The sequence below is a fragment of the Taudactylus pleione genome, unplaced genomic scaffold (assembly GCF_031769625.1).
Source record: "Taudactylus pleione unplaced genomic scaffold, aTauple2 ptg000456l, whole genome shotgun sequence".
NCBI classification, from domain to species: domain Eukaryota; kingdom Metazoa; phylum Chordata; class Amphibia; order Anura; family Myobatrachidae; genus Taudactylus; species Taudactylus pleione.
In genome coordinates, this window is record NW_028284858.1 from 1,026,079 (window position 1) to 1,314,436 (window position 288,358).

A 288,358-nucleotide genomic window follows, 5' to 3' on the forward strand; every position below is an offset into this window, starting at 1 on the left:
TTGTGTAAAATGGGAAACATCCCCTGTGGTGGATTCACATGTTACGCATTTACATAAAAGCAATACATTGCCTATTCCTACAGTTACTTCCTTGAAGGACCCTACGGATAGGAATGTGGAAGTTTGCCTGAAATCAATATACTCTCTTTCAAGGGATGTTGCCCGTCCAACCATGGCTATTGCATGGGTGGCTAAAGCTATAGAGAGTTGGGAGATTGAAGATTCCTATCCCTCAGATGCTTCTAGGCATCAGATGTCTTTTGTTGCTCACATTCGAGATGCAGCTTCCTATATTGGAGAAAACGACATTGAATGTCGTTTTGAAGGTCTCCTTCAGAGTCTCGGCCGCAACTGTGTCTGCCCGCCGTACCCTGTGGCTACGCTCATGGAAGGCAGATGCGGATTCCAAGAAAGGCCTAGAAGGGTTACCCTACAAAGGGGAGATCTTGTTTGGCCCAGACCTTGACAAGTTTGTAACCACGTTCGCAGCATAAAAAAACTGCATTACTGCCTTCAGCAACTGCTTTCCTCAGGGAAAGCATAAGGGTTAGTCCTTTCCGAGGCAGTCGGCTTCCCAACTCCCTGCTTCAAAACCCGGTATATTAAGAAGACTACCTATATTAGTCAATCCTTCTTTATGAAGTTTAGTGAATGGATATGCAGCCCTCCCCCCCTGGAATTCCGGGTTCCCTATAAAAGGTAAAAATATAGATTTGTAAGAGTTTAACTGGCCACGGTGACGACTGATATGCCACACTTTTCGCGTGGACCATAAGAGAGGGTTCTCCCGTATATGCATTGGAATCTCTGCATCGTGCATATGCAAGAAGCTCACCAGATTACAGTCCTCTAAGAATTGGCCCTCAATCGAGGAGTTTGCATAAAGATCTTGATCATGGATCCAATCACGAAGATATCTTAATATTGCGGCGTGATTATAATTTAGGATATGGGGAAAATTCCTACCCCCGTTCGCTTTTGTTTGCTGTAGCTTAATCAGCCCAATTCTTGGGCGTTTAGCTTTCCAGATAAATTTTCTAAAAAGGAAATTTAATAAGCGTAAGTCTTTTTGCGTTAAAAGAAGGGGAAGCGCCTGAAACAAGTATAACAGCCTCGGGAATGTCACCATCTTAATAAGATTGGCCCTACCCATGTAGGACAAACAAAGGTGTTTCCAACCCTCCAGTTCTTTAGTTATTTGAATAATTGCCTTTGAGGAATTAAGTCTATACAGCTCAGCTGGACACTTAGGGAGTTTATTTCCCAAGTAGTCAATACTCGTTTTGGCCCAGTGCAGAGGAAATTGACACCCCCAACGAGGAGTTTGTATGTTAGGATGGAGATAGAGGCCTACTGACTTGGATAAATTTACCACATATCCCGATATTTTCCCAAAGTCCGAGAGTTTAGACAATATTTTCCCCAGAGAGTATGCAGGGTCATTTATATAAAGTAATAAGTCATCCGCAAACGCAGATAGTTTAATCTCTGTTGCCCCCACCTTGATTTCACGGAACTCCGACCAATTTTGAAGGATTCGAAACAAAGGGTCAATACATAAATTGAACAATAACGGGGAGAGGGGACACCCCTGACGTGTTCCTCTGTGCATTCTAATTGGATCCCCACAAACCCCGTTTATTAGCAAGGTTGTAGTAGGCTGGGAATAAAAGGTTCGTATTAGTCCGATGAACAAGGAATCAAAGCCTCTTCTTTCTAGTATTGCAAATAAATGCGGCCAAGCTACCGAATCAAAGGCTTTTTGGGTGTCTAGGCTGAGTAACATACCTCTTGGCCCCTCCCGACCCTTGTTTGCTAGCACTGCTGCCAATGCCATACGGAAAGCCCTGACAGAATGTCTGCCTTGGACGAATCCTGTTTGATGTGGGGTTAATAAGTCAGGCATCATAGTCTGCAGCCTATTGGCCATTATTTTGGCCAACAATTTAAAATCCGAATTTAAAAGCGAAATCGGGTGATATGATTCCGCTAATAATGGGTTTTTGCCCAGCTTTGGCAGGGGTATCGTATAGGCCTCCGTGAATGCAGCAAAGGCCTGCTTATTATGCAATATTTTATTAAATAATTCTACCAAAGTGGGTATTAAGCTGTCTTTTAAGAGCTTATAATAAGAACCTGAAAAGCCATCCAGCCAAGCCGATTTATGAGGGAGTAATCCTGAAATAACACTGCCCAATTCTGCTTCCGAGATATCTTTTGATAGCAATTCCCGTTGATCTTGAGTTAATACCGGTAATCGAGCTTCTGAGAGAAGTCGTTCTTGTAAATCTCCCTCCTCCCCTATTGGTTGATAAAGAGTTTAAAAATATGACTGAAAATGAGATAGAATCTCTTTGGTGTTCACATGCGTATTATTAGATAACGGGTCTTTAATTGCTGTGATAAAAGATTTCTTAGTTCGTGACTTGGACATAAGTGCTAATAATTTGCCGGGTTTATTCCCCCATTTGTAAAACATTTGTTTAGAGTATTCTAAGCGGGTTCTAGCCTGAGCAGATAGAAAAGACTCCAACAATTTTTTATTATTATGATATTCTTCCAAGTAATGGGCAGACTGATTAGCCTGATACTGTCTAAATGCCAATGCCACTGCAGCATGTAAATCCAAATATTGTTTTTTTCGATTCTCTTCTAAGCTTGCATACATAATGCATAACATGACCTCGCATCACTGCCTTAGAGGCACTCCAGAACAAAGCAATATCCTGCCAATGATCTATATTATCATCTTGGTAGTTAGACCAAGAAGTAGTTAAAAATTGTTTAAATTGTTCCGAATTAACTAAATAATCTGGAAATCGCCATAGGCAATCGGTAGGGGATTGTGATATGTGCCATAAATCCAACGACACTGGGGCATGATCCGAAATTAAAATTTCATGGATCTCTGACTCACGAACCTGGGTCATTAAAGAATTTGAAATAAAAAAAAAATCAATCCTGGATAAAGATTGATGAGCTCTAGAAAGGTGTGTGTACGTTCGTTCCGAGCCATGTATAAGTCTCCATGGGTCCGACAGCTGGTGCAGTGTCTTGAGAGATTGAATATAATACCACGAGGGTGTGTTAGGTCTATTTACTGAAGGGGACCTATCAATATTAAGATCGTCCACCGAATTATAATCTCCCACTAAAATCAATTCATATACTGTTCTGCGTGCCAGTATCTGAGAGACTCCAGCCAAAAATTGATGTGGGGATATATTTGGAGCGTATAGATTAACTATAGTATATTTTCGTCCTTCAATGGACAAATCCATCAATAAAAAGCGACCTTCTGGGTCTATTATCTGATCCAAAATAGAATAGTTTAGATTTCTGTTAAAGAGGATCGCCACCCCTCTGGATTTAGATCTATAAAACGCAGTAATGCATTCTCCAATCCATCTAGCTTTTAATGTACCCTGCTCTCCCTGTGCCCAATGCGTTTCTTGTAGTAGTACGATATCTGGGCGCAGGCGGTGCAGGTGAGTCACTACCTTCCTACGTTTAATAGGGGTATTGAGGCCGTCCACATTCCATGATACCAACTTAAAGTGTGGAGGAGTAGTTAAGCCATCCCCTCTATTTAGTTGATTAGACATGGATTATTGCTGAAGCGCTTCCTCATTGAAACCTTTGTCCAAAATGGGTTGCTAAAAGTGGAAGAGGAGAAAAAAAAAAGGACCCCCTCAGCGTCCCCCCCACGGCCGCATCTCCCCCCGACAAGGTAAATCTTTAGAAAAAAACTGTAACCTCATTGGGAAATAGAAATAAGTGAAAAAAGGTACAAGCATTAATATAAACAATATATATAACAATATATAACAGTCAACAAATAAACTGATAAATCTAAAGCATGGTGTTCAATCTTTTCTTTTTTAGAAATACTATATGGTGGGACAAAGCCACCATCTCCCTCTGAGGATCCCATCCTAAAGCAGGAGGGATGCTCCGAACATACAAAAAACATTTTCACACATGAGAAAAGGGGCTTAGAGCCATGTCAACATAAACATACGAAAATAGAATAAACTGACATATCACAGGTTTAAAGTGCTAATAGGGTGAAAATCAAACCTCAATGTCACCACATGTATAAATGAAAAATTTTAGTGACTCTTCCGTAAAAGCTATCAGATACCCTATTAATAATCAATAAATGGATTCTAACAAATGAGTAGACGTTTCATTCATCTGGCCACCTTGGGAGTCACGAGGACTTCGAGAAACATGATCCTTAGCTAACCTAGGGTCAGTAAAGGATAGGGGCCGTCCATTTTCCATAATCCTCAACTTCGCTGGATACATCAATGCGAACCTTCTGTTTTGATCCACCAACATTTTACATACATCAGAAAACTCCCGTCTTTTTTGAGACACCGTTACTGAAAAATCTTGAAAAATCAAGATCTTAATATTATCAACCATAAGGGATTGTGTATTTCTATAAGCCATGAGAAATTTTTCCTTCACCCTGAAATCTAGAAATTTGGCAATTACAGGTCGGGGTCTGGGATCACGCCCCGAATGTTCCGGGCCTATTCTATGCGCCCGTTCAATCTGTGGAGGGGCTGCCTCATCCGCAATTCCCAGTGCCTGAGGAATACGAATGCAGAGGAAATCCATTAGCTGAGGGTTTTTTACAGTTTCTGGGATTCCTATGAATCTTAAGTTATTTCTTCTATCCCTGTTTTCTACATCATCTAGTTTAGTAGTTAATGACTGTACTGTCACAATTCTAGCTGTGTTTGCATCTATCTTAGTTAGGGATGCATCCAATCTTGTATTGAGATCCTCAAATCTCTTGTCTAACAAGGGCATAAGCATACTAATTGTAACCCTAGCATTGTCCTCCGAAGAGGGAATTGAGATGGAATGTGAGGTATCCTCTGCTTGGTTTCCTGAGGGGCCATCTGTAAAGAGTAACGGAGGTGAGGGGGGAGGTGCAGATACATTTGACTTTTGACGGGTTCTACCCATGTTTGATGAGTTGGAGCTTTGCGATGGTGGTAACTTCTCTATGTATCTGTCCATACCATAAGTTGGGCCGGTCAAAAGATATGGCTTTACTAGGCCGTCTACTATTTATTGCAAGTTATTTTAGAATAATAAATTGAGTGAACCTGTGTATGTCAAATTCGGCTCTTTAACCCTTTAAGAGTTTTAATTACATCTTATATATTCTTCGTATCCAAACACTTAATTCCTGAGGGTATATCCCCAAATTTTGATTAGCTAAAACACCGTAGTAGTATTTACAGGAGTATCAATAACAAAATTCTACAGTACAATAATCGAGCAATTTGCCATATAACTGTTACACCCTAGAAATCGTTATATGCTCAAAAATACTGAATAGTAGATATCACAAGAATTATGCCTGTTTTTGTAGCGAAGTTGTTATCTTTACCCAAGGGTCATTACTTGCTTCACCAAGCGCCTGTAATCAGAAAAAACCCCACTAGGTGGAGACAAAACATCAAAAATAGACCACTGGAGGGCCTTATCATACAAGTTTAATATTTCCCAGTCAAGGCATTAACTGAAAAAAGATTTGCATTCAAACAAGGATATACAGTCCTTCTTTTGAAGACTCTTCACCTATTTCCTTGTATTAAGGATTCACAGCAGTTCTTGCATGTCCTTATTCTCTCCAATACTGGCTCAGAACTTGAACCTCCCCCAACTCATCTCCATGGAAGGAGGCAAGTTTGGTAGGAATATCAGAGAATACCTTTAAATAGAAGAGAGCTAAGCAGGGAATAAAGTGAAGGAAAGGCGTGTATGGGGATATGGTAGGAAGGGTATCAAGGGAGGGTAAGGATCACACACAAGGAGGGCAGGAATCAAGATTCAGGGGATGTAAAGGGGTAGTTATGAGATGTTAGTAATAGAGAAAAAACAAGACAATATTAGTACCTGGAGGGTCTGGATGGCTATGACCCTTCCTCCAAGCACCGTTTTCCTCCAGGATCTCTAATCTATGTAAGTGGCTGGTAGCTAGAGGTTGAGGACAGTCTGGGTTCCCAAAGCAAGGCCTCTCTCAGCACCGGAGCAATGTTCTGTAGTGCAGCTCCACACTTTTAACTGCAGGCTCCTCACCTCCAACAGGCTCCAGCGGCTGCAACAGTTCCCGATGTCAGACACAGGTCTCAGCCCTCTCACTACGGGCAAACAACAACAAGATTGCGATGGGTAATACTTTCAGCAGGTCGTCAGGGTCCCGGCAGGGCAGCTCCAGAGGAAGCCCGAGCGCACCGCACAAGAGAAATGCCACAGGCACAGGTATACCCAACAAGCAGGACTCCTCTTCACAAATTTCTCAATGCAGGCGAATATCCGTGAACGGAGGGCCAGCCAGGTAAGTAATGCGCAGCAGTTTCCAAATCCACAAAAGCGGCTTCCCTTATTAGTGTGCACCCCAGCACTTCCCGCAGCAGGTTCGGCAGGGCAGCCAAGCAAGGAAGGGGTTCCAGCCGGCCTCAATCCCCAGCGACTGTTCAAGAATGGCTCCCAGTACCAGGCTGCGGCAGCCCAGGACCCGGCGTTCTGACTCTTCGCCGCAAACTGTATCCTCACTCCGGGCGAGTAGCCAGATGTATAGGGGGTCTCAAATGCTGGTAATGTCTCCCTCAGTCCAGACAGCGGCTCCAATCAGTGGTCTCAATACCGCCCGCAAGGCTTCGAAGTCACAACAGTCCCGCTATACGAGGTAGGTATGGGACCACAGGGGAGGCTTCTCTGCGCGGCAATCACTCCGAACACCCCACACCCAATCCCTTTCCGATCAATACTCCAACCAGGGGGCTGATCCGCGGGCAATGCAGGGAATATCAATCCCTTGAAGGAAGAAAGCCCACTCGGTAGTTCCGTCTCCTGCCAATTTTTCGCGTCTGTAGTTAGGCGGTCATACAGGCCAGTAGTTCACGCGGCCGATTCCGGTGGAAATATATGTCCAGCAGAGGCAATATAGGGCTCAATCAGGCGCCCACTCCCCAGTTACACTGTGGAGCAATTATGGGGAGTCTATGAACCCTCAAAATCGCCGATTATATTGGATTTGGTAAACCTTCTGCTGGAGCTAAACTAAAAGGCGGCCATGCTGGATGCCCTGCCCACCGGAACTCATCTTAATTTCATCTTAAAACACTCAAAAGCTTATGCAGTCCTGAGACAGCGCGTGAGTGTCCTGTCTCAAGGTCTATGTCCAGTTTGACAAGGTCATACAGATGGAATATGTTGGAACGATTGACTCGGAACATCTGTATGACCTCGCCATCGACCAATGTGTTCAGGTTCAAACGCCCCCTAAAAAATGTGGTCTGTGCAGCCTCTGCGGTACCTGCATAACCTCTTGAGCCTGCTCAGTTTCTTGCTCCTGGGTCCTTCCAGACTGGTGGTAGAGCCTCTGGTATCCCAGCCATATGCAAGACACAGCAGTGCTCACAAACTCTGCCATTACTGCTCAGAATTTTCCCCTTTTATAGGCTTACTGAGAGCCCCGGTAAGTTGTAGCCATGCCCTCTATTGTGGGAGGATGTGGCCTACGGCGCCATTCATTCATACCAGGTGCAGTGCAGCTGCTTACTGGGCAGTCATCAAGGATGTGACTGACCTGGCCGGCAGCTACACGCAAGGGACCGGAGCACTGACTGTAGAGAGTCAGACTTAGCACTGCAGTGCACTACTGGGTAATAAATCCCAGTAGTCTCTGTAGAGGGGTCAGAGAAGCATGTGCTGAGTTCTGATTTGATGAGCCCATCACATGCTCCTCTGACCCATGGAGATTAGCAGCAGCGCAGCCTCATGGGTGTGACTCATTGTGAGGCTGTGGTTGCTGTGGCTTCTGGTGAGTACTCTGTGTGGGCACTACAGGTGGCATAATATGTTGGTACCAGAGCCATAACTAGATTTTTTGGTGCCCTGTGCCAGAAAGAGCATTGGCGTCCCCATCATTTTTCAAAGGATTTAATGCACCCAAAAAAGGGAATGGCCTCATGGGGAAGGGCCAGGGAAGAGATAGGGGAGGCCAGGAGATGCTGGGGATAAAATAAGAGGAAGCTACAAGTGAGAATGATGACAAACAGAAATTTGACAGGCCCAAACAGCGTCCCCTGACCTGTGATGCCCTGTGCGATGGCACCAGCCGCACTATCCTAGCTACGGCCCTGGTTGGTACTACAGTTTGTCATAATGTGGGGTGCACTATAGGTGGCATACTGTGTTGGCACTACAGTGTAGCATAATGTGTGGGTATTACAGGTGGCATTATGTGTGGGTACTACAGTGTGTTATGTGGGGGGCACTATAGTGTGGCATATTCTATGGGCACTATAGGTGGCAAAATGTGTGGGCACTACACTGTGGTATAATATAGGGGACACTACAGTGTGGCATAATGTTAGTACATGTGTAGTGTTCTCATTTATCCATAAATGACCAGCATTGCAAGGGTTACTAGGTGGCTCACCACTACCTCCCTGACCCCTCCATTCTCACCACTACCTATCTGCACTACCCCCTGACCCCTCCATACTCACCACTACCTATCTGCACTACCCCCTGACCCCTCCATATTCACCACTACCTATCTGCACTACACCCTGACCCCTCCATACTCACCACTACCTATCTGCACTACCCCCTGACCCCTCCATACTCACCACTACCTATCTGCACTACCTCCCTGACCCCTCCATACTCACCACTACCTATCTCCACTACCTCCCTGATCCCTCCATACTCACCACTACCTATTTGCACTACCCCCTGACCCCTCCATACTCACCACTACCTATCTGCACTACCTCCCTGACCCCTCCATACTCACCACTAACTATCTGTACTACCTCCCTGACCCCTCCATGCTCACCACTACCTCCCTGACTCCTCCATACTCACCATTACCTATCTGTACTACCTCCCTGATCCCTCCATACTCACCACTACCTATCTCCACTACCTCCCTGATCCCTCCATACTCACCACTACCTATCTCCACTACCTCCCTGATCCCTCCATACTCACCACTACCTATTTGCACTACCCCCTGACCCCTCCATACTCACCACTATCTATCTGTACTACCTCCCTGACCCCTCCATACTCACCACTATCTATCTGTACTACCTCCCTGAACCCCTCCATACTCACCACTACCTATCTGCACTACCTCCCTGACCCCTCCATACTCACCACTACCTATCTGCACTACCCCCTGACCCCTCCATGCTCACCACTACCTTTCTGCACTACCTCCCTGACTCCTCCATACTCACCACTACCTATCTGCACTACCCCCTGACCCTTCCATACTCACCACTACCTATCTGTACTACCTCCCTGACCCCTCCATACTCACCACTACCTATCTGTACTACCTCCCTGACCCCTCCATACTCACCACTACCTATCTGCACTACCCCCTGACCCCTCCATACTCACCACTACCTATCTGCCCTACCTCCCTGACCCCTCCATACTCACCACTACCTATCTGCTCTACCCCCTGACCCCTCCATACTCACCACTACCTATCTGCACTACCTCCCTCACCCCTCCATACTCACCACTACCTATCTGTACTATCCCCGACCCCTCCATACTCACCACTACCTATCTGCACTACCCCCAAACTCCTCCATACTCACCACTACCTATCTCCACTACCCCCTGACCCCTCCATACTCACCACTACCTATCTGTACTACCCCCTGACCCCTCCATACTCACCACTACCTATCTGCACTACCCCCTGACCCCTCCATACTCACCACTACCTATCTGTACTACCCCCTGACCCCTCCATACTCACCACTACCTATCTGCACTACCCCCTGACCCCTCCATACTCACCACTACCTATCTGTACTACCCCCTGACCCCTCCATGCTCACCACTACCTATCTGCACTACCTCCCTGACTCCTCCATACTCACCATTACCTATCTGTACTACCTCCCTGATCCCTCCATACTCACCACTACCTATCTCCACTATCTCCCTGATCCCTCCATACTCACCACTACCTATCTCCACTAACTCCCTGATCCCTCCATACTCACCACTACCTATTTGCACTACCCCCTGACCCCTCCATACTCACCACTACCTATCTGCACTACCTCCCTGACCCCTCCATACTCACCACTAACTATCTGTACTACCTCCCTGACCCCTCCATACTCACCACTACCTATCTGCACTACCCCCTGACCCCTCCATACTCACCACTACCTATCTGTACTACCCCCTGACCCCTCCATACTCACCACTACCTATCTGCACTACCTCCCTGACCCCTCCATACTCACCACTACCTATCTGCACTACCTCCCTCACCCCTCCATACTCACCACTACCTATCTGCACTACCTCCCTGACCCCTCTATACTCACCACTACCTCTCTGCACTACCCCCTGACCCCTCCATACTCACCACTACCTATCTGTACTACCCCCTGACTCCTCCATACTCACCACTACCTATCTGCACTACCTCCCTGACCCATCTATACTCACCACTACCTCTCTGCACTACCCCCTGACCCCTCCATACTCACCACTACCTATCTGCACTACCCCCTGGCCCCTCCATACTCACCACTACCTATCTGCACTACCTCCCTGACCCATCTATACTCACCACTACCTATCTGCTCTACCCCCTGACCCCTCCATACTCACCACTACCTATCTGCACTACCTCCCTCACCCCTCCATACTCACCACTACCTATCTGTACTATCCCCGACCCCTCCATACTCACCACTACCTATCTGCACTACCCCCAAACTCCTCCATACTCACCACTACCTATCTCCACTACCCCCTGACCCCTCCATACTCACCACTACCTATCTGTACTACCCCCTGACCCCTCCATACTCACCACTACCTATCTGCACTACCCCCTGACCCCTCCATACTCACCACTACCTATCTGTACTACCCCCTGACCCCTCCATACTCACCACTACCTATCTGCACTACCCCCTGACCCCTCCATACTCACCACTACCTATCTGTACTACCCCCTGACCCCTCCATGCTCACCACTACCTATCTGCACTACCTCCCTGACTCCTCCATACTCACCACTACCTATCTGCACTACCCCCTGATCCCTCCTTACCAAACACTAGATAATATATATATTTATTGTATGCAAGAGCCAGCACTCAATCCAAGTGTCCACAGTTTGCCCAGGAGCTCCCAGCTATGTGCAATGCAATATACAAATGTTTGCTGCGGCACTCACGGGAGTTGTAATCATCCAAATAAAAGGGTGGGGACCACCAAACCTCTTGTCAACGTTTCAGTTTTATTTATTTTTTTCATTTTTATCAGAATAAAGAGGTTTCTACAAACAATTCTTATAGTAAATAAACCGATTGAAGTTGTGAATATAAACTTACTACCATTATATACTGTTAGAAACAATACTTTTGGTACATACCGTATCTAAATGAAATATGTATTAAATATATGCTAATGGCTAAACCTAGTCAATATTATAGACTTGAACAGCAATTTGCATAAATAGTATCCTGCATGCTAGTAGATTTAAATAAAGCAATTAAGACTCAGATTCTTGTTCCGTCCATATGGGTTGATGTTATTAATTTTATAATTCCAACTGGCCTCCAACTGTAAAAGTTTCATCCCCCCTCTCGTACTGATTGGTATCTGGTCAATAAACTTGTACCAGATTGTAGCAACCGTGTTTTTCTGTATTGTATAATAACCTCTTTATTCTGGCGATTTAGTAGGATTCTTCTGCCATCTGGTGGCGGTTCTACATTATTACAATCTTTTTACTGAATGGTGAAGGCCTATTTACACCTGGAGCCAGGTTACCTGCTGGGGATCATGGGAGAGCGTTCCGCAGGTACTGCGACGTCACATGGACCTGTCGGGGAAAGCAGAGAGGCGGCGTTTTCAAGCACTGGGTGACCTTCTCTATAATGGAAAGGTAATTGTTATCTTTATTTCTTTTTATTTGTCCTGACGAAATTTAAAAAAAAATAAAAAACTGAAATGTTGACAAGAGGTCGAGTTGTCTCCACAGACTTTTATGGTTACATCTGTGTGAGTCCATCAGTCCTGGCTGAGCGACTCCTGACCATTCTGGCATTCATCTCAGACTCTAACTCAATCATTACCATGACAGCCTCTGAGACACACACACAGTCTTGCGGGGAAGCCGACGGATGGAATCCCGACTGTCTAATCCCGGCAAATGTCTAATGACAGGCATCGAAATCCCGACGCCTGTCATTAGACCTACGCCAGGAGTCCGACACCCAGCTTACCGATCGAAGGGCGCGGACAGCCGTGGGTAGGGGTTGGTTAGGTTTAAGGCTCCCGAGGGGGACTTAGGGTTAGGAACCCCCACGGGAGGTTAGGTTTAGGCTAGGGGAAGTGGGGTTAGGCACCCCCGGGGGGATTTAGGGTTAGGCACTCCCCCGGGGGACTTAGGTTTGGGTGGCGGGAAAGGGGGGATTAGGGTTAGGCACTTGGGGGGAAGGTTAGGCACCCCTAAGGCAGGGTTTAGGGGGGGGAAATTAGGTTCGCATACTTACCGTAATGGACGATCGGGATTTCCACCTCTGTCGGGCTGTCGCTTTCATACCGATCCCGTCTTGCGAGATGTCATCATCTAATGAGACAGCAGGGCAGCGAGCTCCGCGGCAACCGCTGTATAAGGAACTGCTGAGCCGCCAAGGAAACCCGGAGCACAGGCAGCGATATGCTGTGTTGCCATCCTGTGTGTGGGGGTCTTGGGGCTGCTGCCCCGCCTATAATCCATCCCTGACTGCAGTATACTTATCAGTCACATGAGCTACTTTGAGGAATCGTGTTTGGGATCCTGATAGTATTTATTTAAACAGGATGTTTTTCAGTCCTTCACAAATAGCTGTATTAGCCAGCTACATAAAATATACTAACCATTAGATAACACTTATCGAGGTAGCCATTATTTTGATGTTCTATTTTAGATATATATTTTTCAACTATATTTGAACCTATATTTCCACTAAATACCATTGTTTTACAACATATGATAATAAATTAGAGACTTATTTTTACCAAAAGATGATCATTAAAGTAACAAACGGATTTTAAAACTTTTTGTTGTATTGTCCTTTATGTGTGTTCAGAGAGGAACTTCTCTGTTTGCTCACATTGGGAATAATATCTCCCCCTCTATTTTAACTAAAGATTGCTAATAAAAATTATTACCCTCATTCAGAGCTCACACTAGCAGCAGCAGATGGTGAGATATACAGACACTGAGATCATGTGGTTTGCTGCCGTCTCCCCTGCCAGGGACCAAATAAGGATTAATTAGAATGGACAGTAGGGGCTCCTGCGCAATGACGTCATAGTGACTGCAGCAAATCACTGTTCTTGCCTAGAAGCTCCTTGGTGGTCCCCCTGCAGGACCGGCTGAGTTGAGCTGCAGTGAGGAATGTTGGGGTTTTGATTTACAATCCGGACAGCAAGACACTCCACACTGCATCGGGAATCTCCTGCAGGATGCGGGAGGGTAGGCAAGCTTGTTTTGGTGCTCTGATTTTTGTAGTGCAAATTTGTGGCTTAGAAATTACGTCCATAGGGCTCGATTCATTACAAATGACTATTGCAATCGCAGCTGCGATTACTCACACAGTTCTGCTGCGAAAATATGCTGTTTGCAACTGCTCAGCCAGCATAGATAGCTTTCTCAGATCCGTAAGGCCTCATGGTCCTGCAAATACATTGTTAACATCGAAGCGTCACACAGAATTACAGCAGGTCTGACCAGTCTTAGAAATTGCAAGTCTCGTCGCATGCAGTGAGTAATCAAGCTGCGTATGCCGTTGCAGTGACTAATTTATGCACGCCCATGTAGTGGCATTCAAACGGACAGGACCGCCTGCATTTCTCCAATCACTCCCCCATCACCCTCAAACACTGACGTCCCATCATTTATTCTGAAATGGCTTTCTATATGCATGCGTGATCACAGTTCAATCTCAGTGCTGACCTGCGCACTAAAATGCATATGCATGCGCAGTGGTGGATCTACATTTTTGGGGCCCTGAAGCTTGAACTGTTATGGGGGCCTCTTTGAAACCAACAACAATATGGTAACATCCAACAAGGTCCAAAGGGCCTTGCTGACCTTGCAAGGACCTTGAGCTCCAAATGGCGGAGATGTAGAAACCCCCCCAGAGAGTGAGGCACTGTAGTTAGATAGATTTTGAGAGAGAGAGAGAGAGAGAGAGAGAGAGAGAGAGACTGTAGATAGATATAGAAACCCAGCAGAGAGTGAGACACTGTAAATAGATGTAAAAAAGATATAGATAGATAGATAGATAGATAGATAGATAGATAGATAGATAGATAGATAGATAGATAGATAGATAAACCCCCCAGATAGGGAGACTGTAGATAGACATAGAAACTCTCCAGGGAGAGAGAGACTGTAGATAGATTAATAGATATAGAAACCCCCCAGATAGAGAGACTGTAGATTGAAAGATAGACAGATGTAGAAACCCCCCAGAGAATGAGACTGTAGATAGATAGCTGTAGAAACCCCCGCAGAGAATAAGACACTGTTGATATAGATGTAGAAACCCCCCCAGAGAATGAGAGACTGTGGATAGATATGGTAACCCCCCCAGAGAGTAAGAGATTATAGGTAGATGTAGAAACTCTCCAGAGAGTGAGAGACTGTAGATAGATAAATAGATAGATGTAGAGACCCTCCAGAGTGAGCGACTGTAGATAGATGTAGAAACTACCCAGAGAGAAAAAGACTGTAGAAAGATCACATACAGAACCAAAACTTACTCACTTCCTCTGTAGGATCCCAGCTATTAATCCTCCTGAGTGGGATCTTTGGAATCCCCCTGATTCAGGTCTCTCCCCCACACTGCGAGCTCCCGCCTCTGAGCTACACGCCATCCCTCAGTCAGGTCAGCTTTCAGTTTGTGGTCAGCACTGCAGGACTTTTGGCAGATGGGACAGCACAAATGGAGATGGGAGCATCTAGTGGCATCTGGCAGTACTGCACTCAGCAGTGACACTGAGAGCAGCCGGCCGGCTCATAAGGGCCATCCTCTCGTCGGAGCTGTAGATAAGAGTGTCTGCTAGCGTACAAGCACTACTGTATAGCATATTCTAAGGTCAATATTAAGTACTTCAACCCATTGGCTTATGGTTCTATCACTATAATAAACTTATGTTAATAACACACAGTTAAAAAACTCCATTAATTTTTACGAAATATGTACTAAAAAAAAATTTGCTTCAGGGCCCCTCCGGGGTTAGGGGCCCTGAAGCTTAAGCTTCATTAGTTTCACAGCAGATCCGCCTCTAGTATGCACCATCGGCCGATCTGCGTTATGATTTTGCAATTGCGATCCGTGATGAATCAGGCCCATTGTGGCTATTTTTTCCCTATTTGCACTCCTGATAATAACGTAGTTCAATTGTAAATGGGAATTTGTGGCCATCGTGGCAATGTTGTACATTATTTTTACAGTGCAAGACCTAGATTAAGTGCATGGAAAAGTGGGGATATCATCCTAAACTAGCAGAACAGCATAGAAAGCTGTTAGTGGCCATAAGCAAAGTTTTGCAGGTTTTCAGAAGATGTCATATGGCTGCCATTTTTTTTTTAATGGTGGAAAAATTATAACCAGCAAGTACTTTTCTGCAAAATAAAAGTTTTGCCGTATTTTGGGGTAAACTAAAATGACTTCTGTTATTTTTGTGTTTTTTTTTTATTACAAGTTTGTAACTTTTTGTAAAAACCTTACACCTCTTTCTTGGAAGTTCAAAAACCTATTAACCAGCAATACAAAACCTGAACATACATGACCCACAAATTTAACAAATTCTTGTGCTTTTTAGTGTAAATCATCTAAAATATTTATTTATTGGAAATATTATAGCATTTAACCCCCGCCAAGTGCATTATTCATGGGCTGCGGGGGGTGTGCACAGTGTCCTGGTATTTGTCCCTAACATTTGAACTGCTCAAGGGGATGCACATGTTAACTGATCATGATTTTGGAATTGAATTGCAAAAAAATCTTGCCCATGAATTTGACCTGAGTTAACCATTTGCGGGACTACTTTATTCAAAAATTAATTGTCCCCTATAATGGATTTGAGAACACATTATGTTTAAGGTTTAATTTTTGCATTTAACAGAAGTTGTTTATTATTGAGCCTACATGCCCTTAGTTATCCAAACAAATGTATAATTATAATTGTGTTGATTTAAACAATGAATTACACAATATAACCATTTTCTATTATCTCCACCCCAAAATAAAAGACAGTGAAAATTACATTTATCATTTTATTGTGGTTGCAGTTTCATAATACATTGTTGAAACAAATTATTCTATGCAGTTGGAAATGTTTAAATGCAATAACTTTGCAGACAATAACAGGCAAATTTGTGTAGGGTTATTTCCCACACATAACTGAGTGCATTTGCATATTGTAAGTACATTTTTGAGTTATTGAAAGAATACAATATTTCAGCAAAGCAGTGGTTTTAATCTTTGGAACAACAAAACAGTGTGAATCTATATTTTATGCTGTTTCATTGTATAAAGATATCACGAAAGAATGCAGTACAAAATTCAGTATTCTATTGCATGAAATTACAGTTGGCTCCCTCAACACATATTATTGAAAAAGTCAAACTGCAACTTTAACATTGACACTAATGTTAACTATATACATATAATATGAAACCTGCCTGTCAACAATTTTCAAATAGTTAGAAAGCTAATGGAAATTCATTAAACTGAGTCTTGTGATCCCAGTGGCAGGGTTCTCAATTAGTGATGCTTTGCGAATTCTTTTTTATTTTTAAAATAATAACATTTCTGTTTATAAATTAATTACAATTTCGTTTTGTTTCTTTTTTTCCTCCAAATCTGAACTAATCTAGCAAGCCTCTTTATGGTGTACCTTATCTTGATTTATTTTTATATTATTATTTTATTTATATTATTTTAAGATGGTCTTGGGCTTACTTTTTTCTATTGATTAAGGGCAAAATAAAATATCTAAAACTCAACAAAGTGAATTAACAAAAGCTGTGATATTGGCTAGTATGTAGAAAAAAAAAGTCTCTAGATATACTCTAGCATATAAAAAGCAGTCTGCATTTAATAGTGATGTAAGATTAAAAAGCTTCCTGTGTATATACTGTGTATAAAAACGCAGTTGTTGAACTATAACACTATAAGGTCAACCATAAAAGTACCACTGTTGGCTAATACAAGCCAAAATTTTGGCATTACCTGTAACAGAGTGAAAATGATGTTTTAAGTAGTTTGCAAAAGAAAAAAAATATATATAATAAAAAATAATCATTTTAGCTATTCAGTATTTTTTTTTTACTGGACACCGGTCGTTATAAACTAAAAAAACAAAATTGAACCGTGTTCTACTCTAAAGTGCAGCGCCATTCTGCTGGTGCATGACCTCATTGTACACTGCCCTCCTGATGTCATTTCTGTAGAGCTAAAAGTACTGTATTATATATCAGTAGAAATAAGTCCATTTCACAGCTGAATTTTTCTTAAGTAATTAAGATCTTATACAAAGGCAGTGCTGTACTCTTATGAATGTTTCACTGTTTGGAGAGGTGGGTATTAAATACAGTGCTAATATACATGGTTTTTTTCGGCATAATGAGAAACACATATTTGGTAAGTAAACATAAATATAAAATGACAATTTAGCACTTTATTTCTAAGTTGGTCCGGAGGCTTGGAAAAGTTCCTATGGATCCTTTTCGAATCTTAATCCTGTTGAAGACAGAGGATACATCAGATAACAAGGTTGACTTTAAAAAAAACAAACAAACAAAAACAACTTAATCTAATTTTCTGAATATAATATTGTACGCCATAAGACCCAAATTTCTGCACACACAAAGTAAAACATTTTTTATTTAAACATTTTGATTATTATTCCATCATGAAGGGGATAGGCATTTGTGAAAACTGTCCCACGGGTGGCACAGAGGTGCTTTAGTCCACAGCAACTCGAGAATACTGTCTCCTGACTGTATTACAATTTTGTGTGTGTGTGTTAAATTTTTGAAGCACAGCAATATTGTATATAATTTGACAAAATATAAAAATAGTAACAATTAAATATTCATGGGATCCTAAAATATGCAGGAAATTTAATGTGTATATTTTTAGGTTATTACAATATTTACAGTAAAATTATACATTCTATTTTTCCAGTTTCATGATAACTGCCATTGTTTTCAATCTTTAGATATTAGATAATAAGCAATTAAATGGGACTTTAAATAATACACAGAGCTATTTAATATTATTATAGCAATATATGTGGAAGTAAGTTTCAAATATTTTGTTTGGTACATTCCTGGTCAGAGCTAGATAGTGACGTGAAAAGGGGAAAATAATAAAACAAGTTACATACCATTGGTGTCAGACTTTTTCCCTCCAATTGTCATCTGTAAACAAAAATTGGACACATTTTTTTTTTCAGTCACATAATTAAAACGGAAAGCTGCCTTTTGCCACTGTAGCCCTGGGGAACGCAAATGTATCTACAAAATTTCTCATACATTTTAAAGTACACAGTTAACGACGCAAATTCCTAAAGGATGCTCTGCAGTTACAATGTGGGTTTATGTGGGCCATATAAAGCTATTTAGAGCAACAGTAACTAAAACAAGGAAGATGCTGACACGCTAATGGTGTGTTTTTGTTTCCCAAACCCGCTTATTTTCACTTTATTTAAACTACAGATATCTATAACAATTTTAAAAAGCAGAGTTCCTTATCTCATCAGCCCAAATAGTCATAACAATGTTTCATTAAATGTTGTGAATCTACAGATAAGAGTAATAACATTACAAGAAAGTTAGCAAAAAGTTTGCATTATTTCTGACTAGTAGAAAATATATTGTGAGCGCAATAAAAAGGACCTTTGCTCACCTTGGTTGGTGAACCAGGCTTCTCCGTTTGTGGTTTTTCCCAGATGTTACGTTTGCCAGATACATCTCCAGGTCTTAGATCCTACATAAGGAGAAAGAAAAGTACATATATATTAAACACATCCTTTGCAATATTTTGTTATTTTACAGTATGTTGTATGACCGTGTGACGATTGCAGGTTTTACCTACGGAGACTGTAATAAACAAAAATAAAAAAAATGTGTGATTGATGGAAAATTAGACTTTTTATGCAGAAAGATGAGCAGTTTCCTTATGATTTCCTATGTGGTGTTAAGGTGTGTATCCATTAGGCGATTAAACAGGCCGATTGAACGATAACGACATCGTTATCATTCAATTGCTTACTAATTGTCCGCAAATCGGCCATGTAAAAGTCAAAAACGACCAGCAATGTGCGTGCCTGCTGGTCGTTTTTGTCATCTATCATTGCCCGTACATGCTGGTCAACCCGATGATCACTCCAGGTTCAGCATTTACGGGGATGATGGATGTGCCTAAACTGAACGGTCAGTGTAGGCACATCACAGACTGTGAAACTGCAGCACGATTACAATGCCGTAATCGTGCTCTCGTTTCACAGTCGAGAAATGGATACGCACCTTAAGGTCTTCTCACCTCATTAACGCAAGACAATATGTGAAAATGTCAAAAAATTATCAGACAACTCTTTAATATTTGAGTTACAAATGATGCAGCCCAAGTATCATCACATGGTCATTTCAAACCTCATAAAACATTGTGCAAGAGCAGTGTTTTGTGCCTAAGACAACCTATTTTAAGACTGCTATTGCAGCTGTTTCTATGCAATTTTTGTTTCTAAACCATCCAATATTCGTATAGTATATAGGTTGGTCTTTCACTGTGAATTATCAAATGCTCTCCATAGCTGCAGGATCGTCTACTGATGCAAATATTTTACCGTTATGATTGGCTACAGGTTGGTCTAGCACTGTGCATGTCCTACTCCTTGGATTGGCTACTGGTTGATCTAGCATTGTGCATGTCCTACTCTTCAGAATGACTACTGATTGGTCTAGCACTGTGCATGTCCTGCTCCCAGGATTCGCTACGGATTGGTCTGTGCATGTCCTTCTCCTTGGATTGGCCACTGCTTACTTTAGGACTGTGCATGTCCTACTCCTCGGATTGGCTACTGCTTGGTTTAGCGATGTGTATGCACAGATTGGCTATTGGTTGGTCTGGTACTGTCGGGGGGGTATTAAGAGAGGAGGGGGCCCATTAGCAGTCTACCTCCGGGGTCCCCTCCCCTCTCTCAAGAAGCACAGCAGCAGTAGTCTACTACTACTGCATAGGCAGGTCACCAGGAAAACGGCATGGCAGCCATTTTCCCAGTGATTTCCCGACTGCGCATGCATAAAACGCTGGTAAAATGGCTTTGGCAGTCATTTTCCAGTCGATTTTTACAGCGCTGATAGCACAGATGTGGGATTCCGGAAAGGTAAGTATTAAAAATATGGGTGCAAGTTGTGCAGTGTGAGCCCCCCTGGACCCAGTATCTGTGAGCCTTGCACACCCTAAACCCATAATAGATACGCCCCTTGGTACTGTGCATGCTCTACACCATGTATTGGCTACTGGCTGGTCTAGCACTGTGCATGTCCTGACTGGCTACTGGATGATCTAGTATTGTGCATGTTCTAGTCCTCTGATTGGCTACTGGTTGATGTGGTCCTGTACATGTTCTAATGCGAATGTTTCAATATCATGATTGGCTACAGGTTAGTAGAAAACTGTGCATGTCCTACTGTACTTCCTGGGATTGGCTAATGGTTGATACCATCCGGTAAATGCTCTGATGCTCTTATAATCATGCAAATGTTTTAATGTGCGGTTTGTAGCCCTGAACAAAGGTAATATAGAAAAGAAAATATGCAGCGCTGATAATAGATGCAGTTTAATATAAATATAAAAACAATACAATCATAGAAATAAAAACATATCAAAATGTATTTTTGTGTGGTAATATTGTGGATCCACTGCGATAGTAGATGGAGGTCCAAATAACAACCTCATAAAGCATGCATAATATCTGGTTCTTCCTATCAGGCACTCATCATTTGGACACTATTCAGGAACTGCATTGGAGTTTTCTCAACTTGGGACGCCATCCCTGGTTCCAGCATCAATCTTTCAGAGGTCTTTCCGTGCGTTGGATGTTCGCCGGTGTGATACCATCGCTAATTTTGGGACCCTCGTTTCATCTGGACATAAGCTGGTAAAATCTTTCCCATTGTTGGATTTACAACTATATCCCAAGTTACCTTGCGAGACATTACATCAGTGCCCATCCAGTATATTGCTGCAGCAATAGTGCCTATAGGATATTATGCATGCTTTATGAGGTTGTTATTTGGACCTCCATCTACTATCGCAGTGGATCCACAATATTACCACACAAAAATACATTTTGATATGTTTTTATTTCTATGATTGTATTGTTTTTATATTTATATTAAACTGCATCTATTATCAGCGCTGCATATTTTCTTTTCTATATTGTCATATAGGAGGCTGACTACCTCCCCTTTTTTGCAGCTGCTGGGAAGACTCCTCACCACAGCGCCCTATTTACTATCTTTATAGTTCTATTCTTGCTGAACAAAGGTAAAACTAATAAAAGAAAAAGTAACGACAACAAGTGCTCACATCCCAGTGAAATACACTACACAAACCAATCATAAATATATAATAAAGAGGCTTTAAAATGTCATGTTTGTGATTTATTCATTTATGAACATTTTACCTTCTCAGCATAATGAAAAAATCAAAAATCCAAGAAGGATAGAAGGAGGAAGAAGAGTAAGGCATCAAAGAGGAGATCTCTCCCTGGGGGGGCAGACGGACAGACGAGTAAGGAAAGAAAATCAGCTGATTGAGAGTAAGAAAAAGATAATAGGTGTTATAATGTAGACAAAAGTTCCTGGAAGAATATACAATGACAACCCATCTAATTCAACAAAAATAATGAATGTGTACAATTCCCCTACACCCGGTGTGGGCTGACATTTTATGGAAGAATGCAGATTTTTGGTCAAACGAGAACTAGTGTCACTACTGTCTAGTGAATTCATAAACTGTATATTGGTTTAGCAGGAGAAATGGCATCGGTTAGGGTTAGCTGCACTTCAAGTAATACCCACTTGGCTTTAGAGACATCTCAGAACTTCAAAGACAATTTTTTGAACTTTCAAGTGAAAAGGCTCAAAATGTCCAAATAGGATAGAAAGTGCTGTGAACAAACAATTGTCATATTGGTAATGCTTTGCCCCATTAAACAAATTGTCTACGTGAAGCGTCCTTAAAGATAAAATCTTAGGAGGTCGAATACAGTACTGGAGCATGTTATGTAATGAGTGGCATAAAATTTTCTCTCAGGGCAAAACAGTAACAAAAAAAAACAAAACAACAATGCCTTGATCTCAACTACTACCCTGCTCCAATTAATCCCTCTCCTAGCCAATTATGATTTAATCATCATTCGCATATTGCATAGCCATAATCGGTTTTATTGTCACTCCGCAAAAATCACAGACTAGATCATAGTTTATGACTTACTGAAGGCTTTGCTGAAGGCGATTTGTTGGTCTCCGGAGTTTTTGTTAACCATTCATTAATACGACTTGAAACACCCACTTTTAATCCTGCAGTTTCCTGGAAATATAAACAGTTATCCATCAAACAATTAAAGTTTTTTTAGAGTCATTTTATATAATTTCTGATCTCAAATCCTAGGTATTACTTTCTGGCAGGTTCTGCTGTAAGAAGAGGTCATTTTGCTACACAGAATTACCTATTGGCAGATCTTTATCCATTTTATGGACCTGTCTAACAAAAGAGACACCATATACTATATGGAAAAAAGAAAAAATTGTGAAAAACACAAACGCTAGGCGCTGTCTAGGGCCAATCCATGTGTGTTGTGAACACAATACTCAAGGCTTACAAAAATAATTTAGGGCGATTACCAGAGATTTGCATTTTACTGGACCCCTTATTGCCTACCGTCTTGGGACTGGGACTTTGTTCCATCTAAAACCGGATGATTACAAGCTAAGCCTCGCTGGAACCTTACTATTTGGGAGCATCTTACAGCCAAGGGACTGCACAAGCTGCAGGTTATTCCAACCCTGCTGGATCCTTACCACTGCACCCTATAGGACTGAGCAGGCACCCGGTAATTATATTTGGAGCCTCCATTGATTATTTACAAAAGAGGGATTGGTCCATATCTCTGGTGTTTTAAATTCCCATTCTACATCACTTCTTCGTAATACTATGTACATTATATAACCATATGTTTGTGCTGGTTATAACATTTGGATTGCATATTACATTTATTAAACTTGTTTTTTATATATTTGTATAGGTCGCTAACACAGTATTTATTTATCTATTTACTATTAATTGATACATTTATATATGTTGGTTTTCTTGTTTTTTTTTTTGTTAATTTACATTGCATTTATGCGCCGTATTTTCTAAAAAATAGTTTTTAGGTTTGTTTCTCACCATATACTATATATTTAAACTGATGAAGGTCTCGGGATCTTTACGGTCAGGAAAAAGGTGACATTTTTGTGTAAACTTCAATAATTTCACAGTACAGTAGAAAATTAATATTTATTATTAAGCACCAAAAATATCCTGCACATTTGGCAATTGGGTAGCTATCCAATAATGTCAGACATATACAAAGTAAATACCATTTACAGCTTGGGCACAAAATAGTAAGGAGGGCATTGCCCATTAGACCATACGAGCTCAATGGTTAGCAAAAACATACAGTACCTCCCAACTTTTTTTTCCCTGGATGTGGGACATTGCTTGCACCAAAAAGGGGGTGGAACCTCATGGCAACCCCCTGTTCATGTCACTGCGGGAGTCTCTGAGATGCTGGGCTGCCTCCAGGCTCCCCCTACACTGTGAATAGATGCCGTGCACATGTGCACGGCATCTATTCTACCACTGCTTCCCGCTGCTCTGCTATGCCGTGCAACTGTGTGTGCACCCCCTAACCCCCCCCCCCCACTATGGGACATTGCGGCTCGCCGGTGGGACAGTCCCAGAAAAACAGGACTGTCCCACTGAATGCGGGACAGTTGGGAGGTATGAATATATATGTGACACATAAGGAATGTTTAGGAAAGCTGCTGTAGCAGAAGTGATTGATGAGGACTGGAGACTGAAGGAACAGATCTTCCCAAGTAGATAGGTCTTGTGGGAGCGTTTGATGGATGTAGAGTTGGGTGAACGTTGAAGCTGCCCGGTGAGAATCTTGGGAGCTATGGGTTAAGTTATGCAGGGACTGAGAGGGCAGGGCCGGAACAGGCTCTATGTCACCCTGTGTTGGCCACGCCCCCTAAACCCGTGACATCATGACGCCAAACCTAGGGGTCGGGTCACCATCTCTAGATAGTAAGGATGCTCCAGGCAACTCCACAGGCTGCAGGGTGCCTGCCTGGAGCAACTGGCTGCAGGGTCCTGTTCCAGGCACTCTGCAAGCCATGTGCAGGTTCCATGGGGCAGCAATGGAGCCACACCCAGGGCCATGCAGACTCTGGAAGAACGGAAGTAGACAGAATGTGACAGCAATATAGCGAAGTATATTACCATCATTGGAGATTTTGGGCCCAATTTAGAGATGGACACTATTAATACAGCCGCTGCTGCGTCTTTGTACAAACATAAGACAGGCAACACTGATGCGCGCTGTGGTTACCTTGTTTGGTGACACTACACCGCCCGGTGATGAGAATACATTTCCTTTCTCCCACATGCTTTTTATGTTGCGGACACCGTCAGCTGGCAGCGGAAGGTCAGAGGGTGCAGCTTTGCCAGATTTGGGAACTCTGTTGCTCTGAAAGGAAAAAAAAAATAATAATTGGGATATTTTTTGGAATGTCGTTAGATTTATTTGTGTGTTGAGGTCTTGTATATTTTAACTGAATTTTTTTTAAATCAATTCTTTTAATTGAAAAGTTTTATACACTAAGAACAAACAAATTAGTCGACTTCCAATTTAGTAATACGTTTCAACGCATCCCTCAGTGATTAAAAAGGAAGGTAGTCCCAAACCACTAGGTGATTGCGTCATAAAAATATATGTTAAACTAAATCTGTAGCCCTTATAGTGTGTGGTAACATCCCAGTCACTTATAGGGGTCACTGCTGCTGTTAGTGTCTTCTCTCCATAATGAGTACTAAATGCAGGGACATAAGCAAGTGTTGCAAACCATGAAACGTTTTAGAGCGCTGTTGTTATCTGTATAAGGAGAAACACTGAAAGGTAACATATAGAAGCATTTCTTTACAGAAAGGGGTCAGCTCATAGGCGTAGTTATAATGGGTGTGGGGCCCTGCACCCATATTATACTTACCTTGTGCCAGCAAGTGGGTCCCTCCTTCTCTACGGCACCATCTTCCCAGTGACATCTTGGGGGAAGATGGCGCCACGCAGTGAAAGCAAAGTGGCAGTATGCCAGCCTCTGCTCTCTTGTACGCATACGCCATCTTCCCTAATATCACGGGAAGATGGAGCCACGGAGGAGGAAGGACCCACTTCCCTGCACACGGTAAGATGCAAGGCTTGGCGGGAGGGAGCCCGCTACACATGGGCCCCATAGGGCGTTACTACGCCCCTGCTTCAGTTCAATTAAAAACTCTCCCTTACAGAGGTGCAGGGATTTATACTGATACATAATTAACCCCCCTCACCCTACCTGTACACAAAATTGGGGTGAAGCAGGAAAACAATAGTCAATTATAATAAAAAATGTGGAAACGGACAGGGAAAGACAAGATGGAGGGCCTGATCTCTTCTATCACAGGAGTACCTTACAATGCTGGCTATTTTCATCCTAATGGTGTTTTCTACCTTCAGATAACTTTTCATTTATTGATTTGTACACGCCCTCTTGCAAACTTTACTTCACCGAGACTGAGTGGTTGCCCTTGGATCCACAGAACAGTTCTGTGTCATATCTAGGGACAACAAAAAAGGAGGGCAATGCAGAAACCAGTAAATTAGACCCATCTGAATGCTACATCCTGAGACTATTTTACTTCATTACCATACACTACAAGAACAGTGCATAGTCATGTGTCGCTTATTAAGTCCCTTTGGAATTTGGAAACTGACGGACTAGTGGTGGGCAGGACGGTCCTGAGACACAGACAAGGCCAGTGAGATGGGGCCCGGGCACAGTATCACCCTGGGGAATAAAAGATCAGGTGGTGGATGCAAAATGTTTAAATTACAAATGGAGTCTATGGCCGACCATGGAACTGGTGAGGGGATTGTATCATTGTTTTGCAGATAACAGTGGGCCTGATCCAGAGCTTTCTTGCAGTGTCATCGCCACACGCAAGTGGCCGATGTTATCAGTCGGCGTATGTGTCCTAGTCGCACTGTGCATGTGTCCCGATGGTTACTGCCGGGAGCCACAAAATTAATTTTATGGCCGCAAGAGGCAATTTCGATGGTCATTTCTGTGTGGTGACAGGGTGGGGGGAGTGGCTAGCCAGACGCGAGCATATCACGGTTGTGTGCGCGACTCCATCTAATGACAGTTGCACAGACACAGGCCGCCATGTTCAGAAGTATAATCTGAGCCGCATAGGGCTGGTGTAATGTTCTAGGGTGCGACCGATGTGTCCAATGGTCTGGTCTCTTAATCCGCACAGCGGCGGATTAGCTCTGCAGCTGGTGGTTATCTGCATAAATATCATTGGCTGCAACATTAGCTTAAAGATGCAGCCGCACTGTGGCAAAGAACGTAGTCGCGGCGGCCAAGCGGACACCTCTGAATTAGGGGCAGTATGGAGGGTCTTCTGTGCATATGGACATAATGACACCCCTATAGCAATTTTACATATGTTCCATTGTACAATAGATGTCATAGGCTTGGTGTGTAGACCAGTGATAGAGGAGCTTCCCATAATGAAAAGGGGGAGTTATTACTCAACTGGGCCCAGGGTGCAAACATCTCTCGTTACACCTCCTTGCCAATGCACGTACATAAACAGTAGCTACCTATGTGGGTATCAAATAGATGCCTAAAAATGAAAGAAGCATATAACGTCACCTCTGAGGTGGTGCTATAACTGGACCCATCTGTGCACCCTACAACATGCTCTATAATTATAATTCTATTTAATGTTAATATCCTTTCCTGTATACAGCACATAATTCCAAGTATCCATAACTGGGTTGTCTCCCTCTGACCATTACCTAAAGTGAAATCCTTCTGCAAAAACTGAATGAACCTCTGCAGCAATAGGTGCAGAATGCAGCATCACATGCGGCCATTGTGGGACTTTGTCCAAGCTGCCATCGGCTGCTCCATCAGAGTAATGGGCATGATATTAGGGATAACTGGTGAAGACGTCATGGCGACAAAGAAGGATCTTTATCTAGCATGCCTGAATTCAGGACCATTATATTATATTTATATTGATATTAGTCCTATCATTACCAGTCTAGCTCCAAAAGCATGCTCTCCTGCAGACAGTACACCATAAAGAACACATCTCTGTACATGTAGGGTCAGATACTTTACTTACCCCAATCGCACTGGTGTATTGCTCAAGCCGGCTGTCGATCTTAGACACCACCGCTGGTTGTGATTTAATACTAAAGACAAAAAAAAATTTTGATACTACGAAAAAAATATTTGTTTTACATAGAAGGTAGTCACAGGGACACACATGTAGTAACAATTACTTAAGTGATATTGGAGCATATTAATAACACAGCTAATATCGGATCCCAAAAGTTTATTTACTTGGTGTTGACAAAGTTCAACGAGCCGCCGGGCATTGCATAGGAGGCACTACTACTGTGGGCATTGTGTGTAAGGGGCACTACGGTGAGCATTGTGTATAAGGGGCACTACTGTGTGTCGTAACGTAAATAAGGGACACTAGTATGTGATGTAATGTGAATCAGGGGCACTATGTGTAATGTGAATAAGATTGTGCTACTGTGTGGTGTAATATGAATTGAGGGTAGTATTGTGTGGCCACGCCTCTTCTTGTACAGTCACACCCCTTTTTTTGTGGCTGGTGTGCTGTCCTTTATGGAAAATGTGAGAGAGGGGGAAAATGTATAGTTTGCAGGGGGGCGCCAAACACCCTAGCTCTGGTCCTGTGTTTGGGGTATGTTTATGTATGATCTATACAAAAGACATTAATACTGTACTCATTTCTTCCTTAAGTTGTTTTAATAGACTATGACAGCTCACAGTTTAGAGATATCCATGGGTGAGCACAGGTGGTTATTTAATCAAACTGACTGAGGTACTAATTAAGTCACCTGTGGTCAAGCATGGATATCCTTAAAACCTGTACCGAGTTTGGGACATACTTGCCCACCCTCCCGATTCGGCCGGGAGCCTCCCTAAAATCGGGTGCTGCTCCCGGACCCCTCCCGGAAAGACAGGCAAGCCTCCCGGCGGCCGCAGCCCCCCCTACGATAACCTGAGAAACTCCCGCAGCAGGGGGGGCTGGTGAATCGCGTAATTTTGGCCACGCCCCCTGCGTCACAATGTCTAATATCGGCATTATGTAGCGGGACCAAAATTACGCGAACGCATGCCCCCCCGCTCCGCCCACAATTGACATACCAGCCACGCCCCCTGTCATCCCTATCTGGCAACTCCCTTCTGGAAGGGGCAGCCTGAATGTCAGCAACCATGGTTTGGTAACCTCTGGACTATGGGTTTGGTCTCAGCGGTATGTCTGGCCTGTTCTCATTAATACACACAAATGTAGAGGGAAATAAAGATTTGTGTGCGGAATAACTTAGCGGGCTCATTCAGATTTCTGAGCAAACCCAATGGTTTGCATACAACTCCCATGTTTGAAGATCTGCGCATGTGGCAAAAAGTGTCTGCGAGCTCTCTCGTAGTGTCCATTTCGTGGCATGTCAGACCAGTTTTCTGGATGTGCTGAAGCCAGTTACTGCGTCCTTGTAGGCAGCTTTACTGGCATCAGCCGCGTGATGAAACCACCGGCCATTCTGAGTTACTCAGGTGATCAATGGTCACGCAGAGTGATCCTACGCTGCATCCGAGGACACATCAGCGGATCACAGAGGCCAGCAGGAGGCGTCTATTTACACGTTAGACGTCTCCTGCGACATTAGCATATATTAGCATCGCTGTTGCGTATTAAAAGAGTACAACCCTGAATCAGGCCCTTAGACCCCATTTTACTTAACATTTTTTTTTTAAATTCCTTATTAATAAAAAAAAGGAATAAAAAACAGACAGTTTAACTTTATGAGGGTTTAAAATGCTGTTAATAGCAAAATAAACTGTGGTGCAGACTAAGCCTGGGCAGTACACACATCATGAAAATAGTGCACCTGTACATAAAATGTCACAGACAACAAAGGCATGCTTATAAAATTCCGCAGTGCTTGTAAGACACCAGTAACAGAGGTGCTAGGTCCGCTGTGACTTCAGAGTTTTAAAACATATTCGTATTAAATGTGTAGTCTCCAGATGGTCTTAACTTTTCTTGTAACAGAAGAAAGCGTGCCCTCTAGTGTTGACAGTGTGAAATGGCAGCTGAAGACAGGAGTAAAGTTTGTGCGGTTCCAGGAATATCAGGACTAATGTTACGTGGTAATGAGCTATAACATTAGTTTTCCACTTCCTTTGACTACCGACACTGCAGATAACATCGCAAATTAAAGATGGCAGTCTGACTGTCTGGGAAATACGTGGCCGGCTTTAATCACTGAACAAAGCCTTCCTTTACAGCACTTGTCACAATTTAATGGGGATTTGCCTGAGAACAGAATCGTTTCTGTTAAGAATCATGAAAAGAGGAAGTAAGCTGAACACTGTAGAACAATTAAGGTGCAGATTCTAGACAATCGCCATGAAACCACAGCCTGGACTGACGTCAAGGGAGTTCCGAAAGATTTCACATTTTATCGTACCAATTGCTTTTGAAAAAAATAAGGGCTAATGGGCTTTTTATAGCTAACCCTTTGGGTGATAGAAATATACCTTTTTAAATATTTGATGTCAGTGTTTTTGCAAAAAAAAATTTTGCACCGTGTTTCAAACTCTTACATCTAACCAGTGCGCAAGATGTAAAAAAAAAAAAAGTAAAGTATGCATGGGTGCTGAGAGGGGGGGGGAGCGGGTACAGTTCGCCCGGGCTTGAGGGGCCCGGGTCCGGCATCGCCCCCCCCCCCTCCCTCAGAGCAGCTCAGCACACAGCTTGTGCTGGGCTGCAGTGTGAGACTGCTCGCAGCTGCTGCAGCAGCTGGAGCAGTCTTCTATGGCTGTGGGGGGGAGCTTAGCGCTGGGCTGGGGGCTTACAGCGCTGCAAAAGTGAGATTTTTTTTTTTCCAAGGAGGCGTGGCCACGCCTCCCACGATTAGCCCACGCCCCCTCCTTTACCCGGGCCCAGCCAGGCTCTCTACGGCCCTGAAAGTATGTAAGCAGCAGCTCCAGGGACTCACTGGAACCACATATTATACTATATTACTTTACACCATGGGGATATTTTTCATCTACACAGCAGATTTCATGTCAGTAATCTAATGTAAGGACACCGCTGTCTGCCTCTACTACTAGGGAATGGTGTCCTACAGAGAATAATATATTGTGTTCAATTGTGTTCTTCAATGTACATACCTTCCAGCATTGAAACACACAAAATGGAGACAAACAATGTTAACAGCCAAGAGCCCCAGGACCAGACTGCCACAATATAATATGCCATAGCCCCTCCAGTGTTGCAAACTAACAGTAATATGAAATTATGACATGATGAGGGGGGCACGTCAATGCTCCTTCTCACAGAGGGCACCACAATGTCTAGTTACGGCTCTGCCATAATATCTAGTTATGGATTCCATTCTTATACTAATCTTTGCATCTCAGTAGCTATCATAGTGCATATTACATTTTACCTAAAATTTCATTGTAATATATTTATATTTCTGTATAATAATAATATAGAAAAACTGATGAGTGTAAAATGAGGAGGACAATGTCCCAATGAAGTGAATCAGCCTCATTAAGTTGTATACATTTTAAAAAGTTAAGATTGCGCAATACAGAAGGGTCCCGGATCTCAGAGTTAGTGACCTCTGCTGGATGAGCTCTGTAATGACCTCTGAAAACCAAAGGAAGGATACATCTGACTGACGCACGTCTAGAATCACAGCCAGCTGCAGACTGGAACAGGACCACAGGCATATAATCAGGAACCGGCTTTAGTTTCCAGCCATTCATCAGACGCTCTGTTAGTCAGAGATCATTTTGGAAACTGTCCATCAGAGACCTCCCAATAAAATAAACTAACTGGGGGGGTCCCAGAATATCATTCCCATCTGCAGTACTTTATGGGGAGAGATTTAAAAAAAAAACTAAAAAGTTACACGTTCTTTTGAGATTTACCTAATTTACATTCCCATAGGTTTCAGGATGGTTTTTTTTTTCCATAATGTAGAGCACCATGAATAAAACACTGAATTATAAATCCGCGCTCCATCTTTTCCCACACTATCCCGAGTATTCTACTTCTCATTAACGTGTTTAGCAGCGCTCCACGCATTAACTGCATAAGGAAAATCTTAGAACTGGAGTTTCTGTGTGACATCATTTCGGATAAGAGACCCTATGGGATAAATGTAATAGCATGCGACTTCCAGGCATCAGCGAGTTCCTGGCAAGTCTGCCTGATGTTTTAACGGGACCAGTGATTGCAAAATACGCGCTATAGCGTGTTTTTACACGCTACAGGCATTTGTGGACCCGGTTTTTAAAAGCGAGCGCGTCCTGCGGGAACGTGCGTCGTTGTTATCGTTCATCGTTTTTGTGTTAAAAATGGACGATAAAGTGGACGACTGAACGATAACGACATCGTTATCGTTCAGTCGTCCACTTTAATCGCCCAGTGTGTACGCACCTTTAGGCTCCATGTGTGGCTGGATCTTTCCATGATATGAGTGATCAGCGAGCGGAGATGGAAGGCCTGTTTCCTGTTTCTGATGGACCTTTTGCATCCAGTATTGGGTAAGTGTAAGCGCTGATACTTAGGCTGAAATTGCAGTTTCGGACAGAAAAAGAGTGAGAGACGCGGCAGGACAGATACTCGCCTTAGCACAAGGTAGTTTGGGGGAGATGTATCAAAGCTTGGAGAGAAAAAGTGGAGAGAGATAAAGTACCAACCAATCAGCTCCTAACTGTCACTTTACTGGCTGTGTTAGAAATATGACAGAAGTTGATTGGCTGGTACTTTATCTCTCTCCACTTTATCACTCTCCAAGATTTAATACATCTCCCCCTCTATCTGGCTGCAGTGTACGTCCGCACTAGAGGCCACTCTATATGCAACTCAAAGTCAGACCCTTTGCTTATAGCTGAGGTGGTGATTTTGAAACCATCATAATCCTACAGCTGTCTGATGGTAACCAGGAGGATTTACGGTTATTAGACGATATCATTTGCACAGAAATATATTGCTACCACTTACCTTTTCTGAGACGACTTATTCAGAAACTCTGCCCGTTCCTCAATCTAGAATAGAAACATGAAAAAAAAGTTATAGTCCTGTTTGCTTACCATGCTACTCAATTAGTTACATGTCTATCCACGCAATACAGTGATTTTATGCAAAGTAGCTGTTCTGCAGATAACGCTGAAGGTATGCAGAGACCAGGGGCGTTTACAGTGTGCCCAGAGTCTATAGCGCATGCGCTGGTCACCGAGAAAATGTCAGCGGCGGGCATTTTCCCTGTACTGCCCATGACGACCGGAAAATGAACACGGCGGCCATTTTCCAGGTGTTTGTACATCGCTGACGTGGGACTTCGGAGATATAAGTATAATATGGGTGCAAGGTGTGCGGGGCCTGCACCCATTATAAATACGCCCCTGGCAGAGACTAAAGAAGTGTATCACTCATTAAATAATGGGTAAACAACGCAATATGACAGACTTTGAACATGGAATGGCGCTTGTAGCAGCGGTACGAGCATTAGCAAGATGGCTCCACTGGTGAACTGTTTGAGGACAGCAGTTGTTAAAGTGTGTGTCTGAGCACAAGGCCTGTGGTGATAAACAGCTACAGGATGCTCGAGCGGAGCAGAGACTGGGCAAACTTGTACAGTCCCACAGGCTGACAACAGTGCATCAAATAACTGACACTTTGAATTAGGAATCAGTTCAGATGGCCTATCAACGAACAGTACGCCACACATTACATTGTATGGGTTACAGATGCAGTCGCCTGTCGTACATCATTGTTGTCTGCTGCAAGCAGGGTGAAACGCCTCCAGTTTGCTCGGGAAGACAGGAATTGGACAGTAAATGAAGAATCATGAAGAATTATTTTTTTATCATATGACAAATCATGTTTGCAATAATACATGCCGAGAGAGGGCAGCCAGGTCAGCACTGTGGGTGCGTGGGGGTGGTGTGGCAAAGGTGGGAGGTCCGGGAGGCGTGGCAGTACAATTGAGTCCAAGATTACTGGCATCGTAAAGCGTAGGACAGGGCTATGATGATGCGATTCCATGCGAATCGCATCATCGGCCGCCCGGACCACCCACATCACTTGGAATGCAAGGAGGTGTCAAGCGGGTGCAGGCAGCTTTAGAAGACTGGAATATTCTCTGAGGTCGCCATACCAGATTCGGGAGCCTCTCGGCCGTTCTAGGGGGATAGTCAAGTCTGTTTTCAATTATACCATGCAAGATAGGGTAAGGATATGGGGACAACAGCGCAAAAACATGAATCCTTCTTGCGTCATCACGACTCTTCAGGCTGGCAGAGGCAAAGTTATGAAGATGCGGTTCATTGCATTTGGGTTAATACCCCCCAAGACATACCAAAAGCTAATAGAATCCATACCTAGAAGAATTTAAAAACATATTGAGGGCAAACGGTGGCCCAACAAGGTACTAACCCGGCAGTCATAATTTGGCCACTCAAGTGTATATGTAAAATAAATAATTTGGTGTTAAAAAAAAAAGCAGTCATGCATAGCAGAAGCTGATTAACATGCAGATGGAGACAACTATAGTGAATCATTTGGATCACCAATTAGAATGGTCAATATTACACCCTTTTCACTACAGTGAATGGTTGCAGCTCTGGCATGCTCAGACATTTTTGCTAAGTGCCCCGCAGGATGTGCACTGAAGTCTGCTCCATATGTGACTACAGGAAATCAATAACAAAAAGCAAACCAACCAGTAGGGGCCACAGAAATGCACAGTTTGAAAATTCCTCAAATGTTCTCAACAGCTCAAGTTCCCCTGTGCCTCTCCAGCCTCACGCCCTCCCCATGTGTCTCTTCAGCCACATGTCACCCATGTGGTAGTGGCTAGCAGGCAGCCTGTGAGAGCTGTGATGGGAGGGAAGGGGTGGGGCCTCTCTGCGGCTCTCTACAGAGTCTGTGCTAGACAGACAATAGCAACATTGTATGATAGATATTTAAAATAGGACAAGCACTCCACTTGTTAGAAAAAAGGGGAAAGTCACAATAAAGTTACTTTGATATGTGTAATCTTTCTACCCCAGTCCACAAAGTTCCACATCATAATTATATAAACCATCCTCAATAAGTGTGTTATTGGATCTTACGAGTCCGACCAGACGTGGAACTTTGTGGACTGGGGTAGAAAGATTACACATATCAAAGTAACTTTATTGTGACTTTCCCCTTTTTTTTCTAACAAGGGGAGTGCTTGTCCTATTTTCCATTTTTAAATATCTGTATAAGTGATTTGTTGTAATCGATACTATTTCCCCTTTTGTTGTATGATAGATAGTCTCCATTTATGCCTAATGCCATTATCTACAGACATGGTCAGGGCATCCTTACTAGTCCATGGATGAGACCATAAAAGTTTAATTTGTCATAATTAACTATTACGCTTGATGGCAGAATAAAAAGCAACAATAGAAAAAAAAAAAAGTCCAAAATAATATGTGTATATTAGTTATAAGAAATTACCTACAGTAACTAATACACATATGGAAGTTTCTAGTTTCAAACAGTAGGGGGCAGAATATTTCTGTAATCTTAACTTTTACAGCCACAAACAGTACAAAGAGAAGAGATTGATCAATGTTTGCTGCAGTAATGAAACAAGTTACTATAGCCTGAAATAGGTCTGGAACAGGATAAGCAAATTCAAAATGAATGTAGATCAGTACTAAAATCTCTAGAGAGCTTGGAATCAGTATAAGTGGATCTATTAGGGAAAATACTTTGGTGGCCAATTCATACAACAATTGGAACCCCTTTTGTCCAAATTTATAAAGATGTCTTAAATATATATATCAAAATGTAGTAAACATATCAGTATAATATAAATGGTATAGTGGAATTATCAATCTTGTTCCAGGGTGCCCTGTTGGAACTGGGAACCTGTTTTGATAACATGATATATGAGACTGAAGATGTATGAATGCCCACACACTCATCAGTAAAGCAGGTATGTAATCAGTAACTAGTCACATTACCCTAACCCCAGGCTCCTGATAACCTGCTCATGTGTAAACTATTGCAAAACTCCCACCAACAAATTCTTCACAACTGTTCAACTTTGTGTGGAATGGTCCCTGTAATCATGGCAAACGCAGGATTTTGAAAGGGGGGTTTCCAAATAATTGGTTACCGAGCCAATGACAAAAAAGTCTAACCAGAATAAGCCTGCAACATACACTTTATTCTGTACTTCAAGTGTTTTGATATAAATAATAATAAATAATATAAATAACAATAAATAATATAAATAACAATACATAATATAAATAACAAGGCATAAAACTTGCACAATGTGATTTTTAGCAACTGCGCATGTGCGAGAACTTCAGAAAGCCAGTACGGCAAATGTGTTACCCTGAGTGTACACACAATGATGCTGAGTGATGGGCGTTCCTAGGCGGTGACCTGAAGTGAACGCAAAAAGAGCGTCTCATGGGCATGTTATGGGAGTGTTGTGGGGTCGTCAGGGAAAGCTGCTGCGTTCTAAGACGCAGAGCCGCAGCTACAGAGGTCATGTTTAGATGGAGAAACTGTGCCTAACTAGTCAAAGTTGGAAAGCAGCCGCGCAGTGACGTAACTATACATTTTGCCCACCACCTGCCAGAAAAAGTTTTTGGCGCCCTCCCCCCATGGCATTTTGCTACTACTAATGCAGGGCCGTTTCTAGGCAATTTGGCTCCCAGTGTGAACAGTTAAAAATGCGCCTCTACCCCCATACACAGTTTACATTATAATTTTTCCTCCTTATAGTAATGCCCATTACACATTTTGCTACACACTGTAACGCCCATTACACATTATGCTACACACTGTAATGCCCATTACACATTATGCCACACACTTTAATGCCCATTACACATTATGCCACAAAGTTATGCCCCTAACACAATTTTATTCCCCATAGTAAGGCTTCAAATTACTTTTCAATAGAGATGAGCGGTTCGGATTCTGTGGAATCCGAACCGCTCCGAACATTGGGGATCCGAGTCCACCCGAACCCTGTTCGGGTGTTCACCGCCTGACTCGGATCCCCGTTCGGGGCCGAACGGCGGCCGCCTGATGTCGGATTCTCACTAGAGAATCCGACATCAGGTCTCCTCGCGTGTAGGGCAGAGCGCAGTGATAGCGCTCTGCCCTACACAGACACAGACACACAGCCGCCAGCGGCAGCTGTGTGTTTGTTACAGCAGCCAATGAGAGTCACACAGACTCTCATTGGCTGCTGCACGGAGGGAGCCGGCTGGAGCTCACACATGAGCTCCGTCTTCCGGCTCCCTCCTCAGCGTGTGACAGAGCGGACGGCGCGGGAGCGGGGATACAGGTAAGTTTTATTTTTTTTATTTTTTTACTTGTCAAAGGTCCGGGGGCGCTACTGGGGGGGGGGGGTCTGCACTACTGGGGGGGTCTGCTACTGGGGGGGGGCTATACTACTGGGGGGGCCATACTACAGAGGGGCCTGCTACTGGGGGGGCTATACTACTGGGGGGGGTCTGCACTACTGGGGGGGGGTCTGCTACTGGGGGAGGCAATACTACTGGGGGGGCCATACTACAGAGGGGCCTGCTACTGGGGGGGGCTGCTATACTACTGGGGGGGGTCTGCTACTGGGGGGGCCATACTACTGGGGGGGATCTGCACTATTGGGGGGCCATACTACAGAGGGGCCTGCTACTGGGGGGGGGCTATACTACTGGGGGGGTCTGCACTACTGGGGGGGGTCTGCTACTGGGCAGGGCTATACTACTGGGGGGGCCATACTACAGAGGGGCCTGCTACTGGGGGGGGCTATACTACTGGGGGGGGTCTGCTACTGGGGGGCCATACTACTGAGGGGCCTGCTACTGGGGGGGCCATACTACTGGGGGGGCCTACTACAGGGGGGGCCATACTACAGGGGGGGGCCCATACTACAGGGGGGGCTACTACTGGAGCAGCCTACTACTGGGGGGGCCTGCTACTGGGGCAGCCTACTACTGGGGGAGCCATACTACTGGGGGGGCATACTACTGGGTGGCATGCTAATGGGGGGCATACTACTGGGGGGGCCTGCTAATGGGGGACATACTACTGGGGGGGCCTGCTAATGGGGGGCATACTACTGGGGAGCATTCAACTGGGGGCACTGCATAGTGGACCGTACTACTAAGGGGACTGCATAGGGGGCACCACTGCTGGGGGACATTGTGTAAGGGACACCGCTACTGTGGGCATTGTGTAAAAGGGTCACTACTGTGGGCATTGTGTAAAAGGGGCACTACTGTGTGTCGTAACATAAATAAGAGACACTACTTTATGGTGTAATGTGAATCAGGCCCTATGTGCGGTGTAATGCTAATAAGATTGTGCACTGTGACTCCTAGGGCCGTAGCCCACTTTGTAAACAAGTACTGTGACTCTGCTGGTCGTACCCCACTGGGTGGGTGCACTACTTTTCATTTCTGCCACTGCTGTGTGGCAATGTGTCATAGATGTGCTTTATACTGTGGTGTCTGTGTCGTTGTGCCGCTGCTTTGTCGCTTAGTAACCAGTCAGCTCACTGCAACCTTTGGCCAATAATGTTGAAAACAATATTATAAGCTGTGATATGGTCTAAATTGACTGGAAATTAATGTTATTGAGGTTAATAATACTCTAGGAAGAAAAAAAAGACCAATTTATGTGATTTTAGCTTTTTTTGTCAATTTTTGTAAAAAAATCCAAATCCAAATCCAAATCCAAATCCAAAGCCAGTCACCGCAGTTTGGCAAATCCAAATCCAAAGCAGGACGACGAATTAGAACCAAATCCAAATCCGGCAAAAATGGTCCGGCGCACATCCCTACTTTTCAATTGCCTGCTCTTTGCCAGGGGTCTCATGCTATGGGTTAACATGCCCTTTGCCAGGGTTCTCATGCTCGTTGTCCGAGGTCTCACGCTCATTGTCCGAGGTCTCACGCTCATTGTCAGGGGTCTCACGCTCATTGTCAGGGGTCTCACGCTCATTGTCAGGGGTCTCACGCTCATTGTCAGGGGTCTCACGCTCATTGTCAGGGGTCTCACGCTCATTGTCAGGGGTCTCACGCTCATTGTCAGGGGTCTCACGCTCATTGTCAGGGGTCTCACGCTCATTGTCAGGGGTCTCACTCTCATTGTCAGGGGTCTCACGCTCATTGTAAGGGGTCTCACGCTCATTGTAAGGGGTCTCACGCTCATTGTAAGGGGTCTCACACTCATTGTCAGGGTTATATTGGAGAAGATGCAGCTTTCTGCATCTTCTCCCGGCAGCGCCAGTGTTCCCAGCACTTCCGGGTAACGCTATGCGCTCTGTGTTCCCTGACAGACAGTAGAGGTCAAGTAGCACCTCTAGCGTCTGTCTCCTCCTAGGCCATTTTTGGAGGGCATTTTCAGCAGATCCATGCGGACAGCTAGTCTGCATGGAAACTAGAGCCCAGGGTCCCTTACCTGTCAGAGGAAGCGGCGACTTGGCAATTGAGCAGCCCTGGGGGGCACAAAGCACCCTGCCCCCCCTGGCTCAGCCCGCCACTGGGCCAGGAGGGGTTACTAGGTACTCTGAAACCCCCTCTGTGTGCGCGCCTGGTAATAGCACTTGTCCCGTTGACTGATGTAATTACATTAGCTGAATTTTTATCCTTAATTTCCATTGATTCAACCTTGAAATGTACATAACGTCTAGTATTTTGTTAACAATTTCATATTTACACAAACATATTTTTAACTTATCTTGCATGAATTTTCCTTTTAACAAATGCTTTTCTAACTATAAACAGACAAAAAGGGTGGATTTTATAGAATGCTAAAGAGATTTAAGAAATTCTTATAATATTGACTTAAATTGTTTTTGTATTTCGAAAATGGGAATATTTCCATTCATATTGATATTCGTTGCCTCATACCTCAGTGATGTCAACAGTTTCTAATAAATTAATAATCTGCCTTCATATGTGTAATGGTTCAGGATACAAAACAACTGTCTGCACTTGGTTTAGGTGAGTGGGAATCCGGTACGGTCTCACATAAAATGGCTGAAAAGAGCATTGGAGTGAAAATGTGGCACGGTCTCACATAAAATGGCTGAAAGGTGCATGGGAATGGAAATGGGGCATGTTCTCACATAAAATGGCTGAAAGGAGCATGGGAATGGAAATGGGGCACAGTCTCACATAAAATAGTTTAAACTTTAAGGTGCATGGGAGGAAGGGCAAAGGAGTGGCAATGGGGCACTGTATCACATAAAATGCTTGAAAGGAACAGTGGCGCCCCTACCTGCTGATGCACCTGGTGCGGGTAGGGATGGGCAGTATTATAGCAGTGCGCGTGGCATTGCCGCGCGCCGGAAAAAGGGTGTGTGGCCTCTTTACAAGGGGCATGGTCTCACGGCTGGGGGTGGGGCCACGCATTCGAACCCCGTTTTCATCTCTCCGGGGGTCCCGGAGGTGCGGGCTGCCCCCCCGGGGACCAGTGTACCAATAATGCCGGCTCCCACACTGTGACAGGAGCCGAGTACTGCACGTAATTCAAAAGTGCAGCACCCGGCTCCTATCACTGATCGGGAGTCTGCACTTTGGTGTCACCCCTTGGCGGGTGACACCCGTGTGCGGCCCGCACCTCCCTTGTGACGCAACTGGAAAGGAACATGGGAGTGGAAATGGGGCACAGTCTCATATATAATGGCTTAAATGAGTATGGGAGTGGAAATGGGTCATGGTCTCACATTAAGTGGCTTAATGGAAAAATGGTTGTGGGAATGGGGCATGCTCTCACGTGAAATGGGCGTAGTCAGGGTTTGGTTTGAGCACATCGGTGCGGTGTCCATAGCAGTCTCAATTTTGCAATTGGGAATGTTGACAATGATGTAATAAATTGAATAAAGAGCAATAAGCAGATAGGTGTCAGCTAATGAGTAAAACCTTCACCTTTGTAATAGGAAGTGTTTTTTTAGGTTTCATTAAAAAAAATAACAGCCTGTTGCCCTATGGACAGTGCTTTCAATGCTGATATTGTGGATAATTTGTAGTCTGTGTAATATCATCTACCCTGCCATCACTATACTCTGCGCTAGATAAATAGAATAATATGGAGGAGTGTAGACATGGCAGCCCAGAGTAGCCTTCAAAGCAGTTACCCGCCATGTGAGCTACAGAGAGTCTGAGCTTTGGGCTCTCAGGTAACAGGCCGAAAAAAATATATTTTCCGAATTTACATAATTCATTGCAAAGGGACATTAACACAACAACAATGAAACTTAAGCAAAATGAGACAGACATAGTAATACAACAAAAATAAAAACAAGCCTAGAAGCCACGGTATACAAAACACAAACAACAATGAATGAATAAATGAAATTATTTTGTGTCTGTACCTTAAGATATGAACCTTTTGGCGTAAAACACTTAAACGGTTTCTTGTCGTCCGGTAAACCATCGTCCGGAAGTTTCTGCCGTTTCTCTGCAGCTTCAGCTCTTCTCCTTTCTATTTCTTCCTTAAGCCTCCTCTTCTCTTCCTAAAAAAAAATACAAATATACAAATAGGAGGACAGCAATGGTGATATATTAAAGAGAAGTATTTTTATTTGTCTACAGGGAGGTGGTAAAGTTATAGTGGTGTGGCAGGCAAATAGTTGTTTTTTTTTGTGACTATTAAAAAGTGTTTTGTTTTGTTTTTAGAAGAAATGTGCCCTAAAGTGCAAAAATTGCTCAATAAAACAAGGTTGCTTGATGTCTGATTCACATATTATGCGGTTACAAAGAATCTGATGCCCGCGCACAGTCAAGGCAGCCATTTTGTGACAACACTGAGATATCAAAACTTTATAAGGTACTACTTGCTGTGAACAATCATTAGCATAAACATGTTCAGAGCATACAGTGAATGCTCGGTACACAAAATGGCTGCCTCTTTTGTCTGTAGTGAGTGTGCCCCACCTCTTCTTTGGCTTTTCTCTCTGCCTCTCCCTGCTTCTTCCTCTGTTCTTCTTCTTCCATCATTTTCTTCCGTTCCTCACGTCTTTTCTTCAGCTCATCCAGCTCCATGGAGGCTTCCTGCTGTTTCTGTTTTAACTTCTCAAACTCTCCGGTTTCCGTCTCACCTCTGCTACGCCGCACATCATCCAGTCTCTTTCCTGCTTTCACCTTGGACCCAGAGTCTGTCTCATCAGCGCTTGGCTGACTTTTCACACCACTTAAAAAAAAAAAAAGAACATAAAATAAAGATATACAGTACAGTACTGAAAACCAAAAAGAACAATATACTGAAAAAACAAACTTATAATAGCAAAAATTCTAAGTTTACAATGTATATTCATATAGCCCTACAATAGTCTACATCTCATGTCAAGTGTCAGCAAGAATATAGAGGTTAAAAAGCAATGGAAGACCGGGTTGATTCTGTATTTCCACCTGCTGGCTAAAGGTAGTACTGCATAATTTCTTTGGGGGGGGGGGGGGGTTGTGGTGCTTTTTTTTTTTTTTTTTATTACCCCAGTGGAATTAAAAATACCAATTACCCCAAGGTATGAATCGCCAATCACCACCACCCTCGGATATGCATACGTCTAGAGAGTACACAAAGCTATTCTAATTACAAATGCTTGAGTCAACTGTGTATAATTTGTTGAATTGGTATAGAAAACAAATGAAATAATATTTGAGACAATTTCACCATGGCTGAACCACTTCACATTTTGGCTAATCAATTCAAATTTGTGTTTTAAATATACATGTTAAAGGTTTCTAATTGTGACCTTCAAACACAGTTCACATTAAGAAAAAAGTTTTAATTTTGTTAAATTAAAATATAATTCAAATAGTGTTTACAAATTTTTTAAAACAGTAAATTTGGAACATGAACTGCCAATTTCAGACCACCATGTTAATTCAGGTCAACTATAAAATTGTAGTCAAAACATGTTCATGGCCATGGAATTGATGAAATTTGATCAAATTTCCAACAGACTCAAAATTTTCAAGAATCTCTAGTTCTGAGCATTAAGAAAGGAAAAAGAACCATAATTATCATATTCTAGAATCAGTTTTGTGAACTTTTTATATGTAGGTTCACCCATTTAGAGTGTCTACAAAGTACTTCCTAAAGTGTGTTTATGTATACTAAGCACTCCTTAATGTGTATAAACTTATTCCGTATACCCTAATCCACACCACTCCACTCTTTACGCTTTTAAATGTTTTAAAAATACCCCTCCTTATTAGATTCCAATATGTTTTATTCAATACTAAAAAACTGTTATTTTTTTAAAGAAACATTTAACAGCCTAAAGAACGCTTTCATTCAATATAAAATAGCCCTTGGAATGTAAGTATGCCATCTTGAGAAACAAAGTTCTACATTGAATATACAGAATCGTTTTTCTAGCTATTCAAATATAATTTGCTTTGGAAGTATGCTAATTTTACAGATACTTAATCTGTTATTCAAATAAAATAAATTAATTTGCATAAATTGGTAACATTTATAAATTGTCATATAAACAAAAAGTGTTTGCATATAACATACCTCCCTAATAGGGGAGGTGTATTTTTCCCTACATAACGCATTTCATGCAGGTCTCAAACGCGTGGATGACCTTTTTTTTTCACCTATACACAATCATGCTTTATTCTATGTATGTCTTGTTGGGTACTGTAATGCATTTCCTTTTGTTTGTCTTATACTGGATACACAGTAGATTTAAATCAATGAAGGACCTGCGTAAAAAGTCAGCTGGCCAAAAAAAATCTAGACTGGATTTAAAAGTAAGATGTTTCTGGCATGGGAATGCCTAGGCTCTTGAAATTCATTGGAACTGTTCTGTGAACAAATTAACAGAAGCCATACAAGCTACAGCAATTTGGCTTTCCCAAGCCTTTCTTGGGTCAAAGATGACAAGTTCATTCCAAGCCCTTTATAATTAGAAATATGAAGTGTCATCCAGCAGCTGTGGATTTTGGATAAAAATGGCAGCAGGAACATGTATATAAGCAGGATGGAATGGCTAGCGGTCAGACATCAAATAGTCATGTAATACTAGTCATAACTGATAACAACAACATATATCTTTCTATGGATAACCAAGTATGGGAATGTAACCTACGAAATTCCAAATAAAGGAGAGACAAAAATAAAAAAATGGCTAAAATTATAAATAGTGCAATGCGCAGAGTTCACAAAACAAACTTAAAATAACTAAGTGCTAGTTCAGGCAAGTGGCATTTCAGCATTTTTACAGCCCTGTTTTGCAGAGAACATTTCCCCCATTGTGCACTCTGCATGTTTTTGAAATTATATCACGTAAACAGCACACGTGTTTAAGGATAGGGATTAATGAACTCTAGATGGGGCAATTGTAAAGTCTGCTACATATGTCTATCATTTCTCCAATAGGCGGCACAAAAAAACAAGTGGTCTGAATGAGCCTGAAAGACGGAAACTCTACAGAGTTGTTTTTGAGACTAGTTGAACATGAACAATTTTCTAAGAAAAAAAAACGTCACACCTAGTTTTATCAGGGTCATAATTACCAAGAGGCGAGGTGAGAACTAAAGGACCACACACACGGTGCAATATGCACTTTGCGATGCGACGGCCGATCAGACGGCTGATATATATCGGGTGGTCCCACACACGGAGTGATCCGGTGGCCAAGCGCCCGATATGCTGACACCCCCCTCCCCCACACTCATAGCATCATTCTTCGATCCCCCAGATCAATTGAACAGGCAGAAAGATCGGGAAGAGCAACGGACGACCCCACTGGAGCGCGCATCAGGCGATATCATGCCCACACACGGAACAAAATAGCGGCGATATCATTCAAAACCGTTGGATCGGCAGCTATATCGCTCCGTGTGTGGGGGCCTTAAGTCTCCGTCCACACAATTCCAGCAGCGGAAAAGAAAAGGTATATCCCCTCTTATAGCCCCTCGGCATACATCCCTGAGTCCCCTTCCTCTAATGTCCATCAACAGTGACACTTCCCACTTACAGTGAAAGCGGGAGGAAGTGCGTAGTTAAATAACACCATGCGGTTTGTCCTGTAGTCACTGGAATGCGGAGGTAGTGGCACAATTGATGCCCTGATGCTCCCTCTATCTATATTTCTGGATGCCTTGGGAGGCACCTGCTACCTGGAAAGTTGCAGGACACATACGCAGGACCTCTCATACTTCCGCAATTTGCTATAGCTCAGCTTCTTGTCAGTCATCGCATTCCTTACACAGTGAATGCAGGGAAACAACACACAGGAAAATGGCAACGTTAGAACTTCTTACACCTGCCAGAAAGGAGAGAATTGAACTGAGTGGCGATGGGAGGTTACTGAGGGCAATGGGGACTGGATGACCCTAAATATTACCTACACACTTTTTTTTCTTGGGGGAGGGGGGAATAAAATGTATTTCTTTTTAATTGAAAACAAAACATACATAATTATGTTGTGTTTACAGGGCGAATGTATTACCCAAACTTGTCAAGATGTTTTAGCTTCTGTGGTGCGACTTCATGTAAACTTTCGCCATTTTGAGCTTTGTTGTCTTGAAATCCTTTTTTGCGCTCCCAGTTGGCCTTTAATTCGTCCTTAGAACCCTTATCTTTAATAGATTTCTCATCCTTAACCTGTTAGGAAGAGTTAAGAGGCCAAGAAGATAGAAATTGAGTTAGTTGCAGAACATATTGCAAACCCTGTCCCATAAATCTATAAATCAGATAGATCAGTAACTTAACTAATATACACTTAAAAAAAACAGGGCATAATTGATTTTTTTTGCAGCCAGCTCCAAGTCCCGGCTGCTTTCAAAGTGCAAACCAACTGCTGTTACATACATTAAACCAGGGATGGGGAACCTCAGGCATGGGGGCCGTATAAGGCCCCCGTAATCATTTGGTATGGCCCTCGAAGCTTTTTTCTGCTAGCCTCATCTGGCTAGAAGGGTGCCTAGAATGGCATCCTGCAGCCAGAATATATGGAGCAGTGCCACCTGGAACGTCCTTAGGACGCTTCAGATGGTCACACCGCTGCCCTTACAGCTCCCCGAAGCATCCTCAGGATGCTCCAGGCATTGCTGTAATCACCGGCGATTGTGGCCACACCCATGTGTGATGTCACATGGAGGGTCGTGGCCTGCACCGGGCCCGCGAATAATGTTATATATATCAAAATGGCCCTCAGCAGAAAAAAGGTTCCCCACCCCTGCATTAAACGTTTGTGAAAGCAAAGGGGTGGCTAAACCAAGTAAAAGAGAACTTCCCTTCAACGCACACTGGGGGGCAGCAATTTGTTTTGTTTTTTCAAAAGAAGAACACAATTCACTAAGAAGAAATGGCTTATGAATATTGTCCTATATGTGCTTCAGTCATGTCACACATTTCTAGGGAACTGGGAGAGGTAGGGGTGGATCCCGTAACACTTCTCCCCTGCCCACTACTGCCCACTATATAGCAGCGCAACGGCACATCAGGCAGGGAGAAAACGGATGCCACTACTGCTCAGTGGAAGCAGCCTCTCCAAATCAATCCTCACCAGCCCAGCACACACCAGCATGTCCTGGGCTGGGGAGGGAGGCTGCTGCCTCTGAGCAGCACCGGTCTCTGCTCTCTCCCTGCCCGATGTGCTGCGCAGCAGCAGTAGTGGGCAGGGGAGAAGTGTTACGAGGGGGTGATCGCTGTTATCACTCACCCCCCACAACTGGATCCATCACTGCTGAGAGGATACTGTACATTATCCTTAGTTTAAAAACTGGTTACTAGTAATAAGCTGTCTTTCAGCAATATTTTAGCACCATGCATAAATTGGCTATCAGCACATTGTGTACACAAAAGAAGTTTAGAATTGTCGCTTACTCTAAGGAGTTAAACAATGCGTGCATAGCGGGGTAATGATGGGAACAACAGAGATCACATTTCATTTTTAATTTTTTTTTTAAGTAGTAGTAGATTTTAGACAGGTATCACCAAATTATAGAAGCCCTTTACCCATACATTCTGGTTAAAGCATTTCATGTACTCGTTGCATACACTGAGGTTGCTGGGCAGCGAGTCTATTAGCAGGTACTGACATTTAGATGTCACACTGTCATAGCAGCATCCAGCTGGTAGGAGAAGGTCGATCGTGATACAATTTTCTGAATAACAGATCAGTTCTAACAACCAGGGACAGACAACCTACATAATAATAATAATAATCATCATAATAATAATAATAATCATCCTTGGCTGCGCTACATGAAAATACTCGAATCAAACCCTCACATTCTGACTCCTCCCCTTTTGAAACCAAATTACAGCCAAACATTGATCATTCTTCCCTTATATATCTGTAGTGATAGCTAAAACATTTGTGGCTTTAATACTTATTACTTACCATATTAGAAATCACCATTTGCACCATTGCCTGCGTTTCTAATAAAATGTAATGCAGAAAATTTTGTTGAAGTGTAAAGTCGCTTGTTTTCACTGATTAACAGATTAGTGTTTGAGTGTTAGGAGGGATCATTTGTTATTGTATTATCCAAGTTGTTTGTAAAATGGAAGTGTCATTTCTGTATGTAAACTGTTTTATAGTATAATTTACAAAACTGTTAGAACACTGAACAGAGTGAAAACGGAAAAACAGATTGAAAAAAAGAGAGAATTGAACCTAAGAAATAGTGATTAAATGGCTAACGTAGCTCCTGACATACAAAGGGTCTTTGTTGCAGAAAATAAGAAGCTATTACCCATAGCGACCAATCAAACTCTGTTATTTTCCTAATGCAGAAAATGGAAACAAACATCCATTATTTTCCTCTATTCATGTTCAGCCTCTATGGCCAAAGAGTTCCCAAAGGCTCATGTATTATAGAGAGCAGTAGACATTTCCGGTAGGATTAAAGTTGCATATGTGAACAAATAGATGTAATATAGAGCAGAGGTGGGTCTGGCACCATATTCTTCATAAACCAGTTTGCCGGAGCCTCATTTCCCTGTACAGTGCAGTCGTTTGCGTTCAGATGCCCGGACTGGATACATGTTCGTCTAGCCCCTCTGAGTGTAAACTTGCCCACACACGTACACTGATGGTGTTGGTGAGGCTGAAATATACTGCGATGCTGCCATCATTTTAGTGCTGTGATTGGCTAGAAGTTTTATAGTATATTCTACTTTATCTACTGCACATCCCAAGTAAGGATTTATTTTGAAGAATAAATGTAATCAGTCCTCCTATTCTAAGCAACATTTCTCTCAATACAGTCAAACAAGATAATTAAAACATACAAAAAAAAAATCTAATATGAAAATAAAAATACAGACAAAAAGTTTCAACAGTTTACCTCCTCTTTTTTGAAGCCTGCTCGTACTCTCTCATCTTTTTCCTTTTTAGCTTCAAATTTATTTTCTTTGTCTTCTCCCTTGTCATGTTTAAGGTTGACATGTGACTCTAGAAAACGGTCTATCGGTTGTACGTGCAACATTTATCTCGGGGTGCAGTTTTGCAGGCAGATATAGTGCTGGACATTACAGCAGCATGCTGAATAGTGCATTGCTACTTGCAGCACAGCTGGGCTTATTTATAACCTGAACTGACCCGCTTTTTGCTCTTAGCCAAATTTCTAAACAATACCCCTCAGCGTTGTGTAGAGGATCATCTATATAAGGTGCTTCCTTGACTCCGGAACATAAACAAACCGTCAATAAGTTCCCCAACTAATAAAACCACAGGTCCGATGTCCAAGACCCCCCTCGGTTCGGGAGAGAATCCTTAGTTCTAGCAATTATTCATGCAGATTCTTCTACTCCGAAGAAGGGTTTATTGATACACTGTATTGCTTTTCTGATGTTTATTAGTTGGGGATAATACTACTCAATAAAAGCAATGGACCGTTAGAGGCCTTTCAGCCATTATTCACTATGATTAATATATAAACAGTTCCACAATATTCATTGGAACAATCTTTTACTTGTTTTAAAAACTGAAATGTAAACAAACAATCATATGTAGACCGAGTCTGGAGACAAGGCTAGAACCATGGGGAAAGTATTTTCACCTTGCTCACCAGACTTATCATCTAATCTATAAGTCTACTTTATAATATGGATAATAAGATATATTTTAGGTGTCCTTTCAGAGCCATTTTCAGCGACAATACATACTTGACTGGATTAAGCCTTTTTTGGGGGGAGGGGTAAAACAGGGAGGTTCTTGTCAGAATTGTCTCCTGCTGTGCAAATTGTGTGTGTGCCTCCTCCCCCCGCACCTCAATGAGGTATCAAAAGTGCAAGTTCTACAGGCACTCCTGCAGCAGACTCCAGAGCCTTCTTTAGGACAGCGTGGGGACCGTTTTGGCCAGTCTCTAGCTTCCGTCGCCAGCAGAAGCTCTAGCAGCAGTTGGGAGAGATGCTGCTGGCAGCAGAGGCTGGAGACTAGCATAATCGTAGCCGGATAGCAACGCCCAAGCTTGGACGAAGCAGCTCTGGCCAGTGGGTAGGTGGGGGTAATGAGAGACGGGGGTACCCACCCACTGTACCATCCCCCTTAATCCTGCTCTGACTACATACTGTATCTGTTTATATAGTGTCAGAGAGATGTGTACTCCAAAATTACCAATTGTCAAAACACTTTCTTGTGGCATTTGGTGGGATATCATTAAAATGTTACGCTGCACTTTTCCCTAACAAAATCAAAATGTAGGCATTACTTTGGTTGGCACATAGTGAAACCAAAATTTCACCATCAGTTAATCGTGTCATACTGCACAGAGCAGGTCACTGATTATTTATTCTGAATTTATTACTTTGTTTAGCTACTTTACTTTGAATAGTTATTTGCAATATAAGATAATGGAGCACCATATATGCCGTGACCAGCCCAATGAGAGACTGGGGATTAGACTTCATGGAAGCTTGTGATACACACCCAAACGCTGGTTGCAAACGTGACCAAACACCAACAGTGACCCTCCAAATGTGACTCAAAAATCCAGCTATACTTCACATGCCTTTTTGGTCCCCAGGCCATAAGGGATGAGGAAGCTTAGTCATGCCATTCTAGCAGTGAGAAGTGTAAGCAAGGTGTTAATGTGCAAGCAAAAACCTCAGCTTTCAGCAAGACAAAGTCACAGGAAAGTGGTATTAAATTTAACAGAATTACATGGGTGTGAGTGAGGCCCAAAATTTTGGCTGCCATTCCATTTTCCAAAACACAGGTGCAAAAAGTGCTAGGAAATAATGTACCTGCTTCCTCAGGAAGGCTGGCTGGATCTTTTCCTCCACCTTCTTTTCTTTTACCTGTTTGTCGTCAGCTTTCTTGTCTTTTCTCTCTTCTGCCTTTAATTTGTCCTCTTTCTTTTTGAGAGACTCTAGCCTAGCCTTCTCTTCAGCTGCCCTTTTCTCTTCTGCTTTTTTCCTTTCCCGCTCTTCTGCTGCCTTTTTTTCTTCTGCTTTCCGCTTTTCCTCTGCCTCTATTCTTTTCCTCTCCTCCTCTGCCCTTTTCTGCTCTGCTTTGAGTTGTTCTTGAGCCCTTCTTTCTGCTGCATTTTCCTCTGCTGCCTTCCTCTCTTCTTCCTGACGTTTCTGCCTCTCTCTCTCCTCTTCCTCAGCTTTCTCCCGCTGTTCTGCCTCTATTCTTTCCCTTTCCTTGGCAGCTTTCCTCTCAGCTTCAGCTCTTTCCCTCTCAGCTGCCTCGTGTTTTGCCTCTTCCTCAATCCTTTCCCTTTCCTCAGCTGCCCTTCTCTCAGCCTCAGCTCTTTCCCTCTCAGCTGCCTCGTGTTTTGCCTCTTCCTCAATCCTTTCCCTTTCCTCAGCTGCCCTTCTCTCAGCCTCAGGTCTTTCCCTCTCTACTGCCTCCCGTTTAGCTTCTTCTTCAATTCTTTCCATCTCCTCTGCTTCTCTACGTTCTTCTGCCTCTTTCTCATTGTCTTGTCTAACCACTTCGGCCTCTTTTTCCACTTCCCCACCTGTTTCAAACCTAGATACCTCTACATTTTTAATTTGGAAAGTCACTTCTACCTGATTTTCCTCTATGAGAGGTTCCTCGTGTGTCTCTTCCTGTACATCCTGCCCGACCTCCGCTTGATCGGTTTCTACGTATTCCGCTTCTTCATCTTTCCTATCATTCTTCTCAAAGGAAGTGTCCACTGTTTTAGTCTCTTCAGCTTCATGCTGTCCTTTATGAGGTTCCGTATCATTCTCTTTAGTAGCAGCATCATTTTCTTGGACCTCCTCTTCTCCATTTCTGCTGCTTTTCGAGATCGATATGCTTTCATTAGTTATTATAGAAATGGTTGGATCAAACTCCTTCTGACGGTCCATTGCCTCTTTTAGACGTTTCTGTCGCCTCTCCTCTCGTTTGGCCAGTCTGTCCAACAGTGCAGATTCATCTTCCGTTGAAATATCAGCATTTGTTATTGAAGTAGATCTGGTCTCTTCTTCGGTGATGCTGTAGAGAAAAAGATCAAATTGATACAAGGGAACATATCGTCATGGACAATTATTGACCACCCTGGGAAGCTACTTCTGTCCTGCCCCGTCTCCTTCCCTGATCAGCAACATTAATCAATGTAGGCTTTTTTCAGAATTAAAAAAGTTATTAGATTGTGTATTACACATTTATAAACAGGAAAAAAAAATCTTATTTCCAGAAATCACATTGAAAAAAATTTCCCAACAAATTCACAGGCTATCAACAAACTCACTGGTGGAATCACTATTATTTTGCTTAATGCAAGAAATAAATGGAACACCCCATAGTAACATGGCAACCAATAGCTTAGAACCGGTTCATGATAGGGACCGTTTAAATTTTCACAGCCACTTGCCCTCAACGTAGTGCCGACAGAATTTTGTATGCTGAATATTAATCGTATTCATTGCATTTTGGAACTGATTAAACCCATTGTCTATTTTTATTTATTTCAATACAAGAAAAGTTATATATGTAAATAAAATAAAGAAATACAATCTACAATTGCAGTTTTTAAACCGGATTATGTTCTTTTTTTCCGCAGAGACATGTCACTGTTTACAGATGGAGCACATAATAATTGGATTCATAAAATGGTAGTCGCGCAAATCAATTTATAATAGGTTCTGGAAAGGAAGTGTCATCTGGGAAATTAACACACACAATTCCAAGCAGACTGCTGTTGGCCAGTGAAAAATACTAAATATTCATATTTATAAATAAAATGCGGAAATCATAGTTACACATATTTGCAAATTTATCATAAGTCATCTGACACTCTATGACACTTCTGCAAATAGGATGATGATAACCTACACAGTGAGAGTATCCTCGTTGGGTCATATATTCATGTGTTTTTCATTATATTGGGAGCAGACTTACCAGGGGATACAGATGGGTCCCACATACATCTAGCCTCCTTGTGCGTTAAACAGCCTTTCTAGTCGCGCCACGCCGTGGCATGACTCGGTAGCACCGAGCATATACTTGTGTTCTTTTTACCTTGAAATGCGTCTTATTTGCACAACTATGCAACTAGATAGCACAAGCAGCTTCTGCTGATTAAAATGATATGCAGCATGTCTATGTTCTGTGAGCAATTGCGGGTTTATCTGCATGCGAAATGCTATGTTACAGTGTCAGTGGCTGTAACACTGTAACGTAGTGTTTAGCATGCAGATATACGCGCAGTCACATACAGAACATAGGCATGCTGCATATCATTTTAATCAGCAGAAGCTGCTTGTGCTATCTAGTCACATCATTGTGCGAATAAGAAGCATTGAAGGTAAAAAGACACCGAAAAAGACGCTTGGTGCTACAGAGTCACACTGAATTCTGGCATTATGTGTGGCGCGACTTGTAGTGCACGGAGGATAGATGTATGTGGGCACACATAAAAAAAACGGGCACTACAAGCATCAGTGATCATGGTATATATTAGAGTACTGGGGGATACTCTGGGGTCAATCCAATTAGGAGCGAGTTGGCATGTGCGAGCAGTTCTCATGACAATCTCATGCTGCGAATTGCAGTTGCAATCCAATTCCAAACTCGCATTGCTTTTCCAGCGCACCTTCTGTTGGGCGCACCTTCTGATGGTATAGAACGGTAAGGAAAAACTTTTCTTTTAATGTAAAAATGTTGAGACACAGTGCAGAACCCCTTGGACCCCTCCCCTCGCAATGACTAATTAGGCATTTGGAAGTTTTTAATTAGTTTAATTAGCCCAGTAATTTTTGAGTGTTAAATAAATGGCCTCAAAATGGTATACGTTTATGATGCCGGCGGTCACAATGCCGACCGCCGGCATCTAGACTACAGAATCCCGGCGAGGGTTAACTAACCTACGCCGGGAGACTCGCACCCGGCATCCCGCTCGAAGGGATGCCGGGCGCCAAGCGCGAACAGCCGTGGGGGAGGGGGGAGGGTTAGGTTTAGGGTTCCTGGGGGGGACTTAGGGTTAGTCACCCCCCTCGGGAGGTTAGGTTTAGGCTAGGGGGAGGGAGGGTTAGGGTTAGGCACCCCTGGGGGAAGTTTAGGGTTAGGCACCCCCCCGGGGGACTAAGGTTTAGGCGGCGGAGAAAGGGGGTTTAGGTTTAGGCACAGGGGGGGGAGGTTAGGCACCCTAAAGGAGGGTTAGGGAGTAGAGTTAGTTTAGTAAGTACTTACCATCTAGACGATCGGGAATTCCCTCCATTTCGGGCTGGCGCTGCTGGGATTTGAGCATTATCATACCGAATCCCCTCAAAATATCCCAAAATCAACTTTTCCATTAGTTTAGGCACACCAAATTTAAGTAAACTATTTTTTCTTTTTTCAAATGAAAAATATTTGCATTTCTCGGGAGTGCACAGTCGCGTAATGTTTGCGAGTTTCTGAAAACAAACTCGCTTTTGCCAAATCGCACCTAACTGAATTGACCCCTTTGCTTCTTTTATAGGACTGAAATCTACTTTTTTTTTTTCCTTTTACACAACATGTAGAAAACGATGTGGCACTATAGCAAATCCGCTGACGTTAAAGTTTGCACATATTCTGTTGGGGAAACAGCAATGTGATATGATTACGAAACATTTTACACAAACATTGCTCTTAGCTCTACATACTCCCCCATGTCATGTACAGCTCTGCTCTCACTAATGTGTCACACTACACTGGCAGGTTACTGTCTCCCACACAGTCAGCCCACTCATATGTAATAATCTGTGCTGCTCAGAGCTTTCTGATTGACTACAGGGATGAGCTGAATACAGATGAGCAAAATATTTGGGGGTATATTAATATAATGAGAGGAGACTTAAATCTGGTGAAAACATATTTCCTTCGGAGATAAGGCTTCATCCAACAACCCCTCCGCAGGTCACATCGACCCGGGTTACCCGAACACACTGCACCTCAAACCAGTGTTCAACCCTGCTCAGTGGCGTATTTATAATGGGTGCAGGTCCAGGGGGCCCCGCACCGCACACACTGCACCCATATTTTTTTTAAACTTACCTGTCCGAGGTCCCGCGTCGGGTGTCACTGCTGCTCAGAACACCAGAAAAATGACCGCCGCGGCAATTTTCCAGTGTTCTGTGAATGTGCAGAAGACTCCGGGCACTAGAGTGTGCCCGAAGTCTACAGAACGCCGGAAAATGGCCGCCGCGGCCATTTTTTCGGCGTTCTGCACATGCGCAGTAGACTCTGGGCACACTCTAGTGCCCGGAGTCTACTAATGCTCCGGTGGCTGGCCAGCCGTGTCAGTCGGCTGCCAGCCACCAGGGAGAGAGAAGGGGGCCCCGCACGAGGAGTGCACACGGGCCCCCTCCTCTCTTAAAACGCCCCTGACCCTGCTTGTTACCCGGGTTATTTCAACTGCACAGTAACCTTTCACACTGCACAGTAACCCGAGTTGCTGTGTGTTAACGTGCAATAACCCGGGTTATTGCTGGCAGTGTGAAAGGGGTATTAGTGGTAAAAGCCAGCAGAATACATGACTATATCGGAAGAGGTATTAGCAGCAGGAAGAGAATGAAGTTGTATCGTCACTTTACAGGTAAGAACTCACCGGAATCATGCATTCAGTTCTCCCAAAAACACTAATTGTGCATGGGCTGAATGACAACATTTATTATGATGTCTATAAAATCTGAACATGGGTGGCTTAGCGGAGACAAGGGACAGAGTTGATATAACAAATATTCAACTGTATGAAACTTATTAATAAAGCTTTGTAGGGTAGTGAAGTTTAAAAATAAAAAGTATTTCTAGAAAAAAAAAGGAACACGCTCTGCAATTGGAGGGAACTCATCTAGCGGGTAGCACAGACGGTGTACTTCGGTGTACTTCCTCACAGCACTGAGGTCGTGGGTTCAATTCCCACCACGGCCCTAACTGTGTGGAGTTTGTATAGTCTCCCTGTGCTTGCGTGGGTTTCCTCTGGGTAGTCCAGTTTCCTCCCAGACTCCAAAAATATACAGGTAGGTTAATTGGCTCCCAACAAAAAAAATAAAATCAAATATAGATTGTAAGCTCCACTGGGGCAAAAAAAACAAAAACAAGACAGACAAACAAGGCCAGCATGGATGAATTAATGAGTTGCTTTCTGTATAGGACAAATATACAAAATTTGGCGCCAATATTGAAGCCTGCATGATAGGCATTAGTAGAGGACTTGGTTTCATTGTGCATATAACAAGAAAGGACCCCACTGATGTCCTAATGCAATTTTTATAGTTTTTATAGTTTATATGTATATATAGTTATATTTGGTTTTGTAAAACAACCCAATAAATAGAAATATAATGTAGATTTGAGTAGAAAATATGGCTACTATGTTCAGATAAAAGGTCTAAACTGCTCTTTTGTCCACAGACACTTTTAGTTGTCAAAAAAAAAATAAATCTAAAGCCGCACACTCAAAGTAATCCCCGAGGCTCACATCTGTACAACAAGGCTTTTGGGGAAATGTTTAGGACATATTTTTATATCTATGGTTAATGACACCATGTTACTGCAGTGTAAGGGTCCTTGAACATATAAATAAAGTTGATATATCTGCTTGAATTGCTTCATGTACAGTCATTTAATGTAAATAAAGTTTGACGTACAAGCAGACGGCAACTTTTAACCTCCCTTTCAACTCGCTGCCATATTTACATTCTTAAGGGTGACTGGAGATACTCTGGCTTCCTGTTCTACCGTTGCAGACAGTCGGCTGTTCATGGTACGGTTTTCCCATGACTTTTTACAAAATGAAATTTGATGAATTTGGAGTGAACACACAGCCCCTTCAAGTAATGCAATCAATAATTTTTTTCTTGAGAGACAGGGTGGTCCAACCCATTTTAAAAAATATCACAATGCATCCCCTTTAAGCATTACAAATCTAGATGGCCAAATAAAAACTCTGAATAACGTGCCTATTCTGAGAGTTAACTTCGTGTCCTTCTCCATCATCCCTCTGTAGCCGTTGTCGTTCTTGGCGAGCCCGCCGGCGCCTTTCCCTGGCAACTTCTTCCTCGTCATCATCGTTTCTCTGATAGGTTACTCTGCAATAAAACACAAAGCAGGTTTACACAATAAAATAGACAAAACAAGAAGACATTCCAATGCATAATTAGTATTTTAAAAATTGAAATCAAGCTCAAGATTTCCCACTTTCCATAGTAAATCACAATAATTTTAGCCTATCATTTCTTGACTTTGAGACATTATTATGAAATTATTATTAGATGTTATACAGTTGTATAGATCCTTGAGCGAACAACCATGCCATCTCACTTCATAGTATGAAACCATATTTAAAATTAAAGAACAAATATTGAGGGTGCTATTGTCAGTTGTCTCTAATTTCCAGTGAGAGTCCAAAGCTTAGGAGATTTGTCGCTGGTTGTAAATTCTGACCAAATGATGAGCACGTCATTCAGTTGTTGGATGTAATCACTACAGTTATTCTATAATAAAAAGCAAAGGTATAAGAGATGATGTCCTCAAAATCAGCAGACTTTTATTATGATTATGGCCAGTGGTCAAGGTGTATTTTGTAAGTGTGTACCATGTACCCATGTCTACCCCATGTGTACCCATGTCTACAATATAAAGTAATAAAACTGTATTCTGATCATGTCAAGCATAGTTGCCTACCTTTGGCTTCTCCTCCCCGGGAGAAGCCTTGGTAGGAGAAGCAGGTGGGCTGTGACGGCAGGAGATGTATCAAACCTCTTGGAGATGTACTAAGCTTTGAAAAGTAATAAAGTGGAGAGTGATAAAGTACCAACCAATCAGCTCCTAACTGTCACTTTATAGGCTTTGTTTGAAAAATGGCAGATAGGAGCTGATTGGTTGGTACTTTATCACTCTCCACTTTATGACTTTTCAAGGTTTAGTACATCTCCTGAAAAGAGAGGAGAAGTAGACCATAGCAACCTATTATTTTATAGAATTTACTTGAAACATGACTGGTAGAAGTTGGTTGGTTGCTGTGGGCAACTTTGCCCCCCCACCTTTAGAATGTTTGATACTGTACATCTTCCACTCAGTCAATTTTATCTAACTCCCAAATGTGAATGTTATTTAGAATATATATCTAACTCCCATCTACTAAGTTATTTAGAATATATAACTATATCAAGCTAATCAATCTCCTGTTGCATGAAGATTGGTAACACTAATATCCCCCTTCCCCCACATGCATGCTCCTGAAGTCTATTCTTTACCCATCTTAGACCCTTTTGATACCACAGGACATACTTTAGGAGTCACAAGAACAGTCACTATACTTAACTATAGGCACAATTCTGGGAATAAGACACACCGAAGTCACCAACGCCAAGAAAAATAAAGGTGAGACGTAGGCTACTTATTAGAACATCAGGTAAAAAAGCCAAAAACAATTTTCAAACTTCTCTACCTCACTTATGAGAAATATTTATTTCAGGCCACAAAAATGTATCATGAACAACAACCAACATGCTACTATCCCAACTGATCACGTAACCTAATTATCACGTAGCAAACAGCAGAACACAGATTTTCACTAGAATGACACAAAGTAAAAGAGCAGCTTTCAAACGCCATATAATCAACAAACATCATCCATGCATGAATGCAGAAACACAGTAATCTATGCAAAATCTTGGAGTGCTTCTACCTTGGGCACGTTCTCAGAAAATTAAGAGTCGTTACCGGTCAAGTTTCAATAAAGTTGTGTTGACCTGCACAATAAAATGTTGTAGATAAAACCATTACCATTGCTGGAAAGCTACATAGGGCCTGATTCAGACCCACTCGCGAGCGGCTGTCCGCTCGCAAGTGGGTCGATGTTATGGACTGAGCATGCGCACGACGGAGGGAGCTCCGTCGTGCGCATGCGCCAGACGCGACGAGCGAAGGAAAGTCCTTCGCTCGTTGTGTCCGATCAATGGGGGCGTGCTGTCAATGTTGATTGACAGCACGCCCCCTTTGGTGGGCGTGCCGGGGGCGTGCCTCCCTGACGGGGGCGTTCCCACGGGAACGCCTCCCGTCAAAAGCCGGCCCACTGACATCACTAGTGATGTCAGTGGGAGTGATTTTGGCTCTGATAGAGCCAAAATCACTCCGGAGCTTGCGGTTGAAAACCTCAACCGCAGGCTCCGGCTCGCAATTTCGATGGTCGCGATGGTCTCGACCATCGCGCCCATCACAATGCACGCTCGTATAGCCTGTGGGTGGTGACCCACAGCTATACGAGCGTCCAGGAGGACGCTCCATGAAAATGGAGCCCTGCCCTCATTCAGAGCGTGCGCTCTGCTCAGAGCGTACGGCTCTGAATGAGGGCCATAGTTTGTTACATAATAATTTGGATAATAGTTATTAGAAGCTATAACTACTACACTAAATTTACTATATTATCATTACTCTGGATGCCAATAATTGTATTGCCACCAGTTGGGAGGAGGGGGCTGGTGGTGTATTCTTTTTACATGTCTTTTTTTCAGAGCTTGTCACTGGTATAAGAATTGGAATAAACCTTAAAATTACTTTCCAATGGCTTTTGCCTTTTTTCCAAGTGCCATTATCAGTAACTCTAAATGGGGATCATTAAATAATATGGTGGTGTTAGTTGTACAACTGTGAAGTTAAACAGAATAACCAATGAGATTCTACCTTTCATTTTTCTAATGCAGCCAATAAAACAATAACAGAAGGCTGTATAAGCCTGATGGAAATGAATCCCGAGGTTGGGTCCGTTAATTTAGCATAGTTAGAGGAGTGGTGAATTCATGTTTGGAACGGATTTTAGCTGCCGTTTTCAGTAGTCAATGGGGTTTGGGTTGCCAGGTTGAGGTGGTAATGCATGAGAAAACATCAGACATGCTTGGCGCAAAATTTGGTCAGGAACACTCTCCAGTATAATCCAGCTACAATGATATCACCCATATAGTCATCATTGGCACTACCCTTTTAGGGTTCCAGTTCTGTGCTGAAGTAAAAGGGGAGTAACTATAGAGGGTGAAAGGGGTGCGCTTGCTATGGGGCCCAGTGGCTTAGGGGGCGAGCAACCCACTGCACCCTCTATAGTCTAGTACAGCACCACTGTAATTTTTAATCGGGAGCTGGTCACGAGCCAAAAGGAACTTACGGACCAGTAGCCAATCAGCAGCGGCTGCTGGTCCGCGAGTTCCGATTGGCTCACGACCGGTGCGTGATAAAAAATGACATTGGCTCTCTTAGAAGCTGGGAGGCGTGGCTATGACATTCCCGAACCACGGCCACGCCTCCTCCCAGCTTCAGTAAGTTCCGTGAGGAGAGATGGAGCGGCACACCAGGCTCAGGAGGAGGTAAGTGGTGTGGGAGGCTGCAGGTGGGCGGGTGTGCATGCGGGGGTGGCGGGTTGGTGCATAGGTAACCCTATGGGGGCCCTGAGGAAATTTTGCTATGGGGCCCCCCATACCTCTGGTTACACCCCTGATTTTGTCTATTAATTAATTTAAACGTAAAACTAAAAAAAAAAAAAAAATTTACATTTGAAGCATTTATAGTTCCTTGCATGCAAACATTTAAAGGATACTTACAGTGGAGGCAGCCATTTTGTGTATAAACCAATAATATCCAGGAGAATGCAAAATTCACTAGGAACTGGTGAAGTCATTCAGGGACAACATACCTCCAATTTGCAATTGTCTAAGATACCTACCATCTACACAATGCTAGCATTGTATACCATTAACTTTGTCATTAGGTTAAGATTTGTATTCAAACAAAGGAAACGTAACGTAATATGTTGTCAATTTAACATTGAGAACATCTAATTAGTATTTGTATAGTTAACTGTTATTTTCTTCACTAACTACGTCTCATTTTGGATGACTCTATTCTGCCTCCTCCTTTTGAGTTATAAAAAGACAATAGCCACATTATTAGGATGGGTGATGTTACCTCACTGGAGGTGAAATGATAATATATTATAGAAGCGACACAACAAGCCGTGAGAACAGCAGCCTGATATTTCTGTGAGAAAATGTTTCATACAATGCGTTCTGGGAAAACGTTATAATCCACTACATGCTATACTACATAACTTTTTTTTCTAACCTATTATCTGAACAATTACATTTAGGGGTAGATTTACTAAAGCTTCTAAAACAGCCAAGTGGTGATGTTGCCCATAGCAACCTTTTCCACATGGAAATTAACGTTTATAACTCCAAGGGGTATATTTACTAAAGTGAGAGTTTTTAGAAGTGGAGATGTTGCCCATAGCAACCAATCAGATTCTACTTACCATTTAACTAGCACCTTCTAGAAGATAATAGCTAGAATCTGATTGGTTGCTATGGGCAACATCTCCACTTCTAAAAACTCTCACCTTAGTAAATATACCCCCAAGTCTTTATCTCATTATGATTATTTTGCCTATCAAAATCACATCTGTAAATCAAAATGTATTTATTCAATGCCTTGTAAAACAAAGCACATTGGAGTGCCCTGTAAACTTCACTAAAACTGCCTTCACTGCACACAACTTCTCTCTGCCTGTACAAACTACTACTCTTCAGCAAACATGGCCATCTTGCTCTGTAAACCGATGTATCCCAATGAAAATTTAAGTGCACTCGTGCAAATTGACAGCCATTTTGGACTTCATAAATGACTCCTACTGGGATTAATGTTTTTGATAGCATGTGCACGGGCCCCTATTTACCACCCAAAGTTCAAAAATGTATATAGCACACATAACTTTGACAAGGAAGATGGGCCCCCCTAAGCTCTGGACCCCATAGCAGCTGCACCCCTTGCTCTTATGGTAGTTACGCCCATGCATGTAGTCCATCACTTCATTACATGACTCAGTAATGACACTCATTTCAATTAACTGAGATGCTGCATTCACATAAATATTGGTTCAGACCAGAGCACAAAATGGCTGCCTCCACTGTAAATGAAATGTTCACTTTAATCCTTTTTAGACGCAGGATATTCCCATATGCATTGTATACATATATCGGAAAGGTATTTGGTGGGATAATACTGTTATCTATTCTCTTATTATGATGTACAGATATGGCAGATATATGTATAAAACCCCATCTATTCCCTTCTTTAGATAACTTACCTATAGTTATATGTGCTGGTTTTTTGGTTTTTTTTCCCCCAAATCCTCTGGGTAATTTCTGTGGTAAGAAAACTATATCACTGGAATCTTACCAACAGACTTGGCACTAAGACGGTACACTCATACAGTGTATGGGATTACAGCAAATGTGTAATATGACATATTAAAACAATTATAAAGCTATGTATTAATTGCTATTATAATTAGTAGCATGCGGCCTTCCCATCAACACGAGTAGAACTATTCCAATGCCATATTGCTATCTCTGTCATGACTAATGAGAAGGTGAGTAGGGTGAATCAGCTAGTAAATTTATATTTTAAGGTTTGAGACAGTAATCTTACATTTTAGTGCAAACAATCTTAGATCTAAGGACTATGTTTTATTGATGTAAGCATACCTCCCAACTGTCCCGATTCCAGCGGGACAGTCCCATTTTAGAAGCACTGTCCCGCTGTCCCACCCTCGGGCCCAATGTCCCGTGCGTGGGGGGAGGTTGGAGAGAATACTATCACACCGCTGCTCTGCAGAGTGCCTGCTATGTTATGCTGGGTACACACTGACAGATACATTGGCTGATCACAGAGCAACAAACGCGACGAGGGGCAGCAGGACATGCGGTCTGTAGATATATCATCAAAATTTAGAGTTCATGTCCAGGAAACTCCCCAGACCTTAATCACATTGAGAACTTGTGGTCAGTCCTCTAGAGGCGGGTAGACAAACAACAACCCACAAATTCTGACAAACTCCAAGCATTGATTAGGCAAGAATGGGCGGCCATCGGTCAGTATGTGGCCCAGAAGTTGATTGACAGCATGCCAGGGCGCCTTGCAGAGGTCTTGAAAAAGAAGGGTCAACACTGCAAATAATGACTCTTTGCATAAACTTAACGTAATTGTCAATAAAAGCCTTTGACACTTATGAAATGCTTGTAGTTTTACTTCAGTATACCATAGTAACATCTGACAAAAAGGTCTAAAAACACTGAAGCAGCAAACTTTGTGAAAACCGATACTTGTGTCATTCTCAAAACTTTTGGCCATGGCTGTAGTCTCATATGCCTCTGTATACTCTGCGGGTGCGTATAAAACTAAATAGGAACATTATTCTTATCATTCATATAGCAATACAATATTTCTGGGTAGTTCCACAGCAGCTGGAGTGCACATGTTGAATGCCCCTGATTTACAGGGCGGGATGTACTAAATGGAAAATGCAGTAAAAATCCCGTTTTCGGGATTGGCTGGCAGGCGAGGCTCCGATGCGGAGGGTAATGCCAGCTTTTGCTGGCGTTACCCTATAGAAGCCTATGGGCTGCTACCGCATTGCGCCGGTATGAGGGATCCGATAGAATCCCTCCCAGCTTGCTCTGCGGCCGCCGTGTCACTCTGCGCATGCGCAGATGGACTCCCGGGTCATAAACCGATCGCATATGTTAGTGGATATATGATCAGTATGAATGCGGTCTGGTGGGATGTACTCCGTAAGGTTAGTACATCCCGCCCACAGTGTCTGTTCAGGTAACGATTGCTAACGCTGCTAATTTTAGCTGGTCACTGCTGTCTAGTTCACGTTTAAACATTTCTTAGGTATTTCGTGACCAATATTCATGAGGCCTGACTAATATGCATGAGGCACTGGTTCACATTGATTTGATAGGCGGAAAGATTTGTTCAGTCCACAATGGCTGTATCCAGAATCCATGAACGAAAAGTTGAAACTCACTAATTGTTGTGAAATTCATAATATCACAGCCAGGGTTAAAGGAAATTTTTCATCCAGATAACTTGGCATTAAATAACACTTGTAAAAAGATCTTTCCAAAATGTCTATTTTATACGTCCCATAAAACAGTCAACATTGTTACAATGGTTAGCCAAACTGGGGTAGTAACTGCCAAACCCCACCTTATCCTCCTCTATCATCAACTCACAGAAAAGTCACAGGCTGGTTTTTTTATTTTTTATTGCATCGCCAAAAAGAACTAAATTTATTTCCTTATTAGGACAATGTCAATTAAAAACTCTCTTTACAAGTATTGCGGGGACGAAAACCAATTGTTCATCTGATCACGGGGGAGTGAGATAATATTCATTTTCATGACCTTTTCCTTTTTTTATTCTTTACTACATTTTCTGCCGGAGTCTGATTTGAGCTTTGATTGGGTTCATTCAATTTAAACATTAGACTTGCTGAATAGATGACAGCATAGCAACTTCTGAGAAATGGCATTTAAAGGGCAACCTTTACGGTCATTGGGTTACCAGAACACGGCATAGCCTAGTGAGGAGACAGAAACAAATAAACCTATATAGATGGATGGTCTCTTTTTTTTTATCATCCAGCAAGTGTAGTACTGTAGAAGTAGCGTTAGCATTGACCTGTTATTACTCAGTAAAGCTTTAGCTCATAAAGCCACCATGTAACTGACAATTCCAGGTACCCATTGTCCACAAATAGTGCGTTTTCTATATGCAGAGTGGTCCGTAAGTGTGGAAACACCCTTATAAAAAGGAAATGAGTAAGGAAATATTAATTCAGTGTCTACACATATGATATGGGAGTGGGGGAAAACTTTTTAGGGTATGTTACCAGTATGGTGGCCATCTTGAAGTTGGAACTATTTTTCTAACTGGGAAGGTAGTCATGTGACATATCAAGCAGATGCAGAATTTCAGAAGAAAGGCAATGGTGCTCTTAGGGCCTGATTCAGAGCCGCTCGCTCGCGCTGTGTGTTCGCAAGCAGCCCGATCTGTGTACGTGCATGCTTCGTTCTGCGCGTGCGCGAACTACACACTGAGATCGCAACCCTCTCGCTCGCCCAGCAAATGCAGCCCAGGGTAATGAGTGACAGGAGAGGCCGTTTGTGGGTGGTAACAGGGGCAGGACACTAATAACGGGGGGTTGGAGATGCGAACGCAGGCGTGCCTGGGTGTTTCAACGCCGTTTTAGAGGTGTGCATAATTAACAGGCAGCGTCATAGTACACATCACTTGCCTTTTTCTTTTACACTGATTTCCTTGCAATGCTTGCGGTAGGTTACAGCTACCTGAAGCACTGCGTTAGCATCCGATGGTGCTCGATGTACCAATGTTTTAATACACTTCCTGGAGATGACGTGTTGCTGGTGGGCGGCTCTGCCTGTGTGATTGGGCGTACGCATACACAAAGTGGCCACTCGCTAAGACATGGTGGGTGTGCTTATGCCTTGGCGAGCTATCGCTTCCCATGGCGGCACTTTGACAATTTGTATATGCATCTAGCGAGCGTACGCAGATAGCGAACGGGTCTGTATCAGGCCCTTAGTTCTAACATATCTTTATTTTATTTTTTTAACAAAGTTTCACCCTATATATTCCAAATCAACCGTAATATACGGCATACTTGCCAACTTTTTATGTCTCTTCTCCAGGAGAAACCCCTGAGAGGAGACGCAGGTGGCCACTTCGGTGGGACGGGGCCGGGCTTCTATGTCAATAGGCCCCACCCCTTTATGGTAAACTGGCGCAGATCGGGGAGGAGGGAACGGTGCTAAATTACACATTTTCACATCATTTAGCCCTGCTCCCTCCATACAGGGCCGCGATTCCCGACAATTATCTCCCCATCCTGCCCACTTCACTAGGAAGTGGGTGGAATGCGGGAGATCCGGACACTCTTCTGGGGCTGCGAAAGGCTATCCGAAAATTTGGGAGCCTTGTGCGAGTTCTGGGAGAGTAAGTATGATATACAGTGATGTGCGCAGTTGAACATTGTGCCGGCACAGCAGAGACTTGAACCTGCCCCCTAGAATCATACACTCGAATCATATTCTAGTTTCAAAGGCATTCTGCACCTTTCATCATTACAGTGGACAATACATGGAAAATGTAATGGGTGTTTTTGATCCTTTGGAAGAATAGGCCATATACACCCAAGTGTCCATTATGGGACATAAGGATGTAGTTAGCAGACCGGCGGCCGTGATGCCGCCGGTCTAAATCCCAACGGGGGAATCCCGACATGCAGGACTTAAGATAGGAATCAAAATACTAACGCCTATCTTAATCCCGGCACCGGAATCCAGAAGGAAGCCATCGCGAACGAGGTAATCTTAGTTGTTAACTGCGATGGGGAGGGGGGGCTGTTGGGTTTAGGCAGTGTAACGGGGTTAAGGTTAAGTTTTGGGGGGGAGGTTAGGGTTAGGAACCACTGTGGGTGTAGGGTTAGGCACTACGGGGGGAGATTTAGGTTTAGGCACTAACAGGGAGGGTTAGGGTGCGGGGTGGGGAGAGTTAGGCTACAAGAAGGGAGAGTTAGGGGGAGAAGGGGGGAGGGTAGGTATACTTACCCGACCCCTGTCAGGATACCAACCATCGTGATGCCGCCGACAGCATTTTGACAGGAGGCATCCCAACTGTCGGTATTACATACAGATTCCGGGACATGTATGTAGCATTCGTTCTTATGACCATGGTCAGTGTGCAATCAACAGAGAAATACAACAAGCCATTCAGACTGAGGGGGGAAATGTATCAAACCTTCCAAAGAGGACAAGTGGAGAAGTTACACATAGCATCCAATCAGCTCCTAGCTACCATTTTATAGAATGTACATATAAATGATAGCCAACATGTGATTCGATTGCAATCAGCACCTCCACTTGTCCTCTTTAGTAGGTTTGATACATCTCCCACTGAGTATGAACATGTACAAGAAGAATAACTGGGGCTACTTATAGATTGTAAGCTTGCAAGCAGGGCCCTCTTACCTCTATGTCTGTCTGTTATTACCCTGTTTTGTTCTATCAATGTTTCCAATTGTAAAGCGCAACGGAATATGCTGCGCTATATAAGAAACTGTTAATAAATAAAATAAATAAATAAAATACTTCATGAACTACAGTAATAAAACAAGAATAGGCAAAATGTTACTTACACCAAATAGAGACGCAACAAATCCTCCTCCAGCCTCCATACAAATTTTAAATAAAAAGAAAACTGCAGATGGCGTTATGCTATACAGGTAGTAGCCCATGAACTACTATTTTGCAATTTCTACCGGAGAGGGATCAGACGGACGTGCATGCGCAGTGTGCCACGAGGACCCGAGCCATGAAGCAATGTTATACCTTCTCGCTATCACTCCGCTTCCATCTCTTCTCCAGGACTGCTCTTATCAGAGCCCAGCCCCTGGCAGGAGATAAATAGTAAATTTGCGTGAAAATATAAAATTTCACGTTACTACTTTCCGCAAATATTTATCACATCTGCTTTAACAATGCGGATTGTGATAAATATGCCCCTAAATGTGAGTTTGACAAAGGAATTTAATTCAGCGCCATGTGCCGCCAGACATCACTGCGTTGTTCCGCTTGAGCACATTACCAATTTTTTGTGGAGGGGAATTCCAGGGGTCAAGAGCATACTTACCTACTCTCCTGGTTGTTGTGGGAGGCTCCTGAATTTGCAGGTAGCCCCCTCACCCTTGGAAGAGTATCCGGATCTCCCGCATCCCGTCCACTTCCTAGTGAAGTGGGCAAGATGGGGAGATAATTGCAGGGAATTGCGGCTCCTTATGGAGGGGGCCGGGCCAAATGACACAAAACCGAATAGTTTGGCTAAACCCCCTCCTTGCGGTCCCGCACTTCGCTACAGTTTGCAGTGATGGGGGAGAGGCCTAATGACATAGGAACCCCGCTCCGCCCCTCGAAGAGTCCAGCTAGGTCTCCTCTTTGGACAGAGAGGAGATATTAAAAGCCGGCAAGCCTGGGTCAAGGGTATTGAAGATGAAGAGACAAAGCTACTGGTATCCTCTTGCAATGTACAGTGCACAATAGCCTATGAAAGTGTTCTGCTTTAGGTGCTACTGTGCATGGAACTTTGTTTCTGTACAAGGAAAATGACATTGCTTTATATGATTATAATAATGAGTGTGACAACAGAAGCTACACAGTAGCTGAGATTATAGAATGACAGCCACAGACTCGGCATAATGTACATTATAAACACTTGTTAGGCACTCTCAGAGAGGGATTTCATCCTGTGTACATTAATATGTGTTAAGTGCTACATTGTGACTGTTATCATACACAGATCACTCTAATTAAGATTCTTCTATGATCTTCTCAGATTAACTGCACACACAGGGAAAGCTCAATGAAATCTGTTTGGCAGGTAATTCACAGTACTACTTGTCCATATCTGTGTCTTGTGGTCTTGTCCCTGCATTTTACCCTGCACATGGAAGATAGAAAACTGACTATTAGCTTTGTGCTTAATACCATGCCGAGATCTGACAGCAGATTCATTTTATACATAACTGCACATAGGGCAAATCTGTGCAAATACAAAATATGCTGAACATTTCAGATGTGATATTGCTGGAAATTCATCACAATCTGCTGCCTAAAGTTCAGTTCACTTATTACGTGCTACATGCGCTTACTCACTATGTGCTACACGTACTCACTCACTACGTGCTACACGTACTCACTCACTACGTGCTACACGTACTCACTCACTATGTGCTACACGTACTCACTATGTGCTACACGTACTCACTCACTACGTGCTACACGTGCTCACTCACTACGTGCTACACGTGCTCACTCACTACGTGCTACACGTGCTCACTCACTACGTGCTACACGTGCTCACTCACTACGTGCTACACGTACTCACTCACTACGTGCTACACGTACTCACTCACTACGTGCTACACGTACTCACTCACTATGTGCTACACGTACTCACTACGTGCTACACGTACTCACTCACTACGTGCTACACGTACTCACTACGTGCTACACGTACTCACTCACTGCGTGCTACACGTACTCACTCACTGCGTGCTACACGTACTCACTCACTACGTGCTACACGTACTCACTCACTACGTGCTACACGTACTCACTCACTACGTGCTACACGTACTCACTCACTACGTGCTACACGTACTCACTCACTACGTGCTACACGTACGCACTCACTATGTGCTACACGTACTCACTACGTGCTACACGCGCTCACTCGCTACGTGCTACACGTACTCACTACGTGCTACACGTACTCACTCGCTACGTGCTACACGTACTCACTCACTACGTGCTACACGTACTCACTCACTACGTGCTACACGTAACTCACTCACTACGTGCTACACGTACTCACTCACTACGTGCTACACGTACTCACTCACTACGTGCTACACGTACTCACTCACTACGTGCTACACGTACTCACTCACTACGTGCTACACGTACTCACTCACTACGTGCTACACGTACTCACTCACTACGTGCTACACGTACGCACTCACTATGTGCTACACGTACTCACTACGTGCTACACGCTCTCACTCGCTACGTGCTACACGTACTCACTACGTGCTACACGTACTCACTCGCTACGTGCTACACGTACTCACTCACTACGTGCTACACGTACTCACTCACTACGTGCTACACGTACTCACTCACTACGTGCTACACGTAACTCACTCACTACGTGCTACACGTACTCACTCACTACGTGCTACACGTACTCACTCACTACGTGCTACACGTACTCACTCACTACGTGCTACACGTACTCACTCACTACGTGCTACACGTACTCACTCACTACGTGCTACACGTACTCACTCACTACGTGCTACACGTACTCACTCACTACGTGCTACACGTACTCACTCACTACGTGCTACACGTACTCACTCACTACGTGCTACACGTACTCACTCACTACGTGCTACACGTACTCACTCACTACGTGCTACACGTACTCACTCACTACGTGCTACACGTACTCACTCACTACGTGCTACACGTACTCACTCACTACGTGCTACACGTACTCACTCACTACGTGCTACACGTACTCACTCACTATGTGCTACACGTACTCACTACGTGCTACACGTACTCACTACGTGCTACACGTACTCACTACGTGCTACACGTACTCAGTCACTACGTGCTACACGTACTCACTACGTGCTACATGCGCTCACTCACTACGTGCTACACGCGCTCACTCACTACGTGCTACACGCGCTCACTCACTACGTGCTACACGTGCTCACTCACTACATGCTACACGTGCTCACTCACTACGTGCTACACGTACTCACTCACTACGTGCTACACGTACTCACTCACTACGTGCTACACGTACTCACTCACTACGTGCTACATGTGCTCCTTCATACTTGCCTACTTTTGAAAATGATTTTGGAGGGAGATTGCAGACGGCTGTAGAATGCGCCGCACGTGGGGGCGTGGTCTGCTCCACCCAAAGGTCGTGTCTAGCTCCACCTATGGGCGTATATATTCCTATAAGCTGACACCCTAGCTCCCCCACTGTCATTAATATATCTCTGCTCTGCCACATTGACATTAATAGATCCACACACACACATTTACATGAATACTGTAGATTCCCACACACATTCACATTAATAGATTCTCCACACACACACACACACACACACACACACACACACACGAATAGATTCACACACATACATTTACATGAATAGATTCCCACACACAGGACCTCATTCAGAGTCGGTCGAAGCGGCCGCACGGTCGTACGGGAAAAGGGGCCGGATATGTAAATGATGCACTCGCATGTTGCGTCCCTAAGATCAGATCGGTAGCTGGCCGACCAAGGGGAGGAAGCGGCCGGAAGACAAAAAATACGCCCCCTTCTCGTACGCATTACACGTCATCTCCGGCCATATGAGGATTAATCAAGACCATCGGGCACCATCGGAACTGGTCGTAGAGCTTAAGGTTGACCATACCGTCTCTTAGGCTGTATGGTCATGTCAGTGTAAAAACCTCCCATGTCACATGTGCCATGACGCTACTTTGTTAATTATGCACTCCCATAAAACGTATGCACTCCCATAAAATGCCGTTCGCATAATTAGGCACGCCTGCGTTCGGATCTCCACTCCCCCGTTTTCAAGCACCTTCCCCTGTTACCACCCACAAACGCCTCATCCTGTCACTCAAACTACCGACCTGGCTGTGTTCAAGGAGAGAGAAATTTCTGATCGTAGCGGCTAGTTTGCGCACGCGCATTGCGAACTTTACGCATGCGCAGTATAGCGAACATCAGTGGCGTATGACCGTGCGGCCGCTTCGACCGACTCTGAATGAGGTCCACAGTCTCACACACACAATCACATGAAAATATTCCTACACACACACATAACATGAATAGATTCCCACAGTCACACACACATCACAATAATAGATTCACACACACACATTAATAAATGCCCACAGAGTCACACACACATTAATAGATGCCCACACAGACACACACACACATTACTAGTTTACTAGTACTGTTGCCAACTCTGAAATGAGAAACAAGCAACTCGAGTGAAAAACAAGCCCAATCCAAACCGATAAAGCCCAAAACATAAGCCCAACGTACTATGGTGGTACGGGGGTGGGAGTAATTTAATGAAAACCACAAACATTATTGTTTATTGTTCATTTTATTAAAATACATATAAATATTTGCAAAGCACGGCTTTTCCCTGCTCTACGAATAGACTACACTGTGCGAAGTAAAGCGCAGGGTACTCGGGGCCTTATTCGGCATAGGACGGAAATGCAAAGCCGCACACAAGCAGGTTTGTAATTCTGTCCTTGCTAAAATGCAAATGCAGCAGAAGGTGCCTGAAATCTCCTTGCTGCATCTGTTATCCCAGGCTGCGACCAAGGTTGCAGTCTGGGATCACCATTGCAACCATCGATCACGATGGTTGCACCTTTGGTCAGGCTGCGGTAGCTGAAGCTGGCCGTGTTCTGTCATCATGCAAGGCCAGGAAGGCCAGGAAGTCTGCGTCCATGGATGCAGAACCTAGCCTTGCCACTCCCAGAAAACGGGGGCTACATGACCTCGTTTTGCGGGAATGCATAAAACAGAGGCAACATGCCCCCATTTCCAGGAACGCAGGCCGTCTCCGCCCCGCAAACTCCTCTGCCTGTCAATCAGACTAATGCATACAGGTGCCTGTGCGATATAGCAGGACACGAGCGCAGATTCCCAAACAACTAGGGTGCACTGTTGAATCAGGCCCTCTGTGCGTGGTAAAGTTCAGGACAAAAGAGTCATTTAAACAAACACGTCAAAACAAAATAACTGACATATGGGAAAATGTAACTTCTATTGATCGTTTAAACGAGTCATTCTAATTAACCAAATCTATATAACTACATATACAGAGAGATATACATACAGACAGCTAAACATAAATGAATTGGTGAAGGAGCTATATAACATTTGCTCACCTTAGTAGTGGGACCTGGCTATCAAGCCCAAAAACAAGCTACCTAAAAAAAAATAAGCCCAAAAACAAGCAACAAGCAACCATCCAAAAAAACAAGCAATTGGGGAAAAAAACAAGCCCGATTCCGCTTGTTATAAGCGGACTTGGCAACTCTGCTTACTAGATGCTCACACAGACAGAGGAGCTTCATGAGACTGAATGTTAGAGCTCACTGTAGGTAATGCCATCGGTATGGTTACCATTAATGGCAAAATAGAAAGTGGCCATCGATGATAACCAATTAAGCAATGGATGACCACCGATGGCTTCACCAACCGATGGTCATCCCTGTTCTATGACTGACTGGCCCGTGGCTATGCGGTTGTCAAGAGGCGGAGCTATGCTCAGTGTCCTGGCACCTTGTAAAAAAAAAAAAACAAGAAACTATTCATATATGTATTTCCATAGATGGAGGGAAAACATCTGGTTCTCCCCTATCGATGGTAAAAACATTTGACATCGACCATAAACCATCAATGATTACGAATCGTCGATGGCCATTCCTAGCTCACTGCAGCTCCTGCCACATCTATTCATGTCAGTGCCGTGGGGGAGGAGAGGGGGTGGGAGACATACTTGCCTACTTTTGAAAAGTATTTCAGGGAGACTGTGAAAGCAACACCAATGAGCGCTGTGGTACAGTGGACGTGTACGGCTACATCTGAGAGGTGTGCCATAAACTGACTTACATCCAAATGTAAACGAGCCCCAAAGTAGTTAGAAAGATCTACTTGTTGATGAAATTACACCGATACTTTTCAGAGCAGCTCATGTATTGTGTTTTACACGTGGTTCCATATAAGTGGCCAAGAGAAACCTTATATGAAAATGCATGTAGCCATAGGGATCACTGTGCCTTATAACCAATACAGGGAAATGTCACTGATTATACAATTTGAATGTATATAGCAGCTACATAATATGGGTAAGGTGAAATCAGGGAGATTACTAGACTCTTCAGGGAGTCAGGGAGATTGCTACTATTTCAGGGAGTCCCCCTGATAATCAGGGAGAGTTGGCAAGTATGTTTTAATGGCAGTGGCCATACTTATTTTGTAAACCATAGTCAGTACATATATCATTGTTTTGAGGTCTGTTGGTGCTGCTTCAGTGTTTTGGTGAATGGTGCGTAGCAATCCACCACTCAACAGTACCTTTATGTGTTTTATTAGGGTACAAGCAGAGCCATAACTAGACTTTGGTGCCCTGTGCCAGAAAAAGCATCGGCGCCCCCACCCACCCTATTATTTTTCAAATAGTGACATATGATGTGCACCCAAAAAAAGGCCATAGCCTCATGGGGAAGGGCCAGGGAAGAGAATGGGGAGGCCAGGAGATGCTGGGGATAAAAGAAGAGGAAGCTACAGGTGAGAATGATAATAAACAGAAAATTGACAGGCCCAATCAGCGCCCCCAGCTCTGCGATGCCCTGTGCCATGGCACAAGCCGCACTACCCTAGTTACAGCCCTGGGTACAAGCACCATATTGTAGTCAAACTGCAACTCCTGCTCTTCTGAGGAGTACCCAGTTTTGGAATGGGAGGGGGCAGGACAACGTGTACACTATCAGATTGGAAGGTTCACAGCAGCAGCAGACAAATGAGCTGGCCATGTGGACGGGAGTGAGTTATGTCAGTGAGGACAGGGGCAGTGAAATTTTAGGCGAGAAGCCCCATTCTGACAGTTATATATTGGAAAGGTTCAGTCCCCTAATAGCACAGTGTACTATTGATCTGCCATACTGATGGAGTAAATGAATATCCAAGTCACATACGACTCAAAGAAGATGGATGTATCATCTCCCTCACATTTGTATACTCCCAGTTATAACCTTGACTGGGTCGGAGAATTTGTTACATCATATGAATGTGCACAGCAGCACTAAGTATAAAAGAAGGGTGCGCTACTCTTATTAGAGGGAGAGACAGGGCTGCATGGCACTTAATATAACCTATTTCATTATCATGCTACCCAAATTGCAAATTATGAGGTAAAATGATTTATTATATCTGCATTAAAATGCAGATCGTTTTATAAATATGGTCCAAAATGAGGCTCAAACAATCTATAGGAAAATGTTAATATTTAAATGAAGTAAAGAAACAGTAGAAAATAATATTAGAAAAGTGATTTCTTTCATTTTTTTTTTCTTTTTCATCAGAATCCTGCAAACAGCTGCACCGGGCAGGGTATACCTGTGTACATGCGAGGCAGATAATAGGCCGTATGTCAGCATTATCCTGCGGCTCAGGAAGAATCTTAGAAACAGTTATAAAAGCTACTTCCCATAAAAAGTAAGGTTTTTTTGCCAGTGTTCACTTGCACAATCTGTTCTTTACACATTTATGGCATTTTGATGACCTTGTATCATTTCCTGACTTCCAACCATTTGACATTAAATCTACTGTAAATTATTCACAAAACTCTCAGAAAAATCTGCTGCTTTCACCTGACAGGGTTCCCTTCCCAGCATGCACCAGTCCTGAAATCTCAGCAAGGATATTACAAGCTGTGAAAATAAACTCCTAAGACAAAACTCCATTGTTTCCCCGCCCTATCCTGCTTTAAGAACTTTTTTCTGCTATAAAATAGTTTTGTTCTAGACTTTCTCCTCAACTAAATCAATCTGACAATTTGGCTTGTTGCAGTTTGCACATGTTTTATAGGGATTATCTTTTGCGATAAATAATACGGAGGATTAAAATTATTTAGAAGTCCATAACTCTTTTGCTGTTTGCAAAAACCTTAGCACAATAAGGAACGTATCTTTAGAAAATTATAATGATATTGCTAAAAAAAAAAAAGCTGTTTATAGGACAACGTCTTGCATAATATTGATGACCGTCCAATTCTCAGTTTAGACCTGGCCAAGCTGCAGGCTTCTATTATGGGTGTGGTAAAAAATGTCAACCATTGAGAATGACAATATCAGAATGACGACATGGTTGTTATGCGACATGCCGACATGGGCATAATGCTAGTGTTTTTAGTGTATCTGAGCCCTAACTGAAGCCTAACCCTAAACCGTTAATGGACTGTCGGCATTGTGCCTGGTCTGTCAACATTAGGTCCATGTCAACATTTTGACTGTTGAAATTTTTTCCATTGTACAGTTTATACCTGTTTCCAAGCCCAGTGGAAAGAAGCTGCACATTACATAATATTGGTATACATGTCAAATTGTTCACGGTACAATATGTCACAGCTTTGTTTAAACATGGACTTCAGTTACTGTAGGGATCAGTGATCTATAGTTTGCTACGCTAAGCTATTTTTACTTTTGTTCAGATCACACAGGAACGCAACATACTTCCAGAAATTGCGGCTATGAGGAGAGGGAAATATCCGCCCCTAAATTGTGCCTCGTTTAGGGTGCAGCAATCTTATTACTGGGGTTATGGTGCAAAACACTGAGAAAGAAAGACAACTGATACAGTAACTTGCTAGACAATTGACAGACTTTCTTCTCGTCCATACTTGTCGACTTCCTAGCTACCACCTTCCAGGAGGGGGCATCCTGGTCAACTCAGTGTAGTGCGAATACATGATTTATTTATTACCAGTTATTTATATAGCGCACACATATTCCGCAGCGCTTTACAGAGAATATTTGGCCATTCACATCAGCCCCTCCCCCAGTTGAGCTTACAATCTATATTCCCTACCACTTACTCAAACACATACACTAGGGTTAATTTTTGTTGGGAGCTAATTATCCTACCTGTATATCTTTGGAATATGGGAGGAAACCAGAGTACCCGGAGGAAACCCACGTAAGCCCAGGGAGAACATACAAACTCTACACAGGTAGGGCCGTAGTGGGAATTGAATCCACGACCTCAGTGCTGTGAGGCATTAATGCTAACCATTACACCGTCTGTGCTGATTCAGTGAGAATTACGTCATTGACCGCCCACTTTCGCTCTGTCAGGGGACTTGACAACTCTTCCGGGCACCCGGGAGCGCCCACCGATTTTGAGGAGCCTCTGGGAGAGTAGACAAGTATGTTCTCTTTAATATATTGGTTCGGCCCACAAAATGCCTGCCTGTATCAGTGACTTAGAGATGTCACTGGTTCATGGTGAATCAATAGGCTAATATTTGTTCACACCACAAAATGGCTGCCGCCACTATTTGCAGACAAAGTGAACACGAACAAAAAAAAAAAAAAATCATGATTTTTATGACATTATTGACCAAATATACTGCATTGTTTAGATGGGAAGACCGGCCAAAAAGAAGATCCCGACGGGGTAAGTAATTAAAGTATTCCTAACCCTCTCCCCCCCACTAACCCTTCCTTAGGGGTGCCTAATCCTAACCTCCCCCCCTAGTGCCTAACAACTCCCCGTAAGTGCCTAAACCTAACCCCCCCTCCCCGCACCCTAAATCTAACCCTCCCAGGGGGTGCCTAACCCTAACCTCCCCCTGGGGGTGCCTAACCCTACCTAGCCTAACTCTAACCCTCCCGGGGGGGGGGTGCCTAAGCCTAAGTCCCCCCCCCGGGAGCATCTAACCTATCCCCCGCGCAGCTGTCTGCTCCCGGCGCCCGGCTTACCTTCATTCGGTATACGTAGGGATAATGACAGGCGTCGGGATTTCGACGCCTATCATTAATCCCTTGCTGGGATTTGACTGTCGGGAAGCCGGCGGACGGCATTTTGACCGCCAGCTTCCTTACTACATACCAATTAGATGTGCATATAATCTTGTTTTAAAGAGGACTTGTTTCCAGTCTGAAAGAAGCTTTTTATTTAATTCTAACATTTGTGATGATTGATGATGTTTTATTCTTCTGCTACCCTACCAGGTCCACGTTAAACATAAGAAAAAAAAAAATATAATAAAAAATTAGCAGTAAAAATAGAGAATTTCAATCTCGTGATGTAACATATGCCAATAACACTTTGTGGCGTCATTTAATGTAAAGCCATGTTTTTCCACTTCATTTGAAAGCAGAAAATGAAAGTGATCCAAATGCACTAAACCCTAGCCCTCTTATTTAATTAATGGATTAGGTGCACTGAGAAGTTTCCTCTGAATTCCACAGTCTTATCTGGTGAACTCTGAATACATACCAGTGTCAGCTGGGGGGGGGGTTGGGGGGGAAGCAGAGCTGAATGAAAAATAGATTCCAAAAAACACATGCAAAAAAAAAAAAAAAAAAGACATATTTGCAATGAAATGGTGAAAATGTGATCGATAACATTTTATTTCACAAGCAGGGACGGCTCTAGGGGTATTCAACCTAAGCAGTCGCACAGGAGCGCCACCCATAGAGGGTGCACCACTCCCCAAAATCCCGATTTCGGCGGGACATTACTGTCCCGCTATTCCAACCGTGGGCAGAAGTGGCCCGCGGGTGGTTAAATCAGTAGGTTGGGGACCCCCACTGCTGCAGCTGTGCAGCGGTGCCAGACCCCGGAGACTCTGAATGGATGCTGCGCACATGCGCGTGGCATCCATTCATTGACGGAAGAGGGCTGGGGGAAGCCCAGCTAGTGAGGCTCCCCCCAGCCTGACGTTATTTGGAGGCGGACACGCCTCCTAATAACGTCATGTAGCGGGTGTGGCCTATGGAAATTAGGCCACACCCCCATTTTTGCCTGCGCGCAAGGATAGGGCGCTCTGAAGGGAGCCGGCACAGGGTGCTCCGATCCCTGGAGCCGGCCCTGTTAACAAGTATTTTGCTTTCATTGTATAACTCGCAATACACCTATAAAATCTCATTTCTGATATGGTTGTTAGTTACTGGGATAGAGCATTAGCTGGCCAGTGAATGGCTGTGGCATATTTCTCCCTTGGAATTTGGCATGATATCTATGGTGCTTTTCAGGGATCTTGGCTGCCCCCCCCTTATGTTAAATATTGGAAAATAAATAAAGGCTGTGATACTTGGTGTTGTGTCATTTTACTATGGGTTATGAGCAGGGCTATTTTTCAGCAGGAACTCAGGGCCTGATTCAGAGCCGGACACTTTTTCAGAGCGCTCGCTCTGAATCAGTGCCCTCCCTCTCTTGTTTTAGAGCAGCCTCCTGGCCGCTCGCATAGCTGTGGGTGACCACTCACAGCTATAGCGAGCGGCCAAAAAGATGGTCACGATGGTCAAGACCATCGCGACCATCGGGCTTGTGACGAGACCCTTGTGGTAGGGTCTCATCTGCCGCAAGCCCTGTAGTGCTTTTGGCTCTATCAGAGCCAAAAGCACTCCCACTGACATCACTTGTGATGTCAGTGGGGCCGGCCCCAGGCGGTAGGCGTTCCCATGGGAACGCCTCCATCTGGCCAGCCACGCCCCCGGCACGCCCACCAAAGGGGGCGTGCTGTCACTCACCATCGACAGCACGCCCCCTTTGTAGCGAGACCCATAGCGACGGCTTGCCCGTCACTATCCAGGTCTCGTGCATGCGCACGACGGAGCCGGGTCCGTCGTGCGCATGCGCACTGGCCCAACATCGACCCGCTTGCAAGCACTCAAAGCGGGTCTGAATCAGGCCCTCAATTCCTGGACCAACTGGATTAACTGTCCTGGGCCAAAATGGATTTCCTATAAGATAAGTTTTATTTTGAGGGGGATCGGTGGAAGACCGGCAGTGAAGATCCAGACAGGTAAGAATCTAAACTATTACTTATCTAACCCCCCCCCCCCAACAACAGTCCCTTAGGGATGCCTAACCCTAACCTCCCCCACAAGTGCCTAAACCTAACCCCCCCTTACCCGCAGCCTAAACCTAAGTATCCCAGGGGGGTGCCTAACCCTAACCCCCCCTTACCCTGGCCTATCCCTAACCGTCCCGGGGGGGTGCCTAACCCTAAGTCCCCCCCGGGAGCCCCTAACCCCCGCGCCCGGGTTACCTTAGATCGGTATGCCGGGCGTCGGCCTTCCGGTGTAGGTAAAATGACAGGCGTCGAGATTTCGACGCCTGCCATTAGACCTCTGCCGGGATTAGACAGTCGGGGAGCTGGCGGTCGGCATTTCGACCATCGGCTTCCTGACTGCATACCCTTTTGAGTGTCTTCTCTTCTAAGTACTATATATATTTATTTATTTTTTCTCTATAGCTCCATCCTTAGTAGCTCCACCCACAGTTCCTGAACCTATTTTTCCAGAAACAATAGCTCTGGTTGTGACTATAATGATCATTTTCAGGACAGAAGGGGAGAAGGACTGGAAAGGGATGTGGGGGAGAAATTAAGGGGTAAGGAGTGGGGGGGAGAGGGCTACATTAATTTAAATGGGAGGGTGGTTGGTAATGAACAAAAATGAAACTACAGGAGTGGGTGGTGATAGTGATGAAAAATTAGTTGCAGTATATAAGTTACAGTCAATATCAGCAGTCATCTGGCTACTATTAAAATGAGCTTTTTGATGAATGAGAGAGAAAAAGTCCCAAATTGTGCAGGACAGTCCCAATTCTAAGTGAGAGACGGACGTCTTCCACTGTGGCTCTTTAACACAGTGACAAAGTGGTGCCACACATGCACAGAAAGCCAGCGGCCATTTTGGTTATGGATATGAAGCCACCCTGTAGGAACCAGTATGGAGTATGTGCAGTAGCGCTCTCCAGCGACAACATAGACTACAACAGGTAACGATGGCGTTAGCTACCAGGGCCAAGTTAGCTTGGTAAATTCGGCAAGAAAGCAGCCCCTATAGCGGATATCCCCTGTAAAGACATTCAGGGTATACTTATTTTTGCAGGTGCCCCCCAACTGGTGTTTTTGGGGGATATCCTGCAAATAATAATATATAAATAGGCCACTTAAACTGGCTATTATTATTATTATTATATTAGCTGTATCCACAGAATAAGTACATTTTAATTAGCTTCACATCCACTCATTCAGTTACAGTATAATATAAACACCCTAAAAACAAAAGCATAAAAGTTATCACGACTTAAAACTTTAATAATACTGCAAACCAAGTGTCCATGATCTGCAGTTACAGACCTCAGCACTTCCCCTGGGTGCAGCAACTTCCTGCACACACTGTGGAATATTTGGGTGTTGGGATGTGTCATCCACTGCTAGTGGCACCAGGCCTGTGTAAGGGGGACTGAAGATAGAATGGTAGTGTTGCAGTAGAATCATTCTTTCCTCCTCCCCTTTCCCTCCTTTTTTCTCAGATTTGTATTTTTTGCTGTTGTTTTTTTGTTTTGATCCATCCAGATATCCATACGTTTACTTTTCTTTGGATGTTATAATATTGTTAATGGGCTATTTTTGTAGTGTTACACAATTATTATTCGAACTGGGACCATATTTCTACTTCCCTAATGTATGTTTAGCGGCTGAATCTACACACTAGTTTGCTTTTTCCATGTTACCGTTGTATAACTATTGCACATTGTGATTTACGGTTATTGATATCTGCCTGTAACATTTTCTATTTTTTAAGTCACTTGATTTTTGAAAATTGAAAATAAACAGATCTTTAAAAAAAAAAAAAAAAAAAGGAGGACGGAAGATGTGTGACATCATGATCACACAGGCCAGGCCATAACAAACAGGGCGTAGATGAAAGTGATATAGAGAAGGCAGCTGCCTTAAATGCTGCAAATGCTTTATTCAGATGGAAATTTAGGGACATATTCAATTTGAGGCGAAATTCAGTTGCAGGACTATTCGCCGTCATCGGAGCTTTTCTGGGCGAGAAAGTATCAGGCGCGTGCTCGCGTATCCCCGTATTCAATTTCAAAGAGGCAAAAACGGGACATGACGAAAAGGTAAGTAGAGAAAAGTCCTGTCACTTTTAGGAAAATCAGCCTGTCACCCCCCCAAAAGATGCACTAACATGTGGGATCACTATGGGTACCCCCGAAAAGCCCTGCTAATGGTATTTGGGGGTCTTTAAACGGTCTATACAGGTACTTTTATGAGTCTTTGACAAAGTGGTGAAGAATAGCATTTAGCAAAACAAATTTGGATAAATAACTAGTCCCATGAAATTTGGGGTACATGAAAATGGGTGCAAGCATATTTTTAGGTCCCCAAGGTGAACTTTTAAAAATCGTAAAAAATCCACCTGCCGTAACCAACTGCATTCAAAAAAACACCTGGGGCACACTTGGGGACCCCCCCCCACAGTCTATTTCACTAGTTTATAAGTTTGTCCCCCAACTTTTTCTTTTTCGCTCCCAAAGCGTAAGTTCCTGTGGAACTTTTACAAATATTTTTGACACAGAATACCTTTGGGGGACAGTGCAAGGGGTGCCAGGTACTTTTTTCAGTTTGTACCCCAAAACCCCAATTCTGCACTTTTTTTCGCCACCTATTCTATGGTGAAAACTTAACACTGGATTTTGGCACAGGGAAAAGTGAAAACGGCGAAAATGACATCATCGGCGATAAAGTATCGCCAATAACGGGTTTTCACAGCCTAATTGAATATGGCCCATAGTAGCAATCTCCCTGATCCCTGAAGAGTCTAGCAATCTCCCTGATTACACCTTACCCTCATTATGTAGCTGCTATATACTTTAAAAAATAAATAAATCAGAGATAGATACATTCAGATGGTATAATCAGTGCCATTTCCCTGCATTGGTTATAAGGCACAGTGATCCCTATGGCTACAGGCATTTCATATAAATAAGGTTTCTCTTGGCCACCTATATGGACACCCTTGTAAAACACAACAGATGAGTAAGCACTGAAAAGTATCAGTGAGTTGTCATCAACAAATAGATAAATAATGGTGCATACACACGGTCAGATAAAAAAGAACGAAATAAACAATAACGATATAGTTTATCGTTTGATCGTTAATATCGTTCTTTTTTTTTTAACCCCTCCAATGACCAAACGATGGTCGATGCGTGGGCATGGATGGTCGATATCGACCATCGCTTATGCATGCAGGCCAACCTGGTCGATATTGACCATGTTAGCCTGTTGTTACGTCGTTTGGGGGTTGGTGTATGTTGCAGGATGTTCGATATCGAATATCCAGCACATGCAGGACGATCAGATAAAATCTGATCGTTGTCTGATCGACCCGTGTATACGGGCCATTAGTGCTTTGGGGCTCATTTATATTTGGATGGAAGTCAATTCTATGACACGTCTCTCAGATGTAGCAGTAAACGACCACTTTAACATCGTGCGTAGCAGTAAACGTTCACTTTAACGTCGTGCTTATAGGTGTTACTTTCGCAATCTCCCTTAAATGTTTTTTCAAAAGTAGGCAAGTATGTGTTGAGGTGTTTTGCTATTAAAAACATTGGCCTTTTAAATTTCAGGCTTAAACATGCAGGGAAGCATAGTAAATAGACCCCTTGGACCACCAAGAATTATATGGTCCCAATTTGGTAGCACGTGTATTCAGTCCAAGCATTAGGCTCGGGACAATTCTAAAAAGCACAAAGGGCCTCATTCAGAGGCGGTCGGAGGCTGCAAGCGGTTGCTCAGAAACTGGGCGGCCGCTTGCATCCTGACCACCCGCCTCTGTTTTGGTCGTTAGGCTCTAACGACCGCTCGGGTAATGGTCGTGATGGTCAGAGACCATCGCGACCATCGGGGCTTACGACGAGACCCTAGGGTAGGGTCTCACTTGTCGTAAGCCCCGGAGAGCTTCTGGCTCTGTCAGAGCCGGAAGCTCTCCACTGACATCACTTGTGATGTCAGTGGGGCCTCCCCCAAACGGTAGGCCTCCCCCAAACGTTAGGCCCATGGGAACACCTCCGTTTGGGCTGCCACCCCCCCGGCCAGCCTTCCAAACGGGGCGAGCTGTCAATCAACATCGACAGCTCGCCCCCTTTGGAAAGAGACCCGCTATGACCGGCGCTGTCGGTCGTAGCGGGTCTCACGCATGCGCACGAGAGAGCAGGCTCACTCGTGCGCATGCGCACTGGCCAAACATCGAGGCGGCCGTGCGGTCGTAGACCGTATGGCCGCCTCTGAATAAGGTCCAATAAGTGCAGCTCCTGACCTCACACACTGGCAAGTCACGGCCATCAACCAATTAGATTTACAACACTCCTAATCGGCATTTTATTGAACCCAATCAGATGTTGATGACAATATGCTATCATATAGGGCTCACATTTACAAGGAGTAATACAACCAAATGAGCCATCTACAATTGTTGCATACAGATTTATCCTGAGACCCTGTGGATCAGCCGCACCATATAGAACCCTCTTAGTTCGCCAGGTCCCACATGACTTGGCTGTGCCGAGCTTCTTTCCCACTCAAAATGTGTCTTATTTGCAGAAATAAAACAACTGGAAGCAACAAAACTACTTATCTAGATTACACTGAACAATTTGATGTGCGACATTTGTGTATCTGTGTATGAAGGAGTGTAAATCTGTAGTGTTACGATACGGCAGCCGCAGCCTTTTTTCTCGCCAAGTTCCGGTCATCTGCAACTTTGTATGTGTTTAAATCTAATTTCTGTGCAGTTAAAGTCACAGCCCAGGGTTTCTAGTACACTGTGAGTGGCGTTTTGCTGCTTCTGCGATGCGGATAAGATGCAAAATGGAAATGAAAATACGGTACGCTATACCTCTAGGAGCGCCTCAGACGTCCGGGTGTCTTAACGCTAGGTCACGGTGTATGAGGACGCATCTGTATACAGGCAGATGAGGATTCACTTTTGGCTATAGACACACACCCTATCTGATTCACTAGTGGCACATTACATTGGTAAGCATCAGTTCAGCACCTCTTCTTAAATGATAATTCCATGTGCCGCCAATTAACCCCCCCCAGCACTTCACAGTGCAATGTCTGTAAATTATTACAGAAACGGCAAATCACTTAGGTTAACCACTTTTAAATGGCGCGTTGAAAGTGGGAGGGCCAATTACAAGCTGCAAACCTTTTACACCATGGTTGGCCCTATCTGTGTGGAGTTTATATGTGCTAATCATGTTTGCGTGGGTCTCCTCCAGGTGCTTCAGATTGCTCCCACAATCCACAAACATACTAGAAACTTAAAAGGCTTCTGAATATAGATTGTGAGCTCTGGGGCAGGGACTGACGCGAGTGAATGTAATATTCTCTGTAATGCTCTGTATGATATTTGTGCGCTATATATATATAACAGTTGATAAATCATTTGCTCGTATTGTTTAATTACAACTCACCATAGCAAACGAAGAATGAGGCTGTTCCACCTTTGCATGTACAAGCTCTCATTTGCATTGGACATTATAAAAAGTAGCATTCTGCATTTTGTTTTTAGCACTCATTTCCTTTTTATGTCATTGAATTAGTCCCAATGGGATGTAATTATCCTGATAGAAGTGTACAAAGCATGAGGTTATTCATTAGTATAAAAGTGGAGATTGGCTCTTAAATTTTACAAGACAAAAGTAATTGATCCATTATGGTTGCTAAGTGAAATTCCTGTTGTAGATGATATGCCCACAGCACTGCAGCCTTTGTCTATTGTCACTGGTGTAAGGATTGTATTCCCCTCTCTGCTGCTATGGAGCATATAGGCAGTGACCTTACTAGAGTACAATGTCACCTGGCTCAATGGTGACACAAATCAAGGTGCACTGTTTTGTTTTGTTTTTTTTTAAACAAAATTGCCCATGTAGTCAGACCTCAGCACTTGTGCGAACATTCTTTAGGACTTCTTTACGCTACATGTGTCACATTATAGAAACTATTAATAGCTCACTGACAAATGTTCTCAATTTGAAGAAAATGGGGGGGATGATCTGTATCTTACAAATAAATATAACAAGTATGTTGGTAAGTTATTTAATGACAAAACCGAACAAATTTCGGGTTGAAATCGAGGTGGATTTCTCCGATCCCCCGACACATCATTAGAACAGATGATTGCCCCAATAAGGTTAGGTGAACGGGCCCCGCTCTAAGTTTACCTGGGTAAAAAAGCTAAAGACTAAGGACCGATACAAAAGAGACTCACCATGCATTGTGCCACGCAACTCTGTGCTTAATCTGTGACAACAAAAATACTACAAATACTACGAATACAAAGTGACTGTTAATAATAAATACTTCCCAAAGCAATAGGTATTGTCATTAATTTATATTTTGTAGAGGTGCAAGAGAAAACGTGTGATGTCGGCACTACCGTAACTGGCTGATATGTGCGCTGCTGGGCACCGCACACATTTGAATTCCCCCCATGAATGCAAGGATTCAGTCTCCAGCTTTTAAAACTGGTTGTAGGATCATTCATATACTGTAGGGCCTGATTCAGTAAGGATCGCAAGTGCAATTGCAACAGCGATTACGCGCGCAGTCTCCCTGCGATAGTATGGTAATCCACTGCGATCGCTATGCTGTTGCAGCACAACATAAGGACGCCCACTTTACCTTATACACATCTGTAATGTTTAGGAAGACTGCAAAACCATCGGTAACATCGAGTACCATCGCAGCCTCATGCACACTTGCACAAGCTCTGACCTTACTCAGAAATGACTAACCTCATCGCACGCAGTGAGTACACAAGCTGCGTATGGCATCGCAGTGGATCATTTATGCACGCCCATGCAACGGCGTTCAAACGCACTGGCACGCCTGCGTTTCGCCGACCCCCCCATCACCTCCCACACACGGCACTTCCTGTCAATCACTCTGCGATAGATCTGCGTAGCCACTGCGATCGCAGTCCCGATCGCAGTGGCTGTTACCGCACGTGCACTGTGATGCATAAGCATGCTCAGTACGCAACATTCGTCCGATTGCGTGCGTAATCGCAGTTGCAATCGGCAGTGAATCTGGCCTACAGTTGCTTATGTTGTATTTAATAAAACTTTGCTGCAGCCGATTCCAGCAGTTAAGCAACCTGGCTGCTGTTATGGAGCAAGTCCCACAAAGGTTAAACAAAAAAGACCCAGCAAAACCCCACAGGGTTGCTGTGGAACAACAAATCCCAGCAGTCCATGACAGCTGGAAAGACGCAGGTTGCCGACCTCTGGATCACATTAGGATGTAGGTGTGTCACCTTGTGTTCTGGTCTCGTTTTCCTCTATATTCATGTAACAACTGCACATAAAGTGAAACAAATAAACCCTTGCATGTTGCACAGTTTTGAGGTTTGCCATATCTATGAGCTGAAACAAAGCACTGGGGAGAGTCAAACAGTTGCTACAAGTTAATAATCACTCACTTGGAGAGGGAGGAGAGGCTGTGTCTGCTGAAGGATCTGCTGCTGATCATGTCTGCTGGTGGAAGTCACTGACTCTTTTCCAAGTGTTCATCCAAAGGGTGCAGCAGCGGGATGCAATGGGACAGTGCAAATGGCATAATCCCTAGTCCCAGGACTGAGCTGAGTACTGCTGCAGGCAGGATGCTCACCTAGGGCACACAGCTGCATCCAACTATGACGACAGTCCCCACCACTTATCACATGATCTCATGGGTGAGAGTGATCCCCCCCTTTATTCTCTCTCTCTACCGTACTCACTGTAGTAGAAGTTCTTTGTTCTTTGTCTCCAAAATCTCCACATACACCCCCCCCCATTAAACACAGGAATGTTATACAACCAGCTCACGTCAGCTGAGAAAAATGACACTAAAACATTTCAGAGTCTGTTATCTGGAAACCAGGAATTCTTGAGGGATTGATAGGAGGCTGCAGTGCTAATACATTGCACATCTCCATCTTAAATATTTTACTTTTTTTTTTTTTTAAGCTCTCGTTGGCTTCTGTGAAAGAGCTACAGTACTAATATACGTGAATCTGTCCATTACCTTCACAGAACTTAACAAGCCCTGGAGCATGTTATTGTAGACTGAATAAATAGGAGCAAGTCATCCCTTGGCGATGGGCGGGCGCGGTGGTCAACTGTGCGCGTCCCCAAGAGTTATGGTAACTTAACACTGCTCATTTTTCCGGCTCTCTGGGGTTGATTCCATTAGGGGCAATGGCAGCGATGTGCCTTGGTGATGTCTTTGAATAACAGCACCCTAAATTATCTCTAAATAGGCCAATAGGCCAGACCCCCCCATTTACCCCATTAAATAATCGTTCTTCACATAAATGAAATAGGAACGGTAAAAAAAGGGGAAAACTGAAATTTTATGTCAGTATCCAGGGCTTACATCATTTTTTGGGCGAAATCGGATAATACGTATTAATCTCTACATGGAATAAAATATAGTCCATTGTTGTGATCTATCTTTAGCGGTTTAGGCAGCGTAAGTCAAGAAAACGCTCGGACGTCCGTTGTTTTAGTGACTTGCTTCACTAAAATCATCACTGTTCAGCTCCCTTTTGACATACATTAATGTTTCATACATCTATTCCTCAACAAATGCTCTATAGAATAGTGAAAACTGCATCAAAATACATGCAGTGATTATATGTATATATATAAAATATATGCTTTGCACTCACCTAATTATGCTCCCATCTGTGTCTAATTTATTTGTTCCAAAATATTGCAATAATTTGTTAAAAAAGCCAACGCCATCAAACTCTTCCCTTCTGGCAGTCCCTACATTGTCTCACAATGAAATGAGAATGGCTTTGCTCTTTAAGCCAATGAGATAGCAGCCCACAACCAGGGATGGCTCTAGGGGTGTTCAATCTGAGCGGTCGAACAGGGGTGCCACCCATAGAGGATGCACCCTTCCCCAGCATCCCGAAGTGGCCCGCGGGTGGTCAAATCGGGGTGCCGGGACCCCGGAGTCTGAATAGATGCTGCGCGCGGCATCCATTCAGTGCCGTGAGAGGGCTGGGGGAAGCCCAGCTAGTGAGGCTCCCCCCAGCCTGACATTATTTGGAGGCATGTGGGCACGCCCCTCAGATAACATCACGTAAGGAGACGTGGCCTATGGTATTTCGCCACGCCCCCAATTTCGTTCGCTCACATTAAAGAGCGCAGAGCATTCGCCCAGCACAAGGCGCTATTAGCTCTGGAGCCGGCCCTGCCAACAACCCATGAAGATGGCATAGTTTGTGTATAAAATCTGTGTGATACCTGGTGGAAAAGGATGCAGGGCAATTCTCATGTTTGAGTTTGAGTGTAAGGACTGGCCAGAAGGGGAGACTTTAACGGAGTTGAGCAGCCTAACAAATTATTGTATTATTATAACGAACATGCATTTAAATGAAATACAGGTTGGAGTGTAATTAGGTGAGTGCAGAACATGTATGATTTTTTTTGGTAAATGGTGTGGTCACATAACTAACACACACACACAAATGCACTTTCAGAACACTCCAATCATCTTAAATATCATATTCATACACTTAAGTTGACAGCTTTCTGTGATTTAGTGATTTGTAAATATTCGCAACTTTATGCTAAATACTAGTGTAAGCCTTTCCCTGGTGTACATCTGAATGTGAAGGCCTGAGGCACCCACTTTGTGAGTCTTTAAATGCAACAATCCCGCTTCATGCACCTTTTTAGACGCAACTTTCGGGTGCACCATCAAATGCACCAGCTCTGTCAGATTAGAGCCTCCACTGTAGGCTATTAAATAAGAGTCTGAGTCATGTGACATGCCCACTATAACATGCCCATCAGACAGTGTATCTGAATAGCCGCCTCCCAGTCACCGCCAAGAAACACCCAATACATTTCTGAGACCATGCACTTCAATCGGTCATGTGACTCCGTAGGCTCCCGCCGTGGGATATATGCACTGTGCAACTTTTTAGCGGCAGCGCATGCGCGGTTAAAGAAACATCAAGCATTTGTGTGAATTTCTGCATTGCGTGCAATTCAGGCTCAGCCCCATGATGTGAGTGTCTGAAATGTTTTCTGTAAAACTTTGCGTAATACGGGTCTGCTAAATAAATAACTTAATACATAAATAACGGTTAATAAAAAAGAAAAAGTTAAAAGTCGTAATTTGAATTGCCATAAACTAACCTACAGAATTTACTGCTGTAAATTACGTGTTTGAATTAGCTAAATGTTGTCCTATCCCCCTACTACTTTAAACTTGCCTACACGTAGACATTCATGAGTAGTCGGCTGAGCTTAAGTACTACATACTCCTGCTAACAAGAGCATCGCTAGCGTGGGTGAGAGGCCTGCACATTGCACAAGGTTCCAACGGAACCTCATGTGTAGTTAAATCTCCTTCTAATGTACTGATTGACTACATGCCTTCTATACCCTGCTCTCCTGCGCATCATTTGTTTTGAAGAATGACGAGAATAGGTGCCGAGACCTTAGCTGAACATAATGAAAACAACTATAGAAACAAAAACAGGGTAAATCATGTCTCACGCAAACAAGTTCCTGTTATACACAACTGATAGAAACTTTCAGCTCTAACTATATACAAAGGGAGGGAGTAAAATGTTGCCACAAACACTGATGGAGGAGAGCAGAACCATAAAGGAATGTTCTAAATTCCCATAATAAACAAACTGAGGCAGCTGCACCACAGTAGTCAAACTTGTCATTTAAACACAAGTCTTTAAAGTACACAAAAGTACCATTTTTGTATAGCAAATGATACAAAGCAGTCACGCTCTGCTGGGCTATGTCTGCTGAAGGGGTGCCCTCTCCTAATTTTGTTAGACAACGTGAAGAATGTGAAGATGCTAGTATTGACTTTATTCGGCTTTTTGTTATAACTTTACACAATGTAATAGATGTAATATAATACTCCTTTTACAGATGAGCGTTGGAGCCTGGAGGAAGCTGACGAGAGACTTCACAGGAGAAAGCGGCCGGCTGTACCCAATATATCAGTAGTTTTGTCTTGGGTGCATTGTAAATGTCGACCTTATGACTATAAGGGGTAATTTACTAAGATGGGAGATCTATTTAAGAAGTGATGTTGCCCAAAGCAACCAATCAGATTCTACTATCATTTATCTAGCACTTTCTAGAAGATAATACCTGGAATCTGATTGGTTGCTATGGGCAACATCACTTCTTAATAGAACTCCCATCTTAGTAAATTTACCCCTAAGCCTGATTCAGAGATGGGCGCTTTTGCAAGACTCAGCCGCTGTGCAAAAATATGGTAATGCCTGCTGGAGACATGGGAAAAGACACCTCCTGCAGGCATCTCAGATCCAATGCCTGTGTCCGAAGACGCAGGGTCGGATCAACATCGCGCCCATCGGCTTGCAACATCGGCCATATGAGTAATAGGCCTAAGCTTACTCAGAATGGCCAGATCCTCCTCACTTGCGAGGCCAGTAATCTGCATAGCAAGACGCAGAAATGCCCCCTTTTCTGGAAGCGCAGGCAGCCCTGCCCAGTCCCCGCCTTCAAACATACAACAACGCAGGACCCATTCTGCAAATGCGCAGAATGGATATTGCACAGACCCCCCGTCATCAAAGATGTACGCAAATCATTGGGCATTGGCATATCTACAGTATAATGAGTGCAGGGTGTGCAGTACACACGGGCACCTGGGTCCAGAGGGACCGCCATGCACTCCCTGCACCAATATCATTATTATATTTACCTCTCCGGAGCCCTGCATCAGCCGCTTCTACAGACTGAAATCACAAGGAAAATGGCGCAGTAGCCATCTTCCCGGTGATGTGCCCATTTGCACTTGAGATGTCTTTTAGCAAAGTAGCGTGAGCGCCATGTTCCCGGAGACCTATGATCTGCATAAAGCCAGAGTCTACACAGACCAATCAGGCTGCTGGTGTATGTACGATGTATGCACCAGTACATGATTGGCAGATCTGTTATTTGCTGAACATGAACTGCAAATCACTGAAAACTATCTGTATTGTATGGGCACAGATTGGAGAATTAAAGAACATGAAATCAGGGAAGAAAAGGCAGAATCGTTTTTTCCTGATTGGTGATGTATGGGCTCCATTAGGTCTCGGTATCTCGGAAACATTGAGCTTCGGTAGCAGCATGCTTGATACTGGCAGCTTGTTTGAACTCTTCTGGGGCCCTAAAGATTACAGAGTAATAGCCTGTGGCCCAACATGTCAGGCCCTCCCACCCCCCATCATCTGGGTCACTCTCTATGCACTGCCCTGGTTACGCCCCCATTAGTTGGCGACCTTGCCATTGCACTTCTGGCATTAATCTAACAATGAGCCATTTGCTTTCTACATGTAACTGTAGTAGGACACAATAAAGAACATACAGTATACTACTTTGAAGAAAGTATTACAAAATTCAGAACAAAGGGCTATTTAGCTTGCATGGAAATGTATGGCAATCAATAAACTACCCAGCCCATCCACATATTTTCCCTATTGCTCTTGAACAGATGCCCGAAAATAGGTACACTGGCATTTTCTGGCTTTACACTTTAAGTTGAACCAGACTTCCTGGTAATATTTGTTAAATAAACAAAGTGCCACATAGAAAAATACAGTACCTGCCGATCAATAGTAACAGTAAGATAGCATATAGCCAAAAGATAAACTGTGCGCATTTCCAATGTTTAGCGACTTTCCTTCATCCAAGAATGAAATACACACATGGAGATGAGATACCAGACCCGTAGCCAGTGGCCCAAAGACGTTTGCCGTACAAGCAATAACAGAGGTGTATTATCCTAGGCCAGACCGACACTGGCTGGCAGCAGAAAGGGCTCATTCAAACTCTATTGTTTCTGTTAGACTTAAAATACTTCTAGAGCCTCACCCATGTATGCCAGCAGCAAGGCTTTACACCATTTTATCAGTCGAAGGTTTGAAATTTTAAGAATCATCTCACAATGTAGGTCTTACAGTGTTGTAACTAGGGGTGTGTGGGTGGTGCCACCGTACTGGCGTTCACCCCCGGCCCCTGCAGCTGGCTAGCAGGGTGCCGTTCCAGTCAGAATTGCTACAGCAGTGCAGCAAGACGCTCCAGGCAGGCACCCCGCCCCCTTCCCCAGCATTGGGTCAGAGCTATAATTACCGATGCTGCCGGCCCTGCCCCCTCCACATTACATCATGATCTTGGGGGGGAAGTGGCCAGCACAGGGCTCAGAAAAGCCGTGTTACGGCCCTGATGTCTTCTGTCTGGCTCAAACTTTGCGGAGAACATATGTGATTTTGAAAAGACAAATCAAAAACTAAAAGACAAAAAAGGAATGACCAATGAAATGCTTGGATACCTCTGCGTAGAAAACATATTTAAGAAGTTCTCTATTCCATTTAGTAAACTGGCTACTGTTCGAAACAGAGTTCTATTCTGGCGGCCATTATCCAAAACAGAAGGACAATCTGGCATCTACTACCGGAAAAAAACTCCTTCTGGTGGCGACTATCCATAAAGGAGCACATTAAGGCAAAACAAAACAAACCTCTATTCTTGAGGCTAATATTAAAAAAAAGGAGAGAAAAAATGAATGAATCTGATGAACATCATACAGAGATCCTCATTTTGGTGGCTAACAGAGGAGAGAAATAAAACAGTTATTGCCATTTGAAACCAGTACCTAGCACTTTGTTGCAGCAAGTACTGTGTGACTTGCATAGTGCTAGGGACCATTGGAGAAGAACTGGGTGCTTTTTACTAGTTAGTAATGACCATTCTAAGCAGAGTCGGCGGTAAGTCCGTAAGAAGTAAAACTTGAGTTTGGCAGTGGTCCTGCCTGGGCAATTTCCCTCTTTGCTTTTAGTAAATGGTGAGCGTGGTGTAATTAGCTGGTTCTTTGGGGTTTATTTACTAAGCCTTGGATGGGGATAAAGTGAACGAAGATAAACTAACCAACTAATAACTGTAATTTTTCAAACTTAGGCCCGTATTCAATCAGAGGCAAAAAATGCGCAGTTTTCACCAGTTTCCAAAGTATCGCCCTATTCAATTCCAGGATGTTTTCGCATGTGTGAAAACTCCATAGGCAAAAACAGGTGAAAAAGAGAAAATATGTGCAAAATCCCTATATTGATTTTGAGTAATAGGGAAAAAAAAATCTTAATTCACCCCAAAAAAGACGTAAATTTCGGGGTGAAAATGTAAAAAAGTTTTTGAAAATGGGGCTAAAGTACTAGGATAGGTATTTTGGGGGGCTGTATGGATGGACAGGTGTTTTTAGGATTGCAGATGGCTGCAGCAGGTGTATTTAATTTTTTTTTTATTAATCTGCACTTTACAAACACAAACATATACTAGTACCCATTTGCATGTACCCCCAATGTAACTACAGCAATTATTTTTCACAAAAGACATTGCTTTATAATAATGTTTCCACACTTATGCAAATAACAGCCCTTTGACTCAATATAAAGATCCCTAATTACTTTTATTAGGGCTATTAAGAAACTCCTACCTTGATTCCCCGGGTCAGTTAGGCTTTTCAGGGGGTACAGACTGATTTCCCCTGTCCTTTTAGCTAGTTCCGCTATTCGCTGCATGCGCACATACATGTTTTTGCCTGTTTTACAATTGAATAGGGTGAAAAGCGGGAGCACGCATTGTGTAAACAGGCGAAAACTTTGCCTCAAAACAGGCGAATGAGGCAAAAATATTGCGCTTATTACCGATCGCGGCATTTCGCCTCTAATTGAATCCGGCCCTTAGCCTGTGACATGACAGTTAGGAGTGGATTGGCTGGAACTTTATCGCCGTACACTTCATCTCCATCCAAGGCTTAGTAAATAGGCCCCTAATTGACAGGAAAACTGTTATGAGTAAGTCTTTTAAAAGCTGCTCATTGCATGGTGCCATATTTCTGACTAGCAAATACCATATCTGCCAGCAAAAAAAGTCAAATCCCTCGATCCACCCAAACTATGCCCATTTATACCAACACACTTTTGGTCACTAACATTAGGGATTGTTCACAGCTAAAAATACATCCAACATGTTAATTTGGTATATTGTATACATTACAACCGACTTTTTCAGTCTGGCATTGTATCCTTTTATAATCAACTTTGAAAACATAGTCAAATACTCAACTGCATACCTCCCCCAATTGTCCCGCTATCCTGGTACTGTCCCACCACAGTGTCCCGCAGTAGGGAACAGTTGGGGGGAGCACTGTCACCGAAGCAGCGGGTGAATAGATGCCAAGCGCATGCACACGTCATCTGTTCACAGTGCGGAGAGAGCCCCGAGGGCAGCCCAGCATACCCGGGAGTGCTGGGCACAACTCCAGGGTGATGAAAAGTTGAAAACGTGCTGTGAGACCATACCCCCTCCCAGGTAGGCCACAACCCTTTTTCGGGGGCAAGCACCTTTACCGCGCAAAGGGTAAGCAATTTTCATCTTCACAGTATAGGAAGATATGCAGGTCTCATGATTTATGCGGGAATCAAATTGAGGGGGTACATGGCCCAGTGGATCAGAATAGGGAACAGATGCACGGGCACACGCACAGGGGGACTGCCAGGGCTGCTCAGCAGCCCCAGTCCTTCCCTGATGTAGTGTCTAGCATGCAGATGCACACAGAATATAGGCCTGCAGCATATCATTTTAGTCAGCTGAAGCTGCTTGTGTGGGGATACTTAAAGACGGTGGCATGGCGCAAGGCCACGCCCCGTGAGGTGAGGCCACACCCCTTCTGCATACGGCCACGCGCACAGCGGGCTACCATGGCTGCTCAGCAGTCCCAGTCCTTGCCTGATGTAGTGTTTAGCATGCAGATGCACCCACAGTCGCACACAGAATATAGGCCTGCAGCATATAATTTTAGTCAGCTGCAGCTGCTTGTGCGTCCTATTCGCATCGCTGTATGAATAGATCACATTTGAAGGAAAAAAGTTGCACAAAAAGTCACATGGCTCTAACGTATTATGTATAACGTGACTTGTAGAGCACAAAGGATAGATGTACTGTATGTGGACACATTTGTAAATTGGAACTATAGGAAGGCATGACCTGAAAAAATTGGATGCAGGCTATGGGTTTTCATAAATAAGTAAGACAGTGAGATTTTTATTACAGTGTAACATAGAAGTGGAAAAATCATTAAAATATTATAAATAAGCCATCAATATAAAACATGTTTTATGGTCATGGTATTCTCATTGTAAGCAAGGAGCCCTCCTGCTTTAAAAACAATTGACAGGGAAGATTTCAAAAACCAAATGCTGCGACTAACGGGTCATGTTAGTATACGTTAGTGACTTATCATTTGGAAAAGTAGGATAGGCGGGTATATTGAGTTCTGGTGCGGCTAAGTCACAATAGCCGCGTTGCACTAAACGGGGCCATTTTGAAAATAGTTACTTGTAGACATATCTGAGGCAAAAGTCAGTGAGGCGTGTCAACATTACTGCGGGGTATTAGAGGTGGACGGAAGGGGCAAATCCGCCTTTTCCCATACTTGCCTACTCTCACGGAACAATCTGGGGTGCTGATCCTGGCCGCCCGGAAGAGCATTAAAGTCTCCCCGAGGGGTTGGGTATGAGTTCCCGGCGGTCGAGATGCCGCTGGTCAGAATACTGACAGCGGCATCGCGACAGTGACAATCCCGACAGCGTTTGGTAAGTATACTACCACTAACCCTAACCCTCCTTCCCCGGTGCCTAAACCCAACCTCCCCCCCTAATGCCTAAACCTAACCTCCCCCTCCATGCACCCTAAACCTAACCCTCCCCCCTTAGTGCCTAACCCTCCCCCTAGTGCCTAACCCCCAATACTAACCTTTGGGATGCGGGCAGTCGGGATATTGGAGCCGGGATCCCGATGCTGTATTTAGACCGTATTTAGACCGTCGGGATCCCGTACGCCAGGATGCTGACTACATCCCCTCCCGGAGGCTGCAGTGTCTGCCCAACACCGCCCACTTTCCAAGTAGTGTGGAAGGTCTACGTGGCCGATAACGCAATTCCTGGCATTACAAAGGGAGGGGCGGAGCCATGATGAGGACAAGCAGTAAAACCAATCATACGGATTGTAGGAAGTCACACCGCTAGATGCACACAACTCTACATACTGGCAAATATACGCATTAATGTCCCTGCAAGCAATGCCGGAGCACACACAGACCATCTGCATTCATCTCTGCATCACTCCCTAGATCTTCAAATCTCAAATAAGTTGAGACCTTAACAGATGTCAAACTTACATTTATTTATGTTAAGTCCCTTCTATTGTGACAATAATTCACACGTTCGGTCGAAGTTCTCTAAAGCAGCTATAAAAGGACTCGGTTCCTTTGGGATCATGAAATAGTTTGGACACACTGTTATTGTAAGCAGCCTGACACAGAGACCAAATAAAGCCCCCATTCATTACACATTCTGTGGTGACAGCTTAGTGAGATATCTAAGTTCTATTCAAACAGTTCCATGAAATTCACAGAATACCCCATAGGATTGCTTAACAGGGAAATGTATATTTGTTTTAACATGATCCCAATTTGGAAAGTTGTGTGTAGACAACAAGCACTTTAAAGGACAACTATAGCAAACTTAAAATTAAATCTAATTAAACACTTTCACAGTTGGAATTATTAAATATGGTCTGCAAAATAATTATATATATATATATATATATCAGCAAAAGAGCGGCACTCGGCAGTCTAATAACGCACAATGCAGAGTTCCTTGGCAAGCTTTCGGGCTTTAATGGCCCGTCCTCAGGCTACAGACTTTGCATTGTGCGTTATTAGACCGCCGAGTGCCGCTCTTTTGCTGTTGTACATTGATGAGGTAACGGGCACCGCGGCACATGAACATTTGGAAGGAGAGTGCGGGTATTTGGAAGCATATATATATATATATATATATATATATATATTTTCATTAGAAGAACATAGACAAAATCTTAATTCCCTCAGAAGATCTGCCTAAAGTCAGGGATCCAGTCTAAAGATCTACAGTGAAAGCGAAGGTAGACAATGTCTAAATAGACACCAGGAGGTAAATTTACTACAGTGAGAGTTTTTGGAAGTGGAGATGTTGCCCATAACAACCAATCAGATTCTAGTTATTATCTTTTAGAAGCTGCTAGTTAAATGTTAAGTAGAATCTGATTGGTTGCTATGGGAAACATTTCCACTTCTAAAAACTCTCACTTTAGTAAATATACCCCCAGATGTTAGACAGTCCATAGGTCGACAGGGACAAAAGATCGACACACCAAAGATCGACATGTAAGAAGGTCAACAGGAACAAATGGTCGACAGAGTCAAAATGTCGACATGAAAATGGTAGACACAAAAAAATGGTTGACACGTTTGAAAAAAATTTTTTTTTAGGGTTACGGTTATGTTTAGGGTGAGGCGCTTACCCGGACGGTTAGGGTTAGGCACCAGGAGGGAGGGTTATGGTTAGGCACTTGCGGAGGGTAAGGGTTAGGCACTAGAAGGGATGGTTAGCGTCAGACACCTACCAAGACAGTTAGGTTTAGGAACCAGGAGGGAGGGTTAGGCATAAAAGGGAGGGTTATGGTGAAGATTAGGGTTAGAAAAAAAAAAAAAAAAGTGTTGACCATTTTTGTGTCGACCTTTTGACCCTGTCGTTCGGCCTTCTTACATGTCGACCTTTAGAGTGACAACCTTTTGTCCCTGTCGACTTATTGACTGTCTAACATCTAGTGTCTATCTGGACATTGTCTACCTTTTTACTGTAGATCTTTCAATCCACATCATCCATTTGTATAATTATGCTTAGACTACTGCATTGCCTTCTACCTGGGTCTCCTAGCAAAGTGTTACACTGCTGGCAGCTGATACAAAATGCTAAGTTAAAGCACTTTGAGTCCTATTAGGAGAATAGTACTATGTGACACTTTTAGGTAACACATCACTCTTTTTTTAAATGGTTGCATTAACAGTCCCTTAAAAAGCACCTCCTGCTCCCATCTACATACAAAAACATTTTCTAATTGAGTTTATGGATTATTTTGTTAGCGGCATGCAAAAGTGGGCGTGGCCTTGTGTGAATGAGGTCATGCCCCTTTTTGTGCCCCGTTTACACCCCGCTTCTTGTCACGTTGGTGGCTTGTCCAGCGCTCCAGACGCTGCTGGGCAGCCCCCAGCCTCTCACCGCACAGTGTGGATGACACGCGCCATCACCGCTGCAGTGGGATTCGGAGACACTGTCCAAGGGGGTGACACCAAAATAGCAGAGCCGCTCTGTTATTTTGGTGTCACCCCCTCGGATGCCGTCACCCGGTGCAGCCTGCACCCTCCTAATGATGCCACTGTAGTTTGTACTCAACTACAATAAAAAGGATCGCTTTAAGTTTTAACATACTGTAGTAGAAGACTTGATGCCACCGGCATTGGGACAGAGCTTCTACAAAGAAAAGGATACAATACAGATAGTTAAATCCCCCCTAATAATGGTTGATTTCTGTAACAGGTGTGTTGTACTTTGTAGATAGTTATGATGCAGAACGTCATTGGTGAGACTCTACAAAACACATACATACTAATCAGCTTAGGAGAGCTGCTCATCCATATTGGATCTAGTAGTGCCATCGAATTACACAGCAATATTACTACTGCAAAATGTGTCTCTCTATTAAATTATCACCTGTGGACCAGGTGCTAGTTGTACTGTGGACCAGTATGTGTATTATCATCATTTATCTGGGAAACTGGAAACCCCCACAAGTGCGTCCCTGGCGTGAACACTTTCTTTTAAAATATGCTTTTTCTTTTACTTTCAAAAAACAAAACTAAACAAAGTCTGTCCTAAACCCTAGCAGAGTACAGTGACAGAGAGATAAAACCACTCATACAGTTAACAAGGAAATGACTTTGGGATTTAACCTCTGTGAAGGACAAAGCATTATCTGTTGGCAGATACTGACAATTTCCTGTGTGTTGGAATTACAACAATCAACTTAAATACTGGACGTCTTAAAAAAAAAAAAAAAAGTAAAAATTTAAAATCTAGTGTTCTTCTATTATTTAAAACAAATAAAAAAACAGATCAGGTTCTAAAATGACCACACAGTTATTTGGGTGGCCAGAATCAGGGCCGGATTAAGGGTCGCGTGGGCCTGGGGCTGAAAATGATCAATAGCCCATTGTGAGAAGCAGAGGAGCTGTGATCAGTGCTGTGTGGTTGTGGCCAGTGCTGTGTGGGTGTGGCCAGTGCTGTGTGGGTGTGGCACATCTACACTAGGAGCCCCCAATGTCTCTATAAATGCATAAGAGTAAAAAAAGTGCATAATTTTGTGAGGAAAATAGAAATACAATTGTAATACATAGAATTTATAGTCAACCGTGGGGCCAGCTGAGCGGCTGGTCACCATCATGCTGCCATTTTTATATGGAAGCCTCAAGATGTAGTCCAGTGGTTCCCAAACTTTTTTGAACCACGGAGCCCTAGAGTATCAGCATTTTTTGCACAGCACCCCTGAGCCAAAAGTGTTTTATTAAGAATTTCAGAAAAAAATAAATGAAGTAAATTGTGCTTCTATGTCAATCTTAAGCTGGGCATCCACTATACAATTTTCTATCAGATATCTGTCCAATCTGGCTGGTTGGAATGAAAACCAGCCAGATTGGACAGATATCTGATAGAAAATTGTTTGGAATGAAAAACACTCCAATACAGTGTATAGCTAAGCAAATGATTACAAATAGGGCAGGCATTCTAGATATTAGAAAAAAGCAAAGTCCACAAAGCTGAACCGAAATATGTTGAGTATTTTCAAAACTTTAAAAATGGTTTGTTAAGAAGTTTATATGTAAAAATATGCCTTTTACGTACATGCAGATTATCTTTGATACTCTAGATATATTTTGTTACTATTTGTGGTAAATTATTTGTACTTCATTTAAAATTCAGCACAATGAATTGGAAAATAAATACAATTTACAATACAGCTAAAAATGAAGCAACGTGAAGTAGAGCTTTAGTGATGTTGGGTTATGTACTTAAGGTTTTGTTATACTACAACACTTTATTTTACACAATGCTACATTTCAGCAGCACAATCTGACAAACCGGACTCAATAACAGAAATCAGTCACTGCTGCACTATATTGTAATAACAGCTTTTTAGGATGAAGGTTGCATGAGTAGCATTTATCGCCTTAATTTAGTTTTCTGATAAAGAGCAGAGACATTTTCTGTGGATAAAGTTTTTTGGCAGAAGAAGCTGCACCACAGAGGCACTGAGTAGGAGCCGGCAGTGCAGGGAGAGTCTCTGGGGGCAGCTCCAGGAGTGCTAAACACACCTCCAAAGTGATGAAACTGAGGGGGGTGGGATGAGGTTGTGAGGTCACACCACTTCCCGGTGCGGGCAAAACCTTTTTTTTTTTGGATGCTCAGGGGGTTTCCATGCCGCACTGGATGTCACCGATCTCAGTGCGGCCACTGCACACAGTTTAACATTTCTGGCAAAATTTCTGCTTTTGATTAATTATTTTGCAGAAATTGTAGTCTTTAGCCGGCCATACACGGTGAGATATGCACCGGTCGACGCGACGGGGGATCCGACGTCAGTCATATCGGGCGGTCCCCACACACGGTGCGATCGGGTGGCCAACCGCCCGATATGCCGCCCCCCCCCCCTCCCCCACCCGCATAGCGCTGCATGGGAATCGTACATCGCATCCCCTGATCGACTCAACCTGCAGTAAGATCTGGGGGTGCAATGTACGACTCCACGTGTACACGCTCTGTCTAGTATCATGCCCATACACTGTGCGATATAGCAGCCAAATCGTACCAATCCATCAGATCAGCTGATTTATCGCACCATGTATGGGCCGCTTATGAATAGAGTTGGGGGTGAGGACAAACAGCTCATTCTGTTGTGTGCTGAGGTGGTGGTAGGCCAAAATTTGCTGACCAAACGTTTGTGAGAAGATTTTAAACATTTTCACTCATCTCTGGTCAAAATATCCCAAAGTTGTAGAAAAAAAATTGTCTGTTAATATTGCTATTATTTGTCCTTATAAGGAAAACTTTTTAAAAACATGTTCAAAATCAAAGCTCTTGTTCTAACTGCCTACACACTTTATGAGAATTTACAAAGAAGAATTAGGGATGCTTGCGCCTTGATAATTGATAGGCGGGATATTATTGATTGATTAATTCATTAATTCATCCTTTATTTGACTACCTTCTTTGTGTGAAAGCAATAGGTACACTTCCATCACAGGCTGTAGACTACTTACCACAAAGTGTTGACATTAATTCCTTATTGTATACAGTAGCATACGAATAAAAAAAGCACATTTTGGAAGATGGTAAAGCTAAATATATTAACAAAAATGTAAAAATATCCTTGCGCTGATAAATACAGATGTAAAGAAAGTAACCATCACATTGATTGGTTCTTCAAAAAAAAAAAAAAGAATCATCAGAGTTTTGAAAAATAACTATTACGTTTCCTGCAAGCTGACACATGCACAGTATTGTAGCCAATATTAGTCCCTGGTCTGATAATTGCAGCATTTTTTTCTGTAAGCCACTATACGGTCTTACACTTATACTACGAAAAGTAATCTGACCATTATCAGGGGTTGGGTATGAAATGCCGATGGCCGGGAAGCCGTCTGACTAAATACAGATGCCGCAAGGCAGAATGCTCAAGATCCCGACTGGGGCTGGAAAGCACCCTAACCCTCCCTTAGTGGTGCCTAACCCTAACCTCCTCCCGGTGGTACCTAACCCTAACCTCCCTCCCGGGGGTGCCTAACCCTAGCTCCCCCTAACCGCACCCTAAACCTAACACTCCCGAGGTGGTGCCTGACCCCAAGTCCACCCGGGAGTGCCTTAAACTAACCTTACCCACCTGTGGCTAAGCGCTAACAGTGCCCGGCTTACCTTCGTCTGGGAAGTGGTCTGTTTAGATTCTGGCGCTGGGATTTCGACACCTGTCTTTAGTCCTGCATCAGGAATTTGTCGCCGGGATTTAGCCTAACCTTCCCCACCTGTCGCTGAACCCTCAGGCCAGCAGAACACACACACACACATACACACTGTATATACTATATATATATATATATATATATATATATATATATATCACACATCCAAATATCTATAATGTTCATATCTAATAAAAATCACACCCCGATAAATTAGTAATCTAGAAATCACTATAACCATGATAAAATTGCTATTCCCTAATAAATGTTAAATGCCTCAAATCAAGAAAAACCACCAAAATAACAAACCACTATAAATTAATATGGTCAAAGAGATAAATACATAAACAAAAATATTGTTTTACAAATTAATATTACATTTATTTAACTCCCTGTTAATAACTGTATATAACAATTGATTAACCATTTTCAATATGCTATTTTATTGACATTATCACTTCAGAATTTTCAAAATTGAGTCAAACAAATCAGTCAGTCAGTCAATCATGTCTACCGGTGACCTCAGGAGAACAGTAGATCACCAATATATCCACTGGGACAAATAAACAGTCAGACAGTGGTGCGACAATCCCGATATCTGGACACCAAAAAGAGTGGGGCCAATCAGGATATGGGAGCAACTTTGGCAAAATGGGGTGTCGTTTGAGAAGATAAGGGCAATAGTTCCAACCTTCCTCTTTCTGTAGGGCATAGCAGGGCCGGACTGGCCATCAGGCACTTATGGCAAATGGCCTCAGGGCCGGCTTGAGGAGGGTGGAAGTGCCCCTGGCCTCTACCCCATGCCTCTGGATACATTATGGCCCTGATTCAGAGCCGGACGCTCTGACCAGAATGCTCGCTCTGAATCAGAGCCAACCTCCATTAAAATGGAGCGTCCTCCTGGACGCTCGTATAGCTGTGGGTCACCACCCACAGCATATACGAGCGTCCAACAAGATGGTCGCGATGGTCTTGACCATCGCGACCATCGGACTTGCGAGTGAAACCCTGTGGTCGGGTTTCTCAACCGCAAGGCCAGGAGTGATTTTCACTCCCACTGACATCACTAGTGAAGTCAGTGGGGCCGGCTTCAGACGGTAGGCGTTCCCATAGGAACGCCTCCGTCTGGCAGGCACGCCCCCGGAACGCCCACCAAAGAGCTGTCAATCAACATCGACAGCACGCCCCCTTTGGTGCGAGACCCGGAGCGATGGAAAGTCCTTCGCTCGCCGGGTCTGGCGCATGCGCACAACGGAGCTCTCTCCGTCATGCGCATGCGCAGTGGGGAACATCGACCCACTTGCGAGCGTACTGCCGCTCGCGAGTGGGTCTGAATGACGCCCTATATGCGCTCGGGTTGGGAAGGGTGGCGGGAGTGATGGGCTGGGAAGAATCGGGGGCGTACGACAAGGCCAGGCCCCCGTGACTCATGGCACGCCCCTTTAAACTTAACCATGCCCCCTTCGGGCCTTCGTGAGCACCAGCGCCTAAGGCACGCGCACAGAGCGTACTGCCAGGGCTGATCTACAGCCCCAGTCCGTCCCTGGGGCACAGTATATTGTTTGTCCACCGCTACTGTACAGTCGGATTCTGTGTCCAGGCATTAACAGTCCAGATTTTAAGCAGGAGTCTGAATCACAAATCCGTTATACTTGGTCCGTACTATACTGACCACAGATGCAGAGCAAGCACAGTTCCTTGCAAGCCTCGCATAAAATCTTATCCGTCTTAAAACAGTTTTAGCAAGTTTTTTAACTTGACGATTAGTATTCGCCGAGAACGTAAAAATTCCCATAACTGCAGATCTGTGGAAATTTTCTTTTATTTTTTTTATTTTAACAATACATATGTTGTATATAGTATAGCTTGACGAAGAACTGCAGTATTTAATATGTCCCTGAAGATGGAGGGAATTTACAAAAGCTCGTTCAGTCTGCAGCTGCATACGAGTTTGGATTGCTGTGCAGGAGAAAATCAACAAATAAGAGATGCCAAGAACCTTTTTAAGTGGGATTTGTGGATTACAGATCAAGCTTGAAGGTCATTTTGCAATACGTGATGGGGACTGAAATATCTCCTAGGTGGCCTTGTGTGAGAGAGGGAGCATGAGGGAGCAGTTTAGTTTTCTCAGACAAATTCTCTCAAATTCTCCCCAATACATTATGTTTGCATCAAGAAGAAAAGTCAAAAAAATCCTTCTCTCACTGAGGAGTTCCAGTAGAAGGTTTCAGAAATGTAATATCGTCCAACTTATTATTTTTTTTATATTTGTTATATATTGGTTATTTGAGATTCTTTTTATATTGACAAAAAAGTGGGATATAGTTGACATCTCGGCTGTAGAGATGCCCCAACCGCTGACATCCCGACGTTAAGTATTGGGGTTAGGGGGAGAGTTAGGGTTAGGCACTAGGGGGAGGGTTGGGATGCGAGGAAGGGGAGGTTAGGGTTAGGTTGCGGTGGGGAGGGAGAGTTAGGTTTAGGGGTAGGGGTTGGGTTAGGGTACGTACCGACCAGTGTCGGTATTCCATCATAGTTTACAATCTCTACAAGAAAAATCTATTTAACTATAGAAATGTATGGGGTTTTTCCTCCACCAGATGGTAGTAAACGATAATAACTTTTATAAATAGTGAATATTAAATAACAAAAATTAAATAAATTAAACTGGAAGTTTAAACATTTTGCAGAACTATTATTTGTACTTCTTAGTGGATTTAGCGCTCTCTTTTTCTGGTTGCCCCTCCTTACTGCCGATGACCGTTTATGTACATTAGAAGACAGATTCGGACTGGCACCACGAAGTGCCGATGACGCGCCCACGGCCGTTAGATTGCTTGTAATTCACCTGAGCACACTAAGACCCAAGAGCTATACCAAGACAGTGAAAATGTGGTGCCAATTGCCAAGGTGGGCATCCGTAACAAGTTCAAAATGTTGCAACAGCAAATATTTCGGAGCTCAATCAATACCAAGATAAGTAAATGTCACAATTTATTTGTGACTTCCCTTTAAACAAAGCATGCATTATTATAACGCTCTAAAAATAATAAGACCTAACTCATTTTAAATGCCATAGCACACATCAACTATCTCTATTTTTGAACCCTTTCCTTATTATTTCTTGGTTTGGGATGTATTTGGCATTCCGGCAGTTGGGATAGCGGCGGTCAGAGACCCAGCGCCAGAATCCCGACCGTTGACATCCCGATGGTAAGTATTATGGTTAGGTTTAGAGTTAATGGTTAGGGTTAGGCAGTAGGGGAAGGGTTAGGCTGCGAGGGGGGAAAAGTGGGTTAGGGGGAGGTTTAGGACATAGGATATTTGTGAAATTCTATCAGGATTCTGACTATCAGGATGCCGGTGTCGGTATTCTGACCAATAGCATCCCAGCTCGCTGGGATGCCGTACCCAACTCCTTGGTTCGCAGCATGCTAAAAGTCACAATTAAAAGTTATAAAACTTTATTTTCTTACTAGAAGATGTTTGCCAATACTTGAATAAGTTTTCAGAAACATTTCCTAATAATGGATCCAAGAAACAAGAGGCACACTGGAAACAATGATGTCGCCAATATAGGTTTTATAAATAGTGTCCTCGCTTAGCCTACATTCCTGAGATGCCGGATTTGGACCAACACAGAAGACATTACATAGCTTTATTTATGACCATTTTTGGAAATACAACATGGCTGGTTTCTTCATGGAGTGGAAAGTGAGCCTGCCAAGTATGACTGCCAGACATGGTAAACCTCCAATTCAAACATTCTGACATGAGCGCAAGTCTTTGAATTAAATCATCCATGTTACCTTTCAACTTCCTGGCGCATTTCCTCACGTTTCTGTCTCCTGAGTTCTCTGCGACGTTCAAAGTCGTCCATTTTGGCCGCTCAAGCTTTTGAGTCGAAATCTTAAGATAAAAATAAATAGAGAAATCCCTTTAAATAAGAAGGCGGTATTATTCTGAAAAATTATTATTATTTTTGTTTTTATGCAAACTTTTTTTTTAATGAAAAAAGACCAAACCAAATCCAAATGAGATACATACAAATAGAATGGATATATGAAAAAAAACATACAAAGTATTCCATTTCGAGATCATATAAAAAAACATTATAGTATATATAGGTCACAGAAAAATTAAACAATAAATCAATCAATAAACAAAAGACAAGAAAATAGAAGGGGAATCGGGAAAGGGAAAGTCAGAGGGGAAGAAGTACCAAGCGGAGGATAAGAAGAAAATAATAAAGGGAATCCATATTTTGTTATCATAGAGGGAACACCTGTTAGTGGTCATATATTGGGATATAATTGAATTAAGGAGGAACAGACACTGAGTGTGTAACCCAATATAGTTAGTATATAGTGAAGAAACCTTGAACTCCAGCCATGGGAGCCAGGTTACCGTAAAATCTGCAGGTATTCCTCTAGAAAAGGATATATCCATGTAGTAGTCTATCCTCTTAAACCAATCTTTAATGACAAATTATTTTTAGACCGAGGGTCTTGAACTACATTTGTTTAAAAATCAGAATTTAGAAATTTAGAACACAAGGGGGTAACATGACAGATCTAAGGAGCAGATTCTAGAAACAATCTTTTGCAATGGTTTCAGTGTTACTATCATTTAGAACATTTTTACAGATATAATGTTAACCCAGTATACAAATATACTGTAGTCCCTTGCTTTCTTAAAACGTATAACTCCTATTAGAGAGGAGCCAAACAATTTTTAAAGTTTTGAGTGTTTACGAATTTCAGTAACTTTAATCCCGTCGCTGCTAAGGATGAGTTGGACCCATTCTATCGACTGCTGGGATTCAAATGGGAGAAACTTACCTAAAAGTCCCCCCCCCTTCTAATTGCTGTCACTTGGATTGGGAAAGACAGGGCTTGATGATAACATCAACGCTAAAACAACGATGTTATTAAGCCCCTCCCCTTCCAGGATAAAAATTGCAGAAATTTTAATTCTTTTTACAGTACCAAGGATATTGACAAAACCACAGGCTGCTCTAATTCTACTCCAAAATAATGAAAACTGCCACCACCATAGTATGGTTGGCTTAATGTCATTTCTGGTAAATCAGCTTTGAATTCTGATTCATTTTTGAGTGTTTATTTTGGAAATATATATTATATATGTGTGACAAATACTAGGAGGCTCCCACCCTGTATATTTCCTATTATAGGACTGATGGCCCTACAATAAGTTTTTCTATATTTTCACCTCAACTATATAATTTTTACCTGATTTTACTATTTCTACCTGTAATTTTGTGCTGTGTCTGTAATGGGTGGGATTAACCATTGGGGGTTAGTTCCCTAACCACTTTGAGGTCCCATTTTACTTACAGAAGCATCAGGATGTAGCAGTAACTAGGACATTGACTCCACAGGCAAAATTAGTTTGTGTTAGCCTTTGCCAATTTACAGTAGGAATACACAATTAAAATATTTTTTTTTCACTTGGTCTGAGTAATACTTCTTTTTAATATTTAAGAATGAAATGTTATATTTTATCACATTTGCTTTATTTCTAAGAGTGTGCCACAAAGGAATCTTCTTCTTTTTCATTTTGTGTATTTGGCTTTGAGACGCACCACCAACATACCGCTTATATTGTAAAATACCAATATTTCTCATTATATTATTTAAACTAGCTGAAGTCTCCGGCATTGACCAGGTTTAAATCATCAAGTATTTAAGTTTTATTATATGATGTCATACAAATCAATCCAGTGGAAAGCCCAGAACAGGCTCTCTGGGTCAAAGCTCTGCCCGGCACACTCCGCCGTGAGGTCCGACGGGGACCCAGACCACTTCATAAAGGTGTCCCAGACCAATTGCCAACCCTCTGAAGTTTTCATCCAAATCCATCCAGTGGAAGGCCCAGAACACGCTTCCCGGGTCAAAGTTCTGCCCAGCATACAATAACAGGAGGTCAGACCAGGACCTCAAATCCCTAGAATGTCTTCTGGGATCCAATGTTACCACTCTGTGAAGTTTTTGTCAAAATTCATCCAGTGGAAAGCTCAGAACAGGCTCCCCGGGTCAAAGTTCTGCCCAGTGTACAACAGGTCTGATTGAGACCCTAACCCCCCAAAAACCTGGCCAGGATCCAACTGGACCACCTCGCATTGGTTTCATCCCAATCAGTGCAGGAGTGTCTGAATGCATAACCGGACAAACAATAAACAAACAGGCAAATTAATTTTAAATATAAGATAGTTGGTTTATCTAAGTGATACCACAGTTATCCACCCTTTGAGCCAGTGCGGGATTTCCACCTTCTTTTCGTAATGAAGCTTTGAGAAAGCAGTCTACTCTGCTGAAGCTATTGGGTATCCCAGGTTGGGAGGACGGAAGGGTCCAAGAAAAAAAAAAAAAAATCTCTGAAAGCTCTCTATACTAGAGGCAATCAGCAGCACATTCCCTGGCAGTAACAATCCATACATGTTATGACCAGCATACTGTAGTTCTACTGTTCCGACCTAATGTTACACTGAATGACGTGATTCCGAACAGCCTATTCTACTTGGAGGACTGAAGGCTTCAGTACATCAAACCCAGGGAATTTTGCTCATCTCGATCTCAAAACATTTACATAGAAAAAGAAAAGCATAAGATGGATGCAGAGAAAAATAGATCCTGAGCACAAGCACAAAGGTGTATAAAACTTCACATTGAGTACATATTGAGTATACATTTAGTACAACACACTATTGCTGCAGTCGCGCCAAACATTCCAGCTCGGTCGGCCCTGTGTGACTTGCACAGAGCATCTTTTTTGCCCAAAAATGTGTCTTCAGCTGGGTACACACTGAAGCGATGTTTAGCCGAGTTACCGTTTCATAACGATAAATCGCCTACATTGCTCAGTGTGTACCAGCGATTGTGTGCTCCCAAGGTCGCTAGCGACGGTCACTAGGTTTGATGAGCTGCACATCAAACCTAGCAATATCGCTAGCGACCTGTGGTAAGTTAATGAAGGACGGAACAGTGGCCCTGATTCAGAGCGGGAAGCTCTGACAGAGCGCTCGCTCTGAATCAGGGCTGTCCCTCCTCCTTTTTGGAGCGGCCTCATGGCCGCTCGCATAGCTGTGGGTCGCCACCCACAGCTATAGCGAGCGGCCAAAATGATGGTCACGATGGTCAAGACCATCGCGACCATCGGGCTTGCGACGAGACCCTTGTGGTAGGGTCTCACTGCCGCAAGCCCTGGAGTGCTTTTGGCTCTATCAGACATCACTAGTGATGTCAGTGGGGCCGGCCCCAGATGGTAGGCGTTCACATGGAAACGCCTCCGTCTGGGCAGCCACGCCCAAAGCACGCCCACCAAAGGGGGCGTGCTGTCAATCACCATCGACAGCATACCCCCTTTGGTGCGAGACCCATAATGACGGCTTGGCCGTCGTTATTCGGGTCTCGCGCATGCGCACTTGGGCAACATCGACCAGCTTGTGAGCGCTCAGCGCTTGCGAGTGGGTCTGAATCAGGCCCAGTGATCGTTCTGTCGTTCATTAACCTGTTCTAGTGTGGACTGGCAATCCCCATTCAAGGGCATTCGATGTCGGAAGTAGAACTATGCAGTGTGTAACTGGAGGGGATTGGATGTTTGACTGCACACTACATAGATCTGCTTAGCTGCAATGGTTTTAAACTGACAATTACAACTAGCTTCATAGAGCTACAGTAGTACTTGCAGGCTTCTTATACAGGAACAAATGGCTCTATGTATTAGGTGTCTGCTTGTGGTGTATGAGGTTGTGAGTTCAAGTTCCAGGTTTGGCATGCTCAAAATTGTCTGTATTAAATAAAGGAGTATTTAACTAAAAGTTACTGACAAGGTGCACACAAATCACAATCTTACTGATAGCTCACAAGGTAAGTGTATAAATAGAAGTTTGGTGTTCAAATCCTTTTTTAAGATTGTTCTGAAAGTAAATGTAAGTGTGCTATAAATGTGTTTGAGTACATAGAATGGAAACCCTTCAGGAAAATCGTACATTTGCCCTGACCAGTGGTAGACGACCCTTGGCACTCGAGTCAAGGCCTCTCCTGCTAGGCACACTGCTTCCATTACACCTTCTTACCTCACAGAGGAGCCTTTTTGTGATTTGCTAGACCCTCCCCAAACCGAAGAACTCAAGTGTGGCCCACATTCAGCGAAGCCTGAGCCTCTGGTGAATGAACCCTGCTAGCATTAGTCCTGCTCACAGTCGAGTAACAGTACAAACCTCTGAATCAGGTCTTCATCTCCTGGCTACAAATTATCAACCTGATCTGAGCGGACTAACTTAAAAAAAATAAGGAAGCACAAAGCAGCCGCTATCAGTTTTAGTAATCAGCCCGGCTAATATGCTAAACACCACGGCTAGCATGCCAGTTGCCAACACTGTGGTGCCATTAACTGGCTGAGCATTGTGGACCAGTATGTAGAGATCCAATTAGCATGAACATGCAGTGTATTTTTTGATTGTTTAAAAATAATGTCCCTATAAAAAGACCCGGAACATGGTTGCAATCAATATACCAAGCTAAACCATCCAGAAAAATTACGAGTATATTCTTTCCTGTCCATCTACTTTCAAGATCTTACTGCATCCCTAGCTCCAGTATTTACATTACATGTTCTAATTTACTTGGGGCTTTTTTTTTTTTCTTTTGGATGAGGTTATTATCACTATCTCTCCATTAAAAGAAAAAGCCACTGCTCACTGGGTGGTAATCCTTTTTAGAACGTGGTGACATTTCAGAGATGCCAGCAGTTTCCTACAGGAAACTCTGTATCATTGCTCAGCACATTGTTTTCCTTTGATAATATTCCAAGTCGGACGCAAGTGCAAATGGGAACGGAGATGTGACGCCTGTTTCAGATGGACCTTTTGCTCCCAGCAAGGGTTGAGTGCAAATCCCGATACTAATGATATCAGCTGCAGACGGACAGTGGGTGGCCGATACCTGCATTAGCGCAAGGTAGTGAGCAGGCTGCCGCTGCAGAACAAATAGGCGGCTGTAATGTAGATCAGGCCCATACTATGTTGGGGGGAACTTTCCTACTGTTCCCAGAGGCTGGGAGAGCCACGCACAATTTGGGAGGCTCCTGGAGATTTCGGGAGAGTAGGCAAGTATGCCTCAATATATTTTCAATGGGAGCTGCAAAATGGGGATCAGATAATCCTACAGGAGCAGCATGGGTTAAAGCGCCACCTTGAGGTGAGAAATGTATAGTACACAACAGCTGGATGGACCCCAGGCTACATTCATCTAATAGCCAACTAGACGCAGAACTACACTGGGACAGTGCACTACAATATTTTTTGACAACAAGCAGCTGGTAAAATGTCAGTGCTATTTGTATCCACATGATACACAGTCACTGACACAATCTCTATCAACACTACAGCTGCAACAAACAATCATTCTAGCAACATATTTTTCCATTGTATCTGACCTGGTTCCAGTAATCTTTATAAACTTTCTTCCGCTTGTTTAGTGCATACTTGCCAACATTTTTAATTCAAATTAATTTCATGGAACTCTTTGATGCTGAGCGAATGCAGGGTCTCCGTGTAACGTGGAGCGACACAATTTCACTCTTCTTAGGTTTACGGAGTTTTACGCAAATGTTTTTGTCGGTTTTCATTAAAAAGAGTGTTCAATAAATATTAATGTACAAAGGGCCTAATTCAGCAGTGGTCGGGAATCTGCGCAGACGCCTGACCCGTACGGGTTCTGCATGAACGCACACAGAACCGCTTGGAGAAGGGAAGGGGTGACGACGGACTCAGTTTCCCGAAACAGAGGTGTGTCGCTGCCGTTGGGGGTGGGAAGAGGCCAGGATCTCCGCCGGCTGACGGAGATATTCTATCCTCTTTCTTCCATCTGCAGCAACTGGCTTGCGTGACCCCATGGGTCACTTAGCTGGCCGATGTTCCCCCGTATTATCTGATGCTGCGTTGGACAACGCAGCTCAGATAAGTCATGCATGCAGGAGGTGTGATGCTTGCGTGCAGCTTTGCAATTCCGCCCCGAGCTGAATCACCCCCAAAATCTGGATTATAATAGAAATTAACCCCTCCATTGCTGAATTTATTTTTGGTCACATTCCAAAAAGTTTGACTCTACAGTATACGCAGGTTTTCATAATAAAATATACATTTGTTAATAATGAATAAATTAAATAATGCATTTTTCCTGCGTGGTTTTTTTTTTTACGTTTAAATGAAAACGCATAAAATGTATAGAAACAATTTGGTAGCTCAACAAAGCACACCATTTAGAAAAATAGACAACTTAACGAATCAAAAGGGCTTATTGATACCTGGATGGAGGAGAACTGGACAATAGAACCTCCAATTCTGAGCTTAACGCTTTCTATAGAATAGTTTGTTATTGTCTGGTGATTCCCAGAAAACAACTAAATAGAGTGGACATTCTTTGAAGGAGGGGTCTTCTCTCTTTCAAACGAGGGTGCCCCCAACCACTTACAGTAGGTGCTAAAATGGATGAAGAGATGGACTTTGGCAGGAGGGGGTAGCGTAAGACACTGGGGTGTGGCATCGCATTACGTCCGATTTAAGCATCCAGCAGAGCGCCGGGAAAAGGAGCAGCACGGCCTGGCCTACAGACGACTGGACCGGCTCATCGGGCCATTGCCCTTCTGGCATTTTCCAGAATTGACAGTCCGCACGTGGATGGAGGAAAGCTTACATGTTAAGTGCCCTCCCCCATCCACCATGCCTAGTATTTCTGCAGTGCAGGTTGTTATATATATATTTTTTTTCTTTATAAAACAGAATAGAAAAATAATAAGTAATCATGCACAAGAAATCATTTCTCAGTAAAGACCAAATGAAAAAAATCTTTGTATAAATTACTGACTGATCAGTGTATAAAAAATGTCCTCATTGAATTTCAGCTTCAGTTGAAATAGTGTATCAAAATCATAGTTCTCAGCGGACTTATATATCAGAGAATATAGAGTCTTTAATCCTCATTAATCAGACCTCCGTGTCTGTAGCATCGGAGGACTCATTGTAATAGCGGTGCTTTATATAGATGAAATAAGGAGTCCCAACTTAAGGACAAGCAGCCCAGTATTCCCAGCATGCACAGCTCCGGGGGCAATAATTCAGTCAGCCCGTGACCGCCTTTGTTAGCCGCTCTCTCGGTCCGGGTAGTAGGCACTCCGTCTCAGCATAAAACAAAACGGCTCCCGCTTGATATAGTGAATCACCGGCCGTAATGGAAGAGTGTCCGGCAAGATACAGGTGGCAGATCCCACTGACGCATTTCGCTTCCATTTAAAGAGGCTTTATCAAAGAGCATGGCTCTATGCTCTTTGATAAAGCCTCCTTAAACGGAAGCGAAACACGTCAGAGTTATCTGCCACCAAATCTTATAACCATGGCAGGAAATAGCACTGATTATCCCATTTGAATGTATAGATATTATTTATTGTTTTCTAAGTATATAACAGCTTCCTAATGGGGCGTAAGGTGCAATCAGGGAGATTACTAGAGACTCTTCAGGGAGCTACTATTTCAGGGACTCTCCCTGACAGGGAGAGTTGGCAAGTATGTGATTATCCCTCCTGGATCTGAGTGACAGCAACTCATAGGGACCTATTTACTAAGCAGTGTTAGGAGACAGAGTGAAAAGTGATAAAGTGCCAGCCAATCAGCTTCCATTTGCCATCTCACAAGCTGTGTTTGTAAAATGACAGTTGGGAGCTGATTGGCTGGCACCTTATCACTTTTCACTCTGTCTCCTAACACTGCTTAGTAACCCATAAGTCAGACCCATAAGAGTTGTTGTTTTTTTTTCATCCCCACCCAATCTGAACCCCTGCACTGCTTAGGACAAGTCTCACCCCTTTGTAGTGAAGGGAGTACAAAGAATTACCTACAGTATTGCCTACATACAAGTGAGGTGGCCATTTTGTGGTCTGAACCAATATCCATGAGACTATAAATTCACAAGATGCTGGACCAGTTATAAGTCTAGATTGTCAGATGGTCTAAAGCTAGGTACATACTTGAGCGATGTAGTTACAGTTTGGCGAAATCGTAACGACATATCGTGCAGTCTGTATGCACAATATGTCCGCTCCTGCAGCCGCATGCGACGTCGTCAGGTTTGATCTGCTCCACATCAAACCTGACGATATCGCAAGCGGCCCCATTCATGTTAATGAAGGAGGGAACGAGTGGTCGTTCATAACATCGCTCTAATGATGGCCCGACATATCGTCCTGGTACACATCGTCCAGTGTGTACCTAGCTTTAGAGTTATTCTCCAAAAGTACCACTTATTGTGGAACAGCCAGGAGTATATGCATCTAAAAAGGGGCGTGGCACACGTAGCAGGGGGCATTGCTTGGGCAAATAGGAAGAGGAACATTTGATTTTTACGCTTATTTTTATATTATTTAAATCTGTATTTTTGTTTAGCAGGAAAACAGTGACCAACAAAACACAATGTGCAGTTTATATACTTCATTTAGGACAATGAAATGAGAATGCCAAACGTACGTATTGATTTACACAGGTAGTTTTTCACTGAGTGATTTGAGGGATTGGGGTTTTTTCATTTTAGAGGAAAGAGAATAGTTTTACTTCACATCATCTGGAAAAACGAAGTATCTGAAACCAGAGCTGAGGCCAGTACAGAATTATAGACAACAAAACAGGAAATACCCAAGTTGGAGGTCACGGCTGATAGCATGGACTGTAACATTATCCCTGACCCTAAAAATGTTGTCTTTTCTCCATTAAAAAATTAGTCTCCTTGGTTACATGTTTCGCCCCCTCCCCCCCCCTGCTCAATGCTGATTTAAAGGAGCAATGGGGTCTATTCACTAAGCCTTGGAGAGAGATAAAATGGAGAAGGGTAAGTCCTAGTCAATCAGCTCCTAACGGTAATTTTTCAAACACAGGGCCTGATTCAGAGAATCAGGGCCCTCCTACCTTTTTTTGGAGCGTCCTCATGGACGCTTGCATAGCTGTGGGTTACCACCCACAGCTATAGCGAGCGTCCATGATGATGGTCACGATGGTCTTGACCATCGCGACCATCGGGCTTGCGACGGAGACCCTGCGGTAGGGTCTCGCTGCCGCAAGCCCTGGAGTGATTTTGGCTCTATCAGAGCCAAAATCACTCCCACTGACATCGATAGTGATGTCAGTGGGGCCGGCTTGAGACGGTAGGCGTTCCCATGGGAACGCCTCCGTCTGGCAGGCACGCCCCCGGCACGCCCACCAAAGGGGGCGTTATGTCAATCAACATCGACAGCACGGCCCCTTTAGTGCGAGACCCGGAGCGATGGAGAGCCCGTCGCTCGCCGGGTCTCGTGCATGCGCACGACGGAGCTCCCTCCGTCGTGCGCATGTGCAGTGGGGGAACATCGACCAGCTGGCGAGCGTACTGCCGCTCACGAGCGGGTCTGAATGACCCCCACAGCCTGTAAACTGACAGTTAGGAGCTGATTGGCTGGGACTTTCTCCATTTTATCAAAGTTTAGTGAATAGACCCCAATGTCACAAAACAGAGCTGTCCGTTGTGTATGCAGAAAATGATTATTAAAAGGTTTCACTCATCTTTGTTGAAATATGAGCAGCACCAGTTAGGCAAATTCTTATTTAAATGTTTGCCCACATAGGGCCTGAGCCAGAGGGTGGACCCAAAGCTGATGATTGCGCTGTTGAGCGATTATCTGCTACCCCTACGGCACAAGCGTTCCTCTGAGTGTATGCTGCATATGTTGTTGCATATGGAGGCGCTGGCATTGGAACCAGCAAGCAATAACCATGGGCGTTTATAGGCTGTGACTGGGAGGTGGCCTGAAGTGAAGGCAAAAAAGGGCGTCTCATGGGCGAGTTATGGTAGTGTTACGCCGGCGTGTCAGTGATTGCGGCTACGTTAGCAAATGCAAAGCTGCAGCCACAAAGGCCAATGTTCACTTCTCACTCTATAGAAACTTTATAGAAAATCATTGCAAACTACACTTGTCATCTGTACAAAAACCACTGGACATTGTTACACACTAGTGGATATTAGAGACAAGATTTATCATCGGGATCAAAGATAAAGGGCCTGATTCTGAGACGGACGCTCTGACCAGAGCGCTCGCTCTGAATCAGGGCCCTCCTCCATTAAAATGGAGCGTCCTCCTGGACGCTCATATAGCTGTAGGTCACCACCCACAGCATATACGAGCGTCCAAAAAGATGGTCGCGATGGTCTTGACCATCGCGTCCATCGGACTTGCGACGGAGACCCTGCGGTAGGGTCTCCCTGCCACAAGCCCTGGAGTGATTTTGGCTCTATCAGAGCCAAAATCACTCCCACTGACACTAGTGATGTCAGTGGGGCCGGCTTCAGACGGTAGGCGTTCCCATGGGAACGCCTCCGTCTGGCAGGCACGCCCCCGGCACGCCCACCAAAGGGGGCGTGCTGTCAATCAACATCGACAGCACGCCCCCTTTGGTGCGAGACCCGGAGTGACAGCTTGGCTGTCGCAGTCCGGGTCTCGCGCATGCGCATGACGGAGCTCCCTCCGTCGTGCGCATGCGCAGTGGGGAACATCGACCCACTTGCGAGCGTACTGCCGCTTGCGAGTGGGTCTGAATGACCCCCAAAGTACCAAGCAATCAGCTCTTAACTGTCACATTACAGGCTGTGTTGACAAACGACAGTTAGGAGCTGACTGGTTGGTACTTTATTTCTTTATTTATGAATGTCAACATTCTAAAGGGCGACAATCGTACTGCATGCCGATAGCAGTCATTGTCACGAATGATAACACTACCACATCTTGATGTTCCCAATCAAAGCATTGATCAGGATCAGTAGTCATTGTGTGATAGGCAGCCAGCTCCATGCAAAACAGACTAACATCATCAGGTGCATGGGCACCTCTATCTCCATGATTACATATGCCAAATGATGGATCAAATGGTATTTATTTATATTTGCACATTCACATTTATATTAGAATTATTTTTTTTTTGCATACTTTTTTTTTTTTAAACGTCCTCTATGTAATACTGCGAGTGAACACTACTCAGGACGGTATTTTATGTGCAACATATAAAAGGGACATAAAAATAAAATAAATCTAAGGAGATTATCTTGAAATATTACATGTAACAATAAGCAAAGTTTTCCAAAATATTCAGCAAAATATATGCCTCGTTACGCATTTGGCAGTGAAATTTTGCACATTTCAACAGTGGAATTTGGCTTTAAGTGTTCTCAGTCTTCCCCAGCCACACTACAGAGCGGAACGAATTAATGGTCGTCGTTCCAGCTCATTTCATAGACTATCAAGTCAGCATAATGTGAATTATATCGCCGGAGCTTCACATGTCTGCAGAACAGCCTGATCCTTTTTAAAATTCTGATTCATTGCTGGCCCCTACCAGGGGTAGCCCAGGGCACAAGGCCGATGGGTCGACACTGGTCACTGCCTAGGTGGCATCTGAATTCGGCTTGTAGAATGCTTGGAACGACACCCTGCAGCCTGGAGAGCTGACCGGCCTCCTCTTCTGTGACGTCATGACGTTACATCATACTTGCCTACTCGCTCAGGACTGCAGGGAGCCTCCCGAAAATCGCGTGCCCCTCCCAGCACCCCGCAAGAGTAAGCAAGTCCCCCGAAATGGTGGCCGCCCCCCCGCGATCGCCGTGAAAGTGAGCAGTGCGGGGGTGCAATGATGTACATTGAGCTGAATCGAGTTATGGTAGCTCTGCCCCTGCTTTAATATTGGCATTATAAAGCGGGGGATGGGGCCGCGATGACTCGATCGTGGCAGCACGCCCCCACTCCGCCTGCCTAAACCGCCCCCATCCGCCCTATTGCACGGACCTGGCAGTCCCCTACCAGAGGGGGCTGGCCATATGTTGCGAAGTATGCGTTACATATGCAGGGGGGGCAGTGGGGCGTTCCAAGGAAGCATGGACAAATTTTGCGTTTTCTAGCATCATACATGCTACAACAAAAAAGCATGGGTGGAGGCTATGTAGCCATATAGGTGCATGCAGGCAAAGATCTGCATTTATTTACGTGCACGCACAGAGGTCGACTTGCGCACAACTCTAAATCAGACTCTCTGTTCACACAAAACTTTGGGCCTTACACAGAACTGTACGCTATGCACACAGCAGCTTCGTCTTGCATACTGATCCGCAGGATCAGATCAATATCGCTACCATCAGTGTAAGCTTACTCAGATTGGCCGCCAGAACTGCTTAGTCGGGGCCAGGAAGGCAGGAGACTCTGGCTTCGGTACTCTCAGAAAAACGCCTCCGTTTTGTGGAACGGTCCCTGTTTTTGCCCATTCCCTACCCACAAACTGACGCAGCCTTTCAATCAGGCTGTGGCGTACAGGGCAATGCAACGGGGGTTGCAGTGGCATCGCAGCCCATGCACACAGCGACCCTGGCGCATGCACAGAACACACACTCTCGGACCTGTACACAAACCATCGGGTTTGCGTACAAGTCTGAATGAGGCCCTTAGCCCAATGTCGCTCTTCTCTAATAAGGTTATCTTGCATCTGTACTTCAAATGGAATTTGATATCAAACAAAGCATTAATATAACTGTGCGTGCGATTATGTTGTATACAGATGTGTCCTGCTACATCGTTGCTGCGTACGCAGCAAAACGCACCACGCATGGCGAGAGGCGTGTGTCCGCGAGCGGATACGCACCCTGCGTTCCCACCTGTGCCACCATAGGAATGCATGGTGCGCGCCATAGCGTAATGTAGCGTTGGCACGGGTAATCACATGGCGCGATCCATTCGCACGTTTGTAGCGCGATCACCAAAGATGTAGCAGGACACTTCTGTAAGTTCTAGATCGCCTTTACCTGAGTATGTATGACAACGAGAGAGAGAGAGAAAAAGAGAGAGAGAGAGAGAGGCAAATTGAGGTCTCTTTACTAGTACAGAATACACACAAATTAATATTATGGCACAATCATTCGCAGAGTCGCCAGCTGTTGAGCCTGGAAATGCCGGGTTATTCTCTCCCCCGCCCCACTCTTATCTCCCAGCGGATTCTCTTTCGTTTTTCCCCTTTGTCTCTTTCCCTGATACTCTCTTCCTATCGCCTATATCTCCCCGTCTCTCTCTCACTCTCTCTCCACTGATGCCTCATTGATGAGTCTGCGGCTCAGGGCATCCAGTCTGAGCAGCGGACAGGACGCCTCTCTTCAGCCACTGCAACAGGTTACTCCTGAGTGTGTAACTTAAGGGGTCTATTTACTAAGCCTTGGATGGAGTTAAAGTGAACGGAGATAAAGTACCAGCTAATCAGTTCCTAACTGCCATGACACAGGCGGTTAGGACCTACTTGGCTGAAACTTTATCTCTGTCCACTTTATCCTCAGCCAAGGCTTAGTAATTAGACCCCATTGTGCGGCATTGATGGCAGTTGGAGCTATGTGCTGGGGGACGAGGGGCACAGGATTAGGCCCCTGTCACATTGCGGCTCTACTGCGCAAATCTTAAGCTGAGTACACACCTGAACGATGATGTGACCCAGCAACGCCATGATGCACTGTAACGATAGATCACAAACCGTATACCTTACACGATCCGCCATACAACGATGCAATAAATTTTTACAAGCTTCATTTAACACCACCACTTCATCCGTGGAATCGTTCCATTGAATCAATATATATTTCCAAATGTGTATATGTCCATCAAGTATGCCCATCAACCCACAAGGGCAAGCTTAGTGGTTTATTTAAATATTTGGATGGGGGACCAGAGGCGTAAAAGTTTTTTTTCTTATCCATTTATCGGATTCCGTTTCTGGAAGTGATGTCAAATAGGTAAAACATACTGAATCAATAAATTTTATTGGTTTATTTTACTGTGGTGATTAAAAGGTACTGTTTAGTTACAGTCCCTTGATACCACATTTAGTTTCTGGATCTGATCATTGGCGTTTAGGACGAGAACCGCACATCCTACAGGGTCATCTCCGGCTTGTGAACGTTTTAAAGAATTATCCCAGAAATTACATCGCTTCTAAAAAGAAAAAAAAACCCTCTGCCCAATCACTAGCTGTAATTTATGATATTCTTTTCTACCATATCACATGCCATTAGCAGTATTACGTTTCATGAGTCACAGAGCCAGAGCACTAATCTGCTGAATGCGGTGTGTGGTCCTGTTTGATCCATCACATTTGCAAATTAGCGGTTTCGTATAACAATGAGTGGGTGGAGGCCTAATCTGTAGTTAACATGGATTACAAATGAAGCATCAATACTCTCCATTAAGCATTGTGTAGGCAAATGCTGAAGGCAATGTATAATAATACAAACATGCACATGCAGCACATCTATAATATGTTTATTGGTTTCTACGGCTTATTGTTACTAGTCAGCACGTGCCTCGCTCAGTAACCATTTTAGTGGTTTGTTATTAATTAGTATTGGTGCTGAACTTTAATTTAAATGTTGTAAATCTATGTGAGTTTAACTCTGATCATTACTAAACCCATTAGGATTAGGAGTAGATATTTGATTATAAGACTTGGAACATATTTGGGCCCGATTGGATCGTGATCGATCAGCTGAAGTACAGCGTTACCCACCTACTATCGATTACTACCTGTAATTCATACCCCTATGGGTTATTAATAAAAAAAAATTATAATTTTGATACCTACCCCTGATAAAGTCGAAAGACGAAACACGTAGGGTTTACCAGTTACGGTTCCATTGACCAGTTGTATGAAGATTCCCTCCCTATTGAGCTCACACCTGTTTGAAGGTGAGGGTGAGTCTCAAAAAACATCTCTACACTGGCCTTGGCTCATTTATTTATTGGATCTATGCTATGTGTTTTACTTTGTTTATGTGTACCAGAACTTTTAAATGTTAAACTTATGTTTTTATCAAAAATAAACATTTGGGATCTTTTCTAATTGGCCTTTCTGGCCTTCTGTTGGGTGATTTTTTTTTTTGGTGGAGGGTATATCCACAGGACCCCTCATGGTCCACTACCATACAGTCTAAAAGAAGAATACCCAATTTAAACATTTAGAGGAAGGACTTTCACATTCAAGCAACCTGCTAAATCAAACTGTTTAAATTTAATTGCACATAGCGCACTTAAGAATTTTTTATGTGTTTATGTTATATTGGTTCCTTGTAACAGGTTCCTCCTGTAGTGCTGCTCATCTTCTAAGCGCAATCTAAGATATATCTCTCTCTCTCTATATATATATACATATATATATCTAATAAAAAAATATATTTTATTGTGCCTATATTTTATTTCACATTTACTACTTGAGGCTCTTGAGCTAAAAAATCTTATTTATTTTTTTTATTACACAGCTACCCACACCTTTAATAACAGTTATATTTTTAGAGTACTATTATTTGAACATTATTTTTCTTTTTTTTAGGGGGGCCTGACATTGTTAAGCGGATTCACAGACCTGCTTTTGTTAACTGATGAAAAAACAAAACAAAACATAAATGTATAATAAATATGAAGTACATTTTAATACAAACATTTAATGTTGGATAATAGAACACCTCAAATCCAGTCTGCTGCTAAAAAATTTTGGGCACAAACTGCATGGTCCAGAATAGATCACTTGAACCGTTTAATACAGAGATCTGCACTGTCTAGATGCCTTGTGTTTGGAGACTAGATAATTTATTACATTTACAAAACTGCTTTGCATCGGGATGTAATATGTTGTTTTCATAAGATAAGCATTTGCGATTGCACATACATTTTAATGTTTTTTTTTAGTCTCCCCTCCCCGTTGGTATTGGCAGAAACAGAATGTTCCAGTGTCAGTGTTAAATAGTCATATCATACAAGAACAGATAGTGATCAGGACCATGCCTTGCTTTACTTTTTTCTTTTTAACACAAAATGTAGAAAGTGTCCTGAACAACAAACACTAACTTAAAAAAAACTTATTATGAATCCGTTTCTGAATCGTATATATAAAGGGCGTATCTAGATCAGAAGTAGAATGATAAACAGAGGCCCAGCACAATAATGTGAAATAAGTTAAAGCGAAAGTAAAGCCATTCTAACTTACATACTGAAAAGCTGGCCATCCACTACACAATTTTCTGTCAGATATCTGTCCAACCTGGTTGGTTGAAATGAAAATCTGGTAATGTATGGGAGCAAATGACAATCGTCCATTTGTTCACAAACACTGGAAAATATCCAAAAATGGTTGTTCAGACAAATTGGTTAAAATACACAAATTTAACCAACTTGAACATTTTTTATTTGTCCTTTTTTCAGTGTTTAAAACCATATGATCGACTGTCATTTGCTCCCATACATTACCAGGTTTTCATTACAACCAGCCAGACTGGACAGATATCTGACAGAAAATTGTATAGTGGAAGTCCAGCTTAACAAATCTGTCCACCACGGTCTCTTTGAAGTAGGTTGCCATGCTAATAAATGTGCTTTTCTAACTGAGCAGACAATGAGTGAATGACAGGCATACAGACTTGGTCGGCAGCAATACACTGTATACATTGAGGAAATAAAAAAAAAATTAAAGGGACTAGTAACATCACAGAAGTTCAAATGACTGCAATCTCCTTGCACTACTATTAAAAGGCTGTTCAAAGGATGTGGGAGGGACTTCAGCTGGTTGTAATGACGAAGCTGGGTGGTAATACTTTTGCATTAACCAGACCATTGAAGAGAAAATGCAATGCTTATTTAAGAAGTGATATACACTTTATAGTGGGCCTAAGCCTATACCTTGCAACATTAATATTTACATTGCATTTGTTGATTCCCTACAATGGGTGTCCCCAGAATTCTGCTGTCTCAGTCTGCATTATTATAGATCCACCCTGAGGAACGTATTATCTGGAGACTCACAAGCCCTCTGTAGCATGTTTACATCTTCAGCTTCCTCTTGGCTGCCAAATAAAGCAAAACAGATATAGGATTCTATTTCCACTCCTCCTGTGAATTCAGATGCACCCGCAGCCTGAATTCTAGTAAGCAAAACCTGGAACTATCTTGGAAAGCAAACTATAGTCATATATGAAAACTGGAATAAGGACCAATATACTGTAAAAGGACTACTAAACACTAAATTAGTACATGTGTGTGTGTGTGTATATAGTATTATAAGGGCACAGTCGTGCCCTTATATTAAGGCTGAATCGAAAAAAACGGAAATCTCCATAGAGACATCCTGGTGGGAAGGGGGGGGGGGTAAGTCTTTAAGGGGCTGCACCTCAAAAGCTACACAGAGTACCAAGCTGAAATTTGGCATGGACAGGTAGAATTGCCTCTCGATGCTGCATGCCAAATTTCAGGGCAAAAAACAAAAGCTCCATATGTCAGGTTTTTTCTGAAACTTAGTTAGGACCACTTTTCTGCTGTTCTCTATGGGGGATTTTTGGGAAGGCATAACTCAGGGTAGGGGGCGAATTTAGACTTGGGTTTTGTTTTATTAGGTAGCTCTTGTTCCAAGGTAGGGTCTTTTGGGGTTCAGGTAATTGAGAAAGTTACAGTTTTTAAACTATTACCTCACAATTGTGCCATTATTTAGATAGGAGGCTTCAATTCTTTGCGCAGACTCAGTAGGTGCCTTCAGCAGGTGTACTCACTGTGGCTTTACTTGGGTGCAGCAAGGTGGCGGTCCAGTGCGGGCGGTAGGACCCGGGGGAAAGCAGCCGTTAGCTGTAGCCAGGGGGGGTGGTAGGGGCAGACAGATTAGCGGCGGCGTGTGGTCGGCGGTGAGGGCTGCGGGAACCGGCAGCAGTGCTTGTGGCGGCAGACAGATGCAGCATGCATGGATCAGGGAGAATCGCGATGCCTGCATCTGTGAGTAAATATAAACACAGATGCACGGATGGGCTCAAAGAAAGTGTTAAATTGAAAAAAATAAATAAGTGGTGTGCCCCCTCCCCAAACTGAACAACCAGCACTGGGCTTTGCAGACCCAGTCCTGGTGGTGCTGATACAGGAGACAAACGACGTAGGGGTCCCCTGTATTAAGCACAACCAGCACTGGGCTATTCAGAACCAGTCCTAGTTGCCAAAATACAGGGGACAAACGACGTTGGGGTCCCCCGTATTCAGCGTAACCAGCACTGGGCTCTGAGCCGGCCCTGATTCTGGAAATACAGGGGAAAAAATGTGTAGGGTCCCCCTTTCTAGCAGGGGGGGGGTGTGCCACAGCCAGGGGAACCCTATTACCGGGCCCCCCAGCCAGAGCATCACCCCTGACTGCTAGTCAGCCCAGGCCGGGGATCCCTGGGGAGCTGGGAACCCCCCCATAATTAAAGGGGTCCCCCACTCCTTGACACCCCTGCCCGGTGGGTGCTGGGTTGATTGTGAAAAGTGTGGTTCAAGTAAAGAGTTAAAAATATTGTCTTTTGCTGTGGAACTACAGTTCCCAGCAAGCCTCCTCCGCATGCTGGTACTTGGAGAACCACAAGTACTAACATGCGGGGCATTACGGGCCCGCTGGTACCTGTAGTTCCACAGCAAAATAAATATTAAAATAATCACAAGACACACACACCGTTGAAAGTAAAAGTTTATTAACATATGCATGCACACACTATCTCACATACTCACCTATGTATCCCTGAAGCCAAATCATGTCCACTTCTCCATGTAGATAATCCATAGGGTACCTGTAATAAAAAAATCCATACTCACCTCCTCGTATGCATGGATTAGGTCCTCTTCGTTCCATGTAGGCATCCCCGGGCTTGGAAACAAAAACAAAACGAAATACGCGGACCCATGGACATTAGTAGACAGCACTACCCGAATGACAGCTTCGCAGCCGGATTTCACTAAAGAAATCCCAGTGCAGAGCGCTCATTGGCTGAGAGAGGCGAACCTTCCGCCTCTCAGCCAACGAGCGGTTCTCATCATTGACTTCAATGGTGAGAACCATGATGCCAATTTCAAAAATGGCGCCTCAGCGCCATTTTTGAAATTTAATGATGGCTGTCACGAGCCGATCACGGCTCGCATTGTCATCGCCCCGCCCCCTTATATAAGCCATCGCGCGAACACGGCATGGCAGTCCGTCGGCCGGGAGGCAGCAGAGAAAAGCTGCCAAAGAAAAAATACATCGGGTAAATTCTGGTTGGGCGGCGGTCATGCAAAACAGCTTAAAGGCTACCGCCCCTCAGATGAAGGTGCAGAACACTAAAATAGTAAAACAATCGGTGTCCTTGTTTTATTTTAATATTTCTTTTACAGGGGTATTATAGGTACCAGCGGGCCCTTAATCACTCACTTGCTGGTATTTGTGGTTTTCAAGTACCAGCATGCAGGGGAGGCCTGCTGGGACCTGTAGTCCTACTGCAAAAGACAATATATATATACTTTCATATGCACCACATTACACTATCAACCCGACACCCACCGGCCGGGGGTAGCCCCGGGCTATCAGTCCAGGCCTGGGGTGCTCTGGAGAGGGGGACCCCTTTATGGGGGGTCCCCAACTCCCCAGCCTGCCCTGGGCTGACTAGCGGTCAGAGGAGATGCTTTGGCTGGGGGACTCAGTGATAGGGCTCCCCTGACTATGGCATTACTCCCCCGCTAGAAAAAGTCCAGTGCTAGTTCTGGTTAATATAGGAGGACCCTACACATTTTTCCCCTGTATTTCCAGAACTAGGACCAGCTCAGAGCCCAGTGCTGATTGCGCTTAATGCAGGGGACCCCTATGCATTAATAGGGAAATAATTCTTCTGTCATCCACCACAGTTGTTTTCCATGGTCTACCGGGTCTTTTGGTGTTGCTGAGCTCTCCGATGCATTCTTTCTTATTAAGAATGTTCCAAACAGTTGATTTGGCCACACCTAATGTTTTTGCTATCTCTCTGATGGGTTTGTTTTGACTTTTTAACCTAATGATGGCTTGCGTCACTGATAGTGACAGCTCTTTGGATCTCATATTGAGAGTCGACAGCAACTGATTCCAAATGTCACACCTAGAATCAACTCCAGACCTTTTACCTGCTTAATTGATAATGAAATAACGAGGGAATAGCCCACACCTGTCCATGAAATAGCTTTTGAGTTGATAGTCCCATTACTTTTGGCCCCTTAAAAAGTGGGAGGCACATATAGAAACTGTTGTAATTCCTACACCGTTCACCTGATTTGAATGTAATTACCCTCAAATTAAATCTGAAAGTCTGCAGTTAAAGCACATCTTGTTTGTTTCATTTCAAAGCCATTGTGGTGGTGAATAGAGGCCAAAATATGAAAATTCTGTCATTGTCCCAGTATTTATGCACCTGACTGTTAACTTTTGTAGTTTTGTGCCTTTACATCTTCCAGCACTGTTCTTCTTTTTCTCTGATTTTGACATTTGACCTGTACTGCTCCTACATCTCACACTCATTCCTAATACTGACTTTTTCCCCCCCAACTGCCTCATGTACACTATGGCCCTCATTCAGAGGCGGCCGCAAGAAGTGATCGCTCTCCCTGAATGAGGGCGGCCTCTTGATTTTTTAAGTGCGGCCTCCTGGTCGCTAGCTAAGCTGTGGGTTACCACCCACAGCTTAGCGACCAACCAGGGTGATGGTAGCGATGGTCAAGACCATTGCGACCATCGGGGCTTGCGAAAACAAAAAGACCCTAAGGTTGGGTCTCGGCAACCGCAAGCCCCAGGGAGCTTCCTGCTCTGATCGCCTCCATTTGTGAAACCACCCCTCCGCCTACAAAACGGTCCGAGTTGTCAATCAACATCGACAGCTGGCCCTTTTGTAGTGAGCTCCGGAGCGAGTAAGTTTCTCTCTCGCTCCAGGGCTTGCGCACGCGCAGTGCGGCCGATGCGCATGTGCAGGGCCTTAACATCGACCCGGTTGCGATCGCTCAGCGCTTGCTACCGGGTCTGAATGAGACCCTATGTCTCTTTTTTTCTACTCCTCCCTCACTCAGCTGCTACATTATTTTCTCCTCTACCACCAATTTTCACCTCTTTTCTCCATCCATAGTCCCCTCTACGTTCTCCCCCTCCTTCCCCTCCTCTGTCGCTCTTCATCACATATAAGTCTCTACACTACATCTCCCACAACTCCAGTATTATTCACTTCTCTTCCACCATGGTCCTGCTGCACCACCACTAAACCCTGTACCCTCTCTTTTCTCCACGTTACCTGTCCTCTTCCCCCCCACACTACACAAAACCTCCACCTTACTCACCACCTGCTGTAACCCTTCCTCATTCAGAAGCCAGCCACATAACCCCACACTCCTTATCCCCTTTCTCTAGATCAATATCACCTCCACACTACATCAACCCTAATAATCTCATTCTCCTTTCGCCTCTTAACTCTGTCCCTCTCTCCTGTTCCCTCTGGAAAGCCAGTTTTGTCTATAATAAACTGGTCCCCTTTCATGAGCACTTCATCTGCAACGCCTTGATTCTCCTTGCCATCACCAAACCCTGAATTTACCCATCTGACACCACTGCTCCTGCAGCTATCTGCTTTGGGGGCCTCACATTCTCTCACACACCCTGGCCTGGAGGTTTCCAGGGTGGTGATCTTGGGGTTCTGCTATCCTTGGGTCACTCCTACCAAGTCTTACCTTCTGAACCCTCCATCTCATTCTTTCCATTCGACACTAATGACATTTGCCTCTTCCAACTTCTTCAAGTAGCTGCCTTTTTTTGTCTCCCTGGCCTTCGTTCAAAATTCCTCCATCACTTGGCTTCCTGGCTCTTAATCTTCAATGGGCTCTCAAGACCCATTTCTTCCTACTCTATGCTCCTTCCTCACTATCTAGCCCATCTGTGTCACCCCTTTTTGTCTGACCCTCCCCTTAGAATGTAAGCTCTCGCGAGCAGGGCCCTCTTCCCTCATGTGCTTCTTCTTGCCTTACTTTTACTTTCATTTACAATGGCACCTAAAACTTGGTTACTGACACCCTGCTGCTTATTTAGATGTTATGCAGCATTGTTTAGAAATCTTGTACTTGCATTGTCTGTACTGTTAATAACTGTTGTCTTGTGTGCTCATTTGTTTCTGCACTCTGTAAGGCGCTGCGGAACACTTGTTGCGCCATATAAATAAAGGATAATAATAATATGAAAGCCACACGGATCGCACTAATCCATGCATGCATCTCCTAATCATTTATGTTACACAGATTCCTGCATCACGGATCTCACTGATCCGTGTATGCAGTCAGCTATCTTTAGATCTTGCACGATAGTTCCCAAGTACTGAATCTGCAGTTAACCACAGGGTGTGATAGCATACCATATATGTATTGCGCAAGGAACACTTAAGGCGTTAGCCTTAATGATCGTAATTTCATTGCTTTTTTAAGTTTAATTGGCAGAAATTCAATAGGTTTTGTGAAATTTCAGATCATGTCTAAGAAGCCTTAATGGGACATGTGAAACCATAAGGTTTTTTGTCTATGGAATATTATATATCTATCTATATCATACTTGCCGAAATTCAGTTCCCTCCTTCCGAGGGGGCTGAATGCCTGTGTACAGTGGAGGGCGTGGCCGGGCAATGACTACGTATTGGGGTGGGGCCAGGGCGTGACCGCGCGATCGCGTAATTGTGGCCCTGCCTCCTCTTCACAATGCTAAAATTACAGGCATTGTGAAGCAGGGGGCAGGGCTACGATGACGCAATTCAGCACGATTCGCGTCACTTCCCCCTGCTGCCGGGTTTCTATCACTAGTGCAGGGGGGGGCTGCCTATCTGGGGGGCCGGGAGCAGCACACGATATTCGGGAGGCTCCCGGCTAAATCGGGAAGGTAGGCAAGCCTGATATATATATTTATAGTGGGTATAGCCTATACACCATTTTTCCAGTTCGTTCTAATTAACTCCTTTAATTAGAAGCCCTTACGTGCTCATTCTAAGCTGTGTAGACACATGTACAGAGATACATGTAGAAATCTGAGCTATACGCTGGCTCTGTAACATTAGAATGTCCACCTTTAAATGAGTACATACATATGCGATCTCTTGCATGATCTATCGTTCGTACTCAAATCGCGGGTCGTTCATCACAATGTCCAGGGGCGGATTGGGAAATGAAAGTGGCCCTGGAAAAAACCGTGAAAGCATCCCTCGGTGAGCGCGCCGAAGGTGAAAAAGTGGGTGTGGCCTTGTGTAAAGGGGTGTGGCCTAATGCAAAACACCATGCCTGCAAGCCACTCCCCCTGTTTCAGTCATAGTCATACTGGGGGCATGCCTACCGCTCCAGGAGCTGATAGCCATGCCCACAGTCCCTCTCTCCAGTGAATAACCACAGCGAGCATGTGAATGAGCATTTTCTTACCTATATGATTTCTCTGCAACGGGGAATCTCTGAAGAAATGGATCCTCCCTGGACAGGCAGTGTCTTGAGTTGGTATTTGCTATTCATGCACGAGATCCCATGGTCTGGAAGCCGTCTGTATGTGTCCCAATAAAACCAATGTCATTATCATGCAACAGAGGGTCAACCAGATAATAAATGTGGGTTTACCATATCAAACTATTTTATATTAATAAAATATATTTGCTCCTTTGGTACCATTTACATCAGAATATGGTTTCATTAGAATTGTTATCTTACTGAAGATTATTGTGCCCCAGTGTTTCTTCTAATAGTATCAGCGTTCCTACCGTCCTATATGTGTGTCTCCGGCCCCACCGTCTTGGTGTGTCTCCAACCTATCCCCTCTCGTGTGTTTCTTCAGCGCTATCTCCCTGCGCCTCTCCAGTGCCACCCCCAATTCTCTCCGGCACCATCCACCCACAGTGCCATCCCTCCTGCGTCTCCCGAGCGCCATCCTCCTGCGTCTCCTCAGTGGCGTCCTCCTGCCCTAGCACAGAATAGCCCTTTTTTCTCACACACAGATCTCCCCTTAGCACAGAATACCCCCCTCCCCACAGACAGATCAACCCCCCCGTCCCCACAGACAGATCATCATTTCCCCCGCCCTTAGTATAGCAGACCCCCCTCCCCCAGACAGATCATCTCCCCCACCCCTAGTATAGCAGACCCCCATCCCCAGACAGATCATCTCCCCCGCCCTTAGTATAGCAGACCCCCCCTTCCCCAGACAGATCATCTCCCCCACCCCTAGTGTAGCAGACCCCCATCCCCAGACAGATCATCATCTCCCCCGCCCTTAGTATAGCAGACCCCCCGTCCCCCAGACAGACCATCTCCCCCACCCCTAAGGTAGCAGACCCTCATCCCCAGACAGATCATCTCCCCCGCCCTTAGTATAGCAGACCCCCCGTCCCCCAGACAGATCATCTCCCCCACCCCTAAGGTAGCAGTCCCCCATCCCCAGACAGATCATCTCCCCAGCCCTTAGTATAGTAGACCCCCCCTCCCCCAGACAGATCATCATCTCCCCCACCCCTAGTATAGCAGACCCCCCCTTCCCCAGATAGATCATCATCTCCCCCACCCCTAGTATAGCAGACCCCCCTTCCCAGACAGATCATCTCCCCCACCCCTAGTATAGCAGACCCCCCTTCCCAGACAGATCATCTCCCCCACCCCTAGTATAGCAGACCCCCCTTTCCAGACAGATCATCTCCCCCGCCCTTAGTATAGCAGACCCCCCCTCCCCCAGACAGATCATCATCTCCCCCACTCATAGTATAGCAGAACACCCCCTCCCCACAGACAGATCATCTCCCCCACCCCTAATATAGCAGACCCCCCCTCCCCCAGACAGATCATCTCCCCCGCCCCTAATATATCAGACCCCCCCTCCCCCACAGACAGATCATCATCTCTCCAGCCCCACCCCTAGTATATCAGACCCCCCCTCCCCCACAGACAGATCACCACCCCCTAGACTGCAGCCAGACCCGATTGTCTCCTCTCCACTCTGCCCCCTCCCCAGGCTGTGAAATGAAACTTAAACATGACACTTCAAAGCCTTGGGAGGGGAGAGTGGAGAGGATGTGATCAGGCTGAAAGACTGCTCTGACCGGCAGGCGGCCCCCCATCCCCGCCGCAATTTACCCTCACCGCGGCCACGCTGTCACCCGCGGTCCTGTGCCACTTCACCTCACTCCGACTGTAAGCTGGGTGGAGCCTTGATAGGATGCTGGCCGCTGGCCTCTCTTCTCGCGAGAGAGGCTAAGGCGCGGCCAGGCAGTACTGATAGGCAGCCAGGCTGCTTGTGTAAAACACACAGGAGCCGGCTGGGACCTGGTGACGCAAATCAGGGGGCGGGGCCTCAAATAAGAAGCGGCCCCACAACCAATCGGCCCACCGGGATTTTCCCCGCAAAAAGTAATGCCCAATCCGCCCCTGACAATGTCCCATCTGCTGTGCAGCACAGCAGATGGGACGATGTAATGAAATACCCCATGCTGCTAAATGCAGCATGCTACCACACATCGTGCCATTGCACACCGCATTGCGTAGTGTGTACGGACAGCGCGATGTATCGTTTCATCGCATTGTGCCGACGCTGGGTACACACATCGCAATATGGAGCAATGGAACTTTTACAACAATTAGAATGGCGCCTATTCAGTCAAAAGGTCAAGTGAAATTGCAGGAAATGTGATGTTTGCCGTGATCCCTTCATTTCCGGCAACTCAAAAGCAACTCCTATAGTGGGCTGCTAAATTGTCAGATCTACCTAGTTCCAGAACCGGCAGCTTGTACCCGGCTGCTAACGCCATCTGAAGATGTTGTTAGACCATAGTGGCCAGTGGGCTACTTTTTTGCTAATCGTATTGGAGAGAGAGCCCGAGTCGGCCCCCACTCACCTATGCGCAAGTTAACGACCGTACTTGCGCTAACACCACAATTAGAAGTATCTGGGACACGCTTATATCGCAGCCTGTGCCTGGAGGTAGCATTTGAGCCAATGGAATAAGGGCTCAGCGCTGCCCCCGGGCTGAAGACAAGCCGCACATTTTAATCCTGTTTTTTTTGCCCTAAACAGAGCCGGCCCTAGGCAAAATTTGGACTGGTGCCCCCTAACAGATAATCCCAGCACCAATCTAAGGTCATACTTGCCTACCCTCCCGATTTGGTCGGGAGCCTCCCGAAAATCGGGTGCCGCTCCCGACCTCCCGGGAAGGCAGGCAATCCTCCCGGCCCCCGGCGATGTGTCCGCAATCGCCGCACCCCCCCGCGCTTATAAGAGAAAACCCCCGGCAGCAGGGGGGACGATGACGCGATCGCGCTGCCACGCCCCATGCACCGCCCCCAATGTTACGTCACCTGCCGGGGCCCCGCCCCCTTTGACTGCTTCACACCCCCAGCCATGCATGCCCGACAGCTCCCTCCCGGAAGGAGGGAGCTAAATATCGGCAAGCCTGTCTAAGGTCCCCATTTATCAAAGAAGCATAACCCCTTTAGCGCTCGCCAAAGGGGTTATGCCATTTTTTCTGGATTTAACAAACAGCAGTAATCAAAGATTACTGCTGTTGGTCAAGCATCGCTCTCGCTATCTTTTCTGGCTTCAGCGAAACCTTCCAGGCAATCCCGGGTCCCCGTGTTATGCACATGCACAGACGGACCGTTGTGCATAACACCAGAGCCCAGTCACTGGCAGCGTTAGGCTGCCAGCAGTCGAGTGGAGGACCTCGCCGAGGAGGAGGACTTCATGGGACCTCACTGGAGGGGTAAGTATTGGTAAATAGTAATACCAGTAAATTTTTCATTTCTATCACATTCATACTAAACAAAAAATTGTGCTGGTGCTTACCATCATTGATAAATGGGGACCTAAGTGTTTATACGTGGATACCAACAGTGAAAGGTGTGATAAAAAGCATCACGTGTGTGTGTGTGTGTGTGTGCATATATATATATATACATATATATATACATATATATATATATATATATATATATATATATATGGCATGGGCGGCACTCCTCAGATTTCTATTAATGTGTATGTACGTATATATATATCTATCTTGAGGATATATATATATATATCTTGATTTATATATATATATATATATATATATATATACACACACATGCATAATATATACATTTATATATATACATAGTTGCCGACTTTCTGGCTGCTCCTTCCGGGAGGGAGCAGCCAGATCGGCAGGGCAGCGGGGGGCGTGGCTGATAAAGGGGGCGTGTCCGGACGGTGCCTGACGTTTGCAGGCGTCACGGGGGCGGGGTCACGTGATCGCGTCATTTTGGCCCCGCCCCCGCTACACAATGCCGATAATACATGCATTGCGAGGCAGGGGGCGCGGCCAAAATGACGTGAGTCGCGTCACTGGCTGCCCTCGCAGCGGGGGTTAAGAGTAAATTGCGAGGGATGTCGGGGGGATTGGCGGCTGCCGGAAGGCTTGCCTGCCTTTCCGGGGGGGGCGGGAGCTGCACCCGATTATCGGGAGGCTCCCGCCCAAATCGGGAGGGTAGGCAACCCTGTATATATATAGGGGGGGCAGCGTTGCGGAGAGTGGGGGGGGGGCGGCAGCTACAGAGCCCTGGAATGGCCTTAGGCATTCCAGTTGCCCTAGGCATTTGCTTAGAATGCTTATGCCTGGGGCCGGCTCTGGCCCTAAATTCCAGGATCCCGGGGATCCCGATCTTGAGATTGGCTTCCATGCCCGTGTCCTGGCAGGAGAAACATGCTATATTCTCAAGAAAGTTTAAATTTACATTTTTTGAATTTAGGCGTAAATAAATTATCACATCCACATACAAAATTCAGATGATTGTGATAAATAGGGCCTAAAGTATAACTGAGGCATTGCTAACCCCCCCAAAAATATTGACATATGGTGGGGAGTTCCCTTAAAATTTTAGAAGTCTTAACCAGAACAATATGTTTGTCCCGTGCATTTTTTGAATTCTTTAACTGCCACTGCTGGGAAACTATTCCACGGATCTATCTGTAAAAGTGCTCTTCATAAGTTACCTTTCAGTCTTCCTTCCTCCAATTTCAAAGTGTACTCCCTTGTTCTAGAAATCTTCTTATTTTAAAAATACTGCCTTCCCATTATTACTTATAATTAGGGATGTGCAGGCTCGGATGGATTCGAGTTTGCACGCAGAGTTCGGATTTTTCCCTCAAAAAAAACGGAACTCAGAAAGAGGCAAAACGTCATCTTGCATGGACAAACATCATCATTCCTGGACTGTGCAGGCTCCTATCCAAGCCTGCACATCCCTAATTATAATATGTTTACAAAATGTTCTTATTATATCCCCTCTATTTCCGCTCTTTTGTAATATTCCTGATTACCTTAGGAAAAGACTGCTGGTCGAGCTCTACCTCTTATTATTAGTGACCTGTAAATCCTTGCCTACAAGTCTCACGGCCCAGACAAGGGGGCGGGGGGATTTCTCAAAGCTTGGAGAGATATAAAGTAAGGAGAGAGAAGGTACCAACCAATCAGCTCCTGTAATTTTTCATACCTAGCCTGTACAATGTCAGCAGTTGATTGGTTGGTACTTTAACTCTCTCCAAGCTTAGATAAATTACCTCCCAGGATAAAAAAATATAAAATCTCAACCCTATGCTAACACTACCTTCAACCCAGCTGCAGTACTCTTACTACCCCGTACCTACAACAAATTTAAAATGTTAGTCATAAAAATTAGTGTAGAGTCTAATGCTGGGTACACACTGGCAGATATATTGGCCGATCAATTGATCGGCCAATATATCGTGTATGCGTCGGTCAGTGTGCACCAGCGATATAGGTCTGTGATGTCATTCACAGACATATTGCCCCGGCTGTGCTGCACAGCTAATGGCATATATATCTGCAGATTTATCGGCTCATCGTGCTGTGTGTAAGAGCAGTCAGCCTACCGCCCATACACTTGCTGCAGCGGCCACGGCGAGGGGAGCGTGATGCGACCCCTGGCCAGCCAGGACCCGCAGCCAGATGACAGATGATGGTTGTTCAGTGTGCATTGACAACCAACATCTGCAGATCAGTCCTTCCTTCTCTATATTCAAAAAATTAACGCAATTGACAGATTGAAGTCAATTAATGTAAACATTTTTTGCTACATAATACATATTAAATTTTAATATGTACAATCAAACTGCAGATTTGTGAACTGATCTCACCCCCTGCCAACATGTGTGTGTGATGAAACTGTATAAAAAGGGGCTTTTTGAGCTCATAAGATGACAGCCATCTTAAACATAGTGATGTATATACCATCTGAACTTCTGAAGAACTTGTAAGCAGAGTACTCCTATGACCTTTAATTGGGAATATTGTCCTTTTTTGGCACTAACAAACATGAACTTCTTTTCAAGACACTTCTGTCTGCCTGTCCCTTGTGACCACCTGTTTATCCAATCTGTATGTCCTGCTTGAGCCCAGTATGCTGGAGCAGCGTGACCACACATTCCCAGAAGTAAGCAGTTCCAGGTGCCAGTCCAGGAGCCTGCTGGTGGCAGTGACTTAACCCCCTTAGACACAGTTGTAGGAGTTAGCAACAGGCGGCTGCTGATCATGAAAGGGAATCACTATAGCAAACAGGTACCAAAGTAAGTCTACTTAGGTCACTCAGGAACGACAACCATCTATACCGAGCGGTGGAGTAAGCCCATCTGGTCACATCATACTGCCAATATTTTTTCTAATGCTCTATGGGACAGCCTGGAGAGCAGGCAAAGGTTGGAGGTGTGTGGCAAGGCGTGATTAATTGTGTCATCAAAGTTCACCCCAGCTATTCAATTCCGTGATTTGTAGTGAAGTTGTTGTGAGCCGGGAGGCTGTTCTACTCTTGTGAGTTCAGCAGAGGTCCCCGAAATTCAGAAGTCTCACGTACATCCCAGAACAGTAGGCAACTGCTCAATAAGCTCTAGTCATTGGGAGGTGGCACGCCCTTTTAATACTGTTTCAGCTATTAAATTCCACAGTAAACTGGTAATGAGGCCATTGCTGCATAAAACATAACAGTTAATCTTCCTGTCCAACCGCTGTAGTTGAAAGAAAATATCTTTCAGATGCGTAGTTCATTGTTTTGCTAATTACCCTTACGGCCGGAACTCGGAGAACAATGTTTCACAACAAAAAAAAGTTGTTCATTTAGCAGTTGATAAAAGGCATAATTTAGAGCAGACTTCATACGCCTGTTAGGGAAACAGAGTGGGGATATTTCCTATTCATGAGGTGCCTTTGGCAAGATGTAGGGAGTGTTTATAGACAGGAAATCCCGACCTGCATAATCATAGTTGTCTTTTACATACTATTATAGATTTTACAGAAAGACTCACTGTAATCCTTCACTTCTGAAACCTAAAAGCTTTTCTAATTAATTTCTTCTCGGATTCCACTAAAGCTTATCCAAAAAGAATTACATACAGTACATACATAAATAGTATATCATTTATTTATTATTATATATTATGAATATCATGGATGTTACTTTTTTTTTTTACTTCCTTCCAACCCCTATTGTCAAAAGTATTTCTTGGCCCCAAACCCTACGTTATACTTTTTTCTTTCCATTTACTATCTATGTATATTATTTGTAAAACACCAAGATTTTAAGTAGCACAGATAAATGTTTATTCGTTCATGCCTCATGCCTCTAAGCTCCCAACCGCTGCCAACATGACATAATTAATAATGTAAAATCACCTTGTGGTATGTACACAAATGTGCTGTAACCTGCAGGAAGCAGGCATTTCTACTCAGATTCTAAGCTTCACTACATCACAACGTGGCACAGGATCTGCCAGCAGAGAACTCACTTGGAGACATTTATGAAAACTGAGGCATTTGTAACAGCTAAAAAAAAAAGGTGCCATCCACACTCCACAGTAACGTAACCTGGTTTTCATTTTCTAAACTGTACTAGAAAAATTATAGCATCTGATTGGCTGTTGTAGCTTAAAGCAGTGTTTTGATTTTTTTTCTCCGTACAGTTGACGTCTGTTTCAGGAGCCTCCCTGCCATTCCAGGAGGGTAGACAAGAATGCTATAAGTGTGACCTACCACTATCTACAAAAACAAAAAAAACAACAAACTACAAAAAACAAACAAATATGGATTTGTCTTTTTATGGAACTAGATATGTATCCGATAATCCTGGTTTTGCTTGGATTGACAGTTTGTCAGAACCTGTAAGGGAAGAATCGTACGCGAAGCAGGTGGGGCTTTGACAGGAAGTGATAATGCCTGCAATGAAGGATAGGGCATGTCTTGGGTAAATTGTGGGTGTGGTTTGATTAAAGAGAGACGCTGGGCTTATTTTGTCCCAATTTTGCCTGAATAAGTGTTGGGAGGCTGGAAAGTATATCAGACATACCTCTCAATGCCTATCAATAACCTTAACAACCCTGGGCAAACGCAGGATTTTTAAGGGGGGGGGGGTTCTGTGTATATACATGTACAGGTTTGAAACTTGGAAAGTGATCGGCTGCTTTTTTTTATTATTATTTCTAATGGTTCTGTAAGGCTAGTAACACATAGGTGCTTTGAGTGTTTGCATGTCTTGAGCCCCATGACCTCCAGCAATTACGCCATTCCCCATGTGCAGGTATAAACAGAGTCTCCCTACATTGTCCTCCTGTGAAAAGAGCCAGGACACAGTCAGTGTGGTGAGGAGGGTACGCAGAGGAGGCACAGCCACAGGTAATCACAGCAGAGGAGCAGGAAGAGGTGGGCTAAGCCATGCAGCCCACTCTGATTGGTAGATCTGTGACCAATGGGTAGATCTGTGACCATTGTGCCAGCAAGTGTGAAGCTATGCCGTACAACTACATGCCGGCCTCGGTCACCGATATGTATGATGCCTGGCCGGCCCTCCACTGCTCTAGCTGCCGGTGGGTTATTTGCTTTGTCGGCGGCCGAGGTACACAGCTGTCAGCGATCAGCGCAGCTCCAGCTTGAATGAGCTTCTGTGCATTTCAGAAGCTCATATCGCGTCAACCGCAATTATAGGACAGGTATGGGAGGGAGCGCGGCCACTGAGTGGAGTACGGGGCGCAGCCCTGTTTGTGGATGGCCCGTGGCTGGTGCAGAGACAGGACTGTCTCCGTCTCTGAGAAAAAGAGACGGGGGGGGGGGGTTTTCTGGGTACCCGGAAACCCCCCTGTGAGTGCGCTAGTGCAACCGCCAACCGCAACCCTATACAACATCTGTAAAAAGATCCAAAACACACAAGAGGCATTAAATAAAACACTGGAAAAGGTTCTGCAACCCATATCAACCACAAACTAAGTATTATTCAGAGTCTGTAGTAAATGCTGTTTATTTTTTTGTCTCAAGTTGCGACTTTTCAATCTGCGCATGCACGCCTTATTTTACCATGTGTCTTTTATTTTAATTTCGAACTGGACTTGCAACTCGGCGACTAGGGGGCTGAGATTGCAGTAGAAATTACGTGTGCTCACAGGCGCAGCCGAAAGTACAGTAAGGGCATGTATTCCAAATTGAGAATGACATGGCTGGTGAAAAATCACAAACGCAACCTTCTGAGTAAAAGCCCCCATACATCAGAGATTGCAAATTGCACGATTACTGCAATCAATCGATTGTGTATAAAAATCTTTCCCTATTTCAATTGATTGTGGCAATTCTGCAATCGATTGAAAAAGGGAAAGATTTTTATACACAATCGATTGTAAATTGCACGATTAGATGTATGGGGGCCTTTACCGATGCTCTGACCCAGGTGTAAAGTTTATAGTGATGACGGCATGTGATTGGTTGCAAATGGTGAACACACATCCCTTTATGCCGATCACCTTAAACTGCACCAACAGTGTGTTAAAAGTGATTTTACAATACACTACACCAGTGGTGGTTCCCAAACTGCAGGGGTGCCACAGGTTAGTGGTCCAAGACAAAATAAAATGATTTATGGTCCATGTGATTGGCATCTACTAGCACTGGTTTTCCCTATCAAAAACTATGTGGACAACAAGAATCTCGGCCCTGTCAATCACCACATAACAGAACCTAAGGATGACAGATAAGAACAATTTACTTTATTTAATAATTTTTGCTGAATTTCTCAATAAGAAACTTTTGGCACAGGGGTGCGTGGAAAAGATGCTGATATGCTAGAATGCAGAGATTCAAAAAAGTTTGGGAACCACGGCACTACACACTCAATTAACATAGAGATGAGCGGTTTGGTTTTGGGTGGATCTTCCCACCAAGATCGGACCTTGCCACCAATTTGAGATCTCAGAACAAGGCAAAACATCATCTTTCATGGGCAAAAAATCATCCTTCATGGATATCTGTGCTAAGATGAGTTTTTTTCTTCGTTCTGAGATCCGAGCTTGGCGGGAAGATCCGAGCCAAAACCGAACCGATCATCTTTAGTTTTACAAAGATAATATTCTATACTTGCATCTGCTTCGCTTTGCATCTCTGATGCATCAATCCACTTGGGTCCTTATCTGCTCTATCAGCCCATTCATTTATTGTAATGTGTTTCCTTTGTGTACTGCTATTTGTAACATTTTGCTAAATGCTTGTTGAAGCCACGCCTCTTATCTCACCTTAGTACAACAAGGCAAGGGAGCACATAGATTTGCGATCACATTTCACAAGTCCATTTCAGACAGGGCGGGATGCGTCAATCATCACATTTTACATGTGATGCATCCCGTCACTCATCGCATGCATGAAGGCAGAAATATACTGGTATGTATGAAAAAAATCGCAAAGGACTGCTATCCCGACAAGAACTGTCCTTTGCGATAAACGGATTACTAGGTCCCTCTCAGGGGGAATTGCGAATAGAAGCCCATAGGCTTCTATTGGTCACTGCATCCAAGCCCCAGAATTTATCCAATTCCGGAGCTTGGTGCATATACGGTAAGCAACTAAACCTCCAAAAACTTCATTTTTGGAGGTTTGACCGCAAAATCAGTATTGATGCATCCCGTCCCATCTCTGAATAAGGGCCACAATCTATCCTATTCTTACTAGACTGTTAAATGCTAACATCTGATTGGTTGCTAAGAATGACAGCGCCCACTGAGCTTAAAAGTAATTTTTGACAATAAACAGTAATATAATAGATACATGCATGGTGGTAACTTACTGTAGGACTTAGCGATAAAAGCAATGCTGAAGGTGGGTGCAAAGAAGTGAATATTTTGGGTCAATTTGGTTCCATTTGAAGGCCAGGGGAAGTCCGTTTTACTTACTGCCTCTGGTACTAACATTTCTATTTACGGCCGTGGATATTTGTATCAATTCAGGCATCTTAAAATATAAAAAAACTTTCCATTGATCCCCTGACATGAGAGTTTCTCACCATGTGATCAATCTGGGTCTTTGTCTATTTTATATGAGCCATTTTGAGTGTTGGGAACTATGCCTCACCTCACGCCATTAAATATTACAGTCAAGTATTGATTGGCTGTCATCTTTGACTCGCAGTTTCTCACAGAAATTGTTTATTTATTTAGACTACAAAAGGAAATTAAAGTCTCAGCTGGTGAGAACCAAAAAAAAAAAAAAAAAGAAAAAATCAGTAAAAAAATAAAAACAAAACATTCTTCCATCATTTTTATCAAAGTTGAGCTGCTTTGCCAAACGTTTGCAGGCATGTACTTTTGGCGAAAATTCCCTCATCTAAAATTATCATTGCTATTGCTTTTGGGAACATAACATGTTTGACACAATTTGAAATTATTTAACACGTTGCTGAACCTAGCAATGTACTTATAACATGAGCAAGCTCCCCCATGCCGAACACAACTGAATGTAGTCAGACATATGTGTATTAATTTTTCTTTTTACTGCTGTACAGACTTAGAACTCAGTTAATGCAGGCACGCAGACACCCCTGAGAAAATAAGGTGGTGGGGGAGAGGGGGGTAGTAAGAATTCTGTCTTTTACCTACTGCCTCAGTTTTGTCTGAGTACGAACACAAATATGTTAAAAGTTTTAATAGTAACAACATGGATTCAGGTCAAGAGGAAAAAAAAGTTGAGTAAACAAAGTTTAAATTAAAACCACATGTATTCTGGGGGGAAAGACTTTTCTTCTTTTTTTTATCTACATAAGGACATACTTTTCAAATAAAGTTCAATAATAAAAATGTTTTATCATGTTTGCTATATAAATTATTAACTTTCACTAAAAAACAAAACGAAAAAAAAAAACTAAGTTTAAAGAAATAACTTGAGACAACTTGTAATTTTAGGCTTCCGGTTCAAACAAAAAAAAAATAATACAGCAAACCATTTTGTATTGATAACTTTATGGACAAATTAATAAAACAAATTTTGTTAAACAGTATTTTTGCTGTCAGACTTTGGGGTCTATTCATTATGCCTTGGAGAAAGATAAAATGGAGAAAGGAGCTGAGAAAGGCTCTGAAAAATGATAGTTAGGAGCTGATTGGCTGGGACTTATCTCCATTTTATCTCTCTCCAAGGCTTAGGGGTCTATTTACTAAGCTGTGTTAGGAGATAAAGTGAATGGTGATAAAGCTCCTAACTGCCATGTCACAGGCTGTTAGAAAAATGGCAGTTAGGAGCTGATTGGCTGGTACCTTATCACAGTTCACTTTATCTCCTAACACAGCTTAGTAAATAGACCCCTTAGTGTTTTTCTGTTATACTGAAATAGGTATTAGCAATAAGGGGTTCACTGCTGTATTCATACCCTAGACAATCCGTGTTTTGAATGCTATTTATAATCTGGTAATGGGAAAAGAATGTTGTTAGTTTACCGATTTTTTTTTTTTTTTATGCCTGTGAGTAAAATAGAAAACATTTTTGTCTAACAACTGTTGTGAACCATGGATACAGGCGTTTGGTTTATTTACATACAAGTAGTGAATCTCTCAGTTGTGTGTTCAAGCACCACAGATGGTGAAAGTAGTAGCAGTAATAGTACTATATGGAAAATAGTGTTTTTACTTTTTATGTGTTCTCTCACTGTTTATAGACATACTAGGTTGTAGGGCAAACATGCTACTAAAGCCAGAAATGCAGTTTTGGCAACATCCCCATCTGTACCAAGCTCCAGAATGCGATACATTCCGGAGCTTGGATCTGGCAAGATGGCGTAGCTCAAAAGACGCCTATAGGCTTCTGATCGCAGCATGCTGAGAGAGGGATCCAAATTGAATCCCTCCCAGCACCCCCGAGGCTCACGTGTCATACGACGCATGCACAGAGTGACTTCTGGGTCATAAACAGAAAGTCCCTCTATCGCAAAGGGCAGCTCTTATCGTTATGTACCTGTTAAGTGGCGGGATGTACTGCATCCGCGATGCTTAGTACATCCCGCCCAGGGAAGTGATATCAGGCTAATTGCAGAGTATGGATAGAAGTAGCTATTATGAGTGCAGGGTGTGCGGAGTGAATGAGCCCTTGGGTCTAGGGGGGGCCTGAACTGAACACCCTACACCCAGAGCATACCTGACTGGTGACGGTAAGTGGGTCACCTCTCTTACGTGGCACCATCCTCCCATTGATATCTTTGTAAAGATGGCAACACGCAAATGACACTGTGCTGCCCATGCGCCATCTTCCCAAATATCACTGGGAAGATGTCGCTACGTAGAACTTACTATCTGGAAACGGTAGGGTGTAGAGGGATCCACCACTTTGAGGAGGGGTAAATACACTCCTGAGAGTATGTGGTCTCATTATCATCCTTATGTCCTACATGAAAATGTTTTTGTCCAGTGTTCAAGTGGTAGAGAGTAGAACAACGTGTACTCAATGCCTGCCTACCAACTGTCCTGATTTTGAAGTTGCAATTTAAGGGTATCCTCCCGTCGTCGTCTATATTTGCGGCATAGAGAGGTCCCCTGCATGAAGTAGAAAAGACATGTGTTTTTCTAGTAAAAACATTCACCGGCAGTGATGCTATGTCTCCCGGGGCTTGGTCATACCCTTATGATGTGATCAAACCATTAGAATGAAATGCACCTGTCCTGATTTACACTCAGGCAATGTTGGGAAGTGTGGTCAGTACAATAATCAGAGCTGCACAGAGTATTTCAGTATATGAGCTTTGAAATTGGAAGGGGCAGTATTCCCCCAACAATGCAGAGTAATAATGTGATTCTCCTTTCAAACACATATTTACCTACTTCTTACACCTGCCCTCCAGGAGATCCTTGAGGGGGGTCTAAGTGGGAAGTGCTCAGGACATGGTAATAAGGAGAGTCAAGTACAGATGACAGAAAGAGATTCACAAAGCGATTTCATGTTGCAAGAGGAACAATTAATTGTCTCCTAGGGTCTCATATGGTATCCAACCATTGCAGAAAGAGTTATGCAAGCAATGTGGCCTCTAACCCTCTCTGAACGATCAGGAATACGAAGATGACAGTTCATTTGTTTGGAGTGTCTGGCAAAAGTCATCCCGAGTTTAAATCAAACTTTTTTGTATCTGCCAAGATTTAAATACTGATAACCACTTAATACATTTTAAAAGCACTAAACCATACTTGAAATAGGATCAGTGCAGTTCTACTTTTTAACATCATTTAATAGTCACTTACTGCCGAGAAATGCAGAAAGCAGCAATTATGTGCCAGATCACGTTTAAAAAGGGAATAGGGTAAAAATTATCAAAAACATGTCACAAAAATAGCAGAATCTTGACCTCTGACAATTAAGCAGAAGTTGCTGTTTCCTTAAAGGCTTTTCTCTGTATTTGGTTACAAAGCCAACCAAAGTTATTTTCCAATAAATCAACAGTTGTGGCTAAGACCGGACACTAGGCCCCTAGTCTAAATGAAAGGTGGTCAAGATAATTTTTAAAATGGATTAAAAAAAAAACAAAAAAAAAACATTTTTACAAAAATTTTGAGATGCTTAAAAACAGGTTATGGATCCAGTATAGCAACAATGAAAACAAAAATAATTATTTTCTTATGTCAGTTGTAACTTAATATCCTATATGAGTGTACATTAGGGCTATATCTCCCAAAAGTCATGTATATTTTCATTGACCGCCACATTACTGTGGACAAAGGAGAATCGCATTTAGGTGGGGGCAAAAATGAACATGGGTCAGGGCAGGGCCTAATGTATCCAGATCCTTGAAGTAAACATAGTTTAATTCTTGCCAATTTTCACCGTTTGTCAGGGAGGCTCCCTGAAATAATAGTAATCTCCTTTACTCCCTGAAGAGTCTAGCAATCTCCCTGATTGCACTTTACCCCCATTGTGAAGCTCTTATATATAACAGAGATATATACATTCAAATGGTGTCATTAGTATAATTTAGCTGCAGAGATTATAAAGCACAATAATCCCTATGACTACATACATTTTCTGAAAAGTATCAGTGTGTTTTCATCAACAAGTAGATCTTATCAAGTGCTTTGGGGGGTTAATTTACATTTGAATGTTAGTCAATTTTATGGCACGCCTCTCAGATGTAGCAATACACATCCATTTTAACTTGCGCTCATAGGTGTTGGTTTCACAATCTCCCTAAAAAGCTTTTTCAAAAGTAGGTAAGTATGAGTTTATGGTTAAGTTATGGGGCTGGACCAGGTACCGCTTGAGAACCCAGCAAAAGAAGAAATGATAATTAAAATCTACGGATGTACAGAAATGGGACTACCTTTTTGTAACTGCTTTGTCTAGAAAGTTCCAAAAACTGGACACCAAAAAGAAAATATTCTGTTGATAACCAAAGGATTGCCTTGTTAAAGAATTTAAACTAACTTATTTAAACAGTTTTCTCAGCTGCAGAAACATCATATCTATTAAAAAGTATGGGGAATAGAAAGCAAAAAGTTGAAAATTACAATAAAATAGATACATAGTAGTCAGAGATGCATTATACACAGATATTTTGGGAAAGGCGATTTCCCAACAGTTCACAACCCTCAGTTGTTGACCGTCTATATAAAGAACAAGAATGTAAACGGCTCTGTTATGCCAAAAGGCACAGAGGAGGCTGCTCCAACAACGCGTTCTTAAAAAAAAGTTGCTATTCCATATCTCACGTTATTAATCTAGGTGTGAAGTGACGAAGACTTCAGCGCAGCATAACAAAATGCTCTTATTCTTGTATCACTGGAACTCACGTGTGTCTCCCAGCGAACGTACTTATCAGTGTAAAATGCTGCACTTTTGTTGCTTTACATTACAAGAATTTTAACTTAAAACCAACTCTTTTTGAAAATTCTTAGCACAGATTCTACGGCTAGCGCGTTAACGGTCCAGCAGGTATTTTTCCTACATCTCATGGCAATGTAGACACTAATGTAGGTTATACTTACTGACCTTTTATCCAGGCCCTGGGAGATGCCAGAGGGGGAGGTACCATGAATTCAACCAACCTAAGGGCCTGATTCAGCAGCGAACGCGAATGCGATTTTGCACGGAACACAGCTGTGAAAATATGCTAATGTCTGTCACAGCTCAACCAGCATAAAGACGCCCACTGCTGCTTTCTCACATCCGTCCAATGTCGCTCTTCTACGTAAACATCAGTACCATCAATGCATATAGGACAGTCATACAGCGTTTACAAAAAGTCTTGCCAGCTGCAAACACTGCAAGTCTTGTCGCACACCGAGAGCTCTCCTGCTGTGTATGCAATCGCAGTGGCTAATTTATGCACGCCCATGAAACGGCGTTCAAACGGACAGATATGCCTGTGTTTTTCCAACCGCCCCCCGTCACCACCCCCAACTGCTGACAACCCGTCACTCACTTTGCGATTGATTCCACTGTGGGTCCGTAATCGCAATGTGATCGCTGCGCACGTGGCTTATATGCATACATGATGGCAAACAATCGCTCGATCTATGTCTGTAATCGCCATTGCATCCGCTGATGAATCAGGCCTTATATGTACTGAAGTGAGAATACAATGCACTTAACTTTTTAGGTCGCTGGTCGTTTGCTCTGTCAAAGTGTAGAATTTTAGGGGGCAGGAGCAAATTGTGTCATCTACCACAGCTGGTCTCATCTCTTGGGAGATGTAAAAAAGTCTCTTGGACATTCTGGGAGAGCAGTTTGGTATCCACTAGGTGGCAGTGATCTATTACTTTGCATACTAAACTATGTTGAAATAAATTAGAAAAAATGCCTAATCCCATCCCCCACACCTATCCTATCTCCCAACTAGGAATGTCCATCAATGGATCTACAGCGGCTGTCACTGACTGGGAAGTGGGACTTGTCAGGACAATCTGGGAATGGGGCAGGGACTATGCAGGTTGCGCTGGGGGGACACTTAGCACCAGGGGCGGGAATAAGCACCCCAGCCCTAAAAAAAAAAAAAACCTTAAGGCTGCACTCCATTGATGGCAAAACCATTGACCATCAGTGGCAAACCATTGATGGTTGCTAACCATCACTACTCTGAGTAAAAGTACACCAGTACTATGGGCAATATTTGTCCTCAGTGTGTGCTAGAGTGGACATTTTGTTGAAGACTAGAGAATAGGGAATTTGATTTCAGGGTGAAAAGAGGTAATACAGAAATAAAGTGGGAAAAATGGGAAATACGGCAGAACAAAAAGCTTGGAGACAGAGCAGTGCGATATGGAAACCAAAAGAGAGCTAGAACAGCAAAATAGGGATGAGACATGGCTGCAGATACACCTTTGAGTTGTACATTTGCCGGTTGCACGTCTGAGACTTTATGCAAATGCCTCTACAAAGCTCAGACGCCCAATGTCAGCATCCGTATACACTGATTTACTGCTTGGTGCGGCGTAGTTAGAAGCACCATTGGTTACACCATTGAACATTGCACCAGCGCTATGGCAGATGCAGATTATCTGTCTGAGCATGGCCTCCTATGGCCGGTTCTGCGTTTCTGTATGCAACCACTATTAGCAGTCACCTTTAGGCAGCAGCTTTTATAACCAGTGGAGGCTCTAGAGGTGGGGCTGCTGCCTGTCCAAAGTTCAAATAGGGGAACCACACCAACTGCCACCCCAAACACTGCCAAACATCGCTGGCCAGGACTCACTGGCAGTGGGTGTGGCTCCCCTATTTAAATATTGGACTGCGCTGCGGACCCACACAAATAAAACTGACCATCTCTGTACGCCCCTACCCTGTACATCTTCAAAACATTCCTGAGAACGTATGTCTCCCGCAACTGTGACTCTGTGTGCATAGAATCTGGACACATGTGCGACTTAGATGCATGCGCATAATAGAATATATCTGCCCCACCGTGTCAGACATTGTCACTGCATCCGACTCAGAACCAGGCCCATTGTATGACGAGGATATGAAAGATCTGCATTATGAAGCGGATTCTGCGCATGTAAGTTTGCACCTGGAACAAACCATGCTGCAGTGCGAGGGGTGTAAATACATTTATTGGTTTTGCATACAGGGTAATTACTGGCTGCTTTTGCATGTAGCCCACAAATGCTGGACCGCTTTACTTTTACACTGCAATTTAGATTTGAGCTTGGACATGCCCAGGGGTGTATAAAGAGTGGAAGTAGCCCTTGTGCAGTCTCCGTCTGGGCTCCCTGCTCTCTAGCCGGTGGTGCACAGGGTAGACTCTGGCACTGCACTAGAGTCTACTGAGCATGTGCAAGTCATCGGAAAAATAGTGCGGCGGGTCATTTTCACAGAGATCATTCTATTGCACATGCGCCAATTGCCAGGTAAATGGCAGCGTCATTTTCACTGCGTGCAGCGCTGCCGACGCAGGACACCGGAGAGGTAAGTATTAAAGATAATGGATCCTGAACCCAGTAGCGATATGACAAAATCAATAAAAATAAATATTGAAATTGAATTTTGTGGCCTCAAACATAGAAATGATCATGATCATGTATAACATATTATAAAGAGGACATCAAATGTTTGACAAAAACTTCCGTAGAATAACTCGCTCATCATTCCTGAGGTAAATATGTGAATACTTTGAGGGATTATGGTCCGACAACTGAATGAAATGTTCTCAATATTAATGTTCATCCATAGCCGATCAAAAGCAGCTGTCATAGCTAGGAATTCAGAGAGAATAATTGTAAGAATACTTACATGAAAGGAAGAGGATGTACAGTCAGTAGGCCCAAGTCCTATTTATCAGACGTAGCAGATGCTTAGACGTTATTCATATAGCACTCGTGATTGTTAGCACTGCAAAAAGAGTAAGGGCAGAGATGAAGTCTTTTTATCAGGAGAATAATTGTAATCATAAGTTATGACAACCAATGGCTGCTCAGATAATACTGAAAACGTGTGAAGTAAACAAAAAAAATAACCAACTGCACCTTTTAAAAGAGCACCTTTTACCTACACATGGATCTACTTAGAAAAGGGAGAATAGCACATTTACAAGTGAAAGATGCATGCTATTACCGGCGGTAGCCCGTGCTGGCATTGAGATTTGCTGACCATCTCCCGGCTCCGGCAATCACGCACCCATTTAAAGCATCAGAAAGGCTATTTGACAGGTATAGTTGTGCTACTTGTACCATCACAATCTTCCTTTCCTGATCACCATTTCAGGTAGATTATAGTAGAGAATAATGATCAATAAATAGTTTATTAAATATATTTTTCAGTTCATATTTATATTAAAAAATAATTTCTAATATTGTTTTATAGTTCTAAACATTTGTTTTGTTACACGTGTGAACCTGTGAAACTGGGCAACAAAACAGTAAGACAGCACCGTAACAAGGTCTTACGGCGCCTTCTGCCGGCCACGCCCCCGATCGCATGATGTCATGCTGAGGGGGGTGGGGCAGTTACCGCCCGTAAGAACAGCAGTGCCTGGAGAATCCTCAGGGGGCTGTATAGGCTGCGGTGTCCATGTCAGGTGCCTGTGCGGTAGCACTGCTCGCACACCCCTGGTTATGGCCCTGTGGTAAGAGTACACTTACCTTTGCCAGTGAGGATGGTAAAGTAGCTGAGTATCACTGGTCTGCTCTGGGTACAGCTTGGGCCTGATTCAGAGATATATGCTATGCAGATGTTTGCGCAGTTGACCAATGTTTTTGTACTGTGCGTGTATCTGAGTTACACTGAGCATGAGTTGCGATGGTTTACCAATGGAGGCTGTAGTGAGTATTTGGACACAGGGTGATTGACGAGCTGTGTGCATATATGGGAGGGTAACGGGGGTGGCTAATCCGATGTGGGTGTGTCACAGCCAGCGACTGGGTCTTTGTGCGTAGCTTCGCTGGCCCTAGCGGCTTAGCTCCAATGGACATTCCGAGCAGCTACGTGGTTGCTTAGAAGTTCGATGATGTAACTGATATGTGACAGATGGTCTGTGAACGCAAGGGGCAGGTTAGAGACGCAGCTGGTAGGCGTTGCTGTACAGATGACAATGGCTGCGGAATTAGCATAACTTGCCACAGAGCCGTAACTAGACTTTTTGGTGCACTGTGCCATAAAGAGCATTGCCCCCCCCCCCCCCCCTCATTTTTCAAAGGGACATAATGCATCCAAAAAAGGACCATGGCTTCATGGGGAAGGGCCAGGGAAGAGATAGGAGAGGCCAGGAGATGCTGGGGATGAAATGAGAGGAAGCTACAAGCAAGAATGATAATAAACAGAAATATGAAAGGCCCAAACAGCGCCCCCTGACCTGTGGTGCCCTGTGCGATGGCACCGGCCGCACTACCCTAGCTACGGCCCTGACTTGCCAATACCACTACGTACAAAGCTGCACCTGCGACAGTATTAGCATCCGCCACTGAATTAGGCCCTTTGTGTGGGAATTGTGTCAATAAATTAATTTCTCTCTGCATAATAGTGAACTAGTAAAGATACAGTTCACCTCAGCCTCCCCCAGCTTACCCCTGCACAATCCAGCCCCACCCCTTTTTCTGCATCTCCACCTCCTGCTCAATCCCATCCATTATCCACCTGCTCTGCTTTGCTCCATCCACCACAGTCTCCCTGTTCCATCCCATGCCACCCCTCCCTCCATCCTGCCCCCAACTCCCACACTTACCCCGTTCCTGGTGTCCAGCTGAATCCTGCTCTTCTACAGTGCTAGGTCTGTCCCTTCTCCTGAAGAGAGGGAGCTGTTAGAGGGGCAACACACGCCTCAGCTCCAGTGAGCATGCATGTCGGAGATAGGACCACCATAATTAATAGGCAGCCACTTCTCACGACAATGCAGACTACAATGCAATAGGGATCCAGTGCCTCATGGCTCTTGATCCTGAATGAGCGATATAAAATGGCTCTAGTAAATTGATAGGCGTCATTCTGAAGAATGTTGGTTTAGCACAGTGGTTCCAAGTCCAATTGTCAATGTGCCAATATTTGGAGACCACAAATAGGTGGTTTAGAATGGATACTTGATATCTTACAATCATATGGCCCCAAAAATGATGTATGGGCCATAAGAGCAACCCCAGTTTTGTGCACAATAATAATAAATATAAACTAAATGAAAAACTAAAAGCTATAAAGTTTCACAAAACAATTCTGTACAATCACTCTTTAGCAAATGTTCATGGGTAACAGAATTATCCTGCCGATCAGAGTAAGAGGGTATGAATGGAACAGTGGGACGAGACCATAAACTCTCAGAAGAGACATGATGATTCTTGCAATTTTGTGATTTTCTAGAGAAAGGGCCACAAAAAAAGCAAAAAACAAACAATCCCATTTATCAGAAGACTAAACATGCTGTATTTTACTTGTAAACTTGCCAGCTCTTATTTTTTTTTCCTTAGGAGCTATTATCACATTGTCTGCCTCTGCCAAAACCAACAAATTAGGGACGTATTTGAGACCTTGAAGTTTATTAAACCATGGAAAGGAAGCTAAGCATACAATGAACAGCATTTAACATGTTACAAAAGCTCTCACAGACAAGTATACTATTTGAATTCCGGAATGTAAATGTGAGTCATTAAAATGTTTCAATATTTACTATTAAAACACATTTTAATTGTGTTACCCTTAAATGGTCTTAAAGGAGAAATGTCATCGCTAATTTTTTTTAAGCCTATACCTAACCCTGAGCCAAATCCTAACCCTAAAAATAAGCAAAACTTTTTTTGAATGTCAACATCTTGGCTGTCGACCTAAAGTTCATGTCAACATTCACAAACTGTCGACATTCTGACAGTCATCATTCTGACTGGATTCCCAGATGACTATTTATTAATTTCTGAGTCTTTCACTTAGTAAAATATAAGAAATCTGCTTGCAACTTCCTATTTCTCTTAAGGCTAATGCCGTTACTTACTAATTATCATTATAATAGTCATAAAGTGTTTTAATCTATCTCCCTCCCATCCCATAACAGTATAGAGCAGGGGTCTTCAAACTTGGCCCTCCAGCTGCTGCGGAACTACACATCCCAGCATGCACTGCCACCTATTTGATATAACAGCATGCTAAAACTATGGCAGTGCATGCTGGGATGTGTAGTTCCACAGCAGCTGGAGGGACAAGTTTGAAGACCCCTGGTATAGAGTATTGGCAACATGATTGGTGTTGTGGTTGATATTACTGCCTCACAGCACTGATTTCTTGCGTTGTTTCTCAACAGTGTACATCTGTGAGGGATTTATATGTTCTCCCAATGCCTGCGGGAAAGAACAGTAATCAGTGGCTGTCTTGCTGTAGGTCTTCAGGGGCACTACCAGTTTAGGACTATTTTGACCATACTGGGGACAGGGATACCATAGGTCCCGCTGGGCCTTTTTGTGTTTCATTAACAGAGGAGTTTAGCCACCTTGAGATGCTGATGAAGAGCTGGCAGTTGGCGCCCATCTAGGCCTTAAATTGTTGGGTTAGTTGGACCAAATGGCAATACTACGTGTAGGACCATTCTGTCTTTGCCACTAGTCCTTTTCCCTCCTTTCAATAAATAATTAAATAAAATGTACCCTTTTCCCCATTAATATGTATCTGTCGTAGATATATGTTTTTTTTTTCTTTATTCACCTGGTGTAGAAATGTATGCTAACATCAGGCTATAGGAAGTTTATAAATAACTGTTAATATATAAATACAATTCTCTCACCACCCTAGCATAATACCTATCACACCCTATGTCTTGACACTGAAGCTTGTGCATGAACCTCTCTTTGCACTGGCAGTGTGAGTTCCTTGATACGGCGTAGCGAGCAGGAAGTTTGCTGTCAGCGCAAATAGCTATAACGGGGAATATTATACTCAGAATTAGTTAATCATTGCTGCTAGCATGAAAAATAATAGAAGGTGGCAATTATATACTAAATTAACAAATCACGTAGGTTAGCTTGTTGCCAGTAACAAAAGCCTTGTGCAGCTGCAAAGGTAAGAAGAAGAAGAGGCTGGCCACATATAGAAAGGCTGGCACAACCTTGGATAGATAATACAGACTGGCTTATTTTCAATTGCGCACAAATGTACATTTGTATTCAATAAAGTTTAAAAATTTAATCAAACATGTCATCATAAGTTAAACAGTATTACCGAATATGTGTTACAGAACAACTTCAAGCTATGCAAATTAGGTTTCCCAAAATAAGTGTTTTCATTCATTTTAATGGTGGTTGAGTACTTTTTCATACTGTAGTAGAGAAAAATCACAACACTTTCACCTCCAAAGAGCAAAGTTCTGGAGAGCTTCATTGTCAGCCATGTAATTGAAACACGAAGACTATTTCTAGCTAAGCTCCGTCTCTGTTTAAAATGTATTTTTTTCGCTGCTGGATTCTGGCCTAGCGCCATGTGGCAGTCAAACCGATGCAAGTGAGGAATTAAATACACATAGCAAGATACCGTGGCATTTTTCAGTTTGACCACTTGGTATAATCACTCCAAGGAAATCGGTTGTATTTCACAAAAAAAATAAAAAAATATACTGATGGGCATAAATGTATACTTTATCACCCGGCCACGAGACAGTAATTCCACTTTTAGCATACAATATTATTAGAGTTTTACTGCATAGATGATAACCACTAACTCTGAGCACTAAATATTTCTGCGCCTTCATTTACATGGCTGCTGGATGCCTTCTGGGAGCACTGTAAATATTGTAGTTCTGGCCTACAATATATGGGTTGTAAAACAAAGTCAGGTTTAGGAGGGGGTTATTATTCTCTGGGAAAGGTCAGGGGTCACTCCAGTGAGTTGCATTTTTTGGTAATTTTTCCTTACCTATGTGATACCACTCGAAAAAAATAAATTGAATTAAACTGGTGTATATTTAACAGCCGGGGATTATAATTTACTGTGGCAAACGTTCTCCTTTGTGCCGTTTATTACACCATTTCATCTTTATATGCGGCAGAAGAGATGTAGGTCATTAGCTATAATACTGTACTCGCTACTCTCTCTAATTTCCGGAGGACTCCTGAATTTTGGAAAGTGGCCAACTTGACACTTCTTGGTGAAGTGGGTGGAGGTCAGAGGACATAGTCGATCACTGCAGAAGACCATAGCTTTGTGTACGCGGCATAAACCTTTACAAATTAATATTTTAAGCTATAAATATAAAACATAGCATTTGACTGCAGTATAGATTTAATTTGGTCTAAAAATATTTTAAGTATTCCAAATCTGCCAGGAACTTGGGACAGTATTTCATGAATCCATCACACTTTGACTAAAAAGGAAGATGGAAAGGTAATTTAAGGATAATAATTTTAACAGTCAGTTCTCTTATTACTTAAAAGTCTCCATATATTTAAAATTAAATTTGTGTAAGTTTAGAGATGAGTCCAAAAGTTTCAATACCTCTACTATATTTACCTGGTTTCTCTGACATCACCATATGACAGGACTTAACAATTTTTTCTAAAATCTAGGAGCCAGGATGAAAGTGTAGGAGCCAGACCACCGCCCCCCCAAAAAAAATTAAAGTAGTGAGTGAAGAACACTGCTCTGTGTGTTATACACACTATACTAGTCCACATAATGGTCACAGTTGAATCATACTTGCCAACCCTCCCTGATTGTCAGGGAGACTCCCTGAAATAGCAGCAGTCTCCCTGTCTCCCTGAAAAGTCTATCAATCTCCCTGATTTCACCTTACCCCCATTATGAAGCTGTTATATATATATATATGTATATATATATATATACACATACACACACACACACACACACACAGATATATACATTCAAATGGGATCAGTGATACAATTTCCCTGCATTGGTTTTAAGGCACAATGATCCCTATGGCTACATACATTCTCTGAAAAGTATCAGTGTGTTTTAATCAACAGATTGATCTTACTAACTGTTTTGGGGCTCATTTACATTTGGATGCAAGTCAGGTTTATGACACGCCCCTCAGATGTAGCAGTACACGCCCACTTTACCGCCTCGCTCATAGGTGTTGCTTCACAATCTCCCTGAAATGCTTTTTCAAAAGTAGGCAATTATGAGTTGAATGGATACAGTAAAATGGAGGCTCCCTCACTGCTCTGCACAACTCCCCTGCTCCACCCCCCACCAGTAATAACGGACCACATTTTACAAAAGTAATGGTGTCTCGTGGTCACACCACTATCCATCTGAAGCTGTCCCGCAATCCCTGGCCATGCATAGACCCTACTACTGGAGAGCTCTATGCAGCCGGAGATAGGAGACAGTAGTTGGCCGGGATGTACAGGAGGATCAGCGTAGACTGGGACAGACAGCAGGGATCAGAGCAGGCCAGGATGGAGAGGAGTCAGTACAGGCCGGGACGGACACAGGCACAGCAGTCACCACAGGCGACACTCAGCACATAAACTCCTGTGCATGATATGAACACCGCAATACTATAGGCATGAATCTTCGCTGGAGCTGATGAGGATCTGTTTCCTCCCTCACTGCAAAATCTAGTAGCCAGGCAGCAAAATCTGGTAGCCATGGCGACCTGGCCCCCGGGATTTGTCGAGCCCTACCATATGAGTTGTATCAGGGAAGAAATGAGAGGACCCTGTGCAAGTTTTTTGCATGGGCCTCCTCCCTACAGAAGATAGTTTAGTGCTAGAGTCTTTGTCGTCTTCTGCGTGTCTGCCTGCGCATGTATCTGAAGAAAGCATTGGGAAAATGGTGGACAAAGCCATTGGGTCAGATCCTGACAAATGTTTAAGAAGGATATTAAATTTGATCTTTATATATTTTATGTTTGGCAATATTTGGGATCAATAGCAATATTTATTGATTTCAAGTAATCACTTAATTAAAATATTTTATATATATATATATATATATATATATCCCTTGAAAAAGTCCCATTGGATGAAACGCGTTGGAAAGCTGCACTCTTGCCTTTGAGTTACCAAGATAAGCACTTTTAATTTACTGCTGTTTTTAGAACCTAATTCTCCGCTTATTTGCTTTTAGTATATATTATTGGGCCTGTGCAATATATACTATTGTCTATCTGCACTTTATTCAAGTATCATGGTGCTGAGACTTGTTGACCTGCATTTTTTATATAGCATATGATTAAATAGTTTTATCTTTGCTCCTTTATCTTATACCAACTAGCTTGACACTTTTAAAGGATCCATTCGTATGTGTTTACTATTCTGTGCGTTTTATTTGTTTATTTATGTTATTATGTCCTTATGAATTTTGAATAAATTGTTTTTATTTTGATATATTTATTGCACTGCGCACTTTTGTGGCATCAGCTGAGTGTGCTAGAAGCACCAGAGCAGGGAGCAACACCCCAGGCAGGAAAGGGGAACTGCACGGGTTGTGACAGGTGCAGGGTGCTAGAATGAACACTATCCATAATGTTAGATAGTAAATGTGAACATGTCTACAACTATACTATTCACAAACTTGTGAACAACAACTGTTATTTTTATAGCGTTGTGGTAAGCGACCAGATCTCATGGTCATTTTGCCATTTACAATGGTAATCTTGAGCAGATATTTATCATGGTATGGCTTCATAAGGGACAGGGGCAGAGCCTTGTGATTGTGTCTTGTATGTTTGTCAAGTCGAATTTTTTTTTTACTAAACGACGGCTTATCATACGTATCTGCCGATTAGCAGCGTTTTGCCTGCAGAATTTGAAACAGAAATACTATTAAGTGCAAAATCTGGTGTGTTTTACAATTAATGGTATTGCCGCCTTAAATTTTGTGGCCAAAAACAGCTGATAAATCGGCATCTTTGAAAAGCCACCTTTTGGTAATAAGCCCCCAAGTCCTTTTTACTGTACAGCATATGGCAATAACCAAAGATCTTCCATCACCACCCCAAATTTGTCTTCTCACACAACACAATACAAAACACAACACCATCGTACTGACATTTGAGCACATCAAATTTTATCCCTAAAATATAAAGTTTTTGAAAAATTCAATTTGAATGCTTTAGGCCACTGCCTCAATTACCTACAAAGCTTGCCCCTTTCTCCTAAAATACTCCGTTTGAGCCTCATTTACAGTAGCTACTAATTGGTCACATTTATACATTTTAGACTGTTTTTATATGAATGCATCCTTTTATGTATAAAGCCATACTCCCCAACATTTGCTTTTGGCCGCGATGTGCTGTCCCGCTAAAATTGGGTTGGTTTGGATCTGGGGCGTTTCTATAATGGGTGCAGGGTGTGCAGTGAACACGGTCCTGGGGGGCCCACACCGCACCCACACTTTCTAATACTTACTTCTCCAAAGTCCCACGTCGGCTGGAGAGGCGCTATACAAAATAGCTACCGCATAATTTTCCCGGTGTCCTGCGCATGCGCAATAGACTCCGGACACAGACTAGTGCCCGGAGTCTACTGAACCTTTCAGTGCGCCGCGGCTGCCGGGGAGAGAGAGAGGGCCCTGGACGGTGAGTGAACGTGGTCCTCCTCCTCTCTTAATACGCCCCTGGTTGGGAGGCATTAGGGTGAAAGGCCGATATCCAATTCTCATCATCTACGACAGGGATGGAGAACCTCAGGCCCGGGAGCCATATAAGGCCTGCGGAATCATTTGTTCTGGCCCTCATCTGGCTAGCAGGGTGCCTAGAATGGCACCCTGCAGCCAGAATCTATGCAGCAGTGCCGCCTGGGGCGACCTTAAGACGTTTCAGACGGTCACACCACTGCCCTTACAGCTCCCCAGAGCCATCTCAGGATACTTGGGGCATTGCTGTAATCACCGGCGAATGTGGCCCTGCCCCCATGTGATGTCACATGGAGGGGCGTGGCTTGCGCAGGGCCTGTGAATAATGTTATATATATATCAAAATGGCCCTCGCCAGAAAAAAGGTTCCCCAACTGCTGATCTACGAGAATGTATGGCACAATTCAGCAAAACTGGGGGCATAATGTCCCAAAACAGCAGTTATTCTGTAACACATTTTCACCTACGTTTCTACGGGTCCCGTCCGAATCCGATGACCTGCCTCCGTGCCAATGCCCTTGGCTAATGCAAATGTTTGTGTATAGGAAGTTAGGAACATATTTACTTTCATTTTATGGTGGAAAAGTTAAACATGACATGCATTTCATAGGCAGTTTGGATTCACCTGCGGAGAGGTTGGTACTTATTTAGTGATGTGTCGTTATGGGCTTAAAGCGAGCAGTGTTTTATTGGAAAGTGAGATCTGGACGTTGACTAAGCAGCCATTTAAAGTCCCAGGTCCTCTGATTTTCTGGCACCAATCCCGACAGCCTAATATGGCAAAGTGTTTTGATGCCAAACCTAACAACCTTCCATTGAGCGGTGCCATGGGCATCTGTTTAGAATACGTATAATTTTAAATGTCAACCAGTTTACATTAACATACACTATAACTGTACTTTTAATCTTTAACACAATGCAGGCACCAGCAAAACACCGACCCCAATCACCCCCCTCTTGTATAAACAAAAGCAATTATTTTCTAGACTGTCTGACAGTCTATTGTGTGCAAAAGACTCAACTCCTAGACACAAAATAACAGTTCTGGAGCACTGAATAAAAACGTTGAAGGCTCACAAAACGATACAGGAAGGATATACATAAATACAGTATAAGTATTACACACAATCATATATATAGTGCAGGGATGGGGAATCTAAGGCCCGGGGGCCATATAAGGCCCTCGGAATCATTTGGTCTGGCTCTCTGAGCTTTTTTCTGCTAGCATCATCTGGCTAGCAGGGTGCCTAGAATGGCACCCTGCAGCCAGAATCTATGCAGCAGTGCCGCGTGGAGCGTCCTTATGACACTTCAGACGGTCACACTGCTGCCCTTACAGCTCCCCGGAGCATCCTCAGGATGCTCCGGGCATTGCTGTAATTACTGTCAATTGTGGCCCCGCCCCCATGTGACATCACACGGAAGGGGCGTGGCCTGCACCGGGCCCCCAAAAAATGTTATATATATCAAAATGGCCCTCGCCAGAAAAAAAAAAAAAGATTCCTCGCCCTGATATAGGGGAATATGTATCAAACCTTCTAAGGACAGTGGGTGGAGAAGTTGGCCATAGCATCCAATCAGATTCTAGCTATCATTTTATAGACAGTACTAAATAAATGATAGCTATAGGCCGATTGGTCTCTACTGGTCCTCTTTAGAAGATTCGATACATCTCCCCCACAATGTCCTACATACATTAAACAATCTCTTATTGAAATGCTAATACAAAATAAATAAATATTTAGTAGCTGCCAAAAACTATAAATTATTATTATTATTTTTTTCTGGCCCATGACATTCTTGCAGCATTCCATGCAAAAAAAAAACTTTTTTAAAAAAACTTTAGCTTTAAACAAGTACCAGGTGCAGCGTTATTATGGGCAACTTGAAAAACTGTCCCCAAAACAGTGTACGGTGATGATATTTAGGGCTGATATCACATGATCCACAGGACTACGGCAATATACATGTACATAAACTTGCTATTAAGAGAATGAAGGCAAACATAGGATCTGTACTGCTGGATAATCACCAGTGAATCATTTTGCGCTAGAAGAGTCTCTCAGGACCAGGTGCGCCAAGAACGTCTGTTTGATGCAATTAGAGCAAAGACGAGTGAGGACACATCTGTATATATATGTGGAGCAGTGCTATGGAGGCCCGATTCCAGCATTAGGGTCATTCAGCTGGAGCTACAATCCGATGTGAGCCAGATTGTGCTGCACTAACCATGGCTATTACACAAGCGGTGTGTTTATTGGCTTTTAGTTCCAATCCTTAGGTTATATTTCTTACGCCCGGGCCTCTGAGGGGGATACAAGGCTACAGTATGTCTTTCTATTAGTCTTATTAAATGTGTCTGAAGGAGCTATTTCCCCTCCTGTCCTGTTTGCCAGTATCCACCCTAACATGCTCACATTTGTAACTCAGCAATAGCACTGCTTATTTAACAACTTTTGCACCCCCCTTCTGAGCCCAAGGTGTGAAAGTGGCATGGTGCTGTAATCATGCTCGCTGATCAAAGCTGCAATTCAGTGCATTGTACAGCAGGGGGTGTGGAGCCGCGATGAAATGCTTCAAAGCAAAACGCGTCATCAAACTTCCAGGGACAAACACTTCACTCAGGAATTGGGTGGCATAGAGAGACTGGCACACTCTCTCAGAATTGGGTGGCATGGAGAGACTGGCACACTCTCTCAGGAACATAATAGAGCTTCCATAATTTGGGACTCTTTAAGACAGGGATGGGGAACCTCAGGCCCGGGGGCCGTATAAGGCCCGAGGAGTCATTTGGTCTGGCCCTCTGAGCTTTTCTCTGCGAGCCTCATCTGGCTAGCAGGGTGCCTAGAATGGCCCCCTGCAGCCAGAGTCTATTCTGCAGTCGCGCCTGGAGCATCCTTAGGACACCTCAGACGATCACACCGCTGCCCTTACAGCTCCGCTCCGGGCTTTGCTGTAATCATTGGCGATTGTGACCCCGCCACCGTGTGACATCACACGGAGGGGTGCGTGGTCTGCACCCGGCCCGGTAATAATGTTATATATATCAGAATGGTCCTCGGCAGAAAAAAGGTTCCCCACCCCTGCTTTAAGACATTACAGGAGATAAGTAACAGCACAAGCTCTGATAAGCAACACAAGGTCTATATTTCTCCTTGACTGTTTGGACTTGTATACTTAGTGGAGCTTCTTCAGTCAACACTTCAGCAGTTCTGTTATGCCCTATCTCCTCTAAATCAACAGCTTTCATTTATTAGCATTTGGAAACGACAGGATAGTAAATGTAGTGAACTGGATGTCGGATATTTCTCCAATAAGAGTCTCTCTTGGTGTTGAAATATGTTACTCTTACAGAATTTATGGGTCCTCGGTGTGTAATGTACAAGTAGCACATACTCCTCAGGCAAACGGACCATACCAGGGAGGCAATTGAGAGGAAAAAGTCAAACATCTTCACTTATTATACAACCTACACCTGAAAACTTGGACAATGTAATTTCTTTATTATAAATTTACCGTCATAAATATTTTATTTCCCATCTAGCATGATAATCACAGCAAGCCCAGCTCACATGCAAATATTTATAACAACATACGGTGGATTTATGTATGTTGTAATAAAAGACATTAGTAGAGAGCAGGTAATGTGCCATTGTTTAGTGCTGGATTCAGTAGAATTTATTGATAAATCCCAAATTTCCAGTGTGAGACATACGGGCTGCAGTGGTATTCCTCCAAATTGTTTTGAATATCCATCAATATTAATATTGAGGACTTAGCTACTTTTTTTTGGGAAATACTAGTTTACATTGTGTCGTTTGAACAATATAGTGGGGTAGATGCACTAAGCCATGGAGAGTGATAAAGTGGAGACAGATAAAGTACCAACCAATCAGCTCCTAACTGCCATGTTACAGGTTGTGCTTGAAAAATGACCGTTAGGAGATGATTGGTTGGTACTTTATCCCTCTCCATGGCTTAGTACATCTCCCCCTAGGTGTTAAAACGACCGAAAGAAATAAAAGAACTTGAATTGATTTTCTGTTCATTATACAATATTCCAATACCAGAGACTAAAATCCAGGTAGTATTCTACTCATACTTTAAAAAAAAGAAAGAAAATCTTTCCCAAATTAACACCAGTCACTGCTAGAAATATTACAAAGTATATTCATTCCTTAGGGTAGTGGTTCTCACCTCCAGTTCTCAAGTATCCCCAACAGGTCATGTCAGGGGCATTTTAAGAGAGGAGGGGGCCCGTGTGCACTCCCCGTGCAGGGCCCCCTCCTCTCTCCTTGGTAGCTGGCAGCCGACTGACGACCGGAGCATTAGTAGACTCCGGGCACTAGAGTGTGCCCGGAGTCTACTGCGCTGGCGCAGAACGCCGGAAAATGACGCCCGGCGGCCATTGTTCCGGTGTTCTGAGCAGCAGTGACACCCGACGCAGGACCTCAGACAGGTACGTTTTAAAAAAATATGGGTGCAGTGTGTGCGGTGCAGGGCCCCCCTAGACCCGGGGGCCTGTGTGCCCCGCACACACTGCACCCATTATAGATACGCCACTGGGTCATGTATTTATTTTGCCGGGTCAGTGATTATCCCACCTGCTTCCACAGACAGAAATCTTCAAAACATGACCTGTTAGGGATACTTGAGGGTTTAGGTTGGGAACCAGTGGGGACAGGCTGTGTGGTGCACATGAGCCCCTGGGTCCAAAGGGCCCACACAACACACCTTGCATCCATATCCTGTGATACTCCTCTTTACAGTCCCATGGCAGCAGCGGCAGTGCTGCACAAATCATTGGGAAAATGTTTCGGCTGCCATTTGTGCGGCAATCTGCTAAAGCGCTGTACTAATATCTCCGGGAAAATGGTCACGGCATAATTTTTCCAGAGACCTGCACATGTGTAGTAAACTCACGTGTACCGCCGGCTATAGAGGAGTGGCATACTTACCTACTGTCCTGGAAGTTGCAGAGGGTACCGAATTTTCGGGTAGCCTCCCGCACCCCTAGAAGAGTGTCCGGATCTCTGTATGGAGGGGGCTGGGCTAAATGACACGAAAGCATGTCATTTAGTCTTGCCCCCTCCTTGTGGTAACATAGGAGCCTGGCCCCACCCCCAAAGTGGCCAGCAACGTCTCCCCTCCGGGCTTCTCCAGGAGAGGAGATTCAAAAAGTCAGCAAGTATGGGGAAAGGACCTGAGGATATAGGGTAAAACACATGAACATGACAAACATCAATGTTACTGCAAACTATCAAACTTTTTAGAAACTGTTTTTTTTTTTTATTTTATTTGCCAGTTATCACCATAGTTACATCACTACTGCATGTGTAATAAACCATTCCACTAATAGACAGGAAGGACTGAAATACAGTATCTCAAACATGGCTTACTTCTTTAACTGGCACGTTTAACTAATAAAATGGAGTTGAACAATATTGTAGTTTAGAGACACCCAATTAAATGCATATTTAGGATTCCATGGGTTTATTGTAACAGTAAGCATTGGGCTAGGGTGAAATTCCAGTCAGTAGCTGCAAAAGATTTAGTGATATCGAAGATAACGCTCTGGACGAACTATAGCAGGTATCAAATGGCACAGGATAAACGGTACGAATGTTGGAAGGAACATTGGTTTAGATAACACTGTGTTCCTTAGAGGATTATAATATTTTTATGAAATAGCACGTGATAGTATCCTGAACCAAGCTCCTTGCTTGATATTTTTAAAACCTACCGTACCTTCCACTTAATCAGGCTTTGCTAGATAGACATAATGAGGTTACAATATGCAATTCCATGGGCTGGCCAAAGAACTCCACTGGCTGAAGCAGCAAAAGGGGTGGAGCTATCCAGTTCCACTGAGAACAGATTAGTGTTCATTCTAGAACCCTGCACCTGTCACAACCAGTGCAGTTCCTCTTTCCTGCCTGGGGTGTCGCTCTCTGCTCTGGTGCTTCTAGCACACTCAGCTAATGCAACTAACTGCTGAGATACAGACCAGAGTGTGCTAGAAGCACCAGAGCAGAGAGTGACACCCCAGGCAGGAATGCGGAACTGCACAGGTTGTGACAGGTGCAGGGTGCTAGAATGAACACTACAGATACAGGAAACATACCTGTTCTCCCATACAAAACAAAATACTGTTTTCACTCTGGTAATAATTTACTGATGGGCTTATAGTTTATCCATAGCTACTACCAAGGTGTCCTTATGGATCTTTGTGATGGTGCCATAAAATGTGGATGTATGTATGAATAGATGGATAGACTAAAAAGCATAGCATGCTGCCAATGGAACAGTCCTATTCTAGATGAACAAAGCATTCACTTTAATCGATAAATAGAAAATATATACTGTTCCAATGGGTTGGGTATGGATTGCCGCCGGTCGGGTTGCTGCTGGTCAGAATACCCACAGCGGCATCCCGACAGTCAGAATCCCGACACTCATAAGGAAATAAGGGGAATCGGTATGGAATCCTGGCTGCCGCATGGCCGGCAGTTCGATTCCCGGCAGCGCAGCCCGACTGATCAGCAGAGCCCGGCAGCTGAAGCCCGACAGCGATGGAAATCCCGATCGTCCCTAAGGTAAGTATATACTAACCTAACCTAACCCCCTAACCCTCCTTAGGGGTGCCTAACCCTAACCTCCCCCCCAAGTGCCTAACCCTGATCCCCCCTCTAAGTGCCTAACCCTGATCCCCCCTCTAAATGCCTAACCCTAACCCCCCCTTCCCTGCTGCTTAACCCTAAATCCCATGAGGGGGTGCCTAACCCTAACCTCCCCCCGGGGGTGCCAAACCCTAACCCCCCCCTTCCCCTAAGCCTAACCCTAACCCTTCCGGGGTGGTGCCTAACCTTAAGTCCCACCGGGGTGCCCTAAACCTAACCCTCCCCCCCCGCCGCTGTCCGCTAGCGGCGCCCGGCATCCCTTCAATCGGGATGCAGGGCGCCGGTCACGGCGTCGGGTAAATGTCAGGCGTCTAGATATAGATGCCGGTCATTTATACCACGCCGGGATAAAGCAGCTGGGAAGCTGGCTGTCTGTATTAAGGCAGCCGGTTTCCCGACTGCATACCGAAATAAGGTAAGGCTAACCCTAATCCTCCCTCCCTGGTGCCTAAACCTAACCCCCCCCTAGTGCCTAATCCCAACCTACCCTCCCCGCACCCTAAACCTATCACTCCCTCCCCGCACCCTAAACCTATCACTCCCTCCCTGGTGCCTAAACCTAACCTCCCCCCCGCACCTTAACCCTCCCCTAACTGGCGATACTTACCTTCAGGATGCCATCGGTCGGGATACTGGTGCTGGGATCTCGACGCCGTCAGAATTTCGGCGCCGGTATGCAGACAGTCAGAATTCCGTACACCGGGATGCCAGCTATATCCCGTTCCAATGACAGAGTAACAGGACTATTGGCTATGTGCAGTGGTCAAGCCTTGGGACCGCACTCTTTAACTTTCAATCTAAATCAGTTTATGTTTTATTATTAGAACCCAGAACAATTATCTAATCACAAACATGTCACCATGCACAGCAATGCTGGATAAAAGAGCCTAGTGGGGCTGGAGATGAACAATTATGGTTGGCCTATTGTGCAGAGAGCCATGAAGAAAGTATAGGTGTGAGCTGCTGGGTTGTAGGGATCGTTTTACACAGGAACTGACTCTAATAATATTGCCATCTTAATAGTCTACAAACAAATACAACACAGGCCCAACTGAACTGTATGCTTAAACATGCAGAGCCCCATAGTGTGATAAACGAACAGTATACCTTGCAGAATCTCATAATCTGGTGTCTGCTATACAGTTCAGAGCCCCAACATCTGATATGACCAGTATAATATTCAGAGCTTTATCTTCCAAAGACCATTACACAATGCAATTTCCATTCTAGTGCAAAGTATACAATGCAGAACATCTGCCGGTGGTTAGTAAACAATAAACCAATCTGGTGACTTGTATAGAAGACCTAGCCTATTTGGGTTGTGAGTATAAAACAAACCAGTGCCCATACAATTCTTCTATATTTGATATACTAACAAACTTCTTTCTTTGGTGGCTATCAGCTAGAACCCATTTACAAGTGACTGTTATACCATGTAGCCCCCCATGGTCTGATTACTAGCATGTTCAATTGTACATGTCCCATTTCACATAATGCAGCAGCCAGATTCACTACCTTGAGATAATGACAATATCTCTACAGATTCATGCGTACGGCCACAACGCCCATTGCTTTCCCAGCTGCAGGCGTCACCCGTAGTATTGCTGCCGGATAAGGTGCAATACTGAGCCTCATACCTTGGAGATTTAGGTCCATCAGCTTCCTTAAATCCAGCACTGATATACAACAAACTTAATTACTTTAAGGGCCTAATTTATCAACGAGTTTTGTCACTCAAAACGAGTGATAAAAGTCGGTGTGTATGATAATGGTGCTCCAGCCAGCCAATCAGCTCCCAACTGTCATCTGTTTGAAACATGACAGTTGGGAGCTGATTGGCTGGAGCACCATTTATTATACACAGTGACATTTATCACTCGTTTTGGTGATAAAACTCGTTAATAAATGGGGGCCTAAGTATCTTCTAACAAGCATCAAAAGCAAAGTAACAAGTCCACAGTATCATAGAAGTCACTCAATTCATGTCATCACTTTGCAAGAACAGTTTTTTTTTTTTGAAGAGGGGAAGGAGAGAATTGGCACCGTTACAGCCCCCATAGCACTCCCATTGTAATCCACCACTGACATTTAGCAAGTAAATGTGATTAAATCATTCATATTGCACCTGCCAACAGATCCCATTAAGCACTGGATAAAGAGTGTCACAGAAGGACATGTCTGATTTCAGTGTGTAAGGTCAGAAGTTTGACTCAGCATTTAAGTCTAGAATTATCGGCTGTTACTGCAAAGTAACAATCTGTTTCCAGAAGATTCTCCAAATCCTGGCATAGCTGAAGACATCTGGGAGACAGCACGGTCACTTTGTAAAAACATTAAAAAAGGGATGTGTGCAGCTGGCAATGTGACCAAAGTTATTTATGCCTACCAAGTGTGGCGTGCGAAGGTTGAGACGCAGGGGCCTATTCATTATCTCTTCATTTCTACAAAAGTAGGTGAAAATTTAAATTTTCACCTACTTTGCTAAAAACTAAGGGGTGTGGTATAAAAGATCGACAGTGTCTAGATAGACAGTCAATAGGTCGACAACAAGTGGTCAACAGGTGAAAAAAGTCAACAGGGTCAAATGGTCGACATGGACTATGGTTGACGCACACATGGTCAAAAGGTCGACTCACACATTGACAGATAAAATGTTGACACCTTTTTTTGTATTATTTTATTTTATCCCTAACCCTCCCCATGGTGCCTAACCCTAACCCTCCCCTTCCGCAGCCTTACCCTAACCCTCCACTAAGTGCCTAACTCTAACCCGTATCCTAACACTAAAAATCACGTCTCAACCTTTTGAACATGTTGACCATTTGACCCAGTTGACCTAAGTACATGGACATTTTAACTGACGACCATTTGACACTGTTGACCTGTTGACCATCTGGTGTGGACCTATTGACTGTCTATCTAGACTGTAGATCTTCCATCCGGATACCAAACTATGTAATTGGGCCAATCACTGCAAAGGTAATGCAGGATATATCACAAATATCTCCTGCTTACCTTTGAGTGCTGATGTGATACTCCGTCTCCTTACAATAGTATGGGGACAGTTCCTGGACCCTTGCTCTGTCATATGGGAAAGAGTACTGGGTTGCGAAAAAGGGATCCTTTCAGATCCCCCCCACAGCTCGTCAGGTATTTACGTACGCATGTGTATACCCAAGTCACGCATGTGCACGAACACTGCCGAGTTATAGGGATCGCAGGGACAGACGATTTTCAGATCAGCTGTCCCCACACCGGAGCAATGTAGAATTGCTCCGTCATTTTAGTAGCCTCCACTGCAACTTGCAGTGGGTTGGATACTAAATTAGCACGGTCTGCCGCACCGCAGTGCTTCATGAACAGACCCCAAAGATCTCAAGACCTCTGAAAGTAATTTAATCTGATGCTAGTATATAATGAACTGGTATTACAGTATGTTCTACTAATTCCTCAAACAGTTCTAACACATTTATTTTTACCTACCTTCTCTTTTGGACTATAATCGAACCAATATGTTTGTGAAAGACAACATTGGGCTAAAGGAGAAAAGGGGTAACCAGAGGGGAATGCTTTCTTTTTGCTGCACTATTAATGGAGTGCAACTCCTCTAGAGGTGCAGTTGTCCTTTAGCAGAACAATTACATCCAATCATCATCATTGTTTCTTTATAGAGCGACAAAAAAGGTCGCAGCATCGGACAGGCAGTATAACAAATGATACCACAATACAAAGCATGCCTAGAGACAGAACAAGGACAGAGGCATGAGATGGAGAAGGCACAGACATGAGTCAGAGGGTAGAGAGCGTCCTGCTCGTGAGATCTTACAGTCAAACACAAAAGGTTCCTTACTACGTGGCCAGCGTAAAAGAGAAAACATTCCTCAGAGGTTGCCTCATGCATTCCTGGACTCCTGCAGCGGGTTAGAAAGTGATAGGTCTGCTTCTGATTAGATAATTGCAATAAGTTGACATGATAGGAGAAGGGATTCAAAGAAGAGACACGGTGAGTGGAGTTCTGTAAATTCTGCTGGAAGGAGTCACCAATTCAGCTGAAAATAGCCAATCGGTGAGCAAAAGGAATTTGTTTTGATTGGAACTTGGAAGATAAGTGATTCAAGACTGTATTAAGAAGTGAAAGTGATGTACAGGCCTGTGTGCTAAAACAGTCCTGAGGAGCTATCCCTGGATCACGGTCTGTAGAACATGGAGTAAACTCACCTACTTTCCAGGGTTGTATGGGAGACTCCTGAACTTCAGGGAGTTCTCCTGGACTACCGGCGGAGCAGTGCATTCTCCTGGATCCCACCTACTCCCCTTGTGAAATGGGCAGCGCAGGTGCTTTACAACACGATTTGTAATTTAAGACATAAAATCTGTTTATAAACTTTATTCCTTATTTTTTTTAAATACCAAATGCAACATAATATTTTGGGAAAACATGAAATTACCAGCTCAGGCCGAAAAAATTCCTTTGTCAAAAAATGTGGAAAGATCAGGACACATGAACCCAACTGGTTACCGGTACATGGTACTTCTTTTTAAAAATTATGTGTCTATCAATTGCACACTAATGGCTGAATTCAGAGGTGGACGATAATGCAGTGGCGACTGCGCCTTTATGCTGATGCAGCAGCCAATGTTATTCATACAGATGATAATCCGCTGCTTTGCACATTAAGGCGCACCATCGGCTGCACCAACGAACATTGCACCAGCTCTATGGAGGTGCAGAATGCCCATATGAACATGGCTGCCTGAATCGGTGCAACTGCGCCAAAACCGCAGTCGCTGACCACGACACGCCCATGTCTGGCTAGCCCCCTGTTGCCACCCAGAAGCGTCCACTGAATTGGTCTCTCTCGGTGTCCAAATTCTTTCTGCGTCTTCCGTCGGTAACCAACGTCTTGGACATAATGTACGTGCAGTCTGAAAATATCAGCCGCTTGTGTCCACACATGACAAGTTAGGCCACAACCCTGAGCCACCAAAACAAAGCACATGCCACTTTCCCTGTAGGTCACACCCCTTTTATGCTAAAAATAGGGATCACTTTGTAAACATTAGGGCTCTTGCCAAGTATGCGTTTACTTTCTGTGGGGGATCTACAGTAGTAATATGAAGCAAAATGAGAAAATACTCAGTATGCCATTGCTATCAATCAGACAATTGCTTTTATTGGCCATATCTCACACTAGAGTGATCAAAACTAATAAACAATTATCTGCTATTGTAACACATTTGCTCCATGTTAGGATATCACTACCTTGGAGTAATTGAAACGTGCCATATGCATCAACCCTTTATGAATACAAATATTTATCTTTCCTCATAAATGATTGATTTTCGGAGTCTCATTTATGTAGTAAATAACTCATGAGAGCAAGGAAACATCGGAACTTATCAGTTCTTAATTTCTTGTGACACATTTGTACTTTTATAAAATGGTATTTGCTCACATAGGGTTTGAGTCAGCTGCATGCAAATCCCGCCGCAACTGCGATTCCGTATGCAGGGGACTTGCGAGTATATACTAATGACTTAGTTGATGTCTTGTGCACAGAGACACCCACCTCTGGCTTCTCACATCTGCCGCTTATGTTCAAAAGACGAAACATCAGTTTGTCTCACCTAAGACCCCAGGGTTTCTGTAGCGGCATACAAATTTGCAGAGGGTAACTAGGGCACGCCCAGAAGATGGTCCTCCCCCAATCGTTGACTACCTGTCACTCACTTTGGGTATAAATCTTCTCTGCAACTGTCATCGCTAACCATTCGCTGCACGTGCGCAGTGCGGCTTTGGTGCATGCGCAGAAGCAGAAAATAAACAACACTCCACTGCGTCCGAAGTTAACAGTGAGTGCATCCACCTCTGAATCCGGCCTATAATGATGAGACTGTATATAGTTAGATATATTTATATGACATATATGTCAGATCGCCACCTCCACCCCTTTAAAGCTCATTTAAAATATCTCTTCCTCCATTAAGATATTTGCTTGTACAACTACAAACAGAGTGAGGCTGTGTCTACATTCAGCAAGCAACACCCTAATCAGTTAAACTCCTCCCATGAGGAAGTAGTTTAATTTTTTAATGTATGTTTTTTGACCCTACACTGTTTATTATTCCTATACCACTGTCAATTTATCTCTATACCACTGTAGTATCTACCATTTTTAAACACCTTCTCATCTATAAGAATCCTTTATCCTTAATTTAAAGTCCTGCAACTTTAACAGCTTTAAACTCATTTTATTTATTATATACTCTTGTAGTTGTGCCTTTACATCTACTAACACTGTTCTTCCTTTTATCTAATTTTTAGACATTTTAACTGTACTATTTCCTGTATCTCACTCTCATCACTACTACTCCTGTTTTCTTCCTCCCCTAATCCCTCATCTACACAATGTCTCTCTTTTCTTCTACTCCCCTCCTCACTCAGAAGCTACATAATACTTTCCTCTACCACCAGTTCCCATTTCTTTTCTCCCTCCATAGTCTCCTCCGCTTTCTCCTCTATCTCCCTGCATCCCATCTGGTACTCTCCACCGCATCTTCCATAACTCATAAGTCCTGCACCCTACCTTTTCTCCAAGTTACACTTCTTCTTCTCAACCCACACCACACTAAACCTCCACCTTGCCCACCACCTGCTGTCACCCTTCCTCACTCAGAAGCCCACCATGTACCCACACTCTCCTTATCCCCTGCTCTAAATCAATCTCAACCCCATGCTACAGCAACCATAACAATCTCGTTCTCTATCCTCCCAACTCTGTCCCTCTCTCCTGTCTCCTCTGGAATGCCAGTCCTGTCTATAATCTACTGGTCCCTGTCCATTACGGCTTCATATTCAACTCCTTCAATCTCCTAGCATCACCAAATCCTGGACTTACCCATCTGACACCACTTCTCCTGCAGCTATCTCCTTTGGGAGCCTCACATTCTTTCACACTCCCTGGCCTGGAGGCTGCCACAGTGTTGGTGTTGGTATACTTCTACCATCTGGTCACTCCCACCAACTCTTACCTTCTAAACTCTCCACTTCATTATTTGCATTCAATGCTCATATCAGTTGCCTTTTCCAACTTCCTCGAGTAGCTGCCTTTCCTCGTCCCCCTGGCCTTAACTCAAAATTCCATGTTAACTTTGCTTCTTGGCTTCTAACCTTGAAAAGGACTCTCAAGACCCCTTTCTTCCTCAAAGCTTTCCAGCTCTCATCCTAACCCACTACTCCATGTTCCTTCCTCACAATCCAGCCCGTCTGTGTCACCCCTGTTTGTCTGCCCCCTCCCCTTTAGAATGTAAGCTCTCACGAGCAGGGCCCTCTTCCCTCATGTGCTTCTCCTTCACTTACTCCTATTTTAAATTACAACAGCACCTAACCCTTGGTTGCTGACACCATGCTGCTTATTTAAGTGTTATGCAACAATGTATAAATCATGTATTTGTCCTGTTCTGGTTGTACAGTTATTAACTGTTTTTCGTGTGTGCTCATTTGTCTATGTACTTGTCTTTTGTGCGCGCATTTGTTTATGTACTTTGTAAGGCGCTACGGAACCCTTGTGGCGCCATATAAATAAAGGATAATAATAATAATAATAATAATAATAATAATAATGAGAAAGAGGAAAATGTTGCACCATTGAAGTTGCTGCCATTTTGCACTTAATGATATAAACAATTGCAATAGAACAGCGGCGTATGTGTCGTGGGTGAAGGGTGTGCAGGGCAGGCTGCAGACATTCCGGCAGTTCCCTCTGGGAGGGGGCAGCCAGGTCGGACAAGCAGGAAGGAGTGACGCGTATAGAGGGGGCATGGCCGGGGATACTACCCTGCAATGGTGGCGGGGCAGGGGGCGTGGCTGCAAATCGCTTCATTTTGGCCCGGTCCCTGCTTCACAATGCCAAGGTTTTTGGCATTGTAAAGCAAGGGCAGGGTCGGGATGAGGCAATTCAGAGTGAAACGCGTCATCCCCGCCCTCACTGCGGGGGGATTGGCGGAGGGTCTGGGGGGGTTGGTAGCTGGCCAGGAGGCTTACCTTCTTTTCCGGGGATCGAGAGCGGCACCCGATTTTCGGGAGGCTCCCGACCAAATCGGGAGAATAGGTAAGTATGGTGCAGGGCACATGGGCCCATACTAGGGGCCATCTTTCTGGTGATACAGCATAGTCAGAAAGATGGCAAAGCACTGTGCCAGTCTTTGCTTTCTTCTGCACATGTGCCATGTTTCGTAACTTATCACAAGAGAGATGGCACAGCAAGACGAGCATAGGGAGCCAGGGTGCTGCATGGGCAGACACAACAGGAATCTGTATGAAATACTGACAGTAGGGATCCTGGGAGGCAGAATCCCGACGCCGGGATCCCAACAGGGTTAACATACCAACACTTGGTGCCCACATCATGGGGCCCCCCTTCCCCAGCTATTAATATGCCCCTGAGTACAGAGGTAGGCACAAAGCTGTAATTGCGAAACCAGACAACATTTTTGCAGCCTCGGAAATGGACCTTGGTGTCCCCTTTAAACTGTACATTGAGATATTTAGTACTGTTTAAAAATACATTTCAAACCAAGAGTCATGGTGAAGTCTGCACAGTGCATGTGGTTTATGTTGCATTTTTAGGATTTGAAGGATGTGGGAGCCAGTGTTAGCTTACCATTGCTTTTAACAGCCCAAGAATTATTGTCCTTATCAGTCATCTTTAGGCCGCTATATTTCAGAAGAATAAACAGTCTGGCTGTCAACTGGTTACCCTCCCAACACCTTATTACAATGCTGGCTTAGACGTACGTGTGGAGCACTTCCACTCTGTGGCTTTTAATAAAGCAACAAGTATTGTTTATTTTTTTTAAGCAATGATGCCACATAATTCAAAACTATAGCAGGCGTATCTAGTGATAGATTATTTTCCAGTCAACTATCCAAAAATAATAACCTTTGGCAATTAAAAAAAAACAACAGAGAATGTAGAATGGCCATGCAGAACCCTATAGAAGATTGACCACAGTGAAGGAATTTCCAGAATTAACCCCAGTTTATATATTTACATTGAACATTAATCTCCCTAGTAGTTACAGTCCATGAGTTGGAACCTCCATCATTATGATTATAATCCTTAATACAGGGCTCGACAAATCCCGGTCGCCAGGTCACCATGGCGACTAAGATTTCAGTCTTGGGGACAGAGTTTCAACCCCCCCCACCGCAGGGAGGCTCCATTTGCCGGGCACCCGCTGAAATATTACCAACGGGCACCAGACTCCCCGCAGCGGCAGCCGGAGCTCACTCCTGAGCTCCAGCGTCCGGCTCCCCCCACAGGCACCATGGGAGAGACGTCGCGACGTCTCTCCCATAGTTCCAAAGAGCGGCGGACAGCAGTGGACGCAGGATCGGGGCTTAGGTGTGTGTTTGCGCGGCTCTATTACAGGGGGCTTACTACTGAGGAGAACTATTTCAGGGGGCTTACTACTGGGGGGAACTATTACAGGGGGATTACTACTGGGGGCTCTATTACAGGGGGCTCTATTACAAGGGGCTTACTACTTGGGGCACTATTACAGGGGGCTTACTGCTGGGGCACTATTACAGGGGGCTTACTACTGGGGGCACTATTACAGGGGCTGGTATGGGCATGTTGCAGAATCTGATGGCCATTAAAGAGGCATGTGTGGTGATTTGCTGGCATGTGGTGAGGTTGAGGGGCACTGAAAGGGCATGTGTGGTGGTCTATACAAGCTTTCATATATTTTGGTAATGAATGATCGTCTGGCTCCTAAACTTTTAAGATGGCTTCTAGATTTTACAAAAATTTGTCGAGTCGTGCCTTAATAAATTACACCCAATGCCAGTTAGTAACTGGATCTATTCTCCAGAGAAGAGAATTATAACACTAAATGGGACTTATGGTTCGCACACGTGGTACGATTAAAATGCATGATATGAACGATATCGATCACATCGTTATTGTCCATATTGTACATTTTTCGGTGCCACCAACAACCTGCGATGCGCGGGCATGTATGGACTATAATGTTATCGTCAATTTCCTGTGCATAAATGCCAACCTGGTCGGTATCGATCAGGTTACTATAGGGACCCGTGATCGTTGATCGCGGGTCATTGGCGGGTTCGTGGTGTACTAGATTATCGATATCAATCATCCAGCACACCTGGGAGATCGTTCAACGATATTGTTGATGATCGTCCCGTCTGTATACACCATAAGGGGAAATATAGCAAAGCTTGGAGAGAGATAAAGTGGAGAGATAAATTACCAACTAATCAGCTTATAAATGTAATTTTGCTAGCACAGTCTGCAAAATGACCGTTGAAAGCCAATTGGTTGGTCCTTTCTCTCGATCTACATTTTTTCTGTCTCCAAGCTTTGATAAATCTCCCCCTAAGTCATAATTTTAATACAACTAATTGGTTGTTGTGTCCATTTTAGACAATCACCATCAAAACTGATGAAGTCTTATTTTGTATTCTTATGATGGCCTGAATCAATACAATCAGCTCAATAGAAACTAGTGTGACATAACTAAGAATGTAGCATATTAACTAACTAGAAATATGGTCTCCCTCGTCCCTTAGTAAATGAAAGATTGCACTTTCATGAAAATTGGTTCAGTCCACAAAATGGCTGACTCCACAGTGTATAGGCAATCTGTACACATGAAGGACTTTCCTGTCTGTTTAACTCATCAATCAACATAGTTACTGAAAAGTGAAAACATATCTGTTAGGCTCTCTAACATTGTGTGCCTTGTAATCTTCTTTGTTATATATTTTCAATTTAATTTGTGCTACTGTTGACCTCTAAATACCCCGTATTGTGTCTTGTCATAGATTGGCCACGTATTTGGATGATAGCCGCATTATTGAATTCCAAAGACAATCCATTTTGCAGCATATCACAGATTCTTTCTAAATTACATTCTTCTAGTAAATATAGTCTTTGTGAAAACCTCTCATTCGCACTGTGCAAGTACCAGTGATATTTCACTGAATGAATTCAAAGAATTCTACAGCCATGTTTGCTGTCTGATATGTGATACTTGTGCTTTATCCCACAGAAACCAATAAGATATTTTGTCTCCTCACAGAACTTAGGGGTCTATATAGCAATATGCGATGATAGAAAAGATTTTCTAAAGCCATCACTAAATTGACAGACTTGACAGGGCATCTGAGAACTGCTGAGCTCTCTGGCAATACTGGGGGGCAGCGGTAAGAGGATTTTTAACACTTTTGGACTGATTTAGAGGTGGACGCTATGTTTCATACCACCAACATTTGCACCTCCAGAGTCTGGACTTCCGAGCACGTCCTAAAGGGGGCATGGCCTATCAGTAAATGGGCATGGCCTGGTGGAACGCACCAGTTTACATCACTCTGAGATGCTGTGCAACCCAACTACCCTCCTCCACTGCAGTAAAACGAGACTGTCCCACTGAATGTTGGACAATTGGGAGGTATGCTGTTGGCGCAGTTGGACGATGTTTTTTGTACTGCGCAATAGTTGCATAAAATGGGATTTAAAAAAAAAAATATCAAAAACGGATTTGATTTAAATAGGAATTTTTTTATACATTTTTTTAATATAAAACATTTAAAAAAAATTTTTTAATAAAAGATCCTATGTAAATAAAAAAAAATCTAATATAAATCAAATATATCAGTTTTTGATGTTTTTTTTTCTTAAATCAGATTTTTCTGCAACCCTGCGGCGCATGAATCTGAGTCTCTCTGCGCACATATTGTGATGGTTTACAGACGGCGGTCCTAGTGAGTATTTGGACTCACAGTGATTGACTGTCAGTATGCGTTTATGGGAGTTAACTGGAGGAGTGGCTAGGCAAATGCGGGGGTGTCAAGTGTTTTGTGGGCATGGCACAGCTAGGGACTGCATCCTTGTACGCAGCTTGACTGGCCCCAATGGCTTACTTCAGACGCACATTCCGATCAGCCTTAGGGTTGCTCAGAAGTCCGATGGTGCGACAGTTGGTGCATCTTTGTACATAAGCAACGGATTAGAGACACAGCCAATGGGTGTCTCTGTATAATTACAGCGGCTGCGGAATTAGCATTAACTTCTCATTACTGCTGCGTGCAAAGACAATGCAGCGATAAGATTAGCGTCCACCACCGAATAATGCCCTTCGTAGTGGATATTAAATTATTAATAGATTTACTTTTGGAAAAAATATTTGTATTGTCAACTTTGCATTGGTAAGCGATTGCCGGGACGCCTCAGATATGGTTCCCACCAGAGGTACTGTACCTGGCTATAGCTACTTCCTGCAGTAGCCTTTCATTAATAAGAAAAACCATCAGACCACGCATGCACAAGTGGCTGTTTATAGATAGTTAAAGATTTGCCCATTATACTGGTAAAGAGGGAAGTTAGAATACAGCCACACAGATATGTTATTCTCTCGATCTGTGAGTATATTAAAGTAATTTCACAGTCTGCTCACACCAAATAAATTTAATTGTAAATGTGGTGTTAAGACTGGCTTGTCAATCATGCCAGGGGCAGCTGGCTGAACGGATAGGCCGGGTAAAACAAAGACGGCATTTTACTATTCAAAACACTGAGAGACCTGCTCTCCTACTTCCTGAGTGATTACGTGTTCTCCAACTTTTATGCTCCAGAATACTTTATAATTAGTGCAAAACAGTCGCCCAAATAAGTTAGAACTTAAAGAAATACAGATGTGTCCACAACTCCACATACATCTTACTTCCTTGCGCGTTACAGCCCTGCCAGTGGCACCTTGCCGTGGCGTGACTCAGCGCAGGGCGTCTTTTTATGCAACGTTTTACCTTCAAATGCATCTTATTAGCAAAGTGATTCTTCTGATTAAAATGATATGCGGCATGCCTATATTCTGTGTGTGACTATGGGTGTATCTGCATGCCAAATGCTACATTACAGTGTCACAGCCATTGACAAAGGGATTGAAATGCCAAGAGGAGTTTAGACGCCGGTTCAAATTCCAACAGCGGATGCCCGACACGATGAAGATCCCGGCAGAGGCAGGTAAGTACCCTTGAACCCTTATGGTGAGTACTGGTCCCGCTAAGCACATGTGCATAGACAAACCATTGATTGTTTCTTACCAAAGGTATAAAATCTCCTACTAACTATAACAATCACAAATTAAATCAATGAGGGGTAACACTAAATCAATTCAGGCCATTATGGCCTTATATTTATCAGATTCTTCAAATTCAAGCCTAAAGCATCAACTATTTTATCTGACTTCAGTACATTTTCCTTACAACTTGTCTGGTGTTGTCGCGTCAGAAGTGACCACGCCAAGCTGGGCTTTCCCCGACACAGTCACATCCAATGCGACCAAGTCAGATCGCCCACCAACAGCTGCTGGAGGATAATATTCCTGCAGCTGCAGAGTGTGCGGTGCTCTGCCAGCCCCTCTGCCAGCCCCACTGCTGCTGCAGCCCCTTCGTCTACAGCCCGACCACTGTGAAGAGCAATCATGATGGCTCACCATCCAATGAGGACAAACTTCCTGCAGCCCAAGCTCAGGGGGTAAGGGCAGCCGCGCTGTGGCTTCCTACACTTCTCCGGCTGGCGATCCTAACATCGATCCTATTGTCAAATGATGGAATAGTTATTTAAACCTTATTCAGTATAGTTTTGTTAACAAACCTGCGTATTTGTTAATACAATTAGTCTGAATTAGGTTTAAGTAGCTATTTACAATATTTGATACATTAATTAAAAAAATTGGGGGGCGGGGGCATTTAGGAAAAATTATCATCCAGCTAAATGGTTCAATAATAGCTTAATAGTCTTACTTATAAGAACGGAATCGGTATGATTTACTGCCAGACCCATGCCTGGCGGTTGGAATCCCGACAGCGGCATCCCGGCAGAGGAGGAAATCCCAATCGTCCAAGGTAAGTATATACTAACCTAATTCTACCTCCTAACCCTAACCCTCCCTTAGGGGTGCCTAACCCTAACCTCCCCCCTCTGTACCTAACCCTAATCCCCCCTCTAAGTGCCTAAGCCTAGCCCCCTTTCACCAACGCCTAAACCTATGTCCCCCGGGGGGGTGCCTAACCCTAACCTCCCCCCCGAGGGTGCCTAACGCTAACCCTCCCTTCCCCTAGCCTAACCCTAACCTCCCGGGGGGGTGCCTTACCCTAAGTCCCCCCCGGGAACCCTAAACCTAACCCTCCCCCACCCCACAGCTATCCGCGCTCGGCGTCCCTTCGATCGGGATGCCGGGAGCCGGTCTCCCGGAGTCGGTAAAATGACAGGCGTCTAGATTTAGACGACTGTCATTTAACCCTTGCCGGGATGAAGCAGTCGGGAAGCCGGCTGTCGGGATTAGGTCCGCCGGCTTCCCGTCTGCATACCATAAGAACAAATGCAGCAGGATATTTATACATACATATAAAACAAGCCCTGAAGGGTGGCATGGGATAAATGCCTTTGTTAATGGAAATGTAACATTTCAAAGCGCCATCTGCTGTACAGTAAACGGAGGGTGCTGTAGAGTTGGTATGATGCCTGGTGTGACTGTTTGCATATGTAACAAAATAGTATACCCTGTTCATGTTACTTCTCCGCTGCCATCTAAGGAACTCAGGCAGATATTGGCAAAGGAAGAACGGTCGGAGATGCTCTTTGCTAAGTAAGATGGCTGCTCCCATATAAACTTTCCATTCCATACATTTTTGAAAAAAAACGGTTTAAGAACAAAGTAAGAAAATGTGAGATTTGCTTTTTTTCTGCCTCAAGACATTTTTACTTGGAAATGTTACTTTCCCAAACACTGCAATATAGCCCCATTGCTCCTCAGGGACGCGATGCCCCATTTACAGAACCAAGATTTATGTAAACAGAAGGACTTTATTTTTGTTTCATGCAGACACTTAGACGCACATGGCAGCAGCACCCAGAAGCTTAAAGAACACAGCACTTTATATGAACAGACTGTAAATCATATTCACAAATATATATACTGTATATATGCATTTTAGGAGTTTATTAAGACTACAAATATACAATATGTGTGGAGGTTTTTCACTTTGCCCCACGTCAAACTTTCCTTTCTCCCTGAATATATCATTGAACAAGGGATGGGAGAGAGGGGGGAAAGTATCTGTAAATCAGTGCACACAGGTAATATTTATGTTAAAATATAACTTTTATTAGAATACCGGATAAAATCTTAGGGCCTGATTCAGACCCGGACGCTATGCTGCGCTCGCATTGAGCGATTTTTTTGCAATCTGCGCATGAGTCGCAATGCGCGTACGCGAACCAGCCAGTGCGATGGGAAAGTGCTCGCCTGTAGCCCGCAGTCGGGCCGCTATTTTGAGTGGCAGATAGTGCCATTTCTGGGGGTGACAGGGGAAGGTGCTTGAAAACAGGGGGGTGGATGTGCGAACGCAGGCGTGCCTGACAGTCAGAACGGCGTTTAATGGGTGTGCATAATTAGCAAAGTAGCGTCATTACACACGTGACTGGGTTGTATTTTAGCCTGAACTGCTCGCAATGTTGTGGTGGGAAAAGGCTACCACAAGCGCTGCGAGCAGCTCCGATGGCTCTCGATGTTCCAGATTAATCTTACAACTGCCGGAGATGACGTGTGTTTTGCGAGTGGCAAAGGGGCGTCTTTATACAGGTGCGAGCGCATAGTGCGGCTGCTCGCTATTACTTAGTGGGCGGCTTTACGCGATGCAGAGCAAGCACATGATTTAAATAGCCGGCCCCTTTTAGCCAGTGAGCAGCCACAAATAGCGTCCGGGTCTGAATCAGGCCCTTAATCCAAACTTCAGGATTTCATCTGAAACTAAATGACAAGCAAGCAAAATAAAATCAAAAGAAATAGAATGTTTGTTTCACTCAGGTTCTATTCCCTGATAATGTTCATTTCCAGCAGCAGCCAGATTCACCGCCAAAGTGCGTTTCGCTATCAAACAGCTTTCTCACAGGCCTGTGAGAAAGCAGTTTGATAGCGAAACGCGTGTTGGCAGTTTCGCTGGTGCACTGTTCATCTCATATAATAACTGTGTCTTAATGTCGCACTAATAATATATTTGAGAAGGCTGTATGTGATTGTGGTAGTGTCGGGAAAGCATTTGTGAATCTGGCTGCTGCTGGAAATGAGCATATCAGGGAATAGAACCTGAGTGAAACAAACAGGTCTGTTCATAAACACTCATTCTCAGCAATATATCTGGCAACACGTCCATGAGTGTGAGTGTAGTAGTGCCGGGATAACAATATAGATTAGTCTGACTGTGGCTGGGAACGAACAGGTTCATTTACAAAACACCTATAGCGAGATAAATGCTGCAGTGATATATAGGCAATATCTTGAATATCCCGATAGCGTCACACACTATTTGCCTATCTACAATGAGTTGAAAACAATTTGGGACCAGTTACTAGCCCCCACACACAAACAGTGATAATTCACCCCATGGGGAGATCTGACAAAATACCAATCATCATTTTTAATAATTATTGATGATGAGACAGCATTGTAGCCAGTACGGTTATTAAAGGACATTGGATTATCAGGCTAGAACGCTACTTAAAAAATCTACCACTATATCAGTGAATAGTAATTGAAGGCAGACAGATAGATACAATGGCCCTCATTCAGAGCCGTACGCTCTGAGCAGAGCGCACGCTCTGAATGAGGGCCGGGCTCCATTTTCATGGAGCGTCCTCCTGGACGCTCGTATAGCTGTGGGTCACCACCCACAGGCTATACGAGCGTGCATTGTGATGGTCGCGATGGTCGAGACCATCGCGACCATCGAATTTGCGAGCCGGAGCCTGCGGTTGAGGTTTTCAACCGCAAGCTCCGGAGTGATTTTGGCTCTATCAGAGCCAAAATCACTCCCACTGACATCACTAGTGATGTCAGTGGGCCGGCTTCTGACGGGAGGCGTTCCCGTGGGAACGCCCCCGTCAGGGAGGCACGCCCCCGGCACGCCCACCAAAGGGGGCGTGCTGTCAATCAACATTGACAGCACGCCCCCTTTGATCGGACACAACGAGCGAAGGACTTTCCTTCGCTCGGCGCGTCTGGCGCATGCGCACGACGGAGCTCCCTCCGTCGTGCGCATGCTCAGTCCATAACATCGACCCACTTGCGAGCGGACAGCCGCTCGCGAGTGGGTCTGAATCAGGCCCAATGTATGCTGCTGTCATTGGGAACCCAGTGTAGCGATTCCACAGTACTATTGAAACAATAATGACAAGTTCTGAATAAAAGTACGTAGTAGACAATAGAAATAATTTGATTCTCTCCACTAAGGAATTAACATTACACAATCAGGGTGGAATCGTATTACACTCTGGGAGTATAAACTACCAAATACCTACATCGGCACAACAGCTAATATTAAATCTTCACCTGTACAGTCTTCACACGTAATGATTATGAAAGATCATGACATATGTGGCACAGAATAATATATGAATAATAAAGAACAGAAAGCACCAGCAAAACAATTGTTTTAAAACACATTTATTCTTGTTCTATTTCTTTTGATTTTATTTAGCTTGCTTCTCATTAGTTTCAGATGAAATCCTGAAGTTTGGATTAAGTTTTTATCCGGTATTCTAATAAAAGTTATATTTTAACATAAATATTACCTGTGTGCACCGATTTAAAGATACTTTTTCCCCCTCTCTCCCTTCCCTTGTTCAATGATATATGTCAAATATAATATCTTTGGTAGCACCCTTCCTAGAAAACTACAAAACATATTGTGATACTATACTAATGGTGGGTACACACTATACAGATATACAGTATCTGCAGCTCGAGTGATCAGCAGATATATCTGCAGATGATGGTTGTTCGTACCTACTGAACAACCATCATCTGTGGCTGCCCGCAGGTCCCAGCGGCCAGGGGGTGTGTCGGGGGCATGTCCCGACCCCCTCCTTGCGGCTGCCGCTGTGTGTGTATGGGCGGTCTGCCAACATATCTCAGACATATCTGTCCATCGGCTGTGCAGAACAGCCAATGTGATATGTCGGTAAACGCCGACGTTCACCAACATATTGCGGGTACACACTGCCCGACGGGCAGCAGATACATTGGCCGATCAACTGATCAGTGTGTACCCAGCTTTAGATATATCCTTAGGAAGGTTAGGTAATCCTTTCTTTGTTATATATCTGAATTCCAGTGCAGTGGATACATCTATGGTTTCTTTCTCCCTGAATGTCAGCGAGTCTCCCTGAAATAGGGCCTGATTCAGATTTGCATGCAAATCCCATTGCGACTGCGCCTTTGTACGCAGCATCGCTGCAAAAATATGCTAATAACTCAGCTGATGTCTTGTGCATACAGACGCCCACCTCCGGCGTCTCACATTCGCCACTTGCATACAAAAGACGAAACATCATTAACATCGGTCGCACATTGCTCACGCATAGAACATCTGAGCAACCCAGTGCTGTCTCGGAATGTCCATCTTACCTAAGATACTGGGGCCTCTGCAGCTGCGTGCGAATTCGTAGAGGCTCACTGGGGCATGCCCAGAAAATGGTCCCAACACACCTGTCTTGTGTAGCAACACCCCATTACTTCCCCCAAACGCTGACTACCTGTCACTCACTTTACCCAAGAATCCTCAATGCAACCGCCATCTCAAAGCCATCGCTGTGCAGTAGCTAAGAAATCTCTCCACTGCATCAGACATCGATACTTCTGCATGAGGCCCATAATTCTAATCTCCCTGAAGGGTCTAGCAATCCCCCAGATTAATAGAGATGTACAGCGAGAGATGCGGTCATAATCTTGACCGCTGGGATTCCGGCGCTCATAATGTCGGTGCCGGAATCCAGACACCTGGTACTAGGGGGAGGTACTAGGGGGAGGGTTAGGAGGAGGGTTAGGATTAGGCACTAAGGGAGGAGGGTTTGGGTTAGGCACTAAGAAGGGAAGGTAGCGTAACATGTTAGGGTTAGTCACTAGGGAGGGGTTAGGCACTAAGGGGGGAGGATTAGGTTTAAGGTGCAGGGAGGGGGAGGTTAGGTTCAGGCACTGGGGGGGGAGGGTTAGGGTAGAGAGATGGGGAAGATTAGAATACTGACAGTCATGTGTCGGTATTCTTAACCATGTCGAGATGCCAGTATCAGGATTCTGACCGCCGGGATCCCAAGCGCCGGCATTCCGTACCCATCCCGTCCATCGACCATAAATGGTTTGCAAACATGGATGATCTATGTCCAATGGCAAGTGGGTTTTTGCCATTGATGACATAGCACCATCGATAACAGCACCCAATTTCGAGAAAATATCGGCGACACCAGTCCAATGGCTGAGGTTTGCACATGCACAACACTCAGCCATTGATGGCTACACCATCAATGGTCCTACCAATGGTTTAAAACCATTGACCAGCAGCCTTTAGTAGCGATTACTACCTGGCTGGGCAGGGGCAATACAGTGATGATGTCCTCACTATCTGCCCATCATAGAGAAACTGGGGAGAAGAATAATCAGTATGTGTGCTACAAGAAAATGGCCACAGTTCTTAAGTACATTGATGGCTACATGAGTGGCTGTGTGTCCAAAGATGTTTTATGAATTACAGGTGATTTATTGGAGCTGTATGTTCCATTACAGGATGTATGTGCTGCATAATAGGGAACCTGCTCCCAAGGCAGTTCTGCAGTACAGAAGATTTTAAATGAGTAGCATGAACCTGTTGGAAGGGAGAGAGTTAGTAGGAGACATGTAAGATGCTAGTAAATAGTAGAGTGTTGCATATTTTATGCCACCGGACAGAAATCACAGGAGTGAACATTGCACGGTTTTGTTTAAAACCCCCAAAATTATTGAGTTCTGTAATAAAGCTGGCCATACAAGCCAGAGAATGAGTGCAGAAGAGGAACACTCAACATGGTACTATTCAAGCATAAGAAAGGGAGGGATTAGGGCACACAACTGCAAATAGAAAACCCTTTTATCCCTCTAACAATCTGATAAAGCAAACAAAAAAATCTATGAAATCATCAGATTTATCAGCCTTATGCGGAGTACGTGCTAGGACAATGGATCGCTCAGCAGAGCGGCCAATTAGTAAGCTATATGCACTTACCAATCAGCCGCTTGATGTGTCTGTGCTGACATCACAACTGGGCAGGCATTTAAATTTGCCCGACCAGTTGCAGTGTCAGTCTCGGCGGTCCCTGCAGCAGGAGTACGGGCAGACGATGGGTCGCCCGCCCACACATGCAAATGCACCGATATATCTATCACATACAGTATATCGCCATCAGCTGTGCTGCAGGGCCGACCTGATATGTCTGTGACCGACGTCATTCACTGATATATATCGGGTGTACACACCCGCCGATGCACTAGCAATATATCACTCATTGATAGAACGAGCCATATACAGCCATGGCCAAAAGTTTTGAGAATGACACAAGTATTGGTTTTCACAAAGTTTGCTGCTTCAGTGTTTATGATGGCAATTTGCATATATTCCAGAATGTCCTATAGATTGTAAGCTTGCGAGCAGGGCCCTCTTACCCTTATGTATGTCTTGTATGTATGTATGTCTTTTACAAACCAGTATAATGTTAATTCAAATTGTAAAGCGCAACTGATGCGCTATATAAGAAACTGTTAATAAATAAATATGAAGAGTGATCAGATGAATTGCAATTAATTGCAAAGTCCCTCTTTGCCATGAACTTAATCCCAAAAACAACATTTCTACTGCATTTCAGCCCTGCCACAAAAGGACCAGCTGACATTATGTCAGTGATTCTCTTGTTATCACAGGTGAGAGTGTTGATGAGGACAAGGCTGGAGATCACTCTGTCATGCTGATTGAGTTAGAATAACAGACTGGAAGCTTTAAAAAGGAGGATGGAGTTTGAAATCATTGTTCTTCCTCTGTTAACCATGGTTGCCAGCAAAAAAACACGTGCAGTCATCATTGCTTTGCACAAACAGGGCTTCACAGGCAAGGATATTGTTGCTAGTAAGATTGCACCTAAATCAACCATTTATCGGATCATCAAGAACTTCAAGAAGAGAGGTTCAATAGTTGTGAAGAAGGCTTCAGGGCGCCCAAGAACGTCCAGCAAGCGCCAGGGCCGTCTCCTAAAGTTGATTCAGCTGCGGGATCGGGGCACCACCAGTGCAGAGCTTGCTCAGGAATGGCAGCAGGCAGGTGTGAGTGCATCTTCATGCACAGTGAGGCGAAGACTTTTGAAGGATGGCCTGGTGTCAAGAAAGGCAGAAAAGAAGCCACTTCTCTCCAGGAAAAACATCAGGGACAGACTGATATTCTGCAAAAAGGTACAGGGAGTGGACTGCTGAGGAGTGGGGTAAAGTTATTTTCCCTGAAGAATCCCCTTTCAGATGGGGGGAGGTTAGGGTTTGTGAGATGGCAGTCACTTTCACAAAATAATAGTGAAGGAACAAAAATACATGGAATAATAAATTTGTGCTAAATTCATTTTCACAGATTGAAGTAAAATAAAAAATTAGCTAAAAAAAATAAAATTGTTTTAAACTCTTGAACTTAAAATAAAATCATCCTATAAGTAATACATGTATGTGTTATATATTTAAGAAAGTACAAACCAGACTCATTTTGAGACATTCCCAAATTGCATCCATTCAATCACACCTTGTAGTTATTGGCCTGCCAGACACATTCAGGACAGGGTGGCGTAATGGGATATTTTTTGACGTGCACTTTAAAACTGGTTGACTAGAAATATTATGTTTACTTCATCAAATGACAAGTAAACAAATGTAAGTTGTGATTATTGTACATGTAACCTTTACATTTTTAACTAAAATTGTAGATCCACTTTAGGTAACCTCGGGTGAGTAACTGAGTCACTAGACAGCTGAGGGGAGTTTACAGCAGACTGCAATTCCGCCATATAGTAAATTGCTCTATCCTGTTACCCGTGTACAAGTATTTATAACATATATAAATGAAGCTCTCTGGAGAATGTAAGAGGACAGATTTACGAACCAGATGTCTCTTTACATTTGTACAGGTGTGATTTGAGTGCAGCTAAAAGAACATTTTGCATAGGGGGCAAATTACTTGTTTATACAATTTCAAATTACCTGCCATGATTTTTTTCAAAGCTTGCAGTAAAAAACATACATAGGGCCTGATTTACAGTTCTACGCTTTGCCGTTAATTTAAAAAATGGAGCGATTTTTATTTTGCCACTGCGCATGCTCCAAAGTACATTACCGAAGTCACACGCTGCGAGTCTTTATTCGCAGTCCTTTATTCGCAGTGTGATTAACAGACAGGGAGTGTTTGCGGAGGTAACAGGGAGTGTCGGTAAAACACAGGCGTGTCTTGACCGTTTCATATCACATCTGCGTCTGTGATCCCGTACACAGGAAACATGGCTCCAGCGTTTCGGTTGTGGCGGCTATTCTAAGTGAAGTCGATGTTTGGGAGTCGATGTTTGCTTGATCTGCGTCCGATGCTGCATATGCGTACGCAGTTGCGGAGAGATGTGATGGCTCAGGTGGGCGTCTTAATAAAAGTCCCGGCCGCTGTTGCATTAGCATATTTTCGCGGCTGCATTAGTATACAACTCTGAATCCAGGACCTAATTTGATTTAAAAAATAAGAGTTCTGGTGGCATAGACAATTAAACGGTCCATAATAAAGCATATTTTTTTAAATGCCGTACCAAGCAGTATTCATATATTTATTTTATTACAGCTCCATTCATCTACAGACAGGGCCTAGTCATCATCGAAGGCCGTATGGCCTCCGATGATGTATTGAACTCGCAGCGGGGGAAACGTGACATTGGAGCAATTCGTCATTGCTCCGGCGATGGTCCGAAAACAGTTGTCCCCGTGGTTAGTATCGCAGCTACTTCTGTAGCTACGTTACTTATCTGCTTCCCGTCATCCTGGTTACGCATGTGTGACCTCGGGTGACACATGCTCAAAGCCGCCGAGGAGGTAGCGAGGAGGTGGCGGAGGGATCAGCTCGGATCCCTCATCGCATCCCCGGAACTCCTTCCGAGAACAAGCGCCATCTGAAACCCTAATCCTAACCTCCCCCCGGGGGTGCCTAACCATAACCCCCCCTTCCCCTAGCATAACCCTAAACCTCTCGGGGGGGGGGGTGCCTAACCGTAAATCCCCCCCCGGAAGCCCCTAACCTAACCCTCCTCCCCTGCGGCTGTCCACGCCCGGCTTACCTTCATTCAGTATGCCGGGCGTTGGGCTTCCGGCGTAGGTATAATGACAGGCGTCGGGATTTCGACGCCTGTCATTGGTACCCTGCCTGTATTTGACAGTCGGGAAGCCGGCTGTCTGTTTCCTGACTGCATCCCAACTTCAGAAGGTGTATGGCCAACTGCAATGTTGTGTAAGAATGAAGCTTGTTATTGTACTCTGTGTAGGAGGAAGAACATGGAAAGTAAGGGATAATAGGATCGCTGTCATTATAAGATGGTATCTTATCAGTATCAGTAAGTTCAGGTAGGTCAAAGATAACAATGGAGGTGAAACAAAGGTGCTTATATTGCTGGGGTACTTCTAACATGTCAATATTAGTACCGATCTAGTGCCTGACTAGAAGAACATGCTGGTAGTATTGATTCAATATTCACTGGATAGCCAACAGCAGTTGTAAATGATCTAATAATTACCTTGTAGGGAAATGTAAATACTGGACACTGACTCCTTCATGTCCAAAGATTTAGATAAAAAGGAATCAGCTACAATAGTTTCCTGTCTGTCAAACCAGGCAATATAATATTTTAATAATTATTGTTTGCCTGGAAGACTTCAAAATGTATGCCGTACAAAACACACTCTCGGGAGAATAATTAATTTAGAAAGAAGTGGGAATCATCAGTCATATTTACACTGTTGGAAACATTTAGAAATAACATGATCCCAATGTGAAGAAGAAAATAAAACCAAAGGTGGTAGTTCACAACCGGGGCACAGATTAAGAAAGAACCAAATGTAATCCACGCATTTCACAAAATAACATAATGGAATGGGGGATGGAATCATCTCATTTAGGTTTATTCCACAACATGGAAAACTATAAAATGATAATTTTTCAAATAATGACTTTCAGCGGTTTCTACTAACTTCAAATAGCAATAACTCCAAGAAAGAGACCGTGGGGTCTATGTAAGCCTTGGAGGGAGATAAAGTGGACGCAGATAAAAGTACGAACCAATCAGCCCCAAACTGTCATTTTTCAAAACAACCTGTAATGTGACAGGAGCTGATTGGTTGGTACTTTATCTCCATCAACTTTATCTTTTTCCAGTTACATAGACCCCCATATTCAAAAGTCTAATTATGGCGCCTCAACTACACAAACTGACAGGTTGGGTACGGGCTACCGGCAATTGGGATCCCGACGGTCAGAATCCCGACGTTGGCATCCCAACAGGGTTAGGATACAGTCAGTAAGTATCATAACCCTCCCTCCCTGCTGCCTAAACCTAATCCTTCCCCCCTGCAGCCTAAACCTAAGCTCCCCCCCAGCCTAAACCAAACCTCTCTTCCTAGTGCCTAAACCTAACCCTCCCCCTAACTCTACTACTTACCGTCGGTATCCCGACAGCCGGGATTTAAAATACATCCCACTGTGACCTGTTCTTTAATTTAAAATGATCATTAAGTGAATAGATCAGAGGTCAACCAAAATGTGATTAGGCAGATCCAATTATTTCAGCTCCATACAACTGTCAATTTAGTCTAAAACAGTGATGGGGAACCTCAGGTCCGCGGGCCGTATAAGGCCCCGGAATCATTTGGTCTGGCCCTCTGAGTTTTTTTCTGCTAGCCTCATACGGATAGCAGGGTGCTTATAATGGCACCCTGCAGCCAGAATCTATGCAGCAGTGCCGTTTGGAGCATCCTTAGGATGCTTCAGACTGTCACACCGCTGCCCTTACAGCTCCCCAGAGCATCTTCAGGATGCTCCAGGCATTGCTGTAGTCACTGGCGATTGTGACCCCGTCCCCGTGTGACATCACACGGAGGTGGTGTGGCCTGCACCGGGTCCGGAAATAATGTTATATATATTAAAATGGCCCTTGACAGAAAAGAGGTTTCACACCACTGGTCTAAAAGGACTGAACTGTGCAATGAAACTGCAATTCATGCGGCCAGCTTTAAGGAATTTTCCATGTACTAAATGACAAGATCCATTTTCAATTTACCTATATGGTGTTCGTACCAAGTCGACAGGGTACACGTGCAAGGTCTGTAGATACCACACACAGAAGCGGATGGTGGTCATCTGCCGACTAGATTTTCAGGCTTCAGTCCAAACATTTTTGAGTGAATCAGTTTCTGGCATGGAGCTTGTGTTTGGGACACATGTGTGGTGATAGACCATCTCAGCATGTGTAAAACTTGGCCAGTTCAGGCAATTTCCACTGAGTGCAATATGTTTGCAGTCACAACAAACCTGCTCCGTTTTCATGGAAACTGTATTGCTCATTACGGTTTTAATTAATGCATTACGGCAGGAGGTCACGTTGACATCTCTGCTCTGTAGGTATCTGATAAACCTCCATTAGGGGTAGATGTACTAAGACTTGGAGAGAGATAAAGTACCAATCAATCTGCTCATAACTGCCACTTTACCGGCTGTGCTTGAAAATGACAGTTAGGAGCTGATTAGTTGTAATTTACCTATCTCCAACAGTGAGATCACCAGGAAAATGGCTGCCGGGACTGTTTCCCGGTGACTTGCACATGCGCAGTAGACTCCAGCAGAGCACTAGAGTTTACTCTAGAGCTCAGAGTCTGCAGTGCTCAGTGCGCTATCAGCAGCCGGACGGAGAGGAGGGGGGCCAGGACGGAGACTGCACACGGGCCCACTCCTCTGTTAATAGGTCCCTGCACTCTACAACCGCATTTTAAATGTGGAGTGAAGTATATAGGGGCCTAAATCTCTGCTGTAGTTACAACAGTTATGCTAGTATTTGTACGGCAACTTCAGAATCGACACTAGCAATAAAATTGTTTAAGTGTCTGAATTCACTAAATGTACTTTATTTTAAAGGGGTAAAAGTGTTTCCACTCCTTTTATTTTAGGTACAATTATCAGCCTTAAGAGCAAAATATTCTGGATGGAAAAAAGGGATTGTCCTGGGAAAACTGGGGCACGTGAGACTCACTCTAACTACCCTGTATATGCATTTACATAGAAAAATTATACATATGTAAAAAAAAAAGTAAATGATAAAGATAGGAGTGATTCATTTATAAGAAAATGATTGTGCTTATGGCTCACATTAATTTGTAGACCAAAAAGGATGAATTTATCTCACCTTTACTTAAAAACATTAGAAGAACTGGATATGGTAGAAGAAATAAAGTGGGGGGAATAAAAGGGGGGGAAGGAACAAGAGTGGGGGAGGGGGGGGGGGGAGAAAAAGGGATTGGAAATAATGGACTGCCCTTAGAACAAATTTACTAGTAGGTACCAAAAACTGGTTTGTTACCTCCTGGACATGAAATTCATATTCCACTCTGCGTCACACTTGCCTACATTCCCGCAATGGTAGGGAGGCTCCCGAAAATCGCTCCTGGCCACCCGGAAAAGTAGGCAAGTCTCCTGCACCTCCTCCCGCACCCCCCCCCCTCCACCCGCTCGTACCCCCCCCTGCGTTCGCCCACTTATAGTGCACAAGTGGGCTGTCTGGGGGGAGGGATGGGCGATTACGCGATTCGCTGTGAATTGCATCATCGTAGTCCCGCTCCCCGCTATACATTGCCTGTTTTCTCTGAACTGTTTAGCGGGGCCGGGGCCACGATGACCACGCCTGCTGCACTGCCCATATCCCCGGCCACCACGCTCCCTTTCTGCTGACCTGGGCAGCCAAGTAGGCAAGTATGCTCTGCATCCAACATATACCCAGGGCAGGGCCGGCTCTAGGGGTGTTTGACCAGTGCGGTCGCACAGGGGCGCCACCCGTAGATTTCAGCGGGACAGTACTGTACCGCTGTTCCACCCACGGGCCGAAGTGTCCCGCGGCTGGTCAAATCGGGAGGCTGGGGACCCCCACCGCCGCAGCTGTGGATGGATGACGCGCGCAAAACCATTCACTGACGGGAGAGGGCTGGGGGAAGCCCAGCCAGTGACGGAGAGCTGGGCTTTACCCACAGCCTGACGTCATGTAGGGGGGCGTGGTAATTAGGCCACGCCCCCAAATTCGGTTGCGTGCGGCAAAGGGCCGCCTTCTCAAGGGCCGGCACAGGGTGCTCCGACCCCTGGAGCCGGCCCTGACCCAGGGGCAGACTGAGCTTTTTATTCTCCTCTTAAGCCATTTCCACCTGACCACCACAGACCCCCAACCTCATATCCTTCTCTCTAGGGAGACCCCATATCCCACCTGTGTAAAACATATCTGTGTATTTTACTAGCATTAACGGTTAGAAAATAAAATGATTATTGTTTTATTTTATGCCCATATACACACATAACAAAAAGGTACAGCCACCTTTGCAATTCAGACACCGTAAGCTCAGACTCTTTTTACAAACCCTACATACTCAGGGTGCACATTTCTTTGAGCCAAAGGCTGCTATCAAGTGTCTGTCATAATGGCAATTTAAGCACACACCCCTCTCTAAAATGCAAATGCAATAGAATGGACAGGGGTAACCTAAACATAACACATTGCATCCATCACCTTTCGGCGGTGCCAGATCGTACCAGAAAAATTAAACAATACGTGGTCTATCACTACACAATATTGGGAAAAAACAGTATTATACTGGAAAGCTATAGTCAGCGGCTAGTGGTGAAACAAAGAGGTTGAACGGAACCTACCTTCAACATATGGAACTAATCTGAGGGAAGTAAAGATTCTTTCAGCTCCATGTGAAATATGAAAAAGGATTTTCAACTAACCGAATTGTTTTCTGCAGCCAAATATGTCACAGTTCTGGCCCATACAAGGAGCGTTATATGATATGACGGAACTGAGTGATTGAACTTGCCGGGCTATTTTTTCTTCTAGTCATAAGTTGCTGCCATCTTTCAAACTTGAATAGGCTATAATTTATTTTCTTGGTACTGTAAAGGACCTCTTCCCTATTAGGAAAACAAATACAGATTTTCCTGATACGGCAGACAATATTACCAATGTTTTTTCAAAGATTTAATCTCATTGTACTGCCAAAGCAAAAACATATGGCATTTGTTCATGTTAAAGATTAATAAATAGTTTCAACTCTAAAGTTTTATAGACTCTATATCAAAACCGTCCACTGTCTGCAGAGGTCTATATCAGAAGTTCTAAACAATGTTTTTTTTTCCCTTTGGCCTCCAATGTGGCTCTGATAGTAACAGGAGAAAATTAAAATAAAGGGGGCAAATTGACACCGGGACAAAACATATGGAAATACTCTCTGCCTTTACATGGAGTCAGGACCTTAACTAGGGGGGTGTGAGCGCCGGCCAGGGCCTAGAACGGCACACTGCGGCCTGGAGAACTGCTGCAAAGCCACCCAGGGCATCCTCAGGATGAGGCACTCAGGGCCTGATTCAGACCCGCTCGCAAGCAGGTCGATGTTGCCCAAGTGCGCATGCGCGAGACCCTTGGCCGTCGTTATGGGTCTCGCACCAAAGGGGGCGTGCTGTCGATGGCGAGTGACAGCACGCCCCCTTTGGTGGGCGTGCCGGGGCGTGGCTGCCCAGACGGAGGCGTTCCTATGGGAACGCCTACCGTCTGGGGCCGGCCCTACTGATATCACTAGTGATGTCAGTGGGAGTGCTTTTGGCTCTCCAGGGCTTGCGGCAGCGAGACCCTACCGCAAGGGTCTCGTCGCAAGCCCAATGGTCATGATGGTCTTGACCATCGCGACCATCATTTTGGCCGCTCGCTATAGCTGTGGGTGGTCACCCACAGCTATGCGAGCAGCCAGGAGGCCGCTCCAAACAGTAAGAAGGACGGCCCTGATTCAGAGCGAGCGCTCTGTCAGAGTGTCCGGCTCTGAATCAGGGCCTCAGCTCCTTACTTGTGCCAGTGACCCTGTCCCCTCATGATGCCACAAGTGCGAGGGAAGGGCTGGCCTGGGTGCAGTATTGGCCATTTACAGTTCATCAACATTGTTTATTTATAAAATGCCACAAAACTGTCCTGAATTGAATTTTCTGGCAATGTTTCAAGGCACCAAGGGGTCTATTTACTAAGCAGTGTTAGGAGACAAAGGGTCTGATTCAGACCCGGTCGCAAGTGCTGAGCGCTCGCAACCGGGTTGATGGTGGCCCAGAGCGCATGCGCACGAGCCAGCTCCATCGAGCGCATGCGCTAGACCCGGATAACGATGGGCAATCCGTCCATCCCGGTCTCGCACCAAAGGGGGCGTGCTGTCGATGTTGAGTGGCAGCACGCCCCCTTTGGTGGGCGGGCCGGTGGGCGGGCTTTTGGCTCTGTTAGAGCCGAAAGCGCTCTGGGGCTTGCGGCCACGAGACCCTACTACAAGGGTCTCGTCGCAAGCCCGATGGTCTTGACCATCGTGACCATCATCCTGGCCGCTCCATAAGAAAAAAAAAAAAAAAAAAGACGCCCTGATTCAGAGCAAGCGCTCTATCAGAGCGTCCGGCTCTGAATCAGGGCCAGAGTGAAAAGTGATAAGGTACCAGCCAATCAGCTCCCAACTGCCATCTCACAGGTTGTGTTTGAAAAATGACAGTTGGGAGCTGATTGGCTGGCACCTTATCACTTTAATTAATTAACACTGCTTAGTAAATAGACCAGACAAGACAAGGAAAGGGAATGGATTTGGAGTGGGGTTAGGAATAGGATGCAATTCTTCATACTCCCCAGTAAAGGTGAAAATGACACTGAGGATATTTAATTACATAGGTTTATGTTCAATTTAAAAAAAAAAACCCTAACAATTATAATTCTCTAGGATTTTTTTCTTCAATAAATGCAGATTATAAAAACGACTAATATTTTTCAAAAGATATCTTAATTCGGATATATTAAACAAAAAAAAAATATGCAAGACTTTATTTGGATTACTAAATTCAGTACCTCCTAGATCCTGAGGACAGAGGACGCGTTTCCTACTCTCACGGAGATTACTTGTACTGCTGATTTAATCAAGGGAGTTCCTCGTATGACTGCAAGTTAATACTGTAAACAGGCACTAATGTAACTACAATAAATGTACAATCATTTTTTTTAAACAATAGGTATAAAATACTTTCTTACTTCAAGGAAACAAGTTACAAGTTGCTTTATAACTAACGTATCTCTGGGAGAAGAGGAGGAAAGCTCTGTGAAATCAGGTCAGGTGGCACTTAATGAAGCAATCATTACAATGAGCATCATCATGCTCCACCCACTGTAGTGTGATGATGCAAAACACACCATTACACCATGGTGTCCAAAGCGCAAAGCGAAACGCGTAATTATGCTGTAATCAGTGGCGTATCTATAATGGGTGTAGGCTGTGCTGTGCACACGAGCCCCTGGGGCCAGTGGGGCCCACACCACACACATTGCACATATACTTCCCTCCGCACAAATCACCGGGAAAATGGTGGTACAGCCCTTTGCCTGGAGATTTGCACAGGCAGAGTAGAAAAATCACCGGGAACGTGACGCACAGTGTCAGTGTCTACTCACCTGCACCAACGGAGAGAGAGGAGGGGGGCCCACACGGAGACTGCACAGGGGCCCTTTTGCCTCTTAAGCTGCCCCTGGCTGTGTTATGCCCACCATATTTAATTTTAGTTCAGCACTATTACTTCCCTCACTGGACTTACTAAAAATATATATATTACCCCTCCAATGGCGGCACTCCACTCAGAAACAAGTGTGTCACACTTGTGTGGATTAGACTTATTTCTTGGTGGAGTGCTGCAATTGGAGGGGGGTCATCACACTCGTGTGGAGTGGACTTATTTCTGGAGGGGTGATATTGCTACTGACCCGCTGATGTGGGTCCTGTTTGGAGGGCACTCGGTTTGAATATCTATCATTGTAATGTGGAGTGCTTCTTGCCGTGTATCTGTAATATATATAGAATTTCTTGCATTTTGGCATTTACTGGTATTAGCCTTTCCACTACATGGTACGGACGCTGCCCAACACAATGCGGGAGATTCAATTCAGAGCGATGGGCATGATTCACTGTTCTGGAATGGCAAATCATGTCTATTTACATAATTTTGCCTTGCCAAAATTTGCGATGCCAGCCTTACGGTAGCTGGTCGATACTTGCACAGCTGGGCATAGCGGCACACTATGAATGCATGTTCAGCATCTACTGTACAGACTATGGAGGGCAAGGAACCACAAAAGGTTAGCACTTGCATTGGTAATATGGTAGTATTTTAGTGTAAAACAGATATTCAACTGACCACAAAGTAGATTAGATCAGTCGTGTGGCTTTTATCATCCATATAATTGCACATCTCAAAGTCTATGATAAATAACTGGTGGTAAAAATGAAGAAATGAGCAAGTGGTTCAGGCAGATGCCTAGAAACCTGCAGTGTGGCTAGCCCTGGAATGTGGACACCAGTGTGAATAATATAGTCACTATTTAATGAATGGAGAACAGGACCCTTTCCTTATATGGAAGAGTTTTCTAGTAACCAAGGAACAAATAAACACTGGAATTTGTTAGAACATTTCCCTTTCCAAGGCTTCACGCTTAAAAAAATATATATAATTGTGATTAATATGCACTTATGTTATCATTGGCGATTGACTGCTTTAAACGTAAAGAAAATATATAAAAAAATGCTTCTATTTTGTCAATGCCTTGCTGCAAAAAGTATATAATAAAAAACTATAACAAAACAGTAATAATAATCATATTAAAATATGGTTGAATAAAGTAATTATTATTTAGATACATGGGGCCAAATGTAATAGGGTGAGAGTTTAGAAAATGTGAGAGTTTAGCAGTAAACTCTCACATTGGTTGAGTTTTATCTTCAAAATAGGAAAACATCTGAATGAGATTTTCAGTCGTGACAGTTTTTTAAGTCTAAAAAAACATGCAAGTTCGCTCTGTTACTTTGGTTTTGGACCATATTACATTGGCAAAGTTTAAAAAGTGTCAGAAACTCTCACTTTTCTAAACTCTCACCCTATTACATTTGGCCCCTGATCTTTATTCAAAAAATGTAATTAAAAATGTGTTTGTTTTTGCCACCACAAAATACCTTAAATTATATTATCATTCTTCAGCATTATTGAAGCATAATCTGCACTGTAAACCTATAGAACAGATGTCACTGTTTATAAGAGCAGAAGTATTTTCACTTTATGTTTCTAGAACACATATGGGTTTAACTTTTTTTTTTTTAATATGGACTATCATTTCTCTTTATACGAGTATCCTCCTGACATTTTTTGAAGCACCCATCTCCCCAAATACAGATTTTTTTTTTCCCAAGATAAATGGTGCGGTCACTTGATGCATTCATTGGTTGGGCTGTACACCATTAACCATACTGCAGCCATTTACAGAGGGTGCAGTGCATTCTGACGTGTCCTCTGCAGCTCTGTAAAACCCGGACAGCTCAGTTTCTCTAAACCATTTTTTACTTTGTCTTAATCAAGACAGCAGCATTCCCCAAGGAAACCCCAGACCCCTACTATTGCTACTATATATTTTGCAATCCTCTGTAATTTTGTTCCAATATTGAAGTCATTCAGGTTCCCTGTAGTGGGTGGAGAGATACCAAATTATACATAACCCCACTTTCCAATTTCACTCAGTCAAGTTATGCAATGTACAATGGATCGTGCGATAGATCGTGAGTAAAAAGTACTCACGATCAGCACCACATCGTGTCCCAGATTGGCAAATCTGCCCTACAGCACGGCAGATCTGAAGATGCAATGTACGACCAGCGGGTACGCGCATCGGCATCGTGATTGTGACTGGACACTCATGATCTGAGCATAATTTACATGATTTGTCGTCACGATTCGTCAGAATGGGGCAAATCTTGTAAAAAAAAAAAAAAATAGCCAAGTGTGTAGGCACCTTTAATTAAACACTTTGCTAGCACACAGATTGTGGGTAACCAAAATGTGCAGTTTATATTTACAGTAGTGATGGCCATTGTAATGAGATGGATCACAACCATCAATGTTTTTTGTTTTCAATTTGATTACGATTGTTGACACCGCTGCTTGCTTCCATTCCGATGGGCTTTTATTGATGTTTTGACCGATGTTCTTTCGTGTACTTGTAATTCAGTGGCAGTGCTAATTTGGGCATGCAGAAACAATCTCGTTTCTTTGCGCATGTGCACGAGTAAATCATCGGCTGGTTTATAGATGGTGATTGCATGCAATTGCGGCACTGCCACAACTATTGCGTCATTCCAGTAGCCATCCCTAAATTGTGCTGCCTGTGATTGAGTTGAAGCCAGACATCCATGACATCTTGCAAAACACCGACGCTTTAGAATCAGACTTATACGAACTTTAAAAACCTTCCAAAACATATACGAATGCTCTCCGCTATCTCTCGTGCCTTGTGTTAGAGGCGTGGACGTGTCCAATGATTTATATGAACAAAGAAAAAATAAATGTACATTAGAACACCCTGGTACAACCAAGTTCTGCCTCTTTGATGCCATGGAGATCAAGTCTGTAAACCCCCTATGCGAACGTGCTCTGTTCCGGAGCATTTACTGTGCAAATACAACCAAGATATGTTCCACAAACAAGCAGATGTCCCACTCTGCATTAGCCTGCTTGTCTGATACATATTAGGATACAGCCCTACAAAGTACATGGTGGATGTCAATGCACTATGTTACCTAAAAGACAATGGACATATTTACTAAGTTGTCCCTTACTGCATCTTGTCCCTTGGGATCGCTATATACAGATTTATTTTTTTCCCCGGCTCAATAACACAAAACTAGAAAATTACTTAAGCTAATTAATTTGGGGGCATAGTTATCAAAGCTTGATGTGAGATATATATCACCAACCAATCAGCTTCTAACTTACATTTTGCAGGCTGTGTTTAAGAAATGATAGTTTGGAGCTGATTGGTTGGTGATATATATTTCACAATTTTATCTCACATCAAGCTTTGATACATATGCCCCTAAGCTCACCCACTTTTAGTGGTTATGGGGGGGGGAGGAGAGTGGAAGGACCAGCCACAAGTGCACTCCTTAGGAAACCTACACAAAAATGGGCCCGGAGAACATACCATTGGTCACAACTGAACCCAGATTTGTGAGACATTAATGCTACCGTGTCAGAAATGAAATCCCATTGTTTGTATGGTTATCATACCCACTGGCTTTTTTACTTGCTCTACATTGATTGTAATGCTACTTGCTCCATTTTTGGCATGTAACGCATTAGGAGGCCTACTTTTATCTCTAAAACGCTAGTGAAAGCTGAAGTAACAGTGTACATTGCTACTTGTCCCGAAGACTCCTGAAAGTCAAGGGGGTTCTCGTGACTCCAAGGAGAGAAGGGAGCCCTCCTCTATCCTGGCCACTTCCCTAGAGCAAGAGGTGGGGGGCTTGGTGACACAATTTACTGCAAAAAAACGTCATATTGCCTTCCCCCATGCAATTCCTCAGTATGCAGGATTACGCCACAGGGGTGGGGAATGATGATCACATCGCCCCACTCCCTGCACTTGCCACTTGGAAATCCCCTCCAGGATCTCACAAAAGTTGTCAAGTATCATATACTGTATAAAATGTGCAAAACACAAAAACACGCACACAAAGAACTCTGGGTATAATAGGGCATTACATACGTCATTTCCTCTCATTTCTGTTCTGACATGGCCTTAGACCCTGACTGAGCACCAGGAAACAGAGCAGTCTTTACCGCTGAAACTCCTGTGCAGAAGGCCCCAGGGTTCTCCCTCTGTAAAAGTCACTGGTTTCCTTTTTACAAAATAGCCTTAACTCCCACATCCCAACATTTCCATCTAGTGATGTGGCTTCGCAGAGCACAGTCAGAGAACACTGTCAGTCTTTCATGTTCAACCCCAGCCAACACACGATAAAGTAGCAACAAGAAGTAATCATTTATCCACCGTTATCCGCCATCGCAGAAGACAATAAGTAACAGCCAAACCTGGGCATTTTAATGTGAATTGCATGATACTAAGCAAATTGTAAAACTGGCAGAATAGGCCCAACCATATTTTTTTTCTAAAACAACCTACAGTATTTTATTCTACATGTACTGATCTAATTGTTTTTAGGGTTTGGGGTGTGGTACACAATGGCCTGTATTCAGAATATCAACACAATTGTCAACATGGTCAGAATGTCAATATTCAGAATGTCAACATGGCCATTCATTGTGACTGTCGACAGTTGGCATGTCGACATGGTGCTTTCAGCGTATTTCAGCCCAAACTCTAACTGTAGCCTAGCCCTAAAATAGACTGTTTTATATTGTGTCTGCTGGGGTCATACTTGCCAACCAGCACTGTGGGGGGCTGGACACGGCAAAGTTGGACAGGTCTGGGGAACGTGGTGATTTGATAGCTCATTGTAGCTCCGCCCCCGCTATACAATGCTGCAAATACCAGCATTATGAAGTTGGGGGTGGAGCCATGATGCAAAATTAAAATTATGTCATCATCCGCTTGTGTGAAGTGGGCGCCCAGTGGCACCAGCATGCAGGAGACTTGCCCACAGATTTTTTCCGAGCCTCCGGGATGCTCACAATATAAATATTATGAATGTCAACAATTTTGCTGCAAGCATTTTATCCATGTCGACATTCAGACTGCACACTGACATTTGAAGTGCCACATGTACAAGTGACTGTATAAACTTGTCTTAATTATCATACCTTATGGTCTTTTTGTGCTGGAATACTATTGGCATTATTTGAGTCAATTTGATATGGATAATTGGCTATATACTCTTGCTGCCAAATGTTCTGTGTACAAACACTAAGGGGATTATTTAACAAGCAGCGATAAGCCAAAACTCCAGAGAAAACATCAGTCCTTCGCTGCATTTGCAAAGTGCTAAACAAAAGAGACATCACAGATTTGTCCAGAGTGAAGTTATTTTACATCACTTACCGCCATCCACATAGATGTCAATTAAGACCTCTGAATGCATTAACTATACAAGGTAATACGGGCCAGCAACACTAGAGAGGCTTTGCCAGATCCCCACTGGGTCAAATAACTATGCACATGCACCAACATTAATCTCACGCGCTTCCTTTCTCTGGCAGGGTTAAATTGCTAATGATTAATAACCAAGGAAGTGGGTAATACAGATTTGTCATCTTGCGACATGCGCTGGAAATGGGCGCACGCATCTCGCCGTGCGACTTGCCGTAGCTGCGTGTGCCAGGGTACGCCATGCCGTGTGCTGCATTCGGACAATGCAATCCTATGGATCATGGGTGCGAACACAGCGAACGTACCCATTCGCTTACACACGACTTGCACCATACGTTACACAATTTGCCAAACAAGCAGCAAAGATGCAAGAGGACACATCTGTACATAAAGATAGACCCCTGAATCTCCCGAAAAGGCATAAAGTGGATTATAAAACAAATCAGACATTTTTTTGGAGCTGATTTTTGAATTTGTTATATATAGGATTATTTGCTAGTCCTAAAAAATGTACAAAAGTAGTTGGAGGAACAAGGGACAGAAAACAAGACAATTATATCAGTTTCAGCCCCCCAGGGCTGTCTTAACAGCAATGAAGGCCCCTGGGCAAAGCAATGCACTGGGGCCCCTATTAAACAATCCTCTCCCGGGGATGGGATGCTATAAGTGAAGGCTGTGCCAGGGGAGGGAGGGGGGGTGTTGGCTATCGGCAGAAAAACAGAAGTCACAGTCTGCACATGTACAGTACAACAAATTTCCTATGCAGTGCCCCCAGTAGTGTCCCTTATACAGTGCCTCCAGAAGTGGTCCCCCCTACGCAGTGCCCCCAGGAGTAGTCCCCCCTAAGCATGCCCCCCATTAGTAATCCTCCTATTACTAGCCATTGACGGCTGTGTTTGTAAACTGTGTGGTGCAGACCGCTTGCCACTGCGGTCTGCCCTACACTAGGGGCCGGGGGACACTAGCGGCTATGGACCCCTGACCCACAGCGGGCCCCAGTGCAATGCACCGGCTGCACCGCCGCTAGTTCCCTCCCTGAGCCGGTATCCGCCTCTCCCTCCTCCCCATGCAGGACTATCATCGGTGGCAGCTATTCGATGGGGGGTAGGGGTGCTATTGGCCACAGGCCCTTGGAATCCTGGGACCCTTGGGCAACTGCCCATTTAGCCTATATGTAGAGATGGCCCTGCCCCCCCCCCAATATTCTATAGTCACGCACCGACCAGCATTGCCCTGATGCAAAGTGTCAACATAACATTCATGGGGGCCCAAAATGCATGATAGGGAGTGGTTACACCCCCCGTTGGCCAGGCAACCTTAAAGTATAAGGGCCTAGAACGTGTAATGGTGGCCCTGCTCTCAGCAGCCAATTACTGGAAAAATGTTGAATGCTTTTGTGTTACTCATTGTAGAAGGATGGAATTACAGACTTCTACTGTGCAGAGTGTCCTTGATTGAGTAAATATCATTACTCATTTGTTATTTCTCTTAAACCTGAGATACTTTTATGTATCCATCTATACCTAACTACAAGTCACAGCAAGTCTCTGTAGTAATCTCCATTCGGTATTTAAAGCAATCTGTGGCTTTCCTGCTGTTGTGGAACTGCTTGGACTTGTAGTTCTATAACAGCTGGAAAGCCACTAGTTGTTTATCTCTACATTATGCATTTCCTTGTAAGACAATCTTACATTAGCATTGTACAAGTTAAACTCTCCTTGTAGCACGTCCCCTCTCAACCTAGAAATAAAGTGATACAGATTAGCAAAGCATAAATGTAACAAATAAGAGGGATGCTAACATTTTGAGCGATACCTTGATTGGCAAATGGGTATTTAAATGCATTGCAGCATCTCCCCCCCCCCCTCCAAACATCTGGAATACCCTAAGGCTACTGACATTCCTTAGATATCTCAGGAAGATGCCTGATGGACCTAAAAACCTAAAGCTCCTTTAGCCAGGAAATCCACCAAGTTTCCCTAAATATTGCTAAACTTTCTTCTACGACTGTATTTAACCTCTCTGGTACCATAACAGTCTGCATGCAACTTGAGGGTGAGTTACAGATCAATCTGCATACAGCTTACAGGCATAATAAATCTGTATTTAATGTTGTTTTGACACATGTGGGATGCAGTTACACAATATATCATGCTAAAAGTCAATCTAAAATCTTTTTGGTCGACAGTTTACAAACAGGAAACACTGTGTACTTTCAAAACATGGTTTTGGTATAAAATGAATCATTTACCCAGGGAAATGTGTATGTTTTATTGAGTAAAAAAAAGTAAAAATTATATATATATAGATAGATAAGATAGAGAGAGAGATAGATAGATAGATAGAGAGAGAGAGAGAGAGAGTAGAAACAGTATTATTGCTATCCTTAATTAATAAATTTTTGTGATATGATCATAGTTGGTTGATGTGTTTGTGGAATTAGTATCAGTGCTCAGACATTATCCAATGCAGGAAAAAGAAAAAAAAAGTACAGTACATTAAGTAATTGTGCCAGCTACACTTTGGCATATGAAATTGCAATTGTAACAACTTGTCACAATTGTACTGGCGCCAATCATTAGACCCTTGCCGGGATTAGACAGTTGGGATACGGACGGTCGACATTTAGACCGCATACCCTGCTCAGCAGGTCTCCCCTATAAAATGATATATACGTATACCCTATATATAGATTTTACAGCAGAATCGGATTTGTCACTGTGCTCAGGAGCATATTGACCACAGCTGGGTAGAGGCTTTTTCTGAAAGTAAAAAGCTGTCAGGATGTCCATTACAAGAGGATGCTTTTGTGGTTCAATTTTCTCTTACTGTATCCTGATTCTTGTCTGGGGCATCACTATTGGCACCATCTTGGCCCTTTCCAGAAACATGCCATTCTTCCAATGAATCTATCCCATGCACTGCATATGTATACCATACATTATAGATATATGTTCTTTACATCTATTGTAGGTATTGTATTCAAGCACACACGGCACAATATATTGGGCAATTTTAGAACCAAACTGAAATATGAACAGGATAATACCAAGAACAAAAATATCACACATGAGTTATTTAGTGTTTAGACACTAACAAAAAAAAAATAATCTGTAAGAAGTTTATCAAGATCAAACAATACCTACAATAAGATAAGCAGCCTCTAGCTACAGGAGGTGGCTTCTTTCTTTTCCCAAATAGTATTGTCTTAAGTATTTGACTTTAAGCAGGAATTCCAGCCCACAAAGCTATCTACCTCCACCATCTAGTCTGCTGCTCAGCCAGAGCTGCCTCTACATGTCTCAGTGGCTCTGCATTCTATATTTCCTGTCTTCTTGGAAAGGCTGCATGACATAAGGATAGTAATATTCTTTTATTAGGACCCACCCAAACATCCTGCTATACTGACAAAGTAACAGTTTCTGCAAACTCTCATGTTTCATGTACCTACTAACATAATAACAGCCAAAAGTATACAAAAATCAGAACAAAGACTAATTCTCAACTGTTTGCATACAAAAAGCAGGGTAGGACACTGAACCTTCAGGAGTTGAAGGATATAGGGAAAACTTCCATGAGAAATAAGATATTATATATATAAAAAAAATATATGACAGGAACATATTTTTCCTAACAGCCAAGCTTAAAAACACAACATAAATGATCTTGTCTTCAGCATAAAATCATATAAACAACAGCAACAGGGTGTGATAATAGACTAAAAAAAACCCATAAAAACATCACAGTATGTTGCAAAGAGTTAAATAAACAAAAATAAATATTATTGTTTTGATTCATTCATTTGTGCACCAATGTCATATCTCCAAAATATATATATCTGCAGCAAATATACATACAAATGGAATTTCCTTACCTCTGTAGGGAAAAGTGTGCAGCTGGAAGGAAAACTGGCTGCTTTTGGAATCAGCAAGGAAAAAAAGGCACAGGGGCTGCTTAAAACACAGCTCTATTGAATTAAACTCACTTTTTGTTAGACACTCCCCCCTCAAAGGGGGAAAAAAAAAAAGTCAACTCTCAAATGAATCCTTATCCCTTATGTTTACAATTGGCAGCCAGTAAACGCCATTGTCCTCAGCCTAGTCTCACAGGCAACCAATGAGTTCTCTCTCCAAGCAAAAAAGGTGGGCTTAGCCTGAGTGTAGAAATGCCTGTCATTCCCCAAGCATGCTCAGAGACAGCACTCATCACAGGAACCAAATGCAAGCAGCCTGCCAAATGCAGTAACATATCCTTTTTTGGTTATACTTTCAGGACCTCTGGAAGAAAATCCTCTGTCAGTGAAGATCATAAGAAACCCTAATCTTGCAAAAAAACAAACAAAACAAAACATAGAGTGACTTGTGGAACACAGAGGGAACTTTATTCTATCTTACATTATTTTATGAGGCAAAGACAATATAGTAACATTACAGTATATATATATATATATATATATATATATATATATATATATATATATATTAGTGTAATGGAGGTTTGTTAATTTATTTCAAATTAAAGCCACATGTTGGCAGTAATATAACTGACTGAAAAGGAGCAACCGAAATGGATGGGAGAAAAGTGCTTTGTAAAGACTTCTGTGCCTGCGAGCACTGTCTGAACACGAGCAATGCTGTACTGTCATCAGCTTGGCCTGTCTCCCAATAGGTGTGGGTGTGCTTGTTGCTACCGTTACACAATTGTACATATGCGGATGAGTCTTGCAGGATGTAGTCACAGTTATGACATTGCTTTCAGATGATAGGCAATAAGATGTCATATAAGTAGCAGGGTGCCCGGGGTAAAACGTTCTCTGGCAGAATGCATAGGTTTATATGGTACAAGAAGGTGGTGTTCTTCTTGATCTGGCATTTAGGCACAAGTACTGTACCATTACGCCGATTAGGATATTGTTCTTAACTTTATGACCATGAAAATTGTAATCTTGCCATCTGTTCAAATGTTCCCTCTCTTATTTTACAATAATGCCCTTATTCATATAAACACATAAAGGATGCATTCAAAAAAAGCTCTAGTTGGATAATGAGCAAGTAATTGGATCACTAATGTCAATAATTTAGATTATATACTGTATATATTTATATATTACTGTACAGAATACAGTTTGGAGTGTATTAGGTGACTGCAGAGCATACATAATCCCAGTGTCTCCTCATTATGACTATCAGGAATTATCCGCCACATTGGAACAATTTAAATGCTCAACCATACAAACACACATACATATTTACATACATACACTTACATTAACCTAACCAGTTTGTGTTTTGGACTGTGGGAGAAAACTGGCTCATTTGAATGAAACACACAAAAACAAAGGGAGTACTCTGATCGGTACAGAGTCACTTGGGCCAGCTGTGTTAGACAACAATGCTGACCACTGTGCTACCCCGGGGATCGGTCACTTTGTACACAGGGTAGCTCTTTGTTTTGAACCAGCTATTGTGCTGGTCTGAAGCAGCTAACAGTATATGTATGTATTAACAACACAAGATTGGTGTCTGAAAGGTTTCACGCATATTTTGTATCTGTTTCAGTTATGATATAATGGTCAGTGAAAAGCAATAGGGGGTGTGTAAACACAAGAACCACAATTGCAAACCCTCCATTATGACATAAATAAATGAAGGAATCCAGGATTGCCATTGGTCAAGAGGAGATCACTAATTAGGAGGAAACTCACATAGCAAAAAATGTCCCCTTACTGTCATCGGACCATGAGGATGAGGCAAAACTGCTTCCAACTTAATATATTCTGTAACACCATGCTGGATCCAAAAATGATAATAATAAATCTCATTCATCACCACATACTGTAAGTTCACCTTACACCTCCACTATGTAAAGTACCCAACTCAAGCCACTGCTCCCCAGTTTCATCCACCCACTATGGGTCGACAATGTGAATAAAATTGTAGCCCATCTCCATCTGAATCTAATGGGGCCTATCCGTTAGCAGATAAAATTAACGATTGTACGATATATCATTCAATCGTTCATTATATCTGCTAATGGATAGGCCCTGAACGATGACAGATGCGCATTCCAGCAGCCGATAAATCGCTTCTATCATCTCTCATGTTGGTCAATTATCGCATATTAGCAATATCGTGCAGTTTATATGCGGTGAATGACGAATGATATTGGCAGCAGCTACAAAACACTGCAGAGAAAAAAATCCACTCCCTGAATGATGTCATGCGATATCGTTCATCGTTCGCCAAAATCTGTTATGTACATGACAGATATCGTTCAGCACAGCCACTGGAATTTTCAAGGGATATATTTTGTCTTTCATCGCTCAGAAATACATCTGCTAATGGATAGGCCCCTTTATGGTGCATACACACGGTCAGATTTTTCTTCAGATCTGAATGATAACGATTTTAAAAATATCTGAAAGAAAAATCTGACATGTGGGCAACAATGAATGATGAGCGTTTCCGTTTGTCAGATAACAATATCTGACATCTGATGTGTTTGCAGTCAGATTTGGACGATTTCATTCATTTTAATACAGGCTGATATCGTTCTATAGTTTGCAAATCGTTCAACCATTTGCAAATCATTCATCTGACATCTGACCGTGTGTATGCACCATTATGTTGCATACACACATAAAGATTTTCTGTCAAACAATCCAACTAGTTGATTGGTTGGAATGAAAATCTGGTAACGTATTGGGAGTAACTGATGATCAGAAATTTGCTCCTAGATGCCAGAAAACAGATAAAAATGGACATCAGACAAGTTTGTAAAATGTTTGATCTAAACTGATGTCAGTTACTCCCATACGTTACCAGATTTTCATCCCAACCAATCAACTAGTTGGATGGTTGGACAGAAAATCTTTACGTGTACCCAGCCTTAAAGCTGGGCATCCACTATACAATTTTCTGTCAGATACTGTCCAATCTGGCTGGTTGGAATGAAAACCTGGTAATGTATGGGAGCAAATGACAATCGTCCATTTGCTCACAATCACTGGAAAATAGTCAAAAATGGTTGTTCAGACAAATTGGTTGAAACTCACAAATGTAACCAATTTGAACAATTTTTTTTGTCCTTTTTTCAGTATTTAAAACCATATGATCGACTGTCATTTGCTCCCATGCATTACCAGGTTTTTATTCCAAATTCCCTCACATAAAGCACTATGGATGTAATAAAACACAAGGAAGTGGGCAGGATGCGGGAGATCTGCCTACACTTCCGGGGTTCGGGACGCTACCCGAAATGTCAGGAGCCTCCCGTGACTTCCGGGAGTGTAGGCAAGTATGCCTCTCCCCTTTGTAACACATACCCTCCAACATGACCCCTTCCTTCAGGTACAAAATACTCTGTTCCTGGACTTCCCACCTAATTTATGATTGCAGTCACCTGTGTTGAACTAGGTGATTGATGAAACAGGTGTTTCACCACAGGTGGCTGCATTCCTAAATTAAGAAGGAAGTCCAGGAGCAGAGCATTTTGTACCTAATGGAATGGGTCATGTTGGAAGGTCTGGTAACACTTGGGACACTTAGCGCTGCCATAGCCACCTATGGCAGCACTAAGTGACCCAGGTGCAGTGTGATATTGTAGCCAGCACTTAACTGCGTTTTTCTCCCTTTTCTCCTTAGTGCAGAGGTTGCCAAAGTCCGCCATTACAGTCCACGTTTTAGGGATATCCAAGCTTGAGTCCAGATGGTCAAATCAAATGGATTGAGGTACTAATTAAGTCACCTGTGCTCAAACATGGATATCCCTAAAACGTGGACTGTAATGGCGGACTTTGGGAACCTCTGCCTTAGTGCATAGACCCCTATGTATGCCAAACTCACATTCCACAATGCACCAAGTTGAGGTCAGTATGTTATAGTACACTCAATACCGTTCACCTACACCTACACCACGCATGGGGAAGAGTCTCATGATATTTATATGTAGAGCAAAATCTTTATCAGCGTCCTACACAAAAAGAATTTGGGTCATCGTAAGATGCTGGCAGTAGCTCTGGCAGTGGCATACAAAGGCTTCCTTGGTATATTTGACAGAAATTTGACTCAACACTGTCGTCAGTCCTATTATCGGCAGCAATAATGTGGAATAACGAGTTTCATACTCACCCTGTACATACCGTGGTTGATTATAGCGGTATGTACCTAGAAATGCAATTTACATCGCAAAGGTCAGCTCTCCCGATAAGAACTGTCTTTGCGATGCCCACAGGCAGAGGGACTTCCGGGTTTAATACCCAGAAGTCCCTCTGGCGTCCTTTTGCGCATGCGCAGAAGGCTGCCGGCCGCAAGGGGTGATGGGAGAGATCCGATTTGATCCCTCTCAGAGTAAGCCCATAGGCTTCTATTGGGTAACGGCACCTGAAGGTGGCGTTACACACCGGGATAGTGCTTAGTACACATGGAAAATGTGGTAAAACCCCCGTTTCTGTGTTTTTACCGCATTTTCAGCTTTAGTACAGCCCAGCCTGTATATGTGCAATGTGGGAACTAAGAGGTGTCAAATAAACCTTCACCTAGAGATGGCCTCATCTATTCTGCTGGCACCACCATACCCCTGGACTTCAAGATCTCCCAGATTGCAATGCAGGTCTCGCCCACTATTCTGCATCTGTAAATGGTCATATTGCCCAGCATGAGATATAAATGGGGAGAAACGCGCTGTGAAGTACAATACACTAAGTACAGCACTAGGCACACCCCCTGGGTGTAGTCACACACCAATCCATGGCACAGTGGCACCTCTATGTTACCTGGTACCACTGTAAAATGCAGTGTAAAAGTAGATTTGGCAAGTACGTGTGAGTGCGGCAATCTGAGATCAGGCAGTATTTGCCCTCCATGCAAAAACCTCTTTGTATATTAACGATACTGCCTTTGAATCTTATGAATACCCCTGCCTATACCTTCTAACATCCTTCCTATAAACCTCTAAGGATGACGCTATTTTCCGTACACAGTCATACAGTAAATAAAGAATCCAGACCTAGAACCTGTGGTTCCAAAGCACAAAGTATTATTCAAGTAAAAAGTACAGCAGTTACATGCTATGATCCTCATATAATCTTAGCGCAAAGAAATTATACAGACCCAAGTACAGTGATACATACGCAGCGCTCTCTGGTCCAGATGTAGGCATCAGCAAGAAACCCCTCGTCAATCAGCATTCAGCACGAAGACTAGGAACCCAGGGTCAGAGCACACATATTTATACCCCCCAGAAATAAACAACACAATAGAAAAGTTTGTTGCTAATACCATTGGTCGTAAAGGAGAGGGCATATGTTACAAGGCGTTTAACAGGTTGGTTCAAATAGACACAGTCCAGCCTCTAACAACTGGTGGTCTCTGGTTTCCCGCCTCATGTAAATCCTAACAGTTGTTCATATAATGTACATTTTGTTGCTTGAAGTCTCTGCGGTCCATAAGTTGAGAATGCATGTTGCGATCTCTCCATCGATATTACCAGAATACTGTTGAGAGAGTACGCATCAGTACAATACCAAACATGGCTTACTTATCACGTATAAAACCTTAATTACGAAATAATCTTTATTTCCTAGCAATTATAATAAATGTGCATACTTAAATCTTATACCTTAAAGCTTATGGAACCTTGTATGTGAATATGTAATATGTGAGTATGTGTGGTTTGATGTAAAGACGCTAGTTAACTTGGGGCAGATACGTGTGCATGAAGGTAATATTTGGCGTTTTCATAAAGAATCTTATGCATTCGCTAATATGCAACTAGTTAACAGTGCTATTGTGCATATTAATGTGTGTATGAGAAATGGTGTAAGATGCAATCGCATGATGCAAATAGTAATATCGCCACATGTACTAAAGTGTGAGTTTATCTAAAATGGCGCTTAGGTGGCCATTCGCAAAATGGCGTCTTGCGATCTCATTTCAAAGATGGCGTCTTGTGGCCAGTCGCAAGATGGCGTCGCTGTGATCCAATTTTAAACTGATCTTGTCTCAGCCAATTATCCAGCTTCGACAGTCCACCCTTTGATAGTGAACAACATGCTATCACAATCTGATTTTTAAAATATAATTTAGGCTTACATTTATATACTATTTAGTGTTATTATGGGATGGCACAAGGTGATTCTTAATCCATCAATAATGTGTCTCTGAGTGGGGACATAAAACTGCTATTATACACACACCCGGGATCTTGGAAGATCATGTGAAAGGTGTGGGGATACACCAGTCCTATAAAGGCAGTCTTGAAGGGGAAATTTCAGACTTTACATTATCTAAGGTGTTTTAAAATAACATTTCAATAATACATTCTATGCAGGTCTAAATATAATACATTAAATGATGGTATTTCCTAGTTCAGGGTTGTAATGCAATTTTGTATTTACCTTGGTATTCATACTGACCACCATCATAATTTCATTCTTTCGTTTTACTCTATTTTTACATTTTCCACACTTCAACACAATAGGAACACACCGGACACATATACCAATTATTATGATGACCATCAGTATAAGGATTAAGAATATGCCTATGCTAGTGATCACTTCCTGGACCCATTCCCCTAGACCTGAGAACCATTTCACTGGGTTCAGCCATGAAACCCATCCTTCTATCTTCTCCCCTACTTCAGCCACTGAAGCATTATGGTTCTTACGAAATTCCCATTTTAGCTGCAGAATTTCATCCATCTTTCGGTCTATCACCTCCTTGGGGTCACTAGTATCATTGGTGACATAGGTGCAACATTTTACTCCAAATTTGGTGGCCAACGTTACGCAATACCCTCCAGTAACAGCAGTTAAATAATTTAACACTAGCCTGTGTTGCACCAGTTCTTTCTTGTACGCTTGCAATTCTCTCCCTGTATACCTGAATGTGTCATCATACATCTCGGTGATATTATCTATCAATTTAGCAAGTTCCTGAATATATCTAAAGTTTACTGTACCCCGAGTGATCCTGGTGGGATCCAATACGACTAAAACTTGAAAGCCAGTTGTCTCACTAATTAACTGAGTGGCTTTGTGCACGTCACCAGGTATCATATTTCGTTTGCCTCTGTGTTCATATTGTGTGTGAAGATATGGTGTCGGTGTGTTTTTATGTATACCAAGCATTTCAACATGTGTGAGGGTCATAACTTTTGGGACTACTCTTCCCAGGTAACACAAACCTTCGGAACTCGGGGAGAGCCACTTATACGCTTTTCTTCCACATATAAAATATACATTATCAGGGAGAACATAAGGAATGGTATGCATCATTATCATTAGGCACATTTCCCTTGCAAACAATCCTACTTCTGGGTCTTCCATCTGGTACATGCAAGTTTCTGGCTGTATTATTTAGCACAATAACCATCTGGCACCTTAACAATAACTTCTTTGGTGGAACTCAATGCATACCCGTACCTAAAATGTCTCCCACTAGATTTAATTGAGCGTAACAGATCATGGTTTATGGACTCATTATCAGCTTTTTGTGAGAAGGTCATCGTCTGATTATTCCCTGTCACTTCCCAACTCCCGGGTTTATTGGGGTTGGTTATGTTTAAACACAAAAGTGATCTATTTACTTGGAATTGATAGAGTTTGAAATGAGGTGGTTTGGATGAGAGGAATTTTCCATCCAATGTTTTCCCTTTCTGTAATTCTAAAATTTCCGTGATATTCAGTGGAAATGGCACCAACCCTACATTATGCTGTCCCTGTGGCACATGTGAACACACCCAGCAATCAGTTTGATTTAACACTTTGCCTACCATGCTATGATAATCCTCTAAAGGATACCCACCCCAGTACGGGTTATATTTAGGCTGGCACCGTTGGATACAATTCTCATCAACTAGGGACCCACAAAGCTCACAAATACAGGAATCTTCAGACGATAAACCTCCACACCGTCCCCGAGTATCCGGAATAACAGCTCTCTTAACAATAACAGTACTAAGATTGGTCAGACACTCCCCTGATTGGCATTGCACTCCTTTTGACTCCACTCCATCAGCACTGCCATCAACTCCCCTCTCTACAATTGGTCCCCCTTCACAGAAACCGGACATTCCCGAACCGACCAGGGTGGTGAACATTCTAAAAGAGAATATGAAATTGAACACAGCAGGCCCTTCCATTGCCACAACAAGACCTGCAGATTTCATTTAGTTCAGGTATCTCACTACAACCTTTTCAATCCTCCCGGAACAAGCTCACGAGCGACAGGTTCACGCTATCAGCCTTGTCTCCGACTCGTTTCTCCACCAGTTGGTCGACCTTTTTGCAGTGAGTGGAATGGACCCAGGTATCTCTCTCAGCCACATTCAAAGATGTAGTACTTGTCAGCAGCACCTGGTACGGACGTTCCCACCGATCAGTCAAACAACCTGAACGCAAGAAATTTCTGATCATAACATATTCTCCTGGTTCAACATCATGACAGTTAGTTTCAGGCATATCATTGGACAACAATTTCAGTTTCTGCTGCTGTTGTTTTAACTGCTTACTCATTGATATAAGATACTTTACAGTTACCTCGTTGTTACCTTTCAAGTCTTCCTGTGGACTTATAATCAAATGAGGTTGTCTACCGAACAGTATTTCAAAGGGAGACAGATTTAGAGGGGGTCTGGGAGTGGTCCTTCTACAATGCAGGACGGTAATGCTTCTGGCCAACCTAGTCCAGTCTCTGCCATGATTTTACTTAACTTATTTTTAATAGTCCCGTTCATCCTCTCTACCTTGGCACTGGCTTGTGGTCGGTAGGGGGTGTGAAGTCGACTATTAATACCCATCAGCTTACACATATTTTGAAAAACATCACCTGTGAAATGAGTACCCCTGTCACTGTCGATGTTCTTAGGGATACCATATCTGCATACAAATTCCTGAACTATTTTCTTGGCAGTAAACGCAGCAGTATTAGTGGCCGCTGGGTAGGCCTCAACCCAATTAGAAAATACATCAGTGCACTCTAATACATACTTAAGATTCCTGCAGGGTGGTAATTGGATGAAATCAATTTGTATCACCTGGAAAGGTCCATCAGTCGGTGGAATGTGGGACGGTTTGGTAGGGATCGCTTTCCCTATGTTCTTCCTCAAGCAGGTCAGACAGGACATTGCTATCTTTTCTGCTTGTGAAGAAAAATCTGGTGCGCACCAGTATGCTCTCACCAACTTGCACATACCTTGCTTTCCCTGATGAGTCAGACCGTGTGCTGCCTCAGCCAGGCTGGGGTAATATGCCTTGGGGGCTACTGGCTTACCTTGTCCGTCCCTCCAGAGCCCGGAGGACTCTTGCCCACATCCCTTGGACTTCCAAATGGACTTTTCATGAATTGAACACAAATTTTGCATCTCAATTAATTTCAGCATATCAATTGTTTGGAAAGACATAATTTTTTCAGTGGGAAATTTTTTTTTTTAACCTTCCTGCCCATTTTGCAGCTTCATCAGCTGTGTTGTTGCCCAGTGACTCCGGGCCATCCTCACATGTATGGGCTTTACACTTGATTACTGCCACCGCTTTGGGTAGTTGGATTGCTTCTAAAAGATGTTTATGTGTCGGGAATGTGCAACTGGTGTGCCTGCTGCTGTCATAAAATTTCTCAGATGCCAAAGAGCCCCAAAATCGTGCACCACCCCGAATGCGTACCTCGAGTCAGTGTAAATGTTAGCAGATTTGCCTGCTGCCAGTTCACACGCTCTAGTTAGTGCTACTAACTCTGCCACTTGGGCTGAGTGAGGAGGACCAAGAGGTTTGGCTTCTATGATGTCTGTGTCATTTACAACAGCATAACCTGTACATAATTCACCTGTGTCTGTTTGTCTATGACAACTCCCATCCATGTAAAAAGTCACATCTACATTCTCTAAAGGTGTGTCGTGTATGTCAGGTCTAGCAGTAAAGGTCTGATTCAGATATTCCATACAATAGTGTGTATCATTATGTCCGCTGAACTCACCCTCTGCCAGCAACTCGCCTCCTTCCACCCTTTATACATCATGTTGTACATATGGTAAATACGTTGCTGGGTTCAGCATGCTGCAACATTTAACAGTGATGTTTGCAGGTGCGATTAGAGCTAGTTCCCATTTGGTAAACCTAGCCGAAGAGACGTGTCTGGTTTGAGCAGAGTTCAGCAGAGCAGATACAGCATTGGGAGTGTATACAAGCATATCATGACCCAATACTACGTCCTCACTTTTACTCACCAATAAAGTGGTAGCTGCTACACTTCTCAAACAGGTTGGGAGTGATCTTGCCACAGTGTCCAATTGGGCGCTGTAGTATGCTACGGGCCTACTGGCATCACCATGTTTTTGTGTAAGGACACCTGCAGCACAACCATTGGCTTCCGTACAATACAAATCAAAAGGTTTCTCATAATCAGGTATTCCCAATGCAGGTGCTTTGGTCAGACTATCCTTAAGAAGCCTGCTCTGATTCCTCTGTGTGTATGACACGATCGGGCTTTGAGGAAGAGATTAAGTCCTGTAAAGGCAAGGCCAAAATTGAAAAACCTGGGATCCACATTCTACAGTATCCACAAATTCCCAAGAAGGTATGAATTTGCTGTTGATTCTGCAGCAGTGTCATGTTCTGTATGGCCTGGATTCTATCATTTGTGAGATGTCTTAATCCCTGGGTTAGGCAGTGTCCCAAATATTTTACTCTGGATTGGCACTTCTGTAGTTTGTCCTTAGCCACCTTGTGTCCTGTATGCGAGAGATGAAGCAGCAAAAGTTTAGTATCATTCAAACATGATATAAACGAATCAGAACACAGCAATAAATCGTCCACATATTGAATTAGAACAGATCCATTTGCAGGTTGAAAAGATTGTAAACAGTTGTGCAATGCCTGGGAAAAGATACTGGGGCTGTCTATGAAACCTTGGGGCAACTGTGTCCATGTATATTGCACACCTCTGTATGTAAATGCGAATAGATACTGACAGTCAGGGTGGAGAGGCACAGAGAAGAAAGCAGAACAGAGGTCAATGACAGTGAAATGGGTTGCGTTTTGAGGGAGTGACAGCTGGATTTGGCACTACGGGGAATTGGCTCTCTACGACTTTATTAACACCTCTAAGGTTCTGTACCAGCCTGTAACCCCTCCCACCACTCTTCTTCACCGGAAAGATGGGACTGTTGGCTGTACGAACTAAAATTCCCTGTTGCAATAATCGCTCAATTATTGGAAAAAACCCTAATTCTACCTCCTGTTTTAGTGGGTACTGGGGAATTTTTGGAGCTTGCCTACCGCCTTTTAAATTTACCATTACGGGGCTTACTTTTGCCATTAATCCAGTGTCCTGCCCATCCTTAGTCCAAAGGGAATCTGGAATTTGGGACAACATTTGATCTACCTGAGATGGATTTTCATTTAGACTGGTAGAGTGATACATTATCCTTTGGGGAGTGTCCAACATATCCCGCACCTCGTGCGCAACTCTCTCTGAGATATCTAGAAATACACCATCAGGGGTGCAATATATGACACATCCCATCTTACATAACAAATCTCTACCCAGCAGGTTAGTAGGAGCCGCAGCAGCCAGAAGGAAAGAATGCCTGGTATGCAACGGCCCAATAGTAACCTCTGTGGACTTTGTTAAAGGATAATGTTGCACTTTACCTGTTACACCCATTGTTGGTACTGTTTCGTTGGTCACCTGTAAATTAACGGGAGATTTTATCACTGACCTGGTCGCCCCTATGTCTACAAGAAAAGGATATTCAGTACCAGCTACATCAACCATCATGACCGGTTCTTCCCTAGTACTTCCCGTTAACCTGACTATCTGTCGACTACAGGTATGACCTGACCCCTAGCTTTGGCTACCATTCTCCAATAAAGCATTAATGGCCACAATTGGAGCTGGTGCTTGCTGGATATTTGCTGGTCTCTGTGCATATCCCTTATAGGGATATCCAGGTACTCTCTGGTTTGGGGGTCCTACCCTTTTTACTCTGCAGGTTCTACTTAAATGTCCTGGCTGGTTATAATTAAAACATATTCGTGGATCGGATGAAGACACGGGTTGTTGTGAGGTTTGAGCAGGGAGAAAAGGTGGTGGATATGGGTAGGGATATGGAGGATAAGGGTATTGTGGGGGATATGAAGTTTGTGAGTAGTGTGGGACCTGTGGTTGTGTAGGGTTAGTGGAATAGAGCTGTGTTTGCTGTTGCGTGGGATTAGTGAGGACATATAACTGTTCAGGTGTAGGTGTGTGTGTAGATGCAAGTGTGTCTGTTGGCTGTGATGTTACCGTCATGCCTTCCAGAGCTTGAATACTGACAGGCATTAGTTTTTCGCTCTGGGTCTCTCTCTTCTTTGAGATGTTCTTATCATGTTCTATGGCAGATTCTATGAGTGTATCTATTGTGACTCCCCTCCAGCCAGGTTGTGAGGTCTGAACCCGAGTCTTTAAGTTTTCCTTAAGACCGTCCATGAGTACCGTGACTATCATTCCCCTGTGGTGAGTGCTATCTTTAATATCTTCTATCCCAGTGTACTGGGTGATAGCCTGCAGAGCCCGGTCGCAATACTCTTCTGCAGATTTACTCTCCTTTTGCTTTATGGTGAAAATTTTGTTCCAGTTAACTACTACCGGAAAATATATACCCAATTGAGTTACAATGTGGGAAATGTTACCTTGGTTTACTTGGTCCGTTAAGGGAACATCACCATCCAATACACAATCCGAGATAAATTTTGTCACGTCGGTATTGCGTGGTAGATAGGCTCTTAACACCACACACCAATCTTTATTAGTTGGCTCATGAGAACTACCCAAATTCCTCAAAAATCTCTGACATTTGGCTAGTTCATTTTTGTGATCGGGGAAATCATTTATGATGGAATTTAGTTCTGCTCTTGTCCAAGGACAATGCATTACCACTTCCCTCGTGGGCACTACACCGTTCGCATCTGCATTTCCATTCGGAACAGTTATTGCCCGAATGGGATGCAGACCGGTAGCGCTGCTACCTTTGACCTTGTTACCTGGCTGGGGGTTTAATCTGTTGCTGCTACGTATGGTATTAACAACTTCCCCCACGGGTGCAGAGGGTGTTAGCACTTCCCTTGCTCTTACCGATGGAGATGGCGGCACCACTCATGATTGTCATGGCGTAGCATCTACCATTTGTACAGCATGGGAAATGGCAGACATTACAGTAGGCTCATCATCCACATCATGAACATTTTCTTTATAGTTGCTTAAGAGAGGGTACAAATATGTTTTTTACATTTTTATGGGTATTTTTGATAACTGTACTTGCACCTCCATGCACATAAGGTGGGGGTGGTGCAGGTGAACTGCTGGCAATACCTTCTGCAACGCTACCTTGCTTCACGTGCGCGCCATTTTGCGGCTCGCCCGTATTGCAATTCAGCATCGCGGATGTATTCTCTGGCAATGCGCTCGCAATGCTAGTTTGTGTCGCTTGCGCATTTTTAAGCCACGCATCCCCTTCATGCTGCCACAACTTTAAACATTCAGAATATATGACCTTTTTCTCTCGGGAGCGCATCAAACTGATGTGATCCGGGACATTATCTAATACATCTGTATCAAAACTACCAATTCTGGGAAATGGTCTAACACTCTTCATCGTCATTTTAAACCATACATCACAATACCTTATTGCATAAGTACCGTACTTAGTATGCATAATACGACGGGATGATCCAAACGGCGCTTCCATTAGCAGCACATCATTGTCTAACATCTCTATTGTTTGCATGACTCCCATTCTGAGACAACTCCTACGTTTTTAAAATAAAGATCTAAACTGGTGAAAGACAGTCAAAATACTTTCACTTACCTGTGGACGATTTAAACGGCAGCGCCCACACACCTGTGAAGATTTGAAGAAGGCTACTCCACACACCTGGATAAGATTTAAGAAGGCAACTTCCACACCTATGGAAGTTTAATTCGGCTACTTCCACGCACCTCTCTACAACAAAGACAACATGTACACCTGCTACTGTGTATAGAACAGTAAGCTGCTTACCGAGCGGCTAGCACTTAGCCCTTAAAGGTCATACGGTACCTCTAACTTTAGGGAACAAGTTACCCCTATCAACAAATACTCACTGTTACACACTTTTTTCCTGCGCAGAAAAATACACATTAATCCAGATATGGACAACAATTGAAAAGAATGTAAACCTTAACGGCTTTGTTTAAACACGTGGCAGCACAACCGGAAGTACATATACGCTATTGTGCGACCAGTCGCATACACAATAATGCGACTACCACACAACCGTATGACAACCTTTAGCTGCGTACACAAAAGTGCATCTTTACTGTGCGCAAAACTGCGGCTCAGCCGCATGTTCAATACTGCGGCACCCCTTTAAATGTTAGGTTCTATCAACAAAGGAAAACAAACTTTTTCCTCTATTGTCCCTGGATTCTAGTCAGCGTCCCTGGCTCATGAAAATGGGTAGCGATCTCTCAGCACCGAGCGGTTGCAGGTAAACCCTGCATGTGGCCACTCCACCCTTTGGTGAGAAATTGATAACCGTAAGTGCCGTGTGAGTGGGTAAGTGACTTCCCTACGAGCCCCCAACTAACGATACTGCCTTTGAACCTTATGAATACCCCTGCCTATACCTTCTAATATCCTTCCTATAAACCTCGAAGGATGATGCTATTTTATGTATGCAGTCATACAGTAAATAAAGACTCCAGACCTAGAACCTGTGGTTCCAAAGCACAAAGTATTATTCAAGTAAAAAGTACAGCAGTTACACGCTATGATCCTCATATAATCTTAGCGCAAAGAAATTATACAGACCCAAGTACAGTTATACATACGCAGCGCTTTCTGGTCCAGATGTTAGGCATCAGCAAGAAACCCCTCGTCAATCAGCATTCAGCACGAAGACTAGGAACCCAGGGTCAGAGCACACATATTTATACCCCCCAGAAATAAACAACACAATAGAGAAGTTTGTTGCTAATACCATTGGTCCTAAAGGAGAGGGCATATGTTACAAGGCATTTAACAGGTTGGTTCAAATAGACACAGTCCAGCCTCTAACAACTGGTGGTCTCTGGTTTCCCGCCTCATGTAAATCCTAACAGTTGTTCATATATGTACATTTTGTTGCTTGAAGTCTCTGCGGTCCATAAGTTGAGAATGCATGTTGCGATCTCTCCATCGATATTACCGGAATACTGTTGAGAGAGTACGCATCAGTACAATACCAAACATGGCTTACTTATCAAATATAAAACCTTAGTTACGAAATAATCTTTATTTCCTAGCAATTATAATAAATGTGCATACTTGAATCTTATACCTTAAAGCTTATGGAACCTTGTATGTGAATATGTAATGTGTGAGTATGTGGGGTTTGATGTAAAGACGCTAGTTAACTTGGGGCAGATGCGTGTGCATGAAGCTAATATTTGGCGTTTTCATACAGAATCTTATGCATTCGCTAATATGCAACTAGTTAACAGCGCTATTGTGCATATTAATGTGTGTATGAGAAATGGTGTAAGATGCAGTCGCATGATGCTAATAGTAATATCGCCACATGTACTAAAGTGTGAGTTTATCTAAAATGGCGCTTAGGCGGCCACTCGCAAAATGGCGTCTTGCGATCTCATTTCCAAGATGGCGTCTTGCGGCCAGTCGCAAGATGGCGTCGCTGCGATCCAATTTCAAACTGTTCTTGTATCAGCCAATTATCCAGCTTCGACAATATGCAGCCCAAATAGGACAACATGGTTACTGGTGAACAAATTCTGCATCTGGATAAAATGTACATCTACATTACTATGACCAGGCACCAGCCAAAGAGTGCCCAGTACCTGGTCATAGAGTCTTCCATTATCAGTACCCTGAAATAAATGTGTATATTCATCTGTATGCAGAGTGTGATGAATCTCTTGCTGTCTGTACACTGGGTTTGATACGTATCATCATCAACATCGTTATCAGGGCCACTTGCATTAGGCTATGCCTGGTGCAAAAGCCTGGAAATAGCCCAAAGTTGTATTGGCACGCCCTCCTTGAACTTTGCCTACATAAGAATTCTCAGGTACAGCCTAGTTACACCTCATTGGTGGAATGCGACAGAAATGCGTACGCCTCTGCATCACCTTTGTTCCAGAGAATTTGTTTTGCGAAAACACACATAGCATACATTGAACTCAGCATTGGACCCATACACTCTAAAAAATCCCAACCAATATCCACCCAACAATTAGACACAGGTGATGGAGATTCTTTTTTAAAGTAAATATACTTAACTACTCGTCCCGAATGTCCGGGACAAATTTTTGGTGGCTCTCCTGGACCCTGGGAGGAGTAGGCACGTCTCCTACAATCATTGCCTTGCTGGTCACCCCCAACATTTCCCAAGTGAAGTGGAAGGTCGGTCAAGGTGTGACCGATTTATCATGACCCCACCCCAACTTTACAATCCTGGGAATCACGGCACAATGATGCAATCATGGTGTCACACCCCCGTACCACCTACTTGTCTGCACCATGCCCCCGTACCTTCCACCTGGCTGCCCCCTCTCAGAGAGGACGAACGGGATGTTGGCATGTATGAAATCTACATTTCTGAATATGCAGCTAATCAGCTCACTAGGAAATAATGACATCACTGGGGCACGAGGAATTTCATGACGAGTGCATATTATACTGGCATTAAGTAGCATTACTATCAAAGAGTAACATTAACCACATCACAATGTGTGGTCAATAAGATAAAACATGTAATAATGTCCTTACTGAATTAGACAGGGTGAATAAAAATAGAAGCAAGGTGACATAAAGAGGAACTATGGCGACAAAGATAATCTGTAGTATGGATGCAGTGGTAATATTAGTATTACTGACAATGGAAGCGATATAGTACAAAGGCACAGGATGAGTCATGGCACATTGCATGTAGTAAGATAATAGCAGCTTCCATTCATGCATTGCAGCTTTTCACACATTGCAGTAAAATTATCTTGACTGGAGCAGAAAAATCCCTAGCTGCTCTCATTAGAAAGTTAAACCCCTGAACGCCACATATTTGTACCAACAAACATTAAGATGAGCTTTTTAGTATTACATAAGAATTGCATTAAGTGAATAAAAAGCAAAAAACCAAAACACAGATATCTTACTTAAATAATAATATTCCACAGAGCTGTCTATTACACAAGGATCAGACAGACCATGGACCTCATTCAGAGGCGGTCGCAAGAAGCGATCGCTCTCTCTGAATGAGGGCGGGCGCTTCTTTTTTTTTTGGTGCGGCCTCCTGGTCACAAGCTAAGCTGTGGGTTACCACCCACAGCTTAGCTAGCGACCAGGGTGATAGTCGCAATGGTGATCACCATCGCGACCATCGGGGCTTGCGGCCAGACCTTAAGGTTGGGTGTGGGGAGCAGGAAGCTCCCCACTGACATCACTGATGATGTCAGTGCAGCCACCCACGAAACGGTAGGCGTTTTGGAAACCACCCGCCCGGCCCGCCTACAAAAAGGAGCGAGCTATCGATCAACATCGACAGCCGCCCCTTTTGTAGTGAGCTCCGGAGCGAGAGAGTTTTTCTCTCGCTCCGGGGCTAACGCACGCGCAGTGCGGCCGCTGTGCGTGCGCAGGGCTAAACATCGACCCGGTTGCGAGCGCATCGGTGCTTGCGATCAGGTCTGAATGACCCCCCATGTGTGTAGAGTGACTAGATCATACATGTCTACTCTCCTGGAATGTCTAGGCGACTTCCCTAATTCCAGAGAGACCTCCCAGACTCACAGGAGAGTAGGACATCCTCCTGGATCTCGTATCTCTATCTTCTGAAGCACTTGGGGCCTTTATGATGCAAAATGCGTGATCAGGAAGCAGTGACGTGGATAATACAAGCACATCATCACTCCACCCATGCTGCGCAATGACGCAAATTGCCTCCTTCTGCAGTGGGAGGACAAATCCATGGCATGTCATCACATCCTGCTCACTTGCCCATTTGTGCCTCCTCTAAAGAATTCTTCCTCCTTGGAGGTCCAACAAGTAGGCAAGCATTGGACTATATTATGTGAAATTTATGGAACATTACAGAAGAGTACAGATTCTGTATCTGGCAAAGATGAAATGACTTTACCGAGGTTCCACTTTTGGGCCGCTAAAAGTAATGTGCACCCCCAAAGTAACTAAGATGGAGGTCCCTTCTCTGAGACCCCCTATCAGGGCCACCAAGACATCAGATGGTCGTGTTACTGGGGGTATAGTAATTGCCACCGAAGATCCCCATTGTGGACTATGGGCCTGATTCACTACCGATCGCAACTGGGATTACGCACACAATTGGCCGATTCTACGCATGTGTATGAATAGCAGTGCGCGAACAAGCCACTGCGATTGGGACTGCGATAGCAGTCACTACACAGACCCATCGCAGAGTGATGGAAAGGAAGTACCATTTGGGGGAGGTGACAGGGGGCATGCCAGTGAAACGCAGGCTTTCCAGTGCATTTCAACTCTGTTGCAGGGGCGTGCATAAATTATCCACTGCGATGCCATACGCAGCTTGTGTACTCACAGCGTGCGATGAAGTTAGCAATTCCTGAGTAAGGTCAGAGCTAGTGCAAGTGTGCATGAGGTTGCGATTGTACTCGATGTTACCGATGGTTTTGCAGTCTTGCTAAGCATTACTGATGTGGTGTTGGGTAAGGTGGGCGTCCTTATGTTGTGCTGCGATGGCATAGCGATCGCAGTGGATTAGCATACTATCGCAGTGAGACTGTGTGCGTAATTGCTATTGCAATCGGAGTTGCGATCCGTAATGAATCAGGTCCTATGTTCCCGTGGTGCGCTTTGCCACTTCACAGTGTGGGTGTGGTTGCAGCATCCATGAGGGAAGTGGTTATGCTTTTCCTGCAGTCCCAGTCCCCTATAGAGTGCTGGGTCCTACCCCTTCTCAGTGCCCCTGCTCTTTTTTTTTAAATAGACCCTAAACATTTTCAGTTCAGATTAGAGGCAGCAGCTATGCAACCACTATGTATGTAACTGTCCCTCTTTTATCAATAGGATAATGTCACCAGATTTTACATCTCTGCATTGCAAATAACTTCAACTAAAACTTTTAAATCTGTGGTTAGTAGGATTATGTCCAGGCACCTCAACTGGGTATCAGCTACCTCAAATCCAATGGACTGAAAGAACTAAAAAAGTTAATATCCAAACTGTTGTAAACTGAAGGGGCTTACTATGCATTCTGTCCAGCCCACACACCAAGTGCTAGCAAGGGATACTGTAGGCTTTTGTAGCTTGCAGGTGAAAGTATATCTTGAAGACTGAAATGATTGCATTTACGTTAACATATTTGCTGTAGGGCAATGATTTTAAAGTTCCCAGCTTTACTAGGAATTCTGTGTTCCAAAGCCAGGATATCGGAGATTTAAAGGAAATTGTTTCCTTTAAAGCCCAAGTAAAAGCACCTTCTGATGGATATTAATATAAATAATAGGTTTTGTATAGCAGAGGCGAAGACTATGAAGGAATTGAAGTGATTATATTTAACTATATACAGTATGGTAGATGGTGGAATTGTCCGGAGACAAAGAGGGCTTCTAAAGTCTGTAGCCAGGGGGAAATTAGCTTCCCAATGAGTCCTATGGTGTAAGATGGAGGCAAAGTAGAGTTTCTCAGGCGCTGATTTAGGCATTTAGCAAAATATAGGTGACAACCTCTTAATATAATCTGGGTTCAGTGAGTGATGGTTATATTAGGATTATGGAATCCAGGGGCTGATTCAGACCCGCTCGCGAGCGCAGGACGCTCGCAAGCGGGTCGATGGTGCCGAATTGCACATGCGCACGACGGAGGGAGCTCCATCGTGCGCATTCGCGAGACCCGAATAACGATGGCCAAGCCGTCGTTATGGGTCTCGCACCAAAGGGGGTGTGCTGTCGATGGTGGGTGACAGCACGCCCCCTTTGGTGTCCGGCCCCACTGACATCAGTAGAGCCAAAATCACTCCAGGGCTTGCGGTCACCGAGACCCTACCGCAGGGTCTCGACGCAAGCCCGATTGTCAAGACCATCGCGACCATCATCATGGACGCTCGCTATAGCTGTGGGTGGTAACCCACAGCTATGCGAGCGTCCATGAGGTCGCTACAAGTTGAGGGAGGAGGGCCCTGATTCAGAGCGAGCGCTCTGGTCAGAGCGTCCGGCTCTGAATCAGGCCCCCAGTTTCGAAACCGTTATGTCTAAATCAACAGGTTTTGGGTGGATAATTAATTAATCTATATAGTATGTAAAATCACAGTAGTTATCACAGAGTATAATTTCCCGAAGATGGATATTTTTTTTCATAGTATCACATAAATAGCATGGAAAAAACACAGATAAAAATGGTCTAAATGAGAAAAAAAAAAATATAAATTTTTCTTTATAAAGCGTAAAATAAATTAAAAAGATTTGTTTGTTCTATATCAAAGAGTGCTGCAACGTGTCTCACAATTCCATCCACCTCCCAAGGCAGTTAGTAATCTGTATTTTACTAAATACTGTACCTAAGTCAGCACTGGATAAAGTCTCCTTTGCCTCCAGCTAATTATATATGTTCATATTTCTCTCTTTTAAATCTTTGCGGCAAAATGTCAAGTTAGTAGAGCTACACATGTATCCACATACACTAAGCGTCTTTACACCGTATGGCGCAAGACACCCGGCGTGACTGAGATTCTCAGAGGTGAGTAGCGCACCATATGTTTTATCCAATTTTACGTCTTAGTCGCATCGCAGATACAGCAAAAAGTTGTTCAGAGTGCACCAGAGACCCTGGGCTGCGGCTCTAACTGTACAGGAATTGGTATAGCACACGTACAGAGGGTATGCAGTTGGCATCCCGACTGTCTAATCCCGGCAAGGGTCTAATGACAGGTGTCAAAATCCTGACGCATGTCAATTTACCTACGCCGGGAGCCCGGCTTCCCGATCGAAGGTAAGCTGAGTGCGGACAGCAACGCGGGGGGGAGGGTTAGGCTAGGGACTCCCGGGGGGGACTTAGGGTTAGGCAGCCCCCCCCCAGGAGTGCTAGGCTAGGGGAAGGGGGGGTTAGGGTTAGGTGCCCCCGGAAGGTAGGTTAGGGTTAGGCACCCCCCCGGGAGACTTAGGGTTAGGCTGCGGGGAAGGGGCGGTTAGGTTTAGGCACTTAGAGGGGGGTTAGGGTTAGGCACACCTAAGGGGGGGTTTGGGGGAGGAGAAAGGTTAGCGGTACTTGCCTTAATTAACGATCAGGATTTTCACCCTTGCTGGGCTGCTGCTGTCAGGATTTGAACCGCCGGCCATGCTGCCGGCGGTAAATCATACTGATCCCATGGCGGGAGGAAAGCCGCTGCTGCATGCATCTGAGCCCTTTGTGCACAGATACAGACTCTGTCACACACAGGTGTAACAATGCCGCCAGCCCCAATGGTGAGTGTACGCTAGCTGTCGTTTTATCACTTCCAGTTGTATAAATTATGAGAATAAGATGCACATTTTAAGCTAAAAAGTCACATGGGACCTGTGATGTAGAGAGGGGCTATTTGGCGAGACTTGAGCTACAGTGTATAAGGACACATCTGTATCATACTTGCCTACTTTAGAAAAAACATTTCAGGGAGATTGTGAAAGCAGCACCTATGAACGTGGCGGTAAAGTGGGCGTGTACTGCTACATCTGAGAGGCGTGTCATAAAACTGCCTTACATTCAAATGTAAATGAGCCTCAAAGCAGTTAGTAAGAATTAATTGTTGATTAAAACACTTTTCAGAAAATGCATGTACCCATAGGGATCATTGTGCCTTATACCCAATGCAGGGAAATGACACTAATGATCCCATTTGAATGTATATATCTGTTTTTATTAAATATAACAGCATGATAATGGGGGTAAGATGAAATGAGGGAGATTGGTAGACTCTTCAGGGAGACAGGGAGATTGCTACTGTTTCAGGGAGTCTCCCTGACAATTAGGGAGAGTTGGCAAGTATGATCTGTATGCTTATCTATCTGAGCCAACAGAGACTGAATGATAAACTTGTCTAAACTTGTTCTGCAGACATGTGCTCTGTATATTTACAGTATACATGGGGCAGTGATGTCATAGCCAGTCATTTTACGGTTATTACCGTAAACTTTGCATTTTGACTTTGATTAGAGATTGTGCCTAATGTAGGTACAGTAGCTTCAGCTGTTTGTAATGGGGGAGATAATACTCTATTCAGCTTCACTTTAAATTTAGCTTTCATGTAGTGTCAGAATAACACTGTAGTACAGATGTTTCCACAAACACCTAGCCTCAATAAGCCATACCACATGAAACTCCCAACGCGACTGAGACGCTCCGAGAGGTGTAGCGTACCATCTTTTTCTTTCAGTTTTGCATCTTATTCGCATCGCAGACGCAGCAAAACACCACTCACGGTGTACTCTAGATGCTGGGCTGCGACTTTCACCGCACAGGAATTAGTTTTATATACGCACAAAGTTGCAGATAAAGCAACAGAAATTGGCGAAAGAAATAGCTGCGGCATCGTAGCACTTCATATACAGATTCAGACTCATTCGCATACAGACGTACAAATGTCACATTGATTGATCAGTGTAATCTAGCAAAGTGGTTTTGTCGCATACAGTTGTTTTATTTGTGTGAATAAGATGCACTTTGTCAGCAAAAATGGCACTCGGCACGGATGAGTCACCTGGGACCCAGCGCATCGGGTTGACTGCTTGGCGTGACTGAAGTCACATCTGTATGTATATTACATTCATGCTTCATAATTGAAAATTATAATATTGGGTTTTGGTGGTTTGTTAAAAAGATTTGGTACAAATGGCTTCAGTCTATTAGTGGAGTGTTATGTGGTAAGTCTGCTCATCTCTAATTATAGCTGAACCTCATTATACAGGCAATATTTTAGGCAACTGTAAAATGGGTTGGGTATGAAATATCGGCGGCCCTCTCCCCCCGCCTAACCCTCCCTTTGTGGTGCCTAACCCTAACCCCCCCATTCCCGCACCTGAAACCTAGCCCTTCCATCCCCGGCTAACGCGCAGATAGTTATTGGACCTTCGTTCGGCATTCCGGCGGTCGCGATGCCGGCGCCGGTATCCTGATTCCTTTTGGGATATTGGCGTCTGCATTTTGCTGGATGGCAGGATTCCGGCGTCAGTATTTCGACTGCCAGCATCACATCCCCCGGCATATAAACTACATCCCTGTAAAACAAAGAACACTATTATTAAATTTTATTTTTCATTCAACTTGAGTCAGTTTAAGAAAATTATTGGTGTTTAAAGAGTTACATTTACAATATGTATTCAAATGTTGTTTATGTTAATATATGGAGGATCATATATACCTCAGGGACACCATCAGGGAGGGCCATAGTGTTTCATTATTAAAATATACTGACACAAATGTTTGTATTACAATATGAACCCAAATGGGATTATTCATTTTAAATATTTTGTTGATACTCAAAAAACAATTTGTACATTAAAACAAACGCTTGCCCGGGCCTGCTCTGATTGCCTGTGCCATGCTATCCGGCCTTGTCAGAGAGTCAGGCAGCAGGAACCCACAGCTCTCTGAGAGAAGCACACTCCATGAAGAGAGCAATGGGTACAGAGGGGCAGGGAGGGGGTTCATTATTATTATTATTATTTTTTTATGGGGCTAGCACTCAGTACCCATAATCTGTATAATCTGGCTCTGTGCCTGGGAGAGTGATTGCAGGGAGGCCGATAGCTACAGGATTACAGTGCTATCCCTGCTGCTTGTTCTTTGCTGCAGGGAAGGGCTGTTTGGAGCTTTCATTAACATCTATTCAACAGCTCCCAAAGCTGAGGGCAATGGGGATTTATCTTTGTGTAATATAGAAAGAGGCAACTTTGTGTAACTCATGATTGGCACTGGGGTTTATTTCTTTGTAATATATGACAATGATATTTATATCTGAATATTATATGGATGGCAATGTGTCACAACCTGGGCTTACTACCCCTGCCGCTGGGTCACTTACCGCTCATGTGGCCAGCTGGCTCGCTCCCTGAGCTCAGTTCGTGCATCTACTATCATCCCTGTAAAACGCTGGCGTCATTGTTTCCGGCCTGCTAGACTGCAGCACACATCCAGCCAGCCCCGGAGTACTGCTGTCCCAATCATCTGATTGCAATCCGGCCAATCACTAGTCAGCCTGAGTCAGCCAGTATCATCTGACACTGGTCATCCAATCCTGGCTAACCCAATGGTATATATTCCAGTCTCTGGCTCTTAGTCATTGCCAGTACAATGGCTAGCTCAGTCCCTACTGAGTGAAGCTTACTGAGCGCCTGCTACTTTCTTTTGTATCCTGCAGGTGCCGTTCTGAATGAGGGCCTGATTCAGACCCGCTCGCGAGCGCTGAGCACTCGCAAGCGGGTCGATGTTGGCCCAGTGCGCATGCGCACAACAGAGGCGGCTCCGTCGTGCGCATGCGCGAGACCCGGATGGCGATGGGCAAGCCGTAGCTCCGGGTCTTGCTACAAAGGGGGCGTGCTGTCGATGTTGAGTGATAGCACACCCCCTTTGGTGGGCGGGCCGGGGGCGTGGCTGCCCAGACGGAGGCGTTCCCACGGGAACGCCTACCGTCTAGGGCCGGCCCCACTGACATCACAAGTGATGTCAGTGGGTGGACTTCTTGCTCTGTAAGTCCACTGGGACTTGCGGCAACGAGACCCTACCACAAGGGTCTCGTCACAAGTCCGATGGTCGCGATGGTCTTGACCATCGCGACCATCATCCTGGCCGCTCGCACTAGCTGTGGGTGGTCACCCATAGCTATGTGAGCGGCCAGGAGGCCGCTCTAAAAATACAATAGGCGGGCACTGATTCAGAGCGAGCGCTCTGAAGGAGCGTCCGGCTCTGAATCAGGCCCTGAGTTTGCTGCACTAGCTCCTATGTCATTCTACTCCTGTGCAATTTGCATCTCTAGTTGCTTAGGTTAAATCCAGCCTGTTGCTGATTCTGGTCTGCACCGGTGCAAGTATACACCTGTCTAACTCAGGCCCTGATTCAGAGTCGGACGCTCTGACCAGAGCGCTCGCTCTGAATCAGGGCCCACCTCCATTAATATGGAGCGTCCTCCTGGACGCTCGTATAGCTGTGGGTCACCACCCACAGCCTATACGAGCGTGCAGGATGATGGTCGCGATGGTCTTGACCATCGCGACCATCGCCAGTGCGAGCAGAAGCCTGCGGTTGAGTTTCTCAACCGCAAGGCCAGGAGTGATTTTGGCTCTATCAGAGCCAAAATCACTCCCACTGACATCACTAGTGATGTCAGTGGGCCGGCTTCTGACGGTAGGCGTTCCCTTGGGAACGCCTCCGTCTGGCAGGCACGCCCCCGGCACGCCCACCAAAGGGGGCGTGCTGTCAATCGACATCGACAGCACGCCCCCTTTGATCAGACACAACGCGCGAAGGAAAGTCCTTCGCTCGTCGCGTCTCGCGCATGCGCACAACGGAGCTCCCTCCGTCGTGCGCATGCGTAGTGCACACCATCGACCCACTTGCGAGCGGACAGCCGCTCGCGAGTGGGTCTGAATCAGGCCCTCAGTCCCTACCGAGTGAAGCTCAACTGTGCTCCGTTTACAGTCAATTGTTATCCTGCTGGTGCAGTTCTACTGTTTTTTGCTGCACTAACTTTCTATGCCATTCTACTCCTGTATAATCAGCATCTCAAGTTACACAGGTAATTCAATGCATCCACCTGTCTGCTCAAGTATATTAGCTATTCCTGGTTCCGTTCCAGATTATTGCACAGCTTCCATCATTCCGGTGTTCGGTCTGTATCCAATCCTGTCATCATTAAAGTGCTCCCAGACTACAGAGAAAACTCAGGGCCTGATTCAGACCCGCTCGCAAGCGCTATGCGCTCGCAAGCGGGTCGATGGCGGCCCAGTGCGCATGCGCGAGACCCGGATAGCGACGGGCAAACCGTCGCTCCGGGTCTCATACCAAAGGGGTCGTGCTGTCGATGTTGAGTGACAGCACGCCCCCTTTGGTGGGCAGGCATGCCCGGACGGAGGCGTTCCCATGGGAACGCCTACCGTCTGGGCCCGGCCCCACTAAATCACAAGTGATGTCAGTGGGAGAGCTTTCAGCTCTGTTAGAGTCTTGACCATCGCGACCATCTTCCTGGCCGCTTGCTATAGCTGTGGGTGGTCACCCATAGCTATGCGAGCGGCCAGGAGGCCACTCTAAAAAACAAGAAGGCCGGCCCTGATTCAGAGCAAGCGCTCTGTCAGAGCGTCCGGCTCTGAATCAGGGCCTCAGTCCAAGCTTGGTAAATCCTTCTGCCAAGATCTGCCACTCAAGTGTCCTGGACTAAAGAACCAAGTAAGAAGAGTGCTTTTATTATTATCAAGTAACAACCCCGTTCAGCCATTTTAATCAACTGCTACACTCTTCTCTGCTACATACATCATACCATCAACAACGCCGACGTCCCTGATGGTCTAGTACAGAGGTGGCCAACTTGTGGCTCTTCCGTTGTTCTCATGCGACTCCCCTGACTGACACTGACTGCCTCCTCAGATAGGCGCACAGCTGTCAGAGGAGGCTCGTCCTTTGTTACAGCAGTCTGCTCCACTCCAGAGGAATGTATGGTCAACGTGGTGACGTTACGCCGCAAACAAGAGGCGGAGCTCAACCTGTGACTGGACCTGCAGCCATGAGGAGGACGCGGTCACAGACACCAGAGCCTACCTACGTGACACAGACAATCCGCAACAAGGTAAGGGCTGTGTGGGTATTTTATTTGTTTTTTATTTTATTTGTGACATGTGAGGGGGCTGGAGTGGCTCGTGTAGTTGGAGGGAGTGTAGGGGAAGGTGGCTGGACTGGAGTGGGCCGGGGAGAGAGGGGGGGCTGGAGTGGCACATGAGGGTCTGCTGTTGTGACACATGAGGGTCTACTGGATTGACACATGGAGGGGCTGCAGAAGTGACACATGGAGGGGCTGCTGGAGGGACAAATGAGGGGCTGAAGTGACACATGAGGGGGACTGAAGTGACACCTGGAGGTCTGGAGTGACACATGGAAGGTCTGGAGTGACACATGGGGGGGCTGGATTGTATTATGTGAATCTGCTTTTTTTTTTAATTCAATGTATTTTTTGTAGATGTGGCTTTTTCAGTGTATTTTACATGGATGTGACTTTTTCAGGATGTAGTCAGCATCCCAGAGTGTGGGATGCCAACGGTCAAAATACCGTCGCCAGAATCCCAACAACGTTGAGATCCAAGCTCCAGTATCCTGACCGCCAGCATCCCGAAGGTAAGTATCGGGGGTTAGGGGAGGGTTAGGTTTATTGCTAGGGGTTAGGTTTAGGCACTACAAGGAGGATTAGTGTAAGGCACTAAGGAGGGAGGTTTAGGGTGTGGGGAGGGGGAGGTTAGGTTTAGGCACCGGGGAGGTAGGGGTAAGGGTTAGTGCTAGGGAGTTTACCTTGTAGTGTTGGGATGCTGACCGTCTGGATGCCGCTGTCGGTATTAGACTGGAGGCATCCTGAACGCCGGGATCCCATACCATACCCAACCCGCTTTTCAATGTATTATTTGTGCATGTGGCTTTTTCAGTGTATTTTATGTTGATCTGGCTAGTTTCAGTGTATTTTATGTGGATCTGTTTTTTTCAGAATCGGTATGAATTACCGCCGGACCTAAGCCCGGTGGATGAAATACCGATGCCGGAAGGCCGGCACATGAAGATCTTGGCTGAGGTGAGTAAGACCCCTAACCCTCCACTCTCCCCCCCAACCCTAACCCTCCCTTAGGGGTGCCTATCCCTAACCTCCCCACAGGGGTGCCTAAACCTAACCTCCTCCCTGTGGTGCCTGACTCTAACCCTAAGTCCCCCCAGGAGTCCCTAAACCTACCCCCCGACTATCAGCTCCCGACGCCCGGCTTACCCACGTTTTGTATGCCGGGCGTCAGGATTTCGGCGTGGGGCTGATGATAGGCGTCGCCTATCATTAGTCCCATGCCGGGATTTCACGGTCATACAGTCGGCATTTCGACCGCCGGCTTCCTGACTACATCCCATTTTTTTCAATGTTTATTATATTGTTCTGGCTTTTCTTTCCCTTTAATAGCTACCTCCATGGTGATTGTGTGTATGCCCTTTTACATGTTCCTACAAACATCATACCAGGGGTGTGGCCTAGCTGGCACAAGGATACGTTCCTTTTTGTACATGTGACTTCGGTGCGCTCATGATCGTGGCTCTTTGACATACCTACAGATATTTTTGGTGACTGGTTGGCCACCCCTGGTCTAGTGGGTACGATCCGGCACCTCTCCGCCGAGACCCGGGTTTGATTCCCGATCAGGGAAGCATCTATTTTACATGTCCAGAGGTCTCCTCAGGCCTGCCAACTTTGCATACACACCTCCCACCTCTCGAACAGACATCTGCCCGACTCCGCTTCCACACACAAATACAAACGTGACACAATGGGGTGTATATTTCTGTAATTTAAAACTTGTAATGGAATTTTTCTTGGTGTAATATGTGACTGGCAATGGGGCATCTGCAGGGCTGGTGGATGGTTACTGCCGGGCACACTAGACATGCCTTCCGCTGAGGAGCACCTTTCCACTTACTACAGTATGTCCCTCTTCAGACAGTTGCCTCTGCCATCCCATCACTACTTCTTATCAGAGGGGAGATGTATCAAACCTTCAAGAGAGATAAAGTGGAGAAGTTGCTCATAGTATCCAATCATCTTTTAGCTATCATTTATTTTATGTATTACCAGTTATTTATATAGCGCACACATATTCACACACACACATACACACTAGAGGTAATTTTGTTAGTAGCCCAACGAACCTACCAGTATATTTTTGGAGTGTGGGAAGAAACCGGAGCACCCGGAGGAAACCCACGTAAGCACAGGGAGAATATACAAACTCCACACAGTTAGGGCCGTAGTGGGAATTGAACCCACAATCTCAGTGCTGTGAGGCAGTAATACTAACCATTACACAGTCTGTGCTGCCCCCATTTTACTAACCATTACACAGTCTGTGCTGCCCCCATTTATCTAGCACAGTCTATAAAATGACAGATAGCTAATTGGATGCTAAGGGCAACTTCTCCACTTTATCTCTATGAGGGGTTTGATACATTTCCCCCTTGTGTGGAGCAACCAGCAGCCATCAAATGAACAGTCAGTGGTCCTTTGGTGCTGCTCCCACCATTCATATTTGCATACTGACTTGACTCACATATTTTGGGGAATTCCGCGAGAGACAGCCACATTACCGGATCGCACCCTCTTTACTAGTGAAGTGAGCGGCAACTTCAAAATAACCGAGGTTTGCATAGAACAGAGGGCATATAAAACTCTTGACAGGGATGGATGGGGTTAATAATGTGAAAGGAGTGGTAATTTAGGATGGACAGTTGCTAAGTTACAGGGATAGGTTGTTTGTCGTAAAGGGGGAGTGGTTACTGGGCTTATGGGTAATGTCTGTAGGTTAGTCAGCCTCTTTGATTCTGATCTGCAAGCAGGAAAGTCATATTCAGAGCTATTAGATATTACATATTGTCTTTCTTTTTATTCTCTAATTTCTTATCTTTCTTTTTCTCTATCTTTCTCTTTTCTTTGATTCTGATCTGCAGGCTGCATGGTCACACTCAGGTTGTAGTTCTACATTTCTTTATACTCTTTTCTTTCTAAATCTGTCCCTAACCTCTCTCTCTTTCTGTATTCTAACTTCACTTATATCTCTCTGTGATAAGGAATAAATAGCTCCATGAGCAAGGTCTTTGCCTAACATGTAATAGGGCCCAGGTTCATGTACAGGTCAGGACAGTAACATGTAATAGGGCACAGGTTCATGTACAGGTCAGGACAGTAACATGTAATAGGGTACAGGTTCATGTACAAGTCAGGACAGTAACATGTAATAGGGTACAGGTTCATGTACAGGTCAGGACAGTAACATGTAATAGGGCACAGGTTCATGTACAGGTCAGGACAGTAACATGTAATAGGGCACAGGGTCATGTATAGGTCAGGACAGTAACATGTAATAGGGCACAGGGTCATGTACAGGTCAGGACAGTAACATGTAATAGGGCACAGGTTCATGTACAGGTCAGGACAGTAACATGTAATAGGGCACAGGTTCATGTACAGGTCAGGACAGTAACATGTAATAGGGCACAGGTTCATGTACAGGTCAGGACAGTAACATGCAATAGGGCACAGGTTCATGTATATGTCAGGACAGTAACATGTAATAGGGCACAGGGTCATGTATAGGTCAGGACAGTAACATGTAATAGGGCACAGGGTCATGTACAGGTCAGGACAGTAACATGTAATAGGGCACAGGTTCATGTATATGTCAGGACAGTAACATATAATAGGGTACAGGTTCATGTATATGTCAGGACAGTAACATGTAATAGGGTACAGGTTCATGTATAGGTCAGGACAGTAACATGTAATAGGGCACAGGGTCATGTACAGGTCAGGACAGTAACATGTAATAGGGCACAGGGTCATGTACAGGTCAGGACAGTAACATGTAATAGTGCACAGGGTCATGTACAGGTCAGGACAGTAACATGTAATAGTGCACAGGTTCATGTACACTTCAGGACAGGATTCTCCCTTCCTCCCTCATGGCTCCTCCAGACTCTCATCTTCCTCTCTGAGTCTTCCTGTCTCTCATGCTAACTTCACTTATTTCTCTCTGTGCTACATAAGCAAGCTCTTTGCTAATCAGCTCCCCTTCCCATAGCTGTGTTAAAAGGTTAAAGATGATAAAAATAGTGGTTATTATATATTAGCAGCCAGCAGAATTGCTGTCTCCTCCCTCTGTGGTTTCAGGGGCTCCTGGATTGTTAGACATCTTCCTGTCTTCCTATATCTCACTGCAATATTCTGGTGGTGCAGTGTACGTTACACTGCTTTATTATATAGAGTGACTGGGGTTTGAATCACAGTATGGGATTCCTGAGAATATTCATCTCCGCCTGTCTGTCTAATGCAGCCAGATTTGGGGTGGTGTCTGCCTTGCCCTTCCCCCAGCCCCCTTACTTAAGGCCCTTTCTGTCCCTTATGGTCGGCCGCGGATGTCCCCCCGGCGATCGGGTGGGGCGTGTGCGGATTCTCCTATGTCCCCTCAGCGTCCGCTGTGTGCACGCCGCTGCTATCGGCACGGGTGCCGGCAGCAGACTCCGGCGGTGCCTTCTTCCTTTCCCCCGGCTGTGTCCTGCTATTTAGCATAGGTGAGCGTTGTCTATATGCCTCGTGGCAATTGGTAATTACTGTGTATTTATTAGTACATCCTTTCTGGTATTAATTAGGTACATGGTTACGCCTGTAGTAAGTTATGGATCAGTAAGCCAACAATATAATAAATTAAAAATAACGGTAGGGAGGCGGTGGTCTTCATATCTGGTTGCAGTCTAAGAACCATTCTCCAGCGCTCATGTCAGCCGCAGTTCCTGGGCTGGACTGTTAGGAATCTGTAATTACAGTGCTGGGACATTTCCTCGCTGCTCTGTCAGGAGTCGGCAGTCTTATACTCGCTTGTTGTGAGGGCTCATACGTAACCCACGACTACAAGGACGTGGCGTATCTCGTTTCTCGGCCATGTGCCATTTTCTTCAGAAGCTTACCAGCCCACCTCCGCACAGCCTTTATTTGGGCTCCTCACAGTCGGCTGGTCATTGTCAACAAACCAGTTTTTAATTAATCTAGGCATAAAAACAGTTTTATTAATCAATAATATTGTTAGAGCACTCATTTCATAAATGAATGCAGTGATTATATACACGTTAAATGCGTTGTAGCACACGTTATCATAAGCCAGCATGTCAGATACCACGGTGCGTTTTGGCCCTTTGTTTTGCAGTTCTTCTGCACGGTTCATTATTAGATTATCGCGTTATAGATTTTTGTCATATGACACTCATTCATGCACATTGTTGATATGTCGAAAATTATAAGTCAGTGTGCACAATAAGATATATTGATTTAATATTAAAACAAGCAAATTAATTATTTCAATATACCGGTAAATAAGACCAGATAGTCCATCAATCTCATTTATTTCAAATACCATTCCTGTTTAGTCATGCCCATAGATAAGAAAATAAGTGCGGCAGAGAAACGTGGATAAGAAAAATATGTATAATGGAGTATTCATAAGTTAATCTATCACAAATGTGTTCTTGCGCAATTTTACTAATATCACGCTAATATATACATTCTATGTCCTAAATGTACTAATTTACATTACATGGGTTTCCATGAGTTTAATAGAGTTGGGGAATGTCTTGGGACCCTATGACCACATAGGGACCTGAAGTGTCTCCACTCCCTCTTTCACCGCGTGCCCAAGGTGGAGTCAGTTTGTGAATGGTATCACGGGCTCATAGCAAAAATCAAGTATTGGTCACCTATCATCTCCTCTTCTGTTATTCTTCACTTGTTTACTCACTTTCTCTGTTATGTTTTTGTCATAAGCGTAAATGCATAGGAACTCCACGTTTCGGGGCGTAATTTTTCTTTTGTCCATATGATTTCCCCTTATGCTTTCTGTAGCTGAATTGTATTGATCCACGTACAGTAATTTATGCTCTTCACCTGTAGCCGGTGCTCATGCATACTGGACCACTTAGTGTCTGGGGTTATTTTCTTTTGTCTATATAATTTTTCCCTGGTATTTTCGGTAGTTGTATTGTATTTATTCCGTTTGGTTTGTTCTGGCCCTCTCCCTATAGCCGGCGCTCGCGGATTGGTTTTTTCCTTACCCATGAAGGGGTGTTTTTTCCATACCGGTTTAATTTGAGGGCTGTGTCTAATACATGGTGTGGTCATACATAAGGTACGTTCATGCGATAGCTGCTCGCATGATTGCAGGTATCCCCTCAGTGGTCCAGTTCCTACTCAAACGTGGGTTCTGGCCTTTGGGAATATTTGTTTTATATGTTACATTTTGGTGTGAAAATTTCGAGTCCTAATCAGATATATATTTATCTTATTTTACATACAGGTACAGGTTTGACACGAGTCCACCCCCACATGCAATGCTCTTCAAAATACAAAATATCTCATACGCATCCCCCCATTTATATACAAATATATGTTCATAGAAGTTAGGGAGCTCCACAACTTACATTGCATTCTCAACCCATTCATATATACCTAATCATAGTTATATATAGCTTACATAGGGAAACAAGTTTGACCCGAGTCCACCACCCCCACATACAACGCTCTTCAAGGCATGCCGTGTCTTGTACACAGCCCTCTGTAATTTCGGAACATGTCTACGGCTTGGGTTTCCCCGTGCCGTGGGTTGTGATCTCCTAATGGCTTGGTGACGCCTGGTCAGTGTTTATGCGGGTTTGCCAATATCAGGGAATACTACATTCCTCGATTCAGGAGCCATCGCTGCGCTGCTTGTGTCAGTGGGGGTGCTTTGAGGCCCCTGCTGTCATAACAGTCGGGGGGCTCTGTTTACAACAAGGGTTGGCATTGTTTGCTCCCCCAGCATCCGCCATGTCGGCGTGCTGGGTCCACTCATACAGCAGTTAGGTTTGATTGGTGTCCTGTTTTCTCTTTACACTGCTGCGCCTGCGCATACGGTGCATTGCCTGAATGCAAGGGACCCTGGAGTTCGATACTGCCCGTTTTTCTTTTATTTCAGACATTAATGTGGCTGGATCCCCTCCTACCGCCACCCCAGGGATCGATTTGTCGTCAGCACAGATGATACCCCGTACAATCCTCAAGCCACCATGGAGAGTTTTCGCATGTCGGTCCTTGGCTCCTCAGTCTCTTGATTGCCTATCAGACTTTGTGGCAGCAGTGAGAGACTTTCTTGCAGTCTCATCACGGCAGGGGATACAGGCTCTATGATGATGGAAGTCCAACGCCTATTTCATGTGGACTAATGAATGTAATGTTTGTTTGTGGACTTGAGTGCTCCGGCCAACTTGCCACCTTTCCGGTGGGGGTCTCGAGGGATTTTGCCCTATTTTTTGCCCTGCGTAGGACAACGTTTGGCTAATACTAATAGTTAAACTGAATGGAAACTAATAAACAATAAAATATGAGAATGACATTACTAACAAAATAAAAAGATCCAGCAGGTTTTTTGGAGGTTTTTACCTCAGGTCAAGTCCTCCTCCCCCTTTCCCTCCCCCCCCTCCTCCTTTGGTGATGTTTACTATAGTTACATGTTCCTCATCTATTCGTTTGTGTGCACTATGGGTGATTACCTGGTTTCTAGGCCCGTCTAACTGGTTGGTCACTTTTATTTTGGGCTGCACAGTCCAGTTTTTCATACGATTCCTCTATTTCGTGGGATGTTTTGTTGCTTGGTCTACAGACGGCAGCAGATTCCTTTGGGTGCCATTGTGTGTTAGTGATCTGTGCCAGGCTTACTTTGCGCATGGTTAGCGGGCTTGTGATTTACAGGGCCTAGGAAATGGTGGACAAATGGGTGGCTGGACACTTTTTGGGGTAGGGCGGGAATGCAATGCATCATCAACTACTCAGAGTCTAGGTTGCCCATTTTTTCGAAGAGATGGGGTTAATTTCATGGAGGAGGGGAATTGTTTGTTCCTTGAGGAACATTTTTCAGTGTTGGGGGTTTTATTGAGATAGGTAGTATGGTGGCAGGCCTGGTTCCTTAATGGGAACCATGTGTGGCGGGGAAAGACCGGCAGTCTGTAAAGCGTCCATATTGCTGCAGTAAGGGCGGTGCACATCCGTTCAATGCACGGGTTAGGCTGATTTCACCCTACTGGGGTCAGCAGCGCCTCTCATCCGGGAGGGCTAAAATCGTGCATCGGTATGGGTGTTGGATACCGTCTTACTTGCTAGAAAGGGAGAGTTGGCCCTTGCAAGTATTATATTGACATGGGTGTCTTACTTGCTTAGAAAGGGAGAGTTGGCCCTTGCAAGTAGCTCACTTACCATTGTGGGATAGTTGGCCCTGGTAAGTTGTGCACATCTTTTGTCTTTTGCCTAAGTCAAGCTGGCGCCGGTGGTTTGCCGTTCTTTCCTCTGCCACCATACTCATTATTAAAATAAATAAAGCTGACCTTTTATTTTCAAATGGCATTAACTTGGTCTGTGTCTTTATTTGGAAATAGTGTGGTTTAAGATTATGGTTACATCCATCATCTGACAATAGAGGTTTATAATGTGATTCACAAATTGCAGCAATAGGGGCTGGGACCATAATGATACCAATCGTGTAATCCCATTCCTTGTACTTGCTCCTTCGACTTTCCCACTGGGAGGAGCAGCAGTTGGTAGCACCAGTGTGCTAGGTAAGAAGAATACAGGGTGTGCTCATGTCACTGTAAATGATGAAACCCCTCTTCTCATCATTAGCCAAAGAGGAAAGTGTGTATTTAATTTAAATCAGGGCTGCCAGGAGATCATTTGGGCCCTGGTACTTTAGGTGGCATGACTAAGCATGTGGGGGCATTGGCACGTCACTTTGTGGATGCCGGGGCCTGCTGTGCGCTGATGAAGGGCATGTGGCCACACCATCTTAAGGGCATTGTTGCACCTCCAAGAGAGGCCTGGTTCTGGGTACTTTCTACCTGACCCCATCCCCATTTCGGCTCTCCAGATTTTAATCTCCAAGAAAAATAAAAAATGCTAAATGAGTGTCACCCACAGTTTATGATGCCTACAAAATGAAAATGTTGGTGCACAAGGAGATTGCCTTAGTTTGTCAAATTGTAGCACCAACCCCGAGTAGCTGTGCAATATATGTATTTATGGGTACAATATATGGTTGGGAATAATGCATATAATTAGATGAATATAGTAAAAAAGCAAATAGTTTTTACAGTCCATGCTAATGGGGAGATGTATCAAGCCTTGGAGAGAGCTAATGTGGAGAAGTTGCTCAAAGCAACCAATCAGCGTCTAACTGTCATTTCATAGATTGAGCTAGATAAATTGCAGTTAGAAGCTTATTGATTGATTTGGGCAACTTCTCCACTCTATCACTCTCCTAGGCTTGATACGTTTCCCCCTAGGTATTTATTGAACCCTGCAATAAACTTAAACCATACATGTCAGCTATATATTTCTTTGCTGCAAATGAAATACAGTTTTGCTAAAAGCTAATTTCACATTTCTGCAGCAGATCAGGCTTTGTACATTATACAGCATGGCCCTGGAACACACATTAACTGACTCTTGTTGTGGAACTACAAGTCCCACAGTACCCTAAAGTAGAGCATGCTGTGACTTCTTACAACTCCCCAGTGGCTGGAGCCACTTGCTTTCTTCTTCTGGGAAACATGTCAATGAATGTTTTAATGCTCTGATAACCTATAAATTGATCTATCACTGTGCTCACTCTAAAGGTGCCCATACATCTGCAACGGATTGCCATCGGAAATTTCCGAACGCCCACCATTGATGTTCTGCGCTCCGTCGCCGAATCGCAGACATTTCACATGTTAAATGTCCACGATTTGACAATTGCGATCATTTTTTGATCGCGATCGTCAAATCGCTGAAATCCAACATGTTGGATTTCTGCGATCCCGCGATGCCAGGTTGCAGCATCGCGGGATCACGGCAATCCATCGCTAATGTATGGAGCCCATAATGCTGTAATTGGCTACAGGTTGATCCAGGTCTGTGGATCTCCAGCTGCATTGGATTTATAACTACCAACATGGGGTTTACAATCTCCATAAGGCTGATACAAATCATTAATAAGTGGAGGAGTACTGTCATCTTTTTAAAAAACGGAGTATATAGAAACATTGCCAGATAGGAAAGTCATGTAATCAGACACAATACTGTATTTAGTGGTGTGCTGATAACATCAATAATACACATCCCTACACATGAAATCTTTATACCGAAGAATCCTTGCCTAAATGATGACTGGATTTACAGAAAACGTTCCTATCTGCCGAATTTCTCCTGTGTCTAACACAAGGAAAACACACACATTTTTACAGTCTCTTAAGTGCCATAAAAAACAATTTAAGACATTCTTGGAAACCTCTCTGGGATTATGGATTCTAAAAGCAAACAATATTGCAATGTTGTACAGTTCTGCTTATGTTTAATAAAAGATGTCAATGGAGGTCATGTTACAATTTATTTAAAACAATTAGACCACAGCTGGATTTATTATTAGGCACAAAAGGCCACAGGACAAGAATTTGTGCCTCCCAACAGTCCTGATTTCAGTGGGCCAACGTTTATTTTTTTGAATGCAAAAAGGGGTGCGGTGTACTGGATAAAGGAATGTGATCTTGCTGGAAGAGGGAGTGGTTTGGCAAGTTTGTGGGTGTGGCCTAAGGTGTCCTTATTTATTTTATAACTAACTTTTATAACTTGGCTAAGAACTGTTTTTGGTATACTACAATCAGTGCTATTTTTCAGCAGGAACTCAGTTCCTGAACCTCTCATTAATTGTTTTGGGCCAAATATATTTTTCACAAGATAAGTATTATTTTAAAGTCCATTTTGAGTGCCTTCTTTTCTAAATACTGTATGTATGTATGTATGTATGTATGTATGTGTGTTGTTTTTCTATAGCTCCACCCACAGTTCCTGAACCTATTTTTCCAGGAAAGATAAACGAAATAACTGTATAGGAATGGAGAGGGTTAAACCTCCTAGGCTGGGGGAGGACCGGTGTAGGGAATCAGGTGATAATAAGGGCCTATGGGTTTTGAGGGTTGCAGGTTTTAGCAGGGATATTAGAGTTTGTCGGAGACGGAGTCAGCCTCTTTTGTTCCAGTCTTCCCACCCTCCCTCCCTCCCTAAATTTTACTTTATTTGCTCTCTTTGATTAGGTGATGTCTTCGTTGGCTATTTTAGGCAGGACAGAACGGCAGGTTACCTATTAGCGCTGTGAATATTGGTTTACTCTTTATTTCGCTCACCGTTGACTTTTAATTTTTGCTGGACCACCCTGCCGGGGGCAGCATCATCACCTTACCGGGTGGGTAGTCAAGGTAGAAGGCTTGAGTGTATGTGTTGTGTTCATAGTGTAAAGCTGGCCACACACTAGACCAACTTTCATCCAACCAGCCAACTTGTTGATTGGTTGGAATGAAAATCTGGTAACGTAAATGATGATCAGCAACTTGCTCCTAAATGCCAGAAAACAGATGAAAATGGTCGTCAGACAAGTTTGTTAAATGTTTGATCAAAACAATTTGTTCAAACAACAGTTTTTAGTCCATTTTCCGGCGTTTGGGAGCAAATTGCTGATTGTCATTTGCTTTCACTCCTTACCAGATTTTCATTCCAACCAATCAACTAGTTGGATGGTTGGATGTAAGTTGGTCTAGTGTGTGGCCAGCTTTAGGCTTGGGCTGTTGTTAGCCGTTCTTTCTTTGCCACCATATTTAAATTAATTGAATTAATTTTAGTAACTAATTCATTATCTGTTATTTAAATAAAATAGCTAATAAATTCTGCCAAATACAAGTCTCTGAGGGGTATTCAATATGAAACGTTAACTTCACTGTCAAAGTTAACGTTTCATATCGGAGTTTTTTTCTGCGTTAAGGTATGGTGCGCGCTCCCGCTTATCCCCGTATTCAATATAAAATTAACGAAAACGGGAAACTCCGAAGTTGGATTTGCGTAAAGTTACGAATTTTTCCTTAAAATAATTGTAAGACCCCCCTAAAGTTGTAAAAACATGGGGGAACACTATGGGTACCCCCGTTTTAGCCTTTAATTGAAAGTTGGGGATTTAAATAGCCGCAGCAGGTGTTTTTTTTCCGACATTGAAGAAATGATGCAGAAGAGCACTTAGGTTATTTTTTTTGTTTTTTTAAGTGGTCCCATTAAATTTGGGGAACATGAAAATGGGTACTAGCATATTTTTAAGTCCCTAAAGTAATTTTTTTTAAATTCTGCATTTGTGCACCTGCCGCTATAATTCTATTCTAGAAAACACCTGCCGCATACTTGCAGAATAGCCCTGAACCTATTTCCCTATTGTTAAACAATTTTTTCCCATTTTTTTTTTCACCCCAATTTTTAAATTCATTTTTTGGGGTGTCCCTATTTTTTTTTAAACTTTTTTTGACACAGTTCTTTTTTAAATGTCATTCCCAGGGGTGTAGGCTATTTTTTTTAAGCCTGCACCCCTAAACCCTAATTCTGCACTTTTTTTGACACCTATTCAATGGTGAAAAGTTATCCCCGTTTTTTTATCAAAGACTTTTCAAAACTGCGATAAATCTTTGAAATTGAATACGGTGTAAAAATAAAACCTGCGATAATGACGTCATACCTCCGATATTAACGCAAAAACGATGTTATCACACCCATATTGAATACCCCTGTTAGTGTCTTTATTTCAATTGATTATGTTTTATTGTCACTGATTAACTTGCGGGTCAATCCTCAGACGATGGGAGGTTTAATAGCCCTGACTACAATGGATTACAAATAATGCTGCTTTAATGGTTTGTTATGATTGACCCAATCATCCCTACCCAAGACAGTTGTTCTGCTTGATCAAAATCCTATTAGTATCTATTTACTTGTTGATCTCCCACTGACCATACTGCTTATACATGGTGGGCATTAAATACAACTCTTCCACAGGTTTGTGTATAGAAGGTGTTGCATGAAACAACCAATCTAATTTCAGCTGTAATGTTTCCAAAATGACAGCAAATATCTAATTAGTTGCTGGTAGCTTACAACACCTTTTCTTGCACCTGATTGGTTGCTAATATCTTACAACAATTTTTCTCACATCTTATTAGTTAATAGTTTACACCACCATTTGTTCACTTTTAACTGAGGGACAGTTTTCATAAATGTCCTCCTTGTGATTCATTTGTTTGGACTACTGTGTAGTTCAGTCCTGTATTCAAGTAAAACACAGTATTGGCCAATGATTTGGTCCTTTTACTGCAGGGGTGGGGAACCTTTTTTCTGCTAAGGGCCATTTTGATATATATAACAATATTTGCGGGCCTGGTTCAGGACACGTCCCCTACGTGTGAATGTCACATGGGGGTGGGGCCACAATCAGCAATTATTACAGCAATGCCCGGAGCATCCCGAGGATGCTTCAGGAGCTGTAAGGGCAGTGATGTAACCGTCTGAAGCATCCTAAGGACACTCCAGGTGGCACTGCTGCATAGATTCTGACTGCAGTGTGCCATTCTAGGCACCCTGCTAGCCAGATGGGGCTAGCAGAAAACAGTTCAGTGGGCCAGACCAAATGATTCCGAGGGCCTTATAAGGCCCCCGGGCAAGAGGTTCCCCATCTCTGTTTTACTGTATGCTCAAACCAAATGCCTACACCTGTATAAATACCAATTGTTCTGTATACTGGTGCATAAAATGGGTGGAGCTTCGGCAAATAAATGGTAATGGATTGTATGGAATTGACATAGCCTAACTTGTAATGCTTTCCCTGTTAGGGACATGTATGGATGTGTCCAAGCATGATCAGCTTCCCCATAATTCTTCTGTCCATCGATGTTAATAACTTTGCATCAGGTTGGACAATTGCTTTAATTACATGGGTAGAATTACACTTATAAGTGCACAATGAAGATGCACAGTGTGTCCATTTAAAACACTTTCCAGTGCCCCACTAGCATACTTGCCTACTGTTTTGGAACATCTGGGAGAGCCCGGAATTTCAGGGACATTCCTATATTCTGAGAAGTCCAGCTTCCCAGATCCCCCACTTCCCCATTGAAGTGTGTTAGGAGCTTGATGACACAACATTTTTCACGGTCAACCTTGCTATCATAGCCCCGCCTTCTGCTGCTCAAAGGCACAATCACAGCATTGAACAGCGAGGTTACTGTGACGCTCCCCATTGAATCTTATTTACTGTAAACATGCTTTGACTGATGCAGAGATAGTAGCAAAATGGATGTAAAAAAATAAAATGCAGACGTAGAAGATTTCCATTCCTATGCCGAGCCTTATACATCTAGAGATACGTAGACCTCTGCAATGGCAGCATATGTTCATGGTTTGCACCAAGTCATCATCATTAATATGCATTTGCTCCTGCCATGTTGCAGTGGGGATGCCAGCTGTCAAAATACAAAAATACAGACAGTGGCATCCCGATAGGGGTTAGGTAAGTATCCTAACCCTCTCCCTCTAACCTTCCTTTTCTGCGCCCTAACCCCCACCTTTAGTGCCTAAACCTAACCCTCCCCCCTTGGTGCCTGAACTTAACCCTCCCCCCTTAGTGTCTAACCCCCCCCAGTGGTACCTAAACCTAACCCCCCTGTCCATAGCCTAACCCTATCCTCTCCCCTAGCCTAACCCCCGCCCCGCTATACTTATGATGGGAATGCTGGTTGTCTGGATTCCGTCACCGGCATCTTCACTACTGTCGGGATTCCAGCCCCGGTCTTCTGGCCGGAAGTGAGGATTCCGGCAACGGCTGTAGGTATCCCAACCACATCTTGTTACTAGGGATGTGCAGGCTCGGATAGGTTCGAGTTTGCACGTTGAGTTCGGATTTTTCCCTCCAACAAAACGGAACTCAGAAAGAGGCAAAACGTCATCTTGCATGGATGAACATCATCATTCCTGGACAAAAGTCCAGGAATGATGATGTTCGTCCATGCAAGATGACGTTTTGCCTCTTTCTGAGTTCCGTTTTTTTGGAGGGAAAAATCCGAACTCAACGTGCAAACTCGAACCTATCCGAGCCTGCACATCCCTACTTGTTACAGAGGAATATGGCACATCCTCTAACAGGTGCAAATTAGGGGTGAGCGGGTTCGGATTTCTGAAATCCGAACCCCCCCGAGCCCCCCCGATCCGAGTCCGATCCGAGTCAGGCTCGACTTTTCCCGCCTGACTCGGATCTGACATCGAGGCAAAACGTCATCATCCCGCCTTCCGAGTCTCGCGGGTTTTGGATCCTATATAAGGTACCCGCGTCGGCGCCATTTTCTCACTCGGCTGTGGACAGTGAAGAGGGAGGGTGGGAGTTAGTGCTGTGTAGTGTAGTGTAGTGCTGCTGTTGTCCACTACTTCAAAGTCCATAGGGGCTGGCTGTGTTGTGCTGTGCTGCTGTTGTTAATAGGGGCTGTGTCCACTACTTCAAAGTCCATAGGGGCTGGCTGGACTGTGTTGTGCAGTCAGTTCTCCATAGGGGCTGTGTCCACTCCAAAGTCCTGTGCAGTGTCCCAGTCCTAAAGGGGTGCTGTAGTGTTGTCCAGGGGGTGCTCTGTCCATCAGGGGTGCTCCCCCCAAGTGCTAAAAAAATAATATATTTTCTGTGTTTGTGAATTGTGTGCGCAGTAGCCGCACGTGCATCAACAAAGTAGTGCCAAGCGTGCGCCTGTGTCATAAGTAAAGGGCCGGCTGGCTTGACCGTTAAGGGTGCTGTAACCCCCGAAAGTACACTCCAGTCCAAACCAAAAAAAAAATTATTTTCTGTGTTTGTGAATTGTGTGCGCAGTAGCCGCACGTGCATCAACAAAGTAGTGCCAAGCGTGCGCCTGTGTCATAAGTAAAGGGCCGGCTGGCTTGACCGTTAAGGGTGCTGTAACCCCCGAAAGTACACTCCAGTCCAAACCAAAAAAAAAATTATTTTCTGTGTTTGTGAATTGTGTGCGCAGTAGCCGCACGTGCATCAACAAAGTAGTGCCAAGCGTGCGCCTGTGTCATAAGTAAAGGGCCGGCTGGCTTGACCGTTAAGGGTGCTGTAACCCCCGAAAGTACACTCCAGTCCAAACCTAAAAAAAAATTATTTTCTGTGTTTGTGAATTGTGTGCGCAGTAGCCGCACGTGCATCAACAAAGTAGTGCCAAGCGTGCGCCTGTGTCATAAGTAAAGGGCCGGCTGGCTTGACCGTTAAAGGGTGCTGTAACCCCCGAAAGTACACTCCAGTCCAAACCAAAAAAAAATTATTTTCTGTGTTTGTGAATTGTGTGCGCAGTAGCCGCACGTGCATCAACAAAGTAGTGCCAAGCGTGCGCCTGTGTCATAAGTAAAGGGCCGGCTGGCTTGACCGTTAAAGGGTGCTGTAACCCCTGAAAGTACACTCCAGTCCAAACCAAAAAAAAATTATTTTCTGTGTTTGTGAATTGTGTGCGCAGTAGCCGCACGTGCATCAACAAAGTAGTGTCAAGCGTGCGCCTGTGTCATAAGTAAAGGGCCGGCTGGCTTGACCGTTAAGGGTGCTGTAACCCCCGAAAGTACACTCCAGTCCAAACCAAAAAAAAAATTATTTTCTGTGTTTGTGAATTGTGTGCGCAGTAGCCGCACGTGCATCAACAAAGTAGTGCCAAGCGTGCGCCTGTGTCATAAGTAAAGGGCCAGCTGGCTTGACCGTTAAGGGTGCTGTAACCCCCGAAAGTACACTCCAGTCCAAACCAAAAAAAAAATTATTTTCTGTGTTTGTGAATTGTGTGCGCAGTAGCCGCACGTGCATCAACAAAGTAGTGCCAAGCGTGCGCCTGTGTCATAAGTAAAGGGCCGGCTGGCTTGACCGTTAAGGGTGCTGTAACCCCCGAAAGTACACTCCAGTCCAAACCTAAAAAAAAATTATTTTCTGTGTTTGTGAATTGTGTGCGCAGTAGCCGCACGTGCATCAACAAAGTAGTGCCAAGCGTGCGCCTGTGTCATAAGTAAAGGGCCGGCTGGCTTGACCGTTAAAGGGTGCTGTAACCCCCGAAAGTACACTCCAGTCCAAACCAAAAAAAAATTATTTTCTGTGTTTGTGAATTGTGTGCGCAGTAGCCGCACGTGCATCAACAAAGTAGTGCCAAGCGTGCGCCTGTGTCATAAGTAAAGGGCCGGCTGGCTTGACCGTTAAGGGTGCTGTAACCCCCGAAAGTACACTCCAGTCCAAACCAAAAAAAAATTATTTTCTGTGTTTGTGAATTGTGTGCGCAGTAGCCGCACGTGCATCAACAAAGTAGTGCCAAGCGTGCGCCTGTGTCATAAGTAAAGGGCCGGCTGGCTTGACCGTTAAAGGGTGCTGTAACCCCCAAAGTACACTCCAGTCCAAACCAAAAAAAAATTATTTTCTGTGTTTGTGAATTGTGTGCGCAGTAGCCGCACGTGCATCAACAAAGTAGTGCCAAGAGTGCGCCTGTGTCATAAGTAAAGGGCCGGCTGGCTTGACCGTTAAAGGGTGCTGTAACCCACAAAGTACACTCCAGTCCGAACCAAAAAAAAATTTATTTTCTGTGTTTAGCCGCACGTATATATCAAATCGATATAACATAAATGGAGGACCAAACTTTCTCCGATAAAAATAAAATAGAGAAAGATCAAGAACCACTTCCTCCTAGTGCTGAAGCTGCTGCCACTAGTCATGACATAGACGATAACATGCCATCAACGTCGTCTGCCAAGGCCGATGCCCAATGTCATAGTAGAGGGCACATACAATCCCAAATGGCAAAGTTCAGGAAAATGACCTTGAAAAAGACATTTAAATCAGCTGAAGAGAAACGTAAACTTGCCAATATGCCATTTACGACACGGAGTGGCAAGGAACGGCTAAGGTCGATCCCTAGTATGTTCATGACTAGTGGTTCAGCTTCACATGACGATGGAAGCACTCCTCCCACTAAAAAAATCAAAAGAGTTAAGCTGGCAAAAGCACAGCGAAGAACTGTGCTTTCTAAGAAGATATCACAAATCCCCAAAGAGAGTCCAAGTGTGGTGGTGGTTGCGATGCCTGACCTTCCCAGCACTGGACGGGAAGAGGTGGCTCTTTCCACCATTTGCACGCCCCCTGCAAGTGCTGAAAGGAGCACCCACAGTCCACTTGCTGATATGCAAATTGAAGATGTCACTGTTGAAGTACAACAGGATGAGGATACTGGTGTAGCTGGCGCTGAGGAGGAAGTTGGCGAGGAGGATTCTGATGGTGATGTGGTTTGTTTAAATCAGGCTCCGGGGGAGACAGTTGTTGTCCGTGGGATGAAAAAGCCCATCACGGTCATGCCTGGGCAGAAGACCAAACATTCCACCTCTTTGGTCTGGCAATATTTCTATCCAAATCCGGACAACAACTGTCTTGCCATATGTACCATATGTAAAGGTGAAATAAGTAGGGGTAGGGACGTCAACCACCTAGGAACATCCTCCCTTATACGGCACCTGCAGCGCGTTCATAAAAAGTTACTGTCAAGTTCAGAAACTTTGGCTCAGACCGTAAGCAGTCCAGGGACACCTAAATCCCGTTGTCCTGTTGTATCCAAGCGCCTGCAAACCACACCGTCAACTCCCTCCTCGTCAATTTCCTCCTTAGTCAGGATCGGAAGTAGTCCTGCAGGCCATATCACTGGCATGACTGACTCTCCTATCCGGGATTCCTCCGGAGGATCCTGCATTGCTACGCCTACTGCTGCCGCTGCTGCTGTTGCTGCTGCTGCTGGGAGTCGTTCATCATCCCAGAGAGGAAGTAGGAACACCACTACTTTTACTAAACAATTGACCCTCCAACAGTCCTTAGCGAGGAGGATGAAGTACGACAGCAGTCATCCTGAAGCAAAACGTATAACTGAGGCCTTGACTGCTATGTTGGTGTTAGACGTGCGTCCGGTATCCGCCATTAGTGCAGTGGGATTTAGACAATTGATGGAGGTAGTGTGTCCCCGGTTCCAAATCCCGTCTAGATTCCACTTCACTAGGCAGGCGATACCGAGACTGTACAGAAACGTCAGAAAAAGTGTCCTCAGTGTCCTGAAAAATGCCGTTGTACACAATGTCCACTTAACCACGGACATGTGGACAAGTGGAACAGGGCAGACTAAGGACTATATGACTGTGACAGCCCACTGGGTAGATGTATCACCTTACGCAGCAACAGCAGCAGCGTCACCAGTAGCAGCATCTCAGAAACGCCAGCTCGTTACAAGGCAGGCTACGCTGTGTATCACCGGTTTCAGTAAGAGGCACACCGCCGACAACCTCTTAGAGAAACTGAGGGAAATCATCGCCCAGTGGCTTACCCCACTTAGACTCTCCTGGGGATTTGTGATATCTGACAACGCCACCAATATTGTGCGGGCATTACATCTGGGCAAATTCCAGCACGTCCCATGTTTTGCTCACACAATAAACTTGGTGGTGCAGAATTTTCTGAAAAGCGACAGGGGCGTGCAGGAGACGCTTTGGGTGGCCCGAAAAATTTCTGGCCACTTTCGCCATTCAGCGACTGCGTGCCGAAGACTGGAGCGCCAGCAAACACTCTTGAACCTGCCCCGCCATCACCTGAAGCAAGAGGTTGTGACGCGGTGGAACTCAACCCTCTATATGCTTCAGAGGATGGAGGAGCAGCAAAAGGCCATACAAGCCTATACATCCACCTATGACATAGGCAAAGGAGGGGGTATGCACCTGACTCAAGCGCAGTGGAGAATGATTTCCGTGTTGTGCAAGGTTCTTCAGCCCTTCGAACTTGCCACACGTGAAGTCAGTTCAGACACTGCCAGCTTGAGTCAGGTCATTCCCCTCATCAGGCTTTTGCAGAAGCAGCTGGAGAAAGTGAAGGAGGAGCTAAGACGGAGCGATTCCGCTCGGCATGTGGGACTTGTGGATGAAGCCCTTCATTCGCTTTGCCAGGATTCCAGGGTGGTCAATCTGTTGAAATCAGACCACTACATTTTGGCCACCGTGCTCGATCCTAGGTTTAAAGCCTATGTGGTGTCTCTCTTTCCGGCCGACACAAGCCTGCAGAGGTGCAAAGACCTGCTGGTGAACACACTGTCAGCTGAAGCGGAACGTGACACGTCAACGGCTCCTTCTTCATTTTCTCCCGCAACTGGGGCTGCCAGGAAAAAACTTAGGTATCCTAAGCAACCCGCTGGCGGTGATGCAGGGCAGGCAGGACCAAGTTTGGACATCTGGTCCGGACTGAAGGACCTGGCAACAATTTCTGACATGTCTACTGTCACTGCATATGATACTGTCACCATTGACAGAATGGTGGAGGATTACATCGGTGACAGCATCCAAGTAGGCATGTCAGACAGTCCATACCTGTACTGGCAGGAAAAAGAGGCAATTTGGAGGCCCCTGTACAAACTGGCTCTATTTTACCTGAGTTGCCCCCCCTCCAGTGTGTACTCCGAAAGAGTGTTTAGTGCAGCCGGGAACCTTGTCAGCGAAAGGCGTAGGAGGTTGCTTCCACAGAATGTGGAGAAGATGATGTTCATCAAAATGAATTATCAGCTCTTCCAGGGAGACCAGCCTCCAGAAGGTACAGAGGGACCTGTGGTGGTGGATTCAAGTGGGGACGAGTTAATACTTTGTGAGGATGAGGATGTACACACTGAAGAGGGTGAGGAATCGGTGGATGAGGAGGATGAGGATGACATCTTGCCTCCGTAGAGCCAGTTTGTGCAGGGACACATTAATTGCCAGCTTGTTTTGTGGGGGCCCAAACGAACCAATAATTTCAGCCACAGTTGTGTGGCAGACCCTGGCGCTGAAATGATTGATTTGTTAAAGTGTGCATGTCCTGTTTATACAACATAAGGGTGGGTGGGAGGGCCCAAGGACAATTCCATCTTGCACCTCTTTTTTTCTTTGCATTATGTACAGTTTGGGGCCTAGTTTTTCTAACTGCCATCCTGCCTGCCACTGCAGTGTCACTCCTAGATGGGTCACGTGTTTGTGCCGCCCACTCGTGTCGCTTAGCATAGTCATCCAGCTACCTCGGTGCAACCTTTTGGACATAAAAACACTATTGTGAGGTGTGAGGTGTTCAGAATAGACTGGAAATGAGTGGAAATTAAGGTTATTGAGGTTAATAATAGCATAGGAGCAGAAAAACCTACAAATTCTGTGATTTTAGCTGTTTTTATGCTTTTTTTCAAAAAAATACAGATCCAAAACACAAAACCCAGAACCCAAAACACGGAAGGGTGGTTTTGGCAAAACCAATCCAGATCCAAAACACGAAGAAAGATCCAGATCCAAAACCAAAACACAAAACACGAAAAGTGGCCGGTGCACACCCCTAGTGCAAATGCATCTTTCTGCAAGAGTCACATTTGATTGCTCCCTTACTGGGCACTAACTCCTTCCCTCCCATCTACCCAGATGTATGGAAGGAGTACAAGTGTCAGATATGTGCCAATCTGCATTGGCGCATATGCATGCATTCTTATGGTGGGCAATGCTAATTTATGCATTTTACACTATAAAAACTAAGTTCATCACATGCAGCAATCTTGTAACATAGGAATGTGACTGTCCATATAAACAGGGCCATAACTAGGAGTATGAGATCGGTGCCATCAGACAGAGCGCAAGACTCTGCGGACGGCACCATCACAGCCCCACGGCCCTTGCTTCTGGCTAGCAGGTTGCCTGTAACGGCACAATGAAGCCGGGATTGTTGCTGCAGTTCCAGGGCGTCCTTTGGATTCTCCAGACATGCACACTGCAGCCTGTACAGCCTGCTGGACGTGGCGGGCAGTGCTGTAATTCCAGGTGTTGGTGGTCCCGCCCCCTCGGCATGATGTCATCCAGACAGGAGGCAGGGTCGGCACAGGAAGCAGTGCAGACTAGTTACAGCACTGCATATAAATGTTCTTTCCACACCCTGAAGCCTTCAAATATCTTGTGCAACAACATGAGAGCTTTCAATAACATCACAGATGTGCAACTAAAACATAGCCAGGAATGCCCTGATCCGCCCGGTTTCAGTCAGCTCCTCCAATCAGAATTTTGTGCCTTGCGTACACACTGCCATCACATGTACCCCTGTACTTTCAGTGCGTCCATGCAAAATTAGGCCAGGTGATGTCATAAAAATAAAATCATTTGACGAAGATCAAAACAAGAAGCAGATCTTGGAGAGGTAAAAAAGCATTGTAGAGAACAATGCACGGCAATGCTTTCCAGCTGGGTCATGGTAGTCCAACTTTCACATCTGAGGGCCGTCGAAGTGCCAGATTTCTAAGGAATTGTGCCAAAACACTTGCTCATCCACAGGAAAGTTAATTGACTGATTGCCTGTTAATTAGAGAAATCTGGCAGCCCGTTGGCCTCTGAGGATGGAGCTGGATAACAATAAATTGGATAAGCAGGAAAAGTTCAGCTCTCTTCTCTCCTCAAATAGAACTGAAGTTTGAACAGGTCTTTGCTTGGCACAGAGATTTACATTTCTCCAGTGCGGGTGTGTGAGGATATAGTCTGTGCGGGTGTGTGAGGATAGGTATAGTCTGTGCGGGTGTGTGATGATAGGTATAGTCTGAGCGGGTGTGTGAGGATAGGTATAGTCTGTGCGGGTGTGTGAGGATAGGTATAGTCTGTGCGGGTGTGTGAGGATAGGTATAGTCTGTGCGGGTGTGTGAGGATAGGTATAGTCTGTGCGGGTGTGTGAGGATAGGTATAGTCTGTGCGGGTGTGTGAGGATATATGGATATATATAGTCTGTGCGGGTGTGTGAGGATAGGTATAGTCTGTGCGGGTGTGTGAGGATAGGTATAGTCTGTGTGGGTGTGTGAGGATAGGTATAGTCTGTGCGGGTGTGTGAGGATAGGTATAGTCTGTGCGGGTGTGTGAGGATAGGTATAGTCTGTGCGGGTGTGTGAGGATAGGTATAGTCTGTGCGGGTGTGTGAGGATAGGTATAGTCTGTGCGGGTGTGTGAGGATAGGTATAGTCTGTGCGGGTGTGTGAGGATAGGTATAGTCTGTGCGGGTGTGTGAGGATAGGTATAGTCTGTGCGGGTGTGTGAGGATAGGTATAGTCTGTGCGGGTGTGTGAGGATAGGTATAGTCTGTGCGGGTGTGTGAGGATATATGGATATATATAGTCTGTGCGGGTGTGTGAGGATAGGCATAGTCTGTGCGGGTGTGTGAGGATAGGTATAGTCTGTGCGGGTGTGTGAGGATATAGTCTGTGCGGGTGTGTGAGGATATAGTCTGTGCGGGTGTGTGAGGATATAGTCTGTGCGGGTGTGTGAGGATATGTATAGTCTATGCGGGTGTGTGAGGAAATAGTCTGTGCGGGTGTGTGAGGATAGGCATAGTCTGTGCGGGTGTGTGAGGATAGATATAGTCTGTGCGGGTGTGTGAGGATAGGTATAGTCTGTGCGGGTGTGTGAGGATAGATATAGTCTGTGCGGGTGTGTGAGGATAGGTATAGTCTGTGCAGGTGTGTGAGGATAGATATAGTCTGTGCGGGTGTGTGAGGATAGGTATAGTCTGTGCGGGTGTGTGAGGATAGGTATAGTCTGTGCGGGTGTGTGAGGATAGGTATAGTCTGTGCGGGTGTGTGAGGATAGGTATAGTCTGTGCGGGTGTGTGAGGATATATGGATATATATAGTCTGTGCGGGTGTGTGAGGATAGGCATAGTCTGTGCGGGTGTGTGAGGATAGGTATAGTCTGTGCGGGTGTGTGAGGATAGGTATAGTCTGTGCGGGTGTGTGAGGATAGGTATAGTCTGTGCGGGTGTGTGAGGATAGGTATAGTCTGTGCGGGTGTGTGAGGATAGGTATAGTCTGTGCGGGTGTGTGAGGATAGGTATAGTCTGTGCGGGTGTGTGAGGATAGGTATAGTCTGTGCGGGTGTGTGAGGATAGGTATAGTCTGTGCGGGTGTGTGAGGATAGGTATAGTCTGTGCGGGTGTGTGAGGATAGGTATAGTCTGTGCGGGTGTGTGAGGATAGGTATAGTCTGTGCGGGTGTGTGAGGATAGGTATAGTCTGTGCGGGTGTGTGAGGATAGGTATAGTCTGTGCGGGTGTGTGAGGATAGGCATAGTCTGTGCGGGTGTGTGAGGATAGGTATAGTCTGTGCGGGTGTGTGAGGATAGGTATAGTCTGTGCGGGTGTGTGAGGATATAGTCTGTGCGGGTGTGTGAGGATAGGTATAGTCTGTGCGGGTGTGTGAGGATAGATATAGTCTGTGCGGGTGTGTGAGGATAGGTATAGTCTGTGCGGGTGTGTGAGGATAGATATAGTCTGCAGGTGTGTAAGGATAGACATAGTCTGTGCGGGTGTGTGAGGATAGATATAGTCTGTGCGGGTGTGTGAGGATAGGTATAGTCTGTGCGGGTGTGTGAGGATAGATATAGTCTGTGCGGGTGTGTGAGGATAGGTATAGTCTGTGCAGGTGTGTGAGGATAGATATAGTCTGTGCGGGTGTGTGAGGATAGGTATAGTCTGTGCGGGTGTGTGAGGATAGATATAGTCTGTGCGGGTGTGTGAGGATAGGTATAGTCTGTGCAGGTGTGTGAGGATAGATATAGTCTGTGCGGGTGTGTGAGGATAGGTATAGTCTGTGCGGGTGTGTGAGGATAGATATAGTCTGCAGGTGTGTAAGGATAGACATAGTCTGTGCGGGTGTGTGAGGATAGATATAGTCTGTGCGGGTGTGTGAGGATAGGTATAGTCTGTGCGGGTGTGTGAGGATAGATATAGTCTGTGCGGGTGTGTGAGGATAGGTATAGTCTGTGCAGGTGTGTGAGGATAGATATAGTCTGTGCGGGTGTGTGAGGATAGGTATAGTCTGTGCGGGTGTGTGAGGATAGATATAGTCTGCAGGTGTGTAAGGATAGATATAGTCTGTGCGGGTGTGTGAGGATAGATATAGTCTGTGCGGGTGTGTGAGGATATATATAGTCTGTGAGGGTGTGTGAGGATATGTATAGTCTGTGCGGGTGTGTGAGGATAGATATAGTCTGTGCGGGTGTGTGAGGATATATATAGTCTGTGAGGGTGTGTGAGGATATATATAGTCTGTGAGGGTGTGTGAGGATAGGTATAGTCTGTGCGGGTGTGTGAGGATAGATATAGTCTGTGCGGGTGTGTGAGGATAGATATAGTCTGTGCGGGTGTGTGAGGATAGGTATAGTCTGTGCGGGTGTGTGAGGATAGATATAGTCTGTGCGGGTGTGTGAGGATATATATAGTCTGTGAGGGTGTGTGAGGATAGATATAGTCTGTGCGGGTGTGTGAGGATAGATATAGTCTGTGCGGGTGTGTGAGGATAGGTATAGTCTATGCAGGTGTGTGAGGATAGGTATAGTCTATGCGGGTGTGTGAGGATAGATATAGTCTGTGAGGGTGTGTGAGGATATGTATAGTCTGTGAGGGTGTGTGAGGATAGGTATAGTCTGTGCGGGTGTGTCAGGATAGGTATAGTCTGTGCGGGTGTGTGAGGATAGGTATAGTCTGTGCGGGTGTGTGAGGATAGGTATAGTCTGTGCGGGTGTGTGAGGATAGGTATAGTCTGTGTGGGTGTGTGAGGATAGGTATAGTCTGTGCGGGTGTGTGAGGATAGATATACAGGGGTATTCAATATGGGTGCGATAACATCGTTTTTTGCGTTAATATCACTGGTTTTAGTTTTACACTGTATTCAATTTCAAAGACTTATCGCAGTTTTGAAAAGTCTTTGATAAAAATGGGGATAACTTTTCACCATTGAATAGGTGTCGAAAAAAAGTGCAGAATTGGGGTTTAGGGGTGCAGGCTTAAAAAAAAAAAGCCTGCACCCCTGAGATTGACATTTAAAAAAGAACTGTGTCAAAAAAAGTTTTTTAAAAAATTAGGGACACCCCAAAAAATTTATTTAAAAATTGGGGTGAAAAAAAAAAAATGGGAAAAAATTGTTAAACAATAGGGAAATAGGTTCAGGGCTATTCTGCAAGTATGCGGCAGATGTTTTCTAGAATAGATTTACAGCGGCAGGTGCACAAATGCAGAATTTTTAAAAACTGACTTTAGGGACTTAAAAATATGCTAGCACCCATTTTCATGTACCCCAAATTTGATGGGACTGCTTAAAAAAATGAAAAAAATAACCTAAGTGCTCTTCTGCATCACTTCTTCAATGTCGGGAAAAAAACACCTGCTGCGGCTATTTAAATCCCCGACTTTCAATTAAAGGCTAAAACGGGGGTACCCATAGTGTTCCCCCATATTTTTACAACTTTAGGGGGGTCTTACAATTATTTTAAGGAAAAATTCGTAACTTTACGCAAATCCAACTTCGGAGTTTCCCGTTTTCGTTAATTTTATTTTGAATACGGGGATAAGCGGGAGCGCGCACCATACCTTTACGCAGAAAAAAACTCCGATATGAAACGTTAACTTCGCCAGGGAAGTTAACCTTTCATATTGAATACCCCTGTTTGTCTGTGCGGGTGTGTGAGGATAGGTATAGTCCGTGCGGGTGTGTGAGGATAGGTATAGTCCGTGCGGGTGTGTGAGGATAGGTATAGCCTGTGCGGGTGTGTGAGGATAGGTATAGTCTGTGCGGGTGTGTGAGGATATGTATAGTCTGTGCGGGTGTGTGAGGATAGGTATAGTCTGTGCGGGTGTGTGAGGATAGGTATAGTCTGTGCGGGTGTGTGAGGATAGGTATAGTCTGTGCGGGTGTGTGAGGATAGGTATAGTCTGTGCGGGTGTGTGAGGATAGGTATAGTCTGTGCGGGTGTGTGAGGATAGATATAGTCTGTGCGGGTGTGTGAGGATAGATATAGTCTGTGCGGGTGTGTGAGGATAGGTATAGTCTGTGCGGGTGTGTGAGGATAGATATAGTCTGTGCGGGTGTGTGAGGATATATATAGTCTGTGAGGGTGTGTGAGGATAGATATAGTCTGTGCGGGTGTGTGAGGATAGATATAGTCTGTGCGGGTGTGTGAGGATAGGTATAGTCTATGCGGGTGTGTGAGGATAGGTATAGTCTATGCGGGTGTGTGAGGATAGATATAGTCTGTGAGGGTGTGTGAGGATATGTATAGTCTGTGAGGGTGTGTGAGGATAGGTATAGTCTGTGCGGGTGTGTGAGGATAGGTATAGTCTGTGTGGGTGTGTGAGGATAGGTATAGTCTGTGCGGGTGTGTGAGGATAGATATACAGGGGTATTCAATATGGGTGCGATAACATCGTTTTTTGCGTTAATATCACTGGTTTTAGTTTTACACTGTATTCAATTTCAAAGACTTATCGCAGTTTTGAAAAGTCTTTGATAAAAATGGGGATAACTTTTCACCATTGAATAGGTGTCGAAAAAAAGTGCAGAATTGGGGTTTAGGGGTGCAGGCTTAAAAAAAAATAGCCTGCACCCCTGAGATTGACATTTAAAAAAGAACTGTGTCAAAAAAAGTTTTTTAAAAAATTAGGGACACCCCAAAAAATTAATTTAAAAATTGGGGTGAAAAAAAAAAATGGGAAAAAATTGTTAAACAATAGGGAAATAGGTTCAGGGCTATTCTGCAAGTATGCGGCAGATGTTTTCTAGAATAGATTTACAGCGGCAGGTGCACAAATGCAGAATTTTTAAAAACTGACTTTAGGGACTTAAAAATATGCTAGCACCCATTTTCATGTACCCCAAATTTGATGGGACTGCTTAAAAAAATGAAAAAAATAACCTAAGTGCTCTTCTGCATCACTTCTTCAATGTCGGGAAAAAAACACCTGCTGCGGCTATTTAAATCCCCGACTTTCAATTAAAGGCTAAAACGGGGGTACCCATAGTGTTCCCCCATATTTTTACAACTTTAGGGGGGTCTTACAATTATTTTAAGGAAAAATTCGTAACTTTACGCAAATCCAACTTCGGAGTTTCCCGTTTTCGTTAATTTTATTTTGAATACGGGGATAAGCGGGAGCGCGCACCATACCTTTACGCAGAAAAAAACTCCGATATGAAACGTTAACTTCGCCAGGGAAGTTAACCTTTCATATTGAATACCCCTGTTTGTCTGTGCGGGTGTGTGAGGATAGGTATAGTCCGTGCGGGTGTGTGAGGATAGGTATAGTCCGTGCGGGTGTGTGAGGATAGGTATAGCCTGTGCGGGTGTGTGAGGATAGGTATAGTCTGTGCGGGTGTGTGAGGATATGTATAGTCTGTGCGGGTGTGTGAGGATAGGTATAGTCTGTGCGGGTGTGTGAGGATAGGTATAGTCTGTGTGGGTGTGTGAGGATAGGTATAGTCTGTGCGGGTGTGTGAGGATAGGTATAGTCTGTGCGGGTGTGTGAGGATAGGTATAGTCTGTGCGGGTGTGTGAGGATAGGTATAGTCTGTGCGGGTGTGTGAGGATAGGTATAGTCTGTGCGGGTGTGTGAGGATAGGTATAGTCTGTGCGGGTGTGTGAGGATAGGTATAGTCTGTGCGGGTGTGTGAGGATAGGTATAGTCTGTGCGGGTGTGTGAGGATAGGTATAGTCTGTGCGGGTGTGTGAGGATAGGTATATGTGCGGGTGTGTGAGGATAGGTATAGTCTGTGCGGGTGTGTGAGGATAGGTATAGTCTGTGCGGGTGTGTGAGGATAGGTATAGTCTGTGCGGGTGTGTGAGGATAGGTATAGTCTGTGCGGGTGTGTGAGGATAGGTATAGTCTGTGCGGGTGTGTGAGGATAGGTATAGTCTGTGCGGGTGTGTGAGGATAGGTATAGTCTGTGCAGGTGTGTGAGGATAGATATAGTCTGTGCGGGTGTGTGAGGATAGATATAGTCTGTGCGGGTGAAAGTCAGACAATATGTCTGTGACCATCTATTGCTGGTTGTCTTATTGTCGCTAATTAAAACCAGGTAACATATTTACTAGCTCTAATTAGCCATAGAGCATGTATCATTTAAATGAATCAAAAATGAAAGGGAAGAGTTGGCAGGAAGCGAAATTCACCAGTCCCACTCATTGAAATGGATCATATAATTTTCGGGCACGTCTGAGATTGGGCTACTGTACTGTACTGTACTTACGTTCAACGCCATGTCTGCTCCTTTGTTAGCAGAAACAACCATTTGAATTTATTAAACATTGTTCCCTGATAGTGGAGCTAACTATTCCTTGCTGTTTGTCATTACATGTATTTTGTTATATTTTCTATTTTTTTTGGTATTGCTACTTTCCAGCTCCAACCATTACTGCTTCTGTAATACCTCTGTACGCAGAGCCCTAACTAAACTTTTTGGTGCCCTGTGCTAGAAAGAGCATTAGTGCCCCCCTGCCCATTTTTCAAATAAGGACATAAGATCGTGCACCCAAAAAAGGGCCCTGGCCTCATGGGGAAGGGCCAAGAAAAAGAAAGGGGAGGCCAGGAGATGCTGGGGATAAAAGAAGAGGAAGCTACAAGTGAGAATGATAATAAACAAGACAACTGACAGGCCCAAACAGCGGCCCCTGCCTTGCGGTGCCCTGTGCCATGGCATGGGTTGCACTACCCTAATTACAGCCCTTTCTGTATGTGTACTGTGCCTTTAAAAGGGATGCAGTCGGATGGTCTGAATGCCGACCGTCGGCATCCCGACTGTCTAATCCCGGCAAGTGTCTAATGACCAGCGTCGAAATCCAGACGCCTGTCATTAGACCTACGCCGGGAGCCAAGGGGGGGGAGGGTTAGGTTAGGGGCTCTCGGGGTAGAGTCCCCTTTAAAATTATGTCTAATACCCGACAGCTTTTCATATATAAGTGTGTGTGTATATATATATATATTATATATTATTATATACTTTGTGTGTATGTAAAAAAAAAAATATATATATATATATATATATATATACTTATATATATATATATATTAGGGATGTGCAGGCTCGGTTCTACTCGGTTCCGTTCGTTTTTTTTTACCGAATCTTATTGGCTATCCAAAACTCATGACAGCTGATACCCAATAAGATTCGGTAAAAAAATCTGAATGGAACCGAGTAGAACCGAGCCTGCACATCCCTAATATATATATATATATATATATACATACATACATACATACACTTATATAATAAGAAAGTTGTGTCTATCTGTTTGTTCCAAGTTGGCGCAATGACATAGGTGTGAGTGGTGGGTGAAGGCGCTGCTGCCACCAGTCTATATACGACACTCCTGCGACAAGGCCCCTATGGAAAGCAATGCAACTAGAGATCTTCATATTATAAAAAAAAGTTGGCAGAAGCGATTTCATCGTGGGCAACAGCTACTATGAGTGTATACATTTATCTATATACACACACTATCACTCATTAGTGTTAATACGGATGTATAAATCATGGCAGGCTAGAGGTCATAAGCACATTGTACTTCAAATCATTTCCATCCTCAAAGTGTTGGAAAGTTTGTTACCACTTGTATAAATGTGGTTATGCCTTGGAAGACTGATTTCCATCCATAAAAGACTCGGGTGACGTCATAGGGATACACTTCTGCCTGACCGAATGTACAGATGCTATTTACTGATAGTCGTATTGTTTTGTCTGAAAATTCCAGCATTCACTCATGATTTGTTCTTTACCACTATCAGTCATAATATTCTCAGTGATTATTACCATTGTAAAACTTTATATAATTCCCTTTGCACTTGGGACTAAACAAAAAAAAATCATATTTGTTATATAGGGCCTGATTCATTACGGATCACTGTTGCAATCTCAGCTGCGATTACGCACGCAGTCCCACTGCAAAAATATGCTAATGATTGGTAACGCAATGCTGTTGCAGCCTAACATAAGGATGCCCACTTCCCCTTACACACATCTGTAATACAGTGCAAGTCTGCAAAACCATCAGTAACATGGAGTATAATCGCAGCCTCACACACACTTGCACAAGCTCTGACCTTAGCCAGAGTGCTAACCTCATCGCATGCAGTGAGAGCCCAAGCTGCGTATGGCATAGCAGTGGCTAATTTATGCACGCCCCTGTAACGGCATTCAAACACGATGGTACGCCTACGTTTCACCGTCCGTCCCCACCCCCAAACAGTCACTTCCTGTCAATCACTCTGCGTAGACACTACGATTGCAGTGTGATCGCAGTGAAGCTTTCGTGCACTGCGATGCATGCGCAGTACGCAACAATCGTCCATCTGCGTGCGTAATCGCAGTTGAGATCGGTAGTGAATCAAGCCCATAGTACTTTGGGTAACATGGGATGGGTAACAAATTTCAGTCTGGAGGGCTCTCGCATAGCACTGGTACACAGTGCACTAACAGCACCCCATCTGTATAATGACTGTTCCATATGTACAGGGCCAGATTAACAATGGGGCGGATGGAGCTACAGCTCCAGGCCTTCACATAAAATAGGCCCATCATCGGCTTGATGATGAAGAGTTGCAATGGTCAACCATTAAAAAATATAAGCATTAAAATAGATTTTCTGGCTTTCTCACACAGTTATGCATTTTTTTCTGTTATAATGTATTTAGGGAGACATTGGGGCTGATAGTGTATGGGGTGTACACACACACTATGCTCTGGTCACACCCACACAGCACTGGTTACAGCTCCTCTCTTTCTCAGTATGGGCCCTTGAATATTTCAAGCCCCAGGCCCATGTGGCCCTTAATTTGGCTCTGCATATGTATTATGTGGCTGGCAGTGTGACTGTAACCAGCTATTTAGGCACAACAAGTACCAGCTTGCCCTCTGGCAGGCAGAGCCGGCCCTAGCCAATTTGGTGCCCTAGGCAAAATTTGGACTGGTGTCCCCTAGCAGATAATCCCACCAGCAATCTTATGTCGAGTACACACTAGACCACAGGTTCTCAAACTCGGTCCTCAGGACCCCAAACAGTGCATGTTTTCCATGTCTCCACACTGAATCAAGTGAAATAATTAGCTCCACCTGTGGACCATTTAAAATGTGTCAGTGAGTAATGACTACACCTGTGCACCTGCTGGGTGACCTGCAAAACATGAACTGTGTGGGGTCCTGAGGACCGAGTTTGAGAACCACTGCACTAGACGATGTCTAGAGTACCCGACCTCGTCAGCGACTGGACCCGGTGGGGGAGACGGCATCGCCAAGTGTAATACACACTTGCAGATGCCGGCAGCAACGGTGCGCTAACAATATGCCCCGACGGCCCTGCATGCAGGGTCGATGAAGGATGTCGCTGATGACATATGGCTATAAAATACATATTGAAAAAAATCTATTATTGTGTGTTCTATGGCAAAACTAAATAAATATAAAAATAAATAACTAACTTGGCTACTCACACATGCCGATCAACAGTGTGCGTTCCACAGCGAGTCAGGGTACCTCCCCCACGTGTAGTGCATGTATTACCCGAATTGGAACTACTGTATAGTTCTATTTCCCCTGTATGGAAAGCACAGGTCGCAACAGCCAGTTAGCAGTGCCATGCGTTCCATAACCAACACAGCAGACAGGCATGTGCGACAGCCTCCCACCACTTCCTACAAGTGGAACGCCCCATCCATTCGCCATTCCACCGCCGAAACAGCCAGGAAGCACCTAGGTGAATACATTAATTATAACAACAATAAAAGGTGAACAATCACCATAGTAACTACACATTGATATTAGGGGTGAGCGGGTTCGGATTTCTGAAATCCGAACCCCCCCGAGCCCCCCCGATCCGAGTCCAATCCGAGTCAGGCTCGACTTTTCCCGCCTGACTCGGATCTGAAATCGAGGCAAAACGTCATCATCCCGCCTTCCGAGTCTCGCGGGTTTTGGATCCTATATAAGGTACCCGCGTCGGCGCCATTTTCTCACTCGGCTGTGGACAGTGAAGAGGGAGGGTGGGAGTTAGGGCTGTGTAGTGTAGTGTAGTGTAGTGTAGTGCTGCTGTTGTCCACTACTTCAAAGTCCATAGGGGCTGGCTGTGTTGTGCTGTGCTGCTGTTGTTAATAGGGGCTGTGTCCACTACTTCAAAGTCCATAGGGGCTGGCTGGACTGTGTTGTGCAGTCAGTTCTCCATAGGGGCTGTGTCCACTCCAAAGTCCTGTGCAGTGTCCCAGTCCTAAAGGGGTGCTGTAGTGTTGTCCAGGGGGTGCTCTGTCCATCAGGGGTGCTCCCCCCAAGTGCTAAAAAAATAATATATTTTCTGTGTTTGTGAATTGTGTGCGCAGTAGCCGCACGTGCATCAACAAAGTAGTGCCAAGCGTGCGCCTGTGTCATAAGTAAAGGGCCGGCTGGCTTGACCGTTAAGGGTGCTGTAACCCCCGAAAGTACACTCCAGTCCAAACCAAGAAAAAAATTATTTTCTGTGTTTGTGAATTGTGTGCGCAGTAGCCGCACGTGCATCAACAAAGTAGTGCCAAGCGTGCGCCTGTGTCATAAGTAAAGGGCCGGCTGGCTTGACCGTTAAGGGTGCTGTAACCCCCGAAAGTACACTCCAGTCCAGACCAAAAACAAAATTATTTTCTGTGTTTAGCCGCACGTATATATCAAATCGATATAACATAAATGGAGGACCAAACTTTCTCCGATAAAAATAAAATAGAGAAAGATCAAGAACCACTTCCTCCTAGTGCTGAAGCTGCTGCCACTAGTCATGACATAGACGATAACATGCCATCAACGTCGTCTGCCAAGGCCGATGCCCAATGTCATAGTAGAGGGCACATACAATCCCAAATGGCAAAGTTCAGGAAAATGACCTTGAAAAAGACATTTAAATCAGCTGAAGAGAAACGTAAACTTGCCAATATGCCATTTACGACACGGAGTGGCAAGGAACGGCTAAGGTCGATCCCTAGTATGTTCATGACTAGTGGTTCAGCTTCACATGACGATGGAAGCCCTCCTCCCACTAAAAAAATCAAAAGAGTTAAGCTGGCAAAAGCACAGCGAAGAACTGTGCTTTCTAAGAAGATATCACAAATCCCCAAGGAGAGTCCAAGTGTGGTGGTGGTTGCGATGCCTGACCTTCCCAGCACTGGACGGGAAGAGGTGGCTCTTTCCACCATTTGCACGCCCCCTGCAAGTGCTGAAAGGAGCACCCACAGTCCACTTGCTGATATGCAAATTGAAGATGTCACTGTTGAAGTACAACAGGATGAGGATACTGGTGTAGCTGGCGCTGAGGAGGAAGTTGGCGAGGAGGATTCTGATGGTGATGTGGTTTGTTTAAATCAGGCTCCGGGGGAGACAGTTGTTGTCCGTGGGATGAAAAAGCCCATCACGGTCATGCCTGGGCAGAAGACCAAACATTCCACCTCTTTGGTCTGGCAATATTTCTATCCAAATCCGGACAACAACTGTCTTGCCATATGTACCATATGTAAAGGTGAAATAAGTAGGGGTAGGGACGTCAACCACCTAGGAACATCCTCCCTTATACGGCATCTGCAGCGCGTTCATAAAAAGTTACTGTCAAGTTCAGAAACTTTGGCTAAGACCGTAAGCAGTCCAGGGACACCTAAATCCCGTTGTCCTGTTGTATCCAAGCGCCTGCAAACCACACCGTCAACTCCCTCCTCGTCAATTTCCTCCTTAGTCAGGATCGGAAGTAGTCCTGCAGGCCATGTCACTGGCATGACTGACTCTCCTATCCGGGATTCCTCTGGAGGATCCTGCATTGCTACGCCTACTGCTGCCGCTGCTGGGAGTCGTTCATCATCCCAGAGAGGAAGTAGGAACACCACTACTTTTACTAAACAATTGACCCTCCAACAGTCCTTAGCGAGGAGGATGAAGTACGACAGCAGTCATCCTGAAGCAAAACGTATAACTGAGGCCTTGACTGCTATGTTGGTGTTAGACGTGCGTCCGGTATCCGCCATTAGTGCAGTGGGATTTAGACAATTGATGGAGGTAGTGTGTCCCCGGTTCCAAATCCCGTCTAGATTCCACTTCACTAGGCAGGCGATACCGAGACTGTACAGAAACGTCAGAAAAAGTGTCCTCAGTGTCCTGAAAAATGCCGTTGTACACAATGTCCACTTAACCACGGACATGTGGACAAGTGGAACAGGGCAGACTAAGGACTATATGACTGTGACAGCCCACTGGGTAGATGTATCACCTTACGCAGCAACAGCAGCAGCGTCACCAGTAGCAGCATCTCAGAAACGCCAGCTCGTTACAAGGCAGGCTACGCTGTGTATCACCGGTTTCAGTAAGAGGCACACCGCCGACAACCTCTTAGAGAAACTGAGGGAAATCATCGCCCAGTGGCTTACCCCACTTAGACTCTCCTGGGGATTTGTGATATCTGACAACGCCACCAATATTGTGCGGGCATTACATCTGGGCAAATTCCAGCACGTCCCATGTTTTGCTCACACAATAAACTTGGTGGTGCAGAATTTTCTGAAAAGCGACAGGGGCGTGCAGGAGACGCTTTGGGTGGCCCGAAAAATTTCTGGCCACTTTCGCCATTCAGCGACTGCGTGCCGAAGACTGGAGCGCCAGCAAACACTCTTGAACCTGCCCCGCCATCACCTGAAGCAAGAGGTTGTGACGCGGTGGAACTCAACCCTCTATATGCTTCAGAGGATGGAGGAGCAGCAAAAGGCCATACAAGCCTATACATCCACCTATGACATAGGCAAAGGAGGGGGTATGCACCTGACTCAAGCGCAGTGGAGAATGATTTCCGTGTTGTGCAAGGTTCTCCAGCCCTTCGAACTTGCCACACGTGAAGTCAGTTCAGACACAGCCAGCTTGAGTCAGGTCATTCCCCTCATCAGGCTTTTGCAGAAGCAGCTGGAGAAAGTGAAGGAGGAGCTAAGATGGAGCGATTCCGCTCGGCATGTGGGACTTGTGGATGAAGCCCTTCATTCGCTTTGCCAGGATTCCAGGGTGGTCAATCTGTTGAAAATCAGACCACTACATTTTGGCCACCGTGCTTGATCCTAGGTTTAAAGCCTATGTGGTGTCTCTCTTTCCGGCCGACACAAGCCTGCAGAGGTGCAAAGACCTGCTGGTGAACACACTGTCAGCTGAAGCGGAACGTGACACGTCAACGGCTCCTTCTTCATTTTCTCCCGCAACTGGGGCTGCCAGGAAAAAACTTAGGTATCCTAAGCAACCCGCTGGCGGTGATGCAGGGCAGGCAGGACCAAGTTTGGACATCTGGTCCGGACTGATGGACCTGGCAACAATTTCTGACATGTCTACTGTCACTGCATATGATACTGTCACCATTGACAGAATGGTGGAGGATTACATCGGTGACAGCATCCAAGTAGGCATGTCAGACAGTCCATACCTGTACTGGCAGGAAAAAGAGGCAATTTGGAGGCCCCTGTACAAGCTGGCTCTATTTTACCTGAGTTGCCCCCCCTCCAGTGTGTACTCCGAAAGAGTGTTTAGTGCAGCCGGGAACCTTGTCAGCGAAAGGCGTAGGAGGTTGCTTCCACAGAATGTGGAGAAGATGATGTTCATCAAAATGAATTATCAGCTCTTCAGGGAGACCAGCCTCCAGAAGGTACAGAGGGACCTGTGGTGGTGGATTCAATTGGGGACGAGTTAATACTTTGTGAGGATGAGGATGTACACACTGAAGAGGGTGAGGAATCGGTGGATGAGGAGGATGAGGATGACATCTTGCCTCCGTAGAGCCAGTTTGTGCAGGGACACATTAATTGCCAGCTTGTTTTGTGGGGGCCCAAACGAACCAATCATTTCAGCCACAGTTGTGTGGCAGACCCTGGCGCTGAAATGATTGATTTGTTAAAGTGTGCATGTCCTGTTTATACAACATAAGGGTGGGTGGGAGGGCCCAAGGACAATTCCATCTTGCACTTCTTTTTTTTCTTTGCATTATGTACAGTTTGGGGCCTAGTTTTTCTAACTGCCATCCTGTCTGCCACTGCAGTGTCACTCCTAGATGGGTCACGTGTTTGTGCCGCCCACTCGTGTCGCTTAGCATAGTCATCCAGCTACCTCGGTGCAACCTTTTGGACATAAAAACACTATTGTGAGGTGTGAGGTGTTCAGAATAGACTGGAAATGAGTGGAAATTAAGGTTATTGAGGTTAATAATAGCATAGGAGCAGAGAAACCAACAAATTCTGTGATTTTAGCTGTTTTTATGCTTTTTAAAAAAAAAATACAGATCCAAAACACAAAACCCAGAACCCAAAACACGGAAGGGTGGTTTTGGCAAAACCAATCCAGATCCAAAACACGAAGAAAGATCCAGATCCAAAACCAAAACACAAAACACGAAAAGTGGCCGGTGCACACCCCTAATTGATATATAAACAATCCAGAATATGGTAATATACCATTAGTATATAAGGATAATAATAATAAAAAAAATCAGAAGCTCATTTCTGACCTGGCTCACGGTCAGCCAACTGACTGCTGCGCAGCCTGCGCTGCCCGATCGGAGCTAAGCTCTGATCGCGGCAACGGCGGGGGAGGGGCAGTGGGAGGAGTGGGTGGGTGGTTGTTAAAGCGTCTAAGGGGGCAGTGGCAGGCGGGGGGCGAGGTGCAGTAGCTGCAGAACCCTGGAATGCCCCCTAGGCATTCCAGTCGCCCCTAGGCATTTGCTTATTATGCCTAAGCCTAGGGCCGGCTCTGCTGGCAGGACATGCTGTACTTTGCAGATCCACAACACTTGGAGAGCCAGAAGCACTGATTGTAACACCCCACTAAGTTCTTTACTTTACTTCTGTGTCTTGTAGCTAAGTGGATTCAGGCCCTCATTCAGAGCCGTACGCTCTGAGCAGAGCGCACGCTCTGAATGAGGGCCGGGCTCCATTTTCATGGAGCGTCCTCCTGGACGCTCGTATAGCTGTGGGTCACCACCCACAGGCTATACGAGCGTGCTTTTTGATGGCCGCGATGGTCGAGACCATCGCGACCATCGAAATTGCGAGCCGGAGCCTGCGGTTGAGGTTTTCAACCGCAAGCTCCGGAGTGATTTTGGCTCTATCAGAGCCAAAATCACTCCCACTGACATCACTAGTGATGTCAGTGGGCCGGCTTCTGACGGGAGGCGTTTCCGTGGGAACGCCCCCGTCAGGGAGGCACGCCCCCGGCACGCCCACCAAAGGGGGCGTGCTGTCAATCAACATTGACAGCACGCCCCCTTTGATCGGACACAACGAGCGAAGGACTTTCCTTCGCTCGTCGCGTCTGGCGCATGCGCACGACGGAGCTCCCTCCGTCGTGCGCATGCTCAGTGCATAACATCGACCCACTTGCGAGCGGACAGCCGCTCGCGAGTGGGTCTGAATCAGGCCCTCAGTCTTTATTTTCCAGCGGAGAGGTAAGGAAGTTAAATCCCCATGCACAATGATATACAAGGATAGAATAGATGGTATTTATTTTTCAAGAGGTCAATTTGTGTTTAAATGAAATCGCAATACTAGTACATTGTCACTTTAACATAACCCATTGTATACATTTAACAGCAAATATTTCTCACTATTCGGCATGTAACTTAGACACATTAACATCAGACTACCTACCTATAACATTTCTACCTTTCATTCTGATTCCCATATTCCTATGCTATTTTACTACAATTGTTATTTTCTATTGCAACTATAAATAAATCTAAATGGCCATTCTTTCGGTGGTGCACTTCTTACTCTGAACAAGGGTTCTTATATAAAATCCTTTGTATAATGAAGTCTGGTTTCTTTGCAAGTAGCTTCAGTAACACCTTCTTATTTAGTAGATGAGGAAGGGCTATACTGCCACAGGTGACTCACTCTGACTAAACATCTTATGGTGCGTACACACTGGGCGATAAAGTGGACGACTGAACGATAACGATATCGTTATCTACACGATATCGCTCAGGGAGCATATCGTGTAGTGTGTACCCACCATTAGTTCTCAATCAGCTCTGAACTACTTAACAGTTAATATAATGGCATTGGCCAACCTACACAGAAGTGAGGGGATTATGTTGTGTAGCTACAGTAGGTCTCTCTGTCTCTGACAAGTTATAGATGTCCGCTGCTGCTTTTCTTTAATACAAAGGTCTGTGTAAATGTCAGCTTATCCTCCCATGGAGGCAATCACAGTTCTGACTAAAATAAGGGGAATCCTGAGGGGTGCTGCTGAATTTAGTTACTGTCTATGCAAGCTCTCATTCAGCTGTGAAGGATGATCTGAGTACAGTGTGAGGTTACAGACCTTATGAGATCAGCTGCCATCTTGGTGCACATAGGTCCTCTGTAAACTAATGGGTCTTTCCCTGCCCCTGAAACTCTATGTGAACTCTATGTGTCTATGTGAAACTGCTGCAAATCTCCATTGACTGCCTCCTTACACTTCAGGCACCACCCCCAGAAACTGGCAGGGGCTTCAGTCCTTTCTCGCTCGGGTGCCAATTCCCTATCTGTGCAGCTTCCTGGTCAGTTACCCTCAGCATCCTCAACTGCCCCTTGCTTTCAACGGTCGCTGGCCTTACCACACTCGCCATGTGACCTGCTCCTGATATCATGAGCAGCTGCTGAGGCTGCTGGGAAATGTCTATCTATGTAATGACATATACACACATTTTAAAGCAATCGGACCTAATACCTCACATAACACATTACATGATAAGTAATTTTTTATTGATTGAAGCAGGGGCGTAACTATCACAGGTGCAATGGATGGGGGCCCATTTTCCTTGTCCATATCACATGTGTTATATACATTTTTCACCATTGTATGGTACATAGGGGCCCTTAAAAACTTCTGCTTTGGGGCCTTCAAATATCTTGTTACACCCCTGGATTGAAGGCCACCTACCTTGCACCTATCCTGTCTGGTCTGCTTCACCTCTGTACTAATTACCTGGGTCTAGGCTTGATGAAGGGGTCCGAGTCAGCCACCAACCACTTCCCTCTTACCTGTCAGCTGCAACCTCTCTCCCCAGCCCAGCACACAAGGCATACCTCCCAACATGACCCTCTCCAGGAGTGACTCCTCTATTTGAATTTTGGACTGTGCTGAAGCCCCACCTCTGGAGCCGCCACCAATCATAAATTACCAGGGAAGTCCAGGACCAGAGCATTGTGTCCCTCCTGGAGAGGGTCATGTTGGGAGGTATGCCCTCTCCAGGAGGGACACAATGCTCTAGTCCTGGACTTCTCTGGTAAGAGACAGGGCTGCAGCACAGTTCAAAAATCAAATAGAGGAGCCTCACCAACTGTCATTTCACACACTGCCAATCATCACTGGCTGGGACTCACGGGCAGTTGGTGTGACTCCCCTATTTGAATTTTGGACTGTGCTGCAGCCCCGCCCCTGGAGCCTCCACCAATCATAAATTACCAGGGAAGTCCAGGACCAGACCATTGTGTCCCTCCTGGAGAGGGTCATGTTGGGAGGTATGCACAAGGCTGTGAGCTGGCTGCAGTGGGACCAGTCTCCTCTATCTGTGGGAGGGGCTGATGACACTGAACAACCCCCCCCCCTGGGTTTACCCCTCGCTGTACAGCGCACAGTGCCAAATATTGTTTTCTACTTTTATTCTAAGGGGACGTGGCCATGACTCCTCCCGCAATTAGGCCACACCTCAAAAAAGTACCGGCCCAGCACTCCAATATCTGCTGTTTTCCCCCGTACATCTGGGTGATACTTAATAGTTGTATTTACTTCTGGCTCTGGATTACCAGAGCTGGGTTACCCATAAGGCAGTGCAGGCGCAATGGGGGTCATGACCACTGCTGCCGCTTTTTTTTCAACAAGATCTATTAGAGTTCCTGTTCCCTAGCCCAGTCTCAAGGGGCATGCAGTTCTCCTGTTTGTGGGAGAACCACATTAGGGAGGAGACAATGGTGTGGAATACAACGTGCTGCAGTGCACTATGGTTGTTGAGAGTAGGGATGGACATCGAAAGTCGATGTTTGTCAACCATCAATGGCCGGTGGGTGCCGGATTGATTATGTAAAGTGTAGTGCAAAATAAAGAGCTAAATATTGTCTTTTACAGTAGCACTACAGGCCCCAGCAAGCCTCCCCCACATGCTGGTACTTGGAGGACCACAAGTACCAGCAACCGGGGCATTAATGGCCCACTGGTACCTCTAGTACCCCTGTTAAAGAAATATAAAAAAAAGGACACCATTTGTTTTAATATTTTATTGTTCTGCACCTTCACCTGGAGGGCGGCGGCCTTTAAGTTTTATTGCATGGCCGACACCCAACCAGGACTTTCTCTGCATCTTCTTTCTTTGGCAGTCTTCACTGCTGCCCCACCACCGTCTGACTGCCATGCTGCTGCCTTCCCTGGCTTATATAAGTCAGCCAAGGGGGCAGGGTGATGACGTTTTGAGCCGTGATTGGCTCACGGTGGCCGTCTTTGAATTTAAAAAATTTCGCTGAGGCGGTATTTTTTAAATGGGCACGCGCGGTTCTCACCATTGAAGTCAATGGTGAGAACCGCTCATTGGCTCAGAGACGGAAGGCTCGCCTCTCTCAGCCAATGAGCGCTCAGCATCTGGATCTCAATACTGAAATCCCGCGGCGGAGCCGTCATTCGGGTAGTACTAACCTTAGAGGACAGTACTAATGTCCGTGGCTTTGGAAATGCATTTTTTTGTTTTGCCTAGACCCTGGATTGCTAACTTTGGAATGAAGAGGACGTGATCCATGCATAGGAGGAGGTGAGTATGGATTTTTTATTACATATGGTTTATCTACATGGAGAAGAGGACGTGATTGGCTTCAGGGATACATAGGTGAGTATGTGAGATAGCGTGTGTGTACATGTGTGTATGTGTGCATGTTTTAATAAAATTTTACATTCTACGGTGTGTGTGTGCTGTACTTTTTAATATTGCTTTTGCTGTGGAACTACAGGTACCAGCCGACCCGTAATGCTCCGCATGCTGGTACTTGTGGTTCTCCAAGTACCAGCATGCGGGGGAGGCTTGCTGGGATCTGTAGTTCCACAGCAAAAGACAATATTTTTAACTCTTTACTTGCACCACTTGCAACCCAGCACCCACCGGCCAGGGGTGCCGGGGATAGCCTGGGGTGCCCTGGAGAGGAGGATCCTTTTATTGAGGGGTCCCCAGCTCCCCAGGGATAGAGTTAGGGATAATATAGGGGAACCCTACGCATTTTTTTCAGAACTAGGACCGGCACAGAGCCCAGTGCTGGTTGCGCTGAACATGGGGGACCCCTACATCATTTGTCCCCTGTATTTAGCACAAGCAGTACTGGGAGACCCAAAGCAGTACTGGGTCTCCAAAGCCCCCCCTTTTTTGGGGGGGGCACATAATTTTTTTTTCACAGGTCTTCTTTGTTTTTTAAACACAGAAGCACAAATAGGTCTCACTGATCCCGTCCCTGCTTCTGTGTTTGTTTATTTATACACAGATGCAGGTATAACGGATCTTCCAGATCCGAGCCTGCATCTGTCTGCTGCTACCTCCCCCGGGTTCTTCAGTCCACACCACTGCCACTGCTAATGCCCGCTACCGTCCCTCGGTCCCGGCTGCAGCTAACGTCCGCTACCCCCCACCCTCCCCCAGGTCCTGGCCGCAGCTAACAGCCGATTCCTTCCCCCAAGCCCACCGCCGCTACCACCCGCACTGGCCAGCCATCATGGTGCAGAGGGATTTCTGTGTGTTAAACCTGGAAGTCCCTCTGCCCGGAAGCATTGCAAAGGACAGTTCTTATCAGGAGAGCTGTCCTTTGCGAAATTTTTGGTACACACTACTTACTTAGCCTACATACTGTATATCAGTAATGAATGGATCAAAGGAGGGGGGCCAAAACCTGTATCTTGCCTAGGGCCCCATGGGTTCTTAATCCAGGTCTGTGTACTCCCTGATATTCTGCAAATATTCTTTGTGAAATAGGCCCCAACAAGTCTGGTGTGCATAAGAATTTATTTCTTTATGGCAAATTTATTTCCCAATGGTTATCATGCCTAGGAATAACTGCGAAAAGATAACACCATCTCCATATCTGTTTATTTTCAAATTTAATTTTCTTTATATACATCAGCAGGTCTGCTGTGTAGATACTCATGATTTAATGCACATGCTTTAGCTCAGGGATGGGAAACCTCATAAGGCCCCCAGAATCATTTGGCCTGGCCCTCAAAGCTTTTCTCTACTAGCCTCATCTGGATAGCAGGGGGCCTAGAATGGCACCCTGCAGCCAGAATCTATGCAGCAGTGCTGCCTGGAGCATCCTTAGGATGCTTCAGATGGTCACACCTTTGACCTTATAGCTCCAAGAAGCATCACCGGCGATTGTGACCACGTCCCCTTGTGACATCACATGGAGGGGGTGTGGGCTGAACCGGGCCTGCGAATTATGTTATACATACTGTATACATATAAAAATGGCCCTTGGTAGAAAAAAAGGTTCCTCACCCCTGCTTTAGCTTATTGACTGTCATGTTCACGTACAACATGCAACAAAGAGCAAACTCATCTCCATGGAATGCAGAATGCTTGGACAGTGGAGTCCACCTTTATAAAGGATTCTGCAGACATCAACAGAAGTAAATAAACCAATAACAAGTAAGTAGTCCACAAAGTAAAATGGTAATCTATGTAACAGATATACCAGTTGGCAGGCTCACACCAGCCATTACAGTTACCAAAGCATCCTCTGGGGTTTGCCAATCCTATGTGGAACCGTATGGCCTATTTAAAATATAGGAAATAAGGAAAATATGTAATAAGTGGTTTTATAATCAACAATATGGGGTTTGGGGTGGGATGTACTAAAGATAAAATGTGGTCAAAACTCAGAAAACTGCAGTTTTCAGAGGTTTGATACATTTCCCAAATGTACAAAGCTACAGAAAGCAAAACTGTACAGAGCTTGTACCAGATAGGGCTTCCTTTCACAATATTCCCTATGACGGATCCAATAGGATCCCTCCCAGGGTTCCCCGTAGCTCGCACATGTGCTGGCCGACGCCCGTGTATGCGCAGAAGGACTCCCAGGTCATAAACCTATAAGTCCTCTCATTGGAAAGGACAGCTCTTTTCGGAAGAGCTGTCCTTTGCGATTTTAATCTCAATTGTACATGCATACGGCTTTATTAACGCCACTATGCATGCAATCAGGTGGTGCAGCTGCATCTTCTGGGTTCGACAGTACACTAAACCTATCCCTAACTGGAATCTTAGACACCCCCGCCCCCTGCCCGCAGCCTAACCATAATGTCAGCATTCGGCAGAATTTCAACAATTTCACCATCATAACTGTCGACATTTTGAATATCGACTGCATCCCCTGACATGACAATGTCCTTATCATGATAAGTCTATCTAGTAGATTACTATGTACTTATGTAGGAAGTGGACCTCAGACTGCACACCTTGAACATATATATACATAATTGGAGGTGCTACCTGTGGAGACAATTCATATATGCACAAACAAAGAAGTACAGGTGCTCAACTCCAAATTTACTGATTGTGTATAAATAAATACATTTTTGCAATGAATAGAGGTTTTTGGCATAATCTTGGCCAAGGTGATGGGCCTACCCACCGCATCCGGGTAACCTCTTTAGGGTAGGTCCCTAACATACTAGGGTTCAAATCCAGAGTGCAGGACACCTCCAAACTGGCCCAGCTAAGCCGCCCCAGGGCACCGCCATAGTTAGAAAAGTGCAGTGTAAAAGAGATAGTTAAGAGCAGCCATTGCTGCATATAAGGAATGAAAATAAAAAAGTGAAGTACATGTATAATAACCAAACAGTGAAGGGTTAAAATGTGTTATAAAAGAAAAATGTGTTATAATGCGGTGCCCTGAAACAGATCAACCAAGACAATCCAGGGGGACCCACGCCCCAAAAATTAACCAAAGCTGAACTACACAGTCTAAATATTTGCAGGACTTACCTATATTGTGCCTGTGACTGGTGTGCATATTACTATGCCAGACTCCATGCTCTAAACCAATGTAGTAATGGTGCTAGTCTGAGTAGAAAGTGTCTCAGGCTTTCCAGGTGTGCAATATTCCCTGTGAGTGATCCAATAGGATCCCTCCCAGGGTTCCCCGTAGCTCGCACATGTGCTGGCCGACGGCCGTGTATACGCAGAAGGACTCCCAGGTCATAACCTATAAGTCCTCTCATTGGAAAGGACAGCTCTTTTTGGAAGAGCTGTCCTTTGCGATTTTAATCTCAATTGTACATGCATACGGCTTTATTAACGCCACTATGCATGCGATCAGGTGGTGCAGCTGCATCTTCTGGGTACACTAAAACCTATCTCTAACTGTAATCCTAGACACCCCCCCCTACCCGCAGCCTAACCCTAATGTCAGCATTCGGCAGAATTTCAAGAATTTCACCATCATAACTGTCAACATTTTGAATATGAACATGGTGACTGCATCCCCTGATATGACAATGTCCTTATTATAATAAGTCTATTTAGTAGATTACTATGTACTTATGTAACAAACTAGGTGTAAGAAACTGGGAGTAATGATGGGATCTTATATAGAGAATACAACTGAAGTACTTCCCTTTTTATGCTCTCTATATTGTTCCAAGTAAGAGAATAACCTCTGTTATTGGGTGTGTAGCCCCTGAGTACCCCTTCTCCTACTTCTAGAGACTGCAGTATTCCATCTACCTAGTATCTCCAATACAAATGATGGACCTGCATACCCCAGGCCAGTACTGGTGGATAGATAGTACAGGTCTATGAGTTACCTCTGACCAGTGGCCACTAACAGATGGAGTAGTATCAATGCAGATTAGTAGACAGGGGACGGTGTCAAGGGTCAGAGCGGACAGTAAACTTGCCTCTTCTTGACCAAGGGCCCTAGGGTACAAATAAAAATTGTTTCCTGCTGTTTTGTGTGAGTGCTTATGAACCGGCTGTTCAGACCTGTGTTGCTCAGGATTGCAAGGGCCAAATATTCTGACCGCATCTAGCCCTAAGCCATGTAAATCCAGTAAATCCAGTGACATCTGTAAACAGTAATAATACAATTCACTGATGATTGCCACATTCTGCAGTATTATAATTAGAAAATATACAAATGTCAGTGAAAGTCATGCTGAGAATTTAGAGCATGTATATGTCCCTTGAAAAATAGTTTTTAACCAAAACTGTTAAAATTGATACAATTGTAAAAATAGTAAATACTAATTTGCACAAATGTACATTGAAGGCAGAGTTTTATACATTTATACCTCTTGGTAGACCAGTGTGACTGTGTACTACTACTACTACTACTAGTACACAGTCACACTGTCCTGATGACTGACCCACTGGAGTTTCATTAATCTCTTATTACTTACCAGAAGTTGCCGGAGGCTCCCAAATTTTTTGGGTAGCCCCCCCGAACCTCTGGAAAGGTGGCCGGATTTCCTGCATCCCACCCACTTCCTAATGAAGTGGGCAGAATGGGGGAGATAAAATCCGGGATCACTGGTCCATATAGAGGGGGTGGGGCTAAAATGATGCGGAGCCTAATGACATCAGAGCCCAGCTCCGCCCCCCGCAGTAGCAAGCTGCATCTTCTCTTTGGTCTTCTCCCGGAGAGGAGATGAAAAAAGTAAGTATGTCTTAGTTATTATCCAGTTTATATAGTGAACTGCTCTGCACAGTTTTGGAAAACTGTAGTAAGCCTTAACTGTTAGCAAAAGGGCGTGATCCACAAGTAATTGCTATGTCATGGTTGAATAGAGACATTGGGCCTGATTGTGAGATGGGAGCAAAGCAAAAGCAAGCAAATAACTGTGCACTGTGGCAAAACCATGCTGCTCTGCAGGTGGGGCAGATGTAACATGTGCAGAGAGATTTAGATATAAAGGGGGGCGTATAGTGTCATAGCTCAAATATAGGCTACAGTGAAAAAATAAAGATGTCCCACATTTGTGGGGTACATGGAACAGCAGCCAGTATTTATCCTGCATGCAGAATAATACATGAATTTGCACCTCTTGGAGTGTAACATGGTTTGTCCAGGTGCAAAGTTACTTGCTCTATTTGCTTTGCTCCCAAAGCAGAATCAGCCCCATAGTTTGGATGGACAATGGACAATGGCCCTCATTCAGACCCACTCGCGAGCGGCTGTCCGCTCGCAAGTGGGTCGATGGTCTGCACTGCGCATGCGCACGACGGAGGGAGCTCCGTCGTGCGCATGCGTGAGACGCGCCGAGCGAAGGACTTTCCTTCGCTCGGAGTGTCTCATCAAAGGGGGCGTGCTGTCGATGTTGACTGACAGCACGCCCCCTTTGGTGGGCGTGCCGGGGGCGTGCCTGCCAGACGGAGGCGTTCCCAAGGGAACGCCTACCATCTGAAGCCGGCCCCACTGACATCACTAGTGATGTCAGTGGGAGTGATTTTGGCTCTGATAGAGCCAAAATCACTCCTGGCCTTGCAGTTGAAAAACTCAACCGCAGGCTTCTTCTCGCAGTTTTGATGGTCGCGATGGTCAAGACCATCGCGACCATCATCCTGCACGCTCGTATATGCTGTGGGTGGTGACCCACAGCTATACGAGCATCCAGGAGGACACTCCATATTAATGGAGGTGGGCCCTGATTCAGAGCGAGCACTCTGGTCAGAGCGTCCGGCTCTGAATCAGGGCCAATGATCCTATAGAAATTGATTTGGCTAGGAGGGGGCATTGTGATAATTTTTGGGTCTTGCACCTTCCAGTTTCAGGCTAATTGTCTGGTGTTGCTACTGATATCTTGGCAAGCTTATATCCTATATCATAGCAACCAATCAGCTGCTAGCCATCATTTTATATAATGTATTAATAAATGGTCAGTAGGATCTGATTCTGCAACTTCAACACTTGTCCTCTGTAGACCATTTTATACATCTCTCCTTAACTATCAAATAAATAGATCCAAGACACCTGTTGGAACCATAGTTATATTTCCTTACGTCTTTGGTGTCGCTTTATCTCATTCTGTCAAAAATGCAGGAAGCAATTAATACCCATAAGCTCATTAGTTGTCTTTTGTGGTGGCTGAGGCTCCTGAAATCGGTATATGTCACTGGTATTGGTTTTATTGTTCACTGACTAAAGACCCCTCGTGGAACATCGTCCTTGTGTCAGAACTGCAAACCAGGGGACAAAACCCATGAAGTGACCCATTATCCCAACAAAGGTCCTATACACATACCCTTCTGTACAGCAATAACCATGTGAACGCTGAAAGTGTGAACACTATAGCTGCATACACACAACGATTTTGTTACCAACGATTTTACGAACGAGTTTATAAATGATTTTCTGTCAGATTATCTGTCAGATTTTTTAAAGTGTAATGAACGATTTTTTTGAACTACAAACGATTTTTGCATATTCCCTTCAATGAAAATCGTTCAGTTGGTCAGTCTGACTGAACTACAAACTATAAACTACAAACGTGAACGCGCATGAAAGATTATCGTTCATCGTTTTAACTCAGAAAGTGAACGATTTTTTCAACGATTGAACGAGAAACGATATCGTTATCGATAATCGTTCAAAAAAATCGTTGTTTGTGTATGCACCTTAAGATCTACCTTCAGTGTATTCTGGTTACGCTATTAATCAACTGATCAAAAAAGCTGATGTGGCCTCCAGTCTTCAGCCATAACAAGACTGTGGCCAAATTAGCTGTGCCTATCAAAGTAAATGTACAGTACTGGATAATGCTGGCCACAATACCGCAGTTGATATCGGGAATTTGGCCCTGAAAGCAAACTCAATGACCAATAATTATGTATGGTCAGCACAGACGGTATAATGATTAGTATTACTGCCTCACAGCACTGAGGTTGTGGATTCAATTCCCACTGTGTGGAGTTTGTATACTCTCCCTATGCTTGCGTGGGTTTCCTCTGGGTACTCCAGTTTCCTCCCACACTCCAAAAATATACTGTAGATTAATTGGCTCCCAACAAAAATGAACCCTAGTGTGTATTAGGGATGAGCGGTTCGGATTCTGTGGAATCTGAACCGCTCCGCACATAGGGGATCCGAGTCCACCCGCGGGTCGGGTGTTCCTGTCTGACTTGGATCCCACTTCGAGGCCGAACATCATCCTCCCGACGTCGGATTCTCGCAAGACTTGGATGACGTTCGGCCTCTATATAATGCGCCGCGCACGGGACCATTTCACTGTTACTCGCACGCTGTGCACTACTCTGCATTAGAACTTAGAAGTGGCTGTGTCCAGATGAGTGACTAGAGGCTGTGCTGTAGTAAGAAGTGACTGTGGGGGCACACTGCACGCTGATGTACGCTGCGCTACTCTGCTACTCTGCTCTGCTAAAGTGACTCTAGTAGCCTGTGTCCTGACTCCAGACGGAAGTGGCTGTGCTGTGTTAACTGTTAAGTGACTGTGTGGGGGTCACACTGCTCGCTGAATGTATGCTGTGCTCCTCTGATTAAGTACTCCAGTATAAAAAAAAAAGTAAAAATAATATTTATTTAAAAAAAATGTATAAAAATAGGGGAAAAAAAATTATTAAAAGTTAATACCGTAAGTAGCCCTTTGTGTATACAAGCACTGTAGCTTCTTGGGCAACAGCCCTCTGTGTGTATAAGCACTGGGATTCCTTGGGCAATAGACCTCTGTGTGTATAAGCACCGTGACTCCTTGGGCAGTAGCCCTCTGTGTGTATAAGGCTATGAGCACCGTGACTCCTTGGGCAATAGCCCTCTGTGTGTATAAGCACCGTGACTCCTTGGGCAGTAGCTCTCTGTGTGTATAAGCACCGTGACTCCTTGGGCCTTAGCCCTCTGTGTATAAATGAAAATCACTGTGACTCTTTGGGCAGTAGCCCTCTGTATAAATGAAAATCACTGTGACTCTTTGGGCAGTAGCCCTCTGTGTATAAATGAAAAGCACCGTGACTCTTTGGGCAGTAGCCCTCTGTGTATAAAAGCACCGTAACGCCTTGGGTCTTAGCCCTCTGTGTACACAAGCACTGTGACTCTGCATGTCCTTTGTAATATCCAACATAAGGGTGGGTGGGAGGGCCCAAGGAGAATTCCATCTTGCACTACCTTTCATTTCTGCCACTGCTGTGTTGCAATGTTTCAATAGATGTGCTTTAAACCATACCTCCCAACATTTGCAGGCTGCAAATAGGGACACCCGTCCCCCGAAGGCGCGCGCTTCGGAAAAGGGGCGTGGCCTACCTGTAAAAAGGGGCGTGGTCTATCAGCACGCCCATTTACATCACTAAGGCTGCCACCGGGCTTCCCCTCCGTGCATGTGTATGCTTCTCCCAACTTCCCCCCCACCACGGCACACTGCGGCCCGCTGGTGGGACAGCGGGACAGACCCAAAACAAAGGGACTGTCCCGCTGAATGCGGGACAGTTGGGAGGTATATTTAAACTGCGGTGTCTGTGCCTCTCCTCTATCGCTTAGTAACCAGCCAGCTCACTGCAACCTTTGGCCAATAATAATGGTGAAAACAATATTGTAAACTGTGAGGTGGTCTAAATTGACTGTAAATGACTGGAAATGAATGTTATTGAGGTTAATAACACTCTAGGAACAAAAAAAAGCCCAAATTATGTGATTTTAGCTTTTTTTTGGCAATTTTTGTAAAAAATCCAAATCCAAAACCAGTCACGGCAGGTTTGGCAAATCCAAAGAGTCAAATCAGAGCAAAATCCAGCAAAAATGGTCTGACGCACATCCCTAGTGTGTATGTGTGTGTGCATGTGATAGGGAATATAGATTGTAAGTTCCACTTGGGCAGGGACTGACATACCTCCCAACATGACCCTCTCCAGGAGGGACACAATGCTTTGGTCCTGGACTTCCCTGGTAATTTATGATTGGTGGAGGCTCCAGAGGTGGGGCGGCAGCACAGTCCTAAATTCAAATAGGGGAGTCACACCAACTGCCAGTGAGTCCCAGCCAGTGATGTGTGGCAGCGTGTGAAATGACAGTTGGTGTGGCTCCCCTATTTGAATTTTGAACTGCGCTGTAGCCCCACCTCTTACCAGGTAAGTCCAGGACCAGAGCATTGTGTCCCTCCTGGAGAGGGTCATGTTGGGAGGAATGGACTGATGTGAATGGCCAAATATTCTCTGTAAAGAACTGCGGAATATGTGTGCGCTATATAAATAACTGGTAATAATAATAATAATAATGTATTCAAATTGTTTAAATCACTTATCAAATATGTTTGTGGATGCGGTAGAAGGATGGCTGCCAATCACTGTTATTGGCTTGTGTGTATCATTATATTCTGCTTAGCTGTTGTCAGTCATACCAGAGGATCCTAACAGCTGGACGGGTGTGGTATATTTTGTAGACATTCATAATATCGAGATGGTTGTAATGTTGACGGGCAGAATGTCGGCATACTTGGTGCATCAACATTCACCACAGCAATATTCATCATGTCGACACCGTTGAAATGTCGACATGATTAGAATGTTGACAGAACATCCCTGATGGTCTAGTGGTGACTTACCTGGTTCGGTGGCTCCAACTGTGTCTTTCGGGTCCGGCAGTCAGCTGATAAAGACTGATCCTGTAGCTCTTGGGGTGTTCGACCAGTGCGGTCGAACAGGTGCGCCACCCCATAGAGGGTGCACCCCTCCCATCATCCTGATTTCAGCGGGACAGCTTTGTCCCGCTGTTTCACCCGTGGGCCGAAGTGTCCCTCGGGTGGTCAAAACGGGAGGTTGGGCATCCCCACCAGTGCCGGCCCCCGGAGTAGCTGAATGGATGCTGTGCGAAGAAGGCTGGGGGAAGCCCAGCTAGTGACGAAGTGCTGGGCTCGCCCCCAGCCTGACGTTACACGGGAGGCGTGCCATGCAGGCACGCCCCCAAATAATGTCACTTAGGGGGCATGGCCTATGATAATTAGGTCACACCTCCATTTTCAGTGCGCGACTAGAGGGCACCATGTTCCCATCTGACACGGGCACGGCTACCCCTGGAGCCGGCCCAGCTAACCCGTAACCTCCCCTATTACAGCCTAACCCTAACCCTCCCCCTAGTGCCTAACCTTAACCCTTCCCTCCTGTAGCCTAACCCTAACTTCTACTCCTGCAGCCTAACCCTAACTCTCTGGTTCGTACAGAATGTCAACAAATACAGTGCAGTTTGTATAATGCAGGCATGGCTTGTGGCTAAATATTTTATTTTGCAGAGCGATAAGCAAATAAAGGCAGCCCATCTGATCAGTATTCAATGCAGAGCTTACTGTGGGATGACTAATATAAACTATGGGCCTGATTCAGCACAGGACGAAATTGCAAAACTGCACGCAAGCAGCTTTGCTATTTCATCCTTGCAATTATGGTAATGTAGCAGGAGGCATCATGCTTCCTGCATGCAATACTTATCCTACCTGCGTCTAAGGACGCAGCATCGGATAATCTGCTATAACATTAGATAGCTAAGTGACCCATGGGGTCACGGCTGCCGCAGAAACAAGAAAGAGGCCAGGGAATCTCGGTCAGCCAACGGAGATCCTGGCCTCTTCCCTAGCCCTCAACGGCGGTGACACGCCACCATTTCAGGAAACTGAGTCCGTCGCTGCCTCCTCCTGCCCACAAATAAGAGCAGATTGGTCCAGCGCCTGCGCAGATTCCCGACCATCTGGGATCTGCGTTCAGCAGTACACTGCTGATTAAGGACCTATATAAAGCATTTCAGTTATACAATACAGACAAACAAGAACATTCATAGATAATAGAGAGAGCATACTAGTTACCAATATATGATGCATAGTCCATTTTAGTGACTAGTATACAATACAGAGATGACTTTAAGATTCATGATATATAACACTTGGCGCAATCTAATGACTGATATGCAGCCTCTTAACAAGATTATACAAAGCAGAGAGCATTCTAACAGCCTCTATACAATACAGAGGCTGGTTCAGCATTGCAGGCAAGTGCAGTGGTGAACGCAGATTCCGAATTATTGGGAATCTGTGCATGCACAGGACCCATTCTACGAATGTGCAGAATGGGTTCTGCGCAATCGTATGCAGCCCATTCGGGGTCTGCTGGTGTTTTCGGAAACGGGAGCGTGTCAGCCTCTTTTTCCGGGACTGGCAAGGCCAGGGACTGCGACGAATGATGCAGTTTCCTGGCCTCGTAAGCCGGCCAGCTTGAGTAAGCTGAGACTTACTCAGCTGGCCAGCTGCCTGGCACTGTCCACCATCGCGGTCACTGACCACCGATGGTCGCAATGGTGATCCCAGCCTGCGACCTTGGCCGCAGTGCTAGGATCGCAAATGCAGCAGGGGGTATCATATACCTCCCGCTGCATTTGCATATATGCAAGAACGGAATTGCAAAGCTGCCTGCGTGCATACATCATATCTATAGCCTGCATGCATACATCATATCTACAGCCTGCGTGCATACATCATATCTATAGCCTGTGTGCATACATCATATCTATAGCCTGTGTGCATACATCATATCTATAGCCTGCGTGCATACATCATATCTATAGCCTGCCTGCATACATCATATCTATAGCCTGCCTGCATACATCATATCTATAGCCTGTGTGCATACATCATATCTACAGCCTGCGTGCATACATCATACCTATAGCCTGCGCGCATACATCATATCTATAGCCTGCGTGCATACATCATATCTATAGCCTGCGTGCAGCTTTGCAATTTTGTCCGATGCTGAATCACCCCCACAGAAAGCAATTTTGTGACCGATATACAATGTAGAGAGCATTGTAGTGACCCTCATACTATACAAAAGTAATTGTAGTAGCCAGTAAGCAATACCAGAGCCGTAACTAGACTCTTTGATGCCCTGTGCCAGAGACAGCATTGGCGTCCCTCCCCCCCATTTTTTAAATAGGGACATAAGAGCACCTGATAATGGGCCATGGCCTGATGGGGAAGGGCTAGTGAGGAGATAGAGGAGACCAGGAGATGCTGGGGATAAATGAATAGGAAGCTACAAGTGAGAATGATAATAAACAGGAAAATTGACAGGCCCAAACAGCGCCCCCTGCCCTGCGGTGCCCTGTGCCATGGAACTGATCGCACTATCCTAGTTACGGCCCTGGGTGCAGGGATATAGAAGGGGTAGTGGGGGCAGGGGCACAGAGGAGAGGGGGGTGCAGGGGTATAGTGGGGGCAGGGGCACAGAGGAGAGGGGGCAGAGAGGTGGCAGGGCCACAGAAGAGAGGGGGGTGCAGGGGTATAAAGGGGGTAGTAGAGGCAGGGGCACAGAGGAGAGGGGGACATAGAGGAGGCAGGGGCTGTCGAAGCTGGATAATTGGCTGAGACAAGATCAGCTTAAAATTAGATCGAAACGACGCCATCTTGCGAATGGCCGCAAGACACCATCTTCAAAATGAGATCTGCGAGACGCCATTTTGCGAATGGCCACTCAGCGCCATATTAGCTAAACTCACACTTAAGTACATATGGCGATGCTATTATTAGCATCATGCGATCGCATATTTGACCATACCCCATACACACATTAGTACACACAGTTGCACTGTTAACATGTCGCACATTAGCGAATGCATAATATCCCACATGCGAACGCTGTTTATTAGCTTCGTGCACACGCATCTGCCCCAAATTAACTAGCGACTTTTCCCAAACCGCTAATACTTACACACTGCACATTCACGAAAAAGGTTTCATAGCTTCAAAGTATAAGATTCAAGTTTTATCCATTTATTACTAATACTGTGAAATAAAGGCTATTTGGTATCTAAGGTTTAATACATGATAAGTAAACCGTGTTTGGTGTTGTACTGATCTGCACTTTCTCAACAGCTTTCCAGTATCATCGGTGTGAAGATCGCAACATGCATTCTCAACTTATGGACCGTAGAGTGTTAAAGCACCAAAATGTACTTTGTAAAATGAACAGCTTAGGTTTGCATGAGGTGGGAAAACGGAGACAAAAGGCTGTCGGAGGCTGGTCTGTGTCCATTTGAATCGACCTGTTAAATGTCCTGTAACAGAAGCACCGTGATGGAGAACCAATGGGATCGCAACAAACCTCTCTATTGTATAGTCTATTTCTGTAAGGGTATATATATGTGTGTTCTGACCCCAGTCTTCAGTCTTCATGCTGATGCTGTTGATGGAGGTTTCTTGTTGACGCTGGAATCTGGTCCCAGAGCGCGTGCATATGTATAACTGTACCTTGGGTCTGTATAATTTCTTTGTGCTAAATTGTATTTAGAACACAGTGTGTAACTATCTGCACTTTGCTTGAATAATACCTTGTGCGTTGGAAACACATTTTCTGAAAGTCTGAGGGTATTTATTTACTGTATGACTGCGTACGCAAATAGCGTCAATTTTAGAAGGTATAGGCAGGTTTTAGAAGGTATAGGCAGGAGTGTATAGAGTTTTAAATTCAGTATCCTTAGGGCATAGAGGAGAGGGGGGTGCATGGGTATAGAGGAGGTAGTAGCGGCAGGGGCACAGAGGAGAGGGGGACATAGAGGAGGCAGGGGCATAGAGGAGAGGGGGGTGCAGGGGTATTAAGGGGGTAGTGGGGGAACTTCAGCATTTCTAAGTGGAGCAGAACAGATCCATCACTACAAAGGCTTCCTGTATAAAGTAGCCGGAAACCTCCATCACTATAGTTACAGGCCCATAAGTAGAAATTATAACAGCAATGGAACAGCCACTTATTAGATAAATGAAATACATACTGCTGTTTTGTTTTAGCAAACCCAGTATGCTTATATGCAGACAGGCCAGCCCTGCGGTACAGTAGCTACTTTACCAATTTGGCTAGGGCAGGGACTGAGGTATCTACTGCCACTCCACCCCCTGCCCCTGTCTCTCTCTCACCTGGCAGGTCCGTCCTGTGACTGTCATCCAGTGACTGTCCAGTGTCCACACACAAAACGGGCGCCGCTCCCTGCCGCCTGACCAACAGCACAGCAGCAGCTCCTAAGTGCACTGTGGGAGCCTTGGGCAAGGAGACGTCATGACGTCTCTCCCATTTAAATAAGTTCCTGGGACACGGGAGGCGGACTCAAACTGAGTCACGCTGCGGCTGTCTCACACGGAGGGGGGAGGCTGCTGCGTTGTCTAAACGGCTCCTTTCTAAACAGCTGCAGCGACCGCCCAAAGCCGCCAGCGGACAGACTGAGGTGGGCGGCCGGTGTTCCGCTCTCAGAGCTGTTCCGCTCTGTGCGGTGGCACCGACCGCACCACCCTAGCTACGGCCCTGAGCAATACAGATACATTCTAGCTATCAATATACAATACTGCAAGCATTGTGGTAAACACAGTAACATATACAAATCATTACATTGTCTAATATTTATTACAGAGTTTATTCCGGTTACATAATATTTAGAGACACATTCTAGTGACGACTATACAGAACATAGTTTATAACATGCACATCTACAACTCTATGGTGGCTCTAAAACATGAATTATAAAATTGTTGCTGCCTTTACAATGCAGACCACCCAGTTCCTTGTCACAATGCAATACAGATTGACAGGTCACTGGTGGCTTCACAATGCAGAACCCAGATCTGTGATGGCTTCATAATGTAAACTTTCAAATCTATAGTGGCTATAAAATGTAGACCCACAAATCCCTGGTGGCCTCACAAGGCAGAACTCTGCTGACGGATGGTGACAAAGTTGTTGACCTCCAGTAGTTTATTTACAAGCGCTGATTCTGTTTTTATAGGAATTATCGTTAAATCATCCATTAGCTAAAAGAGATAAAAATCCTACAATAAATTATTTTGAAAGCTTGTATTTTAGCGATGAGCTTCCTTTAAATTATGATTTTTAGACTATGCGTGTAGTTGGTGTAATATTTACATTGATTGAGGGCTGTTTCCAGGAAACATAACATGATAAGACATGGCTTTTTTGCTGCTGTTTCAATGTTGTTTTATATAATGAATAAGCTATTTTTTTGGATTGCTCAGTTGCTTTTTTTTAAGCCATCATATTACTTTTTTTCCCCCCAAACTTCCAAGTTGAATTTCATGCTGATAATAAATATGCCACATGATAACCAAGTAGAAAATCCAAGGTGAACTTAGAAAAATGTCACCTACTTTCTTTCTCTATCTGAGACCAACTCAGCATTCGCAAAATATGGAGCAACCAATCAGCTTCTAGCTAGCATTTATCAAGAACATTCTATGAAACGATAGGCTGATTGGTTGCTATTGGAAACTTCTCCTCTTGTCCGCTTCCCCACTCTTAGGAACGTTTGATACATTTCCTCCTATACCTGGTGGTACCCCTTAACAAATTATACCAGCAGTACCCTCACACAGAATTTACTGGCATTTAGACTATATAGGCCTCTCTAGACTTATCATCATGGGGCACATGCTCAGCTGAACGTATGCTTGTTTGTGGAGCGCATTTTGTGTGTTTCTGCATTGTGTGAAAACTGAGGACCTGATTCAGCCCCGTGTGCTAGATGCGCTCGCATGCTAGATGCGTATGCAAATCTCGGATAGACAGGCGATCGCACGGCAAGGCATTACCACGCCCACTATGTCTTAGCGTGCGATCGTATTGTGTATGCAGACACCCACCAGCCTATTCTTAAGATGCCCACTTGCGCACGTCATCTCCAGGAAGTGTATGCAACCATTGGTACATCGAGTACCAACGAAAGCGATCGCAGCACTTGTGGCTGACCATGCACTACCGTAAGCACTGCGAGTGATTCAGTGTAAAATTCAACCAAGTGACGTGTGCTATGATGCTGCCTCTTAATTATGCACGTCTCTGAAATGGCGTTAAGACACTCATGCACCCCTGCGTTCGCACCTTCTCTCCCCCGTTTCTAGCGGCCAGCCCGTCGCAACCCACAAACGGATTCTCCTGTCACTCATTCTGCCTGTCAGTCTATTCGTAGCGAGAGAACACTTTCCGATTGCTCGCACTGGTTTGTGCACGCACATTGTGATGCGTGCACATGCGCAGAATACTAACAATCGGCTGGCTGTGTGCGAATGCATCCTAGCGAGCGGGTCTGAATCAGATCCTGAGTGCACAGAAGTGTGGGCGATGCAGAGTCCTACGCATTTAAATCACGCATACTGAAGAGGTTTAACAGGTTTGAAATAGAGCATTCTCCCTACGATATAATGCAGTGAGGGGTTGTCTATACAATTACTGGCTATGCAAAGAAGGACATACAAGAAAATATGCCTGCATAGGTGTATCTTTTGTACTTAGTATAGGTTAGGTGCTGCCGCGCACTGATTATGATGAAAATGACTAGTAGCAAAAGAAGCATACACATAGGGGGCAGACACACACTGCTAATGTCCTCCGTTCAGCATATGTCTATAAAGTTTGGGAGCTACATACGTTTTGTCTGCGGTCCAAACTTCATCAGGGGGTTTGAATAATAAATTAAACGCGTTGGTACTCTCCTGGGACCTCTCGTTGGATACCTGCGGAATGCACGACTGTGGATATACAGTACCTTTGGCGAAGAACCTTTCGCTTTGGATACATGTTTATTGTAATTTTTATGTATGGGAATTTTTATGTTTTTTTTATTTTTTATTGGTGAATATAATGGTTGGAGCATCCAGGAAATACTAAGGATATCAGATGGGTTTTTATTTCTTACTATGAAGTAATCAGTTATATATTTGGACCTAGTCCTATTTGTATAAACTAGGGATGTGCAGGCTCGGATAGGTTCGAGTTTGCACGTGGAGTTCTGAGTTCCGTTTTTTTGGAGGGAAAAATCCGAACTCCACGTGCAAACTCGAACCTATCCGAGCCTGCACATCCCTAGTATAAACATCCTACTCTATTTCTTATTATACTCTTTTGGATGTACCTACCGTATGGCTTAAAGCACCTTTGCTGGACACCAATAAAATTAAATATATTTGATAAACACTTTATTTTCTTTGCAAAACGTCATTACAGCTTTCAGGTAGCAAAGACTGAGACTGTAGATATACTGTAAGTCGGCATAAATATCTATTTATAGCTTTATACGTACAGCTTCTTTCACAGAGTTTTCATTTGACTGTTTATCTCTCCTATAAATGTCTCTCCGCATGGAACAGAGTCTTCGTTTTCCTTCTATAATTGAATATGGCCCTAGATGTTACAAAGGAAAGTTAGCTGCATCGATGATACACAAAGGTTTACGGCTTCACACATTGCCGGATTGTTTTAGAAAAGGTTGAGATGGTCCCTAGATACTTTAAC

The 288,358-nt window shown here is 44.3% G+C and overlaps 1 protein-coding gene across 3 annotated transcripts; it reads right to left on the bottom strand.

Moving 5' to 3' along the window:
• Positions 1–16,352: 16,352 nt before the first annotated feature.
• On the bottom strand, positions 16,353–202,577 carry CALD1 (caldesmon 1). Of its 3 annotated transcripts, XM_088448508.1 has the most exons (17): positions 202,434–202,577; positions 146,968–147,066; positions 128,354–128,468; positions 104,836–104,935; positions 55,905–56,033; positions 49,770–50,973; positions 47,870–47,947; positions 45,022–45,176; positions 41,492–41,747; positions 40,930–41,070; positions 32,547–32,590; positions 27,609–27,678; positions 24,766–24,903; positions 22,602–22,697; positions 19,005–19,085; positions 18,484–18,517; positions 16,353–17,834 (listed from the first exon to the last, which is right to left on the bottom strand). In XM_088448508.1, the coding sequence occupies exons 4-17, from the start codon at positions 104,904–104,906 to the stop codon at positions 17,809–17,811; spliced, it is 2,523 nt and encodes an 840-aa protein (XP_088304634.1). In that variant the 5' UTR covers positions 104,907–104,935; positions 128,354–128,468; positions 146,968–147,066; positions 202,434–202,577; the 3' UTR covers positions 16,353–17,808. The 3 variants fall into 3 exon arrangements, with proteins under 3 accessions (XP_088304634.1, XP_088304633.1, XP_088304635.1); XM_088448507.1 differs by lacking the exon at positions 128,354–128,468; XM_088448509.1 differs by lacking the exons at positions 104,836–104,935; positions 128,354–128,468; positions 146,968–147,066; positions 202,434–202,577 and adding an exon at positions 85,518–85,756.
• Between the last annotated feature and the right edge of the window lie 85,781 nt (positions 202,578–288,358).

Coding starts and splice junctions, on each gene's coding strand:
- CALD1 (XM_088448507.1), bottom strand. CDS start 104,906: ATGGACGACTTTGAACGTCGCAGAGAACTCAGGAGACAGAAACGTGAG. Junction 50,974..55,904: donor GAAGTTAACTCTCAGAATAG/GCACGTTATTCA, acceptor TTTTCTCTACAG/CATCACCGAAGAAGAGACCA. Junction 45,177..47,869: donor CAGGCTTCAAAAAAGAGGAG/GTAAACTGTTGA, acceptor TCTTCCTAACAG/GTTAAGGATGAGAAATCTAT.